Source organism: Xyrauchen texanus, chromosome 49, assembly GCF_025860055.1.
Source record: "Xyrauchen texanus isolate HMW12.3.18 chromosome 49, RBS_HiC_50CHRs, whole genome shotgun sequence".
In the NCBI taxonomy this organism is placed as follows: domain Eukaryota; kingdom Metazoa; phylum Chordata; class Actinopteri; order Cypriniformes; family Catostomidae; genus Xyrauchen; species Xyrauchen texanus.
Window position 1 is genome coordinate 13,163,801 of NC_068324.1, and position 260,136 is coordinate 13,423,936.

A 260,136-nucleotide genomic window follows, 5' to 3' on the forward strand; every position below is an offset into this window, starting at 1 on the left:
TCATTTACTCACCCTCATACCATCCCAGATCTGTATGACTTTATATCTTCTGCAGAAGACAAATTAAAATATTTTGAAGAATATTTCAGCTCCTCACAATTCTAGTAAATGGTGTCAAAATGTTTAACCTACAAAATCCACATAAAGGCATCATAAAAGTAATCCATATGACTCCAGTTGTGTTCAGACACGATATGATAGGTGTGGGTGAGAAACAGATCAATATTTAAGTAATTTTATTTCATAAATTCTTCTCCCTGCCCATTAGGGTGTGATATGCAAGAAGGATGTGAATCAACAAAAACAAAAGAAGAAGAATGTGAAAGTGAAGTGGAAATTGACTAAGCAGGGAGAGGAATTTATAGTAAAAAAGGACTTAAACATAGATCTGTTTCTCACCCACATATATCATATTTTGTCTGAACACATGAATTAAACCACTGGAGTCATCTGGAGTACTTTTATGTTGCCCGTATGTGGATTTTCAAGCTTCAGAATGTTGGCACCCATTCACTTGCATTCTATGGACCTACATATTTTTCAAAAAATCTTAATTTGTGTTCTGTAGAAGAAAGAAAGTCATACACATCTGGAATGTGATGCAATGAAGAGTGACCTGAAGAAAACAATTATAAAAGGATGGAAAGGATTTAAATATGGATCTGTTTCTCACCCAAAGCGATCGTATAACTTTAAAGGACATTCATTTAACCACTGGAGTCATATGGATTAATTTTACTATGATTGTCTGTGCTTTTTGGAGCTTTAAAATGCTTATCATCATTCACTTGCATTGTATGGACCTACAGGCTGAGATATTCTTCTAAAAATCCTCATTGTGTTTAGCTGAAGAAAGAAAGTCACATCTGGGATGGTATGAGGGTTGAGTAAATGATGAGAGAGTTTTTTTGGGGGGGTGAACTGTTCCTTAAAGTTCAGTAAATATGTGCATCTACACTGCGCACCCTTAAACAAGCGTTCAATGAGCTGCACGAGAGAGAGAGAGAGAGAGAGAGAGAGAGGGAGAGAGGGAGGGAGGGAGGGAGGGAGGGAGGGATGCCTGTAATCACTTGCCGAATTTCAGGACCTGTTCGATTATTTTCATCAGCAGAGTAAGAATGTTAATTAAAACAGGCCTAGGCAAATATAGCCAGTTATTTTTTCGCTATTGACATTTTAATCAGTCCACTTGTCTGGTGGGGCTAGTAAAATTCTTTATAACTTGCCCCTTCAAAAATCCACTTGTCCCAGCCAAGTGGACAAGCATTAATGTTGTGTCCTGCCGTTCACTCTATTGCTTTTGCATTTGTAAATCACTGAACAAGGGATGAGGTGGGAACACTATTGTTAACCGTTGCGATTTCAATAATGTTGGAACAATAAACAACACAATATCTGATACCATCTAATAACCTAACAGTGAAAACATAGTCATAAACAGCAATACTACTACAAAAATTGGGTTAATTTTGCAATGTGTTGGCTATCCAGTTTAGCACCTCGGCAAGACTAGAAAACTGCTTCTAGAAAAGCAGCCGACTGGTCAAAGATGAGGACAGAAGCACTGATATGTTCCAGAATAACAAGCCTCAGCAGTGCTCATGACATACAGCACATTGACTTTACTCATAATATTAATCAACTATTGTGTAACATACATCAAACCAAGTGAATGGAGAATTCAGATTCAGAAGTGGTAATGCAGCAGAGTTGGTTTTTCATTCTAAAAATGATCCTGAGGCAACAACCTTCATTTTAATCTAAAATGTAATTAAGACACTTCCTGTCCACAAAGATAATGCACTAATTTAATTCAAAGCATGCAAAGTAATAACCATTTGAGATAACTCCATTGCCGAGAAAGATGTTCGGAGGACTGTCAACTTATGTCAAATAAATAAATGACCCACCATTAAATACGCTTTGTAATGACTAGAAATTACTAAGTGAGCAGCTATCAAGAAACATACTGCAGTACAGGCGTGGATGTTCTCGCCTTCCCTCAACAGGTTACCCTAGCAACAACATGAGTTGAAATCGACTGTACAACTGAATGTGGAGGGGTAAAAAGACAATGCACATGCTTGCTAGAGCTCAACAGATTTAAAACTAATGATATTTTAAACAGTCTAGACACTGAATGTGGAGCAAAATTCTATAGATACATTTTTCAATGAAAGATTTGGCAGTGGGCAATGCCTACTGCCAAATACTTTTGAACGTAGACATCAATTCTAGTACAACTTCACACATTATATATAGGGATTGGAGACCAGGGCTAATTGTCACTTTTCATTCTAGGGAATATTTCTCAGGGTATGTTTATTTTTGAAAGTCTATTTCTATATAGGCACATACAATGATGTATTAGTTATGTCTTGTGGCTATACTTTTGAAACAGTGAGTATTTTAAAGTTTATGGATTGGCCTCCATTCACTTCCATTGTAGGTGACTCTCTGTAACACAGATCTTTGCTTTTTTTTAAAGAAAGTAGGGATGAGTCAAAATATGTTTTTGTGGTGATCAACATTATGCCACAAATGCTTTTGATTGAGTTTAACTTGTATTGAACCCGGAATATTCCTTTAAGGACCAGGCATACTTGGCATTTCTGTGTTCCTCGTCGGATTACGCACAGTCACCTGTGATGCGTTTAAAAAGAATACTCTTTTGACTGCAAGTGAATATGAACTTGTTCGATGCATATGCACTATACGACTGCTTTGTAATACTAGTAGTCACGGCAGGCACAATCGCTGACAATGCACATTGACGAGGACTGTCCCCAAGAATATTTGGGTCACAAGTGGACAGTCCAAGCAAACTGTGCTGATAACGAAATTACCATCATGCATTCTGGGCACTCAAACAACCCAAGTATACTTTGGCCTTTACAGTTACTGATTTATATGCCATGATGTAAACCACCATCCATGCTAAAACATGACATCATCTCCCACTTCTTTCTGGATTTAGCTTGCCATAAATTTGACATCTCCCAGGGTTGTGTAAATTTAGAAATGGGTTAACTCTACATGGGGGCCTTTTTCAATGCTTCAGACATCTAAATTAGACTAGTAAGTTGGCTAAACATTTACCGACACTTGCAGATTGGATCGCATAATGGAACCAGCAGAATCTCTCATCCACTAAGGGTCTATTTGTTTCCATGGGGATCACTACCAAAAAAAAACATTGCCACAAGTGTGATGAGCGATTGGCAATTGGCTAAAGTATTTCTGGTATGGGGCCTCACTAGACAAAGCCTGAATCACTGGTGCCTAGGCAAAATACCTGCCAATGGCATTAGCTATAAGTACAGACCACCTATAGGCATGATGACACCCATAGGCTATATATATATATATATATATATATATATATATATATATATATATATATATACACACACACACACATATCTGTCTCCAGAAATAATAGTTTATAAATATCTGGGGTCTGGACGTGAGGTGGGCATTAACCACTGGAGCTTCTACACAGTATTCGCTGAAGATGTTGTACGGTTCATCTCTCTCTGTCGTACACACTCTCTGTTCAGCCAGGGCAAGATTGAAAAAAGGCTCTAAGCTATATTTGGAAGTGAAAAGAAGATCAATCTTTATCTCTGGGTTGGTGGACTGTTTATTTTTTTAGACAGCTCTGAGTTAATGACAGAAGAAGAGTGTGCAAGCTCAAACAAGAACAACGCAATAACAATCACAATTTAACAGCTCTATTCCAAAACCTAGTGAGCTACTATATTGGCAGCTGCCTCCTAAGTGGTTTTTCAGACTGAATGTGTTTTAGCATCTGTATGCTGTGTGTGTGTTTTTTTTTTTTTTATTGTTTTCTATGTAAACTTGTGCTAGGTGCACAACTTGCTGTTTTTTAAAAGTCTTGGGCATGAGTGCCATGTTTTTAAGATGCTGTGACAAGTAAAAAGAACGTAATTTTTTTAAAATACAGCCAATTACACATTGTGTAATACACATTACTATTGAATATACTATTAACTCTGTGAACAATTTGTTTGTCAATGCTTTTTAGTACTGAATGAAATGCAAGTTTATTACAATTGACATTTCTCTTCCTTTAACCGCATCTTGAATTATATTTTTCACTTAGCTCATTGCAATGCATTGTGTCATTGCCTGCTGCATAAAGGATACATGTGATGTTGCCTTAGACTAAGGCTAAAAGAAGATAACTTAGGAGGCAGCATACTGTAACCAAGTTGCCTACATTTGTACCTGTGAGTGTGACTATACATTAAATTGCAGCCTGCAAAGGCAACTCACAAGGTTTTGAAACAGAGCAAACATCTTTTTTTCAGAGATTAAAACATTTATTTTCATGCGTTTCAAATATCTGAATATCCCAAACCAAAAGGTCTGAAAAGCACAGAAATGAATTTTTGGAATTCATTAAATCCCTGCTATCTTTTTTGGCCTTAACCTCTATTGTAACCTCTAAGACCAGACGGTAATACCCTTAAAGAATATATTTCTTATTAGAAGCTTAGCATGTTGACACTTCATCTTAATCTGCTATAGTATGCCCACGTCTCTCGTCTCACTCACACTCATTACCATGGCTCCTCCGTAGCGCTGACCTCCCAAGTGTGACAGGGAATTTAATACCAGGCACCATTGGGGAAATTAATTGTTACAGTCCTGATGCTGATAATAAAGTGAATAGTATGTGAGAATAGGAGCGCAAATGGCTGAACCGGACTGAATCAATGTGACCTGACTGTAATGAGTGTTCTCTAACTGCTGAGGGACAGAAATATTTTGCTGCCATAGCGACGGCTGCACCATGCATTGTGATGACGCAGCTGTTATGTGTTAAGGAAGTGTGACTATTACAATTGGAGAAATAATTTCAAAAATAACAAGAACTTGGTGAGAATGACAAAGCAGATGTTTTTAAGTTTTGTGCTGATTTTATCTGAGCTTTGTTACATGGAGATTATTGAGCAGAAAAATGGAAAGAAAAACTGTACAAAATCAAAAGAAAACAATTACAGGATTTTTCAACTTCCACAAGAGATATATATATATATATATATATATATATATATATATATATATATATATATATATATATATATATATATATATATATATATACACACACACACACACACACACAGACACACATACACTGGCGGTTTGAAAAAATGGACTATACATTGTGATCAGTTCAATGCCACGTTGGTGAATAAAAGTAACAACTTCTTTCCATAAGAGCAAAATATGTACATTATTCCAAACTTTTGGCCACCAGTGGATATATATATATATATATATATACTGTATATATGTGTGATTTAATTTGTAATTAAATTTCATTTTAATTCAATTCACTAGTAGTAAATAACGTTTAATCAAATTTTAATTATTGCATAAAAAGAAGGGCTGTTGATTTACCATGTTAATTTAGTGCAATTAATTATTAAAAAAAATACTGCATTAAAAATGAAGGTAATTAATCATGTCCCTGGACCATAATAAGGAATATTCCTACCATATGAGCAATTCATGCTTGAAGCACCACCTGTTTTCAGCAGGGGGCAGAAATCAAAACTCCAGCTGTATAAGCAACGTGCAGCTGTACAGAAAACAAACCACACACAGGCTTGCTTGACACTAGCAACAAGACAAGAGGAGGACGCATTCTTGCTTCACACACAGCAGGACGGAGCGCAATAAACAAGCTGAACAGAGCACAATATTGTTTTTCTACGTTCAACTTGACATAGCGACCTAAAAATGCTGTTTATGATGCGACACAATCTAAGTGAGACGTTCAAAAAGTGTCCGTCTGATGCAGATGTACATTGATGCGTCCTTAGACAAGCCCTTTTAATAAATCTATCTTGGACAGATTGATAAATTCAATTGCAAAATGGAGACAAATTGACAAAGACAAATTTCTGTGGACTGTAGGCAAATGATTGGCTTATGTTCAATAACATGGAAATAAATAATATATTGAATTCTTAAGCCACTTTAGTTTTTTCCTTATCAACGCTATGCTCATCTGCCATAATAATGTATTATATAAGTATTATATTATATTTATCATTATTTAAATAACTATTTAAATTTAAATAATTAATCATTATAAACTGAATTGTTTTTTGAGGGCCTTTCTCAGCAAATATTTATATATGTGATTAACTGCTAATTTGATCAAACAATTTAATTGATTGACAGCCCTATTCAAAAGTAAAGATATTCCTTCAATGTACAAAGAAAATTAAGCATAGACAAGTAGTTCTGACCTAAGCAAGACACATTTTTAAAAAGTCTTTTACATCCTTCCACCCTTATTTCCTGAATATGTCAAGGGACTACTGAATAACATCTCCCACTGATGTAGAGGGAAGAGCCTACAGTTCATGTAGGAAACTTACAATGCCAGTGGTAATTCATTTTATACTATGGCTCCTGATGGCAGTGAGTGCCAGGGAAGCCTCTTTGATGTTTGTCCAATTACACAACTCAAGAGAGGCAGAAAGAGATATCTGCTCCAATCATAAGCAAAATAACAAAAAGGTATGTTGTTTAACGAGCATTTTATGTACTAAACAGATATTTTTACATGAGTGTGGCTAATGTAGTTTTCTTTTGAGATTAAAAATTATATAATAATCTTCTTAAATAGGGCACTGCATTAGTCTCTGTATTTTTAACTGCAGCACTTGGATATACATCTGCCACTGAGGTAGACTGTCTCCTCAGCAACAACTGATATTAGATGTTCCCCTTTTGAATGTTGTGTTGATGTAGTGACACTAGGGGTTGCTCTTGAGAGCCATGAACATCTCCCATTCTTTGAGAAAAGGCCAATGAGAAATGGCGAGTGGAATTTGCATGCCACTCCCCCGGACATATGGGTATAAAAGGAGCTGGAATGCAAGATTTTTTTCTTGGTTCCTGGTCAGGACAGTGACTGGGTTGGCACATCAACTGCCTAGAGTTGCTGGTTGTACTACTCGCCCTGCGGAGGCTATTGCCATTGATCCAGGGCAAGCATGTGTTGTCCGGTCTGACAACACAGCGACAGTAGCATATATAAATCGCCAAGGCGGTGTATGCTGTCGTCGCATGTCGCAGCTCGGCCGCCATCTCTTCCTCTGGAGTCAGCAGCGGCTGAGGTCGCTGCGGGCCAGTAATATCCTGGGCAGCCTCAACGCCACAGCGGACGTGCTGTCGCGGCAGGCAATGCTCAGCGGAGAGTGGAGACTCCACCCCAAGGTGTTCCAGCTAATTTGGAGTCGATTTGACAAAGCACAGGTAGACCTGTTTGCTTCCTGGGAATCCTCCCACTGCCCGCTCTGGTATCCCTGACGGGAGCCCCCCTTAGGACAGACGTGCTGGCACACAGCTGGCACCAGGGGCTGAGCAAAATCGTATTCCCCCAGTGAGCCTTCTTGCACAGACCCTGTGCAAAAATCAGGGAGGACAAGGAACAAGTCACCCTCGTGGCCTCATACTGGCCCACCCAGGCTTGATTCTAGGACCTCACGATCCTCGCGACAGCACCTCCCTGGCAGATTCCTCTGAGGAAGGACCTTCGTTCTCAGGGATGGGGCACAATCTGGCACCTGTACCCAGACTTCTGGAACCTCCATGTCTGGCCCTTGGACGGGACGTGGAAGATCTAAGTAGCCTAACTCCAGCAGTTGTAGACACGATCACTCAAGCCAGAGCTTTCTCTAGGCAGCTTTATGCTCTGAAGTGGCGTGTGGTCGTAAATTGGTGTTCTTCCTGAGCAGAAGACCCCCAGAGATGTGCAGTCGGGTCAGTGCTTTCCTTCCTGAAGGAGAGGCTGGAGGGGCGGCTGTCCTCCTCCACCTTGAAGGTATACGTAGCCGCTATAGCCGTAAACCACAACGCAGTTTATGGTAAGTCCCTAGGGAAACACAACCTGATCATCAGGTTTCTCAGAGGCCCTCGGAGGCTGAATCCTCCCAGGCCATGCCACTTCCCCTCATGGGAACGCTCTGTGGTCCTCTTGGACCTTTGGAGAGCCCCATTTGAGCCACTAGGGTGAGCTGAGCTGAAAGCCCTCTCCTTAAAGACAGCCCTCCTGATTGCGCTCACCTCCATCAAGAGGGTTAGGGACCTGCAAGCGTTCTCTGTCAGCGACTTTCTCATATGATCCTGAGATCACATGGTCCGGCAGATTGTCATGTGATCCTGAGGCCATGCCCACCCCCTTGCTGGTTCGAGCACACTCTACAAAGGAGTGTAGCGTCCTCGTGGGCACTGGCCAATGGTACCTCTCTACCAGACATCTGCAGAGCAGTGGGCTGGGCAACACCCAATAGCTTCGATTGAGGGTTGAGCTGGTTTTGTCATGTGTTCTTTCAGGTACGAACAGGTAGAGTTTGGTAATACGGAACAGCTTGCCGGGTGTATCGCTTGCGTATAATGCCTTTCCCCTCCCCTGAGGAGAAAACGCGCACTTGTACCCCCAGTTGAGTTCACAAAGTTGTGGAACCTGTATGTACTTCCTCTTTAGCCCTATGGTTTGCGAACTCGGCGGAGGAGTTCGCAGCCAGCCCCACTACAGGGTCTAATATTCCCTGTACAGTGATAGGTGCTCCACAGGTGCGATTACTCCAGTAACCCCTGTGATGTATATTCTGCTGTATGGTCTCCCTTGGGCAGATATCTCTCTGCCCCCGGTCGCTGTGTTTGTAGAGGTGTAAGCACCCTTAACTCTTTCTCACTCTCCAGACAGATGCTTGACCATGCCCCCACTATCACACTCTTCTTTTACAAGCAGGCTCAAAGCTTTGACTGTTAAAGTTGATGGACGCTTGACCTCTGCTTTAACTGGTGTGGCTGTGCGGAAGAGAAAATGAGTTTGAGTTTCATAGTTCACTGCTTGAATAACAGCCGCTAGTCTCAAGCAATTCCTCCTCTCCTAAATTAATTGTCAAGGCAAAATGGGAAGACTCTTGCAGAATGGACCTAAAGAGAAGAATTACAATAACTTTGATCAACTTACTAATTATTTATAAGATCTCCCTGCATAAAGCAGATTCATGTTATTTAAAGCTGAAGTTAGTCATTTTCAATGTTGGAATACTTCTAATCCATTTTAATATGCAGGGACAACTATTAATAAGCCATTTGTAGAATATTTTCCTAAAAAGTGTAAACACTGTGGCGCTTTTTGTTTGAGTGTCCCAACACAACAGCATTGGCTCAATCGATATTGTGAATTTGGGCTGGGGCTAACTGTTTGAGCGACTATATGGGTAGCATTTTTGAAAATATAATTTTTTGCAATTCCATTTGGTGACCCCAGAGGCACAGAAATTACACACTTCAGCTTTAAAGACCAATAGATTTTAATCGACTGGTCTGTGTGTGTGTGTTAAAATGTCCCTGAATCTGCCATATCTACTCAAACACTCTCTGCTGTGACAATTTCCCAGTCATCTAAAGCTGGTTGCACTAACAAAAATAGCCTCACTGATTATGCAAAGCATCAAAAACCTAAGGCAATAAATGGTAACAATCTTCAGTAGACCAAATCAAGGTTCTCTTGACTGTGTATCACAAATAGAGTAGCATGAGACTGAAATTAAACCTCACGCTGAGATAAATATTGTGCAGTTGTGAAGTGGCCATCCAGGATGAAAAGCAAAACAAAATGATGAAAATACTGGATAGCCTTTTGCTCCATGTGCCATCATTTTTGGTAAGGTTCTGGAAAACGTATAACACGGCTCCCACAATTTCGACCAATGACTTTCCATGACATTTCCATTACAGACATTTGTGATTACTGGATAAGGATTTAAAAAAATGATTTAATTAGAATGGATTTATATCTCTATATCTGTTTGGAGAGAAATGTATGTGGCCAAGTGTAAATGGAATATGCAGACCCAATTGAATGGCAATCTGATAAAAAAAAGATGCAGGAATTGACTCCTGTAAGTGTAAATGCCATAAAAGCAGCAAACTTCCAGTTTTTTAGGATTTATTTTTAGCAACCAATTAGGTTGTCTATGAAGACATAAAAACAGAACATTTTGGTCCTGAAAGCACCTCAGAAGCTTAGCATTTGTTTCATTCATCTGTAAATCTTAAAGCAAAATTCTTCAGTTATGGGCTTCGTCAAGTATATGAAGTCTCTGAGGACACGTGAGCTGTCACTGAATTGGTTTCCATGTAAATGGCCAATTACACACAACCCAATCCAGCCCCAATGAGATCCTATTTTCTGGCCAGCACACTTCAAAGTGGAGCGGAAAAAAGAGAGAGAAAATTGACATGGCCTGCTGTGATTCAATGGATGTTTTTCTGCTCTTTGTGGGCTATCAACGCTTTTAGTCAGACCAACAGTTTTTTGTTCTCCTGCCTCCTTTGTACAATCCATGGCAGTAGTGTTTACAAAATCCAAACAATTTCAGAGGACAACATATTTTATCGATCTGAATTTCAATTTCAACGCTATCATTTTTTTTTATTATCTCAAGAATGAAGAACCAATTTTCAGTTTGCTCAAAGCAAATGGATTTGAATGAATGGCAATTCGTCACAATCTAAGAAAAACATTTCTTTATCAGTATTTTTTTCTTGATTCCAGTACAAATATCTAAACATTCTTAATTAAAACAAGATAAATGTACTTGGGAAGCTAAATTGTCCAAGTTAATAATCAATTAATATTATTTTGAATTATGATTATTTTTCTTACCCCATTGGTATGTTGTTTGTTCTTATATTATGCAAAAACCCCAAAATTGGGTAAGTAAAATTAACTTCAAGTAATAAATATTTATATATAGTTATAGTTTATAGCATTAGTGTTGTCTAGGCCCATACACAAGCATACATACTTATCTTTCTTAGGATTTTGCATATGCTCACTTTAAATAATTTATGTTACACATGGCTGACAGAACGTGTATTCTTTTGAAATTTTGAGTAGTCTATATATATATATATATATATATATATATATATATATATATATATATATATATATATATATATATATATATATATATATATATTTTTTTTTTTTTATTTTATTTTATTTTTTTTTATTTTTTTTTTACAGTGTACAGTTATTCTCTCTAAAGAGAGAGCACAGAGCTGTGAGAGCGCAACTGATGGCACTGGCAAGACAGACAGTCCGACCAAGCTGATCCACCAATCAGAACATTAATTTCAGACACGATTGGATATTTGCTAACCAATAATATTTCAGTTTCAGTAAGGGGCGGAACATTTCCTGCATCTGATGCACACACATCACTGAAGTAACCATAATATGCATTGTAAATGTATTTCCCTGCTAAACGTAAATATATATATTATACACACACACATATCCCTATTTCATATTTCATCCCTGCTAGTTTTTGATGCTCTTTTTTTCTTTTTCTTTTTTTTTTACAAATAAACACAAATAAAACAGAACTGTGTACTATTCATGGGTCTTTCATAAATTCACAGTTTCGTCACCGCTGGTTTATAGTATATATTATATTTTCTTTTATAGAATTTTATAGTATATTTTTATATACTTTACATATATACTGTATATAGCCCAGTCTGCTCTGATTGGGTGAGCTGGCCTAGTCTGTTGTGATTGGTCAACAGAGTAGAGCGTGTGTTGGAAATGTAACGCCCCCTTACCATAACTGAGTTTCAGCTCCCGAGTCTTCTTGGGCAGCTCTGTAAACACTACTGTAACTATGGAAACAGTGCCATTGGTTTTTGTCCGAGTCCGATAATGAATGACATAATGAAAGTTTGGAAGAACAAGCTGATCGACCCGAACTTCCTTCGCAAGCACGACTTGAGCAGGATGTTTCACAGTGGTAAGTTTTCATTTATTAGCTTTCTTACAAGTACACTGTTGATTATTGTGAATCTAACAATGTTTTAAGTAAAAGACACATGCATCTAAGTTAGTCATCTTTTGCTGGAATGGATGTAGCCCAACTTTTATGACATGAACAGAGGCGTACTCCTGGTTAGTGAGGAAGTTAACCAGGGACTACCGTGGATAGAGGCCATAACATTATAGCTTGTAATTATATAAGACTCTTGAGATCGACCATTTTGTTACACATTTTAAGCTAAAAAAAAAACTGCCCACAGCTGAATAGTAAACCTTACCAAAACAATACAATTACATAGCAAGTTAGCCGAGCATTACCGTGAATTGCAGACATAAAATGACCGTTTGTAAAAATAAATCCATCTCCTCACTTGATCATCCTGGCCTCGGCTATAACTCAGTTTGTTTGAGGGCGGGGCCAAAGTAGCTCTTAGCAAATGTGAAATATAGTGACGTAGATACTTTATGAAAAAAATGGCTGGACTACAATCCAGCCGTTTCTTGTAGTTCTTAAGCAGTGCTGTCTGTGGGAGTAAAATAACTCCCTTTTGATTGGACTTTGTGCTTTGTAACTTTGCAGACATTTTACATGCACAAAGAGCAATATTACACACTAAAAGAAAGGTAAAATCCCAAAAAGCATAATAGTGCCTCTTTAAAGTATATAATTATATGTCTTACAAATAAATACAATTTCATATTTTATATATAATTGTGGCAGGGTGGAGGGCGGGGCCGGTCCCTTATCAGGCTAATTAAGCCTCTGAGAGGGATAAAGGCCGATGGCAGATGGTGGTGCGACGACAGAGTAGTTTAAGTTTATGGACATGTCCGTCATGTGTGTGTTGTTGTCTTTTGTTTAAGTTATCATTAAAATATTATTTATGTCATCAAGCCGGTTCTCGCCTCCTCCTTGCCATTGAGCGTTACACTGGTGCCGAAGCCCGGGAAGGAGGAGGGATGCCCGTCGCGGAGTCCTCGACACTGCCGTCCACCCAGGGGAGCGCCACTGCCATCCACCGGGGAAGGGAGTAGACCGACCGTCCGGACACGGTGAACGGCCGCCATCCGCGAGACGAGTGGGGACTGGATCCCCGACCGCCTGGAGCCGCTGCCAGGAGCGGAGGAGAGCCCTGCCATCCCCCAGAAATGCAGAGGGGTTGAAGGAAGACCACCGTCCACGGAGGGAGGAGGGAAGTGTCTCCCCGACCGCCTGGAGCGGTAGGGCCGCTGCCAGGGGTGGAGGAGTGTCCCCACGAGTCGCAGAGAATGCAGAGGGGCGTTTTGACTGCCGGGGGTCGTGAGTCTGACTCCGATCCACCAGGGAGAAGTGGCTGACGTCCGCCTGAGAGGGTGGAGAAGTGATCGAGGACCATGCGACGGTGTATCGGAGAACCGGCGAGTAGGTTTTTTTTTCATCTCTCTCTCCTCTCTCTCTCTCTCACTGCACTCTAATATTAATTATATTATCAAGCCGGTTCTCGCCTCCTCCTTCCCATTGAACCCCTTTACAATGACTAAATGTTACTAAAATATGACTAAAATGTCAACAGTTTTCATTGACTAAAACTACATTAAAAAGCCCAGTCAGCCAAACAAAACAAAGCACAATTACAGATGTGTTTGCGAGTGTCACGCCATATGACAAGTCGTCACAGAGATATAAAGAGACATGATGCACCATTAGCAAAGTGGGATTTCAGAAAATGATCCACACACTGGACAAGAGGTACCAGAGGTATTGATTTGGAAATAACAACAACAGTTTTAGTGGTTTGAGTGAACCACACTTTTATATCCAGTTTACTTTTCAAAAGAGTTTACAGAAAGTACGTTACATCCTGATTAAATGTCCCTGTTTGTTTGGACAATCTTATTTTCATGAAAATGTGTATGTTCCATTTTATTTAGGTGTAATATTGAGAAAATAAGAAGTTTGCAGTAATGCAAAGATGTTATTATTTAATTTTGTAAAAAAATTTTAATTTGAAAACACTGCATTTATAGTTGTTGTTGTTGCTAGTTTGTATGTTTGAGTTGAGAAATACACATTTCAGCATTATCAGTAATCTATTTGTGCATTTTCCTTGATAACCAAGCAAGTTGACTCATGTTACCATTTGTTTATTATATCGCATATCGCAATATTAGCCTCAATAATCGCAATATGACATTTTCCCCAAATCGTGCAGCCCAATATATATATATATATATATATATATATATATATATATATATATATATATATATATATATATATACACACTACCATTCAAAAGTTATGAAACACTTGACTGAAATGTTTCTCATGATCTTTTGATCTGAAGGTGTATGCTTAAATGTTTGAAATTAGTTTTGTAGACAAAAATATAATTGTGCCACCTTATAAATATATTTAATTAGCTAAATTTGAATAAAAAATTTATTACATTTATATAAATTATTGAAATTGATGACTTGGACCAAATAATAAAGAAAAGAAGCCAATAAGTGCCCAACATAGATGGGAACTCCTTCAATACTGTTTAAAAAGAATCCCAGGGTAATACCTCAAGAAACTGGTTTAGAATTCTTGTGTCATGAATCCTGCCTTTGTTGTTCATCCTACTCACCACCAGAAGGCTCCATCAAATGAGTATTGACTTTAACTCTCTGAACTCTATTTCCCATAATCCCTGTACCTTCCACCGATTACCTTGGGCAAGAAACTGAACCCCAAGTTGATCCCAATGGCAGGCTAGCGCCTTGCATAGCAGCTCTGCCGCCATTGGTGTGTGAGTGTGAATGTGTGTGTGAATGGGTGAATGGGACACAGTGTAAACCTCTAAGGTTAATAAAAGGCGCTATATAAGTGCAGAACATTTACTGTTGCTGGTGATTGACCCCTACCTGTCTGTATTACTACGCTTATTGTTATTAAAGCTGCACATGGATCTCAACTCTGTAGACTCATCATTACAGAAGACTTTGCCACAAACCGATCCAGCGCCTTTTCTGCAACTCACCACCGAGGTCTAAGCGTAAGCAGATGTATTGGCCGTACATCAACAACAGCTTGTCTGGCTGTCATCGTTAACGGAGGAGCTTGTTACAACTTTGCAAAGCCTCAGTTTACCCAAACCAAACCCTTCAGCCTCGTCATCTAATCCAGCAGCTTACCTGGCCTCACCTAGCACATACACCACTAACCCACGCCTTGCCTTTCCTGAGAAATCAATGGATCACCAGCTAAATGTAAGAGATTTCTGCTCTGATGTTCTTGGTTTGTTAATCAATAACCCACACTATACCCCACTGATGAGAGCTGCATTTCCTTTGTTTGTTCGCTGCTTACCGGTAAGGTGTTAGACTGGTTTGCAGCAGTGTGGAATGGCGACAGAACAACATTTTCTTCATTCTGTTACTTCCTCCAATGATTTTGTGCTGTGGTTGAACATCCAGTAGGAGGTAAAGATCAACTGCATTCTCTTCATCAAGGTAATGCTCCATGCCACATCACAGCCACTCCTCGGCCTGCTCCATGCCACATCACAGCCACTCCTCGGCCTGCTCCATGCCAAGTCACAGCCACGCCTCGTCGTGCTCCACATTATGTTCCAGTCAAGTTCAAGTTGTTTTCACGCCATGTCATAATCTTGCCTTTCGGGGCCCTGGCCTTGAGGTCCTTCACGACCCTTGTCTCCAAGTTGAATTATCTGCCACTGATATCAGTGCATCGGGCCACGAAAACCCTTTTCCACAAATTGTCAGTGCCCTTGCCTGCCACGGCCAACGAGCCAACGCCTGCCACGGCCAATGATCCAATGCCCATGCCTCCCACGGCCAACAAGCTGGAAGCCTCGTCCGTCCCAGAGCCTGCATTGCCAGCCTCGTCCGTCCCAGAGCCTACACCACCAACTTCAGCCTTCTGGAGGAGGAGGAGGAGGAGAAAGGCTTCCGTTGTTCACGACCACAGAAGTTGTCTCTGCCCATGTTCACGACCACAGAGGTCGTCTTTGCCCATGTTCTCGACCACAGAGGTCGTCTCTGCCCATGTTCATGGCCACAGATGTCGTACCCGAGTCTCTGCCCATGTTCACTACCTCAGAGGTCAGTCCCGACACTCTGCTCCTGTTCGACCACTGAGGTCATTTCCAAGTCATCCTGGACTCAGTCTCAAGCCTACCACGGCTGTGCCTTCTATGGCTTCACCCCTCAAGCCTACCATGGCTTCACCTTCCACTGCTTCACACTTCGAGCCTGCTACAGCTCCGTCTTCTCGAACTTTGCCCCTTGAGCCTGCCATGGCTCTGCCTTTCATGGCTTCGCCTCTCGAGCCTCCTACGGCTCAGCCTTCCATTGCTTCGTCCCTCGAGCCTCCTACAACTCTGCCTACCACGGCTCCACCCTCAGTGTCTTCCATGGCTCCCGTCTATAGTCAGGGGTCACCACCCAGGACTCCTGACACTTATTCAGTTCTGTGGTCATCAACCAGGCATTCTCATCCAGTCCCTACCCTGAGATGGCCACCTGGGTCTCCTGGCCGTCCGCCTGTTCTACTCTTCTGGATCTCCTGGCCGTCCACCTGATCCGCTCTGGTCCCCATTTGTCTCTTGGTCGTCCACCAGAAATGGAAGGTGAAAGGAAGCTCACCACCAGAGGGCTCCATCACCTGAGTATTGACTTTAACTCACTGAACTCCATTTCCTATAATCCCGTACCTTGCATTGATTGCCTGTTCCTAATTTAATCAGCTATTTAAGACTCACTAACAATGTCTGTCATTGTGAAGTCTTAGTTTTGCCCTGGCTGACATTTCTGAGTGTTCTCTGAGTTTATTACATTTCGTGTGTATGGTCCTGGACTGTTTACCCTGTTTTGACCCATTGCTGCCTGCCTACTATTACTGCCTTGTTTACCTGGATATAACCTGTGATTGTCTGCCACCTGCCCTGACCTCTTGCCTGTTTATTGATTACCTTGGATATTACTGTTGCTCGTGATTGACCCCTGCCTGTCTGTATTACTATGTTTATTGTTATTAAAGCTGCACATGAATCTGAACTCCGTTGATTCATCATTACATCTAGGCAAAGGGTGACTACTTTGAAGATGCTAAAATATAAAGGTTTTGATTTATTTTGGATTTTGTTTAGTCACAACATTTTTTATTTTTTTTTATTAAACCTTTATTTAACCAGGAAGAGACTCATTGAGATTAAAAATCTCTTTTACAAGAGTGTCCTGGCCAAAACAAACAGCAGTACTATACCACATAACATAATTCCCATAGTTCCATTTATGTTATTCCATAGTTTTGATGACTTTACTGTTATTCTAAAATGTATGTGTGTGTGTGTGTGTGTGTGTGTGTGTGTGTGTGTGTGTAGCGTGTATTTATCACTTTGTGGGGACCAAATGTCCCCATAAGGATAGTAAAACCCGAAATTTTTGACCTTGTGGGGACATTTTGTCGGTCCCCATGAGGAAAACAGCTTATAAATCATACTAAATTATGTTTTTTGAAAATGTAAAAATGCAGAAAGTTTTCTGTGAGGGTTAGGTTTAGGGGTAGGGTTAGGTTTAGGGGATAGAATATAAAGTTTGTACAGTATAAAAACCATTATGTCTATGGAAAGTCCCCATAAAACATGGAAACACAACATGAGTGTGTGTGTGTGTGTGTGTGTGTGTGTGTAAAATCGTGATTATGATTATATGGAACTTCAGTCTTTTCCAGCACCAGTGCTGAAAGTTAAGTTTACTCAGGGATATTAGCATGTAGTGTTAGCCTTCTCCCTGGTTGCTCAGAATAGTTTCACAAAGGATGAAAAGCCTGTTCCCAGCGCAGTAAATTCCCAGCAGGAGAAGAGTGCCATCTTTGGGTAATGAGTGAATCTGGCTTGTCATACTCTTAATACTGTTCCCAATATAGAGCTATAAACGAAACTAAAACCATGTACTTGTTAAAAATGTTGTTGTTTATACAGCAAGTACTGCAGGCAACAGCACAGCTGCGAAAATGATATTGTTTTTATTCAACAGTTCTATTATAGAGGTATTGCATGGTAAATTACATTTCAGACAGAATATGGCCAGCTATTATTTTTGCTCTGCTTATGAAAATGAAGTCAGGTTACATTATGTATGCCTTTTTTTAAATTTTGTTAACAAAACCCAAGTGATCTGCGACCATACTACTCTGAAGACTACTGTTGCAAAAATGTGTCCACAATGCAATATTATAGACATAGCTCACCCAAAAATATTATATTGTTCAAATATGATATCTGAACACAAAACTAGGTATTTAAAAGAGTAATGAATTGAAGCTAAAAATCATGCTATAGAGTCAATAACCAGAGCAAGACCCTGAGTTTCACAGCATCTGCCAGCAACCAGACAAGCAAGAGTCAGTGATCACAGCCTATTGACCTATCAAACGTATAAAAGCCCAACAAAGTTCTTGATCAATAAGAATTTGCACAAAGTAAATGTTTTCTTTCCACCCTAGTGCTTCAAAATACAGAGCACACATAAAAGTAAAGAGGAGTTAGTCAAGATAAAAGCTGTTTTAACCTTCACAGAACTGTGTCAAATGGCTCTTGCATTTGAGCACTGCATTAAAGTATATCAGACGATTGCGTCCCTGCCACTTACGTGCAATGACAGTAATCCTTAAAACAGAGTGGGCTCATTATCCTGAGGATTCCCCTTGAGTTAGTATACTCAGACCAGCATGGTTCAAGGTTAAGGAGGACTGTGGCAGGTTAGAGAGTGACCAAATTGTCCAATTAGCACTTTAGAGGGATACAAATATCTTTGTCTGGATGGAGAACCCCTCAGTGGCCATTTTCTCGATGAGGAGTGAGCTCTTTTATGTTAACTCTTTTGAAAACCTGAAAGGAAGGTGACTCAACATAACACTTGTGGTCATAGGCGGAGGGTGAACAAACTGGTAAGGCTACACCAACCCCCCTCCCCCCTACCCCCTACCCCCCCCCCCCCCCATCACTGCGTCACAACTCTACTCTTATTAAAGTGGGGGAGAGATGCTGCTGTGATACTAAGAGAGAAGAAAGCAAAAAGGAATCAGGTTCAGAGATAGAGAATATTCTGAGATATCTATGCCTGTGACTAATTTATAAAAATATCTAATATTATATTTTTATATCTAATTTATAAAAATAAAAAACATAGCAATAAATTAACGCATGACAGCCTATTTAGAAATAACATTGGGCCTATGGGGAAAAGAGTCTGGAGTTTAAAAGTCTAGGAGTTTTGAAAGCATATTTTATCATTCAAAATATTTTATTTCAGAGTAGATTATTTATGCCATAATTAGCTGCTTTTGATGGAATTAATAGAAGAATAACTAATACAATTCACAATCAAGTCATAGCCTATTATGTTTATAATTAATGTTATTTTTCTAATAAAAAAAATGGATGGAGTTTTAGGAATTTTGGAAGAATTTTAACACTCATTGTGTTATTTAATTCAGCATTTTATGTCAGCTTGATCTGGTTGTGATGAAAAGGTATGAAGTTATTTAAATAAATATCCTAATTAATACAATTCATAGCAATAAATTCACATATATAACATTTGTTTCAATATGTTATTAGACAGGAAAACAAAGTTGTTGGAGCAGCTGAATGATACAGGATGCATCAACTGAACGCAGCCACTCGAGCGATGAATTCGCCCGCAGTCACTGATCTAGCGTAACTCACAGTTTTATGCTTCAACTGCTAGAGAGCCAAGTTACATAGTGAAGCTTTAACGTTTAGACTTGTGGGTTTAGGACCCGTAGTTACAAGCAGTGTCATCCCTGAGCGACAATCATAACTGTATTATTGTATTAATATACACATGCCAGTGCCGTGGCCAGGGAGAGGCTAAGCCTTCCCCTGCCTTACACAAGCTCCGCCTATGCTTGTGGTACAGAGCAGGTGTGACGGCTCAGCCTTATAACAAAAAACATGTGATTTTTCAGTCACAATAGCACCACATGTGGCCATGTGGCCTATGCCACTTCTCAACTTTTTAGATCTAATGGCGTAGACGACGCAGCATCAGGCAAAAAGAGAAATTCTCAATTATCCATGCCATTGCAAATTGCACAATCAGCCATGATTAATTTAATCTGTGAAAGCATCCAAATTACAGGGTATTATTGAAATAAAGCAAGTATATTCGGCTGGTCATACTGTAATGTTCACCCAGCACCATATGTAAAGAAGTTTTTTCACCAAAAGTGATATGACTAGAGCAGGGCTCTACGGTGTGGCCATTTCAGTCGCATTTGCAAGCAGGTGAGGCTTCTACTCGCATAGCAAACAGATGGAACAGCACCCAAATGCATCTACACTGCGCAATAGTTATGTTTCATCCCTTCAATCAACCGAGCAAGCACAAACATTTTGTGTGAGATGTTTTAGTCAGCTTGAATGAAATGAAAAGCATCAAATTTAACTTTTAAATGTAACAGTTTACAAAGCCTAGCCAACTGAAATATGCAGCATTTGATTGTTTGACATTGTGTGACAGGAACATTAATTGTGTTCAGCAGTGCAGATGTCAATTTAGATTTCTTAAATACATTTAAGAGAGCCACACTTCAAAAACTGAACATTGTGTTTTTGTACACAGTATTTATGTTCACAAGATGAAACAGGATAACGTCTAGGTTACGGATGTACCCTCCGTTCCCTGATGGAGGGAACGAGACGTTGTGTCGAAGAAGCGACACTAGGGGTCTCTCTTGAGCGCCGAATATGCCTCTGATCTATGAAAAATGGCCAATGGGAATTAGGCAGACAGTATTTGCATACCCTGCCCCGTACATACGGGTATAAAAGCGGGCAAATACGTCTTTATTTTAATTCTATGAATTTTATGAGGAGCCGGAATGGTCCGGCCACTACAGTGGCTCGGCTCAGCGACGAGGCCAGGAGGACACAACGTCTAGTTCCCTCCATCAGGGAACGGAGGTTACATCCATAACCTAGACGTTCCCCGTCTGTAGCTTACTTCGACGTTGTGTCAAAGAAGTGACATTAGGGGTCCAATTCAAATCACGCCATGCGCTGAGCCGTGTACGTGTCCTGCTGACACAAGAGCGGGCAGGTATATTTACGTGCAAAGGCGACCAGTTGTGTCAGACTGCACGTACCCTTCCCCAATGCCCCATAAAAGACATCGGAACCCTTTTGGTTACCCTAAGCAGGGGAACAAGGCGACACTTGCCAATCTGGGAATGGGCCGAGCCTAGCCGGGCCTCTTTTCTCGCATAGAGCCAAAGCGACTGGGGCCCTTACACGCATCGTGGGAAGGGGTCTTACCCAGTTCCCTATTCTTTCAGGGGAAAAAGACCCTGCGGAGACCACACCTGCCCAGGAACGGGGAGGTAAGTGGCGAGATACTTCACATGGGACACTCAGGTCACATGTGGAAAAAATGGCACGGTGGTAGATCCAGCCTCAAGGAGGGGGGAGTTGCTACAGCACGGCGACCGGAGGGCAGCTGGCACTGCCTAAGGGAGACGCGGGTCCACTCGCAAGGGGACCGTACCACAGACAATACACACAGGAGGAGTCCACGCAGGAGTCCGGACCGGTGGAGCACCTATACCAGTACGGGTAGATTAAGTACCCATAGTGGATTGGGTCAGCAAATTCCTCCGCTGAATTGCGGACCCATAGGGCTAGGGAGGAATCGTCCAGGGATCCGAATATATGGAATCTCCTGGGAGAGAAAGCGCACAATTTTACCTCGACCGAGGGAAAGGGCGCTAGGTGCAAGCGATCCACCCGGTCAGTTCATCAGCGTGTTACCGAGTTCTACCGGCTCGGACCTGAGAAGACACGGGACAATGCTGACTCAACCCTGAGATTGTAAAATCTCGCAAAGGTATTAGATGTTGCCCAACCCGCTGCTCTACATATGTCTGCCATGGACTTAGTATGTGTATTTTTCAAGACAGACCCCTATTGTCGCTTCATCGAAACAACGTCGAAGTGAGCGACAGACAGGGAACAAGAGCTGCTGTTATTTTTGTTGTTGTTGTTTTACAGAGAGCCTGTCAAGTTAACTTAAAATATTAAACATGATTCATAAACTCCTTTTCATGACTCACACTACGTTCCTGAATTTTGTCATAATTGATGAGCCTTTTTGTGCATGTTATATTGTGGCACATTAACATTTACATTTATGCAATTGGCAGACACTTTTATCCAAAGCAACTTACAGTGCACTTATTACAGAGAAAATCCCCTTGAGGACACAATGGTGGTGGCTGTGGCGATTGGACCAGAAAACTTCTGCCACCACTCTTGGTTGGAGAATACTCACATCCAACATTAATGTTAGCATGCAACAACTATGCTCCAAAATGTTTCACTGTGCACCTACATTTTTTAATTAGGAGCACAAGTTATTTTTATATAGTATATATAGTATACTATTATACTATAAATATTTCTCACTGTTTAAAAGTTTAGCAATTAGCATAAAAATGCATCCTGGTCTCATAGAATACATGTAAATTTGAGCAAAATCATTGGCTTGCTTTACATTTCAGTGCAACTTTCTGGTAAAATGAACACTAGAGGTGCTACAACAACAAAATGTGTCCACAATGCAATATTAAAGACATAGCTCACCCAAAAATATTATATCGTTCAAATATGATATCTGAACACAAAACTAGGTATTTAAAAAGTAATGAATTGAAGCTAAAAATCATGCTATAGAGTCAATAACCAGAGCAAGTCCCTGAGTTTCACAGCATAACAACAACAATGCCGTTTATTCACTTTTACACAAATCACAAGAAAAACAACATTAAAACACTTGTACTATAGTGCATGACTTGCAAGGCCATACATTTTATTGTTTGCAGAACATAACCAACAACATTTAGAAGCTTGTTCAAGCACAATAAAATTGCTTACCTGACAGAGCGTTGCACTTGCGATGCAAAAGGACCGGGGTACAAGTCCCATAGAGCACAGAAGTCGACATGTCGAAGCACCACAAAATGACATGGTTGCTTCAGCGATTTCATTTTTCATGTCACATGTGCCTTTTCATGAAACTATCAGTTAGTTTTAGGTTTAAGGTGTAGGGTAGAGAGGTTGTTTTTGTTGATTTGAAACTCAATAGAGCATTTACCTAATCATAAAAATTATATTTGGGAGAAAATTTGACTCACTTTTAAAGGTGCTATATGTAAGATTGACAACAAGCTTTTGAAATGGGTACTGCAGTCCAAATTCAAAATATTGGAGAGTTGTCTGACCGTCCCAGACTCGAAGCTCATGTGGGTTGCCAGAATGTTGACATACAAATGAGCCAACTCAGCATCCGTTTAAAGGATTTCTGGACTTTAAGCTGTCTCCATCTTCCAAAGGCATCTCCATTATTTATCATTGTTTTACTAAACCTCTGATCATGTTGGTTTTTAGATGGATGGAGAGGCTTTTTAGGTCAGGTGGAATCTGTTGTCTCTGATCCAGTTTGTTTGCTGGCATCTATGGCTGCAGTACGCAGTGTTGTTTGCCTGCAAACTTGTCCAAATCTGGCAACCCGGTTATGTCGAAATACTATAGGTGAGTGGGCCGTGGGTGGCATCACACAGGCCAAAAAATAAACAGAAATTCCGGCCCAGAATGGAAACTTCAAAGTAGAATATACTGGCTGCAGCATAGCCAAGAGTTCAATTGGTCACACATCTTCTAAATGCAAAATTTCTGCCCATGAGAATGAGCTTGTGCTTCTGGTCTCCCATGTTCAGAAGCATTCAAATAGAGTGCAAAGTGTAGTGTGACCGCTCCTTTAGGAAGCACGTAACATAATTTTGAAAAATGCCACCATAGCCATTTAATTTTTTATGAGATCAGGCTGTAAACATCACTGAGCGTACCTTTAAGAGTTGCCAAGAAACTTCATTTTTGGGCAACTGATTCCAATTTTACTAGCTTAGCTTTTCTAGCTATTTGAAAAAATAAAAAGAATACATGACAAAGCCATATCAAAACACAATCAAATACAGCACTACAAAGAACATTCTTTGTGAAAAGTTTTCATTGTGAAAATTCTCAGCATTCAGTGACCCACTTGCGATCAAATGAAAATCACACAACACACTGGAAGTGCACAATGATTTTTGTGTTGCAATCACTAAAATCCCTTATTAACACTCCTTGCTGAAGAAATGCTTTAGAAATACACTTACTAAGTACTTTATTAGGAAGACCCGTACACCTACTTATTCATGTGATTATGTAATCAGCCAATCTTGTGGCAGCAGTGCAATGCATAAAATCATGCAGATACGGGTCAGGAGCTTCAGTTAATTTTCACATCAACCATCAGATTGTGATCTCAGTGATTTGGACCGTGGCATGATTGTTGGTGCCGGATGGGATAGTTTGAGTATTTCAGTAACTGCTGATCTCCTGGGATTTTCATGCACAACAGTCTCTAGAATTTACTCAGAATTATGCCAAAAACAAAAACCTTCCAGTGAGCGGCAGTTCTGTGGATGGAATTGCCTTGTTGATGAGAGAGTTCAACAGAGAATGTCCAGACTGGTTCGAACTGACAGAAAGGTTTTGGTTGCAAGTTCCACCTGGTCTAAATAAGTTATGACTCTGTTACATAAAATACATTCACATGTCTTGGGGGTGACTTGAAACAAATGACGTGTAAAATTTGGGTCCTGTGGGAAAAAGGTTGGAAACATCTATTGTTGACTGTTTTAAGGATATTATCGCAGTTGAGCATGCAGTTACTCACAGAACTGACACAATGTCTCCTCGCTACACCAGGTAGTTCCTCACACTCCAGTGGTTGAGTATATGGATTTAAAAGACGGCTGGAAAAATTCACACCACATAGCATTTAAGAGTCTACATGGTTCTCAAACTCTAGTCTCTAGAAGAGTTTTGACAGATTAGAAAAGGTAAGCTTTACTTTTTTCTTTTTCCCATTTTCATGTTTGAATTTCCCTGTGGTTTATTGCTTTAATCCTCCATTCAAAACAAGTTCCAAAACTACTAGGTTAACTTTTAGAATAACTGCAAAAACTTTTTTTTTTTCTTCTTTGACTTTGCTTTAATTTTGTTCTGGAAAAGAATCACTCAGTTCTTCCTTCAGCCTTTCAACTGGCAACATGTCAAGGACAAAAATAACGTTTACAAGTCTAACTTCAAAACCTGGAAAATTTTTAGACAATTTGTTTTTCTCTTAACTATTTTGTGGCAGTATATCAAACAACTTGCATGTGACAAAGGCTTCTCAAGCATGCAAACCGACTACCGAGTTGATATGCGAGCATCCAATGAATCATTATGGGAGATCTCAATGAGCCATTTCACACTTGCTGGGATAATTGACAGAAATATCTCTTATCTGTCCTTCTAAAATAAATATCCTGACGAGCGCTCCCGCCTAGAGATTCTGTCACAGCTGGGTGCTCTATCTTTTTTATTCAGACACATTTTCTCATTCTCTATTGGTGTCAGCTTTCGACATTGTCGATTGAGTGAGTTATTCAGATTTAAAGGCTGTGAATGGCCAGGAAAAGCCATTAAAGCAATAGCTCACCGAAAAATGAAAATTCTGTCAATATTTTAATCATCCTCATGTCATTATGAACCCACATGATTTTCTTTCTTCCGTGGAACACCAAATATTCTGAATGTCTGAGCTGATCTCTTCCATACAATGAAAGTAGATGGCAAACCAGGGCAGTAAAGCTCCAAAAAGGATATTAAAAAAACATAAAAACATCATATAAGTAGGTCATACAGCTATACTCCAAGTCACCAGAAGCCACATGAGTGCTTTATGTCAGGAATAGACTGAAATTTATGTTATATTCAGTGAAAATCTTGGCTTGACAATCTTGCTTGAACATTCTGCTATAACCTCCTTTTGTGTTCCACAGAAGAAATGAAGTAAAAAGTGTTTCGTAAGACATGAGGGTGAGTAAATGGTGATTTTTATTTTGGGTTACCTATTCCTTTTACAAATAACACTATAAACGCACTATAAACAGAGATGGAAACACAAATATGAATGGACTCCAAAAGGAAAACAACATTTATGGTTGGTTAGTGTTCATTTACTAAATAATGAACTGTGTTACTTGTGTCTGGCCAGGAAAATGAGCACAGTGAATTCAGATGGTTTTCTCTTCCATTATTCATGGTCATTTGTGGTCTCTTTCATTGTGGTCTCAATGCAATTTGTGAATTTGTTTTGATTAAGCAATAATATAATATTGTAAGTCCTATGTGTTACTGTATATCATTCATCTTGTATAATAGAACAGTTCATAAGTACTTACTAAATAGGCATGTAAAAAAATGCACCTATAAGTAGTTATGTGGTTTCTAGGGCTAAGGATCGTCTGAGTGGTTGATGGGTGGTTGTTTACTTGTAGAAGTTCAAATCTCTATGATACTCTATGATATGGTTCCTAGAAATGGCCCAGGTGCCTCATTCAATGTCTATGGGAATTTTGGCCCTGAAGTCATAAGTTTGATCACTTAGAATATTCATATCACACCTTTATTCAAGAAGCCATATGATTTGGGTTATTATTTGCATCTGTAGCACAAATGGTTCTGTAAAAGTTATGCGCCAAAGTATATATTTAGGGTAATCTGAACACCTCAGCTCATGTGATCAAACCACTGCACTACAGCCCAAACTGCAATAAACTTTCAAGTTGAGTCATAAGTGTACATCTTTGCAAACTTCCAGATCAAACCGGATTTAGCCCAGCTCTAGAGAATGTTAGGAGGAGTTTGATAAGGCAGATAAAGGAAGACTTACCTGCTTTGAGTCACCATCCATGTGCGCTGCATAGGCGAGATGATCTAAAACAGTCACTGTGATGGGGACGGTTACAAAGAAACCGCTAACAAATGCTTTGAAATATCTTCGCCCAAAGCCTGTCTGCACCATTGCCTGCAAGAGAGAGAAGAATAAAACAAATGTTTTTGAAAATGACCTTGTCTTCTTCAAGGAGTTTACCTAGGCAATTTAATGATTTGACAGAGAGTCTAGTAATACCTTCTCAAGTAAAAAACATAAAATGTAGACGAAACAAACAAAACATAAATTAAGTAAATCTCATGAAATCAGTCAAGACAATATCCAGGCCGCAGTTCACTTCAAAATCACAATGTGAAATGTGAGAATAATAGTATGATTTATGAGAGAATTATTTATTTCAACTTTTATTTCTTTCATCATATTCCCATTGGGTCAGAAGTTTACAAAGTTTACACTTTGTAAGTATTTGGTAGCATTACCTTTAAATTGTTTAACTTGGGTCAAACTTTTTGGGTAGCCTTCCACAAGCTTCTCACAAAAAGTTGCTGGAATTTTGTCCCATTCCACAAGACAGGTTTGTACAAACTCCAGGTTTGTAGGCCTCCTTGCTCGTGCATGCTTTTTCAGTTCTGCCCACATTTTTTTTTATCAGATTGAGGTCAGGGCTTTGAGAAGGCCACTGCAAAACCTTGACTTTGTTGTCCTTAAGCCATTTTGCCACAACTTTGGAGGTATGCTCGGGGTCATTGTCCATTTGGAAGATCTATTTGATACCGAGCTTTAACTTCCTGGCTGATGTCTTGAAATGCTGCTTCAATATATCCACATAATTTTCCTTCCTCATGATTTCATCTATTTTTTGAAGTGCACCAGTCCCTCCTTCAGCAAAGCACCCCCACAACATGATGCTGCCACCACCATGCTTCACAGTTTGGATGGTGTTCTTCGGCTTGCAAGCCTCACCCCTTTTCCTCCAAATATAACAGTGACATTATGGCCAAACTATTACATTTTTGTTTCATCAGACCAGAACGCTGATCAGAAGATCTTTGTCCCCATGTGCACTTGCAAAGTGTAGTCTGGATTTTTTATAGCTGTTTGCTTCCTTGCTGAGCAGCCTTTCAGGTTATGTTAATATAGGAATCGTTTTACTGTGGATATAGATACTTATCGACCTTTTTCCTCCAGCATCTTCACAAGATCCTTTGCTGTTGTTCTGGGATGGATTTTTGCACTAAACTACGTTCATCTCTAGGAGACAGAATGCATCTCCTTCCTGAGCGATATGATGGCTGCATGTTCCCATGGTGTTTATACTTGAGTACAATTGTTTGTACAGATGAACGTGGTACCTTCAGGTGTTTGGAAATTGCTCCCAAGGATGAACCAGACTTGTGGAGGGCCACAAATTATTTTTCTGAGGTCTTGGCTGATTTCTTTTGATTTTCCCATGATGTCAAGCAAAGAGGCACTGAGTTTGAAGGTAATCCTTAAAATACATCCACAGGTACACCTCCAATTCAGTGTGCCTCCTATCAGAAGCTAATTTGCTAATTGTGTAAAGGCTTTACATCATTTTCTGAAATTTTCCAAGCTGCTTAAAGGCACAGTTAACTAAGTGTATGTAAACTTCTGACCCCCTGGAATTGTGATCAATTCAAGTAAGTCAATTAAAAGTGAAACAATCTATCTGTGAACAATTGTTTGAAAAATTACTTGTGTTAGAGTAGATGTCCTATACAACTTGCCAAAACTATAGTTTACTAAAATGAAATCTGTGAAGTGGTTAAAAAATTTGATTTAATGACTTCAACTGTGTATATATATATATATATATATATATATGCTATATTGTGCTGTAAATTATATCAAAATGCAAAATAATGGTCATTAATATACCGGTAAGCTTCATTTTCTTGATGCCAATTTTTTTATGCTTAGATTTTTGGGGTGAAATATGACCCAGAAAGGGTCTCCCCACAGCAAAAACAAGGATGTTTCAATAATTTTCTAGGACAAAATGATAATTCAAGCAAAAAAACAAGTACAAAGTACCAAAAACAGATCAGAACAAAGACAGATGTGGAAAAGAAGAGCATCACAGATTAAAACTACACATGCAGTAAACGAACTATGTGGCCCTTAAGCAAGAGCCATCTTGTTTGAAACAAATTGCAAAGTTAAGTCAGGGCCAGGTGAGGTCAGCAAGAAAAAACAACAACTTAAGCAACCAATTAAACAATGATTTTCTCACCACTACAGTAATTGCACCTTGCTAAGGCCTTCTGTGGGACTGTTCTCAAAGTAAATTCAAAAAAGCCCAAAGCATTAGGGCAGGAAACCTATCCAAGCATAGAAATTGGATCTGACAAGAGCATGCTGGCTCTAATACCGTTAATTGGCAGTGTAATAATTTTACAGAGTTCATTGGAGTAAAAAGAAAATAAGGCGAATAACAGCGTGTACCACTTTTCCCCAAAAGCCCTCAAGGTCTCCTCCAGCAACTTTGCAGACTTACTGGTAAGCACTTGAAAAAATATCTTGAAGCTATTAGCCCAAAGGAAAGCTTTAGTACTTACTAAATAGACATGTAAAAGAATGCATCTTATATTCATTTCTGTATTTTTCCTTCCTTTTTATTTCTTTTAATACATTTTTAATCAAATATATATATTTACTTTTTATTCTTATTTTTTATTTCTTGTTCTAAATAGATTTTTATGTATCTTTTTATCCTGTGCAGGATCTGTCATGGAGGCACTGCTGTGAGTCAGATCCAGCTCAAGCAAGGAAAATTATAAAAACTCTTTGCCAAAACATTTATTTAATTACAATTAGCAGGCTTTAAAGGGACGTTCACCCAAAAATGAAAATTCTCTCATCATTTACTCACCCTCATGTCATCCCAGATGTGTATGACTTTCTTTCTTCTGCAGAACACAAATGAAGATTTTTCGAAGAACATTTCAGCTCTGTAAATCCATACAACGCAAGTGAATGGTGACCAGACTTTGTAGCTCCAAAATCACATAAAGGAAACATAGAAGTAATCCATCAACTCAAGAGGTTAAATTCATATCTTCAGAAGCTATATAATAGGTGTGTGTGAGAACAGTGTGTAAGTCCATTTTTACTCTAAATCTCCCTTTTCACTTTCACATCGGAAAGTTACATGTGGTGCCAGTTAATTTCACTTTCACATCTGAAAGTGAAATTTAAATGTATATTTAGGGTAAAAAAGGAGTTAAATATTGATCTGTTTCTAACCCACACATATTATATCACTTTTGAAGATATGATTTTAACCACTGGAGTCAAATTGATTATTATATTCCCTTTGTGTTCTGCTGAAGCAAGAAAGTCTTACACATCAGCAATGGCATGAGGGTGAGTAAATGATAAGATAATTTTTAATTTTCAGGTGAACTATCCCTTTAATTCAACTGTTGACAAGATTTTAGAAAGGCTGCGTTACCTACAACAGTAGCCTTATACGATACCTAAATGTAGCTATTTGGTTCTCAATAAACATGAACCAATAGCTTGTGTTGCCAAGGCAGGGTTTTTTTTTTTTACTTTTCGATGTCCAGGAACCCCAAAACACACAAAAAAAGTGTATTTTGTCTTAAGTTCCATCTTACCACCTTACTATCTTATTTTCACTATTAATGTTTTTATAACCTTAAGAGAAACATTTTCAATTAAATTCAAATGTATCTGTATAGAGCTTTCACAAAAATCACTCCAAAGCATGTTTTTTTTTAACTTTCCACTGACCCCCTAGTATCTGTTTGAAAACCTCTGGCCTATGTGAAATTTATTCGAAAAGGAAAGTCCTTTTAGAGTGCCGCACATCTCACACTGAAACTTCTTATTGCATTAAGTATTCATTAGCTTAGTTCATGAAGAGATACATCTCAAACAAGAGTGAGACAAATGAACTATTATGACAGTAAGGGACTGAATTATCTATGGTAATCTGGGCAAACCTGCCAAGTGCCAGCTGTCAGGTTCCTATAACTATAATCCCTCACCACAACAGTGAAATATTGCCAATCACCCGAGAGACACACAACAGCCTTTTTTAAAGACTTCTATTTTGGTTTGTCTCTCCTCTGAGCTAAAATCCTACATTTTCACTTTAGGCTACACACGGAGACAGATGGAATGGAGCGATGCCCGGGCTGCAGTTCTATATATGGTTTGGCACATGCCAAGGGTAACTCGTAGGTGTGTAAAGTAGAGCATCTAATAGCTTATTCTTAAAAACAGGCAGATGGGAGAATCTAGCACTGGTGCAAGGTGATCAAAAGACAGCTTTAGTTCATTTTCATCAAAGACTCCCTTTAAGATCTCTCTTAACTTTTACAACAGTTGAGAGCATTTGCCAACACTTTAAATAAAAAAAATGAAAATTAAATACTCACCCTCATGTTGTTTCAGCCGCTTATTACTTTCTTTCTTTCGTGGAACACAAAAGGAGATGTTACGATGAATGTTAGTCTCAGTCATCATGCACTTTCATTGTTCCGAACATTCTGCCTAACATCTCTGTTTGTGTTCCAAAAAGTCATTTTGGGTTGCAACAACATGAGAACTATTCCTTTAAGGACAACAATAAAACATTGAGTAAGGTTGCCACTGCTGGTGTGCAAGATGGATTTCTTTGTGGCTTTAGCCCAATTAAAGATCTGTTTTGTGTTTCACTTGAAAGTAAAATGCCTCAGTAATATTACCTAGGTGACCATTCCACACAGCTGCAAAATGGTGCATGGTGGTCTCGTGGCAGCACAACCTATTTATCATATGCTTACAGTTTATAACTTTAAAGCCATTTATCCTGCGAGTAATACTGTCAAATGTGCCACCTGCATAATGCAAAACTGTAGCCTAACACATCTGTTTATGCATACCTGAGCATAACCATTTTAATTGCACCAGTCATCAAATGTGTCCAAAAGTGCTTAGTTAACTTGCTGCTGTAGTGAAATATGAAACGGTAATGACAGGTCTCCTCTCTTAACAAGGCAATTTTAAGTTTTCAAGATGCATGAGCTTAAAGTCTTCGGCATGCGCCTATTTTATTAGAGTATTTCAAAACACTGTGCTGAAAGACCTAATCTGATTACAATGTCTCTTGTCTGCACTTGTGAATTTGGTTTCAGCAGGAATGCTTGACCGTTAGTCTGCAGCACAGCAGTTGTAAGATTAATGATGTGCTCCATAGACCAGTAGCTACTGTAGACAAACGTATGGGACTAAGTCACATTTACAAAATTCCTGTATTGATTGGCTGCATCTCTTCGAATCTCTCGTGATTGGCTGATGTTGGACGAGGACAGACAGAACGATTGGGAAATGGATTGGGAAACGGATGATGTCAGACATAGATGTAAAGAGGTTATTTCTAAATTCCTACTTAATTTCAGCTAGTGTCATATTGCCTCTCATATATACATATGAGAGGCAATATGACACTAGCTGCGTTTAAATAACACGAGAGCGCATCCATCCGAAGTGTAATAAGAGACATGAAAGAAGGGCCGGATGAGCGGTCATTATAAAGTCTTGCTACTGACGACGATCATTATCGGTCATATAATGTTGCGACTGACAAATCAGAATCAAACACTTCAGAGAGACATTCCTGTAATAATATTATATTTGATGTACACTTGATTTCCTAACCTGGCCATATTCTGCTGCACCTGCTGTGCTTTCCCAGCCCCAAAGGTCATAGGGCCTGACTGGCTTCCTCTCTGAGCCTGCATTTCATCTGCATAATGAATTCATGTAGAGGCTGATGAGTAGTGGATGGCCCTTACCATTTTGGCCCTTACCATTTTGTTAAACACTAACATTCCCTTCAACATTAACGTTAGATGGACCTGCGTTCAGGGTACCTCTCAACAGGTTCACTAAACGCCTTGCTGCGTTCTGTATTTCCACCTATTTTCAGTTATTATCAAAGGCAGAAAACACACATACTGTATATATAAATGCACAAAACATCTTACAGCTACAAGATATCAAGGAGAAATTTAGAAAGAAACAATAACCTCGTTACTGTCTGCCATCATCCAATTCCCAATCTTCCCAGTTCACTCCTTTGGAAAAATAAAACCCATTATATTAGGAAATCACAGTTAGTAAAAGAGTACGATAAGGGTGGTATCAACGCCTTGGACTTTGAATCAATGTTTGGGGCATTTAAGAGTAAATGGTTGAAATCATACTTATCACAACCTTACTCTATGTGGTGTCACATACCTAGATCTCTATTTAATAAAATAGGTGGGCTTGAATTTCTTTTAAAATGTGATTTTGAGGTAACTAAGATTCCTATTAAATTGTCAAACTTCCACAAACAACTTCTCCAATTCTGTAAAATTATATTTACCCACAACTTTTCTCCCCATGGATCCACCCTATGGAATAACGGGGTCATTACAATTAATAGGAAATCATTGTTTAAAAGTGATTGGTATGAGATGAGTATTGTGTTTGTGAATGATATATTAGATGATAATGGGAACTTCTTGGAACATATTGCCTTTTTGCTCAAGTATAATCTTAACCGCACTTATAGAGAATATAATAAAAGCAATACAGTTAAAATTACAGTTAATCCAAAACACATTGATGTATGCGAGAATAAGAATTTCACCAACCTTACCAAATCTAGTAATTAATGAATGCAATTTACAAATTTACAAGTTCCAAATATGAATGCCTTGTCCATAGATAAACCACATTTCAAATTCATTAAAGTCTTCTTTTTCATGGTTTATGTTCCTCACTGAAAAAGTAATGTCTAGTAAAATTGCAAGAAAGATGTGTGATATATCCAGACAATTGTTTTGATAAATATCCACTTGTATGCTAGATATCTAAAGGATGCTTTTATTTTAATTTTTTCTTTAATATTTTTATTTTTTTTTGTCATTTGAACAACTTAAAGTGTTCACCGGACAAGGCTCAGAATGCAGCATACTACCAAAAGAGAACTGTACAAACTCACACAAAACAGAGTATATAAACACCAGTAAATAAAAATAAAAACTGACGTGTGTATACATTATACTGTATACATATAAAGAACGGACGTCGGCCGTTGCGTCTTGCTTTTTTCGACGAGAGTTGCATTTTTAAAACACATGTAGAAAAAATATTACGTTTAAAAAACGCGTCTCACGGGGCGGATATATGATGTTGGTGGATGTGTGATAATGATTCTTTTGTGTGTTTGTGTCAATCATGTATGACCACTGGGATGTTGTGGACCAAAAAAAAAAAAATGTTAATCAGGAAAAAAACGCGTCTCGAGACGCCTGCGTTGTGTTTTAAAGCTCAAAAATGCTGTCTAGGCAGGTCACTCATTACACTTTAAGACACAGCCTCTAAACTCTGTGTTTGTAGCCTACTGTTCATACAGTAGCCACAACACTGGCAAATGCTCCGTCTCAATATAATTTTGTAACAGCACCCTTGCTTCTTTTTATTGAGAACATTAATTCACAGTTCAAGAGTAAATTCCCATGATTTAGCTTGTAGAGTTTCAATCCCGTATTGACAGGTCCACACTAATACTGCAAACAAGGGCAAACGGGTCGTGTGCTGAACTTCCTAATATAGGCTTATGGACAAAATCAATACATGTAGCCTACACATTTCACGCATATCATCTTTAACACTTGAAATATGTGAATGAAGTGGATAAATGATTTTCAGTCTCGTGTGTACACTCACCTACTGTCTATGTATGTGCTGGACGTCGCTCCTTTTGAACAGCAAGAAACTGCGCGTGCTGTTGTCAGGGTCCTAAAGCCCTCCATGTAAACAAAGCACATCCACTGGGCACGTGCTATGAGTTCGAAATAATATTACATTATCCGAATTAATGGAAAATAACAATTCAACACGTAATTGATTAAAAACTAGAAAGTGTTTGTATGAGACAATATTGAAACAGTTCTATGTCTATTCTAATCTGTGCCCTTCCAAAAAAAAAAAAAAAAAAAAAAAAATACTATTTATGGGTCTTATTCAAGGCAGCACACAATATAAAATTTTTAACAGGAATGAAGAAGAGGATCAGTGTTTTGTGCTATTATGTAAATTTGTGTTGATCGATGATGAAACATTGAACATTTAGAAAAAAATTTAGTATAAGAAAATGTCAGAATATTAGATGTGATCGAGGATCTTTAGGCAATTTTTCATATTCTTGTTACACTGAACACGAATTTGCAGACAACTTAACTTACAAACATTTACAGTCATAGTTTCACCAAAATGCCATGGTTACAACAGTTACTGCTATTTTAAAACCATAATATTTTTTTTTATTATTGGAACACCTTCAAAAAGTGTAGGATGCAAAGTTTAAATTATTATTCATGTCGGTCAAGTCGACGATGCGTCAGTAGCTGAAGCTTTGGGAAACTCCCCCAAGAAGTGATGGTCTCGAAAGTCCTTTAAAATCATGGCAATTTATTGGCAGAGTGCGCTTGGAATTTTCTCTTTCAGGATCGTGATTTCATCTTTTGTGCTCTTAACACCTGAAACTTCACTTTGTTTTTTAAACTGCACACTTTAACAGCAATTTAATTATTTTTACATCCCTGACCCTGCCTGAGCTCTATTGAACAGTGTATCTTTTTGACACTTCCTTGCTTGCTTGTTATTGTGCATTGCATTGTATTGTGAGTTTCTTTCAGGCATACCAAGGAAGGCACAAGGGGAAAACAGGCAGTCCAAGGGGGGCACAAGGGGCAAAAAGGCAGTCCAAGGAGGCACAAGGGGGAAACAGGCAGTCCAAAGAGGCACAAGGGGCAAACAGGCAATCCAAGGAGGTACAAGGGGGAAAGGGGATGAGGGGAATAGGGCCAAGACCGGTCCGGGAGGCAGGGCCAAGATGGAGCTGGGGACCAGGGAGACCAGAGAAGGTCAGGCGGACGGTCTGGAGACCAAGGGGATGACCTCAAGGTGGGGACTGGGTCTGGAGGTTGGGGAGGCGGCCATAGGACGGGGAGTGGGTCAGGAGGCCTGGGAGGTGGCCACAGGACAGGGACTGGGTCAGGAGGCCTGGGAGGCGGCCACAGGATGGGAACTGGGTCAGGAGGCCTGGGAGGCGGCCACAGGACGGAGACTTGGTCAGGAGGCCTGGGAGGTGGCCACAAGACAGGGACTGGGTCAGGAGGCCTGGGAGGTGGCCACAGGACAGGGACTGGGTCAGGATGCCCGGGGGGTGTCCATAGGACCACAACCATGGTGAACTCCGAGGGCGGAGCCTTGGAAGGCGGAGCCACGGAAGATTCAGGTGGCGGAGCCATGGAGGGCGGAGCCGTGGAAGACTCAGGTGGCAGAGCCATGGAAGGCGGAGCCGGGGAAGGCGGAGCCATGGAAGGCTCAGGAGGCGGAGCCGTAAAAGGTTCCGGAGACAGGGCCGTGGAAGGCGAAGCCAGGGAGGACTTCGAGGGTGGAACCGTGGTAGGCGGAGCCATGGAGAACTCCAGGGGCGGAGCCGTGGAAGGCGGAGCCATGGAAGGCTCAGGAGGCGGAGTCGTAGAAGGCTCTGAAGGCGGAGCCGTGGAAGGCACGTCCTTCCCAGAGCCAGCGTCCGCCCGGAGGAGGAGAAGAGGAAAGGATTCTGCTCTCCAGTCTCCGCCTTCCATGGCTCCGTCCTCAGGACCTCCCATGGCTCTGCCTTCCACGGTCAGCGAACCAGCGCCTGTAGCTTCGACCATCAGCGAGCCAGCGCCTGTATCCTGAACCGTTTCAGAGCCAGCGCCTGTAGCCTCGACCGTTCCAGAGCCAGCTCCTGTAGCCTCGACTGTCCCCCTGACTACGCTCCCTGCTGGCCGAAGGAGATAGAGAAGGAAGAGGACACCTTCTCCCCAGTCTCTGCTAGTGCTCACGACCACTGAGGTCATCCTCGAGCCTTCCAGGGCTCCGCCTCTCGAGCCTTCCAGGGCTTGAGGGGCCTCTGCGTCTGAGACCGTCAACTGCACATCTTATCATGTGGTTTGTTGAGCACATTACCACAGAGACATAGCACGTGTGGAGACACAACTCACCACGTGCCCCACCAAGAGCGAACCACATTATAGTGACCATGAGGAGGTTACCCCATGTGACTCTACCCTCCCTAGCAACCCTGCCAATTTGGTTGCTTACGAGACCTGGCTGGTGTCACTCAGCACGCCCTGGATTCGAACTCGCGACTCCAGGGGTGGTAGTCAGCGTCTTTATTCGGTGAGCTACCCAGGCCCTCAATGTTTCATGTTATTAATGTCCTGACTATACATTCTGATTAGTTGAATCCCACTTTGGTGAATAAAAGTACCAATATCTTTCCATAAGAGCAAAATCTGTACATTATTCCAAACTTTTGGCCATCAGTGTAAGTCCAATTAAAATATCTAGCAGTTCACTTACAGATATGTAATGGTGCTAAATGTGACTAATTATGTTATTTTTGATTCATTTTGTAAGATTTTATATGAGAAAAAGTGTTTTTCCATGCTCTAAATGTGAATTTTTTTTGGAGATACAGACTTTTCACAATAGTCACAGTGTGGTATACGCTGGTTTTGCCCTCATTCTGCACTTGAGATGCTTATACCAGACACTTGTGAAGTCTCTGTTAAACATGGTTACTCAAAGGCAAATTTTGTCTCATGTTTGTCCTCTGGGCTGGTTTGTGTTAATAGACCTAAAAGATGCTTATTTTCACTTGCACATAGCCCCTCATCACAGGTCATTGTTAAGATTTGTCCTCAGTGGACTGCATACCAGTTTAAAGTACTGTTCTATGGCTTGCACCTAGCTCATCACACATTCACGAAATGGTGTACACTCTGCTGTGCTGAGGTTGAGTGGCAACTGTGTTTTGAGCTACCTTGATGACTGGTTGCTGTTAGCACAGTCAGAGGTACAAGCTTGCAAGCACCGGGACCTGTTACTCACCAATTTGGAGTGTGTTGGTGCCCAGTCTTCTTGGGAATGAAACTCAACTCTGTTGCCATGTTGGTGCCTCTGAAATTCACGTGCATGAATGGTGTGGCACATCAATCAGCTATAGCTGCTTCCAGTCTTCCTAGCTCTCAGAGCTGTTTGGTCAGTCGTGCCAGATTTCCACATACAGATCCAGAGAGACAACAATGCAGTTGTGGAATACATAAACAGCCAGGTGGAAGTGCATTTAAGACCAATGTTGAACTTGGCATGCCAGCTTCTCCTCTGTTGTGGGAAGCATCTCTTGTCCACGCATTGTACGTCCCTGGTCACCTGCACTGTGGCACACTGCTTTCGTGTCAGGGACTCAGCCAGGGGAAGTAGAGGCCCACTTTGAAGTCACTTGATGCAACAAGCTTTCGCAAATTTTACCTGAAGACAGTGCTTTTACTTGCTGTGGCTTCAGTCAAACATATTTTGGGAGCTCCTGGCCGTATTTGTTAATGACACTTCCTTACAGTTTAGACTGGGCTTAGGAAGGCTAGGTAATGTTCTGTGCCCAATGTTTTGGCCACTCCCTTCAGGCTTCAGGTTCTTACCTTACAAGCTTCCTCTCCTTGGTTTGCATCGGATAAGGTGTAGAAACAGCACATGCTCTGTTCTGTGAGAGTGCTACTCATATACATTGACCACTCATGTCAATTTTGGCTGACAGATTAGCTCTTTGTCTTTTCTTTAGAGGCTGTTCAAAAGGTTTGGTCATCTCCAAGCAAAGACTTTCTCACTGGTTTGTTGATGCCATTGTGCTTGCTTATGAGTTCAAAGCATGTAATGTCCTATGTGTGTTTAAGTTCACTCTACCAGGAGCATGGCCTCCTCCTGGGCTTGGGCTAAGGATGTGTTCTTGAAGATCTTGTGTCTGTCTGCAGGCTAGGTTTACACTAGCACCTTTGCCAGGTTTTACTCTCTTGTTTGGTTACAACCTTGTTTGGTGCTTCTCTACCTTGTTTGGCAAGGGTCACTGTTTGATGAGGAGGAGGGCTGGAATACATGCAGCGCTGAGTTGCCTAATCAGCGGGAGGGAGATAAGGGAAGAGCAGGGAACGAGAGAGAGAGAGAGAGAGAGAGAGAGAGAGAGAGAGAGAGACACGTGGCCACTCTGTGTGTGTTTATGTTGCTGTGTTTTCAGTTTGATTTGTTTGTTACTCCGGTTCCAGCATCCTCCTTTCCTGAACTGTTACACTGATGCCAAAACTCAGGAAAGGAAGAAGGGAAAGTTGTCCAATAGCACTCACCGCTGCCATCTGCCGGGAGGCGGAGGAGCCGCTGTGGTCTGCCAGGGGGCAGAGTAGCGGCTGAGGACTGGGTGGGCGGTGTGCACGCAAAAGCATTTATTTTCTCTCTATCTGTCTCTTCCACTTGCTATTTCTCTCTCCACCTACCTCCTCTCGTCTCTCTCAGATTCTCAGGAAGCATGGAGGACCATCGGGTGGCGGAAAGGCCAGAAGGGCAGTATCTCCCCTCCAGAAATGGGAATGGGGGAGTAACCCAGTCCGGACGGCGCCCTGGCCTGAATCGGGCAGTGGAGGAGTGTGAAGAGGAGGAGGGCGTGGCCAGGCCATGAGGATACATGCCCAGCGCTGAATTGCCTAATAATTGGGAGGGAGATAAGGGAAGAACCGGGGATGCCAGAGAGAGAGAGAGAGAGAGAGAGAGAGAGAGAGAGAGAGACACACACACACACACACGTGGCCGCTCTGTGTGTGTGTTTATGTTGCTGTGTTTTCAGTTTGATGTTCTGTTTGATAAACGTTTTGTTTGTTACTCCAGTTCCCGCATCCTCCTTTCCCAAACTGTTACACACTGTTATATTCTCTAACTTAAATGGTTGAATTCTATCTCTCTTTTCCTTTCTGTTTGTCAATATAAAGAGGAGACCCTGTCAATACCCTTTAACTATTTTACTATTTAACTATTTTAGAAGGCATCACTTAGTGAGCGTGAATCAGTAGCATGGTGTGATGGTATATGATTCCCATAGCACCAGCTACTGATGTGGTGCCAAAGTGACGACTTGAAAGGGAACGGTCTGGTTACAACAGTAACCTTGGCTCCCTTAAAGGAGGGAATGAGGCTCTATGTATGCTTGCCACACAACTGATTTCTTGCTGATAAGGGACAGAAAGATGCCCTCTTTTCCCTTCTGTCATATATCCTGACGAAATGGTGGAAAAGTGGCATCTGCCAATAAATTGTCATGATTTAATGGGCTTCAGAGATCATAACAACAGCTACTGACGCAGCGTCTCTTTCTCTCCTTTCTGGGAAACAAGGTTGCAGTTGTAACCAGATCGACAGATGTAATAAGCAGCAATAATCATTAAAAACCAACTTTTTACATCAATGAACCTTTATTTGTTTGATAGTTAATATTCAACATTTACAAATAAAAACTTTAGTTGCAACATTCAAAGCTATGAACTGGTTACATTTTCATATAAACACCATTTGTACAAAATCTGTTATACAGGCTATATGGAATACTTTCATCCCATCGTATGATATAAAGTACAACTTTACAAGTTCAAAAAATTGAACAGAAAGAGTATAATCCATAAAAAAGGACAGTGAAAGGAGAGGAAAAAAAGGAGAGGAAAAATACAAGCGTGGCTAGAGTTGAAGTGCTGCAACTTTTACAAAACATGATTGCCTAAAATGAGCCATTCTCATTACATGGGAATATGAGTACATAGCTGCAAAGCCATTAATAAAATAGATTACAAGCAAATAATTTACAGTGCCCATCTGTAGATATTTTGTAATCATTCCAATGTTAATTTTGTTCTTCATGCTTTTAATGTTTTAGGTTGGCTAAAGCAAGCAAGTATTTTCACTTGAAGAACATTATTTATATACAAAAAATAAAAATTATAATAAATTGCAATATGTGAACAATTTCATCACATATAAACTATTTCAATTATCTATTTGTGATCAACAATATAATCGACAATGTAAAGTGATTTCTACTGGTGCTCTGTGGTGCAAATTTGTAATCTTGATTTCAACAAGAATATACTATATATCAAATATGCATTATTCAATAATAATTTAAAGTGTTGTGGGCTATCAGTATGGCAGTGAAAAAGCAGTTTGTTACCATCAACTGAGATTGTATGAAATGTTGCAATTTTATGTATTTTTTCTTAGGAATGTCTTTTTATAATTAGACTGAATCTGATGTTTCAGAATGTAATGTTTTCACATATAACTTTGAAGCAGAAACTTGCTGCACGTGTTTGTATATAATGTTTTATAATTTTAGAATGTTTCAATGATAAAGAATTACATATAATGTACAGTTTAAGATAAAATAGGGTGAGGATTCATTTAGGGTATTTTTTTATTAAAATGAGATGCTTAAAAAAAGGATAACTTTTATTTTTATCAACAAAAAAAAATAAAAAATACAGCAGTGTAATGTAAACAATCATTCAGATATGGTTCAAGGAGCTTCAGTTAATCACATCAACCATCAGTATGGGGGAAAATGTGATCTCAGTGATTTAGATCATGGCATGATTCTTTGTGCCGGACGGGCTGGTTTGAACATTTCTGTAACTGCTGATCTCCAGGGATTTTCATACACAACAGTCTCTAGAGTCTAAAGAGAAAGGCGCAAAAAATAAAAAACAACCAGCAAGCAGCAGTTTTGTGGGTGAAAACGGTTTGTTGATGATAGAGGTCAGAGGAGTATGGCCAGACTGGTCCAAGCTGACAGGAAGGTGACAGTAACCCAAATAAACATGTCACAACATTTCTATGCAGAAAAGCATTTCTACACATACATGTCGAACATTGAGGCAGATGGGCTACAGCAGCAGAAGACCCCTCCGGGTACCACTATTATCTGCCAAGAAAAGGAATCTGAGGCTGCAGTAGGCACAGGTTCAGCAAAACTAGACAGTAGACGACTGGAAACAAATAGCCTGGTCTGACAAAACTGTATTTCTAAAGAGGTAAACAAACGGAAGGCCCACTGCAGCCTCAGTTTTCTGTTCTTGGCTGACAGAAGTGGAACCCAACGTCCGCCTCAAGGTTTGACACATTGTGCATTCTGAGATGCTATTCTGATCACTACAATTGTATAGAGTGGTTATCTGAGTTACCGTAGCCTTTCTGTCAGCTTGAACCAGTCTGGCCATTCTTCGTTGACCTCTCTCATCAACTAGGCATTTTCGTGAACTGCTGCTAACTGGATGCTTCTTGTTTTTGGTCAATTCAAGAGGCTGTTTTGTGTGAAAATCCCAGGAGATCAGTTACAGAAATACTCAAACCATCTTTTCTGGCACCAACAAACATGCCACTGTCTAAATCACTGAGATCACCCCCCCCCCATTTTGATAGTTGATGTGAACATTAACTGAAGCTCCTGATGCATATCTGCATGATTTCATACCTTACACTGCTGCCACATGATTGGCTGATTAGATAATCCCATGAATAAGAAGATGTACAGGTGTACCTAATAAAGTGGCTGGTGGGTATATAAAACAAAAACAGCAAACAGGAGTTCAAAAAAGAAAGTACAAATCGAATCTCTGACCTTAATGCGAAAGTCCTCTCAGATTTAAAATGTAAAAGACCAAGAAATAACAGGAACATTTTTGAAAATCTACCCAATAACGTTTAGAAGTGATTGTAGTAGACCAACCCGATTTGGGACTAGGCTGCAGGGAAAACTCATTTCAGAACTAGATGATGTTTTGTATTAAGATTATATCACTCTCTGCAAACTACAACAGTTATATTGCTTTGTATTGCTCATGCCCCATGCAGTCTTGATCTATGCCTCTGCACACTGTTTAAGAATCACATTGTTGAGCACTAGCAGTCACAGTAACTTCAGTTAAGCTTTCCTAACTACTCTCACTGACAAAGAAGTTAATACTGCTTGCGTCTTTGGCACAATACTCAGAGACCACACCATTTCATCACATGGCACATTTAACGGTCAGGCAGTTTCGGTAGATACAAGGCTACATTAGAAAAAAAACCACTAAGAAATATGTAGCACCTTTTAGCCACTCCAGAAAGTACAAAGCAGATAAAATGAGATGCAGGGCTAGCTGCACACCTCAGCTTATGTAAGACTAAAAACTCTTGTAGTGTGAAAAGGAACACTGTACAGACATTGAATTTGTACTCCTTGCTAGCAATAGGTTTCAGAGCTCTCCAAATGGGATGTGGACCTGCCAGATCTTCGTATTTTGCTGTAAATGACATGCCATTTCAAAGCGTACATAATCTCTTCATGGCTTTTCTAATAAATTGACATTTCCAGCTGTAACTGCTTGTCAGAGAGACAGCAAGATGTCTAGTTCAGTCCAGTTCAGCTTAGGTAACTGAGAGTGAGATATATACAAATGAACTAGAATGAGCTCACCATCTAAAGGGCCATTCACAAAATTGTCACCAAATCACTGTATATGCAAATGTAAAATAAAATTGCAATGATTTCTATAATATCAAAGAATGTAAATAGCAAAACATCCATGATCGAAATTAGCACATTCTGTTTTAGTTTCCTCTTGTGGCGCAGGAGGTAGCACACTTGCACACAGCATTGGCAGGGTTCAAATCCGGCTTGGAACATGTCCTGATCCTGATCCCCTTCTCTCGCTCCCACTTTCCCGTCTGCCTCAATTTGGCCTAGGGTATACTTCGTTTTTTTCCACCTGCCATTATGTTTCACGCATGGTCGAGTATTGTAGCTTTTCGAAGTATACTCCATTGACCGTTCTGTCATGTTTGACAGATGCACACTGCAACTGCAGTCAATTCCAGGTCGTGGACAGTCAGTCCAGACCCTGCTGATGACAAAATTTACGAAACCACACTCTGCGTGAGACGAAGCAGCAAATAGAAAACAAAAGCATACTTTCGGCTTAAATGAAAGGCTAAAAAGCCCACCAAAATATTGAAAAATGCTAAACGACAAAGGGAAAAGTAAATGTACCTTCTTGCATTTAAAAACATTTCCAATTATGATTCATAAACTGGCCAAAAGTAATTTTGCAGTAAAATACTGTATATATATAAAAAAACAAAAAAACAAAAGAAAAGTCAAGTAGTCCCAGTTTTCCCATAAAAGTAGTCCCACGTAGGCCAACTGACATGCTACAGCTGGGAGACCTTTCTGGGGGTGGGCCGGTGGCGAGGTTCTGAATTAATTCGCTGTATGCGATTCAACTGGGGTTTTGCGGTCAGACTGGGGTTGTCAGTACTGGGCGGCACTGACAGACTGTGGGGAAGTGGTGTCATCCGCCGAGGATTGTTCCTTTCGTAGACACTGTAGGGCGGAGGGGTCTTGCTGCCCCGGCGAATGGGTGCATCTGTGGGAACGATAGGGGGCAGAGGAGGGTCAGGCAGTGGGAGGTCGATCCCGCAGGTTTCAGAGACACTGCAGCGGCTAAGGGAGGAGATGCCACTGCTGTAGCTGCCAGAGCGGGCGGGCGAGTGAGATACCAGGCTCCCCGTTGGCAAGCCATCAGTGGGGGAGGGTGTGAGGGGTGGGATCATTGACTGCAGAACAAAATCAAGGAAAAAATTAATGATGAAACATGATGTTTATTGTAAATATTAGATAGTCTGGTAACACTTTGAATAACTTTCAGTAACACTTTACAATAAGGTTCCATTCATTAACATTAGTTAATGCATTAGATATCATGAACAAACAATGAACAATATATATTTTTCAGCATTTTTCTCAGCATTTATTAATTTTAGTTAATGCTAGTAAAAAAAGAAAAATACAATTGTTCATTCATTATTAGTTCATAGTGCATTAACTAATGTTAACAAATTCAACTTTTAATATAATTATAATTTTTTTCATATATTTTGAAATTAACATTAACCAAGATTTAAAAATGCTGTAACAATATTGTTCATTGTTAGTTCATGTCAACTAATGTTGTTAACTAATTTAAACAAATGGAACCTTATTGCAAAGTGTTACCAAATTTTCATAGCTAGGTCATTAACAAACATTTTATAATGCTTAACACATCAATAGTTCATGTGTAATCAAATATATATTAAAACCTATAAATTATTTGAACACATAAGTCACACTTTAGTATGATGTGTATGAATGCTTTATATAACAACATTTCAGACCAAGTAGCACACATTAAGAAAAGCGCAAGCGCACAATTTAGTAACAAAACATTCACTCACACCCTCACACACCCTCACACACACACACACACACACACACACACACACACACACACACACACACACACACACACACACACCCCACAGTATGTGGGTCCATAATGTGACTAGTTTTTGTTGTTGTCAGGATCTATTATATTACATTAAAACTGCAATTCACACAAAACAATTACTTGAATACACTCCTACTATGCTAAACATGTATTCAATTTCAAAAGAAAAGGGGAAAAAAAATCTCATTAAATGCTAAAATACTTTAAAAAGTAATGTTGGCTTAAGTACATTGGAAAAATCTATTATTATTATAATTTTTTTAAATTAAAGGTGTATGTAACACTTTTCATGTAATATTTGCCTTTTTTGCCAATGTGTGAACGGCTTGCAACGCAACTTAAAAAATGAGCCCTTCTCAGACTTCCTAAGTTGCTGGCTAGCTTGCTAACGCCAATATAGGCTATCGTGTAAATGCAGTCAATGAAATAAGCAAAGAAAAGTGATTACATTCAAACTACAGTCTTGCATAGTCAGATCTATATCCACAATTTGTTTTAGCCCTGTTCCAGCACTGGAGAGTCAAATATAATATACAGTCTCAAAGTTTAGGAAAAACAATCATATTTTTTACCTTGATAAAGTATGTTTGAAAATGAAAAGTTTGAATGAAAGATTAAGCGATATTCAAGGTAAAAGGAAAGTTTTTTTTAATACATATAGCTTGATGGTTACACCACTTGACATTTTTAATGGTTTTTCATTTAAATTGGTTTTAGAAAATGCTATAAATATTTTTAAAACATTTATGAAACCAACACGGACATTTCCATGAATTTGACAAATCTGATTTAAAACAAGATTTGTACAGAATTTCTCATTTGTATCACCTTTGACAACCTCATTTGTCAATGACCCATTTTTAAATGATAAACAAAATGTGCATAGACATTGTTTTGTTGTCAAACATTAGTGCAACGTGTCCATAGTTAATGTGATGAGCTAAACATGTTGTAACTCTGATAGGACATCTGTGTCTTCCTATGTGTTTTTTGGGCTACTCTAATTATCTTAACTTCAAATAGGTATGTAGCACTAGAACAAACAGAATATGACACTAATATAGAGTGAATGAAGCATAAACAACTCACCTTCTGAGGGGACCTTGCTGTTGGCATGGGAGAAAGTGACCTTACATTCTTGGACAGAGATCCTATTCAACACACACACACACAGAAAAAAGGCATGTTACTGAGTGATTCATAACCAAATCTGGTGTAACTAGTGTTTTCTCATAGCAGAAAGCTGCCAATACCCGTCTCAGGTGTGGGAAGATTAGGTTCACAGCGTGGTAATGCTGTATCCACTGGGATTTGGAAAGGAATCATCCTCTGCAAGAGATAAAAATCTGCTACATTGTCTTTCTCTGTTGAAACTGGCAGAACACTGTGAAGTAGACTATTTAAAGACAACATGATATCAAAATTGATCCGAACTGAACATATATAACTTCATTAAATGTCTCTAGACTTAATGTGCAAGATTCATTAATGCATGTTATTAAAAATGTATTAACTTTCACCTTCTCTGAAACAACTTTTCATTTATGCTGATGTAACCATGGCCAAATGGGCAAGAAAAATCATTTGAAACAACCTGGTTATTTTTAAATTGTTTATCATATGGAAGTTAAATGGGATGTGAATGTCATATCACATTGTCTTTAAAATAGAGGTCGTTGAACCACAGCTCTACCACAGTCACAACAGCACTGACCTGTGTGGGATCCAGCGGGCTAGGAAACATGCCACTGCAGAGTCTGTCCCGCGGAGAGAGAGAGGCATTATCTCTGGAGTGCTTGTGCTTGTCAGACGGCAATGGAGAAGCTAATGAAGAGAAACACAGACATAGTGTTGAAAAGATATGAAATGACAGAGGAAATGAGGCAATGCTCTGAAACGATGGCAATAAAGCTGTAAGCATGGCTTGCTTTCGAGTGCCGTATTGCTTAAAGTCTATTGACCTCTCTCACCTCTGTTGCTGGAGGGCGCAGAGCTGTTTACATTGTGTGAACCAGAGTGATTTGAGCTGAGACTTGAGGTAGACGGACTGGGCTAGAAAAACACAAACGTTTTTTTCTTTATTCTCTTTATGAAATACATGGGATAAGTAAGGAAAATTGTACAGTCAGTCGGTCGTAATCCAAAAATTATCCCAGACAAAAACATGGTCCCAAAATAATGTAAACCCCAAAGTGGTAGCCTCAAAAATGTCAATTAGAAATGTAAGGCAAAAGGGGTTTATTTTTCAATAATAAACTGACTGACTGTATTTTATCCCACTTATTATATGACTGCTTCATAAATAAATAAATGAACATACTGATTTGAGTTTAAAATTCTGTTTGGTTTGTTTTGTTTGTCTTTTGTGAGAAGAAAAAAACAGCAGAGTGATTCAAAAGACTTGCACAGCTATGTAGGAAATTGGTTGCCTGGAATAACGGTCAATTAAACAGTGTAGTGGTCATTATACAAAAATAATTGGACACATACTGCTACAGTCGACCAATCAGAATTAAGCATTCCAGAAAGCTGTGAAATAGAATATACTAATTAAACACGTAATTTAAAAATGTATATACAATAAAATATTTCCATGGACCCTTTTCACACTTCTGGGTTTTGGAACACGGAGGTAAAGGACTGCAGCGTAAACGGGAGTGAATGGGAGACCACAGCAAATATAATTTAAAGATGACAATGTTTTGTCCTTCTCTCAGAAGCCTCATGTGGTGACTCGTTTTTTTAAAACTAATTGCAAGATTAAGATTTTTTTGCAAGATTTACGCTACTAAATATGGTGGAAATGCATCGTCACAGTCTGTGAAAGGATCCATTGGTTGAGTTGTAGCTGTTGTTCTGTTGGATTTCTCACCTGCATGTTGAAGACCTCATCCGAGCTCTCTGATTGGCCGGTGATGTTGCTCACTTCGTTTGAGGCCTGTGATGACAGTGAGGATGAGGAGTATCTGTTGACAGCTGGATAGCTGAGGGGGCTAAAAGAGAAGTGAAAGACACAAGAGCGATACATTCAGCATATGTGTGAGCATATTCTGAAGTGCCAATTTGAAAAATGTGATACATGAACATTTCAAAATAACAACTATTTGCCAGGGATTTTATATTTGTAAAACACACAGTTAATTCAACTTTTCATATGACAAACTAGTCAGTAGTCAGTTTATCAATCTTAAGAACACGTTTCCCTTTTCTGCCTGTCTCTGAACTTTCAGGCATTTTATCTTGAGTTTCAAAAATCCTCAGCAAACACCCCAACAAGGAGCATATTCCCAACAGTCTTGTCAACATGACACAAACCTGCGTCTTGCCACGATTCTGCCTCCCTCTGGGCTGATGGCATTAGGCACAGGGGTCCTACAGGTGCGCAAACTGCCATTGGTCAAATGCAATGGACTAACTCGTACATAAGCAGGAAACTCTTGTTGCTGAACAACAGAAAACACAATGTTTTAGTCCCTGGTTCGTTATCTCTGGTCGAAAATGTAATACCAGCATTTTGTAAAAACAAAACACGTGCACAAACGTACTTGAATACCCAGACTGGAGCGCATTACATGAAACTGGTCTACAAGCTTTTTATGTAACGGCTTCATGTCCTGCGGTACGAACTTCTCGTGCACTGCTAAACCAAATTCCAGAATATGGGCCTGTGTGCAGACAGATCATTTTTATTAGCAGAACAAAGAAAACATTTACATACAGTAGTACACTGCCTGAGTTAATTGTGAAATCAATATTTTGATTTCTACATACTGTAAATACAGGGTTCGACACTTTTGATTCAGTTTTTTAATGAATTTTCAAGAGTTTTCCTTGCCCTTTACAGGCATTTGTGATTACTGGATCAGGATTTTTTAAAATCATTTTAATTCAGACTGATTTACTAATAAATGATTTGCAAACTGGTTGGAACAATAATTCATTCAAAAGAATTAGTTCCCAAATTGGTCATCAATATGGATAGCGATCAGCCTTTACCGCAATATCTAGCCGATTTGAGATATTTAGACATTTTACAGCAGAGCATGATTAAAAGAGCAAAATTATGTTGACTAATAAAAATGTTCATGACCTTTCACAAATTTTAATATTTTATTTCATTTCCATGATTTTCCCTTGCTTGGAATTTACAATTGTAAAATTCCCTGATATTTTCAACCCTGAACAGGTACTAGTGTTTTAGTACCTGTTCAAACATCAGTTCCCTAAGACGCGTAATTTTTTCTCCATCCTCTGGATGATTTGCGATGTAATCTTTCGCAAAGAATGCCTGCAAGAGAACATACACAAAGAGACATGTCAATCATTTGCATTGAGTAGAAGTAGACCGATATATCAATTTTACTGATTAATCTGTGCCGATAATTGCTTTTGGAAAATATCGGTTATCTGCAAGAAATGTATGCAGATACTTACCGATTATTATTATTGGTATTTTGGTAAATCAATAAACTGCATCTGGGATTTTATTTATTTTGGGATCTTGTAGCCTCTATGTCTGAGCCCGTCACAGTAATGAAAGACTAAGATTTTTTTTTATATATCATATATAACGATTTTAAGAACTATCGGCCGATTAATCGGCTATCGGCCCTTTACACCATCAGTCTTGGCAAAATCCACAATCGGTCAACGTCTAGCATTTAGGCAATCGAAAGCTTCATGCCATGTCCTTACTAGATGCTACATGCTAAAACCACATAGAATAAAAGGTATATTTTCCGCATTTTTGTCCAAACTAGCTGCGATCGCGAAAAGTGATAGGGCATTTTGCAATTCATTGATTTCTATATCTGCGGGTACAGAGTTGCCCAGCCTAATATGAACTCTCACTAGTCCAAAATGCAGCTTCCTTTCAGTACATTTAACATTATTAAGTACCTACAGTAAGTACATTAAACATAAAATATGTTCTGATTGTGCCGCTTGTTCGGTGTAGAATGCACTTTATCATATGTGGTTAGGACACAATTGTACTTCCAAGGAAATCTGAGTTTATAAATAAACCCACACAATCTATCACTGTGAAATACACTTCATGTCTCTTTCATGTCCTTTAAACGAACCTGCACGCTCACATTTCTGAGAAATAATACCACAACTTAACAAAAATGCTGAGGGAATGGTTCCACAACTATCATTTAATCTAGCATACTAACATTATATAAGTGTCAGTGACATTTTGATCCAACTTTCACAGCTTGGTGACTAGATCTGTAGCCCTGTGCTCTGTGGTAAACTCATCATCTTCACAGAGAGGTGCATGCTAGGATGCAGGAGGACCCCTGTAGTTAGCTCTTCCCTTTTAATAGCCTTAGTTGAAGCTCACGCTCACCAAAGGCCAGCACTCAACATGCTGTTGCTTGGCAACTGTCAGAGATACATGCAGTTACCGGTTCTATGAAGTGTGAGGATACGGGGTAGTCATTAAATATCCACCGGATGCTCTTTTGAGGGTTTGGCTGAAAGCAACAGCCAGAAACCAGTCTTTCATCTTGCTATGAGGACTGAAATGAAATTGGTGTCAGGACACGAAAACCATTAAATTGTTATATTAAAGTACTATCTTCAGATATAAAAATATATTCCACATGTCTTTATAATATAGCTGCTTTATCTACACTCTTTTCTTGTTGTCAAGACTGAGACAAAAGATCCAAAAGATCCAAATCTCTATATTTTTACTTCCTCATATCATACAATTTTAAACCAGTTTCCAAAGCAGTGAAATAGCATGCAAATTAAATAGAAAATATAAGTGGTGCTTGGGCAATGCCATGTTGTTGCTGAAAACGGTGTTCTAAAAACCTATAACGGATTAGTATAGATGTGGCTTTTGGAAGCTGCCCCTAAAAATCCAGTTCTAATCCACAACCAAGTAAAACTGGATCACAACCAGATTCACCAGGCTCTACATTCAGTCTGATACCTCCTGGTATCGGGCCAGTCCTCCGTTGACAGCGGCGTCAATGACTCCGTTCAGGCACATGGTGAGAGGGTTGATATTCAGCATCTGCCTCATCTGACACTGAGCGATCAGCGTTCTTAACTGCAGTGTCTTATTTTCAATCACCTCGCTGGCGTTCTCCAAGGGACTCATCTCCACCTGCACCAAAAGCACACTGAGGTTACGATTTCTCTGTTTCTCTGCATTATTTGATGGGGTATGTGTGATCATGAGGGTAGTTACTTTAAATTCATGACAGTGGCTAAGCACTCTGAAAAACCTTCAAGACTAGTTTCTGATAAGCCATGTTTAGTGCTCATGATTTATCAAAGGCTACAGTCTTGTAAAAATGAGATTAACAGATTTTGCTTTAAAAAATTATGACTCACCAGTTCCCTTTTGTCAACCTCAAACCAGCGAGAGATGCCAGGAAGACTCTGAGCGAGGGTCAGTGTCGTCCTTTCAACCCACAGGCTCTATAATGCAACACAAACAATGTAAACAAAACTGTAAGCTCACTTTTCAAAAATGTAATTACTTATGTACAAAATATAACGATGGGTGGATAGATGGAACATGGATGGGAGTCCACTAGACCTTAAACTCATTCTCTTTGTCTTTGGTGCCCTTGTGAAAAGGTCTGTCATAGCGGAATCTCCAAATATGGTTGACTTTGTAGAAGCTCTTGATGTTATTGGGCACTCCGTCTCTCTGCAGGACATCCTGGTTTTCAGGGACAGGACTAACAGCATAGACCTGCAGATCTGAATAACGCCCAGTTAAGGGATGTACAAAGTGATTGTCATTTTTACTATCATTTAAAAATTACAAGTTACAAATGCACTTCCATACAGACATAACAACAACTTCAATATACAATCCCATAGGAAAGAAAAGAAAACACACAATTTAACCTTATTAATATTACAATTGTTTCTTGAAGACAGCAATTACATTCAATGGAGTCACATACTTAAATCTTATAATTCTCTGAATATTATCCTGTAACAAATGACCCAGGTAGTCTCACGTAAAGGTAGTCTGAGACAAAGTTGATAAATCTTCATAAGTCTTCTGAGCTATAAAAGGGCAACCTCAGAGCATCTAAATGTTTCATCTGGAATAAAGAAGTTTCACCCAGCCACACAGAATCTCCAGCTATCTGATCATTAGAGTAGAGAGAAGGTCTAATGGCCATGACAACCAACAGTTTACACCCATCCAAACAGCTGCCCCATTAGCTGTTCCACATTCTTTAATTGCACTTTTCCCAAAACCAGCACTGCCAACCACCACAGCATCCCATTTCACTCCAGGCTAGTTCATTTAACATTCAGATCTGTAAACCCTTGACAAATAAACAAATACGATAAAATTAAAGAGCATGATTTCTTGTAGTAAAAAACAGAGGCTTAGGATACACTGCGCATCCGCTTGGTGGATGGTCTGGTCGGGCACGTTGGCATGCTGCATGGCAATGGCATGAGGAAACTCGCTGAGCATCCTCTGCTGAAATGCCTCCAGACGCTCATAATCGTTCCCTCGACACACAAACTCTTTATTCTGCAGACAGACAACACAGACAGACAAAAAATTATGAATAAAAGCAAAAGTGACAGATAGAGAACTGGCTTAAATGCAGTTTGAAAGAGAAAGGAATAAATTATTTATAGACACTTTTCCCCCACCATCACTCATGACATACAGTACATCTTAAATGAAACAGAAAAACATTTAAATAAAGGGTTAGGAATGTTGCAGAAATGGAAACTGGAGATGTTACAGTAATTTTCAGCTAAGTGAGACATCTAGAGGGTGTTAGACATACTACATAAAAAGGACCACACTGTTACAACTTTATTTAAAGGGTAGTTCACCCAAAATTGAAAGTTCTCTTATCATTTACTCACCTCAATCCATCCAAGATGTGGATGACTTTTTATTTTCATTTGCAGAACCCAGAAAAATATTTTTAAATACAATATTTCAGCTCTGTAGGTCCATACAATGCAAGTGAATGGTGACCAGAACTCTGAAATTCCAAATAACCCATAAAGGCATAATAAAAGTAATCCATAATGACTCCAGTGGTTTAACCAGTTGATACACACCCCATTTTTGAGCACAAACCATGAAAATGACATACCTGAACTTAAAATGGATGTATTTACTGGACCCTTTGGAGTATGGACACAATTGTAGTACCTTTTGAAAGAAGACACTTTGGGCTTTATTTCCCAAGTTTCAGAAATAATATACTTTGTTATTTTTTTAAAGTTAGAGAAGCTGAAGCTTATAGTATTGGAAATATTTTGTGCAGAAATAGTTTGAGTTAATCTAAAAAAAAAAAAAAAACAATAACAAAAGTGCCAAGACAACCCAGAAATACAATGTTCTCAAAGCCACAAGTCTTAAGAAGTCCTGTTTCAAATTTGAAGATGATCTAACAAAAAATTTGGTTCCTGCAAGCTTTTTTCTCTGTAAATTCGCTGCCGGTGTAAAATTAAGACTCCGCCTTTCAAGATGGCACAAAATCTAACTGCACTGCTTGGCTATTATGAATAAAACTATGCCGCATTTTTTAAAATAGACTTTGGAGACAGGCTCATTTTGTTTACGAGACTCTAATATATAAGATAATATACAGTTTTACATCATGAATGCTGCTCAGATTGCATAGTTTGTTGAAGAACGATGACGAAGGGTAATTCTTTCAGGCGAGATCTCATGTAAAAAATGGAGAATACATAATTATTTTTCAGATTTATCACTTTTATGGACAAGAAGTGCTATTGGATGTTTTTCAATAAATGCTTGTCATGGACAATTGACCCAAATGTGGCGAACTGGATTCATCTGGCGATCGCGTTTTCATAACAAAGGTATGAAGTCCCGTTTTGATATTGATGTTTTCATTTGTACTGCTGGCTCAAATGGCTGTTTCTGGAACATTGCTATCGTGAAACAAAGATCGGATATCAATGTTGAACCCTTAGACCTTTGAAAATATGTATAATTTGTTCAAATTAATTACATTTATAGACGGTAAATTATATATTAAATGTAAGCAGAGTGACGTCAGTAACGTGTGCGGGCGATTGCGTATCAACAGGTTAAAAATGTCTTCAGAAGCAAACCAATTGGTTTTGATTGAGAGCAGACCAAAATGTAACTCCTTTTTCACTATATATCTTAAGAACAGTCTCTTTGGCGATCGTGATTTCAAGCTCGATTACAATTCCTATAGTGCCATCTAGCACTCATTCTTCAATCACTCGGAAGTGCAATCGAGCTTGAAATCACGATTATACTTAGAGACTGCAATGGCAAGATGTACAATGAAAAAGTTATATTTTGGTCTCACCCAAAACCATCTGGATAGCTTCAGAAAATATAATGTAGATTAAACCACCATGGATTACTTTTAAGGTGCCTTAATGTGCTTTTTGGAGCTTCAAAGTTCTAGCAATCATTTACTTATATTGAACTTACAGAGCAGAGATATTCTTCTAAAAATCTTTGTTTGTGTTCTGCAGAAGAGTAAACTATAGAAGAATACAACATTTTGGGTGATCTTTCCTTTTAAGGAAATAATATAATGAAACTTTTGCCCAGAGTTAGTCAATTTCTGTTTTAATTTAACAGCGTTTTCAGAAACAGCGTATTTACAATGCAAGTTATGCATTTTCTAATTGTAATATTACCAATACAATATGTTGTGGATATAGTGATTCATCTCATGTATAATAGGATGCATTTGAGTGGGGTAATTAACTAGTTTGTAAAACGGCTAATTTTGTTGGTGTCCAGATATTTCTGATCAAGCAGATTGAGCGGGGAAATTACCAATATGGATTATCCACTATACAGCAGCTGCACTATTTACTCTGCTATAGTTTACCTCCATGTTCCACACCCAGAAGTGTGAAAAGGGTCCATTTAGGATTTAGAGAACAGTATCTGTACAGTACACATTCATTTAAAACAATAAGACCTTACACACAAATGTGAATAAATTACCTTGACTTGAATAATAAGTTTGCTATACTCACTCCTAGAGACATATATGCAATACATTGAAAAACCAAAGATTGTTTTAGAAATGTAATAAACACTTTAAAAGCGTTACCCTTAAAAAGAAGGGGAACTTCTTGCCATAGAAACCGACTCTGAAGAATTCGGGCTCTAGCCGCTGCTGGTTCATTATTTTGTCATAAAACGAGGCTTCCATCATCTGTCATGGAAGCAAATAAAACACATCATTGACCACAATGTAATGCAAACAACTTTTAATATGATAAATTACTGTCCCAATCTGTGAAGCAATCGACTGTTTAACAGACTCAGGCTAAATAAAACAATTTGGGCAGTTCAGTTAATTCGTTGAAGCCAAACGCTTCATTAAGATAACAATTGCCCTGACGTGCAAAGAATATAACAACAACTTCATCTGCTTCATATGAACACTGTACTTTTCAGCTATTGGAAACAAAAGTCTTGAGGGAAATCATTATTTAACGTCAGTATTGTTAGATTAATGTGGATGTCTGAATTGTACTTTTTAGACAAAACAACACAATGTGGATGTGCCCAGTATGAAAATGAACTGCTCACCCTCATTTTGCTGAGGTTCCTGTAGTCATAAGTCGTCTCATACTGGCTTGCCAACTCTCGACACAGTATGATGCAGTTTTCCCAGCACTACAAGGAAACAAATCAACAGGGAACAGCACAATAATACTTCATACAACCACAAGATGGCAGTATGTACTAGAAAAAGTGAAAACCACACTTGCTTGAGACAAAGTTATTGTAATGTATTAGCAATCAATATCCTTAATTTTTAAGCCATATTAAAATCATTTGAATTATTTCATGTAGGTAAAAAAGGAAGGGGTGGAGCTTGAAGTGAGAGAGAGAGAGAGAGAGAGCAGGATGGAGGACTCACTTTCCCTTTGTCGAAATTGTGTATGATGGTGAGATGGAGGCATTCCTTCCTCTGCCACTCACTCTGCATGGGATATGTGAGGAACTCTCTGAGGGGCCGTTCAGTCCACTCCAACAGCTCATCATACAGCAGGAGGGTGTATGATGCCTCTGCAAATACACAAACACAATAATCATTTTCTTGGAGAACCATGTAAATACTATAACATACTGATATATATATATATATATATATATATATATATATATATATATATATATATATATATATATATATATATATATATATATATTTTAGGGCTGTAAATCAATTACAATTTTAATAAATGACATACTGATTAATTAATCTAATAAACCACAATTAATCACATACATTTGAATTTAAATGCATAGTAATTCAAATATTTATAATACAGCTTGAAATTCAGTTTGAAAAAAATTGCATTATTGCCGCAGATGAATACAACATTGATTAGACCATACAAAAAGTGGCTTAAGAACTCTACATTGTTTGCTTTATTGTCATATCATTGAACAAGCCTACAGTTGACAGCAATCTACTTTGCACTGCGTGGAGCATATATAATTAAACGCACTAAATAAACATGTTATCTATATATATATATATATATATATATATATATATATATATATAAATTCACTCAGATCCTTATGCTTGCCCATTTTTCCTGCTTCCAACACATGAAATTCAAGAACTGACTGTTCACTTGCTGCCTAATATATCCCACCCCTTGACATTGTAATGAAATAATCGATGTTATCCACATCACATGTCAGTGGTTTTAATGTTGTGGCTGATCAGTGTATATATACACTGATTGGGGTGTGTATGTATATACAGCACCCCAAAACATGATGCTGCCACCCCCATGCTTCACAGTTGGGATTGTGTCCTTCGGCTTGCAAGCCTCACCCTTTTTCCTCCAAACGTAACAATGGTCATTATAGCCAAACAGTTACATATTTGTTTCATCAGACCAGAAGAAATTTCTTCAAAAAGCAAGATCTTTGTCTCCATGTACACTTGCAAACTGTAGTCTAGCTTTTTTATAGCGGTTTTGGAGCAGTGGCTTCTTCATTGCTGAGCAGCCTATCAGGATATGTCGATTTTACTGTGGATATAGATACTTCTCTACCTGCTTCCTCCACCATCTTCACAAGGTCCTTTGCTGTTGTTCTGGGATTGATTTGCTCTTTTCGCACCAAACTACGTTCATCTCTAGGAGATATAATCCGTCTCCTTCCTGAGGTTGCGTGGTCCCTTGGTGTTTATACTTGCGTACGTACTATTGTTTGTACAGATGACCGTGGTACCTTCAGGATTTTGGAAATTGCTCCCAAGGATCACAATTTTTTTTTCTGAGGTCTTGACTGATTTCTTTTGCTTTTTCCCATGATGTCAAGCAAAGAGGCACTGGGCATGAAGGTAGGCCTTAAAATACATCCACAGGTACACCTCCAATTTACTCCAATTAGCCTATAAGCTAATTGGCTAATTGCCTAAAGGCTTGACATAATTTTCTGAAGCTGCTTAAAAGCACAGTTAATTTAGAGTATGTAAACTTCTGACTTACTGGAATTGTGATATAGTCAATTAAATGTGACACAATCTGTCTGTAAACAATTGTTGGAAAAATTGTTTGTGTCATGCACAAAGTAGATATTGTAGTTTGCCAATATGAAATCTGTGGTGTGAGTTTTAATGACTTAAACCTAAGTGTATGTAAATTTCTGACTTCAACTGTATATTTCATTATATATCATTAACAAGCATAACATCATACAATTGAAAATACAAGTCAGGTGATGTATTTCAACCGATATTCTGAGTGATTTTTTACCGGTGTAATTCTGTGCCTTCAGGTGCAGCTCATAGAGCTTGTGAATATAACGGATGTACATTTCTTCTTTATTCAACTCGGTTTTGTAGAAGTTCTGATGGGTGAGAGAGACAATAAGAACAGTGTGATGATGGAATGGTACACATGTCAGCTATTCCTCTAAATATCATGAAGTAGAATCATCTTAAACAAAATCTGCAAAACGAACCAGAAGATTTACGTTACATCCAATTGTTTTCCCATCAACCTCTCCGATCTTCATACAGTCCCTAGGAAGAGATGTTGGGCTCTTTGATCCATAGAACACATGTGTGTTTGTACTGTATGCTATATATCATCTCTGTATGCATGTATGTGAGTGGGTGTGCCCACATTACCTGTAATCCAGTAATCTTTCCATCAGACGCGTGACAGTAGCGATGTGTGAAACTCCACTCTCTCTCCAGGTCTCTCTCTCGATCTTTTTCAAGAGACTGAGTCATGCACACATTCAGACAATGCTGCTAATTTATTCAACAACTTTGATTAACATGCACAGATTTTAACACTTTTGAAACTTCAAATTTTCAAATGGCTGGCTTGAAACAATAAATCAATTTCTGATACTCAGTCATCACAGACTACCTTTATCAATGTAATTTTTTTAATACAAGTTTGTCTTACCTTGGATACGGACCAAACAATGGAATTCTAATGCAAAAAAGAAAAATTATTACATTCATTTTTAGTTAGTGTATGCAGTGATACTGTATGTAGAAGCACTTGTGGAGGTTTTTACTACTATTTAATCTACAAAAACACTTAATTCCAGTTGTAAGACCTCTAAGGATCGGAAAGGAGTCTCACATGTTGTTAAAGAGTTCCCTGTATGTCTCATCTCCTTTGCCTTCTGACAACAGACCGTCCAGTTTGTCGATCAGTTTGGCCTCCACCTTTAAAGCGACAACCCAGGAAAATAAATCAGTGATGCACAGACTTAAAGGGATAGTGCATCATACACAGATGGGATAGAAAGTCATACACACATGGATATCATGAGGGTGAGTAAATAATGAGAGAAATGTCATTTTTGGGTGAAGTTTCCATTTAAATATGAAAAAAAAAAAACACATCTTCAAAGTGCTTCATTTTGTCCTTAAAGGAGCTATTTTCTACACATTAGTTAACTTAAAATGGTTTGCTAAACATACAACAGTTATTTTCCACCATACCTTTGACACTAGAATAAAAAAACTGTTTCCTGTACTTTACCTTTAAGACTTAAAACAATAATGAATAAGGTGTTTTTATGTGGGTGATTCAGTTTTCCATGATATGGCCAATTTAAAAACCAATAAACACATTTTGGAGTTTATGAGCAGATGTACAAATTAAATCACACATCAAATCATTCATATTGTTCTAACAATCCTTTTCAAATGTCTGTTCTAATCAAAAGCTACACTGTATAAATGATCTTGTTAATAAACAAGCTGAACTTCTACTCATCAACAGCATTTTACTGGAACAGATCCATGACGCGGAGGAAAGCTTTCATATAATCTGCTGTGCAGTGAATGAAACTCTGTTCTTGCATGCTGACACATGTTTTAGTCACATTTTGATTTCAGCACCTGTTTGAAGTTGCCACTCCGTCGCTGTTCACAATCCATCATATCATGGAAAATGGGGATGAGGACGTTCCGCAGATCCATCTGTGGTACCAGAGTCACCTCCATAAATGGACCAATCAGGGTGGGAATAAGATTTAGCTTATTGTCACCTGGATGGAGACATTAAGTCAACATACTGACACACAGAAACTATAGTATTTGTGTGATATGATGCATAAATAGTTGGATACAGTTTACATTAGAGCACATTAAGTCTAACTTTCAGAGAATGTACAAGCAAACGTGTTGCTTGCATAAGCTGGTAAAAATGTGCCAATCCATCAACTCATTTTAAACACAATTGTCACCTGACCTATTCAATAAAAATGTAGAAAACGTATACAGATGTGTTTGCAGATATATACCCAAATGCTGCCACATGCTGAAAATTTCACAACCGATCATTACTCTCATGTCGCCATACCTTTAAAAAAAAAAAAAAGAATCATATCAATTCTCCAGCAACATCTCAGAAATATACAACCCTTCCCACGAGAACAGGCTATATGCATACACATATTATAAAATGCTACAATCTCTTTTTCTTTTTACAAGCTGTTTGTTTCAACTTGGAAATTGCCCTTGAAATGAACTGCATAAGCAACAGAGGGTTCCTCAATCCCAGTAAATGCACATTGAACTACTAATAATCCAATATACAATAAATCCTTAAAAGTGTTTCCACCTGCTGTGTGTCATTATGGTGAAGATTTTATTTTACACCATGAAATCTTTCAATCTAATTCCCTGTAGGGGATATAAGGAAAAGAACATGAAGGTGTCTCACTTCTCCAGGACTTTTTTCCTCTTGGAGGGCGGGAACATCTCGAGCTGGAGACAGGGCTGGTTGATGAATATTATACAGAGATAAAAATAGGACTCCCATACCTACAGATAAGAAGACATAGCTAATTAAAATGCTGAGAATCATTATCTGCATACCAGGCATGCATGTACAATGTCCCCTGATTGCTCTATGAGATATGGAAAGGAAAGGAGTACATTTCTCCTATGCAGTTATGTGACAGAAATTAAAATCGTGATTCTACATTTTAGTTTATCAATACCTAGAGAGTGATATTAGTAAGCTGGTTCCAAAAATGTGACATTTATAACACTGCTTGAAGAAACTGAACTGAAACAAATCAAGATTTTTAGAAGAACATTTCAGCTCTGTATGTCCATACAAGTGAATGGTGAACAAAAAGCTAAAAAAAAAAAATCACATAAAGGCAGCATAAAAGTAACCCATACGACTCCAGTGGATTCATCCATGTCATCTGAAGCGATCCAATCATTATGGGTGAGAACAGACCAAAATATAACTCCTTTTTCACTATAACTCTTGACATCATCATTCTCCTTGGCGATCATTATTTCAAGCTCAATTGCACTTCCTATAGTGCCATCTAGCAATCTGCGCATGCGTCAACACTAGGAAGTTTATTCGTGCTTGAATTCATGATCATACCTAGAGGCCGCAAAGGCAAGATGTACAGTGAAAAAGAGTTACATTTTGGTCTGTTCTCCCCTAAAACCGATTGAATCGCTTCTAAAGACATGGAATAACAACAAGAGTCTTGTTGATTACTTTTGTGCTGCCTTTATGTGCTTTTTTGCGCTTCAAAATGTTGGTCACCATTCACTTCCATTGTATGGATCTACAGAGCTGAAATATTCTTCTAAAAAATCTTCATTTGTGTCCTACAGATGAAATAAAGTCATACACATCTGGGATGACACTGGGAATTTCAACTATCCCTTTAAATCAACTGCATTCACACGTATACAGTGTACCTTAAGTATCTGCAAGTATTAGCATGTTTCATTAAATAATTTATTTGTTGGGCAATCTAAGTGAATTTCATACAGTATATGCTAATTGTTCTCTTGTATTCTTGGTACTCAGGAGAGCAGAAAATTAATTTTTAACATACAGTACTTAATACTTTACGTAAAACCCACCTGCATGTTAAAGTAATACAGATAATTCTAAATAAAAGGAGAGAGAGTAAAGATCATCTGCAAATTTCACAAGTTTCCTTATATTTATTGTAATAAAACCAAGAGTTTGCAAACCTTCAAGCAATACAATGCATGTACACACACACGCGCGCACACGCACACACACTTTCTCCTTACCTTGAAGTCAAATTTCTCATTGAGGAAGTTGTTGCGCAGGGTATCGGAGAGGTACAAAATAGTGGTGATGATTACACTAAACAAACAAACAAAAACCATCAACCAATATGACACATTTCTATAATTGAATGAGATTAAATTAGACTCTTTGTAGGTTGTATTTCCCACACTTACTTATTAGCGACAAGTCTCATGACAGTCCAGTCTTTTGGGAACATATCCGGTCGGACAAGTATTCTAAAGACGGTGAATAACTGCAGGAGGAAACTCTGGAAAACCATCAGGTGAGATCATGTAATCAGACCACCTCAATTCACCTCTATCAAATTAAGCTGGAAAAGTCTTTGCAAAGTCTTATAATTTGAGCATGAATACTGGCATTTAAAAAAAAAACACTTTGGTAAGGTTTCTAAAACCCTTTTTACCGTTAGTTCATCTTTAGTGGGGAACCTGCTGAGAAGTTGTTGGTATTCTTTATCTTTCAGCTGCCTTAGTAGAGTGAGCAAGCAGGCAACAAATTCCCCCTGAAACACAAACAAAAATAAAGTCATCCTTCCAGTTTTCAACTTACTGAAAGTAAATAGGAAAGTAAAAAAAAATTATTGACTCACAGTAACATCCTGGTACTGCAGACGTAGGGAGGTGGTGGCAGGCTGAGGGCGGTTGGTCACTTCCAGTATAGTTTTGAGTAACACACCAGACAGACTCTCCATGACCAGATTCACCTCCTCAGATGCTCCACACTCCTACAGAGAGAAAAAGAGAGAAAAGAGACAGATTTTTACAAAAAGATAAAAATGCAGCTAAAAAACTCCTAATTCTTAACAGCTATATCAATAAATTAAGTATGAGTGACAGAAGTCAATTAACTGGAGTAAAAGAGAAGAGTAGATTAGACTAGAAAACCATTGAGTAGAGCAGAATACAGTAGAATAGAATTGAAGTAGAGCAAAGTAGAGTAGAATAGAACAATAGAATAGTAAAGCAGGGTACAATCGATGACGGTACACATACAGCAGAACAGAGAAAAGTAAAAATAGTTATAGAGTCAACATGAAATCAAAATTGACCCTATTGACTTTCCTTATGAACATTCTTGGTCTTATTGGGCATGGTTCATATTTTATTAAAAACTGCTGAAACCTTTAAATGACACCAAGCCCTCTTACTTTTTCAACCCTTCTCCTCCAACCACTTTTCATATAGAGACCACTTTTCATGATCAGTTCAATTACCAATCCAGTCACGCCCTATATTTGATCTCACTGAATATTCTTTCCACTTGAGAAAATGTCAGTTTGTAGAAGCAACATTGGTTGCAAATGGTATTTCATGTCGGCTTCAACACTAGAGCATTAAATAAAGTAGGTGTAGAATAGAGTAGAGAAGAGAGAGTAGAGAAGATCTATCATTAAAACAACATACAGTGGAACAGTTTGCAAAAAACAAAAAGCATACAATGTGTAAGAAATGTGTGAGACTGACTGCAGTGGGTGTGTTGAGCGTCAGCATGCTGGTCAGGATGTTGGCACACAGAACCAGCTCTCTCTGCTCCTGCAGGTGTGTGTGCAGCAGGCGCAGCACTACCGGCAACAACACACACCTTGACTCTGACAACAGATAAACACATGTATATTCACATGCAATAACATGACTTATTCCAGGTAATTATTTACATATAAAAGAGCAATTTAACATCTGATATACTTTCTAATCAAATAACACCTCGAACGATAACAATCATTTGAATGCTAAACAGATTTCAGATATCAGATGATGAGCATAACAGCTCTCAAATTGTATATTGGTTGTCACAATTAATTCACAATTATTGCAAAAAAAAAAACAAAAAAAAAATTGTTCCTCTAAGTTGACAGAGCCAGTCAATGTTTCATACACTATGTCACATATTGAGATTGTTCAGTCTTTTGCATAGCCATTTAATACTTTTGCATGTCTAGTTTAGTTTTGGTATATAGAAAAACACTTGAGTTACTCAGAGTAGCATGTGCGACATGTTACCTGGGTTGAGGTAAAGCGGGCTCTCAACGGTCTTGGCCATGCACTGCAGTTTAACAGCCTGTAGTGGGCAGTCTGTGTGCGTTAGAGCGTGCAGGCTGCTCAGTGTGTCACGGGCCAGATTTGCCACCTCTCTCATGCTGAAGATTTTTAGCAGCTCACAGCACACTGTCGGGAACGATCTCAGGAACACAGCCTGAGAAAATGTGCAAAAACAACACATGCCGCCATATTCAAACGAGTGTTTTTGCTTAAAGTTTAAACCAAGAGTAGAAGTAAGCTGTGACTTAAATCTCAGTGAATTACTATCTTCTATCAAACACAAAAGAAACATTTTGAATAATGTTCTGGTCACTCTTTCATTCATATTTTGTGAATCAGATTGAGTTATATTGAAATGATCCAACTCAAAAGAACGATTCATTTGCAAATCAGACATTAGTAGGGCAGACGATAAGGTGGGATTTTTAGTGAATAGCAACTAAAATCTCAGTCGTTTTGTCACACAAAGCTATTGTATGGCTCCAGAAGACTCGAAACATAGCGCATAAATCACTTGGACTACATTTATGATACTTTTTTATGGTGCTTTTAAGTCTTTTTAAGCTTAAAGGAATATTTCATATTCAATACAAGTTAAGCTCAATCGACAGCATTTGTTGCATAATACTGAGTACCACAAAAAATGTTCTTAAAAAAAAAAAAAAAAAAAAAAATCTGGGTTACATTGAGGCACTTACAATAGAAGTGAATGGGGACAATTTTTTAATATTAAAATACTCACTATTTCAAATGTTTAGCCAAAAAACAATATGCATCTAAACATGATTTTAGTGTGATAAAATCGCTTACTAACCTTTTGTGTGTAAAGTTATAGCCAATTTTACAACTTCGTTGCCATGACGATATACTGTCATCAAAACCTAAAACCCTAAACTTACTGTAAAAATTACAATTTAAAGGGGTCATGACATGGGTTTTTTTATTGTATTATTATGTTCCCTTAGGTGCAATTATAGTATTAATATTTTTTTTTTTAAGAAAAACTTTTAAAATCTAGTGATTTATGACCTTTTCCCACCCTGTTTCTCATCCTCTGATTCAAACAGTCTGTTTTGGGGGCGTTTCCATTTAAGACTTCAGTGTTAACGCCCACTGTTATGATTGGCTAACGCCAGTGCCTATGTATCAATTATTGACGCCTCCAGCCAGAACAATATGCAAGTAAACTAAGTAAAAACACTGTGATTATTCATAATGAATGAAATTGCGCTTTAAAAAGTAGTTTAAAGTTTAAAATAGATTACTTACAGTTTGCGTCGTCGTTGTTCCCAGAATAGTCGGCACGGACTTATCTTTGAGCAACAGTTTTCTGGCAAAGCCAGCATCATATTGAGATTTGTTCTCAAAACAGTCATCCTTAAAATGTACAGAACAAACGCTTAAGTTAACACTGCCGTGACTGGGACGTCCGCAAAAAATAAACTGCATCCATTTTTCCCTGACGCCTGGATCTTTCGGCAGCTTATTCAGAGGTTTTGTTTGACCACAGCCAGGAACAGCACATCTGTGTGGCATCGTAATTTTCCTGTGCACAAGTAGTCTCTGTCAGAGCTCGCTGTCCATCGACTGAACACTTGTGAGGCGACGCGCTGAAATGACGTAATTGTCTTAGCTAAGCGTAGTTGTCTTGTGCTGGAGGCGGTCATATGCAAACGCTGTTACGCCACTTCTAACCGACACGTCACTTCTAACCATGAATCCAGAACGAGCTGTATTTTGAGCTTGATTAAATAAATGATTCGTTTAGAATGGGGAGGACGTCTTAAAATATTAAACTTGCAGGACGTTTTAATGATACAAAGACCTCTTATATACCAAAAGATCAAGGCAAATTTGGTTTCTCATGTCATGACCCCTTTAAACAACTTTACAGCTCAAATAATACATGAGTTTTAAGAAGAATTAATGTAAGTGCTTTAATAAAACTAAATGCTTCACATTTCTGCTTTTAAACCCTCAAAAAATTGGCCACATTCACTTTCATTGAAAGTGCCTCATTGTAACCTCCATTTTTGCTTTTTTTTAAGAAAAGGAGGGACAATTACAAATTAATACTCAATATTATGCTAAAACTGCTGTCAGTTGAGCTTAACCTGTATTGAACCCGGAAAATTCCTTTAAATGTTTATGTCCCCATTAACGGTGGCTGCATGGCGTGACCAGTACATTCTTTATAATTTCTTCTTTTGTATTTAATAGAAGACAGAAAGGCATACAGGTTTGGTACCCATAAGGGTCAAAAAATAATTACAGTGAACTGTCCCTTTAACAATGTGTCACTGTTATACAGCACGGATGGTCTTTCTCGCGCATTTGCACTTTGATCACATTTAGAGGGAAAACGTTCTTCTGGCGCGGTAGGGGATGTCAAACAACAGATGTAAGCAAAGGCATTTGCAAACACAGACACACTCACACAACACACAAAAGCCCACCAGTATACACACACACACACACACACACACACACATACACAAATATTGCAATGACACAGATCTGACAAAGCTCCAGTCGCCTGCATGTGCTTTGGATTATGCTACGGTGTCCAAAGACGCTTTGTTTTCTTGGCTGCTTAATTGAAATCTGCTGTCCTGCTGGGCTGCCATAACAAGAAACGACCTGTGTGAGATTTCAGTGTGAGTGTATGTTTGAATACGTGCACACGTGTAAAAGTGTGTGTGTGTACATTCCTACTGTGCTGCCAATAACATTGATGGGAATTAAATTAATCATTAAAAGCACAGAGCGCCTCTCTTTGCCCATCACACACACACACATGGTTTAGCTGACACTGAGCTGTGCCGGCCGTGACAGTGTGTGGCAGGCTTTTAGCACACCCAGCGTGCATCTCTGTTTGTGCATATCAAGACTGGATTAACCCTCCATGGGCAGAGTGAGCTTTGTTTACTGCTAGACTAGTGTGTATGATAGACACTTTGGCAGAGCATCTGCAGATTTAGGAGAATGACATTTATAAGACTTTTCAATGTCAATAAAAAAAAGCATTTAACACCAATTTATGTAACAAAACAAAGAAAATCAATTATTTTAAGTCATTAAGTAGCATAGCCAAAATGTAAAGTTGAACTATGTTTGAATGGTGTTCAGGGCAGGGTATGGTTAAAAAAGGAAACTGATATTTTTTAGCCTTTTGATGATATTCCATATTCTCAGATGGCGATATCCAGTGTTTGACGCATGTTCAGATTGCTAGACCGCGCTATAGGAAGTGTAATCGAGCTTGAAATCATGAATGCCAATGAGACAGCTGTCAAGATTTATAGTGAAAAAGGAGTTATATTTTGGTTTGTTCTCACCCAAAACCAACTGGATCACTTCAGAAGACATGGATTAAACCACTGGAGTCATATGGATTACTTTTATACTGCCTTTATGTACATTTTGGAACTTCAAAGTTTTGGTCACTATTAACTTGCATTGATTGAAATATTCTTCTACAAATCTTAATTTGTGTTCTGCAGAAGAAAGAAAGTCATACACATCTGAGATGGCATGAGCATGAGTAAATAATGAGAGAATTTTCATTTTTGTGTGAAATTTTCCTTAAAGACCTTTTAATACTTTTTAAGGAACTCAGGACACCCTGTTTGGTAAACAAACGAAGGTCTTTAAACAAATAACTCTGTTTAATAACTACTAAAGTGTGACAAATATAAAACAATGTCAACAGAGATATAGTAAAATCTCTTAAACTGACTTGTAAGGACAGTCCTCATTAGTATAAAAGATTTGGAAAGGGTTGCAATTTGACCTTGCTATTTAATGAATAAAAAATTCTAATAATTTCTTCTTAAATAGATCGATCTGAAATTGTTTTTAAAATTGCCATTAAAACGTCTTAACATATCCTGTGTGGTCCTAACTAGAATAAAAAGTAAAAATTCGGTTAAATAATGTCTTAACTGAAAGTGAATGGGGTGTCTCAGGGACTAGATTAGAATTTGGGTTTCACAGCTCTGGAATACTTTATTCTGATTGGTCAACTGCATCATTCTTCAGTCAAATATTGTTTCTATAATGACTGCTGAACTGTATAATTGACTGCTGTCCCAAGCATCCAATTTTTCTACATGGCTGTGCTAGCTTCATGTCTCTCGTATCACACCTCTGTCTCCATCTTCTCACTAATTTAAACTCAATTCAGGTATTGAAGGTTAGGTTGAAGGCCCAGGAGTATTTGTTTGTGTCTTACCTGGGTGTGCATAATGGGGCTGATGCCCTTGCTCTCGTGAGACAGGAAGAGGTGGATGGATTTAAAGAGCTCGTGAACAGAGCAGCGGAATTCCTCTTCATTCTGTCCTCCGGTGGCTGCCATGTACAGACGCCGAGACTGAACAATATGCTTAAACAAGTACTCTGACGCCTGAAGGCAAAACAACATAAAACTGTCATTTTAACAGATTTTAGAATAGCATAGAAAAGATTCAACTTCCCTTTTATGTAGTTATTTCTAGAGCTTATTTCCAGATTTGCACTTTAATATATTGGATATTCAGTGGCACCAAAAAGTATGTGGATGCTTACAGTAGCCACATTTAAAAATGCCTTTGATGATTAATATCTTTGCATTATAAAAATGCAAAACAAAGTATTAAACTAAGTGGCATTTCTTTTTAAAGAAATAAACACTACACTTTGAAAGTAAAACATTTCACAAAAAGAAGTTTGTTAGATTTCAAATTACAAAATGAAGACAAAACATATGTGGACACTTTCTGGTTGTCCAACGTTAGTGGAACATATCCATAGTTATGTGATGAACTACACCTGTTTACTCTGCCAGGACACCTGTGTGAACTTAAGGGGAAATTACATTATACTGCACATCCATTAAAAATGGCCTTGGCACCAATTGGTTAAAAGGTTAAAAGAAACTGCATCTAAAAAATAAAAATCATGCCTAGAGCCATTCATAAAGCCTTAGCATTTTCCATGAAGCATCAATTTGCATACATATAGAAGCATACGTCACAGCTGAACGTAACCGTATGTTAGCATTCTCACCTTCAAAACCTGCTGGATCTGTTCCTGGTGCTCAGCATCAATGATACGATCCACATACCACTTCAACACACGAATCAGATCCCTGGGGACACAGGTGGTGAATATTACTTCAAGACTTCAAGAGTAATGAGAGGAAGAACTAATAAATTGTTCTTGTAAATTGACTGTGTGTGTACTGTATGATCAAATGCATTTGTGCATATCCGGCAGGGGACATGCCTCATTTTACAAATAATTTATCTAAAATGTTCATGATTTAGCCATTTTGGACATGTTCTTATGATGATCCTGAAATAACATTCCAATAAACAATCAAAGGCCAAGCCCTATGGTTAATACTAACCTCAAAATAAGAGTGTGTTGGAGTCTCTATTTAGAGTTGTTATTTTGTGTCATATTTAAGTGATTAATAATACAGTGTTTACAGCAAGTAGAGTCACAATGTTTTCTACTGCTTTTGTGTTTCACTATGGAATGTATTATTTTGGAATGCCTAATTCCCACTACTTAGTAGGTCCTCATGGTGGCGAGGTTACTTACCACAATCCGGGTGGCGGAGGACGAGTCTCAGTTGCCTCCGCTTCTGAGACAGTCAATCCGCGCATCTTATCACGTGGCTCACTGTGCATGACACCACGGAGACTCACAGCATGTGGAGACTCATGCTACTCTCCACAATCCACACAAAACTTACCACATGCCCCATTGAGACCGAGAACCACTAATCGTGACCACAAGGAGGACCCCATGTGTCTCTACTCTCCCTAGCAACCGGGCCAATTTGGTTGCTTAGGAGACCTGGCTGGAGTCAGTCAGCACACACTGGATTCGAACTCGTGACTCCAGGGGTGGTAGTCAGCGTCAATACTCACTGAGCTACCCAGGCTTTTTACATTTTTAAAGACAGACCTACCATGAGCTTCGAGGTTGTTAACTGATGGTATATTCAGTTGAAGTGAGAAGTTCAACCATACATCTAAAATACTTTTACTTTACAAATACTTTTAAACTCCTTCAATTCCTGACATTTAATCATAGAAAACATTCCCTGTCTTAGGTCAGTTAGGATCACTACTTTATTGTAAGAATGTGAAATGCCAGAATAATAGTAGAGAGAAAGATATATTTCAGCTTTCATCACATTCCCAGCGTGTAAGAAGTTTACATACACTTTGTTAGTATTTGGTAGCGTTGCATTTAAATTATTCAACTTGGGTCAAACATTTTGGGGAGTCTTCCACAAGTCTCCCATTCCTCTAGACAGAACTGGTGTAAATGATTCAGGTTTGTAGGCCTCCTTGCTCACATTTTTCCACAACTTTGGAGGTATTCTCGGGGTCATTGTCCATTTGGAAGACCCATTTGCAACCAAGCTTTAAATTCCTGGCTGATGTCTAGAAATGTTGCTTCAATATATCTACATAATTTTCCTTCCTCGTGATCTATTCAGTGAAGTGCACCAGTCCCTCCTGCAGTAAAGCACTCCCACAACATGATGATGCCACCCCCATGCTTCACAGTTTGGATGGTGTTCTTTGGCTTGCTCGCCTCACCCCTTACCTCCAAACATAACGATGGTCATTATAGCCAAACAGTTGAACTTTTGCTTCATCAAACCAGAGGACATTTCTCCAAAAAGTAAGATCTTTGTCCACATGTGCCCTTGCAAACTGTAGTTTGGCTTTTTATGGTGGTTTTGGAGCAGTGGCTTCTTCTTTGCTGAGCACCCTTTCAGGTTATGTCGATATAGGACTCGTTTTACTAGGCTTATAGATACTTGTCTACCTGTTTCCACCAGCATCTTCACTATGTCATTTGCTGTTGTTCCAAACTACATTCATCTCTAGGAGGCAGAATGTGTCTCCTTCCTGAACAGTATGATGGCTGCGTGGTGCCATGGTGTTTATCCTTCAGGCATTTGGAAATTGCTCCCAAGGATGAACCAGAATTGAGGAGGTTCACAATTATTTTTCTGAGGTCTTGGCTGATTTCTTTTGATTTTAACCATGATGTCAAGCAAAGAGGAACTTAGTTTGAAGGTAGGCCTTAAAATACATCCACAGGTACACCTCCAATTCAGTACACATATCAGAAGCTAATTTACTCCAATTAGAATTTTCCAAGCTGCTTAAAAGCGCATTTAACTTGTGTATGTGTATGTAAACTTCTGATCCACTAGAATTGTGATTTAGTCAATTAAAAGTGAAACAATCTGTCTGTAAACAATTGTTGTCATGCATGAAGTAGATGTCCTAAACAACTTGCCAAAACTATAGTTTGTGTAAATCTGTGCAGTGGTTAAAAAATGAGTTTTAATGTCTTCAACCTAAGTGTATGTAAACTTGTGACTTCAACTGTACTTCTGTTGAAGCCATCAGTCTGCATGATTTCTAAATATTAAAAAAAAAGTGTCCTACGCTATCTGTGAATCCTGAAGAGAAAGATCCACTAATCAAAAGGATCGCTGCAAATAAATCCCCCCAACTTGAACAAAACAAAAAAGATAAACATCTTATGAAGGTAGGCTAATGAACATTAGATCTCTTTCTACCAAAGCACTAATTGTAAATTAAATGATAACAGGTCATATTTTGGATGCGCTTTGTTTGACGGAAACCTGGCTTAAACCGGACTAATATATTAGTTTAAATGAATCTACTCCCCCAGGTTATTGTTATAAACATGAGCCTCATCTGAAGGGTCGAGGAGGAGGTGTTGCTACAATTTACAGTGTTTAAGTTTTTGGTGTTACTCAGAGGACAGGATGTAAGTTTAAGTCTTTTGAACTAATACTGCTTAATGTGACACTGTCAGATATGAATAAAAAAACTCCCTTTGTGGAATTTGCTAATTTTTTTTACCAGAATTTGTAGTTACTGTTGATAGAGCTTTAATTGTTGGTGACTTTAACGTTCACATAGATAATGAAAATGAAACATTGGGATTAGCATTTATCGATATTCTCAACTCTCTTGGAATCAGACAAAATGTAACAAGACCAACTCATCGCCATAATCATATGCTAGGTGTAATTCTGTCATATGGTGTTGATGTTGATACTATAGAAATTCTGCCGCAGAGCGATGACATCTCAGATCATTACCTTGTCTCTTGTATGCTTCAATCAGCTAATGTTACTCAATCTACACCACGCTATCATTCAGGTAGAACTATTCTTTCAACCACTAAAGATAGCTTCACTAATAATCTTCCAGATCTATCTCATACACTCTCATACATTAAACCCCAAAGCCTAGACAAATTTATAAAAACATTATAAATACAGTCTTCTCTAGCACTCTTGATAGTATCGCCCTCCTTCGATTAAAGAAAATTGAAAATAAAAGACTTGCACCATGGTACAATGATCACACTCATGCTCTTAAGAGAGCAGCTCGGAAAATGGAGCGCAAGTGGAAGAATACAAAATTAGAGGTATTTTGTGGTGCATGGAATGATAGTGTCTGTAGCTACAGCTGCCAGATCAGCATATTTTAATAAACTAATTGAAAATGAACACAACAATCCTAGGTGTTTATTCAGTATTGTGGCTAAATTGGTTAGTAATAAAGCCTCAACAGAACCAGATATTCCGTCGCAGCACAAGAGTAATGACTTCATGAATTTCTTTATTGATAAAATTGAAAAAAATCCACAACTTGATCCTGGACAACTGGCTAATTATAGACCTATTTCAAATCTCTTGTTTATAACCAACTTTATATTTCTTCAAACCCTGATGAAATTTCACAATTTTCCAAATTAGCAGAGTGCATCAATAAAATGTATATTTGGATGGCCAGAATTTTCCAAATATAGGTAAAAATTATTGGACAAAAAACCTCTAAAAACAAGCCGCTAAATTATCATTTGACTCTCGCTGAATATACCATTACATTGTCTTCAACAGCGAAGAACTTAGGTGTTATATTTGATACAAATATGTCCTTTGAAAATCAAATTACCAATGTTTGTAGAACAGCATTCTTCGACCTAAGAAATATTGCTAAATTATGACACATGCTCTCTTCTGCTGATGCTGAAAAACATCCTGGTTACTTTCATAACCTCCATTCCCTGATGGAGGGAACGAGCTTTACAAACATGGTGACCGGGGGCAGAGTGGCCTCTGCCCAAGAAAGACACAGGTTTACCAATGGAGAAACCATTTTGCGGGAGATATATCACACAGGGTTACCTATGGGCAACCAGTGCACGTGGAGCACCTACCCCAGTACAGGGGCCTCATAGGGGGAGCCCTGACCTGAGTGATCATGTCTACCAGGACCGTGAGGTCCGAGAACCAAGTCTGGGTGGGCCAGTAGGGTGCTACTAGGACGACCTGCTCCTTGTCCTCCCTGACCTTGCACAACGTCTGTCTAAGTAGGCTCACTGGGGGAATGCATACTTGCGTAGCCCCAGGGGCCAGCTGTGTGCCAGCGCATCTGTGCCGAGGGAAGCCTCGGTCAGGGAATACCAGAGCGGGCAGTGGGAGAATTCCCGGGAAGCGAACAGGTCTACCTGTGTTTGACTGAATCGACTCCAAATTAGCTGGACCACCTGGGGATGGAGCCTCCACTCTCCCCTAAGCGTGACCCTGCCATGACATCATGTCCGCTGTGCAGTTGAGGTTGCCCGGGATGTGAGTGGCTCACAATGACCTGAGTCACTGACCACAATGCTGACTCCAGAGGAGGAGACTTGGCGGTTGATGTGTGCTTGCATCGCCGTGTTGTCCGTCCAGACCAAAACATGCTTGCCCTAGATCAACAGTCGAAGCCTCTGCAGGGAGAGCAACACTGTCAGCAACTCGAGGCAGTTGATGTGCCAACGCAGTCATGGGCCATTGCACACGGTTCCCCAGCCACACTGTGAGGTGTCAGTCGTAACCACAATGTGCCTGGAGACCTGCTCGAGGGAAACCCCTGTGCCTAGAAACGGCAGGTCTGTCCAAGTGCTGAAAAGAGGAGGGCAGACCGACATGACGAGCATGCAGTGTATCGCGTCAACTTGCTCTTTTCCCAGTTGACCCCGAAGCCCAAGCCGGCTGAGGAGCTCTAGGTCCCTGTGCGCACAAAACAAATCCTGCGAAAGAGCTATTATCAGCCAGTCATCGAGATAGTTGAGGATGCGAATGCCCACTTACCTTAATGGGGCAAGGGCTGCCTCCACAACTTTCGTGAAGGTGCGAGGTGACAATGACAGACCGAAGGGGAGGACCTCGTACTGGTACGTCCAGCCCTTGAAAGCAAACCGTAGGAAGGGCCTGTGTCAAGGTAAAACCGCGATGTGGAAGTACGTGTCCTTCAGGTCTACCAGCGTGAACAAATCTTGATGCAAGACCCTTGCTAAAATGCGTCTTTGTATCAGCATCTTGAACAGGAGTCTGTGCAAGGCCTTCCGTAGAAGGGACGCAATCTCCATGTGCAAGGCAGCGGCATTCTCGCCTTTCACCGAGGTGAAGTGGACAGTGTTCAACCTGGGCGGGCGGCTGGCAAACTGAATCACGTAGCCGAGTTGGACGGTCATGTTCGGCCACCGTGATGGGTTGGGGATGCCATGCCCCCAAGCTCCAGGCAAGGGGGACGAAGGAGCTAAAACCAGTCTGCCGGAACCAGAAATCAGAACCAGAAACATTGATCATGATCTATAACTCTGCAATAAATCTAATGGCATCTATGCTACTATTGTTCTATTTGTTTACATATACCTACATATACCTATATGTGGACTCCTATCTTTAGGTCAGCAGATCCGGCTGGATCCAGCTCCATTCCTGATTTGTGTTGGACTTCACTGCTACGTGTCTCTGAGTGAAGATGACTAATAGCAGCCAGTGCCAGCCAAACATCACTTCGATCTATTATGATGGACTTTAGAGGATCAACTATTGCCAACTCCTACCATAAGACATGGGATACTTCATATGCCTTTGCCTGAAAACCTTGAAATTACTGGCCGGTTGAACTGCGATGCACCTAACTGATCTCTGCCATCATTACCTCGGTCTAATGATGGACTACACTCTTGAAATGGAATACATAGACTATAATTTAATTGCCAACAAATGTCTTCATCAGCCAACCAACAAGGGCAATTGCATCTATGTGAACTTCTGCAGCTATTCTAGGATGGACTTCAATGACATTAGTCATTAATCTTACAGTTCCTACAAAATCTTTGTTTAAACACTGACCCTTAACACTTACTTAGTTTAATAATTTTAAACCATGACTTGCACTATACATAAGTAATATTGGCATTATATTCATGATGTTAGCCAGAGGGGAACTGGCGCCACAGTGAGCCTGGTTTCTCCCAAGATTATTTTTCTCCATTAACCAACATCTTATGGAGTTTTATGGAACTTATGGAGTTCCTTGCCACAGTTGCCTTCGGCTCACTCACTGGGGTTCTAAATACAATTATTATATAATTACTTATTTTTAAACACAATTCACAAATGAATTGTATCAAACAACACAATGATGACTCTTAAGACATTAAAGATATTCCAGTTTCATTTTCTGTTAATGCCTGATCTTCAGTAAAGCTTTGAAACAATGCGTGTTGTGAAAGGCGCTATACAAATAAAAATGACTTGACTTGACTTACTATACTTGGGTAAAACATGATGGGCATCCCAAGAGGGGACTTCAGCAAATTGGCTTGGAAAGGTCTTAATTATCTATGTGCTGATCTTAAGTTTTTCTGTGATGATAAAAAATGAATTAGAGTTGGAGTGCAAAGACATTCATGAATACTTAATGCAGCTGCCAGGATCTGTTTAAAAATGTAGACTCTGAACGTTTCGGGTTAATGGCCTGATGCCAAGTACTTATTAACCAGTCACAACTAATTAAAATGTTTAAAATGTCCTTGGGGTACAATCCATCAAGATGTGAGTGTGTGGACGGGGTATACACACAGATTGAGTGTCTGTGTGTGTGATAGAAAAGTGTGTGGGTCTAACGCTCAGAATACATGGAAAGAATACTTGAAGAAATATTGAAAACTTTTAAGGAGAGTTGCTTTCTTTTGTAGTTGGCTGCATTACTTAATAAACCATTCATTCTAAAAGTAAGATGTTGTAATTAATTTTAAAAAAAAGAGTGAAACTGGGTCTTTTATTTGCCTCTAGTTGATTTTGGATGCCCAGGAGTGTAATTTGGCCATAAGAAGGAAAATGTTAACATTCACGGCAAGAGAATGCGATTCATGTTAAACAAAGCGTAATACCAGAACTCGCCATTTAGGTTTTAATTAAACAGATTTTACCATGACACTAATCTTAAGATTTGATTTCAATATTTTCAAGGCAGTTGGTTTTAGCACATACTTTTTTGACTTCTACTGTTTAACCACTGAAAATAACCCTGTATACAGTATGTACTGTATACTGCTAGCATCAACAGCCCACACGTCTTTCAGAATTATATTTTCATCAGATACTGTCAGGATACTGACATACAGATTGAATTCAGCTGCTTTAAAATCCTCAGTTTCTCTCTTTCCTGTAACCAACAGGCCCTCTTCTCCACAGAATCCATCCTGACTGCAGATTAACCTTACTGTGTCTTTGAGCATGCTGTGAGACAGAGTGCCGTGTGAAGATGTGCAAGCGGGTGTGTAAATGATTAAAAGCAAATAACAGGACAACAAACTGAAAATGGGCTGTCAAAAAAGGTCTAGAATCCTTAATGGACATATAACAGGTAACAGGATTTACTTTGTCTTTTAAAATTAATATTCAATTCATAGTCTAACATTCAAAATGCAGAGCTGTCTCCCAAGTCCACACAAAACATTTACTTCAACTAAGCTACAAAAAAGCATCATGGTACTGACATCACAATTACAAGCAAATTAACATATGACCACCCATGATTACATAGCACCCATTCAGCATTCAAAAATGGAGAGATGTTACTAGTAATCTCACATGCTAACAGTAGGGCTGTGTCCACCATATGATGGTAGAGAATGATGTGACAGGAGATGATTTTTCTATGCTTTTTATATCATGTAGATGTATTTGCATAGCTAGCAGTGGACAGGACTTATTACATTATTTTAACATGAGAATGACAAAGAAACGGAGTAATTATGCAAAAATACAGAGCAGGACCAGTCTAAAAAAAAAGTCAAAATGATAAAGAACTTATATTCCTGGTTGTAAAGTTGTTAAAATAGTTGTTTTAGGATTTACAGCGTTACATCATCATGGCAACAAAGTTGTAAAATTGGCTATAACTTTACACAGAAAAGGTTTGTAAGCAATTTTATCACACTAAAATTGTGTTTACATGCATGTTTATATCTTGTGGCTATACTTTAGAAACAGTGTGTATTTTAACATTTATGGATGACCACATTTACCTCCATTATAAGTGCCTCAATGTAACCCAGATTTGAGTGTTTTTGAAAAGAAAAGGAGGTAAGAGTCAAAATGTATTTTTGTGGTAATCATTATTATGCCACAAATGCTGTCGATAGAGCTTAACTTGTATTGAACCCGGAATATTTCTTTAATATGAACAGATTTTGTAACTATGCTTTGTGTTGTGACTAGTCATTTACAGTAGCCTAATATAGCATTCACTTATCTGTTTATCTTCTATTACTGTGGCTCATTCAGTCAGAATTTAGAGTCCAAACGTCTTCTTTAACTGTTATAATAGGAAGCAGCTGTTTTTGCACTGATGCCAGAATTTGTATAATTAGTTATGAATAATATTGTCTTTTGGTTTGCATCCATCATGTTTCAAATAAAAGGAGAAAATAATCAAACGAGAGGAGGTACATTTCATTAGTTAGCCCCTAAAAATATTTGAGGTATTTTAAAATAAAATAGGTATTTTAATAAAGAAACCATTTTTTAATTGAATTTATATAAATAATAAATATACTGTATAACCTATACTGTAAATAGCCCAACCCTAATGAACAAGTTTGCCTATTATAACATTAATTTCCATAAAGAAATATTACATATTAACATACAAAAGTTAAAGTCTTATTACTTCATGAAAAACTACATTACAACTGTTTTAGCGCAACAAAAAATGTAATTAAATTAAAACCCTTGACAAACATTGTAAGTTGACTTCTATGGAAAAAATATCAAAAGTGTAGAATGTGGAGGAGTGGTCTAATACATGGTCAATTGTGTAATTCTTTACGGTGCACTTCAGCACATGTTATGCAAAACAGTATAGAGAAATCCACATATACCAAAAAAATTAAATAAAATACAAATTAAATCAGCAGTTTCTCATAAAACAGAGAAAATGAGAGAAGGGGAGAGTGAGAAAAGAGGCAAAAAGCAAGCAAGACAGAGATATGATGAGACACAAAAACAGGACAGCATTACAGGGATGAGTGACGGGAACAGCACGAGAGTGAGTAGATTTGCAGGCCGCCCACATCCACCTCAGAACCACATCACTGCCCACACACAACACAACCACACGCCTCATTTCTGACACACACCAAACAGCAGAGAGAGAGAGAGAGAGAGAGAGAGAGAGAGAGAGAGAGAGAGAGACAAGAGGGGTGAACGTGAGGGGAATGAGAGAAGGAGGGAAATATATGGAAGATGGGACAGGGGATGAGAAAGAAAGTAAGAAACAGAATGTTGCTACAACAATAGAGACAGAAAAAAGAGATCGATTTAATGGTATAGTTCACCCAAAAATGAAAATTCTGTCATTACTTACTCGGCCGCATGTCGTTCCAAACGCATATGACTTTCTGTGAAAATTTAGATGTTGCGAGTGTATTGAGGAAAGAGCACCTCGTGAGAACATGCCATGTTCAGCGCAAAAAAACAACTCACGTGAACATGCTGCCGCTGTAAATGAACTCATATTGCTCACGAACACGCATCAGATGTCAAGATTTTAACTGAAAAATGAAAATGATTTGAAAATTATTATGGGGTTGCTTCTTACCAAAATCTATCATATGTCTTCAAAAGACTTGGAATATGATGCATAAACCGCATGGAGTCCTCATAAACTGCCATTGTATTGAAAAGACGAACCAGAATATATTTAACTTTTTCGCCTTACGTGTTCCCCATAAGAAAGAAACTACGTTTTGTAATGACATGATGACTATTAAATGGCCTATGAGAATAGAAAAGTGAATGGTGGAATGACACATCAGCCTATTGAGTTATGCTTCAAATCATTACCTATTTCCTACAGTATCTGCCGCCAGCACAAATGCACAAATCCCCTTGCAGACCACACATACAAAGCAAAAATGCATTGTCAGTAAACTGAAACCATTTATGAAGGATCAAAGTGCTGCGCTGTGCTTTGGACTTGACATGAATCTCCGCCTACACTGATACAATTGTAAAATCCAAGATGTAAACTCACAGAACCCCCAAAAGCTACAGTATACACAACATAAAACACCTTTCATCTTTCTAAGTTACTACCAAACACAATTCTCCTGAAGGATGATATCTGCTGAACACCACAAGAGTTCCAATACTCATGGTTGGAATGTTAGAATGCTTTGAGGAAATTCCCTAACATCAAATTTGTTGAGTGGATTTGGGTCATGCAGATTGTTTACCTGTAGGACAGGGCACCGGCAAAGTGATTCTCAACATAGTTGTCCATAACAGGTTTGAAGAGCTGGAACTTGCTGTCCTGCAGCAAATTTATAACATGTACCTACAAAAAAAAAGAGATTGCATCTCAGTTGAGCCATAAACAATCTTTATGTGTAATTAAGAGTATCAAGACTTCAAGATGAACTATATGGGAAATACATTTATCAAAACAATTGAACTGCAATAAGATTTGTTGTTGTACAAATCATCTTTTAATAGGAATAGTTCACCCAAAAATTTTAATTCTCTCATCATTTACTCACCCTCATTCCATCCCAGATGTTTGACTTTCTTTTTTCTGCAGAACACACAATTTTTAGAAGAGTATTTCAGCTCTGTAGGTCCATAAAATGCAAGTGAATGGTGACCAGAACTTTGAAGGTCCAAAAAGCACATAAGGCAGCATAAAAGTAATCCATATGACCCCAGCAGTTTAATTTATATTTTTAGAAATGATATGATAGGTGTGGGTGAGAAATAGTTTTTTTTTTTATTACTTTGTTTACTGTAAATCTCCACATTCACTTTCACCACAAGATTCTTCTTATTTAGTTTTTTTTGGTATTTTGCGTTCTTTGTGCATATCTAATGGTCTAACGTGCGCCACATAATGGTCGGAACTGGTCAGAAGAGGAGAGTTATAGTAAAAAAGGACTTATGACCTTTATGTGCTTTTTAGAGGTCACCTGGTCACCATTCATTTGCATTGTATGGACAAACAGAGCTGAAATACTCTTTTAAAAATCTTCATTTGTGTTCTGCAGAAGAAAGAAAGTCATATACACCTGTGATGGAAGAGTAAATGATGAGATTTTTTTCATTTTTGGGTGAAATATTCCTTTACCTTCCACAAGCTGGATCATGAATACTTTATTAAAAGGTAAAATGTGTAATTTCCACTAGTAGCACAGAATACAAAAATAATGGCTGATTTAAACAGGCTGTTTCCACACAAATAGTGCCGCCCCAAACTAACGCCATTGGTTGAGCCAGTGTTGCTGTGTTGGGCTGGCACAGAGCCACAGTATTTACAGTTTTGCCTGATATAAAAAGAATATCAGGACTGGAGCTGAATTATAACTCGACTATGCAAGAGAAATCTAAGATGGATTTTATGAGTTGCCATATTTGGCATGTAACTGTGGTAACACAGTGGAGGAGAGATGCAGAAAGCATCTTGTACTAATTAAAGGCATGAAACTGTCTTCAGGCAAGAGATGGATTAGTTGGTACGAGTTAGCAGTTAAAATATGTAGAAATCTCTAGAAACAATGGAAAGCAATGGAGTCATGTCATGTCATCAGAAAGTTTGAGCAGAGCATCACTCACCAAGCAGTCAAACACCTTTAGTCCATATCGCTGAGGACTCTCATCTAAAATCCCAAATAGTGTGTCCAATGTGTCTTGTAAAAACTTTACAGAAACAAGCAGTTGTTACAGTAAGCCAAAAACTGGGTTATTTTGAGAGGAAAACTGTTCCTATGTAATTTCTGCCATTTCTAGTATAAACTGACTGGCATATAGTTTCTACCTTAACAATCTCAGTGCCGTCAATGTCCTTCAGTTTGGAGAGGCAGTCAATGATCCTGTCTGGATGAACTCTCCATTTCAACAGGTCTAACATGTCCCCTGCGATCAATAACATAGAAAAAAAAATGTTTAAGAAACTTTCAGGCTAATCAACTGTTGACGTAACAACCATTGACGTATTAGCCTTTGGCATTTCAACTGCTGGCATATCAACATGAATGGCTTATCAACCTTATAGGGACATTTCACACCCAAATTAAAATTCTGTCATCATTTACTTACTCTCATGCCATTCCAAACCTGTATGACTTTCTTGTCCAATGTCCAAGCTGCTCTTTTCAATATTGAATGTGGATGGGACAAGGGACTGTCAAGCTCCCAAAAGGACAAAAAAAATAAATAAAAAATACCATAAAAGTAGTACAATTGACACCTGCACTATTTTCCAAGTCTTCTAAAGCCATACGATAGCTTTTTCTGATGAACAGACTAAAATATTGCCTGAAAACTTTGGTCATCATTCACCTTCATTGTATGAAAAAGACCAGCTTGAACATTCTGCTATAAATGGCTGTGTTTGTGTTTCAAGTAAGAACAAAAGTCATAAGGGTTTTGAAAGAGAGTGTAGATAATGGCAATTCAGATTTTGGGTGAACAATTCGTTTGAGGTGCATCACAAACATTTACAATAGATAACACTGTAGGATGGCTACAAAGAATGGGAAAATGGGACAGACACTATAATATACAAAAAAGTGTGTAATGTATATACATTAGTATGCTTACTTTTTAGGTGTTAGCACTGGTGCTAGTTAAATAAAAATATTCAGTAGCACAAATTAAAATTTATTAGTATACAGAAAAGGGCATCAAAATAGTTTTCTTATTTTTTACATTATTTATAAAAACATTTTATTTAAATAAAAAAAATATTTGAACTTATTTTTAAGATTTATGCATTTACATTTCATAACAAAATCCCATCAAATTGAATTGTATAATGTTTAACAAAATACATGTAATAAAACTTTATTTATTTTTTGTTAAAGTTTACTTAATTCAATTTGATGGAATTTTCTTGTAGATGGAGCACAGTCAGAACAATACCAAACTATTATACATTGGTTGTGTAATCAGGTAACCTACAATATACAGATCAAAAGATAAAGTTCTACAGTATGTAAACAGCTACGCACACCATCTTCCAAAAGCCTGATGCTTGAGACTGATTATAGACTGAAAAAAGATTGCTTATAACTTATAGTGTCTTCAGTTAGATAACAACCAGATGGCCGTTGATATGTGTGCAGTTGGTTGAAGGCATGGCAGAGCCGCAGAGACACTGGGCCAATTTCCAAGGTCAACAGAGGCAGGTGTGAGCTCAGCCCACTGTGATCTCCAGTACACACACAGCCAGTAAGACCTCAATACAATCCGTTACCACTGTTACCATGACATTCACCTTCTGAAGGTCTCAGATCAATACATCACTATATCAACGGTCATGGCACAGAGAAGGGGCCATTTGGCACCAGAGACAAATGCTATTGCTGAAAATACTGTTGTGTGTGGGGTAGAATTTTATAATCTGGCTTCATATTGGGCTTGATTGATTTTCTAGATGGAAAATGAAATTTCATATACAGCTGAGAGCCAGAATTACACACATACATATAAGAAAACACTAGAAACACTAGAAAAAGCGAGAAGGGCACTGGGCAATTGCCAAAGCGCTGTTATGTGGTTACTAATGGGCTCTGAGTGGTTGAAATGAGTTGCTTTATCATTGCTAGATTGTTTTTGGGTGGTTGATATAATGTTGCTAAGTGATTACTTACTAGCATATTAAAGTCTAAAGAGCCCATTCTGATACCAGACCCCCCTCCTTCAATACAAGTCTAAGAGGGAACACTGTCTTACCATTCTGAGTGAGTTTAGTGGAGCAGAGAGAAGACTGGATCCAGAAGGACTCTTTGCTGTTCTTTATTGTCTGGTTGTTACCCGGCTGGAGACTGGCTTTAGAAAAGGGCAATTTGAGGTACCGAGCAGGATCCTGAAGATCTGCGGACTCCTCACACTGTTATGAAGGAGACAGTGAAGTTAACACATAGGGGTGGGTAAAAATATTGATATTCCGATGCATTGTAATCTTCATTTGAATAATCTCAATATCGATTCTTTAATCCCAAGATTGATCTTTTAATCTATGCGAAACCCTCTACTGCAATGAGAGGAAATCACTTGCATTTGCAACCAAATTTTGCACTATTTGACTAAATAGTTATATACAGTAATTGGCAACTGCTGGTAAATGTTCACATTTCACTCAACAGTGATAGTGTAGTATTGTGGTGCAGTATTCAGCAGCGAGATCCTTACACTTCATGTTGAGAGTAAAAAATATTCTGTGTAATGCGTGTCCAAAGACGAGTTCCACGTGACCCATTTGTCATTGAATAATGTCTCTTTTAATTCCCTTTCTGTTCTTTACAGTCAGTTGTTGATCAAAACCCTTTTTTTAATTCTAATTATGCATAGCAGGAATGAGGTAAAGCCGCATGAGTCTCTCTCATTAATACGCGCTCATTAACAGAACAGCAGGTTTTCTTAAAAGAGTTAGTAACGATTTATTATTGCATGTGTTAAAAATTTAAGTAAATAATACAAATAATGCAATTAAACAATAAACATGAAACAAAAAAAAACATATGCAATAAAATATATGTATTGATTGAATACATGGATTTGTTCATTTTCAAAAAGCTCAAATGTGACCAAAATGATGAGACTAATAAAATATAATTAAATCAATGTTTTTTTTAAATGTACCTAGTCAAAAGGTCCCCTGTGTAATTAACAACATAAGCTAGAACAGATATATGTACACTGTTAAAAAAATGTAGACCTCTAATGCTCAAAATGCTACATCAGAGTTGTTGCATCAGATAATTTCTGATTGAGCCAAAGTTAAAAGACTGTTGCCGTAACAGAGAATATTCAACTCGACTTTTTATGGTGCCAATTGAAAAATATCAGTTGACTGAACTGTTTATTTCTCATTGTCCCAATGTAAATAATGTATAAAATAAAATTGGGGAAAAATGCAATCCATGAAACATAATATCTCTCTCTTTAACATGCACTTTATTAACCACCAGAACAACAGAATATGTTTTTTAGAAAATACTTCACCTTAGATTATAGAGCAAAACAACTTGACAGAAAAATAATGTTGCATACATTCAAGATGGTTCTTACAAGCAGCTTAAAAGAGATAGGTCCATCAAACTGTACATACATTATCAACATCTGAAAACATATTATCTGACAAATATTTGCAGAGCTGATGCCAGTGTAGCTTCCCAAAGAATTACAGCACAATCATAAAACTGAAATAACTGTGGATATGTACTGTTTGTGCACAGTCCTTGTTATCCTCTAGGTCAGGAGTGAATAACTCCAGACCTGGAGAGTTTCTGTACTGAAGAATTTAGCTCCAATCCTAATCTAACATACCTGAACAAATCAAAGAAAATCTCCAGGATTACTTGAAACAATTTAGGGCAGGTAAGTTTGATTAGGGTTGGAGCTCAATTCTGCAGGAAATGTGCTTTCCAGGACCAGAGTTGCCCACCTCAGCTCTAGAGGATATTAAAAGCATTAGTAAGTCTTCCAAGTTACCCATAACTACATGTTCTTTCAGGTCAACTACATCATTGACCACATTGGAGAATGATCTTATATATGGAAATGCAGATCCATCACTTCTTGAATTCCCATTTGCGTGCTGCTTGTGTTGTTCTCCCAAGCCATGGTACTCTGTAGAATGCAGTTTTCAGTAATACAGTACAATTGTATTTACTCCCACTTCCTAATTTTAGCTATAAATGTGTATTTGTTTCAGCGGTTTTAGCTTTTGTCACTGTACACTTAAAAAGGAATAGTTCTCACAAAAATGAAAGTCCCAGATGTGTATGACTTTCCTTCAGCAGAACTGAAATGAAGATTTTTATAAGCACATTTCAGCTCTTTTTGTCCATACAATGCAAGTAAATGGTGCCATCAGGCTGCTGGCTATTTAACAGTCCAAAAAGCATATTTAGGCAGCATAATAGTAATCCAGACGACTCCAGCCAATCATTTAATGTCTTCTGAAGCGAATCAATAGGTTTGTGTTAAACATAAATCAATAATTAAAACTTTATTAACTTTAAAACAAATCACTTTATGCCACCAGTCAATGCATCACATAGTTGTCATGTGATGCAAGTGCATCGGCGTGTTCACGCAAGAAGTCGGAAGCAGCACTTGGTTTACAACAGAGGAAGTCACAAGAGAGTTTGGTCATTTCAACCAGCATCTCAGCGCCGCCCAGAAGCAACAATTTCAAGATAATATATATATATATATATATATATATATATATATATATATATATATATATATTATTATTAATTTGTTTCTTACACAAACCTATCGATTTCCTTCAGATGACATTAATTGCATGGACATACAGACCTGAAATGTGCTTATAAAAATCTTCACTTTCATTTTCAGGAAAGACATACACATCTGAGATGACTTAAAGGTGAGTAAATCATAAAATAATTGTCATTTTTGGGTGAACTTGCCCTTTAATAAATGAAATGACCAGAATGGTCTTTGAAATAGAGCCCTTCTCTCTCAAATTCTAGGGAAGATCCCGAAGAGCAGTGGACCTCTGTGCTGTTAAGTCTGCTACCAGTAAAAGGGCATAATAGGAATATTAGAGACATAATAAAATGATGATAACATTTGAGAGTGAAGCACAATCTTAAAATTTCAAACATTCCACTTTGCAATTGTTTAAGCATGGTTGTAAACAAGTGTTTGCCCCTGTCTGAATTTCTAATTTTGACTTCATATGTGGTGAGAATTGGTTGTGAATTGTGGTAGAATATAGACAATAAAGTCAAGTAGTAAAATGTACATAAATTTGGTCTTTCATTTCTTTGGTGTTCAAGGTTTCAGCTATGCCATCTTCAGGTGTAAGAGACTCACTTCGTCCAAGTTAGTGTTTCATCTAGTGTTTCATGTAATTACATGAAGTTTTGAAGATAAAAAAAAAACCTGCAAAAAAATAAAAGAAAATTAATTAATTTTTGGAAGTTCCATACATCAAAACAATAAGTTATGATATGTTCCGCAAAGAGTAGTTCTTTTTGAAAATCTTAGCTTGACATGCTCCAAGCGGCCACAGTACGATTTAAATGGAAGGAAAATACATGTTGTGCCATCTTCAGTGTTTAAAATGAGTCTGTGACTGTGTTCTGCTGGGGTGAAGGATAAATATAACCTGAACAACTACTAGTTTGCTATCCACTGATGATTATGTTCATTTTCATTGTAAACCATAAAATAAAAAAAAAAGTGGTGTCAAAGCTGCTCTCATTGGGTTTCACAGGAAATCCATGTCAAATATGATTTGAGTTTGATTTCCAGCATTTCAGCATTTCACACAGATGTGGGATAAGACAAAAAAAACAGTCAATTTCAGTTTTCCTCACAAAAGGAACCTTGGCAGTTTAAACTGGAAAATGGAGTGGAAAAAACTGAACCACGACAGAACTCTATTGAAGAAGAATGGGATTGATTTGGATATGAAAAGTTTACCATGAGTCAAGTCAAGTCAAATGAAACAACTGAGAGCATGGAATAATCGTAATTCTGCAAAATATAGTGTAAAATATATGTCCTCTGTTAGTATAAAAGGTGTGGAGAGTAATCCAATACAATACAATAATAATTCATATGGCCAACATGAAAATTCCTTTTGTTTTCATCACATGATTTCTCTAGTCTACATTATGTTAAAGTCACAGAATAAGAGCTGCAGTTAGCTTTAAAAATGGTACTCACCACTCATTTTACGAAACCCAAGATTACGGTCTTCTCTTCTCTTGAGTCCAACGGTCGTTCCGGTCTTCTGACTTTGGCACTGCACGATGCGTTCCCAGCTCTGGTCCAGCATGTACGTACATTCACCTTTCGAGTTTCGACCGTGTGGTTTGTCAGGATGCGCATGCATAGACTGTTTTTCGTTTACTACGATTTGTTCAGCCGATAAAAAAATGTCAGTTCGACTTGACATATTGACTGATGTTTTGGGTAAATTATTTCTCAATTTTCCAAAAATCTACATTTTTTACAGTGTAAGAAAAAGGGACGTTAGAGCTGAAATATACCCAAATTAATCAATATCGATTTGAAATCGACTCAAGAGCTTATGTATCAGAATTGAGTCTGTATCAATACCCAGCCCTAATAACACACAGAGACAATCACAGAAGGGTGATTCTTTAAGGGGCACATTTGACTTCTTGAAATCATTCATGAAACTGTATTTCTGAAATAAAGATCTGATCATGGCCTAGCCTGGATTTTGGTATAATGTGTGATAGTGTTGATTTTTGATTTTTTTTTGTGCGTGATGGTGTGATTTCCCTTTTTGGATAAAAATTGGATTAATCTTGGACTTGATGACACATAGTTAGCTAGCAGTCAATTCATTTTGAACTTTGGAAACAAATTGACTGTTTCTGAATTAAACTTCTCAAATACTAGCAAATGGCACCCGATTAAGCTAGTCAAAGCTAAGTACCTTGTGGACAATGAGCTCATGGGTCCCATCAGGCAGTGGTCTCCCATTGTCCTGCATCAGAGGGACGAAAGAGAAGCCAAAAAGCTTCTTCTCACCTTTCTCCTTTGCTGCACGAAGAGAGATAATGGTAGTTACAGTGTGTTAAATCAATCAATAACAGCAAGGACTTAAATCTCACTCAGAATGCAGAATAACAACTAGACCTCAAGTACATTTTTTAAAAAGTGGAAGTGAAGGAGAGAGACTTACTGGAGCAGTGCCTGAGCTCGAAGCGTAAATGTGTGCCGTGGAACATCTCCAGAGGGATGGGCAGTTTGATCTGTTCGGCCCAGCGAGGGCTGTTACTGTGATACAGGACAAAAGAGCGGTGCTCGTCCATTCCCGGCTCCCCAGAGCCACAGCAAACCAGACCCTGAGAGAGAGAGAATGTGAGAAGGCCAGCAAGGTAGAGAGAAAATAAGCAGCTGGTATTTTTGGCAATTATCTGTCTTACTACAGCAAAAGGGGTTCATTTATACATAATTAAAAAAAAGACACAAAACAGAGCAATAAAGGTTTAGTTTGCTCAAAAGCAAAAATTTTCATAATTCATCATTCTCACAAACCTATATGGCCAGTCACTTTAGTCACCTTTCACTTTTTTTTTTTTACATCTTTTTTTTTTCTATTCATTAAAAGTGAATGGTGACGGGGCCTGAGTAGCTCAGTGAGTGAAGACGCTGACAACCACCCCTGGAGTTCGTGAGTTCGAATCCCAGGGCGTGCTGAGTGACTCCAGCCGGGTCTAATAAGCAACCAAATTGGCCCGGATGCTATGGAGGGTAGAGTCACATGGGTAATTTCCTTGTGGTCGCTATAATATGGTTTGCTCTCGATGGGGCGCGTGGTGAAATGTGCGTGGATGCCGCAGTGGATGGCGTGAAGTCTCTACAAGTGCTAGGTCTCTGCGGTAGCGCTCAACAAGCCACATGATAAGATGCGCGGGCTGACGTTCTCAGACGCGGAGGCAACTGAGATTCATCCTCCGCCACCCAGATTGAGTCGAGTTACTACACCACCATGAGGACTTAGAGTGTATTGGGCATTCCAAATTGGGGAGAAAAAGGCGAGAAAATAATAATAAAAATGACGGTGACTGAGGCTAACATTCTGCATAACATATACTTTTGTGTTCCACAGACAAAAGTAAGTCATATGGTTTATAACAATATGAGGGTGAGTGTATAACACCAGAAATCTAATTTTTGAGTGAACTATGTATTTCAGGACTGTGGTGGTTCCTACCTTAAGAACCTGTCCATCACCTCCCAGCATATATACGGTGACCTCCACATTACGTGCCACACTCTTCCCACCTTTCTCAAATTCACCTCTCTCTAGGGTTACATACAGGTCATTCCTTACTTCACCTGCAGGAGAAAGATAGCTGTATCTCAGAAATCTTACAAATGTTCTACTCACAGCACTTTCAGGCGGCTATCAGGTGTTGAAATCAGTCTTTTGGGAGATGTTCCTGCTAATGGAATGTTGTTTTTTTCTATAGTGTGTTTCTTTTTTGTAATCCATGCCACAAAAACAGCTCTGTTTTCTATTTATAGATTGACTGATAATAAAATATAAACATAATTATTCAGATTATTTAAAAAAACTATTTGTTTAAAACATTTATCTAAATAACTAAACATTTTTATTTGAATAAATTAAATATTTTGATAAATCTTAAGTTTAAAATGCTATGTGTTCCTTAAAAAAACAAACTAATTCATGAAAACAATACATCAAATAAGTAAGTTATTTTAGTTGTCAATACTGTTGTTTCCTGTTGCCATTTATTTGTATAAACAAAATTGTAGAATGTGATTAACAGTTGAAAAGTGTGAATATTCGTAAAAAAAAAAAAAAATTGGTCAAACCAACAACAAATTATATTCACAACAGAGAACGAATGGTAGCTGAAGCAGTGAAGGATCCTCAGAGATGTTAGAAACACCATTAAAACATTTCGAATTACTCTGTCAACACGTGTGGCTCAGAGACAGCCCATCACCATCAGAGAGTGTGAAAGCAAATATCAAATAACATGTGGGCTCACCAATGCACCATGACAAAATGCAAGTAATAAAATGTTAACATAGCTGTTTTTCAGTATGGTCAAACAAAGATTAAAAAACTGATTACCATCATCCACTGCTTTTTGTTCTGTATTTTAAGAGAAATAGATAAAACAAGAAGAATTTGTGCAAATCAAAGCTATTTTGCATAACATCTGCAGCTATTTTGCATAAATTCAAATCCCTTATGTGAATGTTATATTGTGATATAAATTATACACTGTGATGCATCTTAGTTAATGATAACACCCCCCACACACACAAAATTAAGTATTTTGCTGCAAAAAAAGCCTGCATTTGAAGTGCTCAAAAAATACATAAATAAAGCACAAGCAAATCCTGTAATTCATTGTATGATGACATTATTGAACCACTGCCACTGAGCAGGCACATTATGGTGATATTATAGAATGTTTTTCTTATAGCTATAACTTGGGGAGAAGGCAAAATGTAAGGATTCAAGGGTAATGTGATTTAGAAAAGCAGCATAATGCAAACAAAATGAATGGTCCCACCTGGAATGATGATATCAGAGAAACCAAGTCTCTTAGTAATGGAGACGTTCCGAGTGAAAAGACGCATGTAATCCTTACGAATCTGCTCCATGTCTCCATGCAGGAGCTGGAGTGAGACATTAAGGCCTACAAAACAAGCAGAAACCTATTTCAATGATTTTTTTTGCAGTAACATCTGATAGCCCCATATGTTAACAACATCCATATGTGTTTTGACAGGAAGTGTTTGTAAACAAGAAGAGCTGTATGTACTGTTATGAGATGTAATCATGGAACATTAGAATATAAACCTAACAGAACATTTGATTATACAGCAGTAAGTTCCAGTACTCTAATTTGATTGGACAAGCAGTGTTCCAAGAGTGCTGGTATTAAATATAAAATCACTGGGAAGCTTCACTGTCTGTATCGCTCCACTTGTCTGTGTTTGCATTCATTTAGAAAAGCTGCCAGTCTCTGTGCTGCTTGGTGACACGCAACAGTTGATCCTGTTTTGGCTGCGTTTGGAACTATTTTCATTAGTGCAGCAAAACTTAGACAAAACAAAATGACCATAATGTGTCTAAAATGTAAGTTGCTTGATATTACCTTCTCGTTTACAAAATTGTTACATTAACAATTGTGCTGTTGCTGATCTCAAACAATTTAAACACATTTTGGCTACCTCTTTATTAATTATGGGTAATCCAGTGCTTTAAAATGACACGTTCATGTGTTTCATTACCATAGACAATTCTGTCTAATGAGTGACAGATCGCATTGTAATCCATCACTCTTAATGGTCTCTGCCTGATATCCCGGTCTGACCAGATGACAAGTGCTTAAAACCCTCCTTGACCAAGCAAAATAGACCTGCCTAAACAGCTCACAGCTGGAAATAAAAACAGCTTATACAAGCTCGACCTATGCTGGTCTTACGTGTCTTCCGCCAGAGCAGAATGATATGCAGGTTATGATAGTTTTAGAGGTGCTTTGGGAACATTTCAGCTGGGCCAGGTTAGGATACAAGCTACACAAGGTGAAGGCCAGCTAACTATAACATCTTAAACAAACTAAGACCAACACGCCATCATAGACTGGTTTAAGCCGTTTGTTTTTTCAGCAGGGTCTTCCTGAGGGTTCTTTTCTCTTTCTATCTGCATGAATATATGCTCAAACACTATATGGTTTCTAATTTCAAAGAAAACAGAGTAGACAGCAACAACAGAGACGACGAGCACATTTTTCAGTTTTGTGTTGCTTGTATTTAGATGGGACTTTTAGTAGGCATAGATGGGTTTTGATGGGTTTATAACCTCTAGAAACATTTTACACAGTGCTGCAAAACCATGTCTTCGTTATGATTTAATTATGTATTCAGAGTAAGCTGCCCACGCGAGTAAAATCACCAGCAGAAGTCCATTCATTTTGAAAGCACTTGCCAGATGATGCACCCAGTGAAACAAAGATTATGTAACTACTACTCCACCACCTCCACAAAACATGGCATCAACAGCACAACACAATGAACTCAGGGACCGCAACTGTTCTTCTTTTATTTATGTTTGTTTGTTTTTAAATCCATCACACTGTTCTTCTTTTTTGTTTGATTGTTTTAAACCCAGGACACTGTTGGTTTTCATTTACCTTATTACTTGTTTGTCCATAAACCCAGAATTTAGTTTTTCTTTATTTGCTTTTTTGTTTTTAAACCTAGCACTCTGTAGTTCTTCATTTATTTGTGTGTAAACTCAGCACTGTTCTTCTTAGAGATGTCTCGATCGATCGTCCGCCGATCAAAATCAGATGATATTCGTCTTAAATCCGTGATCGGCCGATCGTGCCTAGATTTAGGGCTGATATTTTTTGCAGCATGCAGGCAATCACACATACACTGCTCCTCTAATGAATGAGTGCTTTCTCAGACCTTGTTGTTGGCAATTCTAAACATTCACGAATTTAGACTTTCAGACATGATATAATTGAGATGAATATGCCGGTTTGTTTTTAAAAATGTGTAAGAATTACATGTGAATGAATATTAATTTGCCCATTTTCTAGAGTCGTTACGGTAGTTATTCGGACTCGTTGCACAGTGAACAGGAAGAGGAAATAGAGGCTGCTAACAGGCTTAAAAACAAATTAAACAACTAATAAACATGCAAATACTTGATACATGACGTGAGTTGTGACGTTGTGTTGAGTAATAGAGTCTGTTTGAGCAATCATGAACACTTTTAGCTTTACTCTCTTTAACATGTCAAAGACGTGCACTCTTCAGGTGCTCTCAATATCTCAGTCACTCATCCCAATTTAAATCAGATTAATGTTGGTCACAATACCACTAATAATAAATATAACTGTTTAACCTTCAATAATGACCCCGCGTCTTCATGCATTTGCTTAATAATTCGTGATTTGTGTAACAGTAAAACTCAAAGACAGTAAACAGACCATAGATATTAATGATTTCTCTCTGGAGCAGTTTTAGAGCTTGTTATGACTATATCTTTCTTAATTTTGAGTGTATCACAATTTTTTTGTGATGCTTTCATGGTTTTTACTGGTTGTCAGTTTGTCACAATGGCATTTTGATATTGACATTATAAACATTATCGTTTTTAAACGAAGCACCCAGTTGTTCTTTATTTATCTGTTTGGTTGTTTGTTTTTAAACCCAGTATCCAGTTGTTTTTTATTTATCTGTTTGGTTGTTTGTTTTTAAACCCAGTATCCAGTTGTTTTTTATTTATCTGTTTGGTTGTTTGTTTTTAAACGAAGCATCCAGTTGTTATTTATTTATCTGTTTGGTTGTTTGTTTTTAATCCCAGCATCCAGTTGTTTTTTATTTATCTGTTTGGTTGTTTGTTTTTAAACGAAGCATCCAGTTGTTCTTTATTTATCTGTTTGGTTGTTTGTTTTTAATCCCAGCATCCAGTTGTTCTTTATTTATCTGTTTGGTTTTTTGTTTTTAAATGAAGCATCCTGTTGTTCTTTATTTATCTGTTTGGTTGTTTGTTTTTAAATGAAGCATCCTGTTGTTCTTTATTTATCTGTTTGGTTGTTTGTTTTTAAATGAAGCATCCTGTTGTTCTTTATTTATCTGTTTGGTTGTTTGTTTTTAAATGAAGCATCCAGTTGTTCTTTATTTATCTGTTGGTTGTTTGTTTTTAAACCCAGCATCCAGTTGCTCTTTATTTATCTGTTTGGTTGTTTGTTTTTAAATGAAGCATCCTGTAGTTCTTTATTTATCTGTTTGGTTGTTTGTTTTTAAACCCAGCATCCAGTTGCTCTTTATTTATCTGTTTAGTTGTGTGTTTATAAACTAAGCATCCTGTTGTTCTGTATTTATCTGTTTGGTTGGTTGTTTATAAACTAAGCATCCCATTGTTCTTTATTTATCTGTTTGTTTGTTTGTTTTTAAACAAAGCATCCAGTTGTTCTTTATTTATCTGTTTGGTTGTTTGTTTTTAATCCCAGCAACCAGTTGTTCTTTATTTATCTGTTTGGTTGTTTGTTTTTAAATGAAGCATCCTGTTGTTCTTTATTGATCTGTTTGGTTGTTTGTTTTTAAATGAAGCATCCAGTTGTTTTTTATTTATCTGTTTGGTTGTTTGTTTTTAAATGAAGCATCCAGTTGTTCTTTATTTATCTGTTTGGTTGTTTGTTTTAAATGAAGCATCCTGTTGTTCTTTATTTATCTGTTTGGTTGTTTGTTTTTAAATGAAGCATCCTGTTGTTCTTTATTTATCTGTTTGGTTGTTTGTTTTTAAATGAAGCATCCTGTTGTTCTTTATTGATCTGTTTGGTTGTTTGTTTTTAAATGAAGCATCCAGTTGTTTTTTATTTATCTGTTTGGTTGTTTGTTTTTAAATGAAGCATCCAGTTGTTCTTTATTTATCTGTTTAATTGTTTGTTTATAAACAAAGCATCAAGCTGTTTAGAACACAGTTCTTCTTTTATTTAAATACTGTGTTTTTTTTTTGTTGTTGTTTTTATAAAACCCAACACTCTGTTGTTCTTTATTTTCCTGTTTGTTTAATTGCAACAACAAAGTCAATGACAGTAATTTTGCCTTTTATCTGTAAGATTAGCTAGTTGGACAGTGAAACACCAGAGATTTGCTTGTTCAAAACATCTTAAGCGTTAACACAAAGACATAAAGTGCGTTGACTGCTCTCTGCTCTCAGTGAATGCGATCACTAGTGTCCACACTGATAGCTTCTTATGATATCCCATGTTAATGTGCAATGACAACTACAATTAAGCAATTTATAGGTTAAATCCCCCAAAATGTGTAAACACTGTGGCTCGTTGACCACAAAGCATTTTTGTTGCTTTAAGCATGGAGTGTGACCAATGGCATGAGTTTGGGTGTGGGACTACCTATTTTATTTAACAACACAACAGAACAGGGCAGTGGTGGCTCAGTGGATAAGGCTCTGGGCTACTGACCAGAAGGTCAGTGGGTTCAAGCCCCAGCACTGCCAAGATGCCACTGCTGGGCCCTTGAGTAAGGCTTGACCCCCATCTGCTCCAGGAGTGCCATATTATGGCTGACCCTGCCTATGAATCAAGCTTAGCTGGGATATGCGAGAAAAAAAATATTTCACTGTATATATGCAAATGTATAATGTGTGACAAAATAAAGGCTTCTTCAGAAGACGAGAGCCAGGGACAGAATTTTTAGAAAACCTATAAAGTAACAATTGGTTGCACTGGCTAAGGTAAGCATTACCATTACTATTGCTCAAACTTAGGGTAAGGGATTTGTGTAACCTGTCCAAGAAAATAATAGCAACCACCTAGCGACCACCCAGATTAACTGAAACCAGAACTCCTTAGCAATGTAGCAATGCTGCTGTATTGGAATGGTTAAGACGCTTAAACAAACAGAGCAGTGTTTTGATAGTGCTATTCAGTAGAGCCACAGAATTTACACTTTTCAGAGAAGTCAACCAACAAATGGCTTACTCTGCATATTAAGCTGGGATAGTAGAAAATATTTTTGCATAACGCAAATCACCTTCAAATAAGCTTGGTACAAATGTGTTCTTTAAATATCAGTCTTATTAAAGTAATCACAAACAACCACAGTTCAGAGCTCCAAACTGCGGCTCTGAGTCATGTAGACATCATAAAGACAAAAGCATCTGAATAACAGCTCTGTCCAGGCTCTCCGTTGAAAACACACTGTTGTATGCTTTGACTGCTGGCTTCTGTATTCTGCTGCTCAGAAACTGTTGCTAGGACAGACCCCATCATTTCACTGTAGCGAGTTTTGCTATTTATATCTTAAGACCATAAAGAAAAACAATTCTGTGGCATGATTTGGTACAATTTGAATGCCAAAAATAAATAGATTGCTAGGTTCAAAGACCAAGCCTTCTGTTTGCTAGTGCTATGAAAGAGAACATTTTATTTAAGAGAACAAGCAGAACAAAATTGTAATTCAGAGTTGCTCACCTGTATTGGTGCCAATATGGCTGTATCTTGAGCTGACCTTCCTGATAATGCTGTCATGTATTTGGTACCACTCGCTCTCTGTGTTACATCTGTGAATATAATGTGCATTTCACCAATTTAGAGTAAAACATTTTGATTTGTTATTACAATAAACTAAAGCACACTACATGACCAAAAGTATGTGGACACCCCAACAGCACACCCGCATGTGCTTTTTAAACATTTCATTTCAAAACCATAGGCATTATACGTTGGTCCACATACTGTACTTTTGGTCATGTAGCTTGTAGTTTATGCAATACTCCAGAAAGCCAAGGGGGCGATACTCACGAGAAAATCTTCAGCAAGTGGTCATCTTTAAAGTCTGCCGTCAACAGGTCAGCCACACTGATCACCGCACAACCGTAGGGACGCTTGTATTGTGTATTACTAACATTCTTCTTCTCTCCCGCGACCATGCGCCCTGCAAACACACACATTGTGGCTCACACACAATGCTTTTATATGATTTAATACCTGTACAAATATAAATATACTACTATAAAGAACCTTGTTGCCTTGCAACATAATTTAAACTCTGACTTTACATTTTCTGCCCCAAAGAACACACAGCATGTCACAAGCATGGCATGAGTTATGTGACACAAAATAGATGTTTAATAAGCATTTTTTTGTCTTACCCAGACACTAAAATAATGTCAGTTTTATGCAGCTCTTTTGGCAGAATGAATAATTCTTTGGAAAAAGTATTTTTTTATAATTCTTTATAATGACGCTAAAACACAAAAAGACATTCTAGCCACCGATACATAACATACACTTCCCAGGCCACAGTGAGATGAATTACATACATGCAAATGACCATTAATCTATACCCCAACATCACAGTTCTTCGACACAGGCCATGCATGTAGTGACGACATACTGCTACACTGACACATAGACGACGTTTACAGACAAAGACACCATTTGGTTTAAAGTGGCCTGTCATTCTGCCCTTATATACTGCAACAACTGTTGACGAAATCCTTTTAGTAATATACTACATACCTGGATAATACAGCATAATCAGTCAGTTTTAATATATTGATGCACTTACAATGTCCTGTAAATGCACAGTAAAATGTTTGCAAGTAATGGCATATTGTGAGGTTTTACGACACTTTCATGGGTCTCTGAGGCGTTATGACAGGTCACACGGCGAGAAAAGTGATATGCATCCAACAGCTCTTACCTATTCTAAAAATATGAGCTACAACATACACATCTTTGCGAAGATCGCTACTTCCCAAATCCTTAAAAAAAAAAAAATGCTTTATTGAGCACAACATTTGCTGTATTCCATGTACCAAACACTACTCATACAGTCATGTGATTACTGAATAAAGAAAACAATTTCAATTCAGACAGATTTGCTAATGAATCACTTCATGAACCAATTTATAAGCCATTTCAGACTGATTAACTGAAAAGAACCAACTAAAGAGCGGTTCGCTAACAAATCAGGCATCACTATTGCTTGCAAGTAAGTTATACTAAAACAAGAGGAATATTTAGAGCAGAATATACCTAGAAAAACATATATTCACTTATTGACTTTTAAGGTTTTATCAATTTCCATGATTGTTCGAGGCCTGGACAACAACATTTAATAAAATCCCTGATATTTCCAGATTTTCCATGATCGTGGGAACCCTTGAATATTACTGTTTCTAACATGTGGTAAATATCTAGCTATTTACAACTCACGTGATTTGTATGGGATGGCGAAATCTTAAGATATCCTTTGACTTTGCTTATATGACAAAGTAGGACTTTCATTCCAATAGAGACCAATCGATTTCAAATCGATACAATACAGGTCTCGATTTTCAGTAAACCTCTTAAGGAAATGTCTGTGAACAAATCTGGTTACTCACTCCATATTTATTTATTCAATATAAATGACTGATTTACGTAAATATCCCGTTACACGCTTCCCTCGTTTCATTCCGAACACAATGTATTTTTTCTTCCGTGGTACACAAAAGCTATTTTCCTATTAAAATCATTCAGGTTTGGGGTTAAACTTAGGAAAGATTGTCTTAACTTTATTCATTGGTTCTTCTCTATGGGAGTAAATACTGTAAGATTTTCCAAACAAAACGTACAATTTCCTATGATTTTGCCATCTCATACGATTATTAAGACTTGACATGAGACTTGGATATATACGTATAAGTGTTCGCAAAACAAAAGCTTGGACTTTGCCGTTCCCAATGAAAGTCAAACTACATCCTTTTATTTAAGAAATAACATTCAGTCAAGGATGTGGTTTCCAACACATCTCTCAAATATTTATCAACAACAGCACCAGATCCATTAAAGGACAAAACGGCCCTGAAGACAAAAAAATCAAGGACATGCCCTTGTTGCACCCTGAAAAAGTACATACTTACAACAAAGAGTGTACACTGCCTCTCAGTTTTCTCAGGGGACTTGGGTAGCCCTTGCTTATTGAGGCGCACAAAGAACCTCTCGCTGAAAGAGAGAGAGACAAAATCAGTCAGGTTCAACCCAGACATGCCGTGAAGCACGAGTTAACACAGGAGCACTGGTGTGAGCATGAGCGTGTGCACGTGTGCGTTCACAAGTGCATGTGTTAGTGAGTCTCCTCCGACACTTGTGTTCGGTAATTACAAGGAGAGGCCCGTTCGGCTCAGTATCTCCTTGTCTCCCTCCTTCACTTTCACTAAGTGCCCTGGGGCATCACTCGCTCTGAATAATTTACAAGGAAAAGGGGGGTTTGAACAGTACACCCCCTAACATCAGCAAAGAGAGAGAAAAAGAGACAGAAAGCAATGAAAAATTCAGCAAACACATCAAGACCATAGTTCTATCAAGCGCGTGAAACTGAAGCATCCCTCCGGCTGATGCACTGGATGTGGAATGGCAGAGTTTCTGTAATGAGATGCATTGACGTTGAGCCAGAATTGATTCACAGATAGTAGTTCCCTCTTGTGGTAAAATTTACGTAATAGTGTGATAGCATCATACGCATACTGTACTCAAGGTGCACATGCTGACGGTTGACTTAAAGGGCCTTGGAGACAAATTTCAGACAGCTGAAAGGAATTTAGCCATTCATAATTCATGAAATCTTTGTCTGTCCAAATCTACGCAGAAGCATATTTTGGATGATTTCGGTTGAAGTACGAGAGAAGTGAGTACATGGATCACCCCTAGTTGCATTCAAACCTGAAATATTTAGCCCAGATCGTTAACGACTAGTTTACACCAAGCTACCCCTCTTCACCCAAAAATGATCTTTCTTTCTGCTGAACATTCAGGTTGGTCATCCAATCTATACTGTGTAGGTCTCAAAAGAGATCATTAAATACAGACAGTTGGACATCAGCGATGCCAAACATCATAGGTTCTCTCACGCATTTCATCACAAATCGCCACTGATGACTTGAAAGCAATGGTGTAGGGAACGCATTTCCGTGTAAAACCACTTTTAATAGACCATTTCAAGGACGCTTTGTTGGTGATGTCAAATGAAGTCATTGTTCCATGAACATTTCCTGCTTGTCAAAACAAAGACTATTTAGCAGAGACGGGCCACATCTGTTAAAATTAATAGGAGAAATTGGAACACCCAATGGCAGCCAACGGTCAACTAGAGAACACATACACAAGATGCGTTTTTATTTTTATGCATTATGAGTTAAAGACGCACTATTTATAATACCAGTTGTGACGGAACGACACGCCCCTCCCGTGTATACCATTGCCCGCAGTGACTTTTCCCCATTTGGTGGCATGTGATGGGGCACACTTGAACCCAATGAAGAGCCACATCATCACTGCTGCCTTTAAACACAGAATGCTACTCTCCTCGGGAGACAGGTCTCTATCTGCTGGAATCTTCGCAGGTCCTGGAACGGAGCGGTGAGGGTCCGGTGCAAGTTAGATGCATCGACGGACCCTCACCCCGGAACCTTGGCACAAGTTAAATGTGACACCAAGGATTGGAGCACGTGTCGCGGCCGACGGGCCAGGATGCCGGGCTACTATTCCCCTCAAGTGCCTAGGCCCAGGGAAGCTGGGCTGCTTGAGTGAAGCTGCCACCCCATGTGCCTCAGACCAAGGAGGGGAGTGCTTGCAGCTGCCGGGACCCTGCCCACTATCACCTGGACAATCCCGTCTTCATTAATCTTCCTTCACATAGCCCTTTCCAACGTGAAGGCCTAAGATTCCCCTTTGTTTTAAAGAAATGCCTCTCTGAGGCCTGACGCCACCCCACTGTGTCCGTCTCTTGCTCAACCCGCCACATAGTGTTGTCAGATTTTACTGCTTATTTGAAATGTGTTCTTTTATCATAATCTTGACCAACCATTTTGGAGATTTCGGTCTTTCCCCATGCAAGTAGATGGGAGTTGCACTTTCATGATGCTTGTTTGCATAGAAAAATAGCTGCCCAAACTGCCCAAGAGCATTCCAAAGACGGCCGCAGAGTGGACTGACTTACCTTGAAAAAGAGACTTTGTTGAAAAGATCCGGAAATACGTTTGGCTAATTCCTTTGTTTTTGTTTACATTCTTGAAATGGTCTATACTGGTGTGTTCCTCATGCAAAGCTATCGAAAGGCTTCAGAATACTTGCAATATCGCATGCAAATCAATTGGATTTCTTTTACGGTGCTTCTTTGTCCGAGCATAAATTGCTGTCTACTTTCTTAGATAAATTGCTGAGGGTGAGTAAATTATGAATTTTAATTTATGGGTTAACTCTTCCTACTTCCATTACAGTCTTGTGATTGGCTGGCTTTGTTCAGAGTTGGCACCTGATTGGTTGCATTTCACGGCTGTCATAGACAGAGAAGAAGACCTCCAACTCCTCCCCCAGGTTTGAGCTCATCATGCTCTTCATCTGAAGGAACAGGTGGTGCATGCTGGCCTGTGGCGGAGGCTCGTGTCTACGATGACGCCTCTCCATCTATTAAAAAGAACCCAAAATATAATTACAATGATAAACATTCACAAAATAACAGTGTTATTCAACAGCAAGATTGAATAAAAATGGTCCCAGAGTAAAAAACAACAACATTTAGCTAAGCAGACAAGAGAGTTTAGCACATGTAAAGTAACACTGCATTACACAATCATTCCAGGGCTCCTTAATAAGGATGACCTGATTGCCAATGCCAGTGTGAGAGTGTGAGAGTGAGAGTGTCTGTCATTATCTTATGTTCGTTTAACTTGCTGTATGTGTGTTTTCACACCTTCACTTTCTGTAAAAAAAAAAACTTCCAAACTTAAACATTTGGATTTATGTGTTTCATTGAACAATGTTTCGTTTTCATTGTTGATGGGTTTTCGAGCGGGGGGAATCGCCAAACTAAATCGCACAACCTTAAAGCCCAGGACCCCCCTGGCAGTCAAGGGCCCCTGGGCACTGGCCCCATTGGCCCGGTCAGTAATCCAGCCCTGGCTCCATGCGTGTGCGCTCTGCTCAACCACTCACGCAACCTGGATCGTACATATTTTAGAAGTTGGCTATTTCGGATGATTTTGCACGATTTAGTTCATATGAATCCATACGAATTAATAAAATGTTATCACGTGCAAAAGTGAAAGTCGTCCGAAGAGTGCAGTTGTATCATACGAATTAGTCAAATTAAGAAAAGTCATACAAATCCATACGATTTTATTTATGAATCTTCATTTTTATTGTGTTTATTGTGTTTATTGGCTGGAGCTTGTTTTATAGACCATTTTTGCTGTATAATTTTCTCTCACAAAATCTGTATAGAATCACTGGTCTTAAGCAATCTCACAGCAAAGTTGTCGCAGGGGTTCTCATAGGTGTACATGATCTGTTTGAGTTTAGAGGTATGGACACTGGTTGGCGCTGTTGTTTGTTTTGTTCCGAGGGAAGTTCAGGGGTTGGTTGTTGCACTAATGGAGAATGTGATCTTTATTATTTCATTTTTGACACACAATCTATATTTTCTAATATGTCAAAATGACAAATGTTAATATGACTGAATTATCTTTCTCTACATGGAATGTGAATGGGTTGGGACACCCCATAAAAAGAAGAAAGGTTATTTATTTTCTTAAACGTAAGAAATATGATATAGTGTTTCTTCAAGAAATGCATCTTTCCCCACAGGAAGCTGAAAAATTTGGGAAGATATGAGGTGGACAAGTTTTCTTTAGTGCTAGCTCAAGTTAGAGCAGGGGAGTCATTACACTGTTAAGTAAACCTCTACAATTCAAATGTCTCAAACAGATTAAAGATAAATTAGGAAGAGTCAATATTGTTTTGCAGAAATTCAGGGGCAAAGGTTGATTTTAGCTAATATTTACACACCTAACTCTGATGATCAGGGCTTTTAAAACATCTTGAAGGGATGTTACAGGCCGCTGGTACCCCTCATGATATAATATTGGGAGGAGATTTTAATTTATTGATGGACTCAGTCCTTGATAATAGTGAAGCAAAAGTGTGCAAGCCCCCAGAGCAACACTGATACTTCACAGGATGTGTAAAAATCTTGGTCTTACAGATATTTGGAGACTTTTGAACACATCGGTTAGGGACTACATATACTTTTCATCAATCTATAAGATTTATTCTAGAAGTCCCTCATTTCATCTGTTGTTGATTGCTCAATTGGAAACATTTTAGTCTCAGATCAAGCCCTGGTGTGTTTAGAGGTGTTGCCACATATGGAGAAAAATAAATCATATAGTTGGCACTTTAATGTATCCCTTTTGCAAAATCCTGATTTCCAACAAATGTTAAAGGATGAAATGTTTATATGGAGGCCAACTGGTCCACAGTATCCTCTGTAGGCATGGCTTGGGAGGCACTTAAAGGGGTTCTGAGGGGTCAGATCATACAGTACGCCTCATTCACCAAAAAATCCAAAGCATGAGATCTCGTGGAGTTGGAAGTGAACATTAAAAGTGCAGATACTCTGGGAGTGGTGATTACTGCTTTTGGAAAAGGTCATGAGGCATCAGTGTATTACTCCCTGCTAATTCAGAGTCTGGGGGACAGAGCTTTAACTTCTATCAAGAGATTATTGGAGAAAGATTTCAACTTGGTATTGGAGGAGGGAGTGTGGGCTAGGATTCTAAAAAACGTCAAGTCTGCATCTAGAGATGTAAGGGTGTGCCTTATGCAATTCAAGATATTACATAGATTTTTATTTAACTCCCTCTAGATTGTATAGGCTTGGTCTTAAAGACAAACCCACCTGCTAGTAATGGCAATCTGAGGATGGATACATGGCCCATGTTTTTTGGTGGTGTATTGAGATCCAGGAATTATGGTTGAAGGTTCAGAGTTTTGTGTGTGATGTGGTGGACACTCAGGATTAGTTTTGCCTCAGACTCTGTGTTTTGGGCCATGGGGCGGACATCGATGTGGGGAATAGTCACATAGAGAATTGGACTCTGACCAGTGTGAAGATCGCCAGGCAGATTATTTTTAGGTTGTAGGTCAGCTGGTGCACCCCCATTTCAGGAGTGGTGCACGGACATGGGGAGGGTGGCGGCTTTTGAAGAGGTGTCATTTGGAAGACGGGGTAACTTGGATTTGTTCGTTGGGAAATGGGGCAATTATTTAGAGATTTTGGAGGGCTCTCAGGGTGGTGTGTGGAGAGAGTAGTATAGTTTTAATTGAGTATGATGATATATATATATGTATGTTAGTGTGTTTGTTTGCTTTTTTTTTGGTGAATTTACTCATGTGTTACCACAAATGCTTAGTAACATACACATCTGTAATTAAGTGACTGTATTGCTGTATTTTATTATATAATATCTAGGTTTACAATGACTGTTAGATAATCGGGTCAACCAGACCTTCGTTATTATTTGTAATCAGACAAATATTTCTCAGTTAGCACATATGCCATTAAACATCTTCATAAAATGCCTTAAAGAAATTCGGTTCTAAATTACCTTTATTTACTTTAAACAAGTCATCAAACACGCCTCTAAAAGTGATAAAACTTATGTGAGTTGGCACGGAAACTCACATATATGCAAATTTGCGCTTTTCAGTTTAAACTCAAAATCGAAAGCAACAGGTGGTCGATTAAGTCAGATAATTTGGACATCTTTACCAATCAAATGCTCAATTGTACAATGGAAGCATGAAAGCAGAACACTACACATGCAAATTAGGACACACTGATCTGCATGATCATACATGTTTATTGGTAAACCAGCATATCACAAAGCGCCTTCTGTGTTGAGCTAGCACCGCTGAGCACCGCTCTGCTCCACTCACATGCTCTGGTTCCTTCCACATCTTTTAACCCCTACCACACACCTCTGCCCACCCACAGACCAATGAAAACTGGGACATGTGTGGTCAGGTAAGGAAGGAGAGAGAGACAGAAAGAGCAAATTGCTTATTCTGGCTACGACAGATTCACTATCTGCATCTAACTGTGTTCCAATGATCTGTGCAGCACTTAGCCATTGAGGCTTTGAGAGAAATCAACCAATTGTGCCCATGATGCTGCAAGAATGCCAAATTATAAGGGCAGGGAGCTGCATGCGTGAAGTGTCTTTACAGTTTGCAAACACCCTGTTAATGCACAATTTAGCATTTCTGTCTTGTCCTTAATTACTATAATTTCCCTATGTACATCTGACTGGAGGTGTGTATGTATGTGTGTGTCATTGTTAAAACAGAGGACATGGCACTCTGGCAATTCAAGAGAGAGCCTTGGCGTCAGGTCGGGCTGCAGTTGCCATAGTTACACAGCAATGAATACGGACAGTAGAGGAGGGAGGTTAGGTGACTCATGGGTAACAGGAATGCGTGCATGCATCTATGTATGTCTGTATGGATGTATGTTAGCATGAATGTATGACTACCCACCAGTCGATACAGCTCGGTGACGCTGATCTCATCGGGATCCACCATGTCAAAGTCCCTTCTGGGGACCAGGTCCAAACCAAGCTGCCTGAAACACACAAAGACACACACTTTTTGCATTCTACTCTACTCAATGTCATAAAATCTGACCCAATTATTTGACAAAGCTTTAGAAATTATAATTCTGTCATCTTTTACTCACCTTCATGTTGTTCCAAATGCATATGACTTTCTTTCTTCAGTGGAACTTAAAAGATGATGTTAGACAGAATGCTAGCCTCAGTTACCATTCACATTTATTGTATGTAAAAAATAATAAGATGTAATGAAATTGAATGGCGACTGAGGCTAGCATTCTGTCTAAACATCTTTGGAACAACATCAGGGTGAGTAAATGATGACAAAATCCTTTCAATTATCCCTTTGAGCCCTGCCTTAAAAATGTTATTGACCAATTTTGCATTTGTATTGTGTATCTGGATAGTTTTAAATGGGATTTTACAGAAATTATCTTACAATATGGTAAAATGTATAAAATGCTTTACCTTATTCCTGCCTACATACTGTAAAGAATATAAAATATTTACCACTTTGTGAACACATTTTAATGAATTCACTTCCAATTGATTCCTATAGGATGTTCTGCAAAGTTACGAAGACGTGTGGAGCAAAATGAAGTGTCAGTTCTCAAACAACAATCAAACAATCAGCTGTAACCTACACAAAACATGAACCAAATGTGAGAATTAATGTTTCTTTGCAATTCTGTCCAAAAATGACTATGTATTGAGAGACAAAAAAGGCATACGTAGCACGTCCCACTCGTTACTACCATCTGTGAATTATTTTTCCAAAGAAAAACAGCATATAGACATTAGAGCACATGACTGACAGATTGGCCAGCGTTTGCATGGTGGTTTATCATCACTGTCTTTGCCACAGTGTTCAGCCCACTGTTTTTATCATTTTAATGAATACATTTGCATTCACTGAAAAATAAAACTAACAAATGTTCTGTTCTGTGACACCAAGACACGAAAGCTAAATTAAAGGAATAATTCACCCAAAAATGCAAATTATCTCACTCACTTACCCTCATGTCATCCCAGATGTGTATGACTTTCTTTTTTCCGCAGAAATTTTTAGCAGAATATTTCAGCTCAGTAGGTCCATACACTGCAAGTCAATGGTGGACAGAACTTTGTATAAATTACAGAAGTTAGCATAAAAGTAATCCATACAACTCTAGTGGATAAATGCATGCCTTCAGAAGCAATACGATAGGTGTGAGTGAGAACCAGATTAATATTTAAGTCCTTTTATAGTATAAATCTCCACCTTTGACCAGCCCTGACCAGTAGGTGGTGAAATGCACGAAGAATGCGAAACATCAAAAACAAGTATTGATTTGTTTCTCACCCACACCTATAATATCACTTCTAAAGGCATGGATTAAACCACTGGAGTTTTATGCTGCCTTTATGAGGTTTTTGGGAGCTTCAAAATACTGATCAGCATTCACTTGCATTGTATGGACCTACAGAGCTGAGATATTCTTCTAAAAATCTGCAGAAGAAAGAAAGTCTTACACATCTGGGATGGCATAAGGGTGAGTAAATGATGAGAGAATTTTCATTTTTGGGTGAACTATCCCTTTAACTCTAAAGGCATGAAAGAATCAAATTGAAAGCTATCATATGGAATATGTTGGGAGTGACCAAGGGCTGTAAAGGTCCAAAAGAGGACACAAAGCATCATTCATGTACAATAAATGTAGTCCACTCGACTCTTGCAATGTATTTCAGCTCTTGCGAAGCCACACAAAAGCTTTGTGCGAGGAAAAGACTGAAATGTAAGTTATTATTTGCAGAAAAATCCTTGGTCACAATATGCATCACTGTAAAGGAAAGAGCAATCTATATAGACAGAAAATTTGAAACTTCAATTGTAAATTATGACAAATTCTTAATTTCTGGGAAAGTATTTCCTTTATATGCAATACTTTATTTATTTTTTTTTTTTTTAAGTGCTCCAGTGGCAGACACTGATAAAACAGCGTGAACACGGTGCAACGGTCAAAGCCTTCAGTCTACTGTGTGTTTACATAGGAAAACAATTGGAAAACAGCCTGGACTGACACACAAAAAAACATGTTTGAACAGCCCTTAACAGTTCTTTCAAACTCACTCATTGCCCCAGTCCAGTCGTGCTGTGATGTGCTGTTTGATGTCACTCATTCGGTCGTGGGTGAGGTGACCAACTAAAACCTGTTGCCGCAGCTCCAGTATCTCATTCATCACGTGCCACAGTCTGTGAAACAGATCCCCTTCATTTCTCTGAGAGAGAAACACAGATAGAAAGAAAATGAGTGGGTGACAAAGATTTTCTATTTCTCTATTTAAATCAAATTAGATTATCTGCAAACTCATATCATATGAGTCATATAGTTCCAACAAACATTTACCTAACCTCATCATTCAGAGCTCATTGTTTTTCAAGAAAGTATCCAAGGTTCAAAATGAACAGTTAAAAACTGTCTTTCTGAGTAAATACACTCAAAACCATTCAATTTCAGTACTGAACCCTTGTTCATATTACTCAAAAAATGCATGTAATCAAGTGAACTTAATTCACAATAATTGAGTTGTTTAAATGAAAAAAAAAAAAAAAGTTTACTTTAATCCATTTGTGTTTGGACAACATTAATAAGTTTTGTTTGGTTAACTGAAACTTGGCAGGGGAGTTCCCAGCATGCTTTGAATGGGATTCAATAGGGAAAGTAAATGTTACAATTAAAATTGTTATTTTGAGATTTAGAAGAGTTTCAGTTATGTTGGATTTTTTGGGGTTACCATTATGGTGAAATGTAGAGCTTAAGAGGAGAACAGGTACATGAGGCACTTAATACACAGCATGTACACCGATCAGCCACAACATCAAAACCACCTGCCTAATATTGTGTAGGTCCCCCTTGTGCCGCCAAAACAGTGCCAACCCGCATCTCAGAATAGCAATCTGAGATACTATTCTTCTCACCACAATTGTACAGAGTGGTTATCTGAGTTACTGTAGATTTTGTCAGTTCAAACCAGTTTGACCATTCTCTGTTGACCTTTCTCATCAACAAGGCGTTTCCATCCACAGGTCATTTATTGTTTTTGGCACCATTTTGAGTAAATTCTAGAGACTGTTGTGCATGAAAATCCCAGCAGATCAGCAGTTACAGAAATACTCAAACCAGCCCATCTGTCACCAACAATCATGCCACAGTCCAAATTACTGAGATCAATAGCATCTCAGAATGCTATTCTGAGATGCAGGTTGTTGCTGTTTTGGCAGCACGAGGGGGACCTACACAATATTAGCCAGGTGGTTTTAATGTTGTGGCTGATCAGTGTATTTACATGTATTTACACCAGCATGTATTTAACATTCACTGTCACTAGCTAGTACATAAAGAACTATAAGAGAGTAGTTTGAGTTACTTTGACATGTCTAATTTTGTTGTGTTTACCCAATTCAAATAGGGTTACACCTTTACACCAAATATTTGAGTTAAGATTACATAGTAATTTTAAGTTAAGAACACTCGTGGAACTACTGTCCAAACTGAATCAAATTCGGCCAAACAGTTTATAGAAAGCCAAACTTTTTATTCTTTGCATTCTTTATTTCCATTTCTATATTTACTATAGAAGTTTCAATTACTTTTACATGACCATTAATGACTCTTTATATTGCCATGATGAAACCTTAATTTAAAAATGCCCTAACATTCAAATGTTCCCTTATAATTCCACAAATTTTCAGGTTTTGCATGAAGATGAGAACCCTATAAAAAATATTATTGGCCAGTTAATTTTTTCAGTTCACTCACCATTGCTTGAAGTAAACAGTTTTAAATCCTGACTGTATTATTTTTATCAGCCATGAATTTCCAACTTACAATCAAACTTACAATCAAATATCAAATTCACTCCATTAAAGAAATAGCATGTATTTATTGTAACACAGAAAATTATATTCACCATGTAGAGCTGCTTCCACATGGTGCCCCAGTCTCTCAAGGTCATTGTTATCTCTGTAATGACCGAGTCCTCGGTGGGGATGACAGTCTCAAACTGCCTGCAGGGAAAGACACACAATCACACACTGTTACGACCATAAGGACAGAGTGGGGTGACCTCATACGACATGAGCTGTAACACTGACTTATACAGACATGTCCACAATACACTTGCAATGGCTTGTGGGAGAATTTAAATTTTTTACATTTAACATTTTACATTTAATTTACATTTGGCAGACGCTTTTATCCAAAGCGACTTACAGTGCAATTATTACAGGGACAATCCTCCGGAACAACCTGGAGTTAAGTGCCTTGCTCAAGGACACAATGGTGGCAGCCGTGGGAGAATGAAGGGATCTGTCACTTTGGTGGGTCAGACTAGATATTTTACAAATGCATTTCACCTAAAGCACACATATTGCTGTGAATGTCCCTGAGCAGCAATCAGAGATTTAGTGTCTTCATCAAGGGCACAGGTCAGAGGTCATATATTAAAACTTGCTGGGGCTAAACCTGTTACCCTTTATGTGAGCAGCTCAGATCCTTTAACAGTGACAGTTAGATGTACTTAGAACTTTTTAAATTCGTGATGTTCTCACTTCTTAACTACATTCTCATATGTAATCCAAAGTAAGAATGAAAAGAATAGCCTCTAACACTTTTTGGTTTGTAAACACAAAACATTTATATATGTAAGAACTATCATTACAACATACTGAATACAATATATCTTGATAAATATCATTATCAAGTTTGTCTATACATCAGCTACATCCATACCCCTCTAGAATATCATTCTATAATGCCGTTTCTGTATATTACATATGCATACAGAACCAAAATGCAATACATACACTTCAACATTGATCTTTTATAATGAATAAACATCAACAGGTAACAAGCAATCAAAATGATCAGTAACATGTTAACACTTTCACTGCATTTCTTAATGCATTTCTTCATAAACAACTTTTTTTTTTTACGTAAAATGTTGTGTAAATTACCATTAGTTAATACATTATGAACTAACACAAACTAACAATGAACGGTAGCGCAAGTTAACATTAACCAAGATTAATAACTGCAGTAAAAATGTATTGTTCATTGTTAGTTCATAATCCCTAATGCATTAAATATTGTTAATGTATACAACCTTATTGTAAAGTGTAAACAAAATGAGCTTATTTGCAAGTACACATAAAGAACTACAGTACCAGCACAGTCCTGAACTCTTACCCTTTATTCTTGACATGGGCATTTTTCAGGTGGATGTAAGAGCTTGGGAATATTCCCTGGGGAGAGATCCAAAGTGCGTTTTAAAGCCAATTACTGCTTTAAGATACACAAGAGTAAATAAACATGCACTGGCATCTGCATTTGAATGAGCAGAAGCAAGAAATATAGATTAACACAAAAGAACCAACAGAAATAAAAGAAGAATTGAATTTTTGCACATGGCTTTTATGTCAACCTCAACGCAATGTTTGGATTGCACTCACCTTTACATTTGGATTCTTTGTGATGAATCCTCTGTACCATCCTTCAAAGAGACACAACGACATTTAAAAGAAAATATCTCGCTTTTACAATTCAACAGCATTAACACAATGCATATATTCCAGGGTCAATACAGGTTAAGCTCTGTTGACAGCATATGTGGCATAACGTTGATTACCGCAAAAAATAATTTTGACTCGTGCCTCTTTTTCTTTAAAAAAGTACAAATCTGGGTTACACTGCGAGTCACTTACATTGGAAGTGAATGGGGCAATTATGGTAGGGTTTAAAGGCAGATATATGAAGTTTACCAAACACTTAAATGATTTCTCCTGTTACACTTGTGTAGCATTTCAGTAGTAAAATTGTTTTATTTGTTGTTATTGTGGATTTGTGTTTACAGTGTTATGTCGTCATGGCAACAAAGTTGTAAAATATACAGTAACTTTACACAGAAAAGGTTATTAGTAACCAATTTAATTACACTAAAATCATGTTAACACACATAGTATATTGTTTATGTCTTGTGGTTACATTTTTAAAAGCATTTAAGAAAATGAGGGACTAAATACATTTTAAGTCTAAATGAATTTTTGTTTTATTAATATTATGCCACAAATGCTGTCAATTGATCTTAACTTGTACAGAACTGCTACACACTTCACTCAGGCTTCTCATAACTGTCTGGGTGCATCCACAAAAAGGAGTTAATTGGGGGAGCTAAACTGAATTAATTGCACTGAAAACTTCCAGTTATCCTCCACAGATGAGGATCTACAGTTAAAAAGAGATTGATTCTCAGCTGTCGATTAACACAACACTGGTTACCTTCACATTTCTCCAAAATCTGCACTGTGTCACCGATTTCCAGGGGGAGTCCATGCTGCACCGTTCCTCGAAAGTTTGCCAGCACTGATGAAAAAATGCAAACAAAGAACTAATGAGCCGCAAACTTTATAGCTGTGGTAGACCTGAAAGTGACAAATCTGTGTTCACAAAACTTTCCTGCATAGAAGCTCTCGAAAAGTTTGTATGTGAAATCAGCTTCACAAAACCACAAGTTTTATACTTGTTTGGGTAGTTGACATGAAATACTTAGCGGGAGTTGACATGTCCTAATTGCTATTGCTTATTTAATGACAGTGCATGTAATATCTGTACTGTAAAATTAATTGTCATCAACATGATCACACAGGAGGTCAACAAGTTGTTTCCGGCAGTGGGGAATTCTCAGGGCCAGCAAAGCCTTCTCTGCTGGCCTAACATATCAAATAAATAAATATTTTTCTTCCTTTTATTCTCCATCACCTTTTTGCCTATGTATTTTTAATCCCTTTCCACTCTTAATTAATCTACAGTTAAATCGACAAATACCTACAAGCAAAGTGTGACAACTGTTTCACAAATCGCATACCCGAAGCAGCGTGTGAGTCTGAGCTCCGCCCCATCAGGCCTTCAGAATTTCTTCAGAATCCCTCAACAGTTCAAATGAATGAACAATTAAAGTCAGTTTGTCAGATTCATCAGCCAATCAGATTGATTTATTTGTTATTGTTGGGTGTGATCTTTAGGATATGTCCCAGTTGAGGCCTTCTAGCTGAACTTGAGTGACGCTTTCAGTGATGTCATTTGAAAGAGAAGGGCGCGAGATCATCATCACTGCTGGTATCGCCATTGAGAAAGAGATCCTTATGGATTTAAAAACACAATGACCTTGTGCATGACTGTGTGATTGCTTAATTTATTAAACAGGAAAGGAGGACTGATTTTCACTTCAAGTTAATTGGTAATTGCTTTTTGCCTTGTTATAGCAACATCAGAAGTGTAAATTAGTCTGCTTGATCATTCAGTGTCAGATAAAGTTTTGAAAAGTAGTGCTGCGTTCCATTCAACTCGGAAAGTCGGACTTTACATCTTCCTACTAGGAAAAGTGCAATAGAATGCATCATGAATTCAGAATTACAACTTGTAGGCTCGTGCAGAAATTCTCAACTCTGATTTCGCCGAGATGCAGGAGCATGATGTCACACGAACATGTCCACACTCAGGGAGATATACATAGTAAGTGATAAACATTCACTTTATTAAGTAATATCGATAAATAAGTTTGTTTCCACATTACGTGATATTGAAGCTTGTTTAACAAACGCCTGCAGAAACAAGTGTATAAAACTTTCTAATCTCTTTTGATAATCGTACACCTGAAGCAGAAATGCTAGTGCTGCAGCATTGTTTATCAGTTGCTAGGAGACATCTCTAATGAGAGTCAAACATCTGCTAAGCTAATGGGAGCGTTGCAGTTACAAATATCGGGGAATGGAATGCTTTTATGGTCAGAGATATCAAGTAGGATTATCCTACATCCAACCTGAATGGAACGCAGCATAACCGTGTACCCTGACGAAACTAAATTTATTGCAAGCAACAATTAAATCGCAAATATTATTAGATCGATTTTTCCAGGTATTATAGACCTCCTTGGTAGATTCATATGAAAAATGTTGATATTAGAATGTCTGGTCTGGAGACGTTCATGTCACAAAACTTTCGTGCGTGGAAGTGTTTTTAAAATATCAGTTGGTATTATTAGTTAGCTGTGACATAATGTATGATGCCCAAAGACGTAAGGTTTCTTATTCATTGTGAAACTGTGTTTTCTTAATGGCATGAATCACACTGAAGGCCTAGATTTAAATGCACGGCCCACCACTGGTTTCCGGTACACAAGGATGGGCCATGTTATGCTGACTCACAGACAAGAGCCATCTCCTATCAGACATGTTTGCATTGACTCAAAATTGTTTACTTGTACCTTTCCCTGTGTTGTCGACTGGAAGTGCAATGTGTCAGCAGCGTGGGAAACCTGGGTTCAGATACCGTGTTGAAACAAGGAAGAAATCGCATTGGCATAATCAGTGACGAGTGCAATTTGGACGTTGCATTTTCCCCTCTAACATTACATTGTTACTCCACTGAGAGTTAGGTTTAGATTTGGGTTGGGGGTACAGTTTATAAAATATGTATTCCTCTTTACTGCATTACAGCATGTACAGCTGAAAACAACTCGCTTCACAACTCGTTTTTGATTCTGATTTCACTGTAAGATCAGTCTGTTGTCAGACCCCAAGACCATGTAAAGCCAGCTGAAAAAAATGATTAAACCAGTATAAGCAGGTTTCTTGGTCTTAGATGGTGTAAGCTGTCTAGATAGTCTCCCAGCCTGGCCAAGGTGGTGCTCAGCTGGTTTCCCAGTCTGAACAACTGAAAAGTACCCAAAAACACCCAAATCCAGCAAACAGACATGTTAGACCAGGTTGGGAGATCAGCTAAAACCAGCATACCTGCTTTGGTTGGTTTAAGCTGATTTTTATGAATATTGAAGACAAAAAGGTGATTACAAATATTGAAAAACGTAACAGCACATAAGATACACTTTCCCTCATATATTAACACACTTTTTTACCAAAAATCTTGATACTGAAAAAAATTCCACAGATATGTTATGCGTGAGCTACCAATTTATTTGCCCATATTTTACTTTATCAAGCCCATTCTTGCCAGCACACCACACATTTACTCATTTAAAAAACATACTATGCTTAGATCTGCACTTCTAACATTATCTCACTCCTCACTTAAATAAACCCTGAGTCACCTCCCCAAGCTCACGTTACATAACAAGTACAAGATTTCTCCACACAGGACATTAGAAGCACAGAGACTGACTAAACTAACCACTGTCAGCATGCATATGTACTTTAAGCACATGCAAAAATGTTCATTTCGAGTGCTTATTTATTTATATATCCAGCAGGTTAGGACCATTTTTGTCAATAAATATTAAGATGCATAAACATCTGTATTCAAAAACCCAGCAGAGTTTTTGACACTGCTCAGAGGTTCCAGAACAGAACAGTCATGTCAGCTTTTCAAAGATGAGCTGCTTTGCAATGCTCTCTGTCTGTCAATGATGTGCTCGAACACATGATGATGATGCAGAGACTCGACATTCTTTCAGACTCTGCAAGAGATGTTGCAGGGAATAGATGCACATCACTGGACAGAAATTTGGTGTCATGCAATGTGATTAAAATGCCAGCCAAGCCATCTGGATCACATTGCATAGCTGAGGAATGACATTTCATCAAATGCATGTTAGTTTTGTTGTAAAATCAATATGAGACAAGAGCATCATCCTATAACAGCTCTTACAGGTGGTAAAATCACAGGAAAGCACAGCCTTGAATTGTTTACATGAAACGACGGCAACGGCGATAAAATAAAAGACGCCAATGTTCGATAAATAATATTTTATATAAAAAATAATCAGAACAAGATATTAGCATTTTCTGAAGAAAATTTACCACCATAAGTGTTGTGGGTGGATGCCACTGCATAGCTATGCAGTTTCTAAGTTAATTTGGATGGTTGATAAGGTGTTGCTAGGTGGTTGTGAGGGTGTTCCAGGTGGTTGAATACCAGACCAATTAGAAAGAGCCAACCCCACCCCCATGCTCCCCAAATCTCAAAGATAAACCATATAAGTCTGTAGGAAGTGCAGTAAAGTAGCTGGGTGAAGAAGTGTTTCATATCATAGCTTTTACTATATCATGTGTTTATCGTGGCTGGGACGTAGGGCTGAACGATAAAACAATATCAATATTTATCGCAATAAAAAAAAACTCCATGATATCGACAATAAGCTTTTGAGTAATTTCTGATATTTAGCCTGTGTTCAACATCTAGACATGTTGATAAAAACGCTAGCAGTTTGGCTTTCTTATCGTATTTTTCCATTGGCGCGAAGTGAGCGAATGTGAGGGAGCTCTTTCAATTCCTTCCTATGGAAGCCAAACGTCAATTGAAAAATTGACAGCAGAGCGGGGCAAGCGGTTCCCTAGCATTGGGAGTGACTTTGTGCAGATTTCTTCCCCATCAGTGGAAACACAGCCGCAAACTGTGTGAAGTTGCTATTGCCCCCGCTACGCAGGTCACCACGTTCTGGATCCCAGATTGATTCCATCTTGACTGCAAGACATCATGACAACGGTTACGCCCTCTCCTCATCTCTAGTGAGCAGCGCGACAAAACAACAGTGCCGGTTACATTATATCTGATCTTTCTGCACTGTATTCTTGAATATTTTTGTCTAGCACTGAAACACGCTTCACTGATGCCCTGTCCAGGGCCGCACCCGCATCCTCTTTTCCCCACATGTGAGTATACATGAGGCGCGTGTTTCCAGAGCGCCTTTAGACCATAACGTTTATTCTCTCTAAATTTAGTTTTATTAATCAGCATGTTCCAAGCCTTTAATAATAAACAAATAGATTTATGTTCTAATTTTGTGAAATTATTCAGATGTCATCATCTCTGACAAGGATGAAAGACAAAACAATTACTAGTTTGTAGTCTAGTCTTTCTTACTTTAATGAAAGTAGAAAAATGTTCCATTCAGACTTTTACATTTTCAAAGGTTTCTCTCTGGTGATACCCCTGAACACCCATACAGTATCGTTCCTCAGTCACAAGGGCTTCTATGCACCCATACTTGGATATCTGTCTGTAAAGAAATATGAAAATAATTTTTTTAAAGAAATATATAATTATTATATATATATATACCTTCATTATGATTCAAAATGAACAGATCATCTAATAACATTCATATCCAACAGCACTCAATTGATAAACTATATAAAATATTGTAATATTTTCATAGAAGATGAAAACCACGGCATTGGCGGTGTCTGGGACCCCAATGCAGTTTTGTAAAGACTATTTAGACTGTTTAGGATTTTCTTTTCTTTTCTTTTTTTTGGAAATTAAAAACAATTTAGCAATTGGCAAATGTGATTGAATATCGTGATAAATATTGATATCGAATGATATGAAAAAGTATTTATATATAACTATTTTTTGCCATATCGCCCAGCCCTACTGGGTCGCTGTATGGACCAATTAGGAACTGAACGATCCATTTTAGAATTCATGTTATGTACAGAAGAGAAAAAATTACTCAAGATATAAAACTGACATTCATGAAGCCAAATATTAAATCGGATCCCTTTTTATTACGACTTTGGCCTCTACTTGAAACTCAGCCATTATCTCCGTTAACACACCAATGGGAGTGACAAAGACTCTGCTGTTTAAGATGGGCAAAGCCATTTGAGCTGCATGCTTGTGTTAAGCGCTTTCCCACGGTCCTGCTGTCAGCGCGGTGGACACACACTGCTGCTTGGCAGAGAGACAGGACAGCCAGAGGCCTGTCTCGCATAACCCTTATCAGGTGCAAAGAGCCCTCTGGTCCCCTGTAACTCAATAGTGCCGCTTTAACCACAGCACAGTTAAAGTTTGAATGTGAGGTTCATAGTAGGGATGTACAAAGCTATTTATTTTCAAAATCGAGTAGCTCGTTTGCCGAACGAGAAACCCTGCATAATTAGGCTCAATTTTGACCCTAATTTTATGTGTTTCTTAGGGCCCATATACATATTCTCACATTAAAAACAACTAGATGGAGCACAATGCAATGGAAAATATTATGAATGCATGGGTCTTGAGACATGTTTTCAAAAGTTGGACTATTTTTAAATTGACATGGCGTTGCAAACAGTATTTCTTGTGGAATAGCTGGGAAAAAACTGTGAAGGACTCGTTACAATGTCTAAAAACACATTTGAATGTGTATGACTGTTTCGGCGGTGCTTTAAAGAGGAAGAATTCAACAACACAACAAACGCTTTCTAAGAGGGTTTTACCACACAAACAGCATTGATGTAGAAACACGCTGATTAAAGCACTGCAGCTAAAAATGTTTTTAAAAATAAGAACAAATTTAAATGAACTAGTCGACAATAGTTAATCGACAAGTTGGTTGTTCCTCACCACTCATCGTGGCTTATTGCTATAATCAGGCTATTTACAGTAGAATGCATTACTGAATATCCAAATGAACTGTTACCATGAAGCACAAGGTCCATTTTTGACTACACTTGAATCCATCATCACTTACTATACATTTCACATTTACTGTACTAATTTATTCACTGCAAATGTCATTTATCACTATTATCAGCGACACTAAATGGCTGATATCAGAGCATTAAACCCACAGCAGTATCCCCAACAGACAGTCAGGGGGTCTCAGAGCACGCACAAATCTGTCTGCTTGTCAGGGTGATTGATGGGTGCACACACTAACCGCTCTCTTTATATTGCTTTTTGATGCTAGCTGTAATGTTGTATTGAGTCAGCCTCCTGAGAGGACAATGCCAGCCGAAGGCAAAGCACAAAGAGAGATACACTTGATACACAGAAAAACTAACATTGATTCAGAGTATTGAGTATTAATGGCAAGGGTGTTAATACAAGTTACTCTTAGCAGGTCTGGGATCAGCTCTGCAGTCTGGTGTAAGATTGAGGTGGGAGAATCTGTTTGTTCAACAAATGGAAGACTGGGGACATTTCTGGAATATGTTTGCAACTTGCAAATACGTTGGTGGCACAAAAATCACACACTTCAGCTTAAATGCTTTCTTTTGCAAATTATATAAGAGAATGTACCTCTACTTTGAATATATTTACATTTATGCATTTGGCAGACGCTTTTATCCAAAGCGACTTACAGTGCCCTTATTACAGGGTCAATCCCCCCAGAGAAACCTGAAATTAAGTGCCTTGCTCAAGGACACAATGGTGGTGGCTGTGGGGATCGAACGAACAACCTTCTGCTTACCAGTTCAGTGCTTTAGCCCACTATGCCACCACTACTCCATGAGTGAATATACTCATATATGCCCACTGGAGCAGGGCGATATATTGAACATTCAAGATATAATCACAATGATTTTGCTGGCGATACTACATTAAACAACACTGCGATGATTTTAATATGCTTTTTTTTTATTTTATGATATTACACTAATTTCATGATCCTTCCTTGTCTTGTGACTCGCCAGTATGAGTTTGTTAAAACAGAGATGTTTTAATTGTGTCTTTGATTTAAAAAGTCAAGGGATTACTCTTAATTGTTTAGCAATTTAATTACAGTTACTTATGATGTACTTATTTAACATACTGTATAGACTTTGTTATATATAAAACAATATTGAATTGAAAATCGAAATTTTACGTCTATTGATAACATTTGTTTTCTAATACAACACAGCCCCATTAAATGCATTGACAATATGCCTGCTCGCGCAACTATATATCATTATAGTGAAAAGATGTCGGAAAAGGTGAGTGGTAGTTTTACTAAATGGAAATATCCCCATTACTAGGAGTATATGACAAATGCAAATAAGAAGACAAATGCAGATCCGAAGCACAAGTACCTACTAAAGCACTTGAAACGGCAACATAGAACAATGGTTCTAAACCAGCGGGTCAGGACCCACTAGGGGGCCTCAGCACAATATATAAGATTATTATCATTTTTATATAATTATTATAATTCAACTTACTGGAAATGATTACAATTTAATAACTCCCTTCAACAGCTTACTTTTTATGAAGAATAAACAGTTCTAGACATTTCTGAAATCGAAGTTTTAAGGAAATATCTTATATCTTACAATATTAATATCTAATAGCCTACATGTGGGGCCTTCAAATATTTTCTCTGACAATGGGGAGGCCTTGGATTCAAAAAGGTTGAAAGCCACTGACATAGAAGATGTACACTTTTGAGAGATCGCAGGGGCTGTTCACACCGAATGTGTTTTTGGATTATAAAGTTTCTGTCCCTTTAAAGTTTCATCACGTGATAAACGGTAAGCCAGTATTTTTTCCCTTCTGCTCTGGTTTGCTGAGGGGCCGCTGTATAACTGCTTATTGTTACTATACTGTTACAAATGTTGCCTACGATGCTTACATGAAATACAGCCTTTTGCAACAAATGTACTTGCTTGAAAAATGTATTGTAAAGAGAGTGATCCATTTAGAAATAGTTTAAGAACAGTTAAAGAATTATTTATTTTATGTTAAATTATTTATTTGAAAGAATTAAAAGAATAATTTGATGTCTATCCTTTTATATAGTCCATCTGGTCAAAGTTGATATGCGTTTTAGAAAAGTAATTAGTAATGAGTAATTTAATTACTTTTCAGACAGAGTAATTAGTACAGTAACCTAACTATAATGTAAAAGATCTACTTAGTAATGAATTCCTTTTTCTTGGAGTAACTTAACCAACACTGCATACAGCTTACTTGTATTACCTTTATACACACCCTACTTGAATTAATTCTCTTATTGAACATCTTTAATTTACCTGGTCAAATCATAAAAGTATGAGCTTTCACTAAGTTCTAAATAGCCCATATCATAAGTGATTTTGCAGAACTGTTATAAAATATCTATTTGGATGGCGATAAAGCCTTCGGTTGATTTACTCACAGCAAGCATTGGGAGGGATGGGAGTCCAACATACTGCCCCAAAATGGGTCAGGCTGTCCTTAAAAACAAACAACTTTAATGAATGTAAGGATGAGAGGTAACACCAGAAGTGCAATTTTCTCATCTGTAATGATTCTCAGACTCAGCCCTTGTGTGCAGTAATGAGAATATTATGAGTTCTGATATTAGATATCTCACATATTTAATTCTGTTTTGTTCATTCCCAGAGCAAAACATCAGCCTCTACATTAGTGATTTTCTTGAATATAAAATGGTGCAGGAAATGTATATTGCGGTTGTGGAATAACAGACCACCATTTCAGTACAAACACATCACACAAAACAGATGTATGGTGTTATAACATACACATTTATTTTGTAACTAAACTACTATTCAATGTTAAGAAGCTTAAAAAGAGAAAATCACAAATAAATGTTAAAAAGATCACATGTACAGCAAATTGTTCCTCCTAGACATTAGTGTTATTAAATGAAGACTTCTGGTTAAAGGAATATTTCACCCAAAAATGAAAATTCTCTCATCATTTATTCACCCTCATGCCATCACAGATGTGCATGACTTTATTTCTTCTGCCGAACACAAACAAAGATTTTCAGAAGAATATCTCTGCTCTGTAGGTCCATAAAATGCAAGTGAATGGTGGCCAGAACTTTGAAGCTCCAAAAAGCACATAAAGGCAACGTAACAATAATAATCCACAAGACTCCAGCAGATAAATCCATGCCTTCAGAAGCGATATAATAGGTGTGGGTGAGCAACAGACCAATTTTCAGGTCCTTTATTTCTACAAATCACCTACTTCACTTTCACTTCCACATTCTTCTTCTTTTGTTTTTTGGCGATTCACATTCTTCATGCTTATTGCCACCTACTGGTTGGGGTTGGTCAAAGGTGGGGGTTTATAATAAAAAATACTTAAATAATCTGTTCCCCTTTTGTCACTTACTCAACTTTGTGTCGATTGTAGTGGCACAAGGGGCTTCTTTCGGGAGCCACGGATACCTCTGAATATGAAAAGGCCAATGCCAAATTGGCGTTCAGAATTTGCATGTCCCGCCCCCGGACATACGGGTATAAAAGGCGGAATGTGCCTCTGTTCAGTCAGATTCTTTCTTCGTAGCCGAGCGGTTGTGTATGTGTTCAGCAAGATGAAACCTCACTCTGTTCCACCTCACCTCTAGAGAGCTTTCCTGTTGGATCTACGGCACATTGCCAGCGGCTTTCTCCCTCCTCTGCACGCCAGTGCAGTCCACGCACCTGGGACCTTCGACAGACTTCTAAAAGAGCAAACACTCCTCTAAAAGAGTATTATTTTCAAGAGAAAATAAAAGAGTTATGTTTGGTGCTGAACATCTTTTTAAAGACGCGTCTTTATCAAGATGCTCTTCTGCCTTTGCATTGTTTCTGGATGCGGCAGATATCTCTCCGCTTCTGGCGGCCATAGGCACTGCCTTGACTGTCTGGGTCACGATCACACCGAGGCAGCGTTTGTGGATGGTTCATGTACTCATTGCGAGAACCTCGCGGTCGCGGCTTTTTTATTTCCTTTATTAAAGGAAATGCCACTCCAGCCGCCCCGCATTGCTCCTTCTTCCCACGGGATAGAGGACGACCTGGCGGCAATTTGGTGAATTCAGCAGGCGCGGTTTCGCCGGGTAAATCCCCATGAACCACCCGCCCCCAAAAAAGCAAACCACTTTGACCACGATGTCGTCGCTGACAGCGAAAGCCTACATGGTCTACACAAAGCCTCCCTACCTTTGCGAAGCCCCACCGGATGTGTCAAAAACGATCGTCCCTATAGAGCACCTCGCGCAGAGCTTGGATGCGTAGCTTACGCTTTTCAACCCGTCACGCTGGGTGGCCAGGACCATCCGACTCGGCTACGAGATTCAGTTCACCAAGCGCCCGCCCCGTTTCAGTGGCATCCGCCCCACCTCTGTGCCAACCTGTCCCACTTGAAACAACACTGTACCAAGCCGCTGTAATGGATGAAACTTGTTCTCGGCTCCTTGAACCTGATTGAACAGAGGCACATTCCGCCTTTTATACCCGTACAGGCGGGACATGCAAATTCAGTTTGTCAATTTGGCATTGTCCATTTTCATATTCAGAGGTATCAAAAGCTCCCAAAAGAAGCCATTTGTGTCACTACAATCGACACAACATCTCGTTCCCTCAATCAGGGAACGGGGGTTACACTACTAGCCTAGAAGTTTCTAACCCATACCTCTTATATCACTTCTGATGACATGGATTTAAGCACTGGAATCATATGGATTATTTTTATGCTGCCTATATGTGCTTTTTGAAGCTTCAAGGATTTAGTCACCATTCACTTGCATTAAATGTATTAAATGGACCCAAATCTTCATTTTCTGCAGAAGAAAGTCATACACATCTGGGATGGCATGAGGGAGAGTAAATGAAAGAATTTTCATTTTTGGGTGAACTAACCCCTTAAGTCTCCTACTTCTTTCTAAGAAAAAAAAGCCCAGTTATCTCCTCTCATTTTCAAAAGAAATCTCAACAATGTCATAAACTGTGCTCAGATTGACAAGATACCAAATTTCCAATCAAAAGTCAGAAATGTTAAACAAATGTCTCATTTGTTAGTATTTTTATGTCTCCCAAAAAAATTCTAAGACATCTGAGATAGTGTCCACCACAAAGAAACATGAGAAATCAATTATGTCTCCTGAGCTATAAAATTAAAACCCATTTCCGCAAAGATTTGTAGATAATAATATAACCGACCTTTAAGAACAAAAAAAAAATATTTCATAGGATGTTTCTGACTTTCTTAAATATACAAAAATCTGCAGTTGTGAAATCAGGTCTATTGAAATTTCTGCACCACTGGCATACCCAAATGAAAAGATAACAACTGTTTTCAAACAGGTTTCCGAAGCATTCCCTGTCTTACATTGGTCAAATAAACATATAGTTACATCACACCTTTAATGGAGCCAGTGTGCCAATGCAATAAATTTGATCTTGTTCAAAACACAGTGGTAAATCTAGTTGGTTATGTAATGTAAACGTTAAAATGTGTTGACCTACAAGTCATGCGCTATAGAAAGTGTTTCAATGTCATAAGATATAATAATCTGATAATGACCATATGAGTGAAAGTGAATATAAAATTAATTGTTGTTGTAATGCCTATAGTGTTTATGTTACCAGGAAACTCCTGCGATATGTACAACGAGTCACGTAAAAATCATGTTGCAAAAATGTAGATATAGTTACGTGATTCTATAAAACCAGGATGACACAAAATTACACACTTTACCTTTAAACAAAACCGAAAGGCAAAATGTGCACCAGCTCGCATGGATGAGAATTCCAGCACCACTGAAGTGAATAAATCCTTTCTCCCTTTTCTTTAGTGAATCTATTCAAAAACATGAAATATTTCACAGTTTATTAAGACATAGGCCTAACTTGATATTTTCTGACAACTGATTAGAGTCGCCCGTCTCTCTAAATGTGTTTGTAGTCTGTGTTCATTAGTGAAGCGTAGCGCTCAGATGGGAATATCTTGTAGCCGTTCTCTCTAGAGCACAGGATGGCCATAACCACAACACCAACAGAGAGAATGAGACAGACAGAGAGGGAGAAAGAATGAGAGAGGTGGAAAATACACACCAAACTCTCTTCTGGGATTTTTTTGTCTTCTGCTGTCATTCTTTCTAATGTTTGAGAAGAAGAAAAAATTATATTGACAGCCTGAGAAAGACAAAGAGTACGTAACACGTTTTAAAAGTGTGTTATCAACTAGCTCCATCAACCTGATCCACATTTTAAGGAAGATAAATATCCCAAAATGCAATACTTTTAGCAAGAATCAATTAGCAGGAGGCACATTTAACACAATTTATTAAACAAGCTTTGTAATGATTTTGCAAATTCTCTATGCAGGGATTGTTCCCATTTCTCCAAATGTCTCCAATTGCTCTCAGACAAAACAAAAACTCCTTCTGAAGGTTCTGACTGAGCATCATTAGTGTCTAATTGCCTGCATGGGGGGAAATCTGATATTGTCAGCAATATGGAAATCTAAAAGACAAAGCATTCCACTTCAGTATCCATTTAAGAGTTTGCTTAAAGGAATAGTTCACCCAAAAATGAAAGTACTGTCAATTATTTACCCACATGTCAATCCAAACCCATCTGACAATAGTTTAGTGTGAGGAACAGACCAAAATTAACGTCACTATACAGATAAAATCTTGCCATTTGGACTCAAAATATTCCACAGAGAAATAGAAACCACATGCAACTTCTTCAAGCAGTAGGTGAGAGTACATTGGTCTGACTATCAGCATGGTTGCTATTAAAAACAGCAGACAAGCACTGACAGATGGTACCAAGCAAAAATACAGCAGTTTGGCAAGCGAGTGCCCTTTTCAAACTCTTCCCAAACAGACTGTCATGCTCTACATACATTTTGACAGCGACCAGGAGCTCAAGTGTTCCAGTCAAACTGTACACTCCTAAAAGACAGCTTACAGTGTCTCCAGTCACTTCACATCTTTGAATATTAGTTGTAGGTGAGTAGGATTCAAGACAAGATGCAGTCCAGGAGGACTACTAACTGCTTATAGGCATTAAAGGGTACAAGAAATATAAATCTTGTGACTGACATGTCAATTGGTGGTGCTCTCTTTGGTTTACATGCAAATGTGTATTTACATAATGAATTCCATAAATCACATAAAATATTCATCCCTTAATGCATGAGATAATTATAGAACTACTGTAAACTTGGTCTGGGCAATATATAATATTAGTGATTTCTTTGCAATGATTTTGCATTCGATATACTGAACTGTAAAACATAATATTTCTATGATGTTAATGTGCTTTTTATTTGTCCATTTAGTTTCCTAAAGAGTCGTTGAATCAGATTTGCAATCCTTCCTTTTCTTGCGACTTGCAAGTATAAGTCTTGTGGGCATGAGTCTAAACTTCAGTAATAAAAAAGGGAATAGAACTGGTAAGCTCAATTCATCACTGTGAATCTGTTCAACCCTTGCAGTTCAGGGATTTGATTCATATATGTGAATCTATCTGACTCAAATATTTGTATATGTCATCATGTTCACAGAAGTGACATTTGACATGTTTTTAAATGTTTTAGTGAAAAATATATGTAAGTAAATATTGCTGTTTATTAGTGTGTATTGTTATATACAAGGTGCAAATAAATTATTATGATTAAATATCCCTCTTCCTTGTGTTGACTTAAAGGAATAGTTTACACAAAAAGTAAAAATCTCTCATTATTAATTTACCCTGATGCCATCCCAGATGTGTATGACTGTCTTTCTTCAGCAGAACACAAAATGATGATTTTTAGAAGAAGATAGAGCTTGGTCAGGTCCTTTATAATGCAAGTACACAGTTGCCTGCACTTTGACGGTCCAGGGATTCGACAAACAAGTTGATAATTAAAACGTTTTTAACTTTATATCAGAGCTTCTGTCCAGGGCTCTGATGCAGTTTGAAATGGCAGAACGCTCGCGTGACGTTTGTTCTTCTGTTGTTAATAAGCGCTGCTTCCGAATTCTTGTGTGAACTCACCGACGCGCTAACATCACACAACAGCTACGTGGTGCGTCAACTGTGGCAGGAAGCGCTTTTTAAAAGTTAATATAGTTTTAATTATCGATTTATGTTTTACACAAACGTTTAGCATCTATTTGCGTATTACTTTTATGATGCCTTAAAGTGCTGGCACCTGTTTACTTGCATTATAAGTAAACAGTGTCATACACATCTGGGATGGCATCAGGGTAAATTAATAATGAGAGAATTTTCATTTTTGGGTGAACTATCCCTTTAATGAAAAACAGTGTGGAAATCATACCTTTGATTAATTCTATGAAGATTTTTATTGTATTTTATGTCTTACGTTAAACATTTTGTATCTAGTTGGTAACAATGGCAATTTGGTTGAAATTATGGTTCTTTGGATTGAAAAAGAAGCACCATGATCACACGGGAAGTTCACATGTTGTTTCCGAGCATTCTGGTAACCTCAGATTGGTCACATTATGCTGACTCACCGACAATCATCTTTCAGACATTTTTGCATCGGCTTCTGCATGTTTACATTGCACTGTGATGTGACCGGACCCATGTTGTGTGACATCAGCAGCATGGGAGATCTAGGTTCGGATCCCGGAAGTAATCGCATTCGACAAGTGACACGTGCGATTTGGAAGGTTGCATTTTCCCCCTCTAACATTACTTTTTTACTCCACTGAGTGTTTCAGTTTAGTTTTGGGTTGGGGGTTACAGCTTATAAAATATGCATTCATCTTCACTGTTTAACAGCCTGTACAGCTTAAAACAACTCGTGCCCCTCCATGGAAATTTCACCCGGAAAAAGGAGCTCATACATGCCCATACGCCTAACAACACTTCCTGCTTTGGCCACTTAAGGCAGTGTTTCACATTTCGATAAGCACAGACTGATTTTAGCTAAAGAACAATCAACCTACTATTTCCAGTTTCAGTTCCATTAAGCCATAAGCCATTTCAGAGGACACACACAATTACTGACATACAATACATATTGAATCTCATCAATAGGCTGAAAAATATCACAATATAATTGTTTTATATTTTGCCGAGCCCTACTATAAACACAAACGGATGTAGCCTATGAAAGAAATTAAATGAAAGCTCTTAAGAATCAAAAGCTTGCAGACTGAAATCTGTAGAGATTCCTTTTCTTGGCAAGGCAGCACAAAAGATGAATACAACATTGGCTTAAGTGTTTCCTTATTTTTTTGTTATCTCCTGGAGGGTGAAAGGAATTGGGACCCAGTCACAAGTTAAAATCAGAGAGAGGAAACAGGAGTACAAGAATAAAACCCTGAAGAATGTTTTCGCAGTGATGGAGAACATGGCATGTACTAGTGTTATGTTATTGAAGTGGCAACACTCAAAAATGGGTTTTGCACACATGACAATGAATTATGCAGAAAGAACTGTCGAGACTGTCATAAGCATGAAAGATTCAAAATTATATCCTGCTCTCTCTCTTTAAATGGAGTCTGTGCAATGGCAGGATAGGTTTTTGAAAATAAGCTTCTAGATCGCCAGTTTCAAAGAGCTCTCAAGTGGCACTTTGTTGCAACATGCACAATTATTTGAACTGTGAAAGCCTGCCATGGGCAATAAAACTTGAAGTTTTCCCAAATCTTCAAGTATATGCTGTGTATACCAAGTATAGCTCTGTTCCAAAACCTTGTGAGCTGCCTTGCTGTCTATTACCTACATTGGCAGCATATAAACTGAAATGGAAGCTTTTAAGTGATTCATTCGAAATGCACTACATAAGCAGCAACAAAATAGAGTCGATTGAATAGTTTGACGAAGTATGTTGGTAAACTACCAACATCATACGAATAAAAATACATGGCACACAAAATGATTGGGCGAAAGTCCATTTTCAATAAAACTGAACTCATTTTATCAATTTCTTTCTGTATTGATTGGAATTTAGGCTACTTATTATAATCTTGCCTACAGTTTTCTCAACTCATCTGTCAGCTTGGATCATTTTTTATTCACTCAATCTGCAATGCATTCTGAGGTCCATGAAGGATACATAAGATTTAGCATAAATACTAAAATTGCTTTGTAATATGTGGTACAAAAGGCAATAACTGTTTTGTGCCATATATCATTGTTCGTCTTTGTACTACCAAACTTCCGTATGCTGACAAGTTCCATTTAAACAAACAGATGCATTCACGATTGGTCAAGTTGTGTCTTGTATGTATCTCACATCACCTCCCAAGGTTCGAGTGATTGGATTGCTATCCATCTCGAACACTTGATCTTTTCATGTTCGTTTAGCTAGCCGATCAGTAACAAAGAATGAAATAATCAGATGTATACATCCCCATAATGTTACTGCCTACCATTTAGAACAGCCTTTACATCCAGAGTGTGCTTATGACGCCTTAAAAAAAGCAGTCTACAGTAGGTAGGCAGCTCAGTAGGTTTTGGAACAAAGCAAAGCTTATATGTGCATGACTGAATTCACACTAGCGTCTCAGATTTAGCGGCTGACTTGGCCTCTTTGTGCTTCTAGATTTATCTTCCAGTCTTATCTCTTTCTCAGAGTGGCAGTGTGCCTGTTGACCAGGGCACAGTAGGCGCCCAGTCAGCATGTGACAAAAGGATGAGACTAATTTGTATGCCGAATGAGCTCCCATCATAAATCCAAGCTGAGAAGCAAGGGAACAGGACATGATGATCCCAAACTCACTACATTTACCGCTAAAAAGTTTGACCGAGATCAGATATTTGGGTTGGCAATACGCAAAATCACTAGATGTTTCCATTGCACTCATTTCTTTAACAATCTTGAAGAGATTTCAAAAGATGCATTAGGGAGTCTTGAACAGGAAATAATACAAGTTTTATGCACTGGAAGAGTGACGTTAGCTTTCACTTTGCTGATTAAATGTACTGAGGAATATGGCATAATTAGAAAGCAATATGGTCATGTCAAACTGTCTTTTCACAGCTGTTGCCAGCAAGTTCCACATGGTCGTCTTTATCACAAGCCGATCAGCAACTAAATTCAGCAGGGATGATGATATGACACTGAGGTAAAGTTTAACAGATATATAAAACTTCCTTTCAACAACACTGATTGAGTGAAACTTAATGAAATAAACATACCAAATACTGTCTTAATGAAAATTTTAAAATGCAGAAAGGTTTGTGTTAGGGACATCCATCCATCCATCCATCCATCTCTGTCTGTATATATGTCTGTTTGTCTGTCTGTATATCTATCTTTCAAGCTGTATATCTGTCCTTCCATCCATCCGTCCATCTATGTCTGTGTATCCGTCCTTCCATCCGTCCATCTCTATCTGTATATCAGTCACTCCCTCCCACAAAAATAATATTTCCTGACAGAGAGCGCTATAGTAACAACATTAACTGGATCTAAACTGAATCTAATAGCTGGCTTTGGTTTTGGGGGGAAAGCCAGATATGGGACAGTGATCAATGCCATCGCATTTCTGATACATTTACTGTAAATAGCAGATGGTTCATTAAGCTCAATTTGCAACCAAGAGGAAGGAGAGGCCTGGATGGTGTGCATGGATGTGTGTAACAGTATATGCATCTGTGTGTGTGTGTGTGTGTGTGTGTGCCATCCCGGCTGGACTCCATCCATATTTCATGACCGATAAAGGTCTTTATAGTTGTGTACAATCTCCAGAGAGCAGCACAGTCATATGCAGCCATTTTGCCATATTCCAGTATAATAATGCTCTGATGCTTTACATTAGCTATCCTTGCCTGCCTTCTGCTGTGGCTTATGACTAACATGAATAGAGAAAATCACTTCCCAATTTCCCATCATATATTTTTTTCAATTTAAGCAAAGAGAAACAGGATTTGTTGTCGCCCCCTTTACCTCACTTCTGTTTTATTATCTGACCTTATCTCCTTTCAAACTGAAGAAATTAGCAAATATTGACCAAAAACAATATTTACTGAGGGTAAATGTTTTTCTCTACCAAAGATTTCCATGTTTTTATTTGAGTAAAATCAGTGAATTCCAATCAAAGCTGGTAGGGGACGACATCATAGACGTGAACTCCACAGCACTGCTGGACTCGTGAGTTTTTTTAAGTCCTCATGCCACTCAGCTGACTTTGTGTCCATCTCTAGCTGTCAGCCAATGAGAGATGAGCCTAGATTCCAGACCACTACCAAAGTGCATCATTCAAAATGACAGCTGCTGTCACAGTAGAATTTTTTTTTTATAATAATAAACTAATAATAATAATACACAAAATAAAACAATAATAAAATACTAAATCAAATAAAAAGTGGTAGTTACCTAAGTGTTAAAAAAATACCAGATAATTTGCTTAACTTGCTTAGAACATTTTGTTGCACTTATACCTAATACAAGCACTTTTACATGTTAATTTTAGATAATGATAATGTCCAGTTAGGGTGTGTTGGGGGGAGTAAGGTGCTCTTTACAGTTGGAAACTCTTTACAGTTGGAATAACATGGAACAAAATAAATAAATACTGTATATAACGCTCGCTGAATGTACTGTAAATGTTATTGGTAATACGCCTGTGATGTAATAATAGAATTCCCATTATTTATTGTTATAAGCCATTTATTTTTCCAAATAAAAAAAAAATTACTGTAACGGTTTTATATCATAAGATCCACAATCTGCAAAAAAATAAATAAATATGTGTATGTGCGTCTGTGCATTAACGATGACCAGATATGACTATACTGCGGGCTATTTCATCTTATTGTTGTATATAAGAGCTATTCGAGATTAACATTCATACCAGTGAATGTAAACATAATTAATTCTAGCAGGAAAACATATATAAAAATTATAATAAAAACACTCGAAATGCATTATCTTATAATTAATAATAACATTTTCAAATAGCAAAGAATGCTTTGACATTATATGCCATCGGCTCTGTGTCATAATAGAGATGCCATGGCTCATTATCGCACCTGCAGCGATGTATACCAGCATTATTACTTGCGTTGTATGAATTACACTCCAATATAATATAAATATCACTTACCAACGCCGTATTTTTCATGTTCAGTCGGTATCCACATTTTCCCGCGTCAAATAGAAAAGTACTAGAAAACAGGGCAATTACGGCTGATACTATCCATATTGTTGTTGCACAGGGTTGCACTGTATAGTTCTGAAGGCAGAGCCAAAACAACATCTCACATACAGCACATTTTCTCAGTCCTGAAGAAAAACACGGTTGACTCACGGGAGATGAAGGAAATGAATGAGAAGGTTTAGATTGAAAACTACAAGACCCATAAAGCTGAGTTGAAGCGTTCGTATGATTCTGATTGGTCAAGGCAATGTTTGCCACGTCACTTGAGTGGTGAAACGTCAAATATGGATGCACAACGCTAATTTGACAGGTTGGTAACAAAATTATGATTCTGGTCCCATACTTTACTACATTAGTGTATTATTGTTAATATTATAATTTTTTATTTCATTTCTTAAACATGACCGTTTAGTGATATACTACAATTCAAACCAGAACCAGACAACAATCCACAAATGTATTTATTTTAACTCATATTATAATGAATATAATTTTTTATTATCATTAAAATGATGAGAATATGATATGATGATTCTATGAGGGACGTTGGGGACCTTGCTTAAAGCACAATGGTGAATTTCGAACCGACTACGTTCTGTTACCACCCCAGATCTTTAATTACTACACCACACTATCCTTAGCTATGGAAAGTTCCCATAAGTTTTCATGTGCATGCAGTCCATCATATAGTGGCTCAAACATATTTGGACACTTCAGCCAAACTTATATCTAATGTAATTTCAATAATTGACATCTCCTTAAGCCCTCACAATGTTCTGTCATTCTTAGCTAAACAGAATTATTTTCTAAAATAGAATATAGCCACTTTGTTTCCCTGAGCACCTGTTCTAGTGTTTCCAAGTAACATCTGATGATGACCGTCCAGTGACCTCGGTAGGGTTGTTCCAGCTGTGCTTAAGTTGTCATGTAAGTTGAGACGTAAAGTTCACACTAAGGGCTTAGTAACTACTAGTTAGTTTGTAACTAAGTCAGTGCTTAATTTGGTTGCACCACCTGGGCTTAAGGCAAGATTTAACTAGTAGGTTGTAAGCTCTGCGTAAAGTAATGTGTAGTCGCATAATATGATGTTTATCTGTACTGATCCAATAAACAGCCTTAATAAAAAGCCATGAATTTCAGTTTTATCTTGTTGTGGTTGATGTTCAAACTTTGTTTGCTCATGTAACTGTCAGCTGTAATAAATTAAATCCCCATTAAAATACGATACGTAATAAAAGTAGCTACATTTGATAATAGTATATTTGCCCTGTGTAAATAACAATAACTAGGAACTGAATCTAAAATAAATAAGGGGTGATAAATACAACAGGCTGGAAAAAATATTACAATAAATAAATATTAATTTATTTATTAATTAAATATTAAAATATAATATTTTATTTCATTTGTTGAAACTTGACACCAGGCAACGCATCCTGAAAACTGCACCGTTAGAATGGTTTCATGATGAAGAGCCACTTAAGTTTTTTTCTCTCTTGTAAATGTAAACGAGTGTAAATGCCAACATCATCATATATGTTGAAAGGATTGAAGGCTGTCATGCAAACATGAGCTCATTGATGTCATAAAATATTAGTCTGCTTATTTATTCCAACCATTACTCCTGGTCAGAGGCTTCCGTAAATATTTCATTATACGCAGGGTTATGTTCTACTTGTTTAATGGTACAACACTCAAATATTTAGTAGTGAGTTAATTGTGACTTAGTGCCCATTTACGCCTCAAAAAAGTTGTAACACGTATAGCTGATGCAACTGGCCCCAGCTCCTCAAAAACATGGTGTTAGATCACAAACTGGTTATTGCTGATGCCAAACTCATCGCAGACTTCCCACAGTGAGAGTCCAATTCAGTTGTAACCTAAATGTGTTCTGTGAGTATATCTGCAGTATTGTTCATACATTTGCTCTTATCAAACTGTCAGATTTGTATTTAAATACATGAGATTCAGTGTGCATATAAACTCAATGCTTGTATTCTGTTTTATAAAAAGTAGCCAATTGTCACACTTAAATAAGTATCAGAAGTACAAGTGACAGTTCACCCAAAAATTCTAATTCTCTCATCATTTACTCACCCTCATGCCATCCCAGATGTGTATGACTTTCTTTCTTCAGCAGAACACAAATTAAGTTTTTTACTTTTCTACTTGAATCAGGAACAACGAAATCTCAAAAACTGTTGCTCAAGATTACAATCAAAGAGCAGATTGTAAATCAGCAGCAAAATCTGACAAACTGGTATCATAAATTGTGCTTCTTTACCTCATATTACACTAAAAAAATTAAATTTTCTAATTTTTGAAAATTAGAAATTGCTAATTAGTATTGCTATTAGTATTGCTAATGCGCATGTGCATTCTCAAGTTGATTGACAGCTGATATCTGTATCTTAAAGATGATTGGCTCTGTTACCTGTAAGGAAGAGCTCCTTGGGGCGTTCCGATTTCTCTCATTAATTTGAATAGAAGTGTCCTGTCTCTGCTAAGTAGTCTCTGATAAAACACAGTTGTTGACCAATTAGCATCCAGTACCAGAACTAGATATTTTATCCAGTTTTCCTGAGCAACCAATGGGCGATGCCATGATGATCCTATTTAACTGTTTTTTGTTTCTGGTCTCGAGATAAGATTGTAAATCTAACCGAAATGAGCAACCCAGACAAAGAGCAACAACCATTTAAGTGTTATTTGGTGTAAAAATACATTTCCGGGTCAACTTGTGTTGTTGTTGGCATAATTTAAAGTAGTTAGTGAGATAATGTCCGTAATGTTAATGAGGTAATGTCCGTGATAAAACGTAACTAACCTTGAACAATCGCTTAATGACATCAACACACTGTCAATAAAAATGGTCACCTTGACCCTCTGAAGTATCGGCACTATACAGCCACATGTTTTTTTTTTTTTTTTTGTTTTTTACAAATGTAATACTTTAAAGATGCTTTAAGCGATGTTTGCTGTTCTGAAATTTTCATGAGCTGAGCCTTTGAATTAGCCATGCCCCCTTGTTACAAAACCCCTCACATCATAGACTCATTCCAACACCGAGCAAAAAAGCTTCATCCCAAGTGTTGTCAAACACAACAGTATCAAAATGGCACACTCAGCTGACATGTGAAAAACATGACATAAAATGGCATTAAACCACAATATTTTGCTGCAACAACAACACTATGAGAACTCACAAAATGATTGACAGGGAGAAACTGTCAGAGACTTAGGACTGTGGACAATTTTTTGTTCAAAAATCAGCAGTACAATAAAAAAAAAAACTACTGACATTAGGTCATAAATTATACATATAAAAAGTTAAAAACAAATTTTTTTTAAATGTATTGCAATATATTCATAATCAAAGTATATACAAATACTATATATTCAGATGTATTTGAATGAAGGCTGGCTCGATTACATTATTTGCAAAGTCTCATGAGAGTGGGCAGTCATTGTTGAGCTCTTTTGCCTTCTCTGATTGGTGGATCTCTCTTCAGGATTATGGGTATTGTAGTTCTTCAATGGGAATTTAGTTATTAAAATATTTTTTTAATAAAGTTGAAAGACTTGTGTCTTCTTCAGAAGCATCTATCATGGCTTAACTTCAGAGCTCATAGTCGGTCTGTCTTGTATGTTATCATTTAAAATCAACATTTCTATGGAGAAAATTAATGTAATTTTTCCTTTCAGAATCCTGTTTACTGTTGTGCTCTGTTTAGATCTTAGTATCTGCCCTTTTTAGACTGCAGCCAAATAACCACAGCTTCTTTGTGTCATTTCAGAACAACAAGAGCACTACTTCCTATTATGTGATACTTTGCCAGAGTACAGGATCCTTGGGGAACATCTACAACAGATGTGACTGGTGAGCATCTATAAAAAGACAAGGACCTGTGTCTTTCATGCATGTTAGGTAAGGAGGTCAGTTCCTGTGTGAAATTCAGTTATATTCATTAGATCATGAGCAATCAAAACTGACACTTGAGCAGAACACCTGACCTGAGAGAGCTGGTGATCTATCTAAATAATATGCAAAAACCTTGGAATATATTTGTCATAAACATAAGAGCCACGTGGTTGTATGCTGGTATTTCCCAACACATTAGGCTGTTAGATATAATGCACAGTGGATAATCACATGTAAGCCACAAATGAATTGCTTTTTAATTTACTTAACAGACTACTTGAAATGGCATTCACAGCACATGTAACTAATGTAATATCAGTATATATATGAATTTCCAAGTGAAACAGTGTTTGGTGGTAAAAAATCATGTAAACTATTATAGTAATATACTAGTATCAAATGTAGCTACTTTTTGCCCCCGCCCACAGGGCCATGGTAATATCAGCAAAAAAGTAAATTTAGAGGCATTATTAGTCATTAGTTTAGAGAACATACAGATGAAATACAGTAGCCTTATAACGACAGCATTTTGGGTAGGTGTGTGGTCAGAAATTCCACAATGGTTCATGAACCTGAAAGTACTGAGAATATAATTATCACAATATTTAGCAAGAAAACCAAACCACCCAACCCCAACTGCAGAGATGTTATGAGTCAACATAATCATCTCGCACACATCTCATCTCAGGCAAAAATCTGCCATTGTGGTTGCTATTAGCAACCTGCATTCTCAGCACCTCTGCAGTCGGCTCTGCAGTGTGGTGACCAGCTGTTTAGCAGTGCAGTTGTGACCTTTCTCAATCATTCGATGACACACTGTACGTTAATGAAACTTCAGATGAGAGGATTAGCGCTGTTTATTAAACACCATTAATTTGCAGATTGCATCTGTGATAATTATTGATGATTATGGTGAATGAACAGCAGGTCTCAGAAACGCAGAGTCATAAAATCACACTGCTATTTCAACCAAATTTGTTTTTATAGATCGTTCATGAGATTACAATTATGCAACCGCATTTATAATACACAGTACTGCACTAAAGTAATGTTGATAGTTATGCCTTATAACAGTAATTCTTGACAGGTTTTGCTTCAGGATCCAGATTTCAGATTGGACATCAAGTGATGACCTAATTGTTTATCATGCGAAAATGCAAAAATGAAAAATCAACCATTGAAAGGGATAGTTCAACCAAAAAGGAAAATTCTCTCATAATTTATTCACCCTCATGCCATCCCAGATGTGTATTACTTTCTTTCTTCTGCAGAACACAAACAAATATTTTTAGAAGAATATTTCAGCTCTGTAGGTCTATACAATACAAGTGAATTGTGACCAGAAATTTTATCTTAAAAAAATCACATAAAAGTAGAATTAAAGTAATCCACACAACTCTAGTGGTTAAATCCATGTCTTCAGAAGCAATATAATAGGTGTGGGTGAGAAATATCAATATTTAAGTCTTTTTTTTTTCTTTAAATCTACACGTTTGTCCAGCCCCGACCAGTAGGTGGCGATGTGCATGAAGAATGCAAATTGCCCCCCAAAAAAACTGAAGAATGTAAAAGTGAAAGTGGAGATTTATGGTAAAAATTACTCAAATATTGATCTGTTTCTCACCCACACCGATCATATTACTTGAAAACATTTAATCCACTAGAATCATATGGATTACTTTTATGCTGATTTATGTTGTTTTTCGGTGATTTAATGTTCTGGTCACAATTCACCTGCATTGTATGGACCTACAGAGCTGAATTGTTCTTCTAAAATCTTGGTTTGTGTTCTGTAGAAGAAAGAAAAACATACACATCTGGGAAGGCATGAGGTTGAGTAAATAATCAGAGAATTTTCATTTTCGAGTGAACCATTCCTTTAATGTTTCTAAATGTCTCTTGAATTTCAATGGTGTCATGCACTCAGCAGCCAATAATTCACTGAACAAAACGTGTGAACGTAGTCTGTAGGCCATATTTTCTTTTACCGTTGCGAGTTGTCTTGGCAGTTTGCCAAGTAACAGATTAATTTGTACCAAAATACAGCAGTTTGATTGGACACACAGCCTTTGATGTCAGCATTAAATATATATTTAAGTGTTTTCTCTTTCATTTTAAAAGTTGATCTGATTTGTTTTGGTATCCAAACTGTATAAATGATTAGTTAATTGAATTTCATTATTTGCATTTAGCAATTTTTACCTCCAGAACCTGCAGCCCGCCAGTTGAGAACCACTGCCTTACAGTAATTTAGTCTATGATGAAGTTTGTTTGATATGTTTTAATAGGAGGAAGTTCTGGAACAGCAGCAAAAAGAGAGGGACGACATGACATTTCATCACATTTACTGGAAACAGATGAATGCTGCTTCTAAATGAGGCTTTTGTGTCTGATACTTTGGATTTAATCCTGACAATGTCACTATTTGTACCCTGTGGTCTGACTGCAGGTCTTTACTGCTTAACCACAAGTCTAAAGAACATTCCTTCAGTATCGGCCTGCCTGATAACATTGTCTACGCACAGAGTTCCTCGACACTCTTGAGAGAAAACTGGAGAAGTGAGTGCTCATATTTAAGTAACTAAGTTAGTAATCAAGTTTGTGTATTATTGCATACTTTGAACATATTAAAATTAGAGATGGAGAAGGTATGAATGCCCTCTTTTGGTGCTTGCTGACATTGCAATTAATCTTATTTTACACCCTGTAGAATGTTATATATTTTGGAAACTTGTATTTTCAAATCTATGTTTAGTTTTTAAATTGATAGATTTTGCACCTAAACATCCATATTGTTTTTTGTTTAGTTTTTTATATAGTATGCAGTGTCTACACTGTGAGAAAGCATTCAGGGACAAAACAATCTTGAAAGATCACATGAGAAAGTTGCAGCATTGACAACTTAATGCCAAAAACCATGCCTACGACTGCTTCTACATCATCAGTTACCTGTTATATCCCTGTGTTGGTAACTGATGTGTTTTTTTTTTACATATAATCAGGGCTAATAAATGCTCAGGTAATTGAGAAAATTCTAAGTATATAGTTTAGTCTTTTGAATACTTAAATCCTTTCTAAGGCTCATTTGTTAAGTTTGATGTGCAGTTTGAGCATGACATTTATGTGGATGCAGGTGTTGGGGTAGACATAGGAAGAGGTGCAGTCTGAAGACGATGGAGCTGTTTGAAAATGAAGATGAGTAAGGCCTCTGCTTGTTCTTTAATTGATCTTCAAAGTTGTATGGTCTTAAAAGAGTCAATATCCTCCTGACCTCAGCAATCAGAGACAATGGATAAAATCTACACACACATGGAGGTGTCTGACATATTCAAAAAATCAATCATAATATCAGCAAGAAAAAGCAACACTATTTTTGTGTGGGTATCTGTGGATTTTCCTTCCTTTACTCAATTTTAAAAAATAATGTTATTTTGTTTCATCAGGAAACTCATGAATTTGACCTGCAAACATTTAAAACAGACCTAAGTGAGTATAAAGAAACAACTGGGAGAAGCTTTGGGCAATTTTTAAAAAGAACATATGCCCACATATTAGGCTATTCAAAGTTAATTTAGTTTTTTGGCCAGACCTAAAGTTGTACCATCAATTCAAAGTTATATCTGCCGTGAGGTCCACCAGTGCCGCTGCTACTGCTATCAGGAGAAGTTTGGATCCAAAGATGAGCTGGTTCAACATCTTGTCAACAAAGGTCACGTGATGCAGCTACCCGAGGTCTCCCACTGAAACCAACCACAGTAAGCATTACATCTTTACATTGTCAGCAGGACAAGTGTTACAGTACATCATACAGATATAATGATCAACAAACCAACAAAGAAAAACTATTCTGATGCACACCTGTGACCGCAAATTCTATACTAATGTGCCAAGTTGCTATGTTGCTTGGCAACCAGAAACATTCTAAAGGAACTTTATTATATAGAATATTAGAATAATGTATGCTGAATGTTTATCGAAATTAGGGCTGTAAATTGATTAATTACATGATATGCTGATGAAGGGGGGGGTTCTCCCCTTTTCTCCCCAATTTGGAATTCCCAATGCGCTCCAAGTCCTCGTGGTGGCATAGTGACTCGCCTCAATCCGGGAAGCGGAGGATGAATCTCAGTTGCCTCCTTGTCTGGGACCGTCAATCCGCACATCTTATCACGTGGCATGTTGAGCGGGTTACCGTGGAGACGGTGTGTGGAGTCTTCATGCTAATCTCCGCGGCATCCATGCACAACTCACCACGTGCCCCACCGAGAGCAAGAACCACAAGGAGGTTACCCCATGTGACTCTACCCTCCCTAGCAACTGGTCCAATTTGGTTGCTTAGGAGACCTGGCTGGAGACACTCTGGATTCGCTGGATTCAAACTCGCGACTCCAGGGGTGGTAGTCAGCGTCTTTACTCAGAGTTACCCATGCCTCCTTGCTGTTGCCACTGTTAATTAAAAGCAATAAGCAACTTGAATCAACGCATTACAGTGATTTTACCACAGGTTAGAAGGGTTTAGGGGATTCATGTTGTACTTAACACATCTTATCCACTGTAAAAATCACTTTTATGTGTGACTTATTGCTATAATACACTCACCTAAAGGATTATTAGGAACACCTGTTCAATTTCTCATTAATGCAATTATCTAATCAACCAATCACATGGCAGTTGCTTCAATGCATTTAGGGGTGTGGTCCTGGTCAAGACAATCTCCTGAACTCCAAACTGAATGTCAGAATGGGAAAGAAAGGTGATTTAAGCAATTTTGACCGTGGCATGGTTGTTGGTGCCAGACGGGCCGGTCTGAGTATTTAACAATCTGCTCAGTTACTGGGATTTTCACGCACAACCATTTCTAGGGTTTACAAAGAATGGTGTGAAAAGGGAAAAACATCCAGTATGCGGCAGTGCTGTGGGTGAAAATGCCTTGTTGATGCTAGAGGTCAGAGGAGAATGGGCCGACTGATTCAAGCTGATAGAAGAGCATCTTTGCCTGAAATAACCACTCGTTACAACCGAGGTATGCAGCAAAGCATTTGTGAAGCCACAACACGCACAACCTTGAGGCAGATGGGCTACAACAGCAGAAGACCCCACCGGGTACCAGTCATCTCCACTACAAATAGGAAAAAGAGGCTACAATTTGCAAGAGCTCACCAAAATTGGACAGTTGAAGACTGGAAAAATGTTGCCTGGTCTGATGAGTCTCGATTTCTGTTGAGACATTCAGATGGTAGAGTCAGAATTTGGCATAAACAGAATGAGAACATGGATCCATCATGCCTTGATACCACTGTGCAGGCTGCTGGTGGTGGTGTAATGGTGTGGGGGATGTTTTCTTGGCACACTTTAGGCCCCTTAGTGCCAATTGGGCATCGTTTAAATGCCACGGCCTACCTGACCATGTCCATCCCTTTATGGCCACCATGTACCCATCCTCTGATGGCTAATTCCAGCAGGATAATGCACCATGTCACAAAGCTCGAATCATTTCAAATTGGTTTCTTGAACATGACAAGGAGTTCACTGTACTAAAATGGCCCCCACAGTCACCAGATCTCAACCCAATAGAGATCTTTGGGATGTGGTGGAACGGGAGCTTCATGCCCTGGATGTGCATCCCACAAATCTCCATCAACTGCAAGATGCTATCCTATCAATATGGGCCAACATTTCTAAAGAATGCTTTCAGCACCTTGTTGATTCAATGCCACGTAGAATTAAGGCAGTTCTGAAGGCGAAAGGGGGTCAAACACAGTATTAGTATGGTGTTCCTAATAATCCTTTAGGTGAGTGTAGATGTTTATGTGATTTGTAATTTAAAAAAACATAACTTGCTCATTTTCCCAGATACTACTTTCCTACACATGAGAATTATGCTCTACTTACAGCCCTGTTGGACAGTGAGAGCGAATCTGAGGGTCCAAATCGCAGCTCAGATGTTCCTGTTATTGCTGAAGATATCTCAAACCTGAAGCTCTTAAAACAGACCAGCATGCTTAATAACCTTCTCAAAGACAGGGGCGGCTCCAGCTGAAGGAATTTCCATAGGATCATGTAAAAAATGTGCCGCTTTGTGTAAAAATTCAAATGTTTTTTAATTGGAGATTAACGATGTGGGTGCCAATTTCTCTGTAAGCTCATAATGGCAATCCTCATAACTACAGTGGAGTACAAATAAACTCTATTTACAGTACCTATGTCCTCAATGGAGATGCCTGTTATGAACCAATATGATATACTTTTATTAAATCTTTTATTAAAGTCTTAGTAGAAAGGCCTAGAGACCGCCTTAACTGAATATTTTGCCTTTCCTCAAGCAAATTTTGTGGGGAAACCTGTAACTAGTCATATTAAAAAACAAATTCATAAAGGATTGTCCACCACAATACATTGCTACAACCCTGTCACAAGGAAAACTTTGTTCCCACAGATTAATTTAATCCATTCATTTGATTAGTTTGTGTGTTCCCTGGTAATCAAACCCATGACCTTGGTTTTGCTTGCACCATGCCCTACCAGTTGAGCTACAGGTACTTGTAATTATATAATCCATTCACCCTAATAGTGTTCAATGACTACATTAATAACAAGCTAAAACTTCAAAGCAAGGAAAGGAAAGGGGCTATGACATCAGCATATTGTTTAGTTATCAAAAACTGTACATCCAGTTTACTATGCTGAATACTTCTAATGATTTACTGGGAGATATAATTACTGTAGTCTATCTAAAATGTTAAAACTAAAATATCCTGCATAACATAGATGTTTTGTTGTTTCTATTATCTGTTGGCAGGATAGAAGCATAACTCCATTCTTTGGAACTCCAAAGCTCTCCAAGCTTTGCATTGAAAGAGCAACTATTTTATTCATATCACACTCATTCTGATTATGGGTTGATTTCATTCACATAAACAATCAAAAAACAATAGAAATCAATCCCCGGTAACTTGCTCATTTTTTCAAAAGTTCTCTAAAAAATAAAAACCTTCAGACTTCTTCATACAATCTAAGACCAATTAATATATATAGCATATTTCATTAGGATTAAATACTTGCATCCTTTGGTGAAGACTAATCTTGCACAAGGCACTTCAGAACACACGTAACCATTAAAACACACAATTATGTTACAGAGTTATGCTGGTTTTCTACAACAAATCCCTTCATTACAATTGATAAAAGTGCACAACTTAAGTCTAATGACTAAAGATATCATCCTTGCCTTGTCATAACACAGGTAAGGTCATATATAACAGTGTTATGCTAAATGAGACTTCAATTTAGCAACCAAGGTACACAAAATAGTATAAATTTAGCACAATTTATAAAAAGCAGTAGAAAATATTGTTCAGTATAAACAAATAAAACACACCAATACAAATATAAATCTCATGTACTGATCTGAATGCTTGTGGAGATGATTTCCCTTATATACTGTAGATGCCAAATATAAGGCCATGCTTTGTCTAGTGCAGTTAACTGAAAAGAGGCGCTCTACAAATAGCTGCAGACTGCTATGGGTTTCATGCTGTGCTACTGTATATGGTGCTGGGAATGTGTATTGTCACTTTAAAATGTGGCATTCAAAGGCTCAGTGCTGGTATGAACATCATGAACAAATAATTGTAGTAAGCTTTAAAATGGCAGTAAGGGCTAAAAAATATCAGTTTAAGCTGTAACAGTTGCTTGTTAGTAGATGCAATGCTATTAGCATGGCCTTTCAGTGACTTATTCGTGTTGCAAGTGAATCTCATGAAATTATTCTATGATTTCACCCAAAAATCAGAAGAAATAAAAATCGTATTTTGCATAAAGGAAAGAGCTTATTTTTAAGACCATTATGATTTTGTACATTACATATTATTTTCATTCTAATTACCATAATGCATCTGGACGTTTTAATTTCAAGTTTTATTTTTCTTGTAATGTTAATTATTTTTATAGTGCTTCCCATTAAATTGTCATTACTGCAGTACAGTATTTTTTTTTTACTACAATAATACAATTGTTTTTATTTAAATCAGAAAAAAATTAAGATGGTGTAACAAACACTAGCGTGATGTATAAATTCTTCACAATTTAAATATTCAATAATATTTAATGAATAATACATAATTATACATAATATATTACTTATTTTCAGGAAAATGTTACAAACAATCTTAGTGGTCATAAAAATAAGTTTGATATTCTTTGAGCAAAATCTAATTAAAAAAGTTTTTTTATATATATATATACACATACATACATACACACACACATATACACACATTTATAAATTACTTTGCTGGTCCATACAACTTAAAGCTGCCATAGGTGAGATTCACTTATCTGAGTCCTGATACAGAGAAAGTTTCATCACACACTAGGATTAAATCTACGATTTAACCAGCTTGAAACCTTTGCCTGTATCTAGAACAGCAGGAGGGAACCATGTGAGTTTGACCCTTCGGAGTAGCCGAACGCAGTAACCGCAAACCCAGAAGAGGTTCAGTCCACCACACCAGTGGGCAAGATGAACCACAGGGTAAGTTAAGCGTGGGAAGTACAAGCTCCAGTGCCTGGTCACATCTCTTTCAGTGGGGAGGTGGAGCTTGTAGTCACTCCAGTGTCTGGAAATGCCATAGAAAGCTCGGATGGTCCGTCCATGCTCAGACCAGCGGACAACGCTCTCAGGGTTGCAGTTAAAATCGACCCATTGAGAGGTGAAGTCCCCAAGCTGAGGTGCATCCTGGAGCTCCAAGTCTGTTGAACAACAGAGCAAAGCCCCTTGAACTGCTACATAAAGTCCCTTGATGTTCTGTACCTCTTTCACCCAAGGGAGGGAGTTCTCGGTGTCGAGAATAATGATGAGGCGGGAGCAGAAACCAGCGTTCTTCTCCCTCCAGAGCTGCACAATCTCGTCTAGATGCAAAATGTCTCCACCTGATTGGATGAAAGGATAGAAAGACAGATTTAATGACTGTATAATTTCTTCAGGGTTACTGATCTGTGACAGGTTTGGTTTCTTAATGAATACTAGCTGCTTTCTACCAGTGCTGCACTCCCAAGTGCATGTGAAGTCAGCGCCACACTAGATGATTTCTCCAGTGATTTTCAGGTATGAGCTTCATTTAAATAATCAGCAGCAAATCGGAGGGTGATGAAGCGTGCATTAGCATCTGACCGTCGGGACTCACTGCTGATATCATGGCTTCAAAAACTGAAAAATCATATGACGCTTGTTTGAAAAAATTGTTCTGTTACCGAGGTGGGGTCTTATGTTCTCTTCAAGTGACCAATGAGCTGCTACTTTTACTGAAGATCTGAACGTTTTCATGTGATCAAAGTCGCTGCATATCATCACAAAGGCTGATTGTAACCCATAGTGATTCTGTCACCAAGCATTTTTTCCCTACACTAAATGACTAATAAAATCAGAAAGCGGAGCCACAGCAGTTGGTTTTTATTGAACACAAAAGCTGCATGTGGATGTACACTTGGCAAGCCTCGAGGGGGATAAATACACAATCACACTTTCACAAAGTATGTTACTCTATGAATCACGTCCAAAATCACTCTTTTACAATAGTTTATGCTTACGTGGTACTCCTGTTGTTATTTTAGCAAGCTCCACGAGACAGGTAATCAGAGAGAGTGTTGCAGTGAATCATTTGTCACCCACCATTCTTGATCAGCAAGTGTGTCTGACCTCCGAATGAAGAGACATCTTCAAAATGGTCTGCATGTGTAAAAAGCCTTGGCCAAAATCTAGTTGTTTGGAGTCTATTAGTGTGGCACCTGCTAAACAGGGAATAACCCCGGTGGGTTTACTACTAACTGATGCCCACCCGCACTGTTTATTCTCTTTACAAAAATGTCATGACCGCTGGTGTACAACTTAAAATAATATGTAACACCCACTAATGGGTGAATATCACAAAAACTATATCTGGGTCATATTTCACCACAAAATCAAGTCATTTTTATTTTGTAAAGCACTTTTCACAACAGACGTGGTTTCAAAGCAGCGGTACAGGAAATAATGATATAACAGAAAATAAAACTGTAATATCTTAATCATCTTTGCGCTATATGATAAAAATGTGATTGTATATCAAAAGGAAATAATAACAAATATTTTTGCATAAAGAAAATTAAGCCTATTTAATTACCATTAAGAAGTTTTACTTGATGTGCTTATTTTGATAAGCACATTTTCCCAGGAAATTCTCATTAATGCATTTGGATGCATTACATTTGATGTTTTTGTAATTCACAATATCCTTAAATTCTCATTACTGTAATACAGTATCTTCACTATATTCAAGGAAAATTTTAATTATTATTATTTATTTTTTGTATAAAAATTGTTTAATAAATATCAAATGCCACACAACAAAAAGTGCAAAGGCATATAAATACTTAGTTTTCTTGATAATTTAAGCCCATTTTACTATGTAACAATGCAAAATTTCATAATAGTCCAAAAACTAGGCTTATTTTAATTAAGTATCATTTCTTAGTCTTTTTGATTTGGAGATGAAATATGAACCAGACATGTCTTTGAGAGGGAAAAAAAGTTATTTCTTCATTCTCCCACCTGATAGGGCCCACTCTCCGCTGCGGTGTGTGTGGCCACTATAAAAGAGCACGTAGGTGTCGTAGCGTGGGCCGTCAGTCGTGTGGACCTCCATGAATATGCGGAGTTTAGCTTGCAGGGCTTCCAGACTCAAGCCGCTGGTGGAGTAGTCACAACCGTAGGTCTCGATCATGTGATGGGAGAAAAAGTGTTGCACCTTGTTCAGCATCCCTGTTGAGCGCAAGTTGAGTTCCTGCACATGAGCCTGGGGCAGTAGGGTGGGCTGGCCATCTGGGCTAAAAGAAAGGGAGAAGGCGAGATAAAGTACTAACCTTCTGTTTGATGAGCTCATCATGCCCTTGGTATACAACACTTTGTTAAGTGCCTGAGTGCACCAATGCACAGAAGGCTTGATTGTTTACCTTTCCTGCATGTTTTAACAGTCAAAAATTGAATTAATCTTAACAAACAGGTTTTTAACACTCTATAGAGTCTTTATATTTTGCAACTGTTTACACAAATTATCAATAGTAATTTCTTAACAAAAAGTACGTCTGTAATCATAATGAGAAACTGTCCATGCAATTTATGTAACATATGAATTGTTTTCATTACAAAGTGTCTGCTAAAAAAAAAGTATTAGACAGTATAAAACAATTTAATTGAATAAAAATGTTTATTAAGGTTTAATTAATAAAAGGCTGAAGGAATTATCAGCTTTGACTGATGCACTGATTTATTAATCATGTTTGAGTGGGATGAGATGGGTGAATACGTGTTTCCAAATACCTGCAATAGTTGGTAGGAATGACCACAGCATAGCCCACACATGTTCCTCCAAGGCTGTTTCCCAGCTCATGGAATAGGCCGTGGGCTAGTGACTCCAGTGGAAGTACCAGCAAAATCAAGGCAATAAATAGACCGTTGAACGGCTGTAGGAGGGAATAATACAATTAAAACCATCCAAAGAAAAGCATCAAATCTCCTATTCCAAGGCATTCCATTATTTTGACCCAGAGTGGCCCCACAAAGTATTTGGACACTTAAGTTACAATTAAAAATAATGAATATCATTGCATTAGGTAAAATATATAGCCAAGTGGCATTTATTTTTAAACTAGCTAGCAACAAAGCAGATCATTTAGCAAAAGAAGTTCTCCAAATTTTAAATAACAAAACAATAGACCTGGGCTGGGTTCCCAAAAGCATTGTAAGCTTAAGTTGATCTTTGAGACAACTGGCGCCAATTGTTTCTATGATCTACTTAGGGTTACGAAGCTTTTTTATTTTTTGGCTGTCCAATTTAGTGGAACATGTCCACAGTAAATGTAATTGTAGTTACTCTACTAGGACACCTTCAAAAATCTACTAAACATTATCTGGGACCAGTTGGTAAGTTGTAGTTGTAAAAAAGCGCAACCAGTCTAACCAGATTCTTGAACGAATGATTCATGAGCTCGTTCTTTTGAATCTACACTGTAAAACATGCAATGCTATCTCCCAAACAGATGGCTCTTATCAGCCAATAATTCTTCCTGAATCAAAAACCTACAGAATCACAAGTCGTTTAATTAATTATGTCCGACTCATGTGTGACATTTTGGAGAGAAAAAAAATCAGAGTAACACCAAAAATAAATCAGTAGACTGTCACTTTCCACCTGTTACTATTGAATGAACCCAGTTACACAGCACAGGCGAACTTAAGCCTGAATCAAAAACCTACGGAATCACAAATCATTGTCTGACTCGTGAGGCTAACGCAATGTTCCATTCAACAAGCAAATTGGAATTTCCAACTTCCTGCTAAGAAATGGAATGCCCCTCTAAGTTGTTCTTCCAACTTGGAAACTCATCCAATTTCACTGAGATGCTCAGCTGAAGTCAGCAGTTTAAATACACTTTAGCCAAATACATTTAAACTCAGCTTTTCACAATTCTTGACATTTAATAGTAGAAAACATTCCCTGTCTTAGGTCAGTTAGGATCACTATATTTTAAGAATGTGAAATGTCAAAATAATAGAATTATTTATTTCTTTAATCACATACCCATTGGGTCAGAAGTTTACATACACTTTGTTGGTATTTGGTGGCATTGCCTTTAAATTGTTCAACTTGGGTCAAACGTTTTGGGTAGCCTTCCACAAGCTTCTTGCAATAAGTTGCTGGAATTTTGGCCCATATCTCAAGACAGAACTGGTGTAGCTGTGGTTTGTAGGTCTCTTTGCTCGCACATGCTTAATCAGTTCTGCCCACACATTTTTTATCAAATTGAGGTCAGGGCTTTGTGATGTCCACTCCAATACCTTGACTTTGTTGTCCTTAAGCCATTTTGCCACAACTTTGGAGGTATGCTCGGGGTCAATGTCCATTTGGAAGAACTATTTGATACCGAGCTTTAACTTCCTTGCTGATGTCTCGAGATGTTGCTTCAATATATCCACACAACTTTATTTCCTCAAGATGCCATCTATTTAGTGAAGTGCACCAGTCCCTCCTGCAGCAAAGCAACCCCACAACATGATGTTGCCACCCCCATGCTTGATGGTTGGGATGGTGATCCTCGGCTTGCAAGCCTCACTGTTTTTCCTCCAAATATAACGACAGTCATTATGGCCAAACAGTAAAATTTTTGTTTCATCAGACCAGAGAACATTTCTCCAAAAAGTCAGATCTTTGTCCCCATGTGCACTTGCAAACTGTATTCTGGATTTTTTATGGCAGTTTCGGAGCAGTGGCTTCTTCCTTGCTGAGCAGCCTTTCAGGTTATGTCGAGATAGGACTCGTTTTATTGTGGATATAGATACTTATCGACCTTTTTCCTCCAGCATCTTCACAAGGACCTTTGCTGTTGTTCTGGGATTGATTTGCACTTTTCGCACCAAACTACATTCATCTCTAGGATACAGAATGCATCTCCTTCCTGAGCGGTATGATGGCTGCATGACCCTATGGTGTTTATACTTTCATAATATTATTTGTACCTTCAAGCATTTGGAAATTGCTCCCAAGGATGAACCAGACTTGTGGAGGTCCACAATTGTTTTTTTTTACATTGTTCAAATTGAATCCAATAAGTGTTTGGAGTTCTCCAAGCTGCTTAAAGGCACAGTTAACTTGATGTATGTAAACTTCTGACCCACTGGAATTGTGATATAGTCAATTAAAAGTGAAACAATCTGTCTGTAAACAATTGTTGGGAAATGACATGTCCTAAACTACTTGCCAAAACTATAGTTTGCTAATATGAAATGTGTGGAGTGGTTCAAAAATTAGTTTCAATGACTTCAACCTAAGTGTATGTAAACATCTGAATTCAACTGTAGGTGCATGAACTAACGCAAACATATCGGCACGCAGGGAGATGAAAAGTTAATGATAAACTTGATAATGATAAAAAAGGAGTCCAAGTACCAACATTCCATGATAATTGAATCTGTTTAGTAAATGTTTGCAGACACCGACCTACAAAATACAGTAAATTTTACTGTTTTGATAATCGTACACAATATGCTAGTATTGCAGCATTGTTTATCAATTTAGTTGCTAGGAGACGTCTAAGGTCACAATCTAACAACTGCTAAGCTAACGGGAACATTGCCATTTTGTTTACTTGTACATCACATTGGGCAATGGAATGCCATTATTGTCGGAGATGCAAGGTCTCAAGTCGGAATTTTCCCATGTCCAACTTTAGTTTATCATATGATAAATTATAGCTGAAAACTCACATTATGAGTTTTGTTGCAAGTATGTGGGGACTTTTATAAAAAATTTTATAAAAGTCCCTTTATAAAAAAGGGACTTTTATAAAAAATAAAAAATATTAAAATTCTTTTATAAAAATTTTAATTTTTATAAAAGACTTTTATAAAAATTAACTGCATTTTCCAAATAATTCTTCCTTAAACGTACAAAAAAATTATAACGAATACTAGCCATCACTAAATCTAATGCAGTAAAATGCTTGCATTTCATGAGTAGCTTCAGTGTTTTAAACTCAGTATAATACTTGCAGCATTGCAAACTAGTAAGTAAATACTTAATGCCAAAAGTCCTACCTGCCATGCCAGAGCTCCTAGTATGATGGTGGACACGAGGCTGAACAGCACCAGGTGTTTTGATATGAGGCAGAAGTGGCGCATGCCCTTAGATGCCATGACCCTGTCCAGTTCTCCAACCTCTGATATGTGTGCCATGCACAATCTCTGACAATCACTCAGCTTACTGTGGAAACCCCACAATGTGACCAAAAAAACCAGGTGACAGATGATCCAGATAATTGTGAAGACTGAAAGAACTGGGATCAACAGGTGCCAGCGATCCAGATCGCTCATCTTTAGAACAGCCATGATGAGGAAGGCTACCTCCACCACAACTAGAGGAAGGAGGGATAGGTGCCTCCAGAAGCCTCCTCTCACTAAGAGTGGAGACCAGCGTTCAGTGACCGAAAGGCCGCTGAAGTAGACATCCAGGAAAGGGTCACAGATGAGGTGGCTGAAGAAGCACGACAAGGCGAAGGGGTTGGTGGAAACTCCTAAAGACTCCTGGAAGAAAAATGCTGCAACCACAGTGAAGCATGTCAGATTTGGAAGGGCCAGGTAAGACTTCATGCGCAAGTCCACAATTAGAGCAGCCAAGGAGAGTGTCAGAGCAATAAGGCTTATGGATTTATGGCCAACCAAAGTTGTGCTGGCCATGGCAAAGCCTGTGAGCTCCAGGGCTTCCCTTGATTTGAGGAAGGCAGGTTGATGCTGAGTGCAACCGCACATTCTTTCAACTAAAGCCCATAGGATTCTTATCACCAAGCTGGCAACTAACATATAGTTGGCCACCTGCTCCTTAACATCTTCCACTTTGGATGGGATATTGAGGAAGCACAGCAAACCAAGAAGGAAACCAAACCATACATGCAACAGAAAGAGGCTGACCCTCTCCATGCCAAAATAGTAGTGGAGAATACTGGTAATCCCAAGTACAAATAGGCCCAATATAAAAATGACCAAGATAATAATGTTGTCAGTCTTCTCCCATTGTACATAATATCCCAAGCAAATGGCAACCAATGAACTCAGGCTGGACAGGTATCCAAGGTAACGAATGGACCACATGTTGACCCCTTTGTTGGCTTCATCTAGCCGGGTCATTGCAGCATAAAGCATGTGGCCCAAGCAATACTTGATGAGCCTGCACATTGTTTCAAGTCAGAACTCCCACAGCACTGAAACCAGAGGACTCAATGTGGCGAGTGACATAGGTGAAGTCATGCGTCACAATACGAATTCACAATCGAATCATAACCACACAGTTGTGTCGTGTAGTTAAGACATAGGTTAATAACTCTACAAAAGTTTCTCAAGACGTGTATGACATTTTGGAGAGAGAGAAAAAAATCAGAGTAACACCTAAAATATATCAGTAGGCTGTCACTTTCTACCTGTTACTACTGAATGAACCGAGATATTCAGCACAGGCGAATTTAAGGTTATTTTCTGATGACTGAAACTAATAAATAAACTAGCTACGGAATCGTTAACTCTTCAAAACTTAAAGAGGAGTAAATATAACAGATAAAGGAGTTTTAATGTGCTGTCAGTCTGATTTACCGGGACAGATTCCAGTGCGTTTACCGGCGTCGGAAAGTTAGCAGAATGCGTTTTTTCTCTTCGGGAAGAGTGTAACATTGATTAAATCAAGTCTACATAAATATACCAGTAGACGTATATGAAATTGATTGTTGTCGTTTAAAAAAAAAATCAACAGATAATTGGAGATTTATCGCAGTATTTCGCCAAACAATCGTCTAAACTTTGCCTGAATATCCGTCTTCTTTGCTAATCGGTATGCCACTACGGAAGCCCCCTACGTACAAACTAAGAGTACATCATCCTGGGGCCGTTCACACCGAACGTATTATTTTAAGTGTTTACATAAAAACCATGCACTTGGCGGACGATTTGCTCGTTGCGCAGCGTCTTGCACTGGAGTCACGCTCTAAGTTAAAAGAAAAAAAACTTTAAAAAGAACAACAGTTTTTAAAAACGCGTCTCGTGACACCTGCGTTCGTTTCGTTTTTTTTTCTTCGCTTTTTTTTCCTTTCTTTTTTGGCGAAAGTACGCGTTCGGTGTGAACGCCAAAAACAGCACAAAATGTTGGAAAATGGAATATAGTTGTTTTTCAGATGTAAAAATGCAAGATACCACAGCTTTCACCTTATTTAATATAAAAGAAAACTTGACTTCTTTGTTTGACTGGCTTAAACTTGGCATTTGTTTTTTTATTATTTTGAATGTTGCTATTTTATTATTATTGTGTACTGATATTATGGGTAGTTGACAGATAACTTGAACTTCTTTTCTCTCTTTCAACAACAAGACTTTAAAATGTATATGAATACATAAGGGAATCACCAAGTTATATTTTAGGTGCTGTGACAGGTCACATTTGAATCAGAATTTAGCATTTTTGCATTTCACTCACATTTTGGTGTGATATGACATGAATTTTGTCAAGGAAAAATATTCCATGTGGTTATTAAAAGTCATAAAGTGACAAACAAAAAGGCAGCAAACAAACAAGGTGACAAAAAAACATTTATTTATAAAAGAGAAATTACAATAATTCTCACAAATAGCCCAGTCCTGTGGGAGTCAAACATCTTAACATTGAAAGAGAAAAACAATCATGCAAACAGCGGATTAGAACCTGCGGAAGACAAAGAGATTTGATATGTGAAGGTTTGGACACACCACCAAGTACAGTATAATACAAAGTTTTTTGTATGAGTCTACTTTTTTGTGTGGTTTTAAAACATTTAATTCCACAAATATATAAATCGAGAACAGACTAAAGAGGGTCTTTAAATACTATGGCTAATGTTATTACTATACGGCAGTATTTCATAGTTTAGCCAAGAGCTGGTTAATTTGCTGAAAGTATGAAACTATTTACTGTGGGAGATAAATTAGTTACTTTCAAATGACAATCAGTAGTCCGTCCTTCTTGCATCCAGTGTTTATCATCCAAATGCAAAAATACAATTTGGGTTTGAAGGCACCTTGAGTGGTGATCTAATTTAGCTGATACTCTTGACACCTTTAAAGTGCTTTAAAACACCAAAACCTCATATATACTTCAGCACAACCCCAGTGTACGAGGACATCTTGCATACTATTTCAGGAGTTAAAGGAATAGTTTTCTCAAAAATGAAAATTCAAAATCATTTACTCACCTCATATTGTCCCAAAGCCCAAGGATTTTCTTTCATGGAACACAAAATGACCAGCCTCAGTCACCATTCACTTTAATTGTGTGGAATAGTAACAGAGGCTGCCATTCTGTCAGACATGTTTTGTGTTCCACAGAAGAAAGAGGCTTTAGAACAACATGAGGGAATTAATTTACATTTTTGAGTGAACCTTCCGTTAAAAACCATCACAGCATCTTCCCATGTAATTTATTTCAGGTATACCATTCAATAACTACATTAATACAATGCAAAACCATGCCTATTATTAGTTGTGATTAAAACTTCCATGTTACAGTTTTATATAGGCAATTTTTGACCATTTATGATAATGAATGTATTGCTATTCCAATCAGCTATTCTGCTGATGTTAAGTATCGATATCTTGCCAACCCTATGGAAGGTGTTATCGAACACGTGCAAATATGTGCTTGGGACACTTGTATAGTGTTTTAAGAACCTGGAGCGAATTAAAAAGCTGCAGATTCTGCAGACCAATACATCTAAAAATGTACAGTGATAAACAACTTTTTTGACAGTACTTCCATGTAAACCCCCCAGTCAGTCACAAATCAATTTCCTTTGAAATATTTGGTGGAACTTTCTAAAACCTCTGTACCTTAAAAGCCAGAACTGAAAGCTAATATAATGCACTGTATTGAGGAACTGATATACACTCTAGTTACACTGTAAACGATACAGAAATTAGACCGACTGAAGGAAAACAGTCAAGAGTAAACAATCATCCTATTCAACAAAGTCACATTATGGTGAAATGCAGAGAAATCGAACCAGTTTCGTACTACATACTACAGACACGTAATTGGCTACTACAGGTTATATTAGAGGTTTAAATGAAAAAAGGCAGTCACTCGTTTACTATCAAGCTTTTTTAAAACAAATTAGAAACCGGTTACCACAATGAGGCAAATCATGCATCCAACCTGGTCACCTGTAAGATTGTTTGTTCTCGAAAACTATGACTACTTTTTGATTTGTACCATGTTGAAGCGAAAATCACACATTCACAGTTACAATGTTACGTTACCAAACCAGACACTTAAAATGCTACAAAATATCACTAATATTGCAAAAAAGCTTGGTTGTAATTTGAAAGTTACTATCTATAATGTCCAGTGCTAACCATTTAGAAATTATATTTGAAAGGTGCTCAATATGTATAGAAACTGCAGGCAAAAGATTGCATTTTTTTGACACTGACAATGACTAATTAGACTAAAGTTTAACTTATGCTAGAAATCTTGTCCATTTTAGTCATGATGATAGAAATAAACAGCCAAAATGGATGAGCAAAATTTTCAACCTGAGATCACACAGCTGCTTCTGATACAAGACCATATCGCTTCTATTGCAAAACCGTTATTTCTTTGTTAAGATTGTTGATTAGTGTGTTTGTGTTGAAATGGATGTCTATCACTCTCTTAAAAATAAACACCCACTTCAACATCTGGCCTCATTCACTCTGTGCAAACTTTTTGCTGCTTAAAATGGGGAGTATGTGATTGCAACAAAACCATTTGGCAGCACGTCAAGGGATAATTCTCCAAAAATGACAATTCTGTCATAATTTTCTTGTATTTCCAAACCTATATGACCTTCTTCCTTCCTTGGAACACAAAAGGAAATGTCAGGCAGAATGACGGCCTCAGTCACCATTCACTTTCATTACATCTTTTTTCCATAAAAGAAAGTAAATGGTGAAGACTGAGGCAAACATTTTGCCCATGATCTCCTTTTGTTTTCCGTGACATTGAGTAAATTACAGAATTGTCATTTTTGGGTAACTTTCCCCTTAAGAAAGGCAGTTCAGCTGTGTAGCAAAATGGGGTCTTCCATCTCATGGAAGGGTGCCGTGCTACTTTGGCTCTCGCCAGAGTCCGAATCATATGGCGTGTCCGGCAACTCCACAAAGCTCCACGCCAACTGGTCATCCTCAAATTCGGAATGTGGAGGCTCATAGGAATCTGTGAAACCCTCATCCTCGAACTTGTGAAAGTCTTGCGGTATGTAGAGCATCTCCGGGTAGTTGCGGCTAACCAGGTCACTGCTGGTGGTGGACGACACCTTGCGGAAAGCAATGAGGTGCATATGGGAGTACTTGACGTACTTGTAGCGCTTGAAGCCCAGCGACTCAACTGCAACTCGCCAGCTACGCATCATTAGTGCATGACGGCCCTGATGGGAGGAGTCAGGGGTGATGATGAGGAGAAGGCCATTCAGGGTCAAAAGTTCATGGGCTTTCTTGCAGCAGAGCCAACGCTGGTAGGGTGAGGGAAAATAGGAGAGAAGCAGGGAGAACACCACCACGTGAAAGAGCTGGCCAGGTAAAGCTTCAATGGGGCTGCGTAGCTGCCGCAGAAAGGTATCTAGTGCGTCACTGGCCAGCTGCAATGGCTGCTGCAGTTGCAGGTTGAGAAAGTCACACTTGAAGACGCTCTGTAGTTGTAAAAATGACAGGAAAAAATGGAGAATAAGCATCAACATTTAACTTGTCTCCACAACAGAGATAAAAGTAGGTACAATACAACATAATCAATAACAGTGGTTTTAAACTAGTTTTGATTAAGGAACCACGAGTGGTGACCCAAAATAGTGTCAACATTTTTTTTGTACACAAGTATACAGAAGTCTATAAATGTATTTGGTATGTATTCACTTGATGGTTTCATACTCTTGGCAGCCAATCATTTACCACACAAAATACATTGTGGTCGGCACAAACCACGTTTAAACTCATTGCAAGTGAACCTGTATATAATGTATTCTGAGTTTTTCTTTTACATTGCATAGTTTGGTTTATAGTTTTCAAGGAAAGGTTCATGTCACACAACCTATAGCCTGGCTGGAGTCACTCAGCACACCCTGGATTCGAACTCGCAACTACAGGTGTAATAGTCAGCGTCAATACTCGCTGAGCTACCCAGGCCCCGATATTTGCATTTTTTTAAGAAAAGGAGGAGCAAATAAAAATTTGTTTGTGTGGTAATCAATATAATGCCACAAATGCTGTTGATTGAGCTTAACTTTTGAACCCAGAATTTTCCTTTAAACCCCCAAGTATGCGACCCAACTGACTAACAGATTACATGTTCAAAGGACCAGCTTGCACCATGTAGAGTTTCAGCACTGAACTTAGAATAATTTATCATTTGCAATTTGCATTGTACTTTCCCTACCATCAACGGCACATTTTTGGGTCTCGAGTCTCGACCCACCAGTTAAGAACCACTGATCCATAACCTCAAGAAACACAAACCTCTACTGCTGGCACAATGTCGATACCAACAGTAAGAAACTCGTCAAATTTTAGGAAGGGATTGAAACAGCTGCCCACATCCAGGAGTCGTATCCTTTCAAGCTGGAAAATTGAGCTGTAACTAATAGAGAAAAATGTGCATTATTTAGACATTTGCATTTGCAGTGCTGTTCAAATAAATGTACACAAATAAACACTGTCTTTGAAGAGCACCTGGGAGAGGAAGACTGTGATGGAGTGTTTTCAGATGTATTATTGCCAGCTGTGGCATGCCTTGCACTCTTCTCATCCTTCTCCAACACTCGCCTCATCCCTCCATCCTGGAAGTACTCCTGACAAACACTGTGGAAAGACAGATTTACATATAAATGTATGCATTTGTCACATGCGTTCATCCAAAGCAACTTACAATGCATTCAAGATAAAAATTTTATTAAGTATCTGTGCTCCCAAGGAATTGAACACAGGATCTTGGTGTTGCTAGTGCCATGCCCTACCAGTCTTAAAAAATATATTTTTAAAAGGCACCATATACTTAACTTCATATAACATAAAATATTGGCTTTATACCAAACAGCATTGATGGTCTTACCTGCGGCACCACTCGATGCGTCCCTCTCCCTCACATTTATTTGCCCAGTGGTTGTCAGCTAGGTTCTTCATGGCCATGGCATACTCACTGAGAGTCTGCTCGTCTTCACAGTGCTCACGCCATATTTTCTCAAAATCTCCCACTGCAGCCGAGGAGACAAGACAGAGGAACATACGGTCACTTCATATGTGAGGATTGATCTCTTAACACAGCAAGCAATAAATTATGTCACAAAGGGCAGGGCTCAAGAATAAAGATGATCTGTACTTCCGCTGCCAATGTTTCAATGGCCCCATCACAAAAATTGTTAGCAGAATTTTTTTATTTTTCACAACTCATGTTGTCTTCTGAATGATCTTGGAAAGATATTTTTCAATGTTTTGCCTGCGGAACAATCCAAAAACACTTTAAACTGCAGTGCAGCACTTTGAAGAGACTGTACATCTATCCTCAGCTTTGTTGTCATTCCAGTCAAAACTCAAAGCTGTTGTGAAGAGGGTCTATTAAGCACCTTCTTTTTTTATGCTGCACTTTATACTCTGGGAGAGTGAAGTTATAAAGAAACTCACCGCTTAAATAATTTTTTCGTTCACTGTGAATTTTCGGTGTGGCTCCAGTATATATGAAGCCCTGCCCACACAGATGTCACTGCCAAACAAAGCAACTTCCTATTGGTCAACACAAATGTCGAAGTTCACCAAATTTGGACCAAATGTGAAATTTGCATTGGGAAATTTCTTTGTCATTATAAGTCCATCAGGTCAAATTCCTGATCATGCAGGTTCCCTCTGAAATGACTATTTCACCCATCGAATTTTGCTAAGTAAAGGAAAATGTGACCGAGCCTTCAGTTTGCACCATATAAAACACATGTATACGATCAACAAACGAAAGATGTAGTGAGAATGTAGCACTGGTTCAATGGGGCAACTGGCCTGAAACTCTTTCACATTGGCCCCTTGTCATTATACCTTAATTTCTGTTGAGCACTGAATAATAATACATTTTACATACTTTTCGTGGTTCCTCTACTTTGATTCTGAAGTTGTAGACATCCGTGTCTCCAACAGCTTGCAAAAGACTGTCCCTCAACAAATCAGTGAAACTCCATCTTCAAGCACAAAACTATCCAAATATTTGTACTGATTCACACAGGTTCTAAAACTCGCTGATAATGCCAATGACACCAGTAGGCGATCACAAATATCCCTTAGACAACTACTCTACAGACTGCTTGGGAAGGCAAGAACTGACAAAAGTTAACTGTCCCATGACAGAGTGGAAAACACTGGCCTTATCTGATTTACAGAGAATAAGACAAGAAGGGAAGAGACTGCAGCCCAGTTATACATATGAATACTGTTTCACAATGCCAAAAAGACTAGATCACGCCTTCCTTATTAACCCATCACGGGATCTAGTGAATAGACTACTGTGTGTGTGATTTATCTACTCCTTTCTCTCGGGGAAAGAGAGGAATTTTAGAGATACTTTAAGCCATGACAAAGTCAATAACAACACTTTGAAAACTAGCTAAATCCAGATGCCTAAAGTGTTGTATCAGTGGTTCTGAGATCAATTGACATCAAGTGGCGACAATGCCAAAACTGTCTTAAGTAAACAAAAAAAGATATATGTAATTAATACTATGTTTTTTTAAGGATGAGGCATGCCATGCATCCTGTTCATGTTTGTATCTGCCTGATTTGGCAAGCTAATACTAAGTGACAGAAGAATTAATACCAAAATACAGTTGAGTCTGACTGATGCGCATACTTTAATATCAACAACAAAAGATATGGGAAGTATATTCTCCTGCCTTACAAAAGATTGTAAGTCTATTTATTTTATTTTATTAATTTTATTTTTTATGTAGGCATGATAATGGGTAATGATAACTACATTTCATTATTTTGTGTTTAGCATTGTTCCCCCCCCTCATCAGAACAGACCAGCATCCCCTTTTTGGTTCACAACCTACCAATTGAGAACCACTAGGTTATAATATTTCAGCTTCAAATTCGATTATGTGGGTAGGAAAAAAATATAGGCCAATATTTTTGTTTAAATATAAATATATTTCATAAACTCCTACTGTTTGTCACTTTATGTCAGTGGTCATAATATCCTTATTGGATGATGCTCCGGGAACCCTTCTAAAAGTGGAGCCTACTAGCTTAGCCTAAAATAGCATAACGTGGCATTCCCATAGACATTCTCCTTTTTCAATGAATGTCTATGGAGTACATGCCTCAGTGTGCTGAATTACCTGCTTTTTGGAGGAAACAGCTCAACACTTACAGGTGCAGGAAGCGATTTTCTTTTCATGGAAAAGTATGCAAAACATTTTCATACTCCCTTAAAGATATTAATGAAATAAGTGTCCTGAGATATCTCACCAGTCTCTGTGACAGCTGTAGACTTTGTAAACAGCAAATTAAAAATGTGTCTGTGGACCACAGACATTAACAATTTAACCAGTCAATAATTTTGTAGTGTTGTATTTGAAGTAGATCACTGAGGCTATGATTCATAATGTTTGTCAGTTGAAGGCACTATTGTGCCACTGCTGAATTTGACAGCCACAGGAACAAACAATGCTTCTCTTTTGCTCTGTTTTGGTCTCAATATTATCTTTGGAGGGCAGGGTTTTGGAATGAGTGGAAATGGCTAATTCAACAACTCAGTCACATGAAAGCTTCAGAACGCTAAAATCGCTTACAGCGCCTTTAATTATTAGACTGCCTTTCAGCTAATCTTCAACATGTTTTACACTTGCCAATGCTTTTGGAATAAACTATGTGTGGAGTTCACTACGATAAATTTATGTTTTATAAGAGAAGTCACAGACAATTTTGTGACAGGTAGTTGTCACTTTACAGCTCTTCCCATTCATTAATATAATAAGTGCACTGTAAATCGCTTTGGATAAAAACGTCTGCCAAATGCATAAATGTAAAATTCACATGCAGAGACAGATGAGAAGCACACACATCTAAAGCTCAGGTACTCCACTATAATAACGGATAATTCTGCTTGAAATTTTGTTTTTGTGCTTAGAATAAATTTCAACTGCATCTCAGAGAAACAGCATTAAATGAATGACAAAGTTGTCTAAACTTATGTACTCAAGGTACAAAGAAAGTACTATAATACCGTTAACTTGATGGTTGACTTGAACAACACACGGCACTTTTAAAGTCATTAAATAATTGTACTGTTTTCTTAAAAATGTATGAAAACAAATTGGACACAATGATTACATTTCTACGAACTTGAGACAAGCGTTTTAAAATGTATGTTTTTTTAAAGATTTCTCTTTTTTTTTTTTAACTCGAACAACCTTACTTGTCAATAAACATTAATCTAGCTGTCCCTAATTGCAATTCAAATTTTGGAGTGTTTAAAAGCAGAAATGTGAAGCATATAGTTTTAGTAAAGCACTTACATTAATTATTCTGTTAAAACTCATGTATAATTTGAGCTGTAAAGTTGTTTAAATCATAATTTTTACAGTCTTTTGGGGTTTATTGACATTAAATCATCATGGCAACAAAGTAGTAAAATTGGCTATAACTTTACACACAAAAGGTTAGTAAGCGATTTTATCACACTAAAATCATGCTTACATGTTTATGTCTTCTGGCTAAACATTTGAAACAGTGAGTATTTTAATATTAAAAAATTGTCCCCATTCACTTCCATTGTAAGTGCCTCAATGTAACCCAGAAAGTTCCTTTTTTTTTAAAGGAAAGAAGAGGAAAGTCAAAATAAATTTTTGTGGTAATCAACATTATGCCACAAATGCTGTCAATTGGGTTTAACTTGTATTGAACCCGGAATATTCCTTTAGGAAAACACTGACACAACACTGATCAGATCTTCCACTGTCAGGCAAACTCTGAAAGGCAAACTATAAGTATGTGTATTAAATCATTAAGTGGAAAAATAATTGACAACAAAGTATGATATAGCTTCCAGAGTAACACAGTTGTCACTGGTACATGGTCAGGACACACTATGCAGAAGGCCCAGACTCATAAATTCTTTATGAATAGACTTTTAGATCACAAGAGAAGACTTAAAAGTTGCTTTATGTTGCAAACAAAGCCATCTGACAATCAAGAGCAAAACAGGAACTGATGTGAAGCTGCAAAGACAGACAAAGGCTGTTTTGCAAAAAATGAGTGAGCTTTTTATTACATCATACACGTTCTCTATGTTCTATTATTACAAACGTTCTATTTATTATCTGAATGTTTAAAAATGCTGCTGAGCACAACCAGATTTCAACAGCTCACTGATCTCCAAAAACGAGACAAATTCTGAATTCTGAACAAGATTGCATTACAAGGTTCAATTTAAGAGTCTGCACAGGTTAACACTGTTTTTTTTATTTTCGATGCGTCAGCTCATTATACGAAACACTGATTAATACAGCGTTTAAATATTCGCATCTCTGTTCAGGCCAGACTACAATGATCTCGGCTAGGCTAAACAGCTATCTCACCCAAATACCTTCGATATATTTCCTGCGGAGTTGTCGGTGGACGCTTTTCACCACACCAGACAGCTTCTCCTGCTCCTTATTCCTGGACTGCAGCTCCTCCGTGGCGGAGCCGGGGTGGTATTCAGGAAGATCGGGATCTGTCTCAGCGCTGCTCCGCAGGTCCATAGTACAGCACTAGGCTACCGACGCACCGGCTCCCCGTTCGTCCGCACGTCTCACACGGTAACAACGCGCAGTCTGATTGCGCCTCCCCAGCGAACGTGCCGGAAGTATGACGGCCAATCTGAAAACCCCAAAAATTAAACGCCTCTAAGATCGTCTGAATTTATGATTCGTTTTGATTATTATTTTTTGTAATTTTGAAAATGTTTGAATTTTGAAAAAATGTTTTATTATTGTTTATGTTGCTAATAAAATACAACAATAATAATCTAGCTCAATACTTCATTAGACATGGTTTTACAGTAATACTTTAAAACTTTTGAATAAATTATCAAAGGGCAAATGTAGGATTTGACGTTTTGATGAACCTCCAAGATTAAAGGACGTTTAGGCTTAATTAAAATAGCAATTCCAGCTAAATTAAAAAGTAAATAAATAAATAAAATATACAAATAGTTTCCCTTTTATGCAAGAACTTTTCGCGGTCAAGTGTCCCACTTGAAGTTTCGCGCCTGAATGTGTGTGTGTGTGGGGGGGGGGCGTCGTCTGCTGAAACAACTGTCACGGAAGATCACGCGATGTTTGCAGATGAGTGATTCAGACAGATGCTTAAATTTTACACAAAATCGTCAGAAACATTATTTATTTTAAAGGTTTATTTGCAGCTTAATACAGTGCCTGTTGGGTGTGCAAGAAGAAAGTATTCCTACAATAAAGAGACATTTTAATATCAATAAAGGAGTCGGTATTTGTAATTGTCATTTTGAATTTTTTAATTAATAAACAATATTAATATGACAAACATAATATAACATTATATAAACATGATGTAATGTTAAAAAATCACGGAGTTGTGAGTTTTCACCGAACTGGAGGTGTCAGAATAAACATGATGGTAACTACCATACTACTCTTATACATGTGAGTCTGGCCAATCCTGAATGAGCTGTGTCGCCTTTTTTTTTTTTTTTTTTTCTTCTTCTTGCAATTCAAAAACAGTCACAATAAATCAGTACATATATCATCAAAAGTCTGAAATATATAACGTAAAAATATACAAGAAAACAAAGAGAAATAAGTAAATAAATAAAATTAAAATTAAGGGCCTTCTAGTAAATTAAGAACCTGAATGAAATTGAAAAATCCTCTGGCCATTTTTGTTTTTACATGTTTCAGGGATTTACAAAAATTATTTTTGAAACACATATAACTGTTGTTTACATTTAAGGTACTTGCATTTATGAATATAAAACTTACCTAAAATAAAGAAGGAATTTAATACAAACTGAGTATGACCATCTTCCATCTTATTATACCAAATGTTGTTTCTAGTGAATAGAGTTAAACAATTAATCGATTTTCTTAGCCAATTATACATGCCAGAGAGTGGAACTGTACAAACAATAGAAAAATAAGTGGTCTGTTGAATTACAAAAAATACAGTTGTTATGATACAGTGTTAAATCTATGCCTGAGAAGCTCTGAAGAAGGATAAATATCATTGAAAACCTTAAAGTGTATTTCCTTGGCTTTCAGTGGTTTACAGGAAAGGATTAATATTTGGTTCTCAATTTGCTTATGATTTCCTTTGAAAAGATCTTTGGCACCCCATTCCTACTATGAAACAGACAGGAGAAAAACAGTATAAGGATAGAAGTATCCTTAAAAAACAGTATAAAATATATCATTTGTTATTAAACTACATATCAATTTGTTTGAAAATCTGTCAACTGCAAAATCACATCCATTTATTTTTAAAGCTGTTAAATGAGAAACGTCAGTCAAATGGTAAACTGAATTTCTAACCATAAGGAAAACAGACTTTGGAATACACCTAAGAACTCTCTCATATTGTTAATAATCACACTTAAAGTTATACCTTCTACAGAACTCCTCAAATTGCATAAAATTCCCTTCTGCATCCAAAAGATGAACAATAGGCCATATACCTTTCTACATACAAACTTTAAAAAAATTGACTTATTTCTAAACAAGATATAGCAATTATTTCAAATCGCCATATTATGTGGAGTGAAATTATGTTTGTATAGTATCTTCCAACAGAACTTGCTGATGAAAAATGTATAAGTGAAGTGGACATTCTTGTACAGAGGAGAAAAGGAGATTTCAACATACACCAAGATAAGCCCCAGGCCACTGAACTTCATGCTCTTCTGGCCTCGTTTGACTTGGAATGACTAAGCACTACAGCAACTCACAGATTGGCAACCAGCTGGACCTAATTTTTACACGTAACTGTACCAACACGAATATTCTTGTTACTCCTTTACATGTCTCTGATGGGGAAAACACTTGAAAGAACAGTTTTCAATCAGATCTCTGCCTATCTCTCGCAGAACAAGCTGCTGGATGACAATCAGTCAGGCTTCCAAAGTGGACATTTCACCGAGACTGTCCTGCTGTCTGTCGCTGAGACAAGCAAGAGCTGGATCCATATCATCCATCTTGATTCTGTTGGATTCTGCAGCCTTTGACACAATCAACCAGTCAAGTCCTATCTCTCAGGTAGGTCCTTCAAGGTAGCCTGGAGAGGTGAGGTGTCCATGTCACATCAGCTACTTACTGGGGTACCTCAGCGCTTTGGCCACTTCTTTTCTCTATACACACAACATCACTGGGACCCATCATTTAGGCACATGGTTTATCTTACCACTGCTACACCAGTGACACAAAGCTCTGTCTTTCCAGCCCAACGACACAACAGTGACTGCTCGAATCTCTGCTTCTTTGGCAGACATCTCGGTCAGGATGAAGGAACACCACCTGCAACTTAACCCAGCGATGTCAGGAAAATAGGACCCTTCTTCTCTGAACATGCCACACAACTTCTTTAGTCACTTGACATAACTAGACTGGACTACTGTAACACTCTCATTGCAGGCCTCCCTGCATTTGCAATTAGGCCCCTGAAAATTATCCAGAATGCAGCATCTGGTCTTTAAGGAAGCAAAGTGAACGCATGTTACACCATTCCTTGCCTCTCTTCACTGGCTGCTGGTTGATGCACAAATCAAATTCAAGGCTCTGATGCCGGTATACAGAACAGTCACTGCTCCAGCATACCAAAAATAATTTCTGCAGAGCTACGCTCCCACCAGAATCCTGCGGTTGGCTAATGAGCGGTGCCTTTTTATACCAACACAAAGAGGCACTAAAAATTCACTGGAATGAATTTTGCAGCTCTATCCATGAAGCAGACTCACTCACTGTTTTCCAAAAACAGCTAAAAACACATATTTTCCATGAGCACTTAACCATGCACTCATAAAAAATGTAATACAAATATTATAAATATTCTTGTTGCATTCTATTCTGTCTTGGATACTTCTATCCTGATGCTAGTGAAACTTTGCAAAGAAGCACTTTTCATACCTCTGTCTCCTTAAGATGAATTGCTTATGAGGTATTTATCCTTCCTTTGGATAAATGTAAAATCAATACCTCCACATTTTCCAAAATTTCCCTGGGAGCACTAAAACAAAAACTTCTTCCGTTTACAAGAAAAGATTTAAACCAGTTAATCTTTTAGGTTCAATTTAATACAATCAAAAGCATTGGCCTGTAGACCCACCTATCTTTTTTCATATAATGAACTTACTTTTTCCAAATATAATAAATATTAATCTGGTTAATTATTATTGCCTTGTCCGAAAATGGAAGGGAACATGCATCTAGACTCCACTTTAGTAAGCAGTATTCGGCCAAAAACTGAAATATCTCTTTGCAGCCATCTGTCCAATCTGGCCCTGCAAGCATCTGCCCTGCGAAAAAATATTATTCTCTTCATTTAGCTCCAATTCTTTGGAAATAATTATCCCTAGATACTGTATTTAACACTAGATTTAATAGGAATACAATAAGACGTCACAAGATGGCAGTCATGTAAAGCCATTCATTCACATTCACCCAAATTGAGGCATAAACCAGAAGCTTTAGAAAAATTATCTATAATTTGTAGAGCTGTTGGTATCAGATCAACATTCTTCAAGAATAGAGTTGTGTCATCTGCAAGTTAACTTATTACAACAGAGTTAATAAAAACATCTATTGCTCAATATCAGACCTCTTAATGGCAACGCAAATCTTTTTTGCCGCCAACAGGAGAAGTGATGATAGGGCACCCTCGTTTAATTCCACGCTTTATATGAAAACGTGGAGAAGTGCTTTCTGTCAAAAGAATGGAAGAGCTTGTATTTTGATAAAAACGAACGAATTATTTCCCTAAACTGTTCACCAAAGCCATTTAGAAAGCTCCAAAACGCGGGAAAAGGGGGCGTTCAACTGTGTTAAACGCTTTATAATAATAATAATAATAAATAAATAAAACCGTCATACTTTATCCAGTCTCTGTAATCAATTAAATCTTGAACCAACCGTATATTTTTGTGAATAGATATCCCTCTGTCTCATTAACTCTGATTATGTTTTACTAATAACCTGAGGCAGTCAGTCCTATTTTTAGACGATTAGTATAAATAGGCATTTACAATTTGTAACAATTATTTAAGGGTGTAATAAGGTGCAGGTTGTCTAATAATTTATCCTTTATTAAATAAACGAGTCCTTGATAAATCTGTTGTTAGTCCTTCAGATTTGTCAAGGGATAAACACTGCACAGCCTGATCCAATTCCTGTTGAGAAAACTTTGTATCCCCTATTTCTTTAAATTCATAGTTTTTCTGAGGGATGAATGGTTTGACGCTGTCAAAAAAGACATCGATATTCGATATTCGTATGTTGAATTATAAAGTTTACTATAGAAATTGTACACATGCTTGGCAATGTCCTGTGGGTTAGAAGACTCTAAGCCATTAATGATTAAAGATTGCATACTGTTTTTCTCCTGTCGGTTTATTTGTAATCTAAAAAAAATTTTTTTTGACGAATTCCGCTCCCCCTCCTCTATCCATTTTGCTCTCGAACTTTGCCAGTTAGGTAAATTTGGACATACACTGGCGGACAAAAGTTTTGAATAATGTACAGATTTTGCTGTTTCGGAAGGAAATTGGTACTTTAATTCCCCAAAGTGGCCTTCAACTGATCACAAAGTATAGTCAGGACATTACTAATGTAAAAAACAGCACCATCACTATTTGAAAAAAGTAATTTTCGATCAAATCTAGACAGGCCCCATTTCCAGCAGCCATCACTCCAACATCTTATCCTTGAAAAATCATGATAAATTTCTAATTTGGTAGAAAATCACTTGCCATTATATCAAACACAGCTGAAAGCAACACTGCTCAAAAAAATTAAGGGAACACTTAAATCATACATCGGATCTCGATGAATAAAATATATTGAAGATCAAACTCTTTACTGTACATTGTTAAATTCGTTGAGAACAAAATGACGTAACAACAGTCAATGGAAACAAAAATCACCAACCGATTGATGGCTGGATTCAAACTCACACCGAAAATCAAAGTAAATAATTGAAATCACAGGCTGTTCTAATTTGCGTGAATTTCATCAAGGCAACTCATAATGTGACTAGTGTGTATGGCCCCCGTGTGCCTGTATGCACTCCTGGACCGGTACATAACTTCCCAAAGGTTCTCAATTGGATTCAAGTCTGGGGAACGTGAGGGCCAGTCAATGGCATCAATGCCTTCATCATCCAAGAACTGCCTACACACTCTGGCCACATGAGACCAGGCATTGTCCTGCACCAGAAGGAACCCAGGGCCCATTGCACCAGCATAAGGTCTGACGATGGGTCTGAGGATTTAATCCCAGTACATAACAGCAGTCAGGGTACCGTCGGCTAGCACGTGGAGGTCTGTGCAACCCTCCAAGCATATGCCTCCCCAGACCATCACTGACCCACCGGTCAAACCGGTCATGATGGATGATGTTGCAGGCAGCATAACGTTCACCACAGCATCTCCAGACTCTTTCATATCTGTCACATGTGCTCAGTGTGAACCTGCTCTCATCTGTGAAGAGAACGGTGCGCCAGTGGCAGACACGCCAATTCTGGTGTTCTCTGGCGAACGCCAATCAAGCTGCATGGTTCTAGGCTGTGAGCACAGGTCCCACTGGAGGACGTCGGGCCCTCATGCCACCCTCATGGACTGTTTCTGACAGTTTGGTCAGAAATATGCACAACAGTAGCCCACTGGAGGTCATTTTGTAGGGCTCTGGCAGTGCCCCTCCTGTTCCTACTCGCACAAAGGAGCAGATAACGGTCCTGCTGCTGGGTTGATGCCCTTCTATGGCCTAGTCCAGCTCTCCTTGTGTATCGGCCTGTCTCTTGGTACCTCCTCCATGCTCTTGAGACTGTACTGGGAGACACAGCAAACCTTCTTGTGACGGCACGTATGGATGTGCCATCCTGGAGAAGCTGGACTACCTGTGCAACCTGAATGGGCTGCAGGTACCGCCTCATGCTACCAGTAGTGACAAGGACACTAGCAAAATGCTAAACGAGAGAAGAATCAGTCAGGAAGGATAAGGAGAGAGCAATTGTCTGTGGCCACCACCTCCAAAACCGTTCTTTTTTGGGGGGGTTGTCTTGCTTTTGCCTCTCCAGTGCACCTGCTGTCACTTTCATTTGCACCAAAACAGGTGACATTGATTCACAATCGCTTAGGCTTCCTAACTGGACAGATTGATATCCCTAAAGTTTAATTGACTTATACTGTGTATAATTGTGTTATACTGTGATGATTACATGTTCCCTTAATTTTTTGAAGCAGTGTATTTGGTTTGTTAAATAAAGCTTAACATTGTCTTTGTGTTTGTTTTTGAGTTGCCGCAGTATGCAATAGACCGACGTGTCTTAAGGTCAATATTAGTTCAAAAATGGCAAAAAAGAAACAGCTTTCTCTAGAAACCTGTCAGTCAATCATTGTTTTGAGGAATGATGGTTATACAATGCTTGAAACAGCCAAAAAAACTGAAGATTTCATACAAAGGTGTGCACTACAGTCTTCAAAGACAAAGGACAACTGTCTCTAACAAGGACAGAAAGAGATTTAGAAGGCCAGATGTATAACTAAACAAGAGGATAAGTACATCAGAGTCTCTAATTTGAGAAATAGTTTAAAAAGTGTACTTATCCTCTTATCCACTGTAGTCTCCTGCTCATGCTGAAGTTTCTCACTTTCACAGTACATATAATCTTTATCAATATATTCTAGGAGGTCCCAATCAATCTCCTTAGCTTCCATACCTCCACTAAGTGCAGTTGCACTATTTTCTGTTGATGTTTGCCAGGCTGTACTCATTTCCTTGTAGGTCTCTACTCCGTTACTCACTTACACCTTGACATTCACCTGTGCATTGCTGTCCTTCGATCTCATCTAAGTCAATATGAATGAGTGGTAATGATTCAACAATACTTGTTCTAATGACCAGCTTCTGCTCCTCAAACTAATTCAGTTTTCACAAATGCAATGTATCTCTAACAGCTTCAAGATTAAAACTATTAAAAAAATATAACCCTTTTTATGTCAAGCAATGTTTTCAGGATTTCTTTACTTTGTCTTGGCCCATTTAAAAAAATAACTCATATAAACAAACAGTGGCAGAATGCATTGGATTTTCTGGCTTTCTTTATTAGAGAAACATGCCGAAGGTAAATACCATACAGTACAATATATTATCTATTCACTTGTTGCATTTTTCTTCCTCTTCAAATTATCATTAGACTTGGCAGGCAAAAATATATGTTGTGTGCATTAGAAAGGAAAATGTCAAAATAGCAAGCAAAAATAGAAAAATGGCAATAAAGTTGATGCTATAGTCCACTTTAGATTTGTGCACTCTAAACCCTAATGTAAAAGCCTGTAATATCACGTGAAGTAGAAAAGCGAGGTGACTCAAGTCCTCAACCAGCCACTAGGAAGTTCCCTTAGTTTAGATCCATCGTTTTGATAAATATGACTTTGAGTAATGTTGAGGTTTCTTTGTGATCTCTACCTATTTAATACCTAAAAAAAACAGCATAAAGTATAAATTAAATAATTCTCATGTATTGTGAAAATGTAATATCAGAGAGCAGTACGTTTTAAAATTGTTACCACATTTGTCACCTGTAGGAACTCTGCTTGAAGGGGCCGTATTTGCTCAAACCCAGGTATTTTGCTTGATCATTAGTGAGCTCAGTCAAGTGTGCATCGAAGGTCTGAAGGTGCAGGCATGCAACATACTCATCTGGCACACAAATTGAATCATATTTTGATGCTTTGAAAATAAGGTTTTACTATAATGTAATATTAAAGAAATATGGAGGGCTGATATTTAATTCATCTAACAGTTTGGCCTCCTTGTAAAGGTTTCCCTGACTCTCCATTGTGATTTTTACCTAGTTTCTTGGGAAGAAGGTAGACATCTTGTTTGTAACGGCCCTCAGGAGCATTGAAGAGCTCAATCAAAGCCAAAGCCTAAAAAGTTCATAAAAAAAACGAAGAAACAAGAAAACTAAGTTTGCTAACAAACCTCAACATATCCATAAAGATTTCTGTATCCACAATTGTTTTTAAACCCAACAATGGTACAAAACTATTAAGCATCCCAGATTAATTACATTCCCTTGCGCTAAACTAAATGCTCCTTTAAACTTTTTATTGTTTTGCCCAGCTAGTCTTTTAATGTGTAGGCTGAGTGAGAATAGAAAAACAAGCCTTTAGGCTATTAACCGCATTTAAATTCATGTATTAGCTGATCTCTTCCTTATATACCTGTGTGGTGGCTGTGATGGAAAGCACATATATAGGTACAGTGGAACAGCTCAGATTAAGAACACGACCCTGGAACAAAATGTGGTAAAACAGTAACTTGTCATTAATATAAGTTACTAATATGCAATGTGGGTTTTAAAGAATAGATGTACATGATAGCTTAACATGATTTACATGGGGTAGGAAATGTTCTTGGATCTACATTCTTTGTTTCTAGAACAATCATTGACCGATCAATGCCCTGTGATTTCAGAGGTAGTGTTAGGTTAGTTCTGTCATTGGCTAATAGGAATGTTGTCCCAGGAACATGTCCTACTTGTGTAAATCAGGCTGTGCACTCTAGGGTATTTCTTTTTGGTATGTATTTTTTGTAGAATTCTTTCACCTCTGCTATGAGCACCATTCTCTTGCCATCAGGCCATATAATGTGATCCAATTGTGGTCTCACATGCTGCCATGCCAATTCTGGCGTTCTCAGGCTTACCTGAAAACATACATATACAAATTACAAGGATTTACAAGCAGCTATTTGTTTATCCAAATTATGTGTTTTACCATGTCCTGCAACCACTTACCACATCGATTTCTGTATTGGATCGTCCCATGTTACAGACAAGGCACCCATTCTTCATTTGATCCATGTGTTCCCTCACAACAACATTTTTGTTACCTGCATAGACAAAGGGTTAGTTGCCATAGCAAATAAAAGGCTAATAAGTTAATAGTCAAGAATTGTTGAACTTGCCTGTGCAGGTGATAACAATGTCCACTTGTTTTATGACATCCCCTAGTCTGGTCAATCGAAAGCCATCCATGCTAGGTAAGATTTGATTGGACAGTGTCAAGGATGATACATACTATTATGTAGCAAACATGCTAATGTGGTGATGACATTCTAACTTTCAAATAGCACTTAAACTGAAGCTATAACTTTCAAGTTTGTTTTAGATAACCAATGTCTTACCATGCCTGTAGAGCACAGATAGGATCAATCTCTGTTACATACACAACAGAACCCAATGCTTTCAAAGCTGCACAGCAACCTTTTCCAACCTGTGGGCACCAATATTTACATACATGCATGCACACAAACAAACAAAGCCATTAAGCTAAAGCTGGTGACAGGAATTATTTAAAAAAATTGACAATAAAGAGCCTAATTTATTTGAATCGTGTGATGTAATGGTTACCTCACCTCTCCGTATCCACATACAGCAACCTGTTTTCCCCCAAACATTACGTCAGTGGTCTTTTTAAGACTAAGAGAATAAGAGTGAGACAGAAAGTGTATTTTACAAGGTGTGTAATCAGGAGATACCATGAATTTAAACATAATACAGCAGGAGGACCTACTTAAATATACTGTGATACACTTAGATATATACTTGTATCATTGCACTAGTGATAAGGAAATCTGAATACGTGTCCGGCCTATATTACCTGTCCAGAATGGACTCCCTGCAGCAGTAGAGGTTGTCAAACTTCTGTTTTGTAACAGAGTCATTGACATTTATGGCTGGCACACAGAGTTTTCCCACTTTAGACAGGTGATGAAGCCTGAATAGAGATAAATGTGATACAATACAAGATTAAAGTTGTTTCATTCAATTCATTCGAACACCCTGGTGTTAGATTAACGCAATCTCATCTTTAACAAATAAAGGTTTAGGAATGTCCATTACTTTGTGTGAAGAAAGGATCTTCTCTCTTTCTATTAAAATTTGATGAATGACAACCATTAAAAAATTATAATCAAATAAAACCTGTGAATGCCAGTAATACTCTCTTCAACAACACCCTTGACTTTCTTGAAGAGGTGAGGGTATTTCTTGTATATCCAATGTGTCATATCTCCACCATCATCAAGGATCTAAAAAGGAAAGGCTATTAACCAAACTGCTGTTCACAGGTGTAAACAGACAAGATTAGATATGACAAGACACTATTTTGATCCTTAAGAGGAAAAAAAGTCCTATATCACTTGAGGGACTCGGACCATGTTTGGCTCCCAGCCCTCAAGATTTACACAGCGATCAATACACCACCAGAAGTCATCTTCAGATTCCCCTCGCCATGCAAACACTGGGAAATCTGCCATGGAGAACAGATAACAAGAAGATTGTTGTCAAAGACGGTGAAACCAAAATAACAAAGTAGTTGCTTTTTGGTAGTCGCTTTTATCATAAGGTGACTTACAATGCATTCAAGGTACACATTTTGTCTATTCCCTGAAAATCAAACGCATGATTGCTAGTGCAATGCAGCTTAGCTATTGGAGCATAATTTCATCCAAATCAAGTGTACTAATACAAGAGCATTTCCACTGGAGTGACCAGAGGTTAATTGCCTTGCTCTAGGGCACGTTTCCCAACCCAGTTTTTGGAGTACCCAAGCACTGCACATTTTGTATATCTTTCTTATATTACTTACCGGATTCAACTCATTAACCTATTAGCAGAACCCAATGACCTGAACTGGTGTGTCAGATAAGGGTTCTCCAGGAACAGGGTTGAAAAACACTGCTCCAAGTCAGAATGGTGATACAGATGACCTCTGACGGGTTCAAACCTCTAACCTTTTGGTTATTAAGACATATCTTTAACCACTGGACAACACCACACTCAAAGTTTTAAAGTACAAAAAAACAAGAATGATTTCTGAGTCATTAGACAGAGAGAGAAAGTGCTTTTCTTTTACCTTGTTCTGCCAAAGCAGCTGCCACTGCATTCTGGGTGGAGTAAATATTGCAGGCTGCCCACCTGCACTGAGCGCCTAACACTGTCAGGGTCTTGAAAAGCACCTTGAGGAAAAAAATGTGTTAGGAAGTAGGCTGCTGCATTTGTGTCAATGTTGCTTAAAGGTCTTTTAAAACACATGGAAGTATAAGCAGTTTAGTTTATGTTAAATGTATGCTTTGTTTTCTCTGTCAACGTGACAAACATTCACAATGCAGTGGAGGGATTATAAATGCCACTTACAGCTGTCTGGGCAGTGACGTGGGTACAGCAGACTATTTTAGCCCCTGCAAGTGGCTTTTCTACCTGGGCTGCTTTTCTTAAGGCCATCAATGCAGTCATTTCTACAACAAACAAAAGGTACAGGAACATCCATTACATTTCTTTATGTAGTCGATAATATAGCTGGACATGCACAATACATGTTTTCTTACAGGTATTAAGACAAAGAGTATACCTTCCTCTGCAAGCTCTATCTCTCGATGGCCAAAATCGGCCAGCTTGATGGTTTCGATGCAGAAATCTCTATTTCCTTTAGAGTTAATCTGCTCCCTGTATCTGGGAGAGACCTCATCATCTCCAGTTTCTGCATCTGAACCCCCTGAGAATATGAGAAAAGGAAACTGGAAAACTTTAATTCTCCACTTTAGGGGGGAGTCACGTGACACCATGCGAGGTTAAGATGTGTGAACGGCGAACTCTGCGCACTTTGCTAGTTTTAACACTATTAATGCCATAAACCAGTTCGATACACTGTTCCATAACTGTTCTAGGAGGACAATATGTCAAAGAATTTGAGTTTATTTCGAGACATTAAAAGACACTTACATGCTCATGCTGACACCCCATCCCCATTCTAGCCAAATGTCTGAGATCATCTGATAAACATCTTATGTTACGTGAGTCGAGGAGTAAAGGAAGGCCTTCTTGGAAGAACCACAACATTTTCTAGTTCCCAAACTTCGAGAATTCAACAAGAGAGAATGTGATCGATTCAAGGAGTGCAAGAAACTCTTACATCAACGGAAGTTCGCTTTTGCACTGATGTTCCATGCCAAATTGAGAATAGATGCTAAAGATGGCCTTAAAACAGTCACAGGCTCCCAGCAAGTGATGTCATTCATAAAGTCAATTGAGTAAGTTATTGTGTTGTACTCACGTAGCAGCCGAGAGGACCGACTCACTGAACATTCATTTGATTGTTGCACTAATGTTGGAATGTGGTCTTTATCATTTTGTTTGACAATAATTTTTTTCTATTATTTCAAAATGTCAAATGTTAATCTGAGTGAATTGTCTCTCTCCATGTGGAATGTGAATGGGTTGGGGCACCCCATAAAAATAAGGAAGGTTATTAAGAATTATTATTAAGTGTAAGAATTATGATAGTGTTTCTTCAACAAACACATCTTTCCCTGCAGGAAGCTGAACAATTTGGGTAGATATAGGGTGGACATGTTTTCTTTTGTGCTAGCTCAATTAAGAGCAGAGGAGTCATTACATTGATAAGTAAGCTACAATTAAAATGTCTCAAACAGTAAATAGGGAGAATCATTATTGTTTTAGCAGAAATGATATTGGGAGGAGACTTTAATCTTTTGATGGACTCAGTCCTTGATCATAGTGAAGGAAAAGAGTGGATGCCACCAAGAGCAACATTGACATTTCACAGGATGTATAAAAATCTTGGTCTTACAGATATGTGGAGACTTTTGAACACATCTGGTAGGGACTATACATTTTTTCATCAGTCCAGAAGATTTATTCTTGAATAATATATATATATATATATATTTTTTTTTTTTTATTTTTTTTTTTTTGTTTGTTTTTTTTTTGAAGGACATATTAAAAGTGCCGAGGCGGAGCTGAAGCGCAGCTGTCATTTGATGGCCTCAGAGAACTTACCTTATTGAAATACCGATATAATACTATTTTGTCACAGAAGGTGGAGTTTTGGCTATTCAGGGTAAGACAGTCATACTTTGAGCCGGGGGATAAGGTAGGAAAACACCTGTCTAAATAAATAAAGAGCATGTCATTTTCTACCAATCCCTAAGTGAAATCTGCTGGTGGTGAAATATTTACCTTGGCCATTGATATTAATGATGCTTTTAAAGAATTCCATCTTGATGTATATAGTTCCACGCCTTTGTCTACTGATGAGTATATTAGAAACTTTGTGGAACTTTTAGAACTTACTAAACTGATAACTGAGCAATGAAGGGTTATAAGTTGATTCCATATGTATAATTCTGTTTGATAAATCTATTCTATTCTATTCTTGGCTTATGTTGTAATCAATAAAAAAATGTAAATAATAAATTCTCCACTTTAGGAAACTTTGAATTTTTTCTGGGACCTACCTGAGCTGTTGCTGTCAGAAGAATGAGAAATGGAGTGGGACAGAGAGCGGCGACCCATCTTGGTAAATCGACTGTCGAATTCTCGCGCCTGCCCTGGATACTGGATTTGCTAGGAAGAAAATAATAATTCGACAAAATATCCACAAATGCAATTTTCCAGATTATCTCCAGATAATGTGTTAATTGATTTCACATTTAAATTGTTTGACTTTTCGTCTACAGTAGGTAAGAGTATTTGATGTTTGCAAATGTACAAATTTTTAGCAGGGAAGCAAAATCAAAAGTTTCAAAATAACAATTATTATAACGCTTTATAATTCCAAAATATGAAAAGGACTGGATCTAAGTGCAAGCTTTTAAACTAAGAAAACTAAACAAGAAACCGAGAACAGAACAAATCATTACAGCCAGAAGGTGGAAGCTCAGGGGGCAGAACCGCAGGAGAAGGAGCCGCAAGAGGCAGAAGCTCATGGGGCGGAGCTGCAGGAGGCGGAAGCACAGGGGGCAAGGGCACAGAGGTCAGCTGCTGGGGACTCTAGGGGAATCTAGAGCTCAGAGGCCATGGAAGTTGAGGATTCAAGACTCGGAGCCATGGAAGACTCGGAGGGATGGAGCCACTGGACAGGGATCATCACGGAAGTGGGTGGCTGCTGGGGAGGCGGCTCACTGGACAGGCTCGGTGATGGCCTCAGGGAACTGAACAGGCTTGTCGATGGCCTCCATGGCCGGGAGCACTGGCAGCGGCCTCCGTGGCTAGGAATGCTGACAGCGACTGGGGAGTGGCCTCCGTGGCAGGGAGCGCTGGCTCGTTTACCGTGGCAAGCGTGGGTGCTGGCTTATTGACAGTGGCAGGCGTGGGCACTGGCTCACGGACCGTGGCAGGCTTGAGCGCTGACAGCGGCGAGGGAATGTTATCTTCATCCTCACATGGATGACCTTTACTCTTAAGATTAGTGTTGACATATTCCCTCCACGTGAGTTCACCCATCTCTGGTAGATCCACATTACCAGAATAGTTCAGGCCTATCCAGTAAATGGATCTGAGGTGGGAGTCATCCCAGTTAGTCTGGCTCGCTAAATCAAAAAAGCGTACAGAAAAATCCAACATTGAGAGTCCTGCCCAGCATAGTTCCTCCAAATCAACTGCTAGATACATTTTTTGGTCAGTTCTTCTGTAATGTTTGCAGAAACAAAAGATAAAAGGGACTGGATCTAAGTGCAGGCTTTTAATTAAAACTCAGAAAAATAAACACAAGAAACTTAAAACGTGAGAACAGACCAAATCTTTACAAACATGAATAGATAAGAACTGATAATGAACAGAAAACACAGGGATTAAATACACAGAGAATAAGCAAACAAGGAACACCTGGGACTAATGAACACAAGAACTGATGAACAAAGACGAGGAAAAGAACTACAAAACCCATAATCAAACGAAAGACACTTAGTAAACTTGGTGGTCACCAGGGTAATTCTTACACTCAATTAGTCTCATATCTAATGGTAGAAAAAAAAGAATAATAATCAAATGCTTTGAGAAACATTGTTTGCATAAAAAAACATTGATGGCTTATTTTTTCACTTTTACATGCAATAGATCCTAGAGACCATACAGAGAGAGTTACATACATTACATTCTTTCATATAACCACATACAGTACATACATACACACACACTTAACAAACAAATAAAAACGTAATTTATTACGGCATCATATTTATTCATTTAAGTTATTTTTCAAGTAGTCCCATAATTACTGCATAATGAATTACGCTGTATCTTCTCACAAAATGCATTATGTCTATATAGAAACAAAAAGTCCTGACACAGCTCAACTACTAAAACTACTTAATGAATATGAATGAACTTGAGGGCAGGTAATAGAAATCTTACCATCGTAAACATTTAGTTAGATTCAAGACATCAATGGAGGTAATTTGAATACCTGTTCCAGGGTGACCACTCAATACAAATCACTAAAAAAACAATTATACAAAAAAAAAAATAATAATAACTTACCAAAATCACATCTACAAATCACCAAAAAATAACTACAAAAAAGATGTTTCAACGTCTCTGACTTACCTCATCTGATAATGTGATTTTTCAAAACTTATCATAGTTAAATTGCAACTTCTGTCCAAAAAGTTTAAAAATACCTTAACGTTAAGAGATAACACAGCATCTGTTGGTTCCCTGTTTTTAGTGAGACTGACCAGGTTATAGACTTTCCTCATGGTGTCTGATCCACTGATCCACTATGCGTAGAATAAAACCCACAAGAGCATTTAAAGGGCTGAACAACAACAATAATTGTTGTGTTATTATGTGAAGTGATCAGGCTAGAGAAACATATGGATCCACTTTCAGATGAAATCCTACACTATGGGACCGAAACCTTTACAATATGGTCAGGACAATTAGGACACGTCAGGTCACGTGATTTGACAATGATTAAAGTCTATGAGGTCACAAAAGTTCTCACAAGGGGAGTCGCTTATTAATTCTGGCCCATTGCCACTGAGCTTCTGTAAATGTAATCACTTTGTTGTGAACAGACAATGCTTCCTTTTAGGGTTGCTAGTGATAGCATAGAACTGGTCATTCAGTTACACATCATTTAGCAGAAATGTTTGATCCAAAACTTATTACTAAAGTGACAGTCCCCTCAAAGCAACCTTGGGTCAATAACTTTGTTCAAGGGCATCTTGTTAAGGGATCTCAAGAATTCCCAGAGTAATAGGCCACCCTACCCAAGGGTTGAGTTCAGCAGATTTGGGTTACTGATTGACAGTTCACAACCTAAATAAAGGAACAGTTCCCTGACATTACCAGCCCAGATGCCAAACCACTATCCCACCAGGTGTGAAACAGTCGTGTAACAGCTGTCTTTTTAAATGGACAATCCGCCTTGTTCAACCAGTGGTTAAGTGCCTTGTTCAAGTGCAAAAACAGGCATTTTAGTAAATGTTGTCTTTTCTTACACAGTGCCTTTGTCACTTTTCTGCATTTGTGCGAGTGCTGGTCGCCGGCTGGTTGCTGACTCATTCTGAGTAACTTAGCACTAATTGTCAGTAATTGTAAGAAATCTCCATCTTCAGCTGATTCGAGAGCAGAAGAGAATGCAGCTCCACCATTTTGGTTGCTTTCTTCTATTTCCTTGTTTTCTTCCAATGGTGGAGTTGAAGACTGAAGCTCTGGATCCCTGTTGAGATTTTTGTCCATTATATTGCCTTTGGCTGAGAGTTCTTAGCTGTTGAGGTTCTAGAGCAGGGGTTCTCAACAGAGGAGGTACCGCCCCCAGGTAGGGGGGGGGGGGCGTTAAGTTACAAATGGGGGTGTTTATCAGTCAAAATAATCAAATCTATCATCAAGTTCATCTTTGCTTTAAAACATTTATCTAGACTTGGAGTTTATCAGTTGGTTTTCAACTATATGGCTTGGTATGCATTTGTACTGCGGTTCATCTGATTTTGAAGTCTAGCAATGCATCTGAAATATATGGTTTTGAAGTGTCAAATACACAGGCGGAGGCACAACCTTGGAACATGTATGGCTCTGTAGATGGATACGGCTCAATGGACAGAGCAGCATGAGTACAAAGCTGTTAAATCTGGAGCTCTTAAACTTGCAGCTGTGCGTGAATCATTGAGACGATGCAAGAAGCGGAAACCATTTGAATTCGGCACAGACTTCTACATCACCACCCTTGAATTTACCAAAGAAACACTAACTGTACTGAAGGCAGAAATAGATTGATAATAAATATTATCATATCACTACTTCAGCTCTATTAAAATGGTCATAGGCTACATTAGGGGAGTGAAGGAATATAATTACAAAAATGCCATAGTTTGATTTATAGACATCATGTTACGTCTAACCAAGGTAGCGAAGAAGATCCATGCTTCCATGTGTTTACTATGGACTTGTTACAAATAAGTTAAAACAATAAAAATAAATAATTATTAAATAAATTAAAACATTTCAAAAATGCACATGTAAAATAAATGAACAATCCCACTTTAATTCTTTTTTGTTGTTGTTGTTGTTGTTTTGTTTGTTTGTTTTTGTGTATTCTTATTTGTGACCACAGGGTGTTCGTTGGGGGTCAGAGTGAGGTTGGTGATTGGGGAGGGGCAATAGTGGGGGTTAAATATTAAATGTTGATTCAATGTGTATATATATATAAAATAGATTTAGCAGACACAAGATCTGTTAATGCTAAATAGCAATGCACAATAGTGCACTTTATTTTACACTCATGTTTCCATAGTATTTCCAAGGACCTGCGAGTGAACATACCTGGAAGTGCTGTCTATGTACTGCACATCAAAAGAAAAAGAGAATAGGTCATTCCTAAGAAATTACAGTGTACAACAGTGCCCTTTATTTTACAGTCCAATTTCCCTAGTGTTACCAAGGATGTACTATTATATGTACCTAGAAATAATTATAACACAAGTTATACTCGCACTTTCCTGGAAAAGGTACCAAAGACTGGACTAAGGTACTTAATGAGTACTTGCAGTCATGCATTCATCATTCAGTGTGCACAACAGTCTTAGACTAAGCAATTACTATCATAAATCTTTGGTAGATAGTGTGACATTACCATCCTTAACCAGGTAATTGCTGACCATTTATAAATATCACCTGATTACATGCCAACTACTTATGTGTATTATGATAGTTTTTACTTACCTAATCAGTACATAATCAGTAGCTTCCAGATTATTTAGCACATATGTGTGTACAGAATTTATTAAATATTGCATTTATAAAGTACTTCAGTTGACTTTAGTTACCTAATTGTTTATTGCTGAAGGTACAATGCAGGATCGCATCCCAAATTCATGTATGTACCCTGATATAACTTCTGATTGCTTAGTATACTTCTATTTACGTATTGAGTCTTCAAATGTTTTTTAATAGTTACTTTGTACGTATATTTCCAAAATGTATTGATGCCAAATGTTACAGAAGATTTATTTGTAAGTACTAAATATGCTCCATTTATGTACCAGATAAGTACTATAATGTTTAATAACAGTTACAGTGTACTAACACTTCCATTATGTAGAGTACAGTCAAGGTGTTTCAAGTGATTTTAGTATAAAATTAGAGATTAATTATAAAAAGTCCCTGAATATCCCTTGGAGTACTGTCAATAGGCCATCCTCAAAATCTGAGGGACCGTGCAAGAAGGGGGCTAGTAAGGGAGGCCACTATGGCTCCTATGAAGGACTTAAAAGTTTCTGTGGCTGAGATGGGAGCGACAACTGTTGCCTGGGTTCTTTATCAAACACAGCTTCATGTGAGAGTGGCAAAGTGAAAACCACTATTGAAAAACAAAACAAATGAAATCTCAGCTAGAGTTTTCCATAAGGCATGTGGGAGACTCTGACGTGAGCTGGAATAAGATTCTATGGTCTGATGAGACCAAGATGGAGCTTTTTGGCCATCAAACCAGACACTATGTTTGACACGAACCAAATGCCGCACATAATCAAAAATACACCATCCCCACTGTGAAGCATGCTGTGGGATGCTTCTCTGCATCAGACCCTGTAAGGCTTGTAAAGGTAGAGGCCTAGAGGGTAAAATGAATGCTGCAAAATACAGAGAAATCCTGGGCTCGAGGAAAACCTGATGCAGTCTGCAAGTTTAATATTTGTTATAAATTTAGACTAATTGGTAGAAATTAGTCTTTTTCTGTTTATCAGTGTCAAAAAGCCAAATGAAGTTAACTATGATTCAATATAAAAAAATAAAAATAAAATATAATATCCAAGGGCGTGAAAACTTTTTATAGGCACTGAAGTTGTTGATACACAATATTTATTTGTAACTACTGCATATGTGCTATCTATGTACCAGGAAAGTACAATAATAGGTACTGTGCACATACATTTCCAATATGTAAAGTAAGTACCTGTTATTACACAATATGTATTTTTAACTAGTACACATGTACCTGGTGCGTACACATACTGTAAACTAAAGTGTTACTTACAATTGTGTAATTAAAATATTCTCAACAGATACCCCCAGACAGCACACACTGTGATTTGAGCACTATAATTTACCACTGCATACTCGCCCAATGCATACTCTTAATTTTTCCTTTTTTCGCAATCTAGCTTTAAAAAAAAAAAAAAAAAAAGCTGTAAAAACACAGGTATGCCGCAATTGACACATTCAAGTGGAACTAGGAAATGTGGCGCCACCTTGTGTTGAGTTGTAGACACTTCCTCTCCTGCTTTTAAACTCTGTCATACTGGTTATTACATTATAGTTCCAAAAGAGGGAGCAATCAGACCAACAACAAAAAAAAATGGTCTCTGACACTTTTTGTGATATTTCAAAACATATTTATATCAAACGTCAATGACAGATTGTATACAGGATATACAGTATGCTTTCTATCTAGGTAGTAGCCTGAACAATACTGTACATTGACTTTGTTTGTTTGAAGCGTAATAAAAAATAATAAAAAAAAAGAAAATCGAGCACACGCTTCAATCTACAATAAGCCAATGGTAAGCAGGACCCGCCCACATAATTATCATAAAAGAGACAGAAATGTAAGAATAAATACAAAAATAAATAAATGTGGGAATATTTAAATATAGAAATAAATACATGTGGGAATAAATAAATATAAAAATAAACGAATGCATAAATAAATAAATAATAAAAAAATAAATAAACAAATGAAAGAATAAATTTTTTTTAAAGAATACAAATAAAAAGAGAAAATAATAAATAAAAAGAGAAAATAATAAATAAAGGAAAAAAAGTCATACAAAAATAAATTCAGGAATAACTTTCATTAAATAATAATTATATTTGTTGTATCAAGACATTTATTCCTTTATTTAATTTCTTATTATTACATTTATTTATTGATGTATTTATTTATTATTTATGCATGTTTTGTCCTCCATAATTGTGTAAGGATTTCCCGGGCGACCACCAGGGGTCGCTATGTATGTTTATTGTTCATTTCGTGTCGTTAGTTTGTTTATGGGGTTTGTAGTTCTTTTTCACTGTCTTTGTTTATTGGTCCTTGTGTTCATTAGTGTCAGCTCTCCCTCGTTTCATCATTAGTTCTCTGTGTATTGAATTTCTGTGTTTTTCTCTGTTTATTTTTGGTTCTTGTTCTGTTAATTCAGTCTGTAATGTGCTTTGTGTTCTAGTTTTGTATTGTCTCTAATGTTTTGTGTTTTCTGAGTTTTTGTTGCAATTGGATCCTGCCTTCTCCAGTCTGCCATCATTATAAAATCTCAATCGGGAGCATCTGCTGTTTTCTTATTGTTTATTATTCTGTTTTTATTGCATGAAGTTACAAGAAAAATGTGACAAAAGTTATCTGTTTAAATCTGATTTGATTTGAGATGTGAGTGAAATATGATTTGACCGTATGTTTTACACATAGGTGAATTAGGGACCGGGCCAGTACCTAGGGGACCTTGACTATCAGGGGGCCCTGGGCTGCAAGGTCCCATGGTCCATCAACTTTGAAAACAAATGTTTATATATATATTATGCCTTTTGCCTTCCTGTTTTTAATGACATTTTTCGAGCCACTCTTTAACCCAATTACGCTGCACATATCATATTTGATACATGCCTTTCTAGTCTCTACATCATCATCACTATTTGTATGAGATGTCTACTGTCTCCTGGTGTTCTGTGCTCTTCTGGAAGTAGAAGACCTTGTTATATAATTTCCAAAATATCTACCTTCATATTTTGATGCACTCACCTTTTTATGTGAAATATTTGCTAATTTTGATGAAGGAAAATTAACAATATCGTTTAAATGGTTACTGATATTTCAAAATGAGTATTTATTGAATTCAAGCAACATGTGCTTAAAATGTAATTATTTTAAAGAAAAATAGGTTTAACTAGGTTTTAAAAATATAATTTTCTAATTATTATATCATACGTTAGGCTTTATATGGTTAAACTTTATTCTTTGTATAAAAGTGCTGTCGAACAAAAATGTTAATTATACCATATATTGCTATAACTGCATGTTTGCCCTATTACAAAAACATAACAGTGAATGCAGCTTTAGGTGGTTGATATTTTATATCGATATTTTACTTTGTGTGGTTCAAATGTACTGATTAAACTATGTAAAGTTTGTCAAAACGAACAATAATGTTGGTTTGACAAAACCTTTTCTGAAAGTTTAAAATAGTTTTTAAATGCTTAAAGTTAAAAAATGTACAGGTCTTACAGTAATAAATGAATGAATGAAAGAAAGAAAGAAAGAAAGCATCTTAAAGCAAATTTAAGGGAGTGTGTGTAAGTTTTAACAACTGAAGTTTAATATCATGAACATTCAAAAACAGACTTGTGGCTCATTTAAATATTCTTTCAATGTTATGTAGTCTAATGGATTTGGGCTTAAATGATGCCTTCCCAGGGCTTTTTGATGGGAGAATAATAATTGCAGCCAAGCTGTAGGGTCATTGCAAACATATTTTTCAATCAAATTACCAAATGACCACTATTTTTGAGCCCCACACCTTTCAGCCCATCAAAGCGCTCACAATGAAGGGTAAAGTCTTTGAAGAAAATAGGATGTAGGGATAATCACTTCTGAATGGAATGAACCCCATCATTCTGATGAGTTACAAAAGATACAGCAGCATGAGCCAAAACTGTCTGAACTCTTTGCCAAGTTTCACCAAATCCATGCGTAGATGCTGTAAGAGACAATTTGTTAAATTCTTCTATTTTTGAAGTGTTCAGTGAAGTTAAAAGATTTAATCATCTATTATTGCCACTTTAAAAGGCAATAATACATTATTAAAAAAAACAGAAAATTGGCCCCGGGGCCCTTGCTAGTCATATTCCGTCCCTGGTTTGTCAATATGTGTTCAGTATATAATCATATTTCATAAGTTCTGGAAACAGAACACTTTTAATTTGTCAGCAAATTAAAAAGCACCTGGTAAGAGTTGGTTATATTGCCTATATGCATTGTAAAGTCTTTAAATCAACACCTATTTTATGATATTCAGGCGAGTATATATTAATTAATTTGATGATATCTTTTTCATCACGGAATGTCAAAAGTATGCCAAAAGCAAGCATACAGTAATTTCCTCATTTATTTTCTGCTTGCAATACAGGCAGCATGTATAACAAATACCAACATTTCAACATGTTCACATACTTTGAACTCATTTTTGATGCTACAATAAATTAATAAATACTTTTCAATCCAGAAATTACATTGCTGGCATTTCTTTTGTTTATTTATGAAACACATAGTTGGCATTTGGATGTGTACCACAGGTGCCAGCTGAAATGACTGTATATGAAAGGGGCTGTCAGTGTCATCAAGTTCACAATACTTATTTTAGTTTTTGTTTACAAAAAAAAGGCCTTTTGATATGACCTTACTGGCAGTTGAGGTGCTGTAAATATATTTTGTTACCTGCATAAAGAATCACTTTGACGATTATTTATGGCTACTTTCCAATGTCTGGTCTTTCCTTTAAGACTTAAGCATCCATAAGGGTCCTTACTGAATATCTAGGCAATTATCACTTATCAAATTAGATGATGCATATGCAGATGATGAAGACATTAATGCCGTAATGAAGAGAAATGTTGATTTGCTAAAGACACTTTTGCTCTATGTAGTCTTTTTCAGCAATTGGGGTATCAAGTCAATTGTGATTTAAATAAGGTTGTACTGGGACATGCCATTGATTGAGTCCTCACAGTGACCTTTGAACTTACTCATGGGCACATTATCTCATGCCCAGTCTACGGCAGCTATGATGACAACAGATACAGGTAAGGAATCCAGTCGGGATTTGTTACTAGGAAACGTCGGCATTAGCCAGCCAGTGAATGGATGAACTCACTATTGGACACTTCAAACAAAAGGAAAACGTACACACGCATGGCACTATAATAAAAAAGGCCACACCTATTTCCATTCAACTGCTCTGAAGATAGCAAAAGCATTGCCCTTGTACCTGGTTCCTGCTTCAGAAGGAGACCAACTTCAGCGCACAGATTAAAAGTGTATTTGAGCTGGTAAGACTTTGAATGTTGTATATTTCAAATATACCATGTTCAGAGGCTTTATGAACAATTATATATCAGTTCTATATCTTTCTTTCTCTTGTGCAGCTAGATAAATGACATCAAGATAATATTTTTTTTTTAATCATTCCACCTTTGAAAGGCATTTCCAATTAAATCTCTCCCTGGATCAGCTGAGGCTAGCAATTCGTTCAATTTGTTTCTTGCTTGCATAATTTAAACACTGTTTTAATCTCATAATAATGACAAGTTTGCTCTGCAGATCAGTAAGGGATTATTATACAGGCTTAAGTTCTACCAAAGGGAATTCTCTTGTTTATTTCACATGATTTCTGCAAAGTATCCAGGTCCGAGGGGGAGGTTTAAACCAGGATTTTAATTCCCACTAATACCAATGAGTGCTCTGAACTTGATTTAGGCCTAATGCATACATGGCATACAGCATATATGTGTACTGTAAGCTATAGTTCAGTAGCCACTGTTAGGGAAAAGGTGTGCTAATTCCAGTATGTATTGTTGGAGGCAAGCAAACACAATGTATTTTAGAATAGTTAGAAACATACTGTACATTAAAACAATCTTATTTTAACTTAATTTTCAATCATAGGCCAACTTTGATTGAATTTGAGATTCAATTTAACCTCATAGTATCTCACCCACTGAAATGACCTCTGTCTATATCTAAATAGCCATATAATTTATACAAGGCATTCACATCTTTTCAATCTCTAGTGCGCATGCGCGTGTCTCAAACTGGCGTGCCGTGTGGTTTTTCACCTTACAGGTAAAAACCAAATCGCTCAGCCAATATGCTTCAAAGTCACGTACTTGGTCCAAAAGAACCGTCAGAATAGCTTCATCTTTAACAACACATTTATTATTGCCTTTATTATACCCTAATAAAATAATTAGCCTAATTGTTATAATGCATAACATTGTAGATCTATTAAATCTATTATTTATCTATGAATCTATTATTTATTATAAATTATAGATTATTTAAATCTATTATTTAAATATTAAATAATATTTAGTGTATGGGTAAATGGAGGTAATCTTCAATCCTAAAGAGGGGTGGAAAATAGTGCACGGATCTCACTCAGATTTCTGAATCATAGTGTTTCCGTGTAAGCGCCTCTCGGAGGGGAGGGTGATCGGGCGGCCGTTCTGTTGGCAGAAGGGCATCTATTTCCCCAGCATTCCCCTGCATCCTCCATAATTCCTGTGTCTGTCCTTCTGTCTGGCCATTCTTCAAGATCGACATCATCTGGAGAGATCTCGTCTGCGCTGTTTGGCTTTTGTGGGCTTTGAAATATGGCAAGCAGCTTTGCAAGGATTTTATCCAGTAAAAGGAAGGTGGGCATCTTGTCGTTGGTCGGTGCGGGGTCTTTGACCGTGGGATTCTTCCTGAATAGAGAGCAGCATGTCAGTGCTGGAGCGAACGTCCGGAGAATCTATCCTGCCAGGTAACTACATGTATACAGTACACTGGGTTCTCTGTGCAAACGGTAAAGCTAATTGCATAGCGTCGGCTGAAATTCCAACTGTGTAAAATGGAATGTCACACAAATGCCTAAGTAGGCATGATTATTGATTCTGGGTTATTGACAGACCCAGAGCTGATCCAGTTAGACACAGTGTTACAAATTCCACCGGGTCGTGTGGGAATAAATACAAATTACGTTCTATATTATATTATATTATTATACAGAAAAGCTTTGTGATTCAGTGCAGAATGCTGTTGTTTACCGTATGTTGTGTTCGCAACAATAACACATCAACACATTTTCTCATCTTCTATAATTTCTGTTAAATACAGTAGCCTACAATGATACTTGTATATAAATCCTTTTAATTTTCACTTTTTACATATAAAACTCCAATTCCGAAAAAGTTGGGACAGTATGAAAAATGCTGATAAAAACAAAAAGGATTATTTTTATAATTTATTTGTAAATTACATTTACCCTTTGCTATATTGAAAGCACTACAACTACACATTAAATGATGTTTTACCTTGTGAATTTAATAATATTTTTCTTTTTTCTTTTTTAAATGTACTGTAATTTCAAATCAGATGATTGCAACACGCTCCAAAAAAGTTGAGACATGGGCAATTTAAGACTAATAGAAATGTGACGAGGGGGGTGATGCCCGTCTCTGAAACTAGAATTGAATAGCTTTCTAGCAAAGTCAAGACACAGCTGAATTAGAGTGTACAGTCCAAGGAGACAGAGAGCATCTGAGTACCCTAAATACCTTTGACCAAGTATCATTTTTCAGATCTGTTTCTTCACACTTTCCAGCCTTTTAAATAGATCTATAGCAAAAGAACTGTGCCAAACAGGAACTGTATACTCAGCACAGGGCACACGTATCATGTATAGATGGTAACCAGTTCAGGATCTTGGACACCACATTTCTGTAGCCGATGGAGAACAAAAAGCTTGTTGTTGGCCGAGGTCAACACTTGACTCTCCCATCTCAAATCACTCTGGATGGTGACCCCCAAAACTTTAACAATGTCATATATTTCCAAGACGTTCTGTTCAATAAAGAGTAATGGCCAAGCCAGTACCTGCTCATACTAGTGACATGTAAACCCTTGAATTTCTTTGGGTTTCATTTCTATCAAGACCATTCAATGTCTGTTGGAGGGTACAGGGTAGTTGAGGATTCCAGCTCTGAGCCATAGTCAAATCATCCTCATATTTCCAGTGGTCTATTTCATCCTGGAGAGCACTGTTGATTAGTGCTAGGAAGATTATGGGCCCTAATATAGTTCCCTGTGCGACTCCACATTAGGGGTATACCCAATCAGAAAAATATCCCTGATAACGCAATGTGTTTATTATGTAAATATTTTGCTCTTAAAATGCACCTTTAATGGTTGAACATTGGCCATGTCTCAAAGCCTAGTGAACCTTATTCAAAGCAGTGCCATCTTTGATTTTTGACTGGAATGACAACGAAGCTGTTAGGATAGACCTACAGTCTCTTCAACGGGTTGTACAGTTGTTTGTTAAGTACAGTTTGTAAGTAATTTTGGATTGTTCTGCAGATGAAACATTGAAAAATATCTTACCAAGAATTTTCCGAAGACAAAAAAACTCCAGACAACATGCGTTGTCGAAAATTATATGATCTAAGAGCTTTTTGATAGCTTTATTCAGTTCATGTCATTGAAGAGAGGGCTATTCTATCCCTTAAAGCAGGGGTGGGGAATGTTAGGCCTCAGTGCCATAGTATAAGGCCTGCAAGATCATTTTACCTGGCCTACAGGTACAGGGCCATTTGAGAAATAATTTTTGAAGCCAAAAACAATTGCCTTGATTCAGTAAAACTGGAAAACAAAACAATAAAAAAATTATATTATGTTATAAATTAGATTTAAATGATAATAACGCAAAGTTTTAGTTTTCTAACACGGAAACCTAAACAAAACCTAAGTAGCGTCACAAAAAGAGTAGAACGCAGGTGTCTCAAGATGCATTTTTAAAGTTGAAATTCTTTTTAACCAGACCTGGCATCTAAAATCCGCAGGGATTCTGCGTGAGATAAAATAGAGATAAAATAAAATGTAAAAATAGTGACATGCGCCACAACTGTCAAAAACATATATAAAGCGCATATTTACATAGAAAAACTATTGGTGTAAAAGGCCCGTCAGTTGGTTTTGATGCGTTCAGAGCGCGGCAGTTATGCCCAGAAATTTTGTCTAAGTTGGTAACTCACTAGATGTTGAAACACAACCATTGTCTGGAATTTTGTAAAATGAAATCTTTTCTAAAAATTCTCAAATTGTTTGCATTAGCTCTGGCTTACAGTAGTTCATATTACCCAACAGCGCTGAATATCCAGATTTGCGAAAGCACAACAATTGTATGGCCAGTCACCTGTCACCTGCTGTATACGCCAAGCTGTGTGATAAAGCCACTCCGAATGGTTACACTTTGGACCAAGCCATCCAAACAGGTGTGGACAATCCAGGCCATCCCTTTATTAAGACAGTCGGCATGGTGGCAGGGGATGAAGAGTCATACGAGGTAATATGAGCAGATATTATTAGAGACATAAAGTAAGGTGTATTAAGAGAAGGCCATTTATATGGAGGACTACAGCTCACCAAACCTGTTTCATGCAGGTCTTTGCTGACCTCTTTAACCCAGTCATCAAAGAAAGGCACAATGGTTATGATCCCTACAATATGAAGCACCCCACAGACCTGGATGCCAGTAAGGTAAGAGGGAATGTTTTAGTTGTCTCTACATGTGTATTAATAATTGCTCCTGGAAGGGCCACTAATGTTGATTACTAATAAAATTAATATTGACTCGTCCGTCCTTTTCTTTAAAAAAGTAAAAATTAAAGTTACAGTTAGGCACATACAATGGAAGTGAATGGGGCCAATTTATGGAGGGTTTATTATTTTAAAAGTTTATAATTTTATAAAAGAACTAACATTCTGTTAAAACTTGTGTATTATTTGAGTTGTAAAGTTGTTTTAAAGTCATTTTAGAGTTTTAGAGTTTGTTGACATTGCATCGTCATGGTAACCAAGTTGTAAAATTGGCTATAACTTTACATAGAAAAGGTTAGTAAGTGATTTGATCATGTTTACATGCATATTGTTTATGTCTTGTGGCAAAACTTTTGAAAAAGTGAGTATTTTAACATTTACAGATTGACCCCATGGCAAGTCACAAACAGGAACATTAAAGTTTCAGGTTACTTCCATTGTGTTAAATCTTGGCCATCTTTCGTCCCATCAGATACGGGGTGGCTTGTTCGATGAGAAGTACGTGCTGTCGTCAAGAGTCAGGACAGGCAGGAGTATCCGGGGCCTGAGCCTGCCCCCAGCCTGCACCCGTGCTGAGCGCAGAGAGGTGGAGAGAGTTGTGGTTGATGCTGTGGGAGGCCTACAGGGTGATTTGGCTGGCAAATACTACAGTCTCACTCTAATGACTGAACAGGAGCAGCAGCAGCTTATTGATGTGGGTATATACGCTATATATGAATGCTGAACCCTGTCAACAATGCAATCGAGACAGCATTAGCTGTTGTTCACTCAACTCTATAATCTTTATTCACACTGTGAAATGCGTATATCATATTTGACAGTGTAATGCACTATTTGTTTTTGTTTTACTATGCAGGATCATTTCCTGTTCGATAAACCTGTGTCACCCCTGCTGACATGTGCAGGCATGGCTCGTGACTGGCCCGACGCGAGAGGCATCTGGTGAGCATAACTTTCAGTAAGAAGGAAGCAACCACCGGCCCTCCAAAGATACAGTGCATTGTACATTTGAGACAGTTGTAAATAGAAATCAATTGCTTATGCAGCTGAATGATCCACTCCATCTACCACACTCTAAGGGGCTGTTCATTCCGAATGCATCAGTCAGCGCAGTTTTATAATTTTTTCTTTCTATGCAAGCATGCACTGGATCAGTGGTTCTCTACCTTTTTGACTCAAAGGCCTCCCATTGTCAGATATTTCCTGTGGTACTTCTGCAGTATTGATGTAAGAAACTAGGAGTGTTCTAAACAAATTATTTGACTGCGGCCTTGGTCCGTGTGCCTTTGAATAATTTGTTTTCTCATTTTTGTCTTCAAAACAAAATATCCAATAAACCATTAATTTATCACATTTGATCACGTTATCTCTCTCTATCACAACAATTTATGTAGTATCTGCTTGTTTTCAATTTAAAAAGAAATAACCAAAAACAAGAAAACAAATATTTTGTGATTAAAGCTTGAATATTTGTTTTGCACAAGTGGGCGAGCTTGACACTCCTGTTTCCACTGATTGGTCAACACGCCTCAACCCCTTCATAGCGAATAAAAGTACACCAAGTGATGAAGAGCATGTAGCTCAAAATGTCACGTTTAAACAAAGACAAGAAACACTGAACGCAACTTATGCAACACCCCCACACCCTTGAAAGCATCATGTATTTACTCAAAGCAGTAAAACCAAATTACTATAAGCACAATAGATAGGTGACATAGGCATGGTTGATGGACACTGACTGATCCACAACACATCAAGCTTAATCAAATTGTGGCTAGAAGAGCTGATTATTTTATTTAATTCCCATTAAGTTTTAAACACATTCGCTGTCTATAATAACATTTTAATGCATAATGGTTGAACGCATATAGTGAAGCCATGTCTGTATGCAGATCATATAGTCAAGATGTTAAAGAGAGACAGCTGCATAATGGATAAGGGTTTCATTTTATTCAATCATTTCATGGTTATGTGTTGTATCCTAAAAATAAAATGTAGCCATTAAAAATGTAAAGTTCATTCATTGATCTATGTATATGTTTTATATATATATATATATATATATATATACATAGATCATATATATATATATATATATATATATATATATATATATATATATATATGAACATATACATAGATCAATGATATATATATATATATATATATACTATATATATATATGAACCCACTGATATATATATATATATATATATATTCTGTTCTGTTTAACACATAGCATACTATATATGGACATTTACGCCCCCACCAATATTTCCTTTTAAAAATGTACACAGATAGACATGTCGGGCAAAATAAAGTCCTTTCTGACTGTTGCCATGGCAACGTGCACACCTGAAAAGCATCGCGAGCACTGCATTGACAAAAAAAGAAAAAAAGCTGTCCTTAATTTGATAAACTTTTGCGCGCACCATGTCCCGTGTGAAAAGGCTTTTATTCTGAAGAAAAGGAATGAGGAAGAACAGATGACTTTACAGGTTTAACCAATCAGTAGAAATGGGCGTGTCACATCATCCACTTGTGCAAATCAAATAGTGAGATTGTACACTTAATTTAAACTTTTGAATGAAAAAAGGAGTTCCTGTTTTTCTAGTTCTTATATGAAAAAAAGTGTTCTCTCAATTTTGTATAATTTCTTTCTAGATGAAAAACGAGTAAAGTTCAGAACTTCTGTTCTGAAGTTACTAATTATACAAGGTACACGGATTGGCCTGCAGTCACATTTTTGTTTGCAGTTTACCAGGGTTCCCGAGAATCTTTAAAAAACCTTAAAAGTCTGTTAAATTCAGATTTCAAAAATTTAATATTTTAAATGATAGAGCAAAAGTCTGAATTATCATTTAAAGAGGTCTTTGGAAGAAAATCGTGATATGACCTTATCTGATTATCAAACTACAAAATAACTTGATTTAATTAAATAAATGTTTGCGCTGCATTCTTTAAAGTGAACATGCAGCACTGTTGTATTTTCTCTAAGCACGTGGGGGCTTGTGAGTGTTTCCAGCTGTTGCAGAGCAGTTCGTAATTATTAGTCGTAAATTTATGACAAGCGACCATTAATGATCAACTGTTGTTGATGATGATGTAGTATTGATAAAATATGACAATGTTTACTTTTATTTGTTTATATTGTAATACGCTGTAGGTCATTTTAGTAGTGAACATTTTATTTCCCTTATCTGTTTGAATGAGCAGCTGGAAGCAGTGAAATGCAAACATTTCAAAATAAGAGTCATCGGTATATTTCAGCCTTTACCGTTAAAGGTTGTGTGCTGTGAATCTTTCTTTTTTTTCCTGGTTAAAAACTGAATCTGGATTTTAATTCAATTTGGACTCTTGCAGCCTCTGTCTGGGCCTCCCCATCACAGGAATACTAAGGAGCATTTAAAGGAATATTCTGGGTTCAATTCAAGTTAAGCTCAGTCCACAGCTTTTGTGTCATAATGTTGATTACCACAAAAATAATTTTGACTTGCCCCTTCCTTTCCTAAAAAAATAAATAAAATCTGGGTTATAGTGAGGCACTTACAATGGAAGTCAATGAGGGCAAATTTTTTTACATTAAAATACTCACTTTTTCAAAAGTATAGCCACAACATAAACAATATGCATGTTAACGTGATTTTACTATGATAAAATCACTTACTAACCTTTTCTATGTAAAGTTATAGCCAATTTTACAACTTCATTGCCATGACATTGTAATGTCAACAAACCCAAAAACCATAAAATGACTGTAAAAATGACAAATGTGTTAATGCTTTTATAAAATTATCTTAAAATTTCAGATTTTAAACTCTCCAAAAATTGGCCACATTCACTTTCATTGTAAGTGCCTCACTCTAACTCGATTTTTGCTTTTTTTTTTAATGTAAAGAAGGGACGAGTCAATTTTTTTTGTATTGAACTCGTAATATTCCTTTAATATAGGCTACCAATTTGAAAAACTATTGGCAGATGACTTGCCTTTCTTGCAACACATTATTGTATCAGCAAAGTTCAATATCGGCCGACCTGTAATTTGTATTTATTTACATAATGATACATTAACCAATTTTAATGTGATATATATGTGGAAACATGTCTCGAGTATTATAATATTGCATATATCCTACCCTGTTTTACTGATAAGCATTGTTAAGGGCATGTTGAATGTGTGCCCCTGCCTGTTTAAGTAAGAGTCTGTGATACATGATTTATTTTGAGTTTGTGTGGTTTGTTTTGGTATAGGGATATGGTATTGATTTTATTTGTTCAAGTCTTGAAAAAGTTCTTAAAAAGTCTTAAATTAGATTTTAATAATTCTGCAGCATCCCTGTTTGAGACGGTGTGATATTTCAGGACACCTAATTCAGTGATATCTGTCAGGTAATAGGGACATTTGTTTTCTTGCCATTTAATAAAAAAATGCTTAAAGCACCTTTGACAGCTGCTATTTTTCTCATTATGTAGTATTCTCGTGGCTGTAAGGGTTGAGTGATTTTATGGCTGACAATGCTCTCTGTTGGTGTAGCGTTATAGCCCCAAATAGTCTCAAGCCTTACGCTTGGGTCTGATATTGATCACACAGTGTGCCTAAAGCTTGCTAACATCGCCTGCAATATTCATTCTCTTCTTCCTGCTGTCTCCAGTCAAACTTGATTTGGAAAATACCTCTTTTAATACTCTAGTGTTTTTGAGCTACCAAAGCACTAAATGACATAGGTAATGCCTGACTTATACCATTTATGGGTTGATTCGGTGCCCCTCTCTTTGTGTGTCACCCCTATGCGTTGCAAATACTATACACAGTATATGGTTGGTTATATGTACTCCTGGTCACAGGGATATGTTTACAGGCCAAGGATAATGGCCTCAATATTGCTACAGATGATATAGGATAACCTGATGTCTTTCAATGGCAGGCATAACAATGAGAAAACCTTCTTGGTGTGGATCAATGAGGAAGACCACACTCGTGTGATCTCCATGGAGAAGGGGGGCAACATGAAGAGGGTCTTTGAGCGTTTCTGCAAGGGCCTCCAAGAGGTGAGCTCACACAATTGTATGTTGTCTCTTGATCAGTGGTAAAGCTGCACAAGCCTTCATTATTTATCCAACAGTGCTCTGTGAGAGACACTGCAGCTGTGTTTATTGTGGCTGTGAGAAATGCCTTTTTGTGGACATACAGTTGTAAAAACATCATCCTACCAGACTTGAATCTGTGTGTAATTATGTGTGTGCGCCATTGTCTTAATTTGTGTTAGTTGCTGATTCTAAAGGGGAAATTGTAAATATATTTTTGATTATGCCTTTAATTTGAACAGATCACTCATGGATCATTCTCTCAATAACTTATTGTGTCCCTCAGGTTGAGAGACTGATACAGGAGAAAGGTTGGGAATTCATGTGGAACAAGCATCTGGGTTACATCCTCACCTGCCCATCAAACCTGGGCACAGGCCTACGAGCCGGTGTCCATGTTACCCTTCCTCGTCTCAGCAAGGTGCTCTCTCCAGAAAATAATGACAAACTCTCTCTAAAATATAGCCCAGTGGAAATGTTTCTATTCTGTGCTCCAATGCATATGCAAAATGCAGTGACTGCAAATTTAGTCAAAATTTTCAAACTGGGATCCGGTGTCTCCCATGGGGCCGCAATGAGGAGCTAGGGTGTCTGCAGAAAATTTGAAGGAAGAAAATATTTTACAAAATGTATTTGAACAGAAAGGACTGCAAACCAAATCTGCATCTAACAAATAGTATTTCTAAGTGGCCATCTGTCCTTTCTCACAACATATGTTCAAGAGCACTAGTTTGTATGTTGTGTTTTTCTAAGATGTTTTAATCGCTACAGTTGTCTTTAGCCTGCACACTGATTAGTTCTATTAAAGGAATAGTTTATCTAAAAAATTAAAATTCTCTCATCATTTACTCACCCTCATGCCATCCCAGATTTGTATGCCTTTCTTTCTTCAGCAGAACACAAACAAAGATTTTCCAAAGAATATCCCAATTCTGTAGGTCCATACAATGGAAGTGAATGGTGGCCAGAACATTGAAGCTCTAAAAGTACATAAAGGCAGAATAAAAGTAATCCATTAGACTCCAGTGGTTAAATAAATTTCTTCAGAAGCAATATAATAGGTGTGGGTGAGAAACAGATCAACATTTAAGTCTTTTTTTACTCTAAATGTCCAACTTTTACCAGCCTTACCAGAAGGTGGTGATATGCATGAAGAATGTGAATCACCAAAAGAATGTGAATGTGGAAATTTATCATCATATCGCATCTAACGACATGGATTAATCTACTGGAGTTTTATGCTACGTTTATGTGCTTTTTGGAGCTTTAAAGTTCTAGTCACCATTCACTTCCATTACATGGACCTACAGAGCTGAGATCTTCTTCTAAAAATCTTAATTTGTGTTCTGCAGAAAAGGAAAGTCATACACATCTGGGATGGCATGAGGGAGAGTAAATGATGAGAGAATAAAACATTTTGGAAAAGTGCCATAAATTAACTGATAAATAATAAAAAAAAAAAAAAAAAAAAAAAAAAAATATATATATATATATAACTAATACCAAAACCTAATACAAAGTTCATATTTTCCATATTAAATAATTAGTTTTGTCATAAAATATTTTTATTATTTTCTTTATAATTTCATGCTATGATTTATACAGAGAATACATGGGTCGATATTAATGAAAATATTTAGCTGCTTTTATATTTTTGGAATGGGTGTCCCACAATAGTGGATTATAATATTTGGGGCCCTTAGCATAAAAAAGTTTGAAAACCCCTGTTTTAGGCTATGTGACTGACAGGTTTGGCTCAACTATGCTCAGATTTAGAGAAAATTGAATAATCAAAAAAAAAGCTATTTTTCTCAGTTTCAGTGTTGCTACAGTTTTTCTGTTGAAGAATAAGTCACCCCTTCTGCATTTTTGATACTATTCTCAGTTAACATATACTGTATATCATGTCCGTTATGGATTAATAGTATATGCTTAATAGATTAATAGTATATGATTAATAGATTAATAGTTAATCCATAGTTCACATGAAAATGTCATGCCTTGCATTTTTACTGTATAAATCTTTTCTCTTGCAGGATCCTCGTTTCCCTAAAATCCTGGACAACCTGCGGCTCCAGAGGAGAGGGACTGGGGGAGTGGACACAGCAGCTGTTGGAAGCACTTTTGACATTTCCAATCTAGACAGGCTGGGCCAATCAGAGGTCAGTGGCATGAAACTGCAGAACACAAGAAAGAAGTCTGTTGCAGCGCATGATAACTTCATTATGAGCATTTAACATAGAAAAATATGCAGTTATTACCTTACTTTATAATAATTGTAAGCCTCTTGTCTGTTGTGTGCTCAGGTCCAACTAGTGCAGACAGTGATAGATGGAGTGACCTATCTTATTGAGTGTGAGAAGAAATTGGAGAAAGGCCAAGACATCAAAATCCCTGCCCCCGTCAGCCAGTTTAAATAGACTGGCAGTAACCTCGCCCCTTCTTTGCTCCTCCTTCTCCTGGCTCCTCCCTTCCTCCTGTCTGTCAATCCTCCTACAATATTCTGCTAATAATGTTCCATACAGCATGCCTCTGTGTGTTACATCAGTCATATACTGCACTCCAGTATAAAAACAGGAGTGAATGTATCGTACTTCATGATTGTGTTAATGTGCCACTGATGATTTGTCACATTGTAACTTACTTGATTGTGTTGCAATAATACTATTATAACCATTGTCAAGATTGCCTCAGGTTTAAGAGAATTAAACAGATGTTTTTTTGTAAAAGATGATGACGATATAAATTGCTTATTGAAGGACTTTCAGTGCAGCTGTCTCAAGGGAGTGTTTTATTGTGTATTTTACTGTGGTTCTGTGTGAAAGCCAAAACTCCATGGTCCACTGATATAATGCATGTTTAAGCTGGTATTCTTCAGGTTAACTAGCACAAGTTCAGCAAGTTTTTTTTATCTTTTCCCACTCTGTCATTGTTCTCAGTAGACTCAGCATGAGTCTTGTCAAAGGTGACAGTAACACAGCTAAAACAGCTTCCATGTACCATTATGTTAGAAAGCTCATATCATGATCAGTGACCATTATTATATTGAAATGATGATTTCAGATAAAATATTTGCATTTGGCCTTATGAATAATGGATGGATGGATGGATGACATTCAGTTTATTGTTGAAAATAGCCAATACTGACACTGATATTACACAAATCAGCAGGGATTCAACAACAGGGATCAGTTCCGAGTAAAATAAAAGTTAAGCTCAATCGACACCATTTGTGGCATAATATTGATTACCACTCAAATTTATTTTGACTCGTCCCTCCTTTTCTTAAAAAAAAAGTAAAAAATCTTGGTTCCAGTGAAGCACTTACAATGAAAGTGAATGGGGGCCAATTTTTGAACGTTAAAATACTCACTTTTTCAAAAGTATAGTCACAGGACGTAAACAATATTTATGTAAACATGATTTTAGTGTGATAAAATTACTAACCTTTTCGGAGTACATTTTTACAACTTTTTACAACCATGGTGATGTAATGTAAACAAACCCTAAAATGACTCTAAAAATGATGATTTAAACAACTTTACATTTCAAATAATACACAAGTTTTAATAGAACAAGTCATATTTATTTATATTAATATTAATATTTTTATAAAATTATAAGCTTCACATTTCTGCCTTATAACCCTCCAAAAAATGGGCCCCATTCACTTCCATTGTAAGTACCTCATTGTTTTCGCTCTTTTTTTTTTTTGTAAGAAATGGGGGAACTTTATCAACAATAGGCCACAAATGCTGTCGATTGAGCTTAACTTGAACTAAACCCAGAACATTCCTTTTTAAACAAGGGAAGGACAGTGTTCAATTGCTGTTAAACTGATATCAGATGTCTCTCTTTCAGCTTAAAGTTAAATCTTTCCCAGAAGCAGAAAGGCTTCTTGTTATTTTACATACTTCAAGAGAATTGTAGACAGTTCTTAACTTATACATATAGTATTTTTTCAGTTATAAACGGAGTGAAGAGCGATGTGCAAAAAGAAAACACATCTTTCACTGTATAAGTGCTCCCTCTTCTGTTCATAATGGATTCTGAAGCATATTTTTACAAAGGCTAAGCACTGGACATGAAAATGCTTGCAACTGAAAACCTACCTGCTCTATTCTGGAGCTGAAGCTTTTCTTGCTGCTCGAAGCATCTGAGAATAACTGAAAAAACTATAAGATAACAGTAAGACAATAAGATAAAATGAATACTGAAATCAATATTTAATCTGCAATTGATTTTGTCTCATCTGCTGTTGGGAAGTAGTCCGCTATGGAGCTCGCACAGGTGAAGGGCATATTGTGGGCGCTAAGGAGGTGCCCGTGAGCACCCATCTGAGCTCTAAAATGTCAAATGGGACAAGCTACGGTCTCATAGACTTTGCAGGCACACCCAAATGAATGTCATGATACCACAAGTCTACATCAAGTGTGTCATTTGGGATAGGGCCCTGGTTGGGGCTGGTCAAAGTTGGAGATTTATAGTAAAAAAAAAAAAAGACATACCTATCATATCACTTCTGAAGACATGGATTTAACCACTGGAGTCTGGTCACCATTCACTTGCATTGCGATGACCAACAGAGCTGAGATATTCTTCTAAAAATCGTAATTTTTGTTCTTCATAAGAAAGAAAGTCATGCACATCTAGGATTGCATGAGGGTGATTCAATTATAAGAGAATTTTCATTTTTGGGTGAACTAATCCTTTAACTTGTTTAACAACTCATATAGATTACATGCATGTAATAATGCTTTAACTGGCCAGTAATGAAGGAATGGTAGAAAAAAATGTGGTCACTCACCTGCTCATAGCATATGATTTGATTCTGCCTTGCACTAGATGTAATTCTTGGGAGAGGATATTTCACATAACCTGGAAGTAATTCATTAAGAAAAACATACATTTTAAGAACCAGTCCAGTTATTTATTGTCATGATCACAGGGGAACAGGTTACACGTATAGTATATTTTTCAATATTCTAGTATGTTTCTTATATATCAAAATACTTATATGAGTTTCCTGGCCTTTATGTGACCCAGGAGAGAGCATATGAGGTTACTAAATGTGTTGATGCTGCAGAGGCCACAAAGAGCACCCAGCTGTAACAAAATAATGAGACTAAGGACCTTGAAGATAGACTAAAGCCAAGTTTCTACCAGTAAAAAGATATCAAAAGGCTCTGTGAGATAATGGTGGCAAATAGTATCCATTGGTTACAAAAATAACAAAGGGGCACAGAAATGAGGTAAAGCCAGATAACAAACTGTATAGAAGAGGAGGTTTTGGACTAAGACAGTCAGACCGGACAGCTGGCCGGTCTCATGTTTGTTGGTGTTCAATAAACTGCAACTTTGGCATCTGGAACTCAAGACTCCGAGAGTTTTCTTACAACTTAGAGAGATTCATCGCGATATTCCACGACATATCTTTGGCGCCCAACTCGTGGGGCTGGCATTGAGGTCAAGGGGGTAGAGGTCGCTGGTGGGACGGCTTGCACGAATGGCACAGAAACACTGGCGCCAGAAACTGAGGTAAGCATCTTTGCTTAAGGTGTTTTTGTGTGATCTGTGGTGGCGAGTCCCAGTAAGTGGTTTCCCTAAGACTTTTGCCAGTCCGGACATAGAATAATTCGAATTAATTGGCTAAAATAGAGATGAGTTCCAGATTTCAAAGAATTTGGGGTGGGATTATTTAAGAAATATTATTTAAAGAAGTCGAGAAGCGACTGAATGTTATTTAAAGAGTCGAGAAGCGACTAAAGAGAGTTGAGAAGCAGCTCTGGGCCTGGAGGTGAGTCGAGAAGCGACGACGCGTGAAAATTCCCGGTTAGGTGCATTTATTCAAGGTTTGGCCAAGAAGTGGCAGAGAAAATCCTGTACAGGTGAAAATCCTAACTCGGGTGGTTGAAATTCGCGTAAAATTCCTCCAGGTGTTAGATTTAGTTATTTATTGAAGTGTTTGACGGAACCCGGACTGTGCAGAAAACGGGGAAATGTTGAACTATGTGTGCATGTTTGAGATAATGAATAATGTGCATGACTAACTATGTTGTTGGTGCATGTGTGCTTACGGTACTAAATGCGCTGTTTTTGTGTTTATTCAAATGCATGATTGCAGTGTTGATGATGTATTGTGTGCAGAGGCAGAATAATACAGGCGCACAAAGGAAATGCTAAATGAGAGCAAAAGTGGAAAATGAATTGAAACAGTGAATTGAATAAAACAATTGTTGAAAAAGTATAAAGACGCAAAATGGCACCTGCTTCTCTGATATCTCCCTGCCTTGCTCTCGCTCACTGGTCAGCTGAACGGACAGCTCTGTGAGTGAGGCGAAGGGGAGATTCAGAGGAGAAAAAATTGAATAATTGGGAAAAAGATAAAGAAAAGGCAAAAAGTTTTCCATCACAGTGAACAAGACTAGAGAAAAATGCAGAGACAAGCGAGTTTTGTAAAGTTGGAGATCAATGCAGATCTGAAGAGTGGGAGAGAGAATTGGAAAGAGCGCTGATAGAGTTAAAGGGAATCAGCGATTATTTTTGGAAAAAGAATCAGAGTACATAGATTACGCAGGGCAGAAGAGAAAATTAACTGCAAAAAAGGAGTTAATGAGAACCTTAACTGAAGTGGTGAATTTAGGAGAAATAGAACAGGAGTGGCCATTTGTTAACTGGTTGGATGTTGCGGTTAGGAACATAGATCCTAAATTATTTGTGGATCACATAACTACACTCTGTAAAACAGGCCATAGAGATGAGATAGATATATACAGGGGACATTTGAAAGTGTCAGTCAAGGAGGCAAATATTCCTTACTTGAAATCTGAAGTGGCACATTATTGGGAAACGTTGTTTTAAGAGGGCAGACTTGGATAGGGAAACATAGATATGCATGATATAAAGCAGAATGCAAAACTTAAGTGTGTATTGCTAATATAGACATAGATAGTGATGCATTACTTATGTGAAAGCAATGTATTGCTCATGTTGAAATAAATATGTAATCAAAAATGAAAGTATAATGCATGATAAAGCAAATAATTAGAAAAATGAATGCATTAGTTTAAACACTTGTGACCATGCCATATGTATAAGAAATAAGTAATGTATAATCATGTTATCCAGTTTAGACTTTGTACCCAAGATGTACGTATAAGTAGTATGTGAGGTATAACCATGTTTTAAGAAAAGTTTTGTAATTCACAAAATAAGATTATACTAACAAACATAAAGCATGAATAAACAAATAGTTGGTTTTGAGAAGAAATAAAGTGAAACTATATATGCAATAAAAGAAGGAACATAAGCAAATAATGAAATAAAAGAATAAGAGAAAATATAAGTTAAGAAAATAAAGAGGATAACAAAAAGAGTAAAAAGAAAGAAATAAAAGATAATAAATAAATATAAGGGGAAGAGATAAGAAATAAAAATAAGTATAATAAATATATAAATAAGTATTAGTAGTAATAAATATTTTGTTTATTTAGTTGGATGTTATCCAGAAGTATAGTTGATAAGACTCGGATAAATGAGCACAGCTGTTGATTTTTTCATTCTCTCTCTCTTACAGTACGCTGGAGACTGAGTGCTGGGAAAGAGAGAAGGGAGGGGCTGCTAGAGAGAATAGGGAGCTGTAAAGGGAGGGCTTTGAGCATGCACAGAGAAACAGAACAATACTTTTTTTTTTCCTTGTCTCAGTTTTCCTCCTGAAGCAGAAATCATAATGTGGAAATAAGATGTTACTGAATTTGAGAGGAGACTAACTGAGAGGAGAAAATAAATCGAATTAAAAAGATTAATAATAGAAACACAGGGAATTAGTGATCATTGCTGGAGTTATGAACAAATTAAATACAGTCAAAAATGTTAAGGTGATTTTTAATAAGGAGAGTAAAGGAGAATTAGCACCAAGGTAGAAATTGTCTTGAACAGAGACCCAAAATGGATGTGACCTCTGTGGGTGGAAGTACATGAGTTTTAATATAAAAATAATTAACAGATATAGCAATCAACCACTGTAAATAATGAGTGTTTTTCATGGAAATAAAGGAGAGGGATAAAAAGAGGAGAGCAAAAGGAGGGGCAGAAGTAATAGGTTTGTTTTAGTATAATATTTTTTGAGAGCTCTGTGTTTATAAAGGCCTTGTGTTTGTAAAAAGTGTGAAAGGTTCTGTGTTTGTGAGAGTATCTGTGTTTTAAAGTATGGGAAGTATGACTGAAGTGTGATTGCGTATGGAAGTGTATGTTATATGAGCCCTATAAATATCAATCAAGATAGAGAGGTTGATCCTTTGCTGCATAACTAATGAGGAGTATGTATGCAATTTACATAAAAGAAAATCTATTTAGACTATTTTCATCACTATAAGAGGCAGAAGAGATCTGATGATTAAAAACAAAGAGTGCACTTAATAAATATTATGGTTGTAGAATGAAAACCAATGATAAAAAATATATGTGTATGTCTGTGTAAATGTGTGTATGTATATGTATATGTATGTATGTATGTATAAGGATAAATATAATACAGTATAAACAAACAAATAGCTTTAAAATAAAAATGTGCATGAAATCAAAAAGTTAACCCTTAGTGGACTGGACAATGTTTATTCTTGGGCTGTTCTTTTCATGTCATGAATGAAGCCTGATGTAAGATTAACTAAACTGAGAGGGAGCAGCTGTTGAATGGACATGTGTCAGATCATAACTCCTTTTATATCAAAGTGATGAGTAAGAATATTTAGATTATAAAAAAGTGATAACTTTAAAGTGATTGAATTGCATTTGGGAAATCACATTATCTGGACAAACAATAAAGCTTTGAATCTAGTGTATTACGCTAAACTAAAGTCAAATAAGTAATTGTATTTTAAACCAAGGTTGTATTTAAGATAAGTGTTGTTATATTAAAGCAAATGGCAAAAGAGGACCAAAGATATGATAAAATAAGAAAATTATATTTTGTATCTTATGCAGTTAAACCTTAAATGTGAAAACTTCACATTCATGTGTCCATTTTATGTTCTGTCTGGTCCAGTTTATGAGAGAATACTATTTTAACATTATTAAATTAAACACAAGAAAGTTGTTTTTGAATTTTCTATGATTTTAAAAATGTCTGGGGAACAATTTAAATGTGAGTGCAGCGTTATCGGTGTATACTTGATCAACCAACAAAAGATAGGCAGAGATTTGTTATTTTTGTTAGGGACTGTCTGATGAAGGCATTGAGGATGACTTTGAGGGAAACAGGCCTCTCTTGATGTCTTCAGACAGACAGAAAGGGGCCCCGACTTTAGAAAAAGATAGAAAGCAGATAGATAGCTATTTTGTTTTTATTTTATTTATTTTTTGTTTGGTATACACAGAATAGGTCTTGGTTGATCGTGGATACACTGAGAAGCTGCATTTGAGACTAAAATTAAAGGAAAATAAATTTAAGAATGATTTGGATCATTTAAAAAGTAGTCTTTGGGGCAGGTGAAGCCCATGGAGAAAGGTTAAGATTAAATTGAACATCATAACTTCCTCATATATGAATGTTAATAAGTTCATATTCATGTGTCTATTCTGTGTTTCATTTGTTATTATTATGTGTGTTGTTTCACTAACTCATTCTGGAACTAGTTTCTCACCATTGCAGACGGCTGAGAAAGATGATTTTATAGAAGTTACTAATGCTGCAGGAGGAAATCCGGACACAAAGAAGACTGAAAATGATGTGACTGATCTGATATGATCCTCCTGCGCTCATTACTGCTGGTAATCATTATTTATGTGCCATTTATAATGTGGATTAAAATTTCTCTGGAAAAGTTGATTTCAGTCTTATACGATCACTTTATGATTTTCCAGAATGCCATCAATGGGGTTCAATGCCGTGTCTAAATTGTTCTGAGGGTCTAAATTTAAATCCAGCAGCTAACCACTGATTTATTGATTTGAAGAGTAAATATTACAAACATATGGCAAAGTTATACAGTTACCTATTGGATTGGTTACTCCCCAAATTTTCCAGAGAGTACCCTCATAATAAAGAAAAAAAAAAAAAGGAGCTTAGTGTGTGCTACAAAGTGCTGATTGAGTGTCTATTTCTATTACTACTATTTTAGTTTGCCATAGTTAATACATGAAAGTGTAATTTTAGAGGTATAATAGTGATAACTGTTAAAAGATGATGAAACATTTGGATAAAAAAATAAAATAAATAAATAAATAATGTAAGAGTCATGAGAAATTAAAAGTACGTAGTGTATCTTACTGAGCAATTATTTCAAAACACAAGAAAAGAGATATGTTTTTAGATATGTTTGTCTTTAAGACTTTATTCTGTTTAATCTTTTACTTTTCTGTTGGTTTAAAAACTTGATTTATATTATTTTATTAGATAGAATGGAAGTTCCTTCACCTGAGAAAGTGTAAGAAATGGAGAAAGTAGTAATAATAAATTATTACTTAACAATAAAAAAGGGATTATAATATATTAATAATAAGATAGGTGTTGTAAATGTAAAGCTCTGCATAAACAGAAGGCTAAACATAAGTTGTATTGATTATATAGAGAATGTCGAAAAAGACATTGTGTTCTGTTTTATTAAAGATTAGAAAGGTTATTTGTATGTTGTTTGAATGGACAGAAGAAGTAAGATGAGAGTAGTTTTTGATGAGAGTAGTTTTTGTTTTTAAATGGTGTGAGATGAGAAAGTTTGAAAGCAGTTAATATAATCAGTTATTATAAATATCACTATTTTTACTGTTGAAGAATAAATTAAATGTATTATTGTGAAACAGTGTAATGCCCCACTCCTCACTCTGTCTAAAATTGATAAGTGTCTGCTTGAAACAGAAACACAAGAGCAGAATTTGAAGAAATATTCATAAGTGTTTTATTTCATTTTATTTTGGTTTGATTTTATTTTTATATGTAAAATGATGTGCCTTGACAATAATGTTAGATAGAGTGATATGAAGGAGTTCAAACAGCTCTCCTCATCAATGATTAAAGATTTTATATATTAAGAGGGCAATATAAAGTTAAGGGTTTATACTGAAAACAACAGATTAAGTTGAAAATTCATCTGAAAGAATAAATGTAGGTTCAAAAACTATCTAGAGAATATTATTGAATTAAGGTGATGTTTTTAAATTAAGCTTCCTAGAAGCTTGAGAGGCTCTGATCTGATGTTAGTCCCCACCATGATACATAGTTTTGTGTAACATTTGCTAAAGTAGCAGAAATAAAACCTGAATGGAAATTCATTATCTATAAATGAGTTCAATTTTAGCATATTTTACTTTTACTTTGGACAATTTTAATAGATTGATGAATTTTTAATAATGCTTTTTGAATTTAACCATGTTTTGAATTGTCACCATATTTAAGCATTTGTAGATGTTCCATTGGCTGTGTCGGTTCTCTGGTGATACTCCCTGAAAAAGAAAATATCTGTTTACTGATACCAAATTATTACGGATTGAGGACTGAGCAGTATCAAGACCAGGGGCAAGAGGTGACGACCCAATGACGGTTAAGACTTGACAATGGCGTCACCGCCCAAGAAGGTTTGAAAGGGTTTTAAGGGGTGGATAAATGCTGCATTTTAATAACCGCTTTACTAAAAGAACTTATCACAGTGTTAAATACCAATACCAAAATACTGTCACTGTGTTGTCAGGGGATCATACCCTGTGTAGAGGATTATTTATAGATTGGTTTTGGGGGTAAAGTTTTGAGAACCGTTGCAGACAAAGGAGTGCTTGACTTTATATAGAAGTATTAAACAAACATGGGAATGTTTGTATGATAATTAATTTAGACTGGAAGATTATTTATTACTTTTACTTATGCTTTAATTGAACTCATGTACATTGTAAAAGTAATGAAGAATGGAAAAGATACATGGTGGTGACTAAAGATTACGATTGCTTGTCTTGTTTGTTTGTAACAATATAAATGGAATTAATTAAGAAATAGGGTGTAGGGTTGGCTACAATTGGTATAATAATTGAAACAACAATTCTTGAGAGGGGAATAATATTATATTGTGTGTTACCACTGATTAAATAATTATGTAAAAAAACCAGATGAAGTACTGATCAATGTAAATGGCCCAATGCAACAGAAAGACCAAACTGGGAGGAAATTGATTCCTCCAATGATATGTTATATATTTGATCATTCTTTTATTGATTTAATACTCTGAATTACTCTGATATAGTCTGAAACTATGAAAAACAGCTTAGCTTGCAGGGAAAATTAATTAATGTGATACAGACATTGAGAGTCCTTGGGAAACAGGAGGAAATGTATGTGATAAGTGAATGAGTAGGGAGTTTTAAGATAAGGAACACCTGTGGTAGTTTACCTCCTCTGTGGAGAATTATAGCCTTTTTGTGAATTACCCTTTCTGTGAATGACCATGAAAAATGTTGTGTATAGATACTAAAGGGATGATCTAATGTTTTTAATTGGAACAAAGTCAGGCTATGCCTGGCTCCTGCCTGGAGGAGGCAGAGGACCCATGTGTTATTTAGTGCTAGAAATGAGATGCAACCAATGTGTGTGTAGCAAATGACTCTAATAAGGGAAATCATTTAATATATTAATCAAATGAATGCAGAAAGTAATGATTGTTAGTTAATATAAAACATGTAACCATATGAGGTGATTACAGTGTTCTTTATGCATATAAAATGAAATAGTCATGCTTTTGCCATCATTGAAGCAAGTTAGGACAGGATGACCCGCTGAAGGAGAGAAGGTGGAAAACAATTGCGGCCTACAATACCAATGAATAAGAAAGACATATTAATATGGATGTTATTACTGACATACTTGGGACAAGTGTTGCCCCCAATTATGGGGCCTACCAGAGAAACGTCCCAAGAAGGACCAGGATCACCAGATGAACAATTCTAAGAAAGCATACTGCAGAGTGGGTTCCCTACAATCAGCCTTGGGGATCTTGGATGGCCTTTCCAATGAAGCTGACCTAAAACGAAATACTCCAGAATGTGAATTAAGAAAGTACAGAGCACTTGACGGACTGTATTGAAGAAACTATGAATATGGACTTCCCAACGATGAATACTGAGGCAAGATTCAGACAAAGAAGAGCAGCAAGCACAAAACTAAGAACCCGAGGAAGAAGAAGATCAGCAGGAACCGGTTACAGAATCTGAGGAAAGAGAAGAGGAAGTAGAAGGACAAGCTGAAAGTAAGGGAAGAGCACGCTACGGCAGAAAAAGGGATTGAAGTGCCGCAGTAGAGCAGGAAAGCATAGAAAGTGAGACGGAAGTACATGTCACAGAAGAACAGGACCAAGAAGGTGAAGAAGGAGAAAGACAAGAAGAAAGTGATCGTCCTGCTGAAACAGATTCAGAAGCAACTGAAGGAAATGAAACAGGCCAACAAGCGAAGTTGTTCGAGGAAGAGTTGTGGCACATGGAGAAAGAATGGAAGCTCAAGGAGGTATTAGTGTTGATGATGCTGTTACTAACATATTTGGGACAGGTATTGCCTCCTATACAGGGCCTACCGGACAGGCGATCAAGGAAGGCCCAGACTCTCCAGGTGAAGGACTGTCACAACGACTATGGTATGATGAATTTCCTACAATTGACATCTCAGACCTTCAATATTATTCCCCTGAATGAGCAGAGACTAGATAACATAGCACGAGAAATCAGAAAGAAGCTGAACGCCTGGATCACTAAACAAAGGTGAACCCGAAAAGCAAAGAATCCGGATAAGCAATTTGGCTAAGCAGAACAAACCGAAGAATCCGCCTCAAAAGACACCTGTCAAAATAATCACCCAAAGACTGAAAAAGCCAATAAATTTAGAAAATGATATGGAACCCATAGAGTCAGCAGGAACAGAGGAACTATTACAATATGCAAATCAAAATGACTGGTATAAATGGGCCAGATATACAGCTAAGCAAGCAAAAATGACAAACTGTGTAATGTGCTCACCCACTCCATTGAAAACATTTGTAGTAGTCCCAAATCAGTATGATTATAAGCATTGCGCTGAGTATTATGCCAAAAAATTGTGGTAAAACAGGGAGAACTGTGTTCTGCCCAGCAGAATGCTTGGCATTCTTGGGTCATCCGGAATATGATAAATAGTATATGATGATAGGGTGGGGAGATGAAGGCAGAAAATTAGACGTACGTGTGGATAATGAGAAAAAAGAAAGCACATTATCATATAAAATAAATCATCAACTGGAGTATGAATGCTTTAACAAAACTAAAGGAAAAACGAATGTAGGACAATTTAAGGGCAATTGTGCAGTAATATGGCACTTAGATGATGAAATGTTTTTTAATAATAATGTGATTAGGTTTAGATTTAGATTGCTGTATATACATACATACCAAATAATACATCCCCAGAAGGAACTTTTACCCAGGCGATGAGGAAACTGCATGACCTGAGAAAGGAAGTTAAATCTAATGTAGGGAGAGATCAGTGGTTTGGGCAATGGTTTGATGATCTTTTTGGTTCATGGAAGTTGAGGCTAATGAAAATAGGTATAATAGTAGTTATGGGACTGATCCTATTTGCATTATTATTATGTTGTATTATACCCATTCTGAGATCAATTATGACTAGAACGGAGGCTAAGCAAATGGTAGCCGTATCAATGATGACAACGCAAACAAGTGTAGCAACCAGACAATATACCACTGGGCCAGGATTGGATGAACTTGATGAGATTTACCGCGAAGCAATCAAGAAAATAACAATGTAAGGGGAATTTTATTTTTGAACACTTTTCTCATGTTTTTGATAGTAAGGGAGACAGCAAGACTATTGTACTTTCATTTTACATAACAAAATAGGTAGCATCTCAAGAAAGGATTTAGAGGGTGTTTTGTTTGTTATTTTTGACATATTCCCCTATTATCAATGTAACCAATTACTTATTACTTATTGGTGAAGTATATCTTTAGTACACTGTATCTAACCAAATAGAAGTAGCATTTTTGATGATTATGGTTCCATATAATGTATATGTGAAGTTATTGCCAAGAGAAGACATATAAGAGCTATATTTGAAGACAGGAGCGACGAGCACCTCAGTGCTTGGCTGCAAGAGCAAATAGATTCAACTGGTGGTTTAAAAACCCGCTGTCTGCTCCAACACACCACCAGATAGTGCTCCAGGCTACCGGAATTGTCAGTGAGTTCCTCTGGCAACGAAGGATAAATATTACTATGTTACTTTTAATAGTGTTTTGTTAAAGCATATATATATATATATATATATATATATATATATATATATATATATATATATCTTCTACTCAATGGATAATCAATTGTACTCTACATCACGCAAGGCTTCACATTTGCATGCACATGCTTATTACAAATGAGTTGATTTTTGTCACCCACCCCCAGGAACAGCGTTAGCTAGAGGACTGGGATCTTTTACTCCTTCCTAGTTAAGTGTGGATGGAGAGGTTTGGTCCCAAGTTCTGCAGAGTGCAGCCCCATAAAAATGGCATTGGATAGTGGACTGAGTGGCCTACTTTGGCTACATGATGAAATGGGACAGGCTAGCTTGTGTGACTGCACTCTGGTTTGAGGGAAATAGTGTGTGAGACTTTTTTAAGTCTCAGAGGTGGGAATATATAGTATATTTTTCAATATTCTAGTATGTTTCTTATATATCAAAATACTTATATGAGTTTCCTGGCCTTTGTGTGACCCAGGAGAGAGCATATGAGGTTACTAAAAGTGTTGATGCTGCAGAGGCCACAAAGAGCACCCAGCTGTAACAAAATAATGAGACTAAGGACCTTGAAGATAGACTAAAGCCAAGTTTCTACCAGTAAAAAGATATCAAAAGGCTCTGTGAGATAATGGTGGCAAATAGTATCCATTGGTTACAAAAATAACAAAGGGGCACAGAAATGAGGTAATGCCAGATAACAAACTGTACAGAAGAGGAGGTTTTGGACTAAGACAGTCAGAACCGTGGCCGGTCTCATGTTTGTTGGTGTTCAATAAACTGCAATTTTGGCATCTGGAACTCAAGACTCCGAGAGTTTTCTTACAACTTAGAGAGATTCATCGCGATATTCCACGACACACTCCAATTTAATTCTCATCACCCAATGCTGCAAGAGTTACAAATAAGAGAAAAATAAATTTAGAAAGTAAACATTTAGAAATTAACAGCTGAAAAAAGAAATGTACACTATATAAGTAAATGATAAGGTAGTATGGTAGTGCAAATCATTTTAACAAGCAGATATTATTTTAATATGCAATATATGCACAATATAATCATCATACAAGCTATGGAAACATTAAAAGGCACTTCCGTGCTCAGGCTGACACTCCTGAGAAGCAGGCCGCAGATCGGGCAAGAGATGCTGAACATGTCGGCAACGCTGACAAAGATCATTGCTGACATGGAGGATCTTGCTGTAATACATCGATTGATCACTGCTATGGAGGCGAATTTACTGATGTGATTACAAGAGAGGGGGATGTTGAGAAATGGATCGATTATCTGGAGTTAATCTGCTAATCTTCTAGCGACCAAGGTGGATTTGGAGCGTGTATGGGAGAAGTTGGAGGACATGGAAATCAATAGTATCCAGCTGCAGACCCGCAGCACCACCAGTTTCAGAACCCCAGCGCCAGAACCTGAAGTGAGGGGCGGAGCTTACGTTCGAAACCGAGTAGCGCCACCTAACGTTTTGGAGAGTACTTTGCTTTTATTACAAACGAAACATCATACTTTATACGTATGTTATAATGATTCTTTAAGGTACAGTACAATAAGCATTTTAAAACATTGATCTTGTGTAATATAATTGTATATAGTTATCCGTTTCATTGTATTATGAGAGTTACTTCCTGATCATGATGATGAAAAAAAAATGCTTGAAACTTATGGCCATTTTATATAAAATATACTTTATTTCACAAGAACATGTGCAGCATGCATTTTTCTTTATGTAAAATAAAACATGTCAAAAAACTAAAAAAGAGAGAAAATTCAGCATAATTTTAAAAGAAACAATAAAAATATATACAACAAATGACCAATTCACCCCTAGGCCCATTTTATCATGACAATCCTGTATAAATTAAACTTAAAATGTATCAAATGAGGAATTCACTCTCAGGCCCATTTTGTCCTTACATTCTTGCTAAAATAACTCCATGTCATCCCTGAACACAAAATGAAATAGAAAGGGCTCTCTGGAAGCTTCTGACTGTTCCAGGAGATTGTTGCGGGCCTTTTCCTTGTGGTCTTCATTCATTCGAAATGTCTCTACAAGAGATGAAAGCACCACACAATAATCTCAACGTAAAAAAAACCCCTCAACTATAAGGTAACATTAACTCACAAACAATGCATATAACAGAGGAACGTGGAACAAACACTTTAACACCTTCACAAGATGTCTTCAAAACGTCACCGCAAGGCCCATTTACAACACGCAAAAATGTAACGAACCATCCGTAGATTTTTTTTTTTAATACAGTAAAGTATGACAACATATTCAAGCTTCATTAAGATGATAAAGTTATGCACAAATTAAATATTTAGCAGATAAACGCTGAACTTAATATATGCGATAATTTTTCACAACATGATGTCAAAAACGTTAACTCACCGTGCTCTCCGCCATGCTTGTCTCATTGTCAATAACTCCGCCCCTCACTTCAGGTTCTGGCGCTGGGCTTCTGAAACTGGGGTTCTGAAACTGGTGGTGCTGCGGGTCTGCAGCTGGATATGTCTCAAAACCGTAGCTAGCGGAATAACATCTGAGGGAGCAGAGGGACAGAATATGGTGGAATTCCTGGACGAGCTCTTTCCGAGTCTGCTCGAATTAACAGGCCATAAGCTGGAAATCGAGCGAGCTCACAGGGTTCCGGCTCGGCGATCTGCTGAGGGAGACAGGCCCCGATCAATTCTGGCCAAATTTCTGAGATCATCTGATAACGATCTTGTGTTGCGTGAGGCGAGGAGTAAAGGAAGTCTTTTTTGGAAGACCACAACATTTTCTTGTTCCTAGACTTTGCAAACTCAACAAGAGAGAAACGTGATTGATTCAAGGAATACAAGAACATTTAATACATCAATGGAAGGTCACTTTTGCATTGAAATTCCCGGCCAAATTGAGAATAGATGCTAAGGATTGCCGTAACACATTCACATGCCCACAGCGAGCGATGTCCTTCATAAAGTCAATGGAGTTAGTGGGTCATGTTGTGGTGCTCATACATATTGTTCATGTCTTGTGGCTACACTTTTGAAAAAGTGAGTATTTTAACGTTCAAATATAGGCCCCATTTACTTCCATTGTAAGTGTCTCACTGTAACCAAGATTTTGCTTTCTTTTTTCTTTTTATAAAAGTGAATATTTTTGATAATTAACATTATATCACAAATGCTGTTGATTGAGCTTAATGTGTATTGAACCCGGAATCTTCCTTAAATGTATAAATACCAGTATTTACCCTGATAAAATATTCCAAATCACACCAGAACAGTTTTGTAAAGATACAGTCAAAGACAAGCTGTACAGTGCTTTCAATTTCAATGTTACAAAAACACATTTTAAAACAGTGTCTTTCCCGAGTCTTGCAATTACCTTTTAAACGGTGTAAATCCGTAAATAATCTAAAATGACACCCCCACGAATTTTATTGGTGACACAATATCGTCGTCGTTTTAGAGGTAATTATTTCTCCTTGTAACAGGATGATTTTCTCACCCGGAAGTGTGTATTTTCCAAGCTCTGATTGGCTGATTGAAACAGCATGACGATGCTGAAATCCAATGGTAAGATGCCACACTTTTGTTACTTGAGTGAGCTCGTGGTTTGCACATCCGTGCTGTGTGTGCTTTCTCTTTCGTTGAGTGCACGGTGCCAGCCGATCCACCGGTCCTTGACTTGCATACTCCTCGTAAGGCACCACCTCAAAAGAAGCAATAAATCCAGGGCTACCAGAACATCAACCGTCTCCCCTCAATTTTGCACTGAAGTCTCTCGGGTTTGAAATCATGTTGATGTGGTTGTTTGTCGCCGCTCTCGCAGTGGCCGCGCGGGCAAGTGATGTGCTCGAGTACACAGATGACGATTTTGACAGCAACATTGGAAATCACGGGCTCGCCCTGGTTGAATTCTTCGCACCATGGTGAGAGTAATACGATTATGGCTTTGAAATGGGGAGCTGAGTGTTTGTATCGAAGTGCATTAGAACGTAGAACTCTGTGCATGTAGCTAATGTAAACTAATCATACCAGTTTAGTTGTTTTAAGTGATAATTCATATACTATTTAGACTCTTGCAAAATTCCAAACCCATCCATTAAGATCATGGCTTGGAAATTGCATGCAAAGTGCTTGAGTCTACTGCAAGGCTAGCTTGCTAAAGTGAAAGTAACGAGCTGCTTCACTAGTCACTTTTAAAGTCTACAAGTTCATCAGATATTTACAATAAACCTGGGAGTGGTAATGAATTTTTACATGCTCCCTGGGATCAGAATATGAATCCATGCCGCTCTCTAGTTGGGAGTGTTAATGACTATTACGTCCTGTTTGTCAATTTGACTATTCTGTGCAGCTACGAGATGTTAAAACGTTATTTGGCCGTACCTCTGTTAAATGTAAGTTTATTTAATAACCTGCATTCTGCATTAAGCTTCGAATGTCCATATTAAACGCAAACTTGCTTTGAAAATGGAATGCTGTGTTATTTTAGGTTAGTTTTGTCAGATAGCAGTTACGTCTGGATGCAGATGTGGGCGGTTACAAGGATGTTTGGAGGCGCGGCCGCCCTCCGTTGTAACCCTTTGATTGGTCAGTGAAGTTTCGCTGTCCGTATACGATTGGATAACACTGAATTACGTAGTTCAGGTTAGCAGACTAACCTGAAACAAACTTCAAAACGTGTTCAATTGGTATAAAGTGACTGTTAGAAAGTCATCTTAAATTGAAATAAGTCTACTAAATCAAGTCCTGTTTGTATTTTAAATGAATGTTCAGGATTAAATACAAGTTAAACTCAATCGACAGCATCTACGGAGCAATGTTGATTTAATGAAAATAATTTCGACACGTCCCTTGTTAAAAAAAAAAATTAAAAATGAGAAACCAGTTGAAGCGAACTACACGTGTTGACATTATTTTAGTGTTATAAAATCAGTTACTAACCTTAACTGTGAAATTGTATAAAAAATTCGAAAAAAATCGGTATCTGGTATGTTGTAACATGGTAAATCCCTGATTTTATCAATCACCCAATCACTTCCATTGTAACTTACTTTAACCTTAAAATGTTTTATATATATATCAAACAAACAAGGGGCGAGTCAAAGTTTACAAATGCTGTCGATTATCTTAATTTGTATTGAACCCAGATTATTCCTTTAAGAAGGTATAATGTGACTAAGATATCTTACACCCTCTTACCAAGTTGAACCATTTTTTTTTGTACTAAAGTACTGTTATTAAAGAGGCTGTGGGCTGGTTGTGTTCTTGAAATTCCTGATAACAAATGTAAAGCTATTCAAAGGATTACCAGTCTATCAAGAATTTGTGAGTTAGTTTTGCAATGGAATAAACCCCATGTGTCTCGTTCACTTTTAGGTGTGGACATTGCAAACATCTTGCACCCGAGTATGAGGCAGCTGCCACACGACTGAAAGGCATCGTCCCACTTGTGAAGGTATTGCTATTCAACCCTGCATATTGATAGGAATACCCTTCTAATGCCTGTTTTGAAATTATGTGGCCTTGGCTTGGGACAGGTTGAGAATTTTGGGTAATTTTTGTCTCCAATATCGTCTAGGTGGACTGTACTGCTAATACCAATGTGTGCGGCAAGTATGGTGTGAGCGGCTACCCAACCCTGAAGATTTTCAGAGATGGAGAGGAATCTGGTAGCTATGATGGTCCCAGGACAGCAGGTATGTTTCTTCAAGAACACCCATCTTCTCTTACCATGCCTCAAGTGGTCTCGTATCTAGTTTCTTTACCAGACTGATAAATTATTTCTTCATTACTCCATTAGATGGGATTGTTAGCCATTTGAAAAAGCAGGCAGGCCCAGCCTCTGTGGAGCTCAAAAGTGAGGCTGAATTTGAGAAGTACATCGGGGACCGTGATGCCAGTGTTGTGGGTAAGCGGTGGCATTGAACATCTGCCTCAGATCAGGCCTAAACTGTAATACTTGGATTTGAGCATCAATTCTCTGGATGAACTCATCAACTGCAGATGTTTAGAGGTGAAGAGCTATTAGCCACTGTATTTCATCAAATGGTGGTTCTTGTCTCCAGGATTCTTTGCTGATGGAGGAAGTGCTGCCCAGGGAGAGTTCCTCAAGGCTGCCAGTGCTTTCAGGGAGTCCTACCGTTTTGCCCACACTAATGTAGAGGACTTATTGAAGAAACATGATGTTGATGGAGAGTAGGTGTCATTTTTCTAGTCCTGGTGGTTTTAGTTTCACTTTTGCTGTTGCAGATATTGAGAGAACTAAAGGGATAGTTCACCCAAAAATTATCTAATTTTTTACTTGCCCTCATGCCATCCCAAATGTGTATGACTTTCTTTCTTCTGCATAACACAAATTAAGATTTTTAGAAGAAAATCATAGCTTTGTAGGACCATACAATGCAAGTTAATGGTGGCCAGAACTGTGAACCTCTAAAAAGCACAAAGGCAGAATAAAAGTAATCATATGACTCCAGTGGTTTAATCCATGTCTTCTGTAGAAATACAATCAGTGTGGGTGAGAAGCAGATAAATATTTTAAGTCCTTTTTTACTGTATCATATTGCTTAAGTCATGGATTTAACCACTGGAGTCAGATTTATTACTTTTATGCTGCCTTTGTGTTTTTTGGAGCTTAAAAGTTCTGGTCATATTTCTTTAAATCTTAATTTGTGTTCTGGAGAAGAAAGTCATACACATGTGATTGCGTGAGTAAATGATGAGAGTATTTTAATTTTTGGGTGAACTATCCCTTTAATCAACAGAAGATTGTTTCCTGTTTAATAAAAAAAAATTGTTCATATTACAGGGGCGTTATATTGTTCCGGCCACCCCGTCTCAGCAACAAATTTGAAGACAGCAGTGTGAAGTTCACTGAGGACAAATTCACAAGTGCAAAGATCAAGAAGTTTATTCAGGACAACATGTAAGTTTGCACTTTATTATTAATGCCAAGCTAAAATGCGCAGGGAAGTCACACAGTTGCTTGGATGTACTGCCTATTGTTTTGTCTAATAATTATACATTTTAATTATATTTGGTGATTTGAATATCTGTTATTTGTTAAATTGGTTGATTGGAATGTGTTAAAAGGCCTTTTTAAACCATTTTACAGTTTTGGCATCTGTCCCCACATGACTGATGACAACAAAGACGAGCTGAAAGGCAAAGATTTGTTGGTGGCCTACTACGATGTGGACTATGAAAAGAACCCTAAGGGTTCCAACTATTGGAGGAACAGGTAAAAACACAATTTGTCAATTATGCCCTTTCCTGCATAACACTGGGTAGAATTAATTTAAAAGTATGTTTCCCAAATCAGGCTCTGACTGTTTTTTGTGTCTCTTCAGGGTGATGAAGGTGGCTAAGAGCTTCCTGGATCAGGGCAAGAAACTTGGCTTTGCTGTGGCCAGTAAGAACAGCTTCAGCCATGATGTATCCGAGCTGGGTCTGGACGCCAGCAGTGGTGAGCTGCCTGTTGTTGGCATCAGAACTGCGAAGGGAGACAAATACGTCATGGAGGAGGAGTTCTCGTGAGTTCTCGGATTTGTTTTATGGATGTTTTAAATTACGCTTTTAATAATAGAAACCTGTTGGATTCTTAAAGGAATGGTTCACCCAAAAATGAAAATTCTCATTCACTTTCACTCATGCCATCCCAGATGTATGTGTCTTTCTTCTGCAGAACACATATTCTCAACTCTGTAGGTCCATACAATGGAAGTGAATGGTGACCAAAACTTTGAAGCTCCAAAAAGCACAAAGGTAGCATAAAAGTAATTCATAAGACTCCAGTGGATGAATCGGTGTCCTTCTGAAGTGAACTAATCCTTTTTGAGTGGGAGCAGACCAAAATATAATTCCTTGTACATCTTGCCATTGCAGTCTCTAGGTGTGCATGAGCAGAGTATTAGATTAAGCCTGATTACACTTTCTAGCTCCGTCACTATCGCCAAGTAGACCGCTGTCAATATTTATAGTGAAAAAGGAAATATATTTTGGTCTGTTCTCATCCAAATTTATTGGATTGCTTCCGAGGACCAGGATTTAACCGCTGGTGTCTTAGTTACTTATGCTGCCTTCATGTGCTTTTTGAAGCTTAAAAGTTCTTACCACCATTCTCTTGTATTGTATGGACCTACAGAGCTGAAATATTCTTTTAAAAATCGTTGTTCAGCAGAAGAAAGGTGCGTAAATGACGAGAGAATTAATTTTTTTGGGTGAACTATCCCTTTAAATGAAAAGATGTTGACATAAAATGTTGCAGGACAATCAATAAGATATATCTGAATTCAGTTTTTAATTATGTATTTCCTGCTACCTGTAGAAATGTCATGCTTCGGTATATGAACGTGTTGAACAACTGATTGAGCAAGGACCTTGTTTAGGCTGGTAAAAACTATTATTTGTGAATCATTTTGTGTTTCTGCAGTCGTGATGGAAAGGCCTTGGAGAGGTTCCTGCAGGATTACTTTGATGGAAAACTTAAGCGTTACCTCAAATCCGAGCCTATCCCTGAGAACAATGACGGCCCTGTGAAGGTACGTCGGGGGGGGGGGTTTGTTTGTTTTGATTACTATGACCTTTTAAAGATTTCTAATTTGATAACAGCCTGCTTTACCAGTTACTCTATGCACAATCATGTTCTAGGTCCTTGTGGCAGAAAACTTTGACTCAATTGTAAATGATGACAGCAAAGATGTTCTCATTGAGTTTTACGCTCCCTGGTGTGGACACTGCAAGAGCCTGGAGCCTAAATACAAAGAACTTGGGGAGAAGGTGAGAGTTTAGAGGAGATTAGTTTTGAGTGTTTATGATAAGCTGCCAAAATCTAAATACTGACCACCTTTGTTTCACAGCTCATCAACGATCCAAACATTGTCATTGCAAAGATGGATGCCACAGCTAACGATGTGCCCTCTCAATATGATGTTAGAGGGTATGTATTGAATCATCTGTGGAACTTTTTTTGTCTTAGTCTAATTTGTTGCAGATATTTAGATTTACTCAATCTGGCTTTTTGCTTTCAGATTCCCCACAATATATTTCTCTCCAGCTGGTCAGAAGCTGAATCCAAAGAAATATGAGGTTTGTCTCTCTGGCTGTTTTATGTGCTTGTCAAAAAAATGAATTTGCTTCTATCAGAACGCTGAAGTTATTATGTCAGTGTAATAGAAGTGAAGATAATCAAGGGTTTTGGTTTGACTTTCAGGGAGGCCGTGAAGTCAGCGACTTTATTTCTTACCTTAAGAGAGAGGCCGCTAATCCCGTGGTGGTTCAGGAGGCGGACGAGAAGAAATCAAAGAAAACTGAGTTATAAACAATGACTGCCCAACAGCTCTGAGGAGGGAATTTTGCAGGAGATGTAAATTGTATTCCAATCTTTAGTGAGTGCTCTGACCCAATGTAAGCCCTTGGGCCTACTGCTCTGGGAACATTGTGGAAGGTTGTGGTGGCCAGACTGTGTGTGATTTTTAGATAAGTGGAAGAGCTACAGGTCCTGTCAAATTGAGATTTCTTTCCCTTTACTGTACCCTGGATGATGCACTTTTGAGACCAATTCCACATTCTCATGGAAAAGGGGAGGGGGATATGGCGACATATTATTTTCCTTTTTTGTACCGTCTTTTTTTTTTTTTTTTTTTTTTACATTTTGAAAGGATTGTGAAATAAAAGGCCCACTAAACCTATACTTGTACTAATTTCTTTGAAACAACACCTAATCATGCAGCTAAACACAGTGTGGCTAACAAGTCGATGGTACAGAACAGCCCAAGAGTTCTTAGCCAGCTCAAAGCAGGTGGGAAGGATCCGCAACACATGCACTAACAGCACCGTCATGTAATACGCCGGTGGCTAAAGGTGTTTTTGGTTTTTGATGAGTTAATGGACTTGCATTTTGCTGTGTTTGTCTTGAATATGCTTAAGGATTTTGAGCTGCTGGTGTTTGTAACCAAATGGACCACACCATAGACAATTAGACCTTGAAATAACAAAGGCATTTTATGAGGTGCTCTACTTGTACACTAGATGCACCACAGTGGGGCTCTATAATACACAATACCATAAGTTTATATATATATTATACACAAGAGTACTTGTGTTTGGATTTCACAGGCCTGTAAGATTTCATGATCAAGCACAAAAAAAACTTGGGTATTCACACTTTCTCTTGCCAACAAGTTTCAAATCACGTGGTAGTCTTAAACATCAGTTTATACCTACCTGAAGGCAAGCTGCAAGTCATGAATTTAAGAGGTCAGTAAAGGGCTAGTTCACCCAAAAATGAAAAATCTGTCATTTACTCACCCTCATGCCATCCCAGATGACTGAATTTCTTTCATCTGAACACAGTTGAAGATCTTTAGAAGAATATTTCAGCTCTGTAGGTCCATACAATGCAAGTGAATGGGTGCCAAATTATTGAAGCTCCAAAATTCACATAAGGGCATCATAAAAGTACTTAAAATGACTTTAGCAAGCTAGCCTTGCAGTAGACTCAAAGTACTTAAAGCCATATATTCTGAAAAAATATATGTGTGGGTGAGAAACCAGTCAATATTCAAATAAATTTTTACTATGAGCATGGAGGTTAATTTAATCTCCACTACTTTCACTTCTTTTTGGTGATTAACCACCTTTGTGCATATCACCCAATGAGTAGGGAGAATTTATGATTAAAAACAATTCTCACCCACACCTGTTATATCATGTCTGAATACATGGATTTAACCACTGGAGTTGGATTACTTTTATGCTCTCTTTATGTGGATTTTTAAGCATCAACATTTTGGCACCCTTTCACTTGCATTTCATGGACCTGCAGAACTGAAACATTCTTCTAAAAATCTTAATTTGTGTTTAGCAGAAGAAAGTCAAAAACATGGGAGATGCCAGGAGGATGAGTAAATCATGACAATTTTCATTTTTGGGTGAACTATTCCTTTAACATTAGCAAAGAAAACAAATGTACAGGAATATTTCGGGTTCAATACAAGTTAAGCTCAATCGACAGCATTTATGGCATAATGCTGATTACCACAAACATTTATTTTGACTTGCCCCTCCTTTAAAAAAAGTAAAAGTGGTTTGCATTGAGGCACTTATAACATACAGTGGATATAAAAATTCTACACATCCCTGTTGCCAGGTTTTTGTGATGTAAAAGAGACCAAGATAAATCATGTCAGAACTTTTTCCACTTTTAGTGTGACCTATAATGTGAACAATTCAATTGAAAAACAAACTGTGCTGTGTTCAGAATTAACCAATCACATTCAAACTCATGTTAAATAGAATTCATTACACACCTGCCATCATTTAAAGTGACTCTGATTAATCACAAGTAAAGTTCAGCTGTTCTAGTAGGATTTTCCTGACATTTTCTTAGTTGCATCTCAGAGCAAAAGCCATGGTCTGCAGAGAGCTTCCAAAGCATCAGAGGGATCTCATTGTTGAAAGATATCAGTCAGGAGAAGGGTACAAAAGAATTTACAAAGCATTAGATATACCATGGAGCACAGTGAAGACAGTCATCAAGTGGAGAAAATATGGCACAACAGAGACATTACCAAGAACTGGACGTCCCTCCAAAATTTATGATAAGACGAGAAGTGGTCAGGGAGGCTTCCAAGAGGCCTACAGAAACATTAAAGGAACTGCAGGAATTTCTGGCAAGTACTGGCTGTGTACTCAGTCTCCCGTATTCTTCATATGAATGGGCTATGGGGTAGGGTGACAAGACGGAAGCCTTTTCTTACAAAGAAAAACATCCAAGCCCGGCTCAAGTTTGCAAAAACAAACATCAAGTCTCCCAAAAGCACGTGGGAAAATGTGTTCTGGTCTGATGAAACCAAGGTTTAACTTTTTGGTCATAATTCCAAAAAGGTACGTTTGGCACAAAAACCACTCTGCACATCACCCAAAGAACACCATACCCACAGTGAAGCATGATGGTGGCATCATGGTGGCTGTTTTTCTTCAGCTGGAACCGGGGCCATAGTCAGGGTGGAGGGAATTATGAACCGTTCCAAATACCAAGCAAATTTGGCACAAAACCTTCAGGCGTCTATTAGAAAGATGTAGATTGAAGTTCACCTTTCAGCACGACAACGACCCAAAGCACACATCCAAATCCACAAAAGCATGGCTTCACCAGAAGATGATTAACGTTTTGGAATGGCCCAGCCAGAGCCCAGACCTGAATCCAATTGAACATCTGTGGGGTGATCTGAAGAGGGCTGTGCACAGGATATGTCCTCGCAATCTGACAGATTTGGAGCGCTTTTGCAAAGAAGAGTGGACAAATATTGCCACGTCAAGATATGCCATGCTAATAGACTCCTACCCAAAAAGACTGAGTGCTGTAATAAAATCAAAAGGTGCTTCAACAAAGTATTAGTTAAAGGGTGTGCACACTTATGCAACCAGGTTATTGTGTTTTTTTATTTTGTGGTAAACCGCAACATGCCATCAATTGAGCGTAACTTGCATTGAACCCATCAATTCCTTTAATAAACTGTTTATCAGCAACATGAATAAACAAACTTTAGGTGGTGAAATTTCATATCACAAATACATGCAATATTACAACCGAAGCAAATTCCATCAATGGCTTTCTATTGCAGTACAAGCAGATATTCTGAGAATGAAACTGACTTCAGTTCTTTGCAAAACATTTTTACCCAGCATTATCAGCTATTAAGTGGATGTGTGGTTATTCCAATATATATATATATATATATTTTTACATTAATTCATAAAAGGATAAGTAAAAATAGTATGTAGTAGCTTAAGAATAACAGTTTCTTTATTAAAATAATCTGTTTAACATTTACATTTATTTCACATTGTTGCATGACAGCTGAAAAATTGTTAAGAAAAAGATACTATATAAAATCTACATTTCGTAGAGCAATGAGCACAAATAAATAAACAGAAAATAACAAACTAAAACAAATGCAATTAAAGCTTATTTTGAGATTGCAAAAAAGTCAAAAGTAAAAGAAAATGTTTCCACCATATTTTCACAATGTTTAGATAAAACCTGTTAAACTTCTGTGTTACACTGCACCTGATGGTAGATGTAACATTTGGAAATACATTAAGTACAAAATATACAATATTGTTTAATGCATTATTATGCAATCAAAGCAAAATAAAAACATTTGATATAAAGACACAGCATAACATTCAAAACAGTTGACAGTAAAAGTGAGATTTTATAAAAACAAGAAAACAGGACAAGGCGACAGAAAAGTACTTTTTCGTGATGATACTTAGTCTAGCAATTTCTTTCGGCTGTATTTCCTACTTGGTGTCCTTCGCCTTCTTGGCTGGCAAAGAGGAGAGATATCCAGCTCGGACTTTGATTCTGTTGTGAAAAAGAATACCTACATTATTCTCATTCATTATTATTTTCAAATAGAAATAATAATAAAAAAAACTCGGAGAAAGGTCACAAGCCAGTTTTTTTTACATTTGTCGTCATAAGCCGCAAGGCTAAATGTGTCGAAGCACAAGCACTAACCAAGGCTCCCACAAGGATTTCTAAATACACGTGGAATTAGGCAAATAAACAACTTCAGAAAACAAAAGGATTATGTGGAAATGTTCATCATATAAGCAGCACAAGCTGCAGACCATAGCACGTATCGGTCAAAACAGTGTGGCATTACATCTCAAAGCACATCCCATTAGAAATGTTTTTCCAGTAGACAAAAAACCCTGAAACAGTATGGTATGGTGTAACGTTTAGTTAACCAAGACATTAAGACAGGATATTAAATTATGTACCATCTCTCACAGCCTCATTTTTGTCAAATAAGGCATCATCTACTCTACACTGATTGATGTCCATAGCTCCAACATGTAGATCTTTATAGTCTTACCATCACATTGTGTTGCTTCATTGATTACAGTTGATTTTTTGTATAACAGAGGTGACTGCGTGAGGGCGAAGATTCCACTGGCTGACACAGGTTTCTTTACTTTAGGGCCTGGAGGGGTGTCCACTGCAAAAGAACGTTCAAGCCACAATGTTTACAAAAGCATTTGCTCATATTCTGTTATAGGGCAATGCTGAAAGCTGCGAACATGCCATGAATTTCATACATGCTTCATATTAGCCAACTGTACCTTTTCCACCCAGCCAGACAAATTGTTCAGACTTCATTGTGTCTCTAACATCACACTTTTGGACTACAGACTCCGTCCAGTCCATGCCTTCTGGTGAGCTTTGCTGACTTGCCAACTGGCTTGATCTCAGACTCAATTTATTTTTACTGAATGGGGTACTCACGGATTCCTTGAGTTCTTCCACCCCTTGTATACTGAAAACACCCTCAAGCTCAGGGTCATCCAAAATACCAGTCTTTTCAAGGAGAGGAACTCCTTTGATAACCTGCTCTTTGTTCCCATAAGTCTCGATCCGTGCCCTTTTCTTACGAGGCCAACTATTGAGGTTTTCTGGGGTCAACCATCCCCTGCTTTGTGGAGATGGTGTCAAAGGGGTGAGTTCACCCGAGGCCAGTGGGGAAAGGTTATTTGTAGGATACCGTGTGGGAGTGATTGATTGGCATATGAATGTTTGTACACCTTTCCTGGGTGTACCTATAGCAGGGGTTCCATGACTGCAGAGTGATGGAGATATGCAGCCAGGATCTCGATGTCTAGAACACTGCACAAGGGGGCTATCACTTTGAGGTACCTTAATGTTTGACATGTTACGGCGCACAAGAGGTGAAGCCATTCCCTTGGTTGCACTCTTTGGAGCATCACCTGCATTGAAAGAATCTGTTCTTCTTAACTTGAGTTTAGGCAGACCTGAGGCCTGCATCTCCAGCTCCACTTCATAAGTAAGGGGTTGAGGATTGGTAAACTTATTTCCACAAGGAGGAGTTCTTCTTGTTCTTGGGGTGGAGAACTTTGGTGTTCCTGAGGAGTATCCAAGACGTGCTTCCGCCTCTCTTTGTCGCCGGTCTGGAGTTTGACGGAAGCCATAGCTTCGACTTGGCCTTGTTTCAGCTGGGGTGGCTTGTATGCCATTGAATGTAAAAACCTCAGAGGATCTAGAGGCTTTCCTTGAGAAAGCAATGTTCATCTTAATGCCACCGGTAAACTGTGTCTTTACCACTGAGGCCTCAGATATATCAATGCTTTCATCCTCTGTGGTGCTAAATTCAGAGCAATCAAACTGCTGAGAGTCCGAAGACGACGTCTCCACTGCTTTTCCTAGGTTGGTCTCACTTTGCTCTTTACTAATTTTTGCTTGAGACTCTTGAGGATTCAGGCTGATACCTGATCTATGACTACCAGAAGACTGTAATAAACATGATTTATCTGTAGCTAAAGACAGACCTTTAAGAGGTGAAGGACTAGTACCTAGAATTGCTTGAGAGTTAAGAGGCAAAGAAGAGTCTTTTACAGGTGTTCTACCAGAGCGAGTGCATATCCTTTGTGATGGGACAGGGCTTTTGATGGGCGTTTGTATATTTGGTTTTAATGTTAAAGGGCAAAAATAAAATGGCTCAGAATTAGAATGCAGTGCATCATTGGAGGCAAAGTCACCAGAGCCTTCCTTAACCTTACAAGGTAAGCTCAATGTTCTCCTTATCTTTCCTGATTTCACACTAGACTCAGATTTTTCTGGAACAATATTTCCAGGGATTTCAAGTGTCCTGGGCAATGTTTCAGGAGATGCCCGGCTTTTCCTCTGGGACACCTTGTCGGGTGTTTTGAAAACATTTGTCTTTTCATCTGGGCTGCAACTCTTGTTGGGTGTCATCAGCCTTGGTGAATATCTTCTTGCAAACAGAGGTGACTCTGGATTGTCTGACACACGTTTTCGTGGAGAGGGAGACCATGTGACACTCTTCTTTGGAGTTTTTATGCTTGGGCTCCTCAGCCAAGCACCATTTGGAGAAGTGCAATCCAGTAGGTTTTTCATTGGGGTCTTAAGGATCCCCTTAAGTGGGCTTTTCTTGGGAGTCTCTACCACAAGGTTCTTAGCAGCTGGTGAGCGAAATGGGCTCCCTCGCAGGGTCATCCCATTCTCTCCAGCTGTCTGGCCTGGAGTTCTAGGGGAAAGAGGGGTTCTACACCCAACTGCAGATCCAAATGCATCAGAATGCAACTTTTGTGGTGTTTTATTGCAACTCTAAAAAGAAGAAGAAAAAAAAAAAAGTTTAAAATTGTACTTGTTTAAAAGCATTCAATGTTCTTTTTAATTAACAGTGCACCAGTGTTGTACCTCAAAAACAGCAGACGTAAGCGACAAATCTTTGCTGCATTGAGCTCCTGAAGAGGATGCTGTAGGGTGCCGTAGGCGACCAGGGGATTGGGTGGCACCAAAAAGCAGCCGAACTGGAGACCTAACAGAACTAACATTGAATCCACCTACAAAAATGAAGACAAGGCTAGTTCAAAACACACGTAAAAGTAACATTGTCTTTTGCATTTGAAACTGCACATGAGGAAATATTGTGGTATAGTAGAGTCTAATGCCAGGGCATTAGTGGTCGACCAATATGGGCTTATTTAATGGCCGGTGCCAAAATTCAGAGAGCAGGGTGGTCGATATACCCATACAATACCAATATATCACACAATTTTATATAGTAAATAAACATCAAATTACTAATTTATTTATATTACATTTTTTAAATATTGTGTTTAAGGCCAGGTACTACATGATTTTTGATCAGTTTGTCAATTTTGATATTTTTTGCTTCTATAACTTGTAAACTTTCATAACATGCACACAATTATCATTTCCATTTTATTATATCACTGAAACAATTACAATTACTAATGACTAGTCCCAGCTTACCTTTACCCTCAGAGTGGCAGAGCTGAGACGAGGACAGGGCACGATCCAGGTTTCGGGAACGTAGCTGTGAGCTTGAATAGAAGACACTGGAATGTCTCCTGGTAAGGCTTTTAATTCTTGGGCTTCTCCTCAAGTCTAAGAGGGAATGATTTATTAGAGCAACTTCTATACATAAGTGATCATTCTATGTTGGAGATCTGGGGAAAAACCTTGCACACTAACCAGCAACTGGTTTTACAGGAGACTCCTCAATAATGCACACGTCAGATTCTCCAGATCTCCTGTAGGGCAATGGAAACAATGGAAGATTCAGTTCATGTTTCTTGAACATTTTACAAATGATTTCTAATAGTCTACTACTACTGTAATATCTTCCTGAAGCAGAGTACTAATAAATGCCAAAACCAGTAACAATTTAAAAATCATGGTCCTACGACTCACCTGCCAGTCCTTTGCCTGTGTAGTAAGCGATTGGACACTTGCTTATGAAGTGGTGTCTCAGTTACTTTCTTTGTCAGAAGACTGTGTCGTTCTGAAACTAAAAGATTTAAAAATAAAAGTTCATACAAACAGGGCCATTTCATTAATCAATATCTTTCTCTGAAAAACGATTTACCATCATCTTCCACATGTGAACGCTTGCGTTTCCTGAGTCCTTCTACTGCGGAAACAGACTGGCTTCTGGGCATTTTTGACTTCTTTGACGGAGATACGGTTACCTGGTTGAAGAGATTTCTCCTAACCTTTGTTACCTCTGTGAATGAATATGACAAGGTTCAACATCAGATCACAACAACTCTCCATGCAGCTTGAAAATAGGACAGCGTGAAGATTCAAACGAAATGAGCCAATTACCTTGAACTGTTTGCTTCTGAGGTGGTGGTTCTTCCACAGCAGGTTTTTCTACAGGAACACACAGCTTTGGCTTTGTCTGTAGATACCAAAAGAGGTACATAAGCATCATGCAACATTCCTGGGCTGTGTTCAAATTTGGTCAGGGCTCTTTGTCAATGTTCCATATAACTTTTGTTTTTGTGGAGCAAATCCTATTTCTGTTGTGCAAAACCTTATGATCGCCGCTGCTGGGATTTCCCATGGTTCGTTTAATATTTTTGACGCAACAAAATGCTTGCCAGCCCCATTAAACTGTGCGTTTTGTACACCGTGAAAGAGACCCCACCACGCACGCACGCACACACACACAGTGACGTCACCGCATAACACACGTCAAACTCGCTTAATTTCAAGTGGCCCGCGAGCTCATTTCTGAAACATAGCATGGCAGGGGATTGCAATGTTCAACCCCACAGCTTGCTCACTGGGGTTATTAATACAATTATCATTTAATTATTTTTAAACACTATTAAAAATCGTATTTTATCGAAATTACACAATGATGATTAATCGACTTTATAGACATTACAGTTTTATCATCTGTTAATGCTTATATTCTGTAAAGCTGCTTTGAAACGATGTGTGTTGTGAAAGGCGCTATACAAATAAAATTGACTTGACTTGTTTCACTGTACAATCAGTTAGCGCTTTCCTCATGAATATAAATGAGCCTTCCCCTGCCATATATAAGTTTTGGGTGCATTTTGCTCAATTCAAATGCGGAATGAAACATAACTACACAAATAAGTTATCAACAAGGCTCAATTATGAATAAAGCTGCCCGAGGGCAGAGCAGGTGCGGTAATTCACGGACTGGTCTCAACCAAACAACAGACTATTTTAAAAATGCTTGTTAACCTGTGAGATGTGTGGCGGGGATTGTGAAACCCGTTTGAATAAGGTGCAGAATTGTCGGTTGCAAAACTCTTACGTCTCAAGTGATGAAACTAGATAAAAAAAAACAGCCCCCACATTATAAATGGCACTGGCAAAGAAAACATAAATTAGAAGGCGTTTCAATTAACAGATCACAACGCTCACAAAAATGTACCATGGATTTACAGAGGTAACACTAACTATACTGTATTAACTATGGTAGTTGTGAAAGAAAAAATTTCAAAATATATTTAGACTGCTGTTTTTTTCATTATAAAAATATAGAAACCATAGTTACTAATTATGGTAATGAGGATCCATACATGGTTTTACCTGGTAACCATAAACTATTACAAATATAATTTTTAAACTATGGATACTATGGAAGGACTATGGTGCATTTTTATAATTATGGACCAAGCTATCAGTTTTCCATCTGTGTAAAATCTGTCCTCTTGTATGCTCTCTGATTGTAGGGAAATGCAAGTTGCTTTATTTGCCTTCAGAAATTCCAAAAAATTACTAGTTTAATCAGTATGAACCTGATGAAAGGAATCTGTAACAAAGACTCAGTTTAAGCATTTATTTTTACCACAGATTATTAATATATTACTTTTAATCTGCACACAACCTCAAAATCAATGTGGTACTGTCAAAGGTGCATTTCAATGCACATAACATTTATTAAATATATAACATATTATTGGTAATTGCATGGCTATTACCAAAGTAGGTGCTAGTGCCACCTTTTCAATGGGTCCTTTGAGGGCACAAATAAACCCTGATGTGTCCCAGGCTGAAATTGAGTTTAACACCCCTATTTCAAGCTATTCTTCTGCGGGCTTGCGCACAACAGCACCGCTGCTGAATAAAATCCCAGGGGAAACACTGTACTGTGTATATAAAACACAACATTTTTTGTTGGTACCAATATTAGAGAAATTTCACAATTCTTGTCATTTAAATTCAATAGTTAAAATGGATATTATGCTATTGAACAGAACACTTTGTTTAAAAAAAAATATATATATATTAAATGTAAATATAAACATTAAATAAAAACAGTATAAGTAAACACTGATATGCATTTATAATTATTCAGGTAAATAGTCATAATAATATAGGAGCCCAAATACTAAGTAAACTAAGAACATATTAGGCTAATAATAACAAATAAATAAAGGTCAGTCAGTGGCTTTCTTTTCAATATTGTTGTTTGATTAATATTAACAACTTAATAGATATTGGCAGATCTATTAGCCTGCACTAGTGAATTTACACGGCAAGGCCTTATGCACAGATCCGATATTATGAAATACATGATTTCTTGCACCTGTTTGTATTCAGTAAGACAAAATCAAATATATATTTGAATCACTTGCGGGATGGAATTGACCATGAAAAACATTTAAATGTTCAAGCACATAGCCACATTTCCGCATTAACCAATAGCACTTGTGCCTCAGGTAAAGGTTGTTCCATGACTAAATAATGTAAATTCCCACCTTTAGCTTAAGCTCCAAAACTTAAAATAATGAACATTCATATGGACTCTAGTTGAGATACTGAGCATTTATTTAGCTCCGATTCAAGAAAATATCTAGGTTTTCCCACAAACTTGAGTCCGCCATCTTCGCGAATGTATTTTCCATCTGCGTGAGAGTAACATCAGAAGTACAGTGGGAACATTGCTTGTGTGGTTCCCACCCTTGTAAACACCTAATTTGGGCACATTCAGAACTATCTGATAGAAAAACTATTTCAGATCACTGATGAAAATTTGTATAAATGAAAAACAATCACTTTACAGAATAGCAGAGCAGTAACTATTTTTCATGCAACCAAGCACATTATATTTTTGTTCAACACTGCCCCTGGCTGTATTTGTATAAAATGAATTCTACATTTTGAAATAAAAGAAAGATAGGAATACAATTTTAAGTAAAGAAACTCCATTCCAAGAAACTGCCAGAAAGCAGCAGTGCAAGAGGAGAGATGGGGAAAATAGAAGCTCACCAGGCGTGTGGACTTTCTTGGCATTTCTATCTGTCGAAGCACTTGAGGAGCCTCACTCATGCTCTTGTGGCGCGTGATCATGTTCTGCCTACAAAAGCAAGAGAAAAGTTTTGTCCACTTCTGTCAATACAAAGCACTTGATACAACTGCACCTTGTTTTGAGTAACAATCACCTCCTCTTCTTAGCAGAGCGAATGCGGAGTTCCTCCAGGTGATCTCCGACACTGGAGACGTGGCTCTGAGTGGCAGAGAAAGGAGAGGGACTCACAGACACACTGTCCTTTGCCAAAGACTCGTCACTGAAGAAGTCAGGGGGCAGGACAGCAATGAGTGCCTCAGGCAACTGAGTTCCTAGACTGTGGTAGACATCTGCCAGGACCTTAGGAATGCTGTTCAAGTACCTGGGAGATATTCATTTCATATCCAAAATATTAAAATCTCAGAAAATCTCAGTTTCACACAACACAATTTTAGGAATATTACTTACACTGGGAGGACTTCGTCTTGCATGAACTTGGATAAGTACACAGCATCTTTCCCCCGAGAGATAATACGGAACAAATCAGCCACCTTAAACCAATGGGGGGTATTATATATATATATCAAATTAAACTACAGACAAGATTTTGCATTATAACTCAATGATTGTGAAGTAAATTTATAGTTTACATTACAGGTTATGATTAGAGATTTTTAAAAGGTTGATTGTTTCCTTACATCCTCCACTCTCTGTTCCACAACCTCCACCTCTTGTTCTGGTTGTCTGCACAACTCAAGTCTGAGAACTGCTTGCAGCTGGCATCTGTTGATAAATTATTATTTCATAAGATTTTTACCTTTACTTAAAAGGAATATTTTGGGTTCAATGCAAGTTAAGCATTTTAAACAAATCTCAAATCAACAGCATTTGTGGAATAATGTTGATTACCACAAAAACTATTTTGATTTGTCCCTCATTTATTAAAAATAAAAAGAGAGATTACAGTGAGGCAATTACAATTGAAGTGAATGTGGCACATTTTGAGGGTTTAAAGGGATAGTTCACCCAAAAATGAATATCCTCTCACCCCTCATGCCATCCCAGATGTGTATGACTCTTTCTTCAGCAGAACACAAACAAAGATGTTAAGAATATCTCAACTCTGCGGGTCCATACAATGCAAGTGAATGATGATCAGCACTTTAAAGCTTCAAAAAGCACAGACAATCATAGTAAAAGTAATCCATACGACTCCATTGTTAAATTAAAGTCTTCTAAAGCTATACAATTGCTTTGAGTGAGAAACAGATCCATATTGAAGTCCTTTTCACAATAATTGTTTACTTTCAATAACTCTCCAATGCCCCATGAGGGGAATCAGTTCATGCTGCCTCTCATGTGACACAAGCGTGCTGGCATGTTCTTATGAAAGTGAAAGCAATGAAGTTTGCGAACAAGACTGCGAAGTTCTCTTGTAAACTAATCGAGCTGCACTTCCTGCGTGTACATGCCAACACGCTCACATCATACGAGAGGCAGCATTAACAGATTCCTCTCATGGACGTGCATTGGAGAGCGAGTTATATGGATTACTTTTACTATGACTGTCTGTGCTTGTTAGAGCTTTAAAGTGATGATCACCATCCACTTGATTGTATGGACCTAAAGGGCTGAGATATTTTTCTAAAAATCTTCATTTGTGATCTGCTGAAGTCATAAGCATCAGTCATTTTACCACAATAAAATCATGTTAACACATATTATTTACGTCTTGTGGCTAAACTTTTGAAATTTTGTATTTTAATGTTTACAAATTGGCCCGATTTTCTTCCATTGTAAGTGCTTCTCTGTATCCCAGATTTTGGCTTTTTTAAAGAAACAAAATACTTTTGTGGTAATAAACTTTATGCCACGAATGCTGTTGTTTGAGCTTTACGTATATTGAACCTGGAAAATGTCTTTAAACATTAAAGATGATTCAGGGTAATCATAAAATATTCTGTAATGTTATAATGAAACCGTCATCTGAACGGAACATAAAATTTTTGATGTGTACTTACTCCCTTATTTTACTTTCAACATCTGAAGAATCTCCACACAGCTGACGAATAGACTGACAGGTTTTCAATAGATGCTTTTGCACCAAATCCAAGAATGCAGCCTGTCAAGGTATTGTTAAATGCATAGTCAAAATGACATATTTCAGTTGCACTTCTCTGAAATGATGACATGATTTCAGCCTTTTCCCAACTAGGATTTGACACAATATTAAATGTTTCTCTTAATGCCAGCTCATACTTCAGCGTCAAACCTACGCTGTACACTCCAATGTGGTGGTTTGCATTCATAGTTCTGTGTTGCAGTGTCTGCGTCATTCTGCGAATAGCCCAATTCTATTGTATTGAGAGCAAATGCCTTAATCTCTGAAATAACTGTTCAAAAAAGTACAATGCTAAGTTGTAAAGACACATGTCTTTTGTCGTGTTTTCACTTGTAACTTTGTGAATTAAACAGACTAGAAGAACAGCAGATGCTCCAAAAAAATTAAATGAGTTAAAATACAATGCAACACAAACACTGATCAGTGGATCCGATGCATATATCTTAAAATAGTCTTGAGCAAATGCAACCCTACCTCAGAATTGTTTTTTTGTCATGCTAGGGGATGTCTCTGCTAACAAAGTGGACCAATCACAATTGTTGTGGCATACGTCAATGCACACTTTGTTAAATGTTTGAAGAAGTGCATGTCAGGCTACGCCGTAGGGTTCAAAACAGAAGTATAAATCGGCCTTTACTTACCTCCGCTTCTGTGTTGGTTTTGATGAATGCCTTCACCAAAGAGACCAAATCCTGGACCTGAGAGGGAACAGACAATAATCTGTTGTCCACAGCTTCCTGATAAGTAAGTCTCAGATGGGAGAGCAGCTCCTCCTCACTGTTGAAATCTGTTTAAATTCCAAGAATCCATTATTATTATTATTATTATTATTATGCTTTATACAACCAAAAGTTTTTTAAACAGATTAGGGTCCAGTTTTTACTTTTTTCTGCACTTATCACACTTTTCAAATATAATAAAGCTGACATTTTTAAAAACAAAAATGTAATTTTTTTTTTTTTTAAAAGCTTCTGCATATATTCAAATTAAATCTCTTGAATAATTCTCACAATAATCAATATACCAATTACCAAAATGATGGTAAGCTGCAGTTATAATTTATTTAGAAATTATATTAAACTGCTGATCATTGATAGAATAATTTTAGGCTAATTCTGAGGTAATTACGAAATTTATGAAGAAACAGAGTACTCACGCATGACGCCAGGCTTAGTGCGATCCCCAGAGCATCTCTTTTCCCCTTTGTCAGCCCCTTTAGCAGACCCCACAGAGCTGCTATCTGCCTGAGTCTTTTGAGCTTTCACGTTCAAGCGAGCAAAATTCAACATCTGTAGAGAGCGACTCATGGTCTTCATCTTCTGTCTTACCGGTGTGCGCTGGGTACCTCCTTAAAGCAAAGAGTACATAAATACCAATAATAAAAAAAAACACACATTAAGATAACTTTGTTGTTCGCGATAACTCTAACAAAATAATTGTGAATAAATACTCCCACCCCTTTTGTATATGAATTTGTACTCACGTTTTTTGGACCTCTGGTTGCCACTAGAGCCAGCTGCGCTACTCTGATATAGCTCTGAGAGACAGCTGGTCAGCTCCTGGTGAGTGTCCGAGTATTCCTCTCCATGTTCCTCTTCTTCAGGAGCTGCATTAAGCAACCTGTACATGTAACACAAACAAATGTTTTAGACTGGGAAGAAACAGCCCAGACAGAACAATATATTCCATTATAGAGGTGAAAAAGTGAATACATACTTCATTGATTCCATTAAGTGGCAGCTGATGCCTGATTGGTCAGACAGAGGAAACCACCCCTCTACCAGCCCATTTCTTCTTGCACAAGACCCCTGTTTGAGCTCTTGATTAGCCCAGTCAGGAACCAATGGCAGCTTCACTTCCTCTGGAAACCACAAGAATATTTTAACAAACAGTGGGGAATAATTCTGTTATGCATAATGCACATAACATAATTTGTGATAACACTAGCAAGTGTCCCAAATAATTAAGATTGTACAACACACAAGATCTCAGATAAAATAAACACCTGAGTAATCCTCAGCCTCCAAGGTGTCATACATGACATTGAGAACACTGCTGACAACATCAGGTAAGTCAGTAGAGATGTCTGCGGTATCTGAGGAAACTGAGCTTGCAGGAAGGTGCATGTCTCCCAGAATAACCAGAGGCTGGAGAACAGTGAGTAGAGCTGTGCAGGAGGAGAGCACTGACAGGACCGCTGAACACACCACACCTCCTTCACTCACTTCTGCAAGCTGTGCAAAATCAAGTCAAGAAATTCTGTATTAAAACTACAAGATTTTTTTTGTGCTTCATGTTAACACAATTTACCTGTCATTCACTAGTTTGTCTGACAAACCATCTTGCTATTATCTTAAGGGGTCGAACACTAAATGTGTCTCGCGGACGACACAGCGCAATCCAAAATTCAAAACAATTGTTTTCTATGAATGTACACACACCGCTGCCAACAGATGCCAAGTGTCTGGCTGCTCAAAATCTGCAGCTTCATGGAGTGCCTTTCACATAGTTTTTCATTAAATTCTACATAAATCATTATTAAAGGCACAACATGGATTATTTACTTTATCCAAGACTGAATGATACACTGTATATGTATCTTTCATTCATCCTACACAATGTACTTTCAGTTACAAGTATTATGCTAATCTTTTTGAGGTTTGACAGCTTGAGTGAAGCCTATTCAAGGCCACATATAGCAAAATTGCATTATTAATATCACCATTTCTAATCGTTCGGTTTGCACAGTTGCACTGCTTTAATACACTAACCTGCAGTCACTTTGTCCATTCTTAAAGAAGTATAAAACCTTTGCAACTTTTGGGTATAATAACTAGACTAACAACTTTTGACTGCCACCTCGTCTCGTTAGAGATACCTTTGCCCTCTCTTACCCCCAGTGCTTTCTGTCCAGTGTGTGACTGGTTTTAGGAAAGAAATAAAAACAACAACTTTGCATTTAATATGAAAATAAATGCATTTTATGAAAGCAAACTTTCGATAAACAGCGTAGTACGAAATGTCTCTCATGATGTTACGTCTCTGGTCTCCTGCATTTGGATGCAATTGAATGGGAATGAATGGAGTGTTAAGTGTAGTGTGACCACCCCTTTAATATGGACTTAAGTATGAGTTGCCTACTTTACAACAACTTTGAATGTGACTTATTCAATCAGATTTTAGAGCAATCCCTGTCCCTTTCTGAAAGCATAATACACTTAGTTTCTTTTGTGTAATGAATCAAAAACCTAGTAATTCCTTATGATAATTTTACCATGGATGATCCACCAGTGGACAACTCCCTCAGGTGCTGAAAAGCCACTTGACCCAGCTCAGCAACTGTGCACTGCAGAATCCAGCTCTCAGAGGCTGAACTTGACAGGGAGAGGGTGTCCAAGTCCTGCAGGACACCGCTCAGAGTCACTTCTACAGGAGCACGAAGGGATCTCTGCCTGAATGAGACCGGCTCTAGAGTCACACCACAAGACTGCTTGTCCCCACCTTCTACAAAAGGATTCATGAAGTCACTTGTAATATTAACCCAGCATAAAAACAAACATATGGATGCACCACTGGCTAAATCCTAATATTTACCTGCAATCCAGCAAAGAGACCCATCCAAAGATGGAAATGCTTGTTGTTGCAACCTTTGCGATGACTGAATGTAGCCATTAACTGAGTCTATAGGGAAAACATCCAGTCCAAAAGCCAGTGCAGGGTTTACACCAGGATGTTGGTCCCTCATTGGCAAGCAAGGAGACAGCATGGGCACCACCAGTCCACCAACCTGCCCTAGAAGCTCTGCCACTGTCTCCATGCCAGTGTAGTCCTCCACAACATTGTTACCCTGTTAAAAAAGTACACTGTAGCGAACAACACTCAAATAAAGGCATCAGTTCTTGTTCTACGTTTTAAAAACTCTGTGCTAGGACTACCACTTACCTTCAATATGCCGGAATCAGCCCAATGCAGCACAACTTTTCGTTGAATAAGCAACTCTATGAGACCTTTGGGCAGCACCTGCTCCTGTATTGCTCTTTGGTTTCTACGGTCCTCCCTCCGCAGAGACAAGTAATCCCCCAAGTCTCTATTGGAGCATGGACATTCAGAAACAACGAAAAGGATATTTCTGTCAAAATTTAAGTCATCTTCCTGCGAGGGGACATTTCTGCCACTTCGACTGGACCTTCGGGGTCTCAAAGTCACTTTGGTGGGAGATGTTAGATCAGGTCTGTCCCATTGGAAGTCTAGGAGAATCTCTTTCAGAGCATTCTGGACACAACTAGCCGGGCTGGGTTTCAGTTTGTGTTGCGTTAAGGACTTTTCGCGACATCTGGGGGATTTTTCCTCCAGGTTGAATTTGACAAGAAGCTCTTCTTCAAAGTCACTGAACGCCTTCTCGTGGAGCTCCTTGAAATCAGTGACTCTGGTTACAAGATTGGCACTTTTCACGGTCCTCGAATGGAAACATGTATATCCCCATCGCACTTTTTCAAGACCATATTTATTTCCCAAACGGAGCAGAATCCTTAGTACCCAATGTTTAATATGACTTTGAAAGGCACTGATTGTGCTGCTGGTCTCTGCTGGTCGATAATCCACATCGATGGCGAAAAATACATTCTGAGCGGCCATAACTGCACTTATAGTACTGTTAGAGACAATAATATTGCTGCCAACGATCAAATGTTATAGGTAAAGACGTTTCGAACTAGTGTAGAGAGCGAAAAAAGATTAGAGTCGTGACGCCATTCCTTTAAAATCGTTTAAAATGTCAATAAAAGCATATTCCAATGTTAGCTACGCACCATTTTACGAGCAGCTCGCGCAGTACGGAACTACATTATTTTCCTCAGCGCGAGTCATGATTCCATTCGCTGTTGAGTCTTAAACCGTTCGAAACGAACTATATCCATTTAAACATGCCGTTAAGACCAACAGCCATTTGATGTGGGACTGTAACAATATATAGGTTTAAACTGAAGCTTTTTTTTAAACGTTAACATTTCCGTTAGCCATTGCTCCACTCGCTGCCTTAAACTCTTCGCGCTTCAGAATTCGTTAAATGTTATTGGCTGGAGCGAACGAACATCCGAAAACGAACTTTAAAAACGTCATTCGTTTCTCTTCTTTGATAGGACCTCAGAGCGTTGCAAAAAATAATAAAAAATACGTCATTCCTACCTCGCTCTGTGATTGGCCCACAGTCATGTCAATAAAAAGAGCTGCGCTTCAGTTCTTCTCGTACGTAGTATGCGTAGTTTATTTGTTACTGGCATCTACTGGACAGGAGTCAAAGTGCTAAAATAAACAGTTTGCAGCGTACTACAAATCCACAAAACTCTTGTGTTGCATAGGCTAAAATGAGAGTAGCAAAGTGCATAGAAATTCACTTAAAGTCACAGTTTAAAATAATCTCTATATATATTTAAGCAATATCACATGAGCAAGAGTGCTATATGGCCCTACATAAGCACTGCTGTGATTCAGCCGCATTCAATGTCTCTTCACAAATCTGGACAGTTTTTAAATAATTGAATTAATTACATGGTGTCCCGATTAATTAATCGCGATTAATCGCATATATATATAATATATAGCCCCTCATATAACAATAATTCAATATATAATGAATATACATATTTAAATCAATATATAATTATACATAGTTATCTTTAAATATTAAAAATTATATATATATATATATATATATATATATATATATATATATATATATATATATATATATATATATATAAAATATTCAGATAATTAAAATGCATTACTTTCTTATGGCAGAAGAGTTAATCATTGATAAGGCCACAAAAAGCGGCTTTAGAATACAATGTATCGTTTACTACCATATCATTGAACATAAGTCAATCATTGGCACACAGTTCACAGCAATCCATTTCACAAGTGAATTTGTCAATCAGTTGGAGATTTATTATTAGGACTTGTTTAAGGACCCGTCAATTTACACCTGCATCAGACATTTTTTTATTTTTTTCATTTATTAATGCTTACAAAACTTTTACATCTAGAGCCAAGAGGTATATTAAAACAAACAACAACAAAAAGGAAAATAAATAAACAGTTTAATAAAAATATCAAATTGTTTACATATTTCAATACACTTTACAGCTTTCTTGTTACTAAAATTGGAAATTGTTCTTAGGTATTGTTGAACCTCTGAATTAAAAATGAAAACTAATGGTTTATAACCACCATACTTACATTTATGAATACTAAACTTTGCCAACAAAAGCAGAACATTAATCAAATAAAATATTCCTTAAAAGCATTTTCAAAACAAAGTTGAAAGCTGGAAATAATATGATCTCTAACAATCTTGCAGAAATCAGACCAAAAACATGTCGAGTAAATATTTGTGGGTAACTTCCAAATTTTGCACCATCTCAATCCAGCGTCAGACATGCTTGTGTAGCGTCTTGGGTGCATAGCATCATAAACATAAAATGTTTAGGTCACTGTTTCAAGTTAAATATAGTTTAATACGCAATCTTTAAACACATCTTGAGATCCCTTAGTTCGCATTTGCACTCGTTCAAGTGTTTTGAACGCAAGAACATAATGCATGCCTGTGTTGTGTGTCTGCTGAATGTTGTTATCTTCACTGTATAAACTGCAGGTTGCTCATACAGCTGAAATTTCACTTACTCTGGAGTAAACAGGTGGTACTACAAGCTTGCTTTTCTCAGGAATCTTCCTTATTATTGTCTGGGGGAAGTGCAATTATTTTCGTAAATTTTTTTAACGCTTTATTTTTTTGTAAAATTAATCGCACTGAATTAACACATTATATATATATATATATATATATAGGCAAAAAATAAAATAAATATATATATATATATATATATATATATATATATATATATATATATATATATATATATATATATGTATATATATATATTTTTTTTTGCCTGTACATTTGGTCTTAGTGTTTATTTAGGGGGATTAAAAGATGGACTGGTAGGCCTATTAGTCATTGGGTCTGTTGTAGAACAAGTTTCTCTTTGGCCCAGTAAAAATATATTTTCTGTTGTTGTTGCCCAGAACACAACATTCAAAGAATGTTGGTGCTATGTTTCTTCTTCTTCATCAATTTGATTATTTAACATATAATAACAGTATTATTGTATTATAGAGTTTGCAGTCACAATGAGCAATTTCTAGCCAGTAAAATATTTGACAACTGCATCACTAGAGGATTTCTAATTTCCATTCATTTTAAAATGTATTAATTTCCATGACTTTTCCAGTCCTGTAAATCACAGTTTTAAAATTCCTAGCAATTTCACCCTGACTGAGTTTGAAATGGCATACTACAATACTTCTACTTCTTTTACAACATGTTAGAACAACAGCTCTCTAATGGTCCTTTATTTTGCGTTTATCCTTAAATGCAGCCACCCAGATTTGATCATTTTCATAGTGCTCGAAATTTCCCCCCCTGTTGTTGCAAAACGAATATGACTAAAAGGGTACAGGGTGGGGAAAAAAGGGAAAGATCTGATATCCTAGCAGGAATGGACTGTTCGTTCTGATACATATGAAGACGTCCAGTGAGAAAACTCATACTTTCTTGTGTCAGTACACAGAATAGAAATGTCAGCATATAAATTCAGTCATAATCACTGACACAAGATACATTTTTTAATAAACAGTTTCAGTTGAATTTGTTTTCTCACAGATGTTAGAACCTCCGAGCACCGAAACCCTCCCAAAATCATTCATCTTAAAGGTGAAGTGTGTAATTTTTGATTTTTTACAATACTTTTTCCTACGAGACTTAATATACAGAGACAAAGTAAACCATGTAAACAATGTGGCTCTGCTCATTAAACAGTTGCAGCATATTCTTGACAATTTTAAGATTAATCGCATTAGATCAAGACAGAGCGATGTAGAAATTGGGGGAAGAGGGCAGCATGGTGCTTCACTATGCCTCTTGGTTCTGACCCAAACCTGTGAGGGTTTTGCTTTGTGGCATATATGAGAATGTAGGTCAGGGATTCAGCAAATGAATGACATTTCAGACAGCACCCAGACAGCCCTGAACAGGCAACATTCTCAGGTCAGTGATGTTGCACAATGAAAACCAATAGTAAGGTGAACGAGCAAAACAATGGCCTGATTTTTTTCTGTTTAATATGTACATGTATACAAGCTATATATATATATATATATATATATATATATATATATATATATATATATATATATATATATATATATATATATGTATATATAGAAATAAATACTGTATATGTATTAATAAACTTTAACCAATTTTATGTTGTAATGTGAATGGGTTGTTACAAAAGACCACTTATTTGTACCACTTATTATGTGAGGATATACAAAATAACCAGTTACAAACACAAAGAATATGCATTGTAAATACAATGCTGTACCTTTTCCATGACACATTGCCATTTTAGGAAGATTTTCATCAAATCGTCTCTTGGCAAGCAATCAGAGTTAAAAACAATTTGTTACATAACCAAGAACAGTGGGACCAGTCCAAATGCAAACTGGGAACATAATGTTTTTAATTGGCTGTTGACATTTTGAGACCCAAATTGACATTTGGGTCTCAAACGCATTTTGCAATGCTCCCGTATATTCAGATACAGCGTCCCTATCAAACGTATCTTTTTAAATTTATAAAGTAACAAAAAGTTCTGAAAAGGGCCAGTGCCTTAAGCCTCAGAGAGAATGCATATCTATGATACTGTGTTTTTGGCTTTGATTAGATAATGTTAGGCCAAAATGTAAATGTAAACAGAGAGATAGAGACAGAAAGAGAGTGTGGGGGGAGACGGATCAAATTCATTCTGAAATAGGGATGGGACGAGTTGTAAACAAGACAGTGTGGTGAAAATAGAACATAAAGTTTGTTTTCACGGCAGTTTCAAAACATAATACTTCACTGACCTCACCATTGCCTCAGCAACCACATTCAAAGTAGGTTGCTGAAGGACTTTGGTGCAGAGAAGGGAGATAACAAGGATCATTTCAAGGTTCTTGAAAGAAAATATCCATTTAGGTGTTGGGAAACATGAGTGGACTGCATGCCCAGCAGTAAACAACTGCCTTAATGTGAGAAATGGTTAGTTTAATTAAACAGCAACTGTGACTGACAAAGATGCTTAAGATGTGAGGATGAGGGGGGGGGGGCTGGGTAGCTCAGCGAGTATTGATGCTGACTACCACCACTGGAGTCACAAGTTCAAATCCAGGGTGCTGAGTGACTCCAGTCAACCAAATTGGCCCTGTTGCTAGAAAGGGTAGAGTCACATGGGGTAACCTCCTCATGGTCATGATTAGTGGTTCTTGTTCAAACTGGGTCATGTTGTAAGTGTGCGTGGATTGCGTAGAGTAGCATGAGCTTCCACATGCTGGGAGTCTGTGCGGTGTCATGCACGATGAGCCACGTGATAAGATGCGAGGATTGATGGTCTCAGAAGCGGAGGAAACTAAGACTTGTTCTCCGCCACCTGGATTGAGGTGAGTAACTGCACAACCACGACGATCAACTAAGTAGGGGGAATTGGGCATTCCAAATTGGAAAAGGGATAGATAATTAAATCAAAATAATTATAAAAATGATGTAAGGATGAGGAATTCTTATTTTAACTCTGGGTTATAAAGACTCAGTGGAACAAAGGGTATTCCCTATAACACTCTCACACACTTGGTTTTGGTGTTGATCTTTCACAACAACAGAGAATTCCCAGTCAGTTGGAGAAAGATGTTTTCCTATAATGTAACTAGATCAGAAGGCAAGTCAGAGAGCTTCTATTTTTAGATGTCTACTAGTGGAAACCAATCAGAGGTTGAGGTGGGCGTTCAGATAGGGGCTTATGAAATGTGTTTTTGTGTAGTGGATAAAGCACTTTTTAAACGCATGCTATCTTCTGAGAATATGGGCAGTCATTGTTTTAAAGGGTCATAGTTGATTTTTATTATAATAGGTAAAGAAAGACACAGGCCAGTTGTTTTTTGTTTTACCTCCTTGCGCTTTCACTTTACTAAAATTTGACTGAAAAATTATTTTGTTTTTAGCATTTGTATTATTTTTAACCATTAAAAAAAGGCTTTGCACAACTGGTTTGTTGAACCCTAAAAAACACATTAAATATGTCAAATTATGAACAAATTAAAGGAAATATGCAATGCTATGAAGTTTATTGGTATCTCTATTAAAGAAAGTATGAAACAAATAAACATAATAAAGGACAAATATAATATAATGAGAGGGCCTGGGTAGCTCAGCAAGCAAAGACGCTGACTACCACACCTGGAGTTGCAAGTTTGAATCCAGGGTGTGCTGAGTGACTCCAGTCAGGCTTCCTAAGCAACCAATTGGCCCGGTTGCTAGGGTGGGTAGAGTACGTTGGGTTAACCTGCTCGTGGTCACTATAATGTGGTTTTCGACTCTGTGGGGCGAGTGGTGAGTTGTGCGGGGATGCTGCCGAGAATAGCGTGATGCCTCAACATGCACTAAGTCTCCACGGTAACGTGCTCAATAAGCCACATGATAAGACGTATGTACTGACGGTCTCAGACGCAGAGGCAACTGAGATTCGTCCTCCACCCCCCGTATTGAGGCAAGTCGTTTCGCCACCACGAGGGATATATATATATATATATACACATACACAGACTGGCAAAAAGTGCTCTTCACTGATAAGTCACGGTTTTGTCTCACCAAGGGTGATAGTCTTCATCGCCGAAGGAATGAGCGTTACACCGAGGCCTGTACTCTGGAGCGGCATCGATTTGGAGGAGGAGGGTCCGTTATCTTCTGGGGCGGTGTCAAAGCATCATCGGACTGAGCTTGTTGTCATTGCAGGCAATCTCAATGCTTTGCGTTACAGGGAAGACATCCTCCTCCCTCATGTGGTACCCTTCCTGCAGGCTCATCCTGACATGACCCTCCAGCATGAAAATGCCACCAGCCATACTGCTCGTTCTGTGCATGATTACCTGCAAGACAGGAATTTCAGTGTTCTGCCAAGGCCAGCTAAGAGCCCGGATCTCAATTCCATTGAGCACGTCTGGGACCTCTTGGATCGGAGGGTGAGGCCATTCCTATTCAGACCCCTGACCAATTATCTCATATTACTGAATTACAAATGGTAAAAAAATCTTATTCAACCCCTGTGCTATGGAAGCTGCCAGGTTACACAGATGAAAGAAATTGCCCTAACAAGGACAGTTACTTTACCATTGGCAACCACTTGTGAATCACTAAAGTTGCAATCACATTTTCTGGATAAAAAATCCCATCGTTGAAGGATCGTTGGTCAGGCTGTGAATCTGAAGGAAAATGAAGACCAAAGAGCATTCCACAGAACTGCATAGATTAGGGAAAGGGTACAAAATAATATACAAATGTTTGGATAACCCAGTGAGCACAGTTGTATCAATAATCAGGAAGTGGAAGCTGCACCACACCACCCAGGCATTGCCAAGAAAAGGCCATCCCTCAAAACTCAGCGCTCTAACATAAAGGAGACTTGTGAGAGAAGCCATATAGAGGCCAACAATCACTTTGAAGGAGCTACAGAGTTAAGTGTCTGTGAGTGGAGTAATGGTGCACCAGTCAACAATATCAAAAGCTTGAGACTGGGTTGCAAAAGCACTGCATAATGCTGGCCTGTATGGGAGGGTGGCAAGAAAGAAGCCGTTACTCAAAAAGTACCATCTGAAAGCATGCCTGAAGTTTGCCAGCAAGCATGTGAGTGACCCAGCTTGGATGTGGGAGAAGGTTTTGTGGTCAGATGAGACCAAGATAGAGATTTTTAGCCAAAACTCAAAGTGATATATGTGGCGCAAACCTAACACTTCCTATGCCTCAAGACACACCATCCCTACAGTGAAGTATGGTGGTGGCATCTTGTTAGAATTGAAGGAAAAATGGATGTAGCAAAATATAGGGAAAACATGCAAGAGAACCTGCTTCAGTCTGCTAAAAAACTGAAGCTTAGGAGGAACTTCACCTTTCAGCATGACAACGATCCCAAGCACAAGCCCAAAGCAACATTGAAGTGGCTCAAGAACAAAAAGAGAAATGTCTTACAGTGTCCCAGTTAAAGTCCTGTCTCAATCATATTGAGAATCTGTGCACTATTTGAAATTCCAGTCCACTAGCATCACCCAACCAACCTGGAGCAAATCTGCCGAGAAGAATGGGCAAAAATCCCTTCATCACTGTGAGCAAAGCTGGTATACAGTGTAGGTACCCCAAAAGACTTAAAGCAGTTATTGCAGCAAAAGGTGGCTCGACCAAATATTAATGTGTGGGGGTTGAATATTTCCCAACAAAAAAAAACAATGTCACCTTACAATAACTAAATACATTAAATATCAATCAGAATGAAATTTCAGTGTACCACTTGTAATTCGGCAATATGAGAGAATTGGTAATGGGGTCTGAATACTGTTGCAAGGCACTGTATACATATACAGGATTGGGAGGGTTACTTTTGAAATTTATTCCACTATAGATTACAGAATATATGCTGTAAATTGTAATTTGTAACATATTCTGTTAGATTACTCAAGGTCAGTCATGTATTCTAAATACTTTGGATTACTTCTTCAGCACTGGTAGATTTTTTCACTTGTTGTGACTATAAAAATACAGTACAGTAAGACCAAATACACATGTTAATAATACATTCTCTGAAAAACCTAAATATGCAGTGTAACTTATGTAGTGTTGTTTCTAAAAAAATATTAATCTAACTGATCTTGTTTTTTAGGATGTTTAGATATTTTTACAGGAAAACAATACAAAAATTATTTCCAAGAATATGATTTTGGCCCTAATATCAAAGGTCTTACTAGAAAAAAAGAAATTATGATCCAACGTGAATTTTGTTGATAAAAAAAAATATGATCGTATCTGGTGACATTTGCATGTAAAATGGCAATTTAATAGCATTAGCAATTTATCTAGCGTAAAGCTGACAATTTACACAAGGTTTATTTCTATTTCTTCTGCTCCAAACTTCCTTCAGACTTAATTCTCTGTCTGCTCGTATGAATGTAACACATCATAAGAAAGTGTTTCACCGCTGTTCAAATGCACTTTGTATTGCATCATTTATATGTATAAATGTTTTTCATCTGAAAGGAATAAATATTAAATGAAACAAACGACAATAAAATGCAAAGTAATCTCGTCAGTAATCAAAATACTCTTTGAATGTAACTAATTACCAATTATTTAAATTTTTTAAAGCTTTATTGCAGACAAAGGTCCATATAACACATACATACATACATAAACACATACAAATTCCCATATTAGCCTATAGGATATACAGGCTATTACACCAGTGTTGTCTTAACCTAGAGGTGTAGCTATAACAGCTTTTCAGCAGACTTACTAGGGCTTCAATTATATGGTTCACTGACCTGTCCAGGTTGTAAATTGCAAATTATAACTGTAGTGGAATACAGTTACTTATATTTTATATGTTAAATACGTAATCCTGTTACATGTACTCTGTTACTCCACAACCCTGTATGTATATATACAATGAAATAAAAGGCTTATTTTCTTAATTGTGACTTTATAGTTCCATTTTAAATTCACACAGAAATCTCTTTTTAACAATTATTTATTGTAAAATTTTATATTATATCATAAACATTTCAGTAAACTGGTCACTGTCTAAACAACACAACAAATGTATGTCAAAGAAAAAAATTAAAGGACAAATGCAAAGCTATTAAGTTTATTTGTATATTTAAGAAAGCATGAAACAAATGAGTCAAATCAAAGTTTAAAGGCTAATATTCCATAATTAGGTTTAGTGACCTCAAAATTCAATTTTAATGTAAAAAATCTCTTTTAACAATTATTTTTGTATAATTTCGCATTATTTCATAAATGTTCAGTAAACTGGTTTGCTGACCGCTCACTGTATAAGCAACTAGACATTTATGCCAAGGAACAATATAAAGGACAAACGCAACACTATAAAGTTTATTAAAGAATGAAACAAAGCTCTTTTCAAAGTATAAAGGCTCATTTTCTTTAATTAGTTTAAAAACAGTGATAGTGACTTTACAATTTCATTTTAAAGTCACAACACAACTCTCTTTAGTCAATTATTATTTTGCATTATTTAATAAACATTTCAATAAACTGGTTTTCAGTAAACCCCACACTATCTAAACAACACAATAAATTTATGTCAAATTAAGAGCAAATTAAGGGACAAATGCAAGCTATAAAGTTTATTTGTACAATAAATAAGGAATGAAACAAATTAACAAAGATATTAAAAGTCAAATCGAAGTATAAAAGATCATTTTCTTTTGGTTTAATACATTGATAGTGACTTTACAATTTCATTTTAAAGTCATACACAGTTCTCTCTTTTGATCGTTGTATTAATTTTGTATCATTTCACATTATATAATAAATGGTAAACTGGTTTTCTGATCCCTAACCCTCTGAACAAAACAATACATTTGTCACGGAACAAATTAAAGGACAAATGCAATGCTATAAAGTTGATTTATATATTAAAGAAAGTATGAAAAAAAAAATAATAAAAGATAATAAACGTCAAATTGAAATAGAAAGGCTTTTATAGTGACAGTGACTTCACTATCAAGTCCACAGTATCAACAGAACAAATGTCTAATTGAACTATGTTATAACAAAATAAATATAAAACACATTTATTTAATTTGCCCCTCATCGAGTTCATTAGTATGTTCACCATTGCCTGAATGCTGATTATCTTCTGTAATAATACAATACATGTTCTGTCAGTACCCTTGTTGTGCCTCTTTCAGTTTGTTTAACAGCTCAAAAATCAATTATAACAAAATATGACGGTCTACATCCTGCTCAGCAGTGGAGAACCCATTTGACTGTACAATCAGGCACAAAGGATATAAACAACCTCAATGGAATAGCACATATTTCCTCATCCGTCTAACAAGTTCATTATGTAACTTCACATCAGGTCCTCAAGCCTCATGTGATAAAAAAACATGGAATTTGCGTGGAAATTAAGTGGTTTCTGAAATCTTCCAACATACTAAAGCTTTGCCTTTAAACAAACGCTGCAGTGTCACTGGAATTTGCACATTTAAAAAGCATTTATATGCATAACATTACTAGTTATAGTAATAGTTAAAGTAGTTAAGAGATAATCCATCCAATCATGATACTTCTGGCATTATATCCTCACCCTAATATTGTTCCAAACCCATATTAGTTTCTCTCTTCTGGGGTACACAAAGGAGATGTGTGGAAGAATATTTGCCTCAGTCAGTCTCAATAAAGATGCAATAAAAGTGAATGGTGACTGAGTCTGTCAGTCCCTAACATTCTACCAAACATCTCCTTTTGTGTTCTTTGAAACAGTCATACAGGTTTGAAACAACCTCTGAGTAAATGTGTAACTAAATGATGACAAAATTTTCATTTGAAGGTGAAATATCTCTTTAAAAAATAAATCAGGAATTTTTCAAGGAAGATATATGAAGAACACACTGGATTCCAGTCTCTTCAGCCATTAGACTTTCCTTCCTCCGTATGTAAATTCTCACTCTCTGTCAGTTTGTCCCCCCTCCTCCTCTCATCTTTCACTGTGCCGAGTCAGAGTCACTGGAGTCCAGACTAGCCTGTGTGGACGTGGTACGGCAGCTCTGTGTGGATCCCGCTTGGTGCAATGTCTGTGTGCTTCTCCTTAGACTCTCCAGCGACTGCAGGAAGGACCGTCTTGCCCTTTCTTCCTCCATAGGTGAAGCCCCTTCCTCCTCCACTTCTGCAATCTCTGCAAAAGTCACCGGTTGGGTCTTGAACCTGGCATCTCGGGGCCGCCGGGTACGGTTTCGGCCCCTGGCCAGACACTTGGGCACAGGCAGCTGCTGGGGAAACTCCTCCATAGCCGATGCCAGGATGTGTGCAGGTAGAACCGGGAAGCCCACTGTCTCCATTGGACGTGCAGCCATTGATCTGGATGGCAAGGGCAGGATGTTTGTCTTCGGAGATGTTTGTGATAAGAGAGCCTTGTGATTCTCCAGATCTCTTTGTACAAAAGGTTTAAACTAGTTTTCTCTGTCTTCTTGGCTTAAAAGAACTTCCTCTTATCAATTTTTGATGGCAAAGCTGAAATTTTTATATTCAGCTCAAGATGACAATGTCCAGGTGATAACAGTGGCGAAAAGACGTCTTCAGACTTTGTTTGTGCCACTCACTGCCTCCGTCTCCTGTTTACTGCAGTACGGTTTGTGCTGTCTCTTTGTATCTCTGCTGTTTCTCAGTGTGCCACTGACAGGGATAAACCAGCTCAAGCTTATATAGTGCTTCACTCCCTCAACATCTCCCCATGCCACACCGGCTCCGCCCACCCACTGTGAACGGTCATGGTTCCGGATGCCATACCAGTCCCTCTGAATCAGATTCTTGAAATAAATGCCAGCAAGGGAGGGAGCTGTGAAACAGAGAAGTGGGAGTGGCTGGAGGGAAGGAGATTCATGCAGCATTCAGAGAGGGTATAAAAAAAAAATCTACAAGGGAGAAGTAAACAAGTCTGAGAGGTTATATAGCTACAAGAGAAAAAAAAACAAAAGATGACCATAGGTAATCATCTATTGTAAACCACGAACATAAACACATATTAGCTGTGAACAAATGTGCAGTGAATGACGACGAATAGACACATAGTGATGAGAGTAATTATATATATATATATATATATATATATATATATATATATATAAATTATGCTACTTTAGCTCAGATCACGCAGGACAAAAAATGCCTGGTCCAGCTAATGTTCATGCACATTCTCAAGTTAACTGATCCGTGATGTCTCTTTCAAAAAAGTGATTGTTTTTATTTGTTTTTTTACGTGTAAGGCAAGACTACTTCTTGTCATATTGGCCGTTCCAGTTTATCCTATTCATTTTAATACAACTGTCTCAGCTAAACTATTTCTGACAACTATTTCAAATGTCCAGACTGATCTCATGAAAAATCTGCCACAGGAGGTCAAAAGTTTTTTTCAGATAAAATCTGTGTATGCTTTCTGAATGTCTAAACTGCCCCTATTAGTGGAGGTATTGTAACGCACTGAGCAAACGCAATAACTTTTTTGAATGGCTCTAATGTGAATGGCACAGTGCGTCCAATTTTCAGATACATCAGAGTAGTAATTGCATTTACAGTATATTCCTAACCAGAGCCCTAAACCTAACCATAACGGTAACAGTACTGAGATCAAAACACCGTTATGTCACTTACTTCTTTGCAGATGCAGTATCTACGTGACTTCAAAGGCATAGTCTGGGCGATTTTCTGTAGTGATCACATTAATATACTCCTAACCCTAAATCAAACCCTAAAACTTACTCTAACCCTAACAGAACAGACAAAACTGCTTTGCATGCACAATACATCCTCTAGTGTCACATAATGCATTTGAAACAATAACTAAATACCCTCTTTATAAACCAAAAAATTCGACTAGTATTTTCAGCAACTGACCAACAGAAGGAACAAACAATAGAGTAATATACTTTGAGTAAACAGTGATACATTATATTGGTCAAAGAGATAGAAGAGATTTTAGACTTAAAGGGTTACTTCACACAAAAATGAAAATTATCCCATAATTTACTCTCCATCAAGCCATCCTAGGTGTATATAACTTTCTTCTTTATATTTTATATTATAGTATAAATGTTTTTTATAATTATATAAAAAAATATCCTGGCTCTTCCAAGCTTTATAATGGGAGTGAATGGTACCTTAGATTTTGAAGACCAATTTGCATTACCTCGCATTTCCTGCATGAGCACCACCACGTCTCCCAGATTCTCCATCTACCAGATTATTTTGTTTGTGCCACTGCTGAAGCCTCCTCCATCTCCCGGAGTTCCTGGTCGGTGTACTCCGGTTCAAACATATAGGGCTGGGCAAAAAAACGAAATCATCTGACATTTTTCTTTAAAAATCCTCAATGTTGTCTTCTAATTCGTGACCGGTGATTTGTTTTGCTCTATCGTCTGTGCTTCTGTGTTTGTCACTTCTCACCGGAGCTTACGCTACACCTACGTCATACACCGTAACTCGATTCTCTCGTGAACGTGCAGACGGCTGTTACCAGAAGCCAGTGATTATAGTTTCAAAAGTTATAAATATGGATATGTTTCTTACAAAAACGCATCACTTCACTTCAGAAGGCTGCTATTAACCCACTGGAGCCGTGTGGATTACTTTTTTGATGGGTGGATGTGCTTTTTTGGGCTTCAAAATCTAAGGTACCATTCATTCCGATTATAAAGCTTGGAAGAACTAGGACATTTTTTATATAACTCTGTTTTTGGCTGAAAGAAGTAAGTCATATACTCCTAGGATGGCTTGAGGGTAAGTAAATTATGGGATAAAGTTTTGGGTGAACTAACCCTTTAATCCTCCATACCTGCATGATCAGCAACAGCTGCTGGTATTTTGAATTTGAAGGCCTAGTAGACAGCTGGGTAATCCTTAACAAATTTAACACTAGACAGTAGAAATCTTTGACATTGACCAGGTTAACTCCTTTGTACCAAAAGGTCAGATTTCCTCGCTTCCACTGAGGCAAACATGATGTTCTTTCGAACATTCTCAAATCAGGGATAACATGGATCATCAGCTTTCACACAAACTTGTGAAGTCCATGCCAGCTCAAGTGAATGTCCTTAAAGCAAAAGGGGGACATACAAAAAAGTAGTTCTTACATTCATGAACATTTTTACAATTAATCTTTTCACTCAAATAATTATGCTGTTAATTTGTATTGAAAATTTGTATTAAATTAGAAAACATTTTCACAAGTGGTCTCAGACTTTTGGAACCTACTGTAAGTATACTGTATATTGGGACACTTCTAATGACGACACAAGCCTTTCATAGAAGTGGGCCACTAGAGGTGTAGTCACATGTACATTGCAAGAATTACATCCCAAAGTGCCACGACCATGATCCCCATCACTATAATGAGCGTAGTTTTCATCATAATCACACTTTTTTCTTTCTCTTTCTCTTCCTGTGTCATTCAGATTTGTCATTTAGTCTAGAGTCACCCTCCAAAGATCCACGTCAGTCATGTCCAATGAGCCTTGAGTCATTTTTGGCACAGTGTGTGAAACTAGGGATGGGCATTATGACATAAGCCCCTAAAACAGCTCCTGTTTTTTTTTTTTCAAAGGGGGGGATGACCACTTAGAATCAAAGAGGAAGCCATAACTCCCTTTAAGTCACCTTCCTACTCGTCCTTGCTTCTCATATTTCAAATGAGGAGGGGTCTGCTCTAAGTAACATTTCAGCTATTTTTGGAGATTGAGGCCTGCTCTCAGACACTTGCAGACATGCAGGTTTATCCACCGACTAGCAAGGTATTGTCAGTCAGGTGACATCGTGTGATGGCCTCAAGGACAGCTATGCAAACCACGTGATGCAGGGACCCATTGTCAAGTTTATTATTGGTTTGTTTCTGGACTAAGCAGAACAAAATGCAGAATGGATATCTACGTGCTTAAGGGAAGTGTAATCACATGTACCCCACATCTGCTGTTGTCACATTACACGTCTGAAAAAATAACTAAATTACCCTCTTATTCAACCTCAGATTCTATTACCTTCAAGTGAACAATAGCAGGTCCAAACAACAAATGGACACATCAGGAATACAGCAATGAAGAAAGACTGACATGTGGTATTCAGGGTGCCCACCCTTTTCGACCAATGAATTTCCATTATTTTCCAGTCCTTTGTGATTTTTTGAAACCAATTTTCAAAATAACTTCAGACTGATTGAACAATTAAGACTGATTCACTAATAATCACCGAGACTGATTTGTGAACCATTTTGACAAATGAACAAAAAATAACCGACTCAAAAGAAGGATTCGCTCACAAGTCCGACATCACAGCTTGGGAGCAAGTTCTGCTGGACACAAGCTCTAACCAGGAGCAATATTTAGGTAATGAAATATTATAGAGCAGAGCATAACTAGAAACATTTATGTATACTCACTGCATTCAATTTATGACTTGTCCAGGCCTGGAAAACACAATTTTTATATTTCAGCCTCCTATAGATTTTTTTTTAACCATTCTTGACTTTCAAAAGCCAACATGAAACATATTCACAGCCGATGTTACTTCCAAATTTGAACAGGATATTCAAAAAGAAAATGTAGGATAGCACTTTATCCATCTGGTATTGACTGGATTGTGAATCTTGGTCTCTATATAACATGGTTGGAGTGGAGGGATTAAAAAATAAGAGGGCTTGTTGACATCAGTCGAAAAGGAAAGTAGTTTCTGAGGCGGAGCAAGTTGTTACATTTTGAAAGCTTTAGAAGACAGATGTTTTTCCCCCTTGTAATAATGTACACCATGCATAAGATCAGGAGCATGCATTGAGAGGGTAAATAGGAGTCAGTTTGGATTTCATGTTAAATTTATACCCAAATCAGGAAGACCATCTAGTATTTAAAAAAAATCCCCAATGGATATTTCACTAAACTCTCTGATTGAGCACCTTCAAAAAACAAAAATGACCAAGTATTTATTTACAGTGGAGTTCCCCCCCACCCGCCCCCCCCAATTGCCTTGAGATGAATATCCATGGTCAAAATGGTGGAGTTACAGAGTAGGGTAACAGTGAACAAACAAACAAATGGGTTTGTTATCACATCCACACCATGGTCATATGCTTCACTGAAATGGTCAAACATTTAGTGATTAAAAAAAACATGCTGACTGTTAACATAGGGACTATTAAATGATCATTTATTATGCATGTCTGTAATATTGTGAGAGACAGAAGTGAAAATACAACTTAGAGGCCCTGTATTTAGCTTGGACATAAACTGGAATACACTACAGGGGCCAAAAAGTCATATATTTATAGTACTACATAGACACATTCCAATGAAGGCCACATGTGCTCCATAACAGCCAAAATTAGCAGATGCAACATCCTGACTTCTCCCTCATAGACCAAAACATGCCAGTGTTGTAATAGATAGCACATAAACAGAAGCTACTCATTTTACTTCAACTGGTTATTTTATAACTAACTTATAATGTTCATAAATACAGTAGATATGTCAGTATGTACAACTTAGTTTTATAACTTCATTTCATCTGAATAGAACAAGGAAGAGGGAAAGCATTTCACCAGTTATAGCATCTCTTCACTGTTTACCAGTCCATGCAGGATTCATTTTAAGATTTTGTTATTTGTTTTTAAAGCTATAAATGGTTTAGTCCAGGGGTCGACAACCTTTTTGACAATGAGTGCCATATATATATTTTTCAGGTCAATGGCTGTTTTCAGCTCATGAAAATAGGCTGCGTGATCATGAGGAAGGATTTCATCAAGACGTAGATTGAAATGCAGTTGTGGAATTTAAAGAAATACAATGGTCTACACCTCTCACTGTTGCTGGCGTGCCAGTGATTACCCCTCCGTGTGCCAATGCTGGCACAAGTGCCACAGGTTGCCGACCCCTGGTTTAGCCCCATCTTATCTCTCTGAACTCCTTAGTCATCAACAATCCTCCAGGACTCCCAGATCCTCTTACTAAAACTAAAACTTCTCCTGCATACACCATGCTCATACTTGAAGTTTAAAGGGGATTGTGTCTTCTCTGTAATAGGCCCTAGACTATGGAATAACATCCCTCTGGACATTAGATCCACTCCTACCCTTCTAATTTTTAAATCACGTCTGAATTTCCCCTTAAATCATTGTTTTATTTGCCAATATACAGCACAATGGTGTACACTTGTTGTTTTTAAATGTGCACTATAAATACATTGACCATGACCTTACAAAGCTCTAGTCCATCCATCCTGGAAGTAATGAAAAAAACAAAAAACATGAATTCGTTCTGTAGCTGTATTACGGGAGCAAGCCACAATCTGGGTCTAGATCTTAGTGTAGTGCTGAGTTCAATGCACACTGTGAAGATGTTGTTTTTGTTCCAAAGTTCTGCTAGGAAAAGGAGGAGTTTGCCCCTAAGACAGATGGAGATCTGGGTCTTAGTATTGGTAGGAATGGATTTGTGTAATGGATTTGTGCTGGCAGCGTGCATGTTGCTGTTACTCTTATGAGTCCAGACTTGTGACGCAGCTCTCTGATCCGGGAATTGGGGGAATGAGAACGTGTCTTCATGAAATTCAAGCACAGGTCAGACAAGAGAGGGGAAAAAGTTGGGCAGACTTTGTAACCCAGTGGTCATTTAGCAGACCTGGGGTTAATGCTGCTTTCAAATACTCCTCGGAAGCTCCTACTTATGAGGTTCGTAAAGTGCATTCAAGAGATTATGGTTAGAATAACCATGTTGGGCAATTTCATATTTTTTCTAAATATTTTATTACAGGAAGCTTTTTTAGCTCTAGAGCAAAACATGTGCAATAGGCATGTAATATACACTTTATATACACCGATCAAACACTGATGTATTTTATATTTCTCATGCTGCCACAGAGAAATGATGGGAAATGTTTTGTCGTAGTGTTGCCCTGCTCTTAAACTGGCTAAATGATAGCAATGTATTAGTATTTTCTTCCAAGCTTTGTGCTATTCTTCATCAACAGTACATAAATGTGTACAGACGAAATTCTACTGTCATCCTTCACAACAGCTTATTATGATCAATACCAATTTGCATCCACAATGATTCTTTAATTGCTGCGCAATACTCTGAAAATCAGGGTTCAAAGAAGATCCAGAGTTTTCCACTCGTACTTACGAGGTAATGTGTTCTCATTTCATAAGTAAGACTATTCTGGCATGACAGTTAAGGTAGTATACTGAACGTGCCTTGCTCAAGAGCACACTAGAAAATCATGAATTCAGAATTCAAGGATACCACTAACCTAGATCATTCCCTCTTGGGACACGTAGACTCGTTATTTCCAAGTCCAACTTATATTGCAGAGATGAGCTTAGGGTAACGGGATACAAGAGAGGCATGGTTTGCATTACTCTGATGTACAACATCAATACCAAAAAAGTTGGGACAGTATGAAAAATGTGAATAAAAACAAAAAGTAGTGATTTATATGCGAATTACATTCACCCTTTCTATATTAAAAGCACTGCAACTACACATTATATGATGTTTTTCCTTGTGAATTTCACTTAAAAAATAAATTTTATGTACAGTAATTTCAAATCAGATGATTGCAACACACTCCAAAAAAGTTGAGACAAGACTTCAAGAGCAAGGATCATTTGAGACAATTTGCCAACAGATGCTTCTGCAAATAATCCAGCACATTGAGAACAATGTTCTCCAAAGACAAAATGGGCAAATTTGGGCATTTCAACCTCTACAGTGCAAAATATAGTTAAAATATTCAAGGAATCTGGTCAAATCTCTGTGCGTAAAGGACAAGACGAAAACCACTTCTGAATGCGAGTGATCTCTGATCTCTCAGACGTCACTGTCTTAAAAATCATCATTCATCTGTAATGGATATCATGTGCTTGGGATTACTTTAGTAAACTTTTGTTAGTCAACACCACTCACCACTCCACAGATGCAAGTTAAGGCTATGCAATGCAAAGCAGAAGCAATACATCAACACTGTCCTGAAGGGCTGCTGACTTCGCTGTGCTCGGTCTCATCTTAAATTGAAAGTAGAACAGTGGAACCATATTTTTTGGTCCGATGAGTCCACATTTTGAAAAAAACAGCCATCTTGTTCTCTGGGCCAAAGAGGAAAAGTACCATCCAAGCTGTTATCAGTGTCAGGTCCAAAAGCCAGTGTCAGGTCCAAAAGTCTATATGAGCCAGTGGAAAATTCCACTTTTTAAACTTAAACTTTTGTCTTCAGTGCCTAAATGCTTAATAAGTGTTATTAGACGAAATGGTGATGTTTCACACTGGTAAACACTCGACTGTCCTGCACCAGGAAGGGCTTTTCGCAGTGAAAAAGGCCAATTGCTTAACTGGGCCATGTGAGTTTAACTTGCTCAAGGGCAAGTAGCCTGTAATTTAACTATCACTGAAATGATTAGGCTGCTGTGAGAGATTAATGCAATGTTATAAATAGGGCTGCAATAAAATTATCTAGATGTTTATCAGAAAAAGAAATGTCCTTGATCAATCTTTTGAGTAGTTTTCTATATTTAGTCTATGTTTTACATCTAGAACAGGGGTGTTCTTTACATCAATCGTGATAGCAACAGCACATTTTATTTACTTTATTTAAGACCTTTTATTTCCTGACGTCTGTAGCTGCGTGTTGTTTGACTGACAGGCGGCTAACGTTTGAGCGCTAATGCAGTTACGTGCCTAAATGTTCAAATACACATTATAATTCTACCAATGCCCATCTTGATGAGGATTTAATGTAAACGCAGTAGTTTATATCTAAAGTGAACTTAAACAGTGGGACAAAAAGTGTATTTGCATCAAAATGTCAGACTTGAATTGTAACCATATAGTCATATAAAGGCTATTAATCAAACTAAATTAACAAGGAAACAAGAAAACCACTCACTGCTTTTGGATGAATAACTTTAGTAGCTTTAAAAGTATTAATGTAATAGAATAAAACAGAGACATTTTTAATAATAATATTTTTTAAAAAATTGTTCGTATTTAATGATTTAACCATGCTGACCCCTGATGATGAGAGTGTGTTAATTGGTATAATAAATTATCAGGAAAGTAGAGACGGTAAAATTATTTATAATTATGCTCAGCCTTTATAAAGATAGAAAAGTATCAACATTTGCAGAGCAATACTTCAGCAGGATATTCCACCCGTCACAAACTTTAGAAAATTGTGCATCATGCATTATAATGAGAACACAAATATTTCTGGGCTTAAAAGATACAATAACTAAATCAATGTGGAACATTTTATCTGAAAAGGAGGACATTGTGGCCCCCAATGTGTTACTTAAAGAAATATTTCACTTAAAAATGAAAATTGTCTCTTCATTTACTCACACTCATGCCATCTGTCTATAACTTTCTTTCTTCAGAACACAAATGAAGATTTTTTAGAAGAAAATTTCAGCTCTGTAGGTCCATTCAATGTAATTGAAGGGGTGCCAAAATGTGTATGCTCTAAAAAGCACATAAAAGCAGCATAAAAGTAATACATACAACTCCAGTGGTTTAATCCATGACTTAAGAATTGATATGATGTTGGTGAGAAACAGATCAATATTTAAGACCATTTTTGCTAGAAATTCTTCTCTCTGCCCAGTAGGGGGTGATATGCATGAAGAATGTGACTCACCAAAAACACAAGAAGAAAGTGAAAGTTAAAGTGGAGATAGACTGAGCAGGGAGGAGAATTAATGGTAAAAAAGGAATTAAATATTGATCTGTTTCCCATCACATCTATCATATCGCTTCTGAAGACATGGATTAAATCACTGGAGGCACATGGATTAGACTACTTTTATGCTGATTTATGTGATTTGTGGAGCTTCAATATTTTAGCACCGATTCACTTACATTGTATGGACCAAAAGATCTGAAATATTTTTATAAAAATCTTAATTTGTGTTCTGCAGAAGAAAGTAAGTACACATCCAGGATGGCATGAGGGTGAGCAAATGATGAGAGAATTTTCATTTTTGAATGAATTATTCCTTTTTAAGCATGTTGTAGCCCCTGTACCAAACAACTTTTCCCATGCCTGCTCCACATCCTCTATTGTGCAGGACAGGACGTACCTAGTGATCCTGCTTATTTAGCATTATTTTTTTGCATTCCTTGCATTGTTTGAACATGTTTTATGCACAACAATAATGCTCTGTCAGCATCAAGGGAAATTTAGACCCTACACATAAACTGATTTTAATGTAATTGTTTCATACATTATAATTTAAAATGGTGATCAGTGTTTTGAAAATAACTTTTTAATCTTTTAATTTCTGTTATCATGTCTCCCTTTTATTTTTTGGAATCAGATGAATGTGGTGTTTATCATAGATAAGAGATGTATTTTAAAAGTTGGCATACAGTGTTCATTATAATGAGGCATAGGTTTTGCAACTCAGTCCTCAATACTCATGAGTACGTTTCAATGAGCTACTCTTTTACTCTTACTTGACTAGTTTTTAGGACAGCTACTTTTACTCTACTCACACTAAATGTTTTGGAAAGTAACAGTACTTCTACTTGAGCATAATTTTTCAGTACTCATTCCACCCCTGCTAATGACTCCTTTTACATAAATGTAATTCTTCATTCAATCATGAAACTCCACCTGGCACAAGCTGATAGGTCCTTTAAACGTGTAATCTATTAGCCAATTGGCTCGTATACTCAACGGCCCAAGATGATAAGCCCTTTTGCATGTAATCTGTTAGCCAATCAACCTGCATGCTCTCTCTCTGTTTATATCTAACATTTAAATTGCATCAGTTGTGTGCTGGTAAGCGGTTTCATTGCAGTGTGCTATGAGAGTTCACCCTGAAACCCTTCTCCTCCCCAGCATCACTTGTCTAGAGCTGCTTCAATTGTGCATCAGCAGCATGCTTTACAAGCTCAACACAGCATGTGTATATTCTAGTAGCAAGTCTTCATCCTTGCTCTGCTGCAGCGTCAGCATACAGTCCGCCAAGACCAAAACTACCAATATCCATCGTCATATCATATCTTGTCATATCCATTATGACACTTCACATTTATTAAGTCAATTGTTATGACTGAAATAACATTTTATACAGCAAACTAAAAAATGTTCCTATCTGAAGAAAATGTGGTAACTAATGCAAAACTCACTGCCATAATTCCATGATTTATTAAATTCTTTGTGGTTTTTAAGTGATACTCTGTCCATTTTTGTGGTTGCTAGGGTGTTCTGGGTGGTTGTTTATTGGCCCAAGTCAAAAGAGCCCAGCCTTAAATTAATAAGATAGGACTCTAGTGTGATCCCTAGAAATGGCTTGGGTCTCTCTTTAAATCATTCAAACCCTTCAGTCTTAAGGATCAAGTAATGGAACACCTCTCTTCTTTTAAAAACCTTTTGATCACTTTACACAGCAAAAGCTGGGAAGCTCTGAAAGGCATTGAATTGCCCTACTGGGTTGGGAGGGTTACATTTGAAATGTACTACACTACAGATTACAGAATATATGATATTAGATTACTCAAGGTCAGTAATGTATTCTAAATATGTTGTATTCAGCAATGGTAGATTTTTTTCACTTGTTTTGACTAAAAACCTAAATATCTTATGTAGTGCTGTTTCTAAAACAAGATAAATCAAATTGATCTTGTTTTAAGGATTTTTTTATATTTTTACAGGATAACAATACAAAACATATTATCAAGAATATGATTTTCGCTGTAATATCAAAGGTCTTACTAGAAAAAAAGAAATTATGATCCAATGTTAATTTTCTTAAAACAATTTGTATGTGAAATATGGCTAGAAATAGAATTTTAGCTTAGTGTAAAGCTGACAATTTACACAAGGTTTATTTCTATTTCTTCTGCTCCAAACTTCCTTCAGACTTAATTCTCTGTCTGCTCGTATGAATGTCACACATCATAAGAAAGTGTTTCACCGCTGTTCAAATGGACTTTGGATTGCATCATTTATATGTATAAATATTTTCCATCTGAAAAGGACTAAATATTAAATGAAACAAACGACAATAAAATGCAAAGTAATCTCTTCAGTAATCAAAATATGAATATGATCCACAGGAAGGGTGTGTTGTTCTGCCGCAACTGGTTTAATAAATTGTGTTTCTGTACCTCAGATCACACTAAAAACGCAACTATACTATCTTGTATAGCTAATGTGCGTGTATGTTCTCGAGTTGATTGACAGATGACTTCTGCATCAAAAAAGGTGATTGGCTAATTTACCTGTAAAGGTACGTACACACTGCCAGCGACATCGCGCGCGACAGCGACTCAATACCATTCATTTTCAATGCGAGCACAGCGACTTCCGGCGATACGAGCTGTCGCGACCGTTGGCGCTAGATGTGGGCGTGTCCAGCGACGCGACAAAGTTGAGAAAAGTTCAACTTTGGAGCGACTAACGGAAGCGACAGCCAATAGGAGAGACGACGGGAGAGCTCACGTGATCCTTCTCTCTTTCTCTCAGCTCCTGCAGTAACGGAAAGATGGATGAAAGGCTAATTCTTGCTGTTAGAAATGTTCCAGTGCTCTATGATATGTCTCTTCCCACGTACAAGGACATTTTAAAGAAAAAATACTGCGTGGAAAGGTGTATCTGAGATCGCGGGGATTTTATGGACCCATACAGACCGACATTTGCATTTTCGCCGCAGATAAACAGCCGCTCTGGCAAACAGCACGCTTTGTTTCTCATTCATCTTTGATATAAAGCATTTTATGTACTGATTCCATTTATATTTAGTCTTTTCCCTACAAAATGTTTGTTTTTAGTGG

At 37.7% G+C, this 260,136-nt stretch overlaps 8 protein-coding genes and 1 long non-coding RNA gene across 14 annotated transcripts; 3 read left to right on the forward strand and 6 right to left on the reverse strand.

Moving 5' to 3' along the window:
- Positions 1 to 40,087: 40,087 nt before the first annotated feature.
- LOC127640557 (dedicator of cytokinesis protein 4-like) lies at positions 40,088 to 130,137 on the reverse strand. Its single transcript, XM_052123180.1, has 52 exons — positions 130,034 to 130,137; positions 110,812 to 110,895; positions 109,986 to 110,026; positions 109,723 to 109,778; positions 108,446 to 108,542; positions 106,605 to 106,753; positions 104,421 to 104,505; positions 100,357 to 100,508; positions 97,967 to 98,048; positions 96,763 to 96,823; positions 95,859 to 95,991; positions 95,529 to 95,617; positions 90,084 to 90,209; positions 88,742 to 88,866; positions 87,707 to 87,869; positions 87,458 to 87,564; positions 82,738 to 82,894; positions 80,819 to 80,916; positions 80,617 to 80,700; positions 79,248 to 79,348; positions 68,658 to 68,739; positions 67,846 to 68,016; positions 63,573 to 63,765; positions 63,036 to 63,160; positions 62,162 to 62,296; positions 61,976 to 62,074; positions 61,725 to 61,819; positions 61,551 to 61,626; positions 60,196 to 60,296; positions 59,774 to 59,832; positions 59,370 to 59,518; positions 58,603 to 58,688; positions 58,420 to 58,446; positions 58,134 to 58,229; positions 57,965 to 58,025; positions 57,757 to 57,850; positions 55,896 to 56,044; positions 55,562 to 55,648; positions 55,077 to 55,181; positions 52,369 to 52,510; positions 51,545 to 51,711; positions 51,337 to 51,423; positions 50,930 to 51,106; positions 49,187 to 49,270; positions 48,528 to 48,647; positions 48,298 to 48,425; positions 47,855 to 47,975; positions 46,953 to 47,034; positions 46,697 to 46,806; positions 46,236 to 46,311; positions 46,072 to 46,133; positions 40,088 to 44,269 (listed from the first exon to the last, which is right to left on the reverse strand). Exons 1-52 carry the CDS (start codon positions 130,068 to 130,070, stop codon positions 43,865 to 43,867), a joined length of 5,778 nt encoding a protein of 1,925 aa, XP_051979140.1. The 5' UTR covers positions 130,071 to 130,137; the 3' UTR covers positions 40,088 to 43,864.
- Positions 130,138 to 130,345: 208 nt separating this feature from the next.
- LOC127640689 (uncharacterized) lies at positions 130,346 to 140,173 on the forward strand. Its single transcript, XR_007970108.1, has 7 exons — positions 130,346 to 130,397; positions 133,885 to 134,015; positions 136,459 to 136,568; positions 137,143 to 137,208; positions 137,453 to 137,495; positions 137,624 to 137,764; positions 139,904 to 140,173. It is a non-coding gene; the product is annotated as an uncharacterized LOC127640689 (long non-coding RNA).
- Positions 140,174 to 140,807: 634 nt separating this feature from the next.
- LOC127640589 (transmembrane protein 168-like) lies at positions 140,808 to 150,405 on the reverse strand. Its single transcript, XM_052123225.1, has 4 exons — positions 148,639 to 150,405; positions 145,366 to 145,508; positions 144,598 to 144,872; positions 140,808 to 142,940 (listed from the first exon to the last, which is right to left on the reverse strand). The coding sequence occupies exons 1-4, from the start codon at positions 149,770 to 149,772 to the stop codon at positions 142,393 to 142,395; spliced, it is 2,100 nt and encodes a 699-aa protein (XP_051979185.1). The 5' UTR covers positions 149,773 to 150,405; the 3' UTR covers positions 140,808 to 142,392.
- A 754-nt stretch (positions 150,406 to 151,159) lies between these two features.
- On the reverse strand, positions 151,160 to 160,427 carry LOC127640440 (S-adenosylmethionine sensor upstream of mTORC1). 2 transcript variants are annotated; one of them, XM_052123019.1, is made up of 5 exons: positions 160,211 to 160,427; positions 155,693 to 155,834; positions 155,314 to 155,442; positions 155,101 to 155,221; positions 151,160 to 154,280 (listed from the first exon to the last, which is right to left on the reverse strand). In XM_052123019.1, the coding sequence occupies exons 1-5, from the start codon at positions 160,365 to 160,367 to the stop codon at positions 153,651 to 153,653; spliced, it is 1,179 nt and encodes a 392-aa protein (XP_051978979.1). In that variant the 5' UTR covers positions 160,368 to 160,427; the 3' UTR covers positions 151,160 to 153,650. The 2 variants fall into 2 exon arrangements, with proteins under 2 accessions (XP_051978979.1, XP_051978980.1); XM_052123020.1 differs by lacking the exon at positions 160,211 to 160,427 and adding an exon at positions 156,707 to 156,987.
- A 7,495-nt stretch (positions 160,428 to 167,922) lies between these two features.
- LOC127640757 (putative adenosylhomocysteinase 3) lies at positions 167,923 to 176,575 on the reverse strand. 5 transcript variants are annotated; one of them, XM_052123489.1, is made up of 18 exons: positions 176,260 to 176,385; positions 176,068 to 176,150; positions 174,171 to 174,279; positions 172,265 to 172,408; positions 172,051 to 172,151; positions 171,770 to 171,872; positions 171,069 to 171,163; positions 170,836 to 170,942; positions 170,513 to 170,629; positions 170,268 to 170,331; positions 170,037 to 170,125; positions 169,818 to 169,888; positions 169,648 to 169,742; positions 169,458 to 169,556; positions 169,073 to 169,141; positions 168,697 to 168,775; positions 168,425 to 168,545; positions 167,923 to 168,322 (listed from the first exon to the last, which is right to left on the reverse strand). In XM_052123489.1, the coding sequence occupies exons 2-18, from the start codon at positions 176,077 to 176,079 to the stop codon at positions 168,316 to 168,318; spliced, it is 1,482 nt and encodes a 493-aa protein (XP_051979449.1). In that variant the 5' UTR covers positions 176,080 to 176,150; positions 176,260 to 176,385; the 3' UTR covers positions 167,923 to 168,315. The 5 variants fall into 5 exon arrangements, with proteins under 5 accessions (XP_051979449.1, XP_051979447.1, XP_051979445.1 ...); XM_052123487.1 differs by lacking the exons at positions 176,068 to 176,150; positions 176,260 to 176,385 and adding an exon at positions 176,391 to 176,575; XM_052123485.1 differs by lacking the exon at positions 176,068 to 176,150 and having other exon boundaries at positions 176,334 to 176,575.
- Positions 176,576 to 185,382: 8,807 nt separating this feature from the next.
- LOC127640399 (creatine kinase U-type, mitochondrial-like) lies at positions 185,383 to 196,403 on the forward strand. The gene is made up of 9 exons (XM_052122930.1): positions 185,383 to 185,723; positions 188,105 to 188,303; positions 188,402 to 188,497; positions 189,030 to 189,251; positions 189,414 to 189,499; positions 193,483 to 193,606; positions 193,929 to 194,063; positions 195,679 to 195,804; positions 195,949 to 196,403. Exons 1-9 carry the CDS (start codon positions 185,572 to 185,574, stop codon positions 196,060 to 196,062), a joined length of 1,254 nt encoding a protein of 417 aa, XP_051978890.1. The 5' UTR covers positions 185,383 to 185,571; the 3' UTR covers positions 196,063 to 196,403.
- A 16,103-nt stretch (positions 196,404 to 212,506) lies between these two features.
- LOC127640452 (protein disulfide-isomerase A3-like) lies at positions 212,507 to 218,486 on the forward strand. The gene is made up of 13 exons (XM_052123035.1): positions 212,507 to 212,828; positions 214,282 to 214,360; positions 214,484 to 214,601; positions 214,706 to 214,813; positions 214,971 to 215,100; positions 215,714 to 215,830; positions 216,020 to 216,145; positions 216,255 to 216,437; positions 217,337 to 217,445; positions 217,555 to 217,683; positions 217,764 to 217,843; positions 217,935 to 217,992; positions 218,117 to 218,486. The coding sequence occupies exons 1-13, from the start codon at positions 212,695 to 212,697 to the stop codon at positions 218,222 to 218,224; spliced, it is 1,479 nt and encodes a 492-aa protein (XP_051978995.1). The 5' UTR covers positions 212,507 to 212,694; the 3' UTR covers positions 218,225 to 218,486.
- Positions 218,487 to 221,831: 3,345 nt separating this feature from the next.
- Positions 221,832 to 236,485, reverse strand: ticrr (TopBP1-interacting, checkpoint, and replication regulator). Its single transcript, XM_052123264.1, has 22 exons — positions 235,603 to 236,485; positions 235,255 to 235,507; positions 234,935 to 235,164; positions 233,666 to 233,894; positions 233,377 to 233,521; positions 233,144 to 233,280; positions 232,817 to 233,008; positions 232,302 to 232,447; positions 231,560 to 231,660; positions 230,237 to 230,321; positions 230,007 to 230,089; positions 229,693 to 229,920; positions 229,520 to 229,607; positions 226,589 to 226,664; positions 226,350 to 226,487; positions 226,175 to 226,271; positions 225,956 to 226,014; positions 225,734 to 225,868; positions 225,155 to 225,300; positions 223,042 to 225,061; positions 222,795 to 222,917; positions 221,832 to 222,277 (listed from the first exon to the last, which is right to left on the reverse strand). The coding sequence occupies exons 1-22, from the start codon at positions 236,293 to 236,295 to the stop codon at positions 222,183 to 222,185; spliced, it is 5,499 nt and encodes a 1,832-aa protein (XP_051979224.1). The 5' UTR covers positions 236,296 to 236,485; the 3' UTR covers positions 221,832 to 222,182.
- An 8,828-nt stretch (positions 236,486 to 245,313) lies between these two features.
- On the reverse strand, positions 245,314 to 248,264 carry LOC127640472 (uncharacterized protein C11orf96 homolog). Its single transcript, XM_052123067.1, has one exon. The coding sequence runs from the start codon at positions 247,681 to 247,683 to the stop codon at positions 247,315 to 247,317; it is 369 nt and encodes a 122-aa protein (XP_051979027.1). The 5' UTR covers positions 247,684 to 248,264; the 3' UTR covers positions 245,314 to 247,314.
- Between the last annotated feature and the right edge of the window lie 11,872 nt (positions 248,265 to 260,136).

Excerpts from the sequence above, each read along its gene's own strand:
- LOC127640557 (XM_052123180.1), bottom strand. The coding sequence starts at position 130,070 with ATGTGGATACCGACTGAACATGAAAAATACGGCGTTG. Across the intron at positions 63,161-63,572 it reads CCCGCTTTACCTCAACCCAG|AGTCAAGGTGTGTGTTGTTG; the intron begins GTAACATGTCGC and ends ATCTGTTGTCAG. Across the intron at positions 51,712-52,368 it reads CCACCAAGCGGATGCGCAGT|ATCTGCAGGTCTATGCTGTT; the intron begins GTATCCTAAGCC and ends GGCGTTATTCAG.
- LOC127640589 (XM_052123225.1), bottom strand. The coding sequence starts at position 149,772 with ATGTGCAGGCTCATCAAGTATTGCTTGGGCCACATGCTTTATGCTGCA. Across the intron at positions 145,509-148,638 it reads TAGGAGCTCTGGCATGGCAG|CCGTTCAACGGTCTATTTAT; the intron begins GTAGGACTTTTG and ends TCCCTCCTACAG. Across the intron at positions 142,941-144,597 it reads CGGAGAGTGGGCCCTATCAG|GTGGAGACATTTTGCATCTA; the intron begins GTGGGAGAATGA and ends TCATCCAATCAG.
- LOC127640452 (XM_052123035.1), top strand. The coding sequence starts at position 212,695 with ATGTTGATGTGGTTGTTTGTCGCCGCTCTCGCAGTGGCCGCGCGGGCA. Across the intron at positions 214,602-214,705 it reads TGATGGTCCCAGGACAGCAG|ATGGGATTGTTAGCCATTTG; the intron begins GTATGTTTCTTC and ends TTACTCCATTAG. Across the intron at positions 217,446-217,554 it reads ACAATGACGGCCCTGTGAAG|GTCCTTGTGGCAGAAAACTT; the intron begins GTACGTCGGGGG and ends ATCATGTTCTAG.
- LOC127640440 (XM_052123019.1), bottom strand. The coding sequence starts at position 160,367 with ATGGACCTGCGGAGCAGCGCTGAGACAGATCCCGATCTTCCTGAATAC. Across the intron at positions 155,443-155,692 it reads CGCATCGAGTGGTGCCGCAG|TGTTTGTCAGGAGTACTTCC; the intron begins GTAAGACCATCA and ends GTCTTTCCACAG. Across the intron at positions 155,222-155,313 it reads TCACAGTCTTCCTCTCCCAG|TTACAGCTCAATTTTCCAGC; the intron begins GTGCTCTTCAAA and ends TTTCTCTATTAG.
- LOC127640472 (XM_052123067.1), bottom strand. The coding sequence starts at position 247,683 with ATGGCTGCACGTCCAATGGAGACAGTGGGCTTCCCGGTTCTACCTGCA.
- LOC127640757 (XM_052123485.1), bottom strand. The coding sequence starts at position 176,411 with ATGAGGAAAGTCTATAACCTGGTCAGTCTCACTAAAAACAGGGAACCA. Across the intron at positions 171,873-172,050 it reads ACGTCACTGCCCAGACAGCT|GTGCTTTTCAAGACCCTGAC; the intron begins GTAAGTGGCATT and ends TTTTTCCTCAAG. Across the intron at positions 170,943-171,068 it reads AGGGCTGGGAGCCAAACATG|ATCCTTGATGATGGTGGAGA; the intron begins GTCCGAGTCCCT and ends TTTCCTTTTTAG.
- ticrr (XM_052123264.1), bottom strand. The coding sequence starts at position 236,295 with ATGGCCGCTCAGAATGTATTTTTCGCCATCGATGTGGATTATCGACCA. Across the intron at positions 233,895-234,934 it reads CCACTGGTGGATCATCCATG|CTTGCAGAAGTGAGTGAAGG; the intron begins GTAAAATTATCA and ends GATTTTGCACAG. Across the intron at positions 229,921-230,006 it reads CAAGACGAAGTCCTCCCAGT|GTACTTGAACAGCATTCCTA; the intron begins GTAAGTAATATT and ends AATATCTCCCAG.
- LOC127640399 (XM_052122930.1), top strand. The coding sequence starts at position 185,572 with ATGGCAAGCAGCTTTGCAAGGATTTTATCCAGTAAAAGGAAGGTGGGC. Across the intron at positions 185,724-188,104 it reads CGGAGAATCTATCCTGCCAG|CGCTGAATATCCAGATTTGC; the intron begins GTAACTACATGT and ends ATTACCCAACAG. Across the intron at positions 188,498-189,029 it reads CAGACCTGGATGCCAGTAAG|ATACGGGGTGGCTTGTTCGA; the intron begins GTAAGAGGGAAT and ends TCGTCCCATCAG.